This window comes from Passer montanus, unplaced genomic scaffold (assembly GCF_014805655.1).
Source record: "Passer montanus isolate IOZ18808 unplaced genomic scaffold, ASM1480565v1 scaffold4, whole genome shotgun sequence".
Lineage (NCBI taxonomy): Eukaryota > Metazoa > Chordata > Aves > Passeriformes > Passeridae > Passer > Passer montanus.
Genome location: NW_024368818.1, coordinates 11,784,719 through 12,051,996, shown reverse-complemented (window position 1 = coordinate 12,051,996; position 267,278 = coordinate 11,784,719). Strand labels below are relative to the sequence as shown.

General features: G+C 41.3%; 11 protein-coding genes and 9 non-coding genes across 32 annotated transcripts in view; 6 read left to right on the top strand and 14 right to left on the bottom strand.

The window, feature by feature from the left end:
- Nucleotides 1-24,432: 24,432 nt before the first annotated feature.
- On the top strand, nucleotides 24,433-68,531 carry CEP295 (centrosomal protein 295). 4 transcript variants are annotated; one of them, XM_039718573.1, is made up of 29 exons: nucleotides 24,433-24,477; nucleotides 25,968-26,086; nucleotides 26,810-27,010; nucleotides 28,927-29,051; nucleotides 29,832-29,925; nucleotides 34,649-34,762; nucleotides 35,650-35,790; nucleotides 36,847-37,030; nucleotides 38,807-38,998; nucleotides 39,871-40,095; nucleotides 41,352-41,482; nucleotides 42,980-43,192; nucleotides 44,186-44,277; nucleotides 44,409-45,465; nucleotides 46,398-46,569; nucleotides 46,712-46,864; nucleotides 48,250-48,471; nucleotides 54,051-54,157; nucleotides 55,832-55,946; nucleotides 57,573-57,806; nucleotides 59,332-59,492; nucleotides 59,724-59,883; nucleotides 62,130-62,758; nucleotides 63,412-63,585; nucleotides 64,880-64,997; nucleotides 65,749-65,952; nucleotides 66,504-66,612; nucleotides 67,148-67,247; nucleotides 68,085-68,531. In XM_039718573.1, exons 2-29 carry the CDS (start codon nucleotides 25,979-25,981, stop codon nucleotides 68,130-68,132), a joined length of 5,583 nt encoding a protein of 1,860 aa, XP_039574507.1. In that variant the 5' UTR covers nucleotides 24,433-24,477; nucleotides 25,968-25,978; the 3' UTR covers nucleotides 68,133-68,531. The 4 variants fall into 4 exon arrangements, with proteins under 4 accessions (XP_039574507.1, XP_039574509.1, XP_039574506.1 ...); XM_039718575.1 differs by having other exon boundaries at nucleotides 25,953-26,086; nucleotides 57,573-57,692; XM_039718572.1 differs by having other exon boundaries at nucleotides 25,953-26,086.
- Nucleotides 55,490-55,572, top strand: LOC120506794. The gene has a single exon (XR_005628597.1). It is a non-coding gene; the product is annotated as a small nucleolar RNA U2-19 (small nucleolar RNA).
- A 565-nt stretch (nucleotides 68,532-69,096) lies between the features above and the next one.
- TAF1D (TATA-box binding protein associated factor, RNA polymerase I subunit D) lies at nucleotides 69,097-81,494 on the bottom strand. Of its 7 annotated transcripts, none has more exons than XM_039718557.1 (16): nucleotides 81,433-81,494; nucleotides 81,083-81,156; nucleotides 79,140-79,388; nucleotides 78,589-79,036; nucleotides 78,152-78,327; nucleotides 77,519-77,579; nucleotides 76,930-77,212; nucleotides 75,398-75,449; nucleotides 74,951-75,104; nucleotides 74,077-74,196; nucleotides 73,680-73,727; nucleotides 72,883-72,919; nucleotides 72,500-72,567; nucleotides 70,772-70,838; nucleotides 69,813-69,885; nucleotides 69,097-69,168 (listed from the first exon to the last, which is right to left on the bottom strand). In XM_039718557.1, the coding sequence occupies exons 3-7, from the start codon at nucleotides 79,373-79,375 to the stop codon at nucleotides 77,108-77,110; spliced, it is 1,026 nt and encodes a 341-aa protein (XP_039574491.1). In that variant the 5' UTR covers nucleotides 79,376-79,388; nucleotides 81,083-81,156; nucleotides 81,433-81,494; the 3' UTR covers nucleotides 69,097-69,168; nucleotides 69,813-69,885; nucleotides 70,772-70,838; nucleotides 72,500-72,567; nucleotides 72,883-72,919; nucleotides 73,680-73,727; nucleotides 74,077-74,196; nucleotides 74,951-75,104; nucleotides 75,398-75,449; nucleotides 76,930-77,107. The 7 variants fall into 7 exon arrangements, with proteins under 7 accessions (XP_039574491.1, XP_039574492.1, XP_039574495.1 ...); XM_039718558.1 differs by having other exon boundaries at nucleotides 77,037-77,212; XM_039718561.1 differs by having other exon boundaries at nucleotides 77,061-77,212.
- LOC120506800 lies at nucleotides 69,640-69,769 on the bottom strand. The gene has a single exon (XR_005628603.1). It is a non-coding gene; the product is annotated as a small nucleolar RNA SNORA25 (small nucleolar RNA).
- Nucleotides 70,992-71,117, bottom strand: LOC120506799. The gene has a single exon (XR_005628602.1). It is a non-coding gene; the product is annotated as a small nucleolar RNA SNORA8 (small nucleolar RNA).
- On the bottom strand, nucleotides 71,840-71,971 carry LOC120506792. Its single transcript, XR_005628595.1, has one exon. It is a non-coding gene; the product is annotated as a small nucleolar RNA SNORA18 (small nucleolar RNA).
- LOC120506797 lies at nucleotides 72,642-72,714 on the bottom strand. The gene has a single exon (XR_005628600.1). It is a non-coding gene; the product is annotated as a small nucleolar RNA Z40 (small nucleolar RNA).
- LOC120506791 lies at nucleotides 73,397-73,528 on the bottom strand. Its single transcript, XR_005628594.1, has one exon. It is a non-coding gene; the product is annotated as a small nucleolar RNA SNORA1 (small nucleolar RNA).
- LOC120506798 lies at nucleotides 73,846-73,984 on the bottom strand. The gene has a single exon (XR_005628601.1). It is a non-coding gene; the product is annotated as a small nucleolar RNA SNORA8 (small nucleolar RNA).
- Nucleotides 74,302-74,428, bottom strand: LOC120506795. The gene has a single exon (XR_005628598.1). It is a non-coding gene; the product is annotated as a small nucleolar RNA SNORA40 (small nucleolar RNA).
- Nucleotides 75,594-75,665, bottom strand: LOC120506796. The gene has a single exon (XR_005628599.1). It is a non-coding gene; the product is annotated as a small nucleolar RNA SNORD5 (small nucleolar RNA).
- A 52-nt stretch (nucleotides 81,495-81,546) lies between the features above and the next one.
- Nucleotides 81,547-93,258, top strand: CUNH11orf54 (chromosome unknown C11orf54 homolog). 2 transcript variants are annotated; one of them, XM_039718426.1, is made up of 9 exons: nucleotides 81,547-81,643; nucleotides 84,224-84,346; nucleotides 86,397-86,495; nucleotides 87,435-87,508; nucleotides 88,075-88,176; nucleotides 89,098-89,274; nucleotides 90,008-90,157; nucleotides 90,730-90,846; nucleotides 92,986-93,258. In XM_039718426.1, exons 2-9 carry the CDS (start codon nucleotides 84,289-84,291, stop codon nucleotides 93,157-93,159), a joined length of 951 nt encoding a protein of 316 aa, XP_039574360.1. In that variant the 5' UTR covers nucleotides 81,547-81,643; nucleotides 84,224-84,288; the 3' UTR covers nucleotides 93,160-93,258. The 2 variants fall into 2 exon arrangements, with proteins under 2 accessions (XP_039574360.1, XP_039574361.1); XM_039718427.1 differs by having other exon boundaries at nucleotides 81,624-81,716.
- Nucleotides 93,259-93,597: 339 nt separating this feature from the next.
- On the top strand, nucleotides 93,598-106,649 carry MED17 (mediator complex subunit 17). Its single transcript, XM_039718425.1, has 12 exons — nucleotides 93,598-93,944; nucleotides 94,229-94,395; nucleotides 94,811-95,030; nucleotides 96,371-96,507; nucleotides 96,606-96,690; nucleotides 98,142-98,294; nucleotides 99,069-99,199; nucleotides 100,263-100,447; nucleotides 100,977-101,114; nucleotides 102,181-102,298; nucleotides 103,474-103,633; nucleotides 105,553-106,649. Exons 1-12 carry the CDS (start codon nucleotides 93,713-93,715, stop codon nucleotides 105,756-105,758), a joined length of 1,932 nt encoding a protein of 643 aa, XP_039574359.1. The 5' UTR covers nucleotides 93,598-93,712; the 3' UTR covers nucleotides 105,759-106,649.
- Nucleotides 106,650-106,786: 137 nt separating this feature from the next.
- VSTM5 (V-set and transmembrane domain containing 5) lies at nucleotides 106,787-115,473 on the bottom strand. 2 transcript variants are annotated; one of them, XR_005628560.1, is made up of 6 exons: nucleotides 115,221-115,473; nucleotides 112,011-112,340; nucleotides 111,770-111,910; nucleotides 110,134-110,258; nucleotides 108,852-108,969; nucleotides 106,787-107,362 (listed from the first exon to the last, which is right to left on the bottom strand). XR_005628560.1 is itself a non-coding variant. In XM_039718429.1 (4 exons), exons 1-4 carry the CDS (start codon nucleotides 115,303-115,305, stop codon nucleotides 110,215-110,217), a joined length of 600 nt encoding a protein of 199 aa, XP_039574363.1. In that variant the 5' UTR covers nucleotides 115,306-115,473; the 3' UTR covers nucleotides 109,083-110,214. The 2 variants fall into 2 exon arrangements, 1 of the variants encoding a protein (XP_039574363.1); XM_039718429.1 differs by lacking the exons at nucleotides 106,787-107,362; nucleotides 108,852-108,969 and having other exon boundaries at nucleotides 109,083-110,258.
- Nucleotides 115,474-126,989: 11,516 nt separating this feature from the next.
- Nucleotides 126,990-134,609, bottom strand: LOC120506734 (high affinity choline transporter 1-like). The gene is made up of 8 exons (XM_039718696.1): nucleotides 134,432-134,609; nucleotides 133,319-133,432; nucleotides 131,464-131,619; nucleotides 130,848-130,996; nucleotides 130,197-130,340; nucleotides 129,092-129,245; nucleotides 128,012-128,229; nucleotides 126,990-127,581 (listed from the first exon to the last, which is right to left on the bottom strand). Exons 1-8 carry the CDS (start codon nucleotides 134,607-134,609, stop codon nucleotides 127,060-127,062), a joined length of 1,635 nt encoding a protein of 544 aa, XP_039574630.1. The 3' UTR covers nucleotides 126,990-127,059.
- A 5,021-nt stretch (nucleotides 134,610-139,630) lies between these two features.
- On the bottom strand, nucleotides 139,631-157,535 carry LOC120506733 (transmembrane 4 L6 family member 1-like). The gene is made up of 6 exons (XM_039718694.1): nucleotides 157,405-157,535; nucleotides 152,336-152,515; nucleotides 148,801-148,866; nucleotides 143,073-143,218; nucleotides 142,118-142,304; nucleotides 139,631-141,630 (listed from the first exon to the last, which is right to left on the bottom strand). Exons 2-6 carry the CDS (start codon nucleotides 152,504-152,506, stop codon nucleotides 141,610-141,612), a joined length of 591 nt encoding a protein of 196 aa, XP_039574628.1. The 5' UTR covers nucleotides 152,507-152,515; nucleotides 157,405-157,535; the 3' UTR covers nucleotides 139,631-141,609.
- A 14,110-nt stretch (nucleotides 157,536-171,645) lies between these two features.
- On the top strand, nucleotides 171,646-204,691 carry HEPHL1 (hephaestin like 1). The gene is made up of 20 exons (XM_039718473.1): nucleotides 171,646-171,815; nucleotides 180,227-180,471; nucleotides 181,254-181,466; nucleotides 183,248-183,427; nucleotides 184,315-184,569; nucleotides 185,621-185,789; nucleotides 186,461-186,597; nucleotides 186,756-186,887; nucleotides 189,367-189,578; nucleotides 189,987-190,137; nucleotides 191,241-191,453; nucleotides 194,012-194,225; nucleotides 195,922-196,061; nucleotides 197,146-197,286; nucleotides 200,314-200,420; nucleotides 200,898-201,120; nucleotides 201,859-201,998; nucleotides 202,590-202,751; nucleotides 204,036-204,114; nucleotides 204,193-204,691. The coding sequence occupies exons 1-20, from the start codon at nucleotides 171,646-171,648 to the stop codon at nucleotides 204,393-204,395; spliced, it is 3,486 nt and encodes a 1,161-aa protein (XP_039574407.1). The 3' UTR covers nucleotides 204,396-204,691.
- A 4,081-nt stretch (nucleotides 204,692-208,772) lies between these two features.
- PANX1 (pannexin 1) lies at nucleotides 208,773-233,868 on the top strand. The gene is made up of 5 exons (XM_039718727.1): nucleotides 208,773-209,024; nucleotides 218,350-218,489; nucleotides 227,499-227,722; nucleotides 229,183-229,853; nucleotides 231,532-233,868. Exons 1-5 carry the CDS (start codon nucleotides 208,844-208,846, stop codon nucleotides 231,615-231,617), a joined length of 1,302 nt encoding a protein of 433 aa, XP_039574661.1. The 5' UTR covers nucleotides 208,773-208,843; the 3' UTR covers nucleotides 231,618-233,868.
- Nucleotides 233,869-240,002: 6,134 nt separating this feature from the next.
- On the bottom strand, nucleotides 240,003-245,705 carry GPR83 (G protein-coupled receptor 83). Its single transcript, XM_039718470.1, has 4 exons — nucleotides 245,028-245,705; nucleotides 244,053-244,178; nucleotides 242,901-243,034; nucleotides 240,003-241,969 (listed from the first exon to the last, which is right to left on the bottom strand). Exons 1-4 carry the CDS (start codon nucleotides 245,412-245,414, stop codon nucleotides 241,345-241,347), a joined length of 1,272 nt encoding a protein of 423 aa, XP_039574404.1. The 5' UTR covers nucleotides 245,415-245,705; the 3' UTR covers nucleotides 240,003-241,344.
- Nucleotides 245,706-247,913: 2,208 nt separating this feature from the next.
- Nucleotides 247,914-267,278, bottom strand: part of MRE11 (MRE11 homolog, double strand break repair nuclease) — a 23,652-nt gene continuing 4,287 nt past the window's right edge. The window contains exons 3-18 of one of the 2 annotated variants that reach the window (XM_039718513.1): nucleotides 267,184-267,271; nucleotides 266,154-266,295; nucleotides 264,227-264,341; nucleotides 263,029-263,214; nucleotides 262,392-262,563; nucleotides 261,708-261,788; nucleotides 261,032-261,158; nucleotides 259,184-259,284; nucleotides 257,854-258,027; nucleotides 254,757-254,819; nucleotides 253,553-253,769; nucleotides 252,417-252,488; nucleotides 251,355-251,410; nucleotides 250,843-250,913; nucleotides 250,398-250,476; nucleotides 247,914-249,142 (exon numbers count right to left, since the gene is read on the bottom strand). In XM_039718513.1, coding sequence (XP_039574447.1) covers nucleotides 249,098-249,142; nucleotides 250,398-250,476; nucleotides 250,843-250,913; nucleotides 251,355-251,410; nucleotides 252,417-252,488; nucleotides 253,553-253,769; nucleotides 254,757-254,819; nucleotides 257,854-258,027; nucleotides 259,184-259,284; nucleotides 261,032-261,158; nucleotides 261,708-261,788; nucleotides 262,392-262,563; nucleotides 263,029-263,214; nucleotides 264,227-264,341; nucleotides 266,154-266,295; nucleotides 267,184-267,271 — 1,789 coding nt within the window. In that variant the 3' untranslated portion in view covers nucleotides 247,914-249,097. The remainder of the gene's footprint in view (nucleotides 249,143-250,397; nucleotides 250,477-250,842; nucleotides 250,914-251,354; nucleotides 251,411-252,416; nucleotides 252,489-253,552; nucleotides 253,770-254,756; nucleotides 254,820-257,853; nucleotides 258,028-259,183; nucleotides 259,285-261,031; nucleotides 261,159-261,707; nucleotides 261,789-262,391; nucleotides 262,564-263,028; nucleotides 263,215-264,226; nucleotides 264,342-266,153; nucleotides 266,296-267,183; nucleotides 267,272-267,278) is intronic. The other variant, XM_039718511.1, reaches the window with a different exon arrangement.

Below are 267,278 nucleotides of genomic sequence, written 5' to 3'. Positions count from 1 at the left end.
GTGCCGGGGCTGGGGCCGGGGCCGGGCGGAGGGGGCCCCGCGGGCCGGGGAGCTGCGTGCGGCACGCCCGGGCCCCTCAGGTGTCGGCCCGCTGGCCGTGTGGGGCGAGCGCGCAGCACGGGGGAGAGGGGTCTGCAAAGGAGAACGCCGAAATAGGTGGGATCAGGAGAGCAATTCCTTTTTTTTCCGCGTACCAGCAGGACGGAAGCGCCTGTTGAGTTGATCAAACTCCGCAATAACGGGCGGAAAATAAAAATGGAGGGCCGGCTCCGCGTCCTCTGGGAACGGGGGCAGAGCGGCGGGACTGGGGGTGCTGAGGAGCCCTGTCACACGCGGCCTGAGCTGCTGTCACCTCTGCACCCGCGGCACCCCGAAACACCCGCAGCCGCTTCGCAGCTCCCATGGCTTGGGCTGATTGCCACAGACACTCTGCTCTCTTACTGCGGAGAAGGGACCTCTCACCGCGTTCCTAAACAGACAGTAGCTGTAACTGGTGGGAAATTGAAGACCTCAGACATCTATTTGTCTTTCCTTCTTGTCAGGATTACACGTTTTGAAAATAAAAGATGTTTCTTGGGCTGGGATTGGCTGCAGTGCGCCTGACACACAGCCTTCTACTGAAAAAGTTGATTGGGAGGAATCTTGCCCTTCTTCCATGTTAATAACAGCTGCAGAACTATTTCCAGGCTTAGCAGTTTCACCCTTTTCCTCATGCCTTTCTTAAAGTGTTTCCTGTGAGAGTGTTCATGACAGGCACCTTAGTGTAACCTTAATAAACCTTCTAATTGAGTGGTCTTAGACTGTCGTGTTGCTATCTCCTGTTGCTCTTCTTTCTGCTGAAAACATCCATTTCTCAGACTGCTGGGCACAGTTTTAATCTCGAGGTGCACTGCCAATTTGAGGTGAGGTTCTGACTTTGAAGTCATAAAGAAGTGCTGTTGCTGATGTTCAAATAATGCTGAACCGCTTAGGGCTAAAGCAGAGAAGAAATAAAATTGTGCCTTTCTAAAACATCTCTCGCACTGTGGTTATCTCAAAGGGCTTTATTAAGTAATGTCAAGTAACGGGGCACCTTTAAGCATAGCAGCAATTCCATGCACAAACATACTTTTGAACGGGGAAAATTTTGGCATTAGAGTTATCTACTCATTTAGTAGGGCCATTATGTATGTTTAATGATCACTTGCAGTACCATGAGAAATATCCAATAATGGTCACCGCTTAAAACCATTAAGGAAAGATAAATTATGTGTGTATATTCAATTCCTCCTTGGGCTGACTCTGAGTAAGAAAATGCAGCCAAGTCGATAAAAGGTCAAAGTGAATGTGCGAATCTTTGCTACATATTCCAGGAAAGCTGTTAAACTTACAAAGTACATAATTTGGTGGTTATTAAGTTACATATTTATGCTAAATATGAAACTCCAACACCAAACTATACTGGAACTTATAAGTTTGAGCAGTAGATCCTGGCTGGCTGGCACACAGTTATTTGCTACTGTGATCACTCCAGCTTCAGTGATTCCCAGCAACAGGATGTTGCCATTTAGGAAAGAAACACGGATTCCAGTCTAAGCTTTAGGCAGAAGACATTGTGTGGGCCATATAGGTTTCCAACCTGCAGCTGTCCAAACCAGATATGATTAAGTGCATTTTTGTTTAGCTATTGATTTATTCACCTGGCTTCCTCAAATATCGGATATATGTATGTCTGTTGTCCAAGAAAAATAGGGCTCTTTGGAGTATTGATTGCAGCAGTGGAGTCTGCAGTGCAGCTCAGTAAAAGATTTGGTTCACATTTAAGACATTGCACTGTTCTAGGTAGTACGTAATAGTAGGTAATAAACCTACATGTCCTTCGGATGTAGGTGTAAAAATCTGCTGCCAGGATTATAATCTTTATTATTTATTCTTAATGTAGAAAAAAAAATATCTTTTCAGGTTGAGCTATCAGTGTGCAGTAATTTCCCCCTGAACCTGCTGAGAATTTATAGATTTGTTTTATGCAGTACTGTAAAAGCATGGGAAATGCTATTGCCAAATTCAGTATTTTGTCCTTTTGTTGTATTCTACTTCTGTGACAGTAGCAGCTTAGTCTTTTAATAAACACATATGGTTTTACATATGTGCATGTATGGAGAGAACAAGAAAAATAATCACACATAAAGTGCAACCGAAGTGCAGAAACTGCAGTGTTCATTACAAGTTCTAATACAAAATATAATTGAATGGGTTCATGTGCATGTACACTTACAAGGCCCTTTCCCTTGAATATTGTTTCCTTCTCTGGAAACTTAAAGTGGCAAAACCCTACAGATGATATCCTTCACAACTGGCAAAATATTTTGTGACAATAAGAAACAGATGTTGCTTGCCAAGACTCTTTGAATTTGTGACTTTCACAGTCTCTGGCAGTTTTGGACTTTTTCTCCAGTGACTGGTGGAGCCACAGCACAGATACTTTCCACCTCTGTGCAGTTGCACCCCTGGGTTTTGCTGGTGTCTTTGCTTTCCAAGAGCTCCTTTGCCTTTCTGTTGATTTCTTTTTCGTTCCACACTTCCTTCATATTTACTCTGGGTTCTTGTTTTCTTTACTTTCTGCTCATATCAATCTCCTTCCCCTAAATCTCATCATCACAGTCTTCTTTCTGTCATAAGATTCAACATGGAAATCTCACAGTTACCTCCAACACTCAGACGAGATGATCTGTCAAGCTTTGTGTGGGACAGAGGTGCCATGGAAGTGCCTATTTATCTCTTTCTGACTATGAAAAGTACATAAGAAGTAGATCAGATTTAGACAAAGTGGGGCGAGATGAATTCCATCTTATGATGCTTCTCTGTTGCCAGTGAAGTCAAAGACAAACTGAGTCATTTCAGTACTGAAAGATAAGAAATTTTTATGTCCTGGTAACAGTGGTACCTGAGGGGATGGCTAATGAATGCTTTCTTTTCTAACTCAGCAGCTACCTCAAAACATAAGTAACCATTACTTATCTGTAAGTAGCTTGGTATTCTTGGACAAATGAGAAATCCACATGGCTTTTAGTCTGTGTTTTCAGTGATTGCTTCATGATAGATGTCACTCACTGAACTGTCTGAGAGACCATAATGATCCTTCTCCTCTGGAGAGGAGATCTTTGGAGCTCTGTCTGTGTTAGAACAAGTGTATCAAAAAGGTGCTTTAAGGAGCACAGCAGCTCAGGACTGGAACTATGTATGGAACAAGATCCTGGGAAGAGACTGTTAACTAAAGTTAAAGCTCAACATTTTCACACTAAGAATGAGATTAAAAACATAAAAGCAAATAAAAAGGGAAAGTAATATACATCCTGTAAAATTGTCAATAATAATAATGTCTAAATTGAGGTAGGATGCTTTCCTGATTTGGGCCAAGAAATTATGATGACCTCTCTCTATACAGAAAGTCAAAGTAAATTATCACAGTGCTTTCTTCTGACTTTACAAATTACTGAAAAAGCTCTTCAAACAGAAAGCTGGGCCATACTGACAAGGTAGAAGAAGCTGGTTTGTGCTGTCACCATCCTGCAGAAATCCTTTTCTGAAACCAGAATAACACTTTCACAGTCACAACAATTTGCCCAGTATAGAGCCTAAAATAACCTTTAGAAGATGTGAGTTTTGATACAAAACAAAAGACTGGATACATCTGCTGGTGTTAACTTGGCATAGCTCCATTGAAGTCAGTGGAATTATATTGATTCACAAAAGGAGCAAGTATGATCTATAAACATTTGAAGCTAAGACTAACACACACTAAGACACTATCCTTTTTCCCAGTACTCCAGGTCACAGCAGAACTCTTGGACTCTAAGATTCCTTTTCCAGGAGAGCATGATATGTAACATTCTGAAAGATACTACAGAAATGTGATGTCACCACAGCTTTGGCTGATCTTACCTGAAAACCGTAAAAATATTAGTCAGAAACTTCTGAGAGATAATTTATATTTTGTGTGTTGGATACATGCCAGTATATTTTGCAGGCTAATTCTGTAGTGCAAGTTTAGTCTTTTTATATTTCATCTGCTGTCACAAATGATCAAACGACAGATAAAAACTTTACTTGATAATAATTGAGTATGTCATCTCCTTTCAAAGGCTCACAGTTCCAAAACTGGGAAAGACTGAACAAGGAGAAATGTATAGTGTCTCATTATACTTTATTTTTCAGGTAGCTAAATATTGTGACTAAAAGTCAGACCAGACAGTTACATCTGTACCATGTTTTACAGAAGTGGAAAGATAAGTCACAGACATTGACAAGGCTTTCTTCAGTACATTCTTATTGAAAAACAAAAACACTTTAGTTGATCTGCTTATAATTTTTCACGCTGTGTCCTCTTTTGGCACTGAACTCTATGAAATTTACAAAAGCAACACCTGCAGCTCTCTAAATCACAGCCCTTTTGAAAGTTGATGTCTACATATAACACCCTCACATTCAATCAACCTAAATGTGTTAAGAGCTATGTGACTTACAGTGAATCCCTGAAGACTTACGCTTGAGAAAGAATCTTCTTTGTTTGAAGATGTCTCTCTCTGAAGAACCTGTCATACCAACCAGACTTTCAAACTCTGCTCTATAAACACCATGGCGCAGTGCTGAGCAACTTCCTGCAGTTACTAAGTGCTTTCAACTCTTACTGAACTTTTAGGAATTGTAGGAAGTTGACTATTTACAGGAAGAGCTGAGACTTTTAAAGAATGAAGGGCAAACTAATTTTATTAGCTTACATGCTTGTAGCTACTTTTAGGTATAGTTTGACATTTTCTATTTTTTCTTCTTGACATAAAAATATACTTAACTGGCAAAGTCTTGCTGTCACTTCAATTAAGATTCTCACACCAGCCATCAGCTTCTTCTGTTGCTGTTGATGTTAGGGGACAAAATGTTTTGGAGGAACTTATGTGTAAAAAGCTTTAGATTTTTAAGTTAATATGTAGTGCCATGAATTTCAGCAGATAATTTGCTTCCCTTACGTATATAAATGCACTAATGCTGTGAGCTATTTTATATTTTTCCAAAATCATAGCAGCCAGATATCCAAAGGACCAATTTGGTTGTGGACTTTTCTCTAAACAATCAGTGTATTTCCAGACCAGAGCTGTTGACTGCTTAATGATCTGTTGAAAGATTCAGTAGCATTTGGCACATAGATATTGTTTACAGCATGCCCTTCATTCTCTCTGGCACATAACAGAGCCTTCTGCTTCCTCTTGCTTCCCTGATGATCACCTTACAGTGACTCTGGAAGTAAAATAATAAAATTAAAGGGAGTGTGGGTATCTCCAGATAACATAGAAAACCACATAGCAGGATTATCCAGCTTTGTGCTTGGCAAGTTTAGCGGAAAGATGGGTTCTGTGCTTTTTGACATAGATGTCACTGTAATTCTTTGTGATGGGCCTTCACATTTGATGATACTGCAAAAGCAGAGTGGGATAGATTTAACCTTGAAATAAATTGCAATCTGTGTGAATAATTAAACAGGAGGGTGCCTTCACAAGGAAGTGGTGGATCACTATAACTTTGCTTTTTTCAAAGAGTAGATATATTTTTTACAAAATGTGCTTAAATCATCTGGAAGAAATTTACAGTCCCTGTACTGAGATTGTGGGCTGGAGACATTATAGTTCCTTTTGATTTCCGGAAACATGAATCCATGAAGAGTTTCTTTTCTTTGTGGATCGTGGCATAGTGAGCAGAATTGTGTCCATAGTCCTTCCTTTGCTCATGGTACTAGTAGTTCAGTATTACATTAATGTGTGTAATTAAAAGTCATCTCTCAGGAGTTCAGATGATTTCCTGAAGTGGTTAGGAAGTTTTCTCTACCTTGCCCCCTCACTTGTCTGAGCAAAACTGGCCAGATGTACTTTTATTTATCTTTCCCTCCACCAAACCCATCAAAAGGGAGATGCTGGATAGCGTAGACTGGTGGCTGGAGAGGGTGAAGATTTCATACTGGCTGGCTGGAGTTTCTTGTTCATGACCCAGCTTTGGACCTAAGGAAGAGAGATCCGTCATAAGATGAATGTATATGTTTCTGTCAGAAAGGAAGAGTTGGGGGTTTATGTTTACAGTTGGGTGGAGGAGTGGAGTAGGTTCTGGCTGCAGATGGGTTCCAGTAATATCACTAATGATGTCACCATCAAACATTTTCATGCATAACATGATTCAAAGAGAATGTGTGGTTCCTGTTGACCTGGCTCTGAGAAGATGTTTGTAACTCAACTATAAAGTCTGAGAGTTATATTGCTATGCAGATTGAATTAGGCAGTAAAGACCTGTTCCTCATAAAACTATGCAGGTTTAATTCCAGCCCCCAAAACCTTTTATTTATTAATACCAGACTTGGAGATTTTAGGAGAAGCATAAGGAACTGTCTTATATCAGCAGTTCTTTCTGGGCTCAATTCCAAAGTCTTTCTCCACATTGTATCCATGAATATATCTAATATTACATCTGTGGACATTCTTAATAATTCACTTCCTTGGATCCCAGAGGCCAAATTCATAACTTTCTTTTTTTTCCCTCAAGGTTCTACACTTATAATGCAAAGATATATATTGCACTTTTTCTTTTTTTTTTTTTTCAGTGTGCGAGAAGTGAAGGGGAGAGGTACTCTTGCCCTCTTCTCCTTCAGGCCCCCTTCTCCTTCAGTCTAATAACTTCCATGAGTAGGTGCTACTCAGCATGAGGGACTGTGAGAGCAATCTCACCAAGCTGGGCTGGGCATGAAATTCTATTTTGAAACTGGACCCACACAGAAGCCCACAGTCAGGGGTGGGGGGTATTTGAAATAGTACATTGCTGATGGCTTCAGATTTGGAGTTCTGGCTTTGGATCTTTTCCCAGTGGAGGTAAACACGATTATACACCCTAGCAGGTGTTATATAATCTCTAGTCACATTTGGATTCACTGCTACGTATGTTTGATACTTCCTCTCATACAAAATATTAGAGATTAGTTCTCTTCACCTCCATCTGTGTAGCTGGGATTTTTTTCCTATAAAATTCAATAACAAGAAAAAATCCAATGCATTTATACTCACGGAAAACCAGTCATGCAAAGCACTCGTTTATGAAAGAGAGATGGTTGCACTGAGTCAATACTAATACAATTACCTACTTGAACAAGCTCAGTTACTCAATGCATTACCTAATTCTGTCTTTTGAGAGTCTTGCTAGGTTATTTTTTTTTCTTAAGGTTCTCTTTCTGTATGCTTTTATTCTTGTGTTTTCAGGAACCACCAGTAGCTAGAAATTTAGAAGTACACACTGTTGTCATGGAAAACCTGACTTACCTACACAGATATCTTACCATCACTGTAAACAAAAAACAGATGCAAGATTTGCAAACTGTATTTACAGCTCTGAGACACAGTAGGCTATTTGGTAGGGCTGGGAAATATTTTTTTCTGTCTGTCAAAATCTTGAACCTTTTCTTATTCCCAATGGGACTGAAGTTTTCTTATTCCAAGTGGGCCAAAGGTTTTGAGGGGCAGGGAAATGAGTGGGATAAAAATTGTCTATATTAAATTTTTATTCCTATTTTATTCAAATTTTATTCATATTTTATTTATATAAAAATAATTCTAGATTACTTCTCATGTTTTACCTTACTCTATTCCAAATGCTTTGTTTCAATTTAATTTTCTTATGAGTTTCATCACTAATGGCAAACCATATTGAGGTTAAATATTTCTAATTTGGAGAATATGGAAAGAGGAAGATTTTTACTAATTCCTAATAGAAACTGCTTTGAAATTGATAATTTTAAATAAACCCCCCCCCCACGCACTTCTGTAAAAATGGTGCTTTCCAAACAAAATATTTATGTTAAAAAGTGTGACTAGTGTAGTTTATCAGCAATTCTTAAAAATGAAGATTGTTGGTTTGGAGTTATATCTGTGACCCTCTGAAATCAATGGGAATCTTCTAGCTTATACAGACTATATTAATTATTTTTCCTAAGTGTTATGTGTCAAGGTCATTAAAAAACCACCCATATTAAAGCCAAGCTCATATGAAAAAACAACTTTAAATAGGTTTAATTTCATCTTAGGGACCTACTGAAGTTTACCATAGCCTGACATCGTTACCCAGGAGCAATGAAACAGGAGCTGATTTAAAATCTGCATCCAAGGAACGTGGAGATGTTGGTTTTTCCCCCTTACTTGTAGTTAGAGGAAGTTACTCCACTGCACTACACCTGTATGGTTGCACTTGATCCTCCAAAATTGTGGATTATCCCAGTGTGTCACACTGATTGCAGTTTGAAGTCACTTCAAAAGGCACCGGACTCCAATTGTGATCCATGTAGAAGCGAGTGGTAAAGATGCTCCTCTACCACAGCTGTTCATCTCATAATGTAATGTCATGAGCAAATTCAAGTGTGTGCCATTGTGCATTGCCTGCTTAGCATTAATCTTAAGTTTTCCATAACATATTTAGTAAATTAAAACTCATATACTACCTGGAGAACAGACAAGAAACCCCATTCCTTTTCCAGTCCCCACCTTAATCACCAAGTTACAAGGCATAGTCTCTTATGTCCCTGTGTATATCAGTTGTTCTACACAGAGTGGAAGAGCTTCAGCAAAGGTGGTTGAGAGTGCTCTATGACTTTGACATTATGGCACCTTCATGGGAACACAAGCTCAAACCTTTAAGGCAAATGAAGTAACTGGGGCACTTCTGTCCTAGGCTGCAGTCAAACTTGAATCCTTATCAGTGAGTTGTTAGTAATAACACTTATCCAGCAGGCCCAGAAGAGCTCAGCCTTGAATCTAATCCAAAGCAGTTTGGTAGCAGTACACTGGTCACGGCTGGAGTTAATAATTATTTAGAAATAATGGCTGCAGTGGTTTGTTTTTTGATCAAGCAGAATGAATGAGGGTAGAGCAGCCCTCATATTTGCTGTGTCACTCCCAAAAGGCAAGTGTGAAGCAGTAGCTCTTTGGAAAAGCTACTGCTGGAAGTCTGCACCCGCTCCATCGCTCTGCAGCTCACCACTGGGAAAGGGCCGGCTTTGAGGAGCTTGGCAGCAAGGAGCATCGCTTGGCTGGCAACTCAGAAAGCTGGGGCTGGCTCACACACAGCCATTTCCAGAGGATGAGCTGGGTCAGTTGATACATTCAATTTGGGAGTCATAGTAAGAATATTCTCAGTGTGAGCAAGGCTATGCTGCACGAGTACCTCCCTCATAGGAAAGAGAGATGAAGGCTGCGTACAGGACAAGGCGTGATTAGCACAAGGGAAAAGAAAGAGAGGCAGTATATCTTTGGAGAGAATAGTCTCATTCATTTTCCCTTGATCTTTTTGAAGGTTTGGGGTTTTTTCCTTTATTGTCATGTATCCCATTTGTAGCCATTGGGACTCTATGATTCCACCTTTCCCCATTTTTTACATACACTGCACAGAGGGCACAGATATGGGTGTAACTTAACAGCTGTGTCCAGACTGCATCTCTTCTCCAAAGAAGAGGGACCATTACTTTGCAAAAGACTCAGGAATTAATGACTTTGTGAGAGTAAAAGAAGTGCAGCAAGACACAGGAGGGGACCAATCTCTATTGGGTTACAGGGTAAAAAGAGCAGATTTCGTGGATCAGATGTCTAGCAGTAAGCCTCCCTTCATTGCTTGGATTCTGAGCCATCTGGAGCAGAGCAGGGTGTTTGGTTTGATTTTTTTGTTTTATCAGGTTGCATGATATGGTATGAATAAGAACAATTCACAATTCAGTTCTGCTCTTCTAGGCAGTACCTAATCTTTTTTGGCACATGGAAACAATGAGCTCTTGGCTTCTTTTTTTTAATGTGTAACACAGAGGAGGAATTCCTCATGTTTTATACAGTCAGTTGCTGCTAGATTTTTTCTGCCAGTGGCATTCAGTCTTTGTTGTTGCTGCATTTGCCACAGCTCTAAGTGCATAATAACAATACAATACATATTAGCAAAAATATAGTGACCTGTCACTATGTCACTTGCTGCTATAGCTGCTACAAGAACAGTTTTCTCTTCCTGTTTCTGCTGGGGGAGAACTTTTCCTAAAAACCCTTAAATAAATCAAATATTCCCAGTGTGCACCTTTTTTCTGTCAAACTTTCCTGCTTTTAGGGCAGTGTGCAAGTGTGCAGGGCACTGTTACAGCCTGTGAGTGCACAGGACACTGTTGTGAGGGTGGTAGGAAATGGAGGAGCCGGGCCACTCCTCTATCACAAAGGGCCACGCCTGACAAGAGCAGAACAGGCTGGAATCAGCTGGAACCAACTGGAACTGGCTGGTACCTGCAGGGTGCAGCCCTTACACTTCCAGACTTGTGGCCTCTGGTCTGTTGACTATCCTTTGGGACAGCTCTTGGACTCTCTTATTCCCATTAGGACAGCTCTTGGTATCTCTTATCTTCTTGGTATCTCTTACACTGGGACAGCTCTTGGTAACTCTCATCATCCAACTGGTACAGCTTTTCTACTCTCACACCTTCCCATTGGGACAACTCTTGGACTCCTCACATCTTCTGCTTTGTATAGAGATGTGTCATTGGCAGCCTTACAATCCTGCAGTGTTAATCAAACCAAACAGTGGGCTTATTTTGTTTCTAATACAAATACAGACCCTTAATTACTCCAGTATTGTTTTAACTACCTCAGCACGTTCTTATCTGTTTTACTGCACTTCATTTCATATTACATATTTCCAGTTGGAGGCTTGACAGGAGGCAGAAGCAATCAAACCATATTGTCTTGCAAAACAGCGGGGAAACTGCCATGTCTCTCATGCAAAAGATTAATCACAGACTGTGCACTGTCTTTGTTAAACAAAAACACGTCTCCCTTAAACAGCTTAAAAGTTATGTCCCGTGTGATGCTGTCAGGGTGGGGGCCAAAAGTCAGACGTCTAAAGAGTCAGATCTTTGAAGAAGCAGCTGCTTTTTTTTTCCCCCTCCCCTTGTAAGTCATACCATAGATTGCTGCAGCTGATCTGGGAGCACGATGCTTGCAGCAGACTGCTGCTGCAGATCGGAAGGGACAAACTGTTGCTGGGCAGATTAGTGGGCGAAGCAGGCAGTACTTCAGGTGGAGCAGGAATAGCCTGCTCTTGCCAGCCGAGGGAGCTGTTTAGGTGCAAGCTTGAATTTTAGATCCAGACGTTATCTCTGGAATATAAAGAGCCTAATTGTGTAACTGCTGCCCTAAAATACCCGTGAGGGCCAGGCATTTTATTTCTAGGTCTGACAACAGCTTGGAGAAACCTACATAGGTGCTGGCTCCCTCTTCACTGTGTTTAATCTGAGGAGGTAGGGCTATGTCCAGAATTATTAAACAGAAAAAACAGGAGTAGCAAGACTTGTGAGGAGGCAACAAAATTTTATTTGGATTTTTTTACCCACAGATTTATTAAAGAATGCTTCAGAAATACATGAAATGGCTGTAGGGACTGATTTTCAAAACAGGAGTAGCAAGACTTGTGAGGAGGCAACAAAATTTTATTTGGATTTTTTTTTACCCACAGATTTATTAAGGAATGCTTCAGAAATACATGAAATCGCTATAGGGACTGATTTTCTGTCCAGAAATACATGAAATTGCTATAGGGACTTATTTTCTGTCCAGGAGTGTAACTCCTCCATATTGCATTTGCTATGATCCATCTTGTCCTAAATATCTGAATTGAAGGTAATGCAGCACAGAGCACTGGATTTTTATTAATCTCACCAAAATACAGAGAAATGGTTAAACATAAAAAATTTGCAGGTGGTGGGGAGGAGGCAAATAGAAAGTCCTGGCACAGGGACTTATCCTCTGCTTGCAGGGAATGTGTCTAATCTTCATTAAAGAATTCAAAGCCTGCTTGGCATGGATCCTAGATGTATAGCAGTTTGTTTAGTGATGATGGAAAGCTCACTCTACATTAATTCCTAATGGTTTATTGCAAAATGTTCTGTAATGATGACGTGCTTGAGCTGTTAATTGATTATGAAATGCCTTGAGATCTTTATGAAAAGCATAGGATACAACTATTATTGGATCATGCTGCTCATTAACTTTAAAGAAAATAAATGTGCTGTAATTCCAACGGTCCTGTAAATCTCTTCTGTTTGGAAATATTTTTATGTCATCCCTCTTTTCTCTGGTAGTATCAGTGTTTGCTGCTTGCTCAAATTCCAGTACATACAGGGAGATTAAGGGCCTGAACCAATCTGACTGAAGTCAACCTGAATTTTTCCCATTGAATACAGAAGGAGTTGGAGCAGTCTTTGTTTGCTCTGTCCAAGTCTGAAAAGAAAATTGGAAGAGTGTGGCAGCCATGAGACTTTCCGAAGAGAGGGGACGTGAAAATTCTTGTTTCTGAACTGAGAGAACTATATCCTAGAACAGTTCCAAGCTCCCAGTTGTCCTTTGTTGTCAAAAGAATTCTTCATAAATGGTGATATGTAAGAGACTGGGACAGTGTTTGCTGTGATACTATTTCATCTGGAATACTCAGGATCTGGTACGATTACCCCCTAACCTGGCTTTAAGAGGAGTTTGAATGCTCAGGGTACCACTGAGATGTGACAGGGTGACACTGGCCAGTGCATAAGGGCCAATCCAGGAAAGGAGATTAAAGACTAATGAGGGCTTTACCTTGTTCTGAATGGGGCTTAGGGAAGAAGCTTGCTAGGGAGCCTCTGGGTAGGGCTGAATTTCAGCTCTAGTCCTCACACTTGCAGCAAGTCCATCACACATGGAGAGCTGAGAATTTTATAATTAATACATTAGAACTCATTTAATTGGAGACATGAGAGTTGTATTTTTAAGCATTTCTACCTTTAGAAATTATGCTGTTGCCACCAGTTATTTGGGAGCAAACACGTATTGCAAAAAAACCTCAAATTTTGTCAAAAATAGTGTAGACCCCTAATTTCTGCAGAGCATTCTGTCTAGAGAAGTCAGCAGACTCCTGCATTACTCCAGACCTCAAATGCTGACAGGTAGCACTGGCACTCTGGAAGGTGAAAGTGAATTCTGGATATTCATAAGTAAATTGAAGTAACTGATGTCCCATTGTTCTTTTACTTTCAATTAAAAATGAAGAGAGAGAGAAAAAATAAGAAATCCCCCCCAAATGTAATGAAGTATTTGCATATAAAAAGACCTTTCACTTACATTCTTTGCTCACTGGCAGTCTTTGGAAGCCCATAATTCTTTTCTGATGTTAAACTTACTCAGAAAAAATGTTCACATTTCTGGGGAAGCAGAAGTTTATTTTAAAAATTTTGTTGTTCATGTATTTTCACAGGATGCAGACCATTCTAGACACAGCAATTGTTTCTAGACATGAGCAGGAGAAAAATGTAAGATTCTGTGGTGGTGTGTTGTTTTGGTTTGTTTTTTTTTTAATATCCTAGATAAAGGTTTATATATGCTATATCAGTAGAAAATCTTACTATGGCAGCAAAGGAAATGTGGATGTTTTCAGTTTCTCATCCTGAGTGTGCAGCTTTGTGACTAGATAACCATGAACAAATGACTTATTATATCAAGGACTAAAGTTAGTGTTATTTCTACTGGTGTAAATCTGAAATAACACCACAGAAGTCAATGGAGTTACAATGCTAATCCAATATTGTTTCCTCATCTGTAAAAGAGGTTAATGACATTATCCTCTCTTGGGGAATATGTCAAGGATATTTAGTTAATGTTGACTCTGTAAAATGCTAATTAATTGTTAGTGCAAAATTTGTACTTTACAGGTGAAAGAAACAGCACACAAGGTACTCATGCTTAACCCACTCTGCTAAAGATAGATTGGCTTTCATTACAACATCTCAAACAATTTTCCCATTATATCTTTCATTTGGGAGGGAAGACTGATCCATTCTATTAGGAAAGCAACCAGATGCATGTAAATAAATTAACACCAAAAGATTACCAAGCGTAACATGTGCATATGTCCTACACTATGCAGCTTGTTTGTGTACTGGTCCAAGGAGAACATTGTAAATTTTAAAAAAGCAGCTTTGATTCTGCTAACTAATTTGTTGTTATATATAGACTGAGAGAGAATAAAATATACGCGAACAAAATGGTGGACAGATAAATAATTACTGCCAGAAATGATCTGCAGCTTTCAGGCAATCCTTTTAACATTTTTTCTGTCTCATTATTTCTGTATATAAATGAGAAGTGTCTTTGTAAGAAGCAGCATGAAAGCCCTGGTATATGTCTTTCCAATGCAAACAGCAACATGACTGTAATTCTTAGTAACTCAGAATTAGCAATTTGTGAAGCACTCATGGGACACTGTCACAAAGCAAGTAGCAGCATGCAAAACTGCAATAGCAGTAATTTCCACCCCTGTTCTGAGGTTCATGCTGGTAATTCTCAGTGCATTTTTCACAAATGGGTGCATTATTCCCATTTTGCGGATGTAGAAAGGGATGGCCCTGGGGCAAGTGCCTTGCCTGAACAAAACAGGCGGTGAGGGAGGTGCGAGGAAGCCATGCAGCTGCGTGCAGAGAAGAAAAGGGCAGGAGTGGGGGCTGCATTTCCAGCAGCAGGCAGCCCACAGAGCCACTCCCATACCCACTTTCCCACGTGGAAAGAGAAACCTGGCCTACCAGCTCCCATCATCTATCCACTGACACTAGATTAAAGGTAAAGGACAGAAGGATACCACATAAAATAGCGTCAAGGAGCTCTTCCTTATGAATGACCAACTCAAATATTGGGATCTCCTGGATGTTTTCAGGTGCTACTCTTCTCAACAGTGTGTTAACACCAATGTTCTGCATTGCATCTTCAACTAACAACCTGCCAGTCTCCTGAGGAGGCTGATTGAACAGCTCTCATGTTCTAATCTTTCCAGAGCAAATCTCTGTCTTGAATCAGGTCTGTAGGACACATCTGTCCAGCACAGAGCAGCTCAGGTTTCTGTTCATTCTGCACAGACTGGTGAAAACAGACAGTAATGGATAAAGCTTCCTTCTGTCTTAGCCATGTGACTAGTGAGATAGTCCTGTGAGATAATATTTCCAGAGAAAAACCTTGTTAATCAGTTCTGTATTGACCAATAATATTTTTACATGGAACTCTTGAGCTGGCAGTGTAGTTGAGTGGCTTTGGGCACCAGCTGCCAAGTGTTTACACAGGATTTCAAGCTGGCTTGTTCCATTCATGCCACGAGAGCTACACTGCTACTGGTTCCTCAGTCATCATGATACACAGCCTGGGTTTATTCACATGACATAAGAAGATGGTGGACTTACCTTTGCTACCAAAACATTTGCCAAGGAAAACCCAAAAATTCTACAACAATCACTTCAAATTACACACTGAGAAAACATTTTATTTCCAAAATTAAGTTTTTGTATATTCACATGCTAAAAGGAAAAGCAGCAACAATATTTCCTATAAAGTTTTAATTTAGTAAAGAAAATAATAAGTAACTTTTTCAGTAGCCTCTATAAATTAGCAATAGCACTGGTTTGGCCAACTTGTCCTTAAAATGAGCTCATTAAATCTAATTGTACACTCTGTATAGCAAAGAATCATATGAAAAAAAAAATCTCTGAGTTTTACATCCAATTAAAAGAATACTCTGTGGTGCTCAGCACTGATTCCAGTGGTGGATGTCTGCCAAGATACATTTAACTAAAATTAATAGACTTCGAGATAGAATCAGCCCTGACAACAGGGAAGTAATCTATTAGAGGCAATAACTCAAAGATCACAGCAAAATTGCATGTTAAAAGAAATCATAAACTTGGGAAAATGTCGATTTTTATTAAAATTTATTATCTCTGATTTAAACAGATGGCTTAGTAGAAGAGATTAAGGTATTTTTAAGATTTTGTAACTTGACCGTAGTGAATCAAAATGAATGAACACATGCCTTGCAAGTAGCAAATAGGGCTAATATCCTCCCCTACAGTCAAAAGGAAAGTGAAAATGCACAACTAAATAATGTGAGGATGAGATCCAGAGTGCCTATTTATGCATCACAAAGTCTGGGCTCAGCAGGGGAACCCAAATAACTAAATGATGCATGTCAGCTCCATATTCCCGGGGAAAATAATTAGACACCGTGCAGAGTAGCCCAGAATGCTACACAAGGGCTTAGTGGCTGGCCATATGAGATCCTCAGGATTACAGGTGTCTGAGCAGTCCTCTGTTCCTGCACCTCGGAGCTTCTTTCTGCTCAGGACACACTGCACAGAGCTTTCCTCCCACTGCAGTGGCGCTAGCTGAACATTCATTTTTTCCAGGTGAATGGAATGGCTGAAGGACAAACGTAACCTGGAGTCTCGACTCATTCGTTCAATTTGAAAGTTCATCTCATGACTACCTGATGTAAAATTCAGAGCACAGCACAGAATTCAATCTTGGCCTGATTTCCAGGTCTCCTCACCTTTCTCTCTGGCACTGCCCTGTCTGCTTTCTTTCCAGTCTCATTCCTGGATGTGCAGCACCCCTTTGGCACAGGGTGTGCCCCTAAGAGACTTTTCTAGCCTGACACAGGGCATTTTCATATTAAGGATTAACCCCAAGTCTCCACTGCCCTGGGTAACTGCTTTGACCAGTAAGCAACAGGACTGAAGAAGCAAAAGCAGCATCACTTCTGTAAAGGGTAACTTGACTGTCATGCTTTACAATGAAAAAAATGTAGTCCTTATGTGATGTATATTTAAGTTTATAGCTCACATAGCCATTTCTGGTTGCATCATGGTGGACCTTCTATTTTCACCAAGCAGGAACCTACTTTCACAGAAAAGAGCAATACACAGAAGTCTCATTTCAAGTGTTGAGAGAGCTTCCAAGTCAAATAGGGGCGTGCCATCTCCAAGAGCAGGTTTTCTGTGGAACATGGGATTTTGAAGATGAATTTCTTGTGTTCTTCCCAACTTGTCTCTAGGCACTGAAGGGATGTCCCTAGAATTGCTCCTGGCTGCAAAGCATGATACCAGCTATGGGGCAATTGCAACCAAAGGACAAACTTGAGTTTCATACTTAAAACTTTACCTCCACAACTCTCGTCACATTTTGTTAGCTCAGTCTATGCGGTCTGAAATGGACAGTATGCTTCAATATACTTGTCAAATGTCTTCCTTCTGTGGATCAGGATTTCTCAGAACAAAACCTCATATTAAATCTTTAGTATTTTAGAGTACAGTTTAAAAGAGCACGTGCAGTGGTAGCTAGCAAGCAAACAAGAAACTTATGTTTTCACTAAATCTGCATATTTGGGTGTCTCCCATTACTGCAGTACCCAGATGATTTATTGCCTTTATATAGCATTAGTATTAACCTAAATTTATACTGGTCACTGCAGCTCAGCTTTTTGGAGTCCCAGTCCAGCCCCAGTAGCTCAGGCATTCTGTTTTTAACTTGATTATTGTTTTTCTGCTAGTGTTGCTTTTCTAGAAATAAAATCAAGAACATAAACATTGTCCAATTCTGTCTCCTTCATTCTTAAACCAATGCTCATTTCCATGGAATAAAATTTAACTTTTGGCAGAGGACTAAGCAATAGGCCTAAGCACATTGACAAGTGCTGATTGGCCATGTGTGCAAAGAATTCAGCCTTGGTCGGTCTTTTTCATCCAAGCAATCTCAGTGTCTTTCACAGATTTGTGCCTGGCTGTTCCCTGCCACCTGCACTGGGATGAGATGCCTGACCAGACAATCCAGCCTATCTGAAAGGAAGTTAACAGATAATGTGCAATAAAGCTTTATTGTTTCCCCAGTATGTGTTTACTCTCCATCACAGAGAATCCATTTGTCAAATATTAATTTAATTCTTCAACATTTGGCATATTTGCATAAGTATTATGAAATAGAGCATTATCTCCCTTGGTATTACACCCATTTCCCTTAGATGGTCTCTCTTTGATCCATAAATCATGTTTCCTGTATCCTCCCACAGAAACTTAATTGCTCACATCCTGTAAAACCCACTCACAAAGAAAGAAATTAGCTCTATGTAAATCTAAGGTTATTACCTTGCCTCTATAAATGTTAAACAATTAAATTATCCTCTAAAAAGGACAGTGATAAAATTCCAGATGAGCATTGATCACCCAAAGAAGCATATTGAGGTGATTTTATTGGACCAGTGGGGAAAAAAGTGGTTTTGCTCTACCAAGGACATTACTGGGGTAAATGATACTGCTGCCTATGTCTGTCTCTGCTACTGCTGCTGTCCCCTCTTCTGACTTCAGTATTACTTTAATATCTGAAACAAAGGGTTAGATTCAATAGATGCCTCCAATTTTAGTGGTGATGTAGCCTCATACTGGTGGTTACATGACGTGGGCTTTGCTGGAACCTCAAGGTATGATCTAAAAATGTGAGCACACCATTAGGGAGCCTTGTAAAGTCAAAGGTGCAGCTGGCTAGCTGCCTTATAGGAAATAGGAAAGTGAATATATACTGAGAAAAATAATATATCTTTAATTCCACCCCTCAGATCTGTAAGGATATGATTTTCAGAACATGTACCTTTAGCTTCAAACATCTACTAAATATTGGAATCCACATGAAGAACCAAAAAAGCCTTCTTGAGTACACTAGATGGTGATGTATATATCTATATATATAAAAAAGACATAATTCCTGAATCATGTTTAAGTTTGGATTCTGAGCCTTTCAGTCCTGTCAACATCAGAAGAGCTTGGGCATATAAAGATCAGAAAATCTAGAAGCTTATGGATCTTGAGCATTGAAAAATGCTAACAAATTTTAGACTTTAGTAGCTTAGCAAGGCTCTTCAGGATCAAGATTCTGGTACTTAGTTCCATTTATAAGATTTATCCCAAAATGCCTAAGCCAGCATTACAAGCACAAAAATCTCTCATCTTGAAGAAACAGAAGCCAAGACTCCAGTTTACCAAACTAATATCTAAATCATCAATAGCTTCCTTGCATATTTGTTTCCCTCAGACTTGTCTCTAAGTTTAATTCTTTGCAATTGCTAAAGACCCTTTGTTCTTTCACCCTTCCTTGGTTTCTATAATATTTAAGCAAAATTTTGACAGAAAATGTCTCCATATCTTTAGAGAGATTGGTTTCTGTTAAAGAGTAAAATGGGAGCAGTAAGATCCAGTATATCACTACTCCATGTTCACTGCTTTCTCCTGAACTCATTTCTTCCCTTTTCAGCTTTTCCAAATTTCTTCTCTTGGTGCAAATTCATTCTCACTTCTTGTAAATTTTTCTTCACCACCCATTCCTTTTGTAAGGTTCTCTTTGAAACATATTTCATCCATAAAGCCTTTTAATGACTTCATCTATATAATCAGTTTCTTTCTACTAAAGAAAACATCAAAGTTAATCTGCACTAGAAGTGTAATCTGCTATATCACAAGTCTGTCTGATCATATAGTCTCTTTGATTTACAGCATAAAGGTCTTGATCAAACCAGGATCCACTGTTTCGCACTGTGAACACTTCTGCTGGTATTTCATAAACAATATTAAGATGTCATAACAGCTGTCCAAGAACAACGACATGTACTTTCCCAAGAGGAGACTTGCAACCTGTATCATATCCTGTATGTCACCCACTGTACAGGTGAGTTGTCAGAGAGATAGCAGAAGCCAGCATTAAGGAAAGAGAGTATCTAACAAACATTTTTAATTGCTTTATGTATAAATGACTACTAAGACACCAAAAAGGAGGGCTTTCCCTACAATGCAAAACTTTAAGCCATTTAAGAGGTCTTGCTGGAGTAGAATCTGTCATTTAAAGAAAATGCCAGAAAATCCAGGTTTCTGCTTGAAACTACCTGCAATAAAGAAAGGAATGTTCAATATAGTTTCTGAAATTGAATAGAAGTGGATATTAGAAGAAGCAACTCAGGAAGGTTAGCCAAACAAGATATGGCACAGCAGTTGTGACAAGCTGGCCAAGACCAGCTGTAAACTCACTGGACTGAGCATAATTGGCCTATTAGGGCACAGAGTTACTATGCATATTTTAAGAACTAGAGAAAATTCTGCGTATGGTTGCTATATATTTTAGAAGGCTAAATGCAGGTTACAAGAATTTTAGCAAAACAATGTGCACACACCAAGTTTTCATTGTAGACGTCTATGCATACTGGCATCACTGAGTAATTAGGCAGACTGGTTCTGAGGATATACAACAGGTACACAAGGCTCCTTTTTGTCTGTAAAAATCTGAGTCCAATTCAGTTCTGTTGGCTTCACAGTTTGGGAGAGTTCATTTTTTGAGAGCCCATTTTAAAATGACCTCAGGCAGCACAGTGATTCATGCATGAATGATAAGTTCTTAGTCACTTGTTGCTGCTCTTACCACCCCAAGGCTCATTGTTTTCCAGTGACCCAAATCATTAAGCTGGGCTAAGGATGCTGGGTGAAATCCCAGAAGCATTCGTGACACAGAATGAGCCTGGTTTCCTAATAAGAACTTCTAGACCAATGTCATAGGACAGCCTGCCTTTTTTTTTTTTTTTGTCTGTAAGACAACACCATCTATGTCCAAAACCACATCTGAATTTACAGACATTTCCTTCCAGAAAATAGATTTAGGATGTACACTGTATTTAATTACACATAATTATCCTTTCACCAGCTACATAGCCTTTTATTCCTCATATTTTACTTCTTTATTTCTTTTCTTTTTTTAAACTGTAGCTTTTTATTTTTTGGACAGAATCTGCACCTTGAGAATTTATACAGGCACAGCTCTGGATACAGTTGCTTTGGTACTGAAAAGCGTAGCTTTGCAGCTTTCTATTACATGACACAGAGTATAATAACAAAAGCTATTCTTCCACATCTGTCAAAAAAATTTATCTCCAAATCAGTCTTAGGCAGAAACTATTATAGACTGTGCTTGCACAGGCTGACCATGGTAGATTAGCCAGCCTCAAAAATAAAGATTAGCCCTTCTTCCTTCTTAGGAAACTCCATATCTTTTTGCAAAGCTTACACATTAATGTACTTATTACAAACTATTTAACAAAAGCACTTTGCAGTTTTGAAAATGTATGAACTGGAGGATTACAAACATTTGTAAAACCATATCCTGTCAGCTCCTGGCAGTCACGATAATGAGACATCAGGTGCCAGGTGCTAAAAGAGAACAGCATGCGAGAGGTAATCACACATCAAACCAAAATGAACCATAGGGGAACTTTTAAGATTATATGACAGTGTGGGATGTGACATTGAGGAATACTGAATGTGGAGAAAGGCCAATTCAGACTGAGATAAATTCTCATTTCATTCTGATACTTCAGTTATCAGCAAGAAGGAGACTAGAAGCAGAAAACTCTAGTAATGTATAATGATGTGTTAGAGGACTCAGGGCAGGGAGATTTCGTGTCTGAATATGACATGTTTTTTAAAGCTCTTCCTTCAGGGTTTTTCAAGGAGAATACTTAATTCATGCAGGGTGCCAAGTCCTGTGCAAGGGTGAGCTGTCAGGTGTTTGTACTGTTCCATTACTAGCTTGCAGAAAACCTTTACCACCAGGGCTTCCCTGCTAAAGATGCAAAAAAGCCTACAAAGTCATCTTTCCCTTGTGCAAATGAGAGACATGAGTGGACAGGGAAGAATTCCTAATGAAGAAAGGAGCAAGTGTTCCTGTGCAGTAGTAAAAGATAGAGCTGGTTTATGCTGGTCTGCTCAACCTGCCTGTGAAACAGGGATATTTTCTCTCATATTCAGACCAAAGGGTCCCACAGAACACACCAAGGCCTGTGCCAAAATCTCTTGCAATGGTTCATCTACCGATGGAATAAACCTCCTCTGTGATAGGGAGGTACAGTCTGCTCTCAAAAGACATTTTCTGGAACAGCACAAGGCCTGTTCTGTGATTTTTGCTCCTGACTGTGTACTGCAGGCCAACTCATCAGTGGCTTTCACAGTCATACAACCCCTCTTCAACATCAAATGCATTATATTAATATGATTTCTTTCAAATCTGGTTTTTTACACGTAAATTCACTCAGACATTTTTGACGTATGAAATTCAAATTTTCCTGCGGCTATCTTGGGATTTTGTAGATAATTCCTGCAAGTGTAATTTCTTTTCCTCAAGAGGAATGTGACCAATAATTGAAGCTCAGTACCTCCAGTTTTATGTATCCCTGACTAAATGCACCAGTACTGCTGCATCACTATTCACCTTTTATAAAAGTAACACCATCTGCTTCACAGAGGGAAAGGATTAATGCAGATCTGTAATACTGTAATTCCAGTGTGTGTAGTAAAAAGTAGAAAAAAATTACAGTATTAAAATTCCTGGTTTTCAGTATAAGCATGTAAATTAAGCAGTAGCAGAAATAATTCTGCAAGACAATGACAGAAAGCACCCTTGAAACAAAATTCTTACCCAGCACATATTGGTTTCATTATATCCTTTTTATTCAACAGTATAATTGAGGAGCATATATTTGACCTCTTTCACATTTTATAAGTAGAGGATTAAAATCCATAATCTCAATTACTCTCTTAATAGACTATCTTGACTTTTTTTCACCTGTTGACCTGCAGGATAAAGCTATTTACAAGTGATGTTATTGAGGAGAGCACTGCCATAATGAAAATGCTGAAGGACAAAAAAATCCGATAAGGAGACTAGAAAACACACTTGGAAGTGCACTTCTCAAGTCTAATTTATTCAATATGAATACTGTGAAACAACTGTGTGTCTAATATACAATCAGGTATCAAGTTGGTACAAGCTATTCTTGTCAGTAGTTTGCAGCAGGTTGCAGGCACTTGTCAGAAAGCAAAAGCCTGTGAACAAGAAGGTAGTTTAGCAGTGAAATGCAGAAGGCAGGAAAGAAAGAAAGCACATTAAACCGCTATGTTATCTCTTCTCCTTATGCTGACATCTTTTTTCTTGCAATTCTATGTTGTTTTAGTCTATTTCCTGTGCAGCCATGCAGCTGCATGCATCAAACCACTAAGTTTTACTGAGTAATCTCAGCCCTTCCAGTTTCAGTCCTGTAGGGGACAATATGGTGGGTTACTATAACAGCTAGTATAATTTTTTTTCCCTTTTCTATAAGAAATTGCCAAAAAAGTAGCTATATTTTGCACTCAAATTTCATCACAAGACAATTGATTATCTCCTTTGTGCCTGGTCTAAGTCACATTGTTGTAGCAGCAGCTCAGACCCTCAGAATGTGCTCCATGCAAAGAAACAAGACTAACGCAGCCTCTCTTGTCTCATCTGTACGTGTAGCAGAATTGTTTCCCTCAATACAAATACAATTTACATTCCTCATAAATCAAGGTTGTCTGATGTCTCCATTTTCAAATCGCAGCTGCTGCAAATCTTACACACATGATAAATGGTTCCTTTTAGAAAGAAAGCTGAAGCATGAGGAGGAATCATAGAATAGTTTGGATTGGATTGGATGGGACCTTAAAGATCATCTGGTTGCAACTTCTCTGCAATGGGCAGGGACACCTTCCACTAGAGCAGGTTTCTCAAAACCCCACCCGACCTGGTCTTGGGGGATCCAGCTTCCAGGGATGGGACAGCCACAGCTTTTTTGGGCAGCCTGTGCCAGTGCCTCACCACCCTACAGGAAAGAACTTCCCCCTAATGTTTAATGTGAACCTATTCTCTTTTTTGTTTAGACCCATTACCCCCCTGGTTCTGTCACTACATGCTGCCAGCAAAGAAGCAAGCATTGCATCAGATTTACAACAGGCAGACATTAGTTAAAGATAAGGTTTATGAGGGAAAGTTTAGTTACAGGGTTGAGGCAGCAACACAGATGTGCCCACTGTAGAAGCCACGTGCAAGCCTCGAAGATCGGCAGAGCAGCACCACACGTACAGGGGCACTGCCATAGCTTGATGGGGCTGGAGCTAAATGATCTTCGAGCTCCCCCTCCAAGCCAAACCATTTTATGATTCTGTGATACTCCTACTGACACAGGGCAACCAAAAAGAGCGCTGAACAGGGAAGCTGCATAGAAGTAACACTAGTGAGGCGAACTAGCAGGATTCAGTTTTATTCCGCTCTCTCAGTATTTCAAGCTGGGCCAGTGAGTGCTGCTCCCCCGCGAGCACTGGGAACTCCGACTGCGGGCTCCTGGGGCGGCGTTGTGAGGGAGCCGTGGTGAAATACCCTGCAGGTATATTCTCCACGTGCGGGCCGAGACTGCCGCGTTAGGCGAGCAAGGCACTGCCGCACTCAGAAGGGCCATGGGAAAGGGGCAGACCGGCACAAAGGAACCACCCGAGTGCCTCAGGGGACAAATGCCTTCTTCCCCTCAGCGCCGATTTTATATTGGGCGCGCGCGCCCCCCGCCGCCGTCCCGAGTCCCAATTGGCTACGGCGGGACTGGGGCGGGGCTCGGGCAGCAGGGCGGGCGGTAGCGCATGCGCCACTGGCGGCTCGCTGTGGGCGCGGGGTCACGTGGCGGGGGCGGCGGCCGTTGGCGCCTCGGCGAGCGGGAGGGCCCGGGCGGCGGCGGTGGGTGCGTGAGTGAGGGCGGCTCTGCTCCTTCCTCCCCTTCCCTTCCCCCGCTTCTCCCCTATCCGCTCTCCCTTACCCCGCTGTTTGAATTTCTCTTCCCTCCGCGCTGTCCCTCCTCAGCTCGGGCGGACGCAGGTGCGGGAGCCGGGGCCCTCTCCGTCCCGCAGCACCCGCCGTGTGCTGCGGCTGAGCCCGGGCTAGCGTGGCCTTCGCAGTCTCTACCTCTGCTCTTATCCTTTGGAGCCAGGCTTTGCATTGGTCGTCCTCTACATTTTCCCCTCTTTAGGAGTGTCTGTGTGTGTGCCTGTGCGTACGTGTGTGTGTGCGCGTGCTTGTGAGAGAGAGAATGTAGCAATTTGCTACTTAATTTTGTGCCGTGATAAACTTCTGTAGCTCATCGGGTGACTGAGGGAGGGCTGGCAGGATACAGGATGCTCCTGACCCTCTTTATGCTGTAAAGAGCTTGGGATTCATTGCTTTAATAACCCTTTACCGAAAATGTCTCATGGATCTTCAGCTTTACACCTCACCTGATTTCTTTACAGTGTTGTTATTTTATCTGTGGTACTGTGATCTAAATATACCAAGATCAGTATGTATGATGCTGAAAAGAATTGTTTCCTGGTATGTCGTGTTAGTTGAACTCTTAGTGCTATATGAATGGCTCACTAGACTTTTTAGAATTGGCAGTGGCTTTTGAAAGTCTTTATTTGCTTATTTTGTGCCAATATTTTCAGGGTTATAAATATTGCAAGATCCAAAAAAAATCTTAACTTGATTTGGGGGCAGGGGAATTTTAGACTTTCACTGTAAAATCTTGAGGGAAATATAATTTGAAGTTTGTCTTCTTAGGAAATCTCGAATAGAAAGTCGCTGGTGAGCAGTTTCAGCTTTCCAGTGAAACGCTTGGTACACAGGCTGTTGCTAGAGTTACAGAGTCTGTAGGGCAGAAAACCTTGGAGTGCAGCCAAAAACACATCAACAAAATTGCTGTTGTATCTTAAGTCTGCTCTGCAACAGTTAGGAGAGTATTTCAGTACAAATCATCTGAGTGGCCAGCCTGCTTTACTGTGGGGTGTGCTCTTCAGTAGTTGGTGGGTTTGTTTTTAAACCTTCCCAGGAGCGGAATGGTGTTCACCCTTCACTTTGCAAATGGTGGTGGCTGGTCCACAGAGTAGGCTCTGAATGTCAGCCTGCTGCAGTGTTTGCTGCATAGCTCAAAGAAGTTCAAAAGTCTTATCTTTTGTGCCTGTGACAAAGACAGAGCTAATGCTGTTGATTAAGAGTCATTAAGGTTGGAAAAGACTTCTGAGGTGTCAAGTCCAGCCTTCAGCTGGGACAGACGTGAACAGTTGTAGCTCTCACATGCAGATACCATGACAGAGTTACAACATTATGGCAGTATCCTGTTTTTGTAGCTGTTTTGCCAGTGTCATTTATGCACAATTTCTCTTTTTCTTTGCATTGTTCTCATAGAAGTTGATTTTTCAGCATATCCAAAGATGAAGAGGAAACATGCAACAGCTGGGACTTTGAGGCTTAGTCCTAATGAAGAAGCCATGTTTCTGAAAGAAGAATACGAAAGAAGAAGAAAATTAAGGTTACAACAGGTATGCCTGTATTTTTCCATGTGTTGTATTTCATTTAATAATGTAACAAATAATTTAGGAAAAGTAACTGAAAAGCTTGTTTCCTGTAAGCTAAATTTCAAGGTAATAGTATTGTAGAATGGAATTTTTGTTATGTTGGAAAAGATCCTTGAGATCATTGTGTCCATCTATTAATCCAGCACTGCCAAGTCCACCACTAAATCTTGTCCCTAAGTGCCACATCTACGTGTCTTTTGAACTTTTCAAGGGCTGGTGACTCAACTACTGCCCTGGGCAGTTTGTTCCAGTGCTTCACAACCTTTTCTGTAAAAAAAAAAAAAAAAAAAGTCTGAAATAAAAAATGGAAAATAGTAAACTATGTTTACTAAGTTTTTAGTATAGTTGTTGTTTTGTTTTTTTTTTAATGTTGAATTGTAATAGGAGCATTTCATAGGTTATTGTGTTGTATTTTTGGAGGGAAGAATATTCCAAGCAGTGTTTGCAGTTTGTCACTTGTATGTCATTTTTTGGACTTTAACCGGGGTGTTTAATTAACATTAAATTTGTTATTTAGATATTAATTTTGGAAGAAAGTAACAGGAACTTGAAAGTGTTTTCTGGACAGGTTGTGAATGGAGTAGTAAATGAGATGGAGGGAGGGTAAACTGTGTTGTGGAAAGTCTTGCTGCAAAAAGTATTATGCTTTTCTTGAACTGCTGATAAGCATAAATGCTATTTCTACAGGTCAGAGAGCAGCAGAAGTATATCTCCTACCAGATAAGGCAGAAGGTAAAGCAGAGGAGAGAAGAACACCTGCATCAGTTAGAGGAGGCACTGAGAGCTGAATGGCAGAAGGCCCAGGATGAGAAGATGAAAGCCCTGGAAGAACTGTATCTGTCAAGCTTAAGAGCGATTGGGGAGGGTCACCGACGGGCCAAGGAAAATGTAAGCAAGCTTCATATTGTCACCCCAGCCAGCAGCCAAGCTGCAGGCAGCTGCTTGCTCACTCCCTCACCAGTGGGATCAGGGAGAGAATCAGAAGGGTAAAAGCCATAAAACTCATGGCTTGATATATAGACAGTTCACTAGCGGAAGCAAAAGCCACACACAGAGCAAAGCAAAATGAGGAATTCAGTCACATCTTCTCCAACAGTTAGGAGAGTATTTCAGTACAAATCATCTGAATGGCCAGCCTGCTTTACTGTGGGGGCAGTGTTGATGGTGTTCAGCCATCTCCCGGAGAGCAGGGACCCATCAGGTGTAATGGTTGCTTGGGGAAGGCAAACACCATCACTCCAAACATCTCCTTCATCTCCCCACTTCATGCAGTGATCATAATACATCAGGTGTAATGGTTGCTTGGGGAAGGCAAACACCATCACTCCAAACATCTCCTCCTTCATCTCCCCACTTCATGCAGCGAGCATGATGCCATGTGGTCTGGAATATCTCTGGTCAGCTGGGATCACCTGTCCTGGCTGTGCCTCCTCCCAGCATCCCATGTACCCCCCAGTCTCTCACTCTTCTGTGTGGCAGCACAAAGAGCAGAAAAGGCCTTGGCTCTGTGTGGATCCTGCTCAGCAATAACAAAAATCATTTCTATATTAGCAGCCCTGTGTTCAGCACAAATCTAAAGCACAGCCTCATACCAGCCACTGTGAAGAAAGTAATTTCTATTCCAGCCAATACCAGCATATATTGTCAGAGCCAATTCCTTAATGTTTTAGAAATAACAAAATTGCTGTTTGGTTGGTTTTCTTTTGACATTCCTGATTTTGAAGTCCTACTACCTAAATAGACAACTTTTTAAACATGGAAACTTTCTTGAAATGGTTATGTACTTTTTTGCAGGTATCTTCCTACAAGATAGTCTATGGACCTGTCTGTGAAGGCTTTTGCTGGGCAGGCTTTAAAGTTACTTTGTATTAGCTTGTATGATCATGTACTTGTATGTTTGTACTTGACTAAATTGCACATAATCACTCAGTATCTCAATTATGCCAGTAATACAGTATTTTTTTCTCCACCATGGATCTTTTCTATGGTTAAGAAAACACACTTAACATTTTTTTTCCTCTTCAGTGCTCCAGTGACATGGAAAGCCTTGGTAAGGGCTTCAGAGGCCTTTGCCTGAACTGCAAATGGGTGTCACTTTTTAATTCTGCACCCATAAACTGGTTTCACTTTCTTTAAAATCCTGTAACTTTTGTAGGCTCTGCTTGAGAGATCACTGAGATTGCTGGGTAGAATTTTTCTGTAGGTTTGACTCTGAATCAGGTTTACAGAAATCAGCCGGAGATTTCTTACATGAATTTTAAGTAGCTTACTTCCTGAATTAGTCAGATCTTTAAACCCCAGTAAAATAGCATCATGCTTTTCCATTTATCTATGTCTTTTCTTTATAAAGTCCTTTCCTATGCTAGGATGGGTGAGTTAGCAAAAAACTATGGAACCAGTGCTATAGGAACAGAGAACTAATAATAAATATCTTTGTGGATGACTGAAGGGTAGTAACACACTTATTCTATGTAGTTTAGTCTGCATTTGCTGCAGGGTGTTTAAATAACTGTGTTTAATTATCTTTTTCATCAAACTGATGTAGAAGAAGCTAGGATTTCTACATGATTATTTGGTTAAATTGGATGAGGGGTGTGGCAGGTTCACTGCTGTTGTTGGCAGAGAAGAAGAAAATAAAAATGGCAGAGAAGGAAAAGTTATTAGAGTATTTTAACCTTAACACAGTAAAAGGTAGTTTTGAGGTTGTGTTTCTTACCAGCAGTATGTAATTTGAAATATCATACTGATAGTATGAGATGTGAGTAAAATTCTATATTAAGTGATTACAATATTTTAATGTTAAGGAACCTGACTTAGAAGCTCTGGCAAAGCAAGCAGAGGAGAGGAAACAAAGAGCAGAGACGAGACATAGAAAAGCTCTGATAGAGCAGAAGCACCAAAAAGAAAAATTACTTCGTGAGCAAGCCAGGTATGCAATACTTATTTTGTTTTATTAAGAATGAACTTTACAGTGTCACAAGGTGAAAGGCAAAAATGTTGATGCTTCTTGCGTAGAGCTCTCTCAGTCTTGAAATTTTATGGGTTAGAGAATTAATGGTTGTGGACAAAGCTTGTGGCTTTGTCAAAGCTTTTTTGATAAAAACTGTATCTTTAAAACCAAGACAAGAATGTCAGATGTTCAAGCTGGCCTTATAGATTCTCCAGGAGTTCAGTGACATATGAAATGTTGGCAGGCCAGTTCTTGATGGAGAGTTAACCACCTGGAAAAAGGACCCAGTGCATTTGTCATGGTTTTCCTTCTTAGGTTTTTTCTTATTAAGCAGATTGGACCAATCTTGAGCTGGTATGGAATATGGTCTGTGTCCTCTTGGGCATAGTTATGAGCTAAGACTTGTAAATTAAGTAGTTAACTATATCTACACTCAAGCATTTAAGGTGTTGAAGTGCACAATGCTTTCTGAAAACTTAGGTCAAAAGCAGAGATTTTGTGTTGCTTTTGGGATGCTTTTTTTGTGTATATGAACATTTTTGCATAACTTGAAGAAGGTAATTTTTAATGCTGCCTTCCAGCCCAAGTTCTGTTGTCTTTTTAATATGCTTCCCCATGCTTATGGCCCAACCATTCAGTGCAGGTATTAGGAATCTAATTTCAGGTTTACCTTTTATTTTGCACTGTTCTGTCACTGTTGCTTGAATAATTTCTCATTTCTCTTCTCTTTTGTGCTTTGTTTTGTTTTTGTCCCCCAAGACGAGCAGATGCACGCAAACGTGCTCTGGAGGTGGAAAGACAAAGAGCAGCCAAAGTTGCAAGCCTGCCACCTCCTCCACCACGTCCTTTTGAGGTATGTATCTGTCATACAACTGTGATCACAATTTCAGGGGTACCATATATATTTATTGGTCTGACTCCTCACAACAGGACCTCCAGAGCTGGTATTTGCATATTTAAGGAGAGTGGTTCAGCAAAAAACAAGAGAATGAATTAATTAGATATTAGCAGATTTCTTGCTACTAAGCTTAGGTACTTTATTGATGTCTTATTATACATGAATTTTATTTATTGTAATCAGACTCTTATTTTTGTAGTTAATCTGTCTTTTTTAGCTTTCATCATATCTCATTTTCATTTAGTAGCCCCAGTGATATGAGGCTTTACAATGATCTCTCTCAGCATGTACATTACATGCCTCCTCAGCCTGCTGTCATACTGATGCAGTTAGCAGCATTTTGTTTAGTTCTGTAATAATTCTGTCTTCTTAGCTGTGGGGCAGCTTTGTTGGTTTTTTTTTCTTCCTTCAATTTCTTTTTCTTGTAGGGGGTACTAAATAAAGGGGAAACTCTTTGATTTTCATAGGAAGCCATCACCCAAGTCTGCAGGGGAGGCTGCAGTTTTTTGAGGTGTGGCTTTGTACCCCTCATTCAATTCATGCTGCTTTGATTTCATAGAGCTTGTGTATACATTCAGAATTTCCTATATGATTGCAGATCTAAACTGCAGAAAGAGCACTACATACATTTTTACTTTGGAGTTAACTAATATAACTTCATGAATGCAGAGTTTAAATTGCCTCTCATGTGGTGTTGTGCCCTTTTAGACCTTTGGGTTCAGGGATGTTCATACTACTGACAATAAAAGAAAGGGTTGAGGTCTATTAGCCCCTCTCAGAGCCTGTGAAGCTTTCAAAACTTATCCGAGCACATTGTGTACAGGTTAGAGTGCAGGATGATAGGGTTTGATGTTGTATCTGGAAAAACTGAGTAAGATTTGACCCTCCCGGTTTTAAGAATGATTAGAAGGAGTACCCATGGCCTTTCATTAGTACAAGTTTCTCTCTAGATCTTTTCGTTGGCTGCCCAAAAGTTCTCATGTTGTGTAAGGTGTATATGAGTGAAGATTAAAACAAGTGGTTTAAGGGAGTGGTAAAGTTTGGGGTTATATCTGGTGAAGTATATGCTGTATTGAAATTTAGTACATCTGGAATAAGGTCCTGTCTGGTACAGCTCAGGTAAATTCACACACCCTTTCACGCTGCTCTTACCCTCTCTGTTGTGCCACAGAGTGTGTTCCTGGTGTGTCTGGTGTTGATCAGATGAAGTCTGTATCAGTCCAAACTTTCACTCTATTTCCTGGGTTTCAAGTGCTTCTGTTGCTCAGTTTGGCATCTCCAGGAAAGCATGAGATGCTGTGGCTTTGCTTTGCAGTTTAGAATGGGTCTTATGTCACATTTTATTTAACCCTTCCCCATAGATAGTCACTGCAGTTAATTTCCATAGCAACTAAAATGACACAGTACTTAATATGTAATATTTTTATTTAATACTTTTATCTAGCAACATCAATAATGCATCTTCCTTTCCATTTTATAAACAGAATTTTCTCCTCATTCTTTAGTGTTTTGTCACCAGGGGAAGCAGGAAGGCTTTGTTTCCAAGTTCTGGTGAAACCAGAATTGCATATACAATTGTGTTGGATGATATGTGTGGGTCAGTGCTCTATTTAAGTATTGTTCCTTTCCAAAAATTAATGCATTTCCATCCCATAGCAAGTGTCCTTTACTCACCTTTTCAACAAATGTGATTTGTAACTCACATTTATCAGAGTTTCCAGACATCTGGATTTTCTAAAGTACGTGGGTTTTGTTTCTGTTATGAAGTTCTTGTTGTGATAATGGCAGATTGAATCAGTAATTTTGCAGACATGTTGAGGAAAAGAGATTGCTCTGTTTCCATATAGCATAGCTTGTCAATTTGTTCCATTTAAAGACTAGCTGAGTAAGCCTTTTTTTCTGGTTTTCATAGCTGTATAGATTTTAATACTCTTGTTGTAGACCTGTGGCTGGGAGGGCACAGGGCTAAGAATAAAGTTATTTTCTTCAAAGAGTTATTGGGTGCCATGTACTTAATGGGGGAAAATGTTAAGTAATTGAAAGGTTGAGAGATTTTTATTCCTGTTTCTGCTTCAAGAGAGAGAAAACAAAAGAATATTGACTGTCAGCTGGGGGAAGGTAAATCTGTGGCTTCGTCTTGCAAATGTGTTACTCAAAAGGCACTGAATTTAAATTGTTTCACTTTAAATCCTGTGAATTACAGCAAATTACAGGGTCATCTGAGTAAGTTGCATGTTTTTTTGAATGTTTGCATAAGGAGCTTATTAAATGCAGCTATAATCATAATCTGATGCTCTGTTGCAATAACAATTGACTATAATTTCATAAAAAGGAGCTAGGGCATTGTTGTTCATGGCATGATTACTTAGAGTTTAAGAAACATTCTCCAAAGATACTCCTGTTATTGTGATTTTACCCAGTTAGAAAATAAGTATTTTTACTTTAATGTCATAACCCATTTTGGTTCTCAGAATTATGGATTTTAGAAGTTGAGGCCATATTTAGTTAGACCACATGAAAAGTTACTTAATTGAAGTTAAACTGTAAACACCATCTTATTGAAAAATGCTGCAGAGTTCTTGGAAGCTTACTTTTTCTTACCTGATCTATTAGTTTTTTATGGAATGGAAACAATACCTAAAAAGCATTACTATACTCTGCTTGAGTATTCATAGCATTTGTAGAGCTGGGGTCATGAGTTTCTTGTTGGGTTTTTTCTCCCGTTCCATAATACTTTGCTGCTCCAGTTTTGTGAGATTTTAGTATAGAATTACTTGCTTTTTGAAGGAAGGAAAAAAAAACGGAGGGAGGAGTTAAAAAACAATGATAGAAGTATGGTATTTTTTTCAGCCTAAATTGTTTTGGCACTAATTGAAAAATTACAGCCTCCAACATAATTCTCATATCTCCACAGCTTTTGAATAAAATTCTGGAGGTTTGATTGAGTATATGTAATTCATAATTATTTGTTATTGGTTTGTTAATTTTATTTTTTTTTAATAATTCAGAAGAGGTGTTTAATTGTACATTCTGAAAGTAACCCAGTGTGGAGCAAGCACTGGTAATCTGGCTCATGAGGTTTAGGCCTGGGACTTGTCTGTTTTTATAGCTATAATCAGTATCTGCAAGTGTTGATCTGTTACAATTACTATGATTTTTATTGATTACAAAATTCAGCATATTGTTTAAGGACCATAAAATAAGTTACTGAAGTTCTGTTGGTAAGGCTAAAATTAGTTTTACTGGTTTTGTGTCCCTTATGACAAGAAAAACATTGAGGTGCTGGAGTGTGTCCAGAGAAGGGTGATGGAGTTGGGGAAGGGTCTGGAGCACAAGTCTGATGAGGAGTGGCTGAGGGAGCTGGGGGTGTTTAGCCTGGAGAAAAGGAGCCTCAGGGAAGCCTTGTCACTCTCCACAAGTGCCTGAAAGGAGATTATAACCAGGCAAGGGTTGGTCTCTTCATCAGGTAGCAAGTCAAGACAAGAGGAAATAGCCTCACATTGCACCAGGGGAAGTTTAGACTGGATATTAGAAAAAATTCTTCGCTGTCTTGTCAGTCACTGGAACAGGCTGCTTGGGGAAGTGGTGGAGTCACCGTTCCTGGAGTTATGTAAAGGATGTGAGTTGGGGCACTCAGGAACTTGGACTTGGCAGTACTGGGTTCATGGCTGGACTTGATAAAAGTTTTTGCCAATATAAATAATTCTACTATTCTTTGATTTTCATTTAAAGACTTTACTTTCTACAGTCTTCATGAAATAGTAATAGTCAATCCTGAAATTTTGTATGCCTCATTTTATGCAGAGATAAGTTTAAGATATTCCTGAGACTTAATGCTGCTCTTTGTGTGTGTGCATTTCTTTATGGCCATGTTAGTTTTAGAGTATGCAAGCTGTGAACCTTTCCAGTTTAGCTAATGTGGATAAGAACACCTTTTTAGGAGAAGGTTGAGGGCAGAGGAAGCTGAGAGAAAATTAATGGAGGAGATGTTAAGTACAAAGACAGGTCCTACAGGATATTGGATAACCTAACCTGGCTACTTTGCTACTGAGAACATAAGGCTAAGAGGGAGGGTCTGATGGCTTATTGTTCAAATTTCCAGAAAAGAGGTGAAATGTATTAGTGTACCCAAAACTTCTGAAAAAACACAGCAACCTAGCATTCTGTGAACAGACACTTTTCAGTGAAGTTACAGAAAGTGCTCATTTCTCTGGTCAACTAATAAATTGGACGTAATGGCTCTGAGTCTCCTAAAGCAAGTCTGTACTTGACATGTGTTGCTTTGCTGTTGGGTATAATTATTTTGTGAGTCTGTGGCTGCACTGCTCTGAGGTGAATGTGACAGCTGTTGTAAGTGGGATTTGTATTAATGCATTAAACTCAAGTGCTTTTAAATTAGTGCTTTTGAAGCATGACACTGATGAGCATAAATTTCTGTGCAGGGATTTGCCTAAGACAATTAGATGCTCTCCATTATTAAAGCCCTCTAGATCTGCCTTGTGCTGATGTGATTTATTAATTATTACAAGTATATAATGTTTTAAACACTATTTTCAGGACAGAATTTGGTGGGGTTGCTTTCTTTAAATAATAATTCAGCTATACAGATCACTTCTGTTTAGTTGCTTTGATGGACATAATGTTCTTGATACAGCTGTAGTTTTACTTTTCTTCCTAGAGTTTTGAAGTGAAAAAGATCCTTGGGATGAAGCCCTGTGGTGCTGGCAACTTTTCTGTTACACGTTACCATATTGCTGAAGCTTTGGTGGACAGAGAAGTGGATGGAGAGCAGGTGATTAACTCCAAATGTTTGTGCTACAGTCTTACACACGTCTTTCTTTACATTGCATACATTGTCTGGATATCAGCTGTTGGATTTTCTAGAAGCTGTTTAAAGATATGAACTTGTATAAAGCAGCTTACACTGCTTACTAAAGAGAATCTCTCAGATGGGCAGCCTCGTAAAGCCTGTTACATGCTCAGTCACTTAGGGGATCACACCTGGCAGTCCCTTGTGAACAGGCTATTTTACTGGAAGGTGAGATCACAAGACTGTGATCAAACACCCAAACTGGGAGACTTGTGGCTCATGCTGAATTGATAGCTGCAGTTGCCCTGCTTTTCTCTCATCCCCTCTTTTCAGCAATGTGCTCCCAGACTTGCCTTGTATTTGCCTTGCTTATTTGGAATGATTTTTTTTTTCCTAAGTATATTTTTATGTTAGATAAAGATTTTTCTTCCTTGAAAGTTACAGATTGTTTCTGGTTTCATAAATGAGATGAAAGATACATCAGAGATTTTTTCCCCTTGTTTAAAGCAAAATTATGAGGATAGAAGTACTCAATCTGTAATGTTGACCATATCATTCATTTTACCATGTATTGTAGAAAAAATAACCACTCTGTGATAACAAATAAGTCATATAAATTATTGTCTCTGGTACAGCTTGAAACTGGAACACTTTATCATCTAAACTTACAAAATATATAACAATGAATTTTTTCCAAAGGTAAAAATTTATTTTGCTCCTGCTTGCAAGATAGACATTCAAGCATGTTCATATGGCATTGTATGTCTTTTTTTAAGTGCTTTTGCTGCAGAATTATTCATTTATTTATTGTTACATATACTTTAAACTATCAAAGAACTTTGTGGACTAAACTACTGATTGATTGCCAGCCAGATGCTCATTTAGCTGCTGAAGAAGAAGGGAGACGTTTGGAGGAACTACACAGGGAGGCAGAGAGGGAAAGAAGAAAGCAGCTTGAGAAGGCACATATTAGAGGAAGTCATGCCTTGAAGAAGATCCAGTTGGCCAAGGTAGGCAAAGCAGTTATGCCTGTTTTTAATGTCAGAACCACCACTGTTAAGTAAGTTGTAGGTAGGTGATTAATAAAGGAATTAAACTTACAGGAGGGAGATTGATGGACTAAATAAAGTTTGCAGAATGTCTTTGAAAAAAAAATTCAAAATCTGTTGGCTTGTTTTGGCATCTAGAAGGAGTGAACAGCCTATTAATTTTTGTTATCTGAATGTTTGACCAGCTATTAACCAATAGGTAATAGTCAAGCAAAACTTTTTAAATAGGTTCTGCTTTTCTACATTAACTGTAGTTGGAGTTGGTGATTCTAAACTTCAGGGGAAAATATTACTGCTAAGGAGATAATAAGGTTTTTATTATTTTTGTAAACTTTTCTAAGTTTTGACTCAAAGACTGATATTCTGTTCGTGTGCAAGTCTGGCAATGTTGAAATAGTTTCCTTTAAGAAACAAAAATTAAACTACTGAGAAAAGTCTTTGTACTGAGATCTGCACTCAAAACATTTCTGTGATCTGATAGCTTCACATGTATTTTTCTTGGCTAGAAAAAGAAAAGTTTGCTTTTTATCAGCTGGGATGAATTGGCCCTGAATAAGTAACCAAACTGAAATGGGGATCTCTGGAAATATTACTGGTGCTCCTGAAAGTAACAGAAAAAAACACACACATATACTCAGTGTGCCAAAGAGTATTTAGTTTGCATCTTAAAAAGAAGCAACTGCTGAATTATACACTAACAAGAGTCACTTGGCAAAAGAAATTACTCATTTACCTTCTAAAACAGGAAATTAATTATCTTGAGGAAAGTTGGCCTGCAGGTGTGGAGTCTGATCCTTTGTTTAACATCAGATCTCCTAGGTAGTGTTGATGATTCCTGTGTCTAAAGGGCTGATATGACCTTCTCCTGAGGAAGCACTTTGTCCCTAGAATAAGATTAACTTTGAACATTAACCAAACATCATGGTAACCAAATGGAAGCATTTTGTATCAGTCTTGATATGTGGCTGTCTGATGTGAACACTGAAGGTTTGTGTTATCCTTTCTTTATTCTTGAAGGACAGGGAAAGACTCCAGGAAGAACTGGAGCAAATGCACGCTCAGGATCGGATGCGCAGGAGACAGGGTGTTGCACAGATGCCACCTCAGCTTTCAGTGCCACCATACAAACGCATGGAAATAAAAGAAGAGTGGCAGAGAGAACTGGAGTCTGCCTTTGAAGAAATGTGCAGTGAAGACAGGAGTAAGTTCTTTGTTGGAGGTTGCTGAATCTGGTACCCAGTAAAGGAGAGGCTGTTGCAGCTGCCTCTTCCGGGTGCAGCCGGTAGCGAGGCTGTGGTGTATTCATAGTTGGCATGCACACAAACAGCCTTCCAGGGCACATCCATGCAGCTGGCCATGCAGGCCAGCAGGAAAAACACAGCACTCACATTAGATACAAACAGCACAAATGTCCTTCTTCTGTTTACTGCTCTGGCTGATCAACATGAAAGCCTTTTGTGGGATATATGTCTGTAATGTGATCCCTCCAGCAGTTTAACTTAGACACTCAGTCTATCCAGGAGTTGTCCCCTGTATCCCAGGTCTCTATCTGCTACATTACAGATCCTCCTCAGGTCTTAGACACCCAGTCTAGTGTCCAGTGATTCATGCTGGAGCCTGGAGCCTACCTCTCATACTCATGTATGTACTCAAATGCACATGTGCTCAAATATGTGCTGTGGCTCACTTTACGCACTTGCTCTTACCTGGCAGCTGGCTCTTGATCCTTAGTCTTCCCAGTTCTGGCTGCTGGGCACGTGAACCCCTAAGATCTGCTGCTCCACTCCAGTTGTTACTGCACAGACCCAGCTGGGCATGTGAGTGTATGCACAGTCATGCACATCCTATGGATTCCTGTGGGAACTGACCTTATGTACTCAGTCTACCCAGTAGCTGACCCTGGATCCTCTTGTAGTCTTAGAGGTGCACACACATGTGCTGGCAGGTTTCTTAGGATCCCTTCCTCCTCTGCAGCTGGTTTGAATGCTTGAATTTCCTGATCCCTCTACTAGACAGCTTGTAGGTCCCCTGGCCTCTGCAGTACCCAGCCCAGGCTTACAGCTGCCTGACGCGTAGCTCCTAAGCCTCTTACCATTCTTGCTAGCTAGTCTGGGTTGTGATTTGCTAGCCACTGCATGCTGATAGTCATGCCCACCTGAATGCACTCATTATGGCCTCTGCAGTTGGCAATGCTCTAGACACAGGTGCACCTGTGACTGCTGGTCCCTGTTCCAGTTACTGGCCCTTGCATATGTGTGTACACACATGCCTGCAAAACACAGCGTTCCTCACATAGAAAAACAGCTACAAGTGGAATTTAGTGAGAAAACAGAGCAGACTGTCTGGTACAGTGCATGGCCAGACAAGTGGACTGACTGTCTCATTTTATCTCACTGTTTTTACACTTTTAACTCATAGTTGTTCCACCCTAACTCTCTCTATCCTTTCCTTTCCCTGCCTTGGGTTCCTCCCCTAAGTATATGTAACAAGCATAAAATTTCAGGGTCATCTTCCCCTATGTCCCACATCCCTTGTAGGCAGTAACCTCCTCAGTCAGTAAGGTGATCATGAGGGAATTCCTGTTGTGCAGTCTTCTGGAATTTCACACCTGGACTGTGCCACTCTCCTGTGGCAGCCTTGTGAACAGCCAGGTCAGGGTATGTCTTTTCCCCAGTGAAGTTATTTGGATCATGTGTAATTTTTCTTGTGAGCTGCTTTTGGTGTAAAGCTGAGCCTTTCATCACATCAACTTTTATTTTGAAAAACATAGCATATTCTACTGCTGTGGAGGTTTTGAATTAATAGATGGCTATTGATCTAAACAGTTTTGAATCTTGTCTTTTGGCAGGAAAAAAAAAAGCTGGATTAAATTTGTTGTGAAATAACCTATGGGGATTTGTGTGTGACTGTAGTCTTGCAATGTTGTTTGATTTGTATTCCAAATGGTCATTTTATTTCATTGTGCTCTTTTAATTAGACATGAAAGGAGACCTGATTCTGCAGTTTGAGCCACAACCTTTGCCAGCCCCTTCTGACAGAGCTCAAGATAATGATCTTGATATCTCCTTGGAGCATGAATCTGCTTGTGACACTCAACCAGAGCTTCCTTGTGATACGCAACAAGAATCAGGACATGTGATAGACGAGGAGGTCCCTAATGAACCAGAAAGTAAAACTTCTAAACTGCATATTTAAATTAAACCTTTTCATTTTATATTAGAAAATATTAGTCTAGTATATCAAATAAGTTTTAGTAATAAGTAAAATGCCTTAAGTAGTAAAACTTCTTAATGTGTGTAAGATAATTCAGTATCATTTGGTTTATGTTTAGCATAGAGGATAATACCCTAATGATTATTCATTTAAAAATGAAAATGTGTCTTCTTTTTCTGATATGCGTCAGTTCATTGGTATGTTGAGAATAATTTTCAGTTGTAAGAACTACACTGTTAGTAGCCATAATTATTCCTGTGTATTTAGTATAAATTATGGATTGATGCTGATGTGTGAACTTAGGATTTTGAGATATTTCAAAGCTGAAGCTTTATAGTCTGCTTATCGTGTGTCTTTTATGTTCAGATTTGTGGTTGAGCTGCTGCATATTGTGAGTAGGCTGGAATGGATGCACGAGTGTGTCCTCTTTGCCTGTGGCATGTCCAGGGTTGTGTGATGTGAGCCAGAAGTGTCTCCATGAGTTTGCTGCTTGGCTAAGCACTATTGCATCCCTTGGGTGGCACAGTCTGGTGTTTGGTCTGTGGTGCATTGTGTTGATAGAAAGCAGAGGGCAGGTGTGGGGATAGTATTGCATATTTCTGCTACAGATTGGCTATAAAACACTGCATCCAGCTTAGTCCTTCTTTCATAGCTTGGAGAGGCAAATTACTGCTTTTCTCTTGCAGGTAAGAGAAAATTTTGCCAAGATTTTAAAAATACACCTAAGCTATTTGTCCAACTCTATAAGCAATAAAAAAAATAGAGTGTTTTTTTTTGATACGAAGATATTCATTACCCAAAACTCTTAACAGTATCTATTCTTTATAGGGCATGAAGAAGGAGAAACTTGCCAACCTCGATCAAAACTTGCCTTAAAGAAATTGTTGAACAAAATTAGAAGCCAAAAAGAGGAGTGGACATCAAAAAGTGAGAAAGAGAGTCAAAGTGAATTTGAAACTATTGAATCAGGCACAATTGCTAGTGAAAAGAGACCATTATGTGATGTAGAACTTAACAAGGAGCAGCAGAAAAATACAGTGTCTGAAGCCAAAGGTACATACTTGCATCAAAGTTTGTTGTGTAGGAGCAAAAAACTTGTATGGGGGGACTGTGACAGTGGCTGTGACAAAACTGTTTAATGAGCTTTCAGTGTTAAATATTTTGTCGCATTGAATGAAAGTACAGTTTCCTATCTGTGCCCACAAGGCATTGTGATTTGTTGAAACCACAAATAGGAGAGGTTTTTTGCTCTTATGTCCAACTTGTCTGTTAAGATCTTGAAGAGAACAGTGTCCAAAATACCTTTCTCTTTTAAATCTCACTTAAATTGTTGTCACACTTGGTATTGCTGTACTTCAATAGGTGTTTGCCTCCAGGCATGGAATTGTCAGTGCAGGAGTCAGCATTGAAGTTCTGTACCTGTTGAACTGGAAAAGCTGCTTTCTTTGGAGATTCACAGCTATAAATGCCCAAGACAAGCATAAGCTGATGAGTGGAGGTTTTTTTCTGCTTTTAGACACCATTCTGAAAAACCTTTTTGTAAAATTGGAATTTGTAGCAGTTAGACACTGCAATTTGTTTGATACCCACATCATCTTGGGGTTACTTCCCATGTCTGTCCTTGGTGCCCTTCTGGTTAGGCTAATGCTGAATAGATGATCTTTTATGTTGAGTGGGATTTCTGAAGTTTTCAAGTGATCAAGTTGTGGCATGTGGTTTTGTGTTTTTTGCCTTTGGGTTATTTGTTTTCATAAGGTGCTTGTTTTTTTAAACAAGATAAAGTGATTTAGTTCCATCATGTACATCGCTGTGCCAGCATAATGCCTGGGGATTGGAGAGTGCAGCATGAGTGAAACCATGCCTTGGGGAAAATGTGCTGCTATTTGAAGCTAACAGTACAGGATTAAGACTTGATGTTTGTGCAATAGCCAAATGTTAGATCATTTGCCCAGTACTGCCAGTGTTAGACCAGCTTTGTTCCAAGAGGTTAATGTGTGGCTTTTGATTCTTCAGGATGATCTTGCTCTTGGCCTCCCAAGTAATACTAGAAGTAATTTTCAGTCCCATTGAAGCTGGGATATTACTGTGTATTCAAAAAAGACACACAAAAAAGGGCTATTAAAGACTTAAATAATATAAAAAACTGATTTTCCAGCTTATGGAGACAGGCAGAGTAGTGGGATATAGATCTTTTCAAGAGCAGCTTATGCACTTTGTTTAGAGGTATTGGGAAACTGTAAAGCAAGATGTAAAGAAGATCCAAGGTTCGCTCTGACTGCAATTACAGCTAAATAACATGTATATTTTAGACTCTATGAAAATGTTGGAAAATACCGTGGCAGATGAGAAGTCAGTTCCAATCCATCCTCAAGAACAAGCAGCTAAAATCAGAATGGAAGAGGCAGCTAAAATCAGAATGGAAGAGGAGAGACAGAAGTGGGTAAGTGTGTTTGTATTTATTCTTACCTCAGTTGTGGTGTAAAAAAAAAGATTTACACAAGATTTAAAAATATTTCAGGTTATACAGCAGCTGTAGGCACTTTTAACATTTGAACTTTTACTATAACATTTTTTATACTTCTCAAAAGTGATGAAGATGTAGCTGGAATTTAGTATAGAGTGGAAACCCCCAGTATCTTCAAATCTAACAAGTGCTGTAGGCAAGGGTAGTCATGGTTAAATGAAAATCCCAGTTGTAAATTAATACCTTTGTTTTATAAAGGGAGGGTATAGTCAGCAATACATAACTCTGAAAACTTTATTTACCCTTTGTAATAATGTAGGAAAGTCTGGGGGATTGTGTTTACAGTGACATGAAAAGCATGCAAACCTTAAGTAATTTTTTTTTCAGTTATCTAGAAAGCAAATGCAGAAAGTTTTTTGTGTCTCTAGCAATGCTATATTTATTGTATTTAGAAAATAATACCTTTATGCATTATTTCATTATGTCAATTGTGTATTGTGTTTCATTGTATTTTAATTTTTGTTGTATCCCTAGAGACCGACCAGCTGTTATGTGTTGGTTTACCAATTAAAAAAAAAAGTTGAATTTTGGGTCTATGTGCAGCCTTCAATTGTAGAGTTTAAGTTCAGAAATCAAGGAAATAAAAATTTGCCAAAATAGTAACATTTTAAAAAAACCAACAAGTAACAGATCCTTTGTGAAAGTGTGGCTACTTTCTTTAGCTTTCATTTCCTCCTGCTTTGCACCTGGCCAGGTGTACATAGTTCTGTGTCCACATTAACAGGTCCAGCATTTTCTCAGGTTGCTTTTCCTGACATCCCCATTCAGCCTGTTATTAAAGGCTGTTGTTCACTTCATCTTTGCCAGTACTTGCAAGTTTTTCTTTGCTTCCATTCTAAAAGAACATATGCTGTTACTAGGTGTGGATCTAAGTGAATTGTGGCTGATAGGTGTATGGAAAGAGAATAAAAATAAACAGACTACTTCAGAGGTTTATGGAGTGCTCTCAAAATGGTTATACATTAGCTATTTCAGAAGCTTTTGTAAAGCTTGAATTAATGTTTAGATGTGCTGAAGTCTGATGACAAACTGAGTAAAATGCAAAATAGATTTTTCTTTAATTTTATGAGTAAGGTAACTTTAGGAGAAGGACTTCTTTTGCAGTCTTTGGAAAATGATAACATATCTTGAATGGATTCTGATTTTATCCATTTTATTAATTTGAGAACAGATAATAATGCAATAGTAAATGGACTCGGGGATTGTTAGAAATATTGAGCCAGTAAAACAAAGGTATTCCTGTAGACTTTGGAACTACTTTTAAAGGCATGTTACAATTTGGAAATACCTGTCACCAGCAATAGAATTTCTTCTGTAATTTGGAACAAAAGTTTGTGTGTGATGGTGTGTGTGAGCAGTCTGGTTTCTTTGTCATTCGGTTCTATAGATTCCCCCTCATTTTTCTTTTGATAGAATGAGGAAATAGAGAAACAGAAACAGGAGCAGCTGGCTTTGATTAAAAAAATTGAGGAAGAGAAAGCTCTTTTGGAGGCTGATTATCTGAAGATCCAAATGCAAACGTGTTTGGAGCAGGCTAAGAAAAAAAAGGAAGAGGAAGAGCAAAGTCAGCTTGTGCAAAGCCACAGTCTCCATTCCACAGATCAGCAGAACCAAATGGAACATGAGGTGAATAATTACAGACAATTGTGTGTAGGTTATTATTTACTATTATAATAAAAATAAAGAATGCCATTTACCAATTTTGAACTATATCAATTAAGACTTTTTTATTTTTTAGGCTGTGAGTTAGAAATTTGTACGTATTAAAGCTTCTTTTTTCTAATGTATAAGCTTCTGGTTTTTAACTAAGAGGGTGGTTGGGCACTGGAACAGCTCCCAGAGATGTGGTCCCAGCACCAAGCTTCTCTTGAGTTCAAGAGAGTTTGGACAATGCTCTCAGATACATGCTGTGACTCTTGGGGATGGTCCTGCGCAAAGTCCAGGAGCTGGACTTTGATGACCGTGTGGGTCCCTTTCAACTCAGATATTGTGTGATTTTGTGATTGTGGCTTTTGCTGTTGTATTGTCTCTCTATGGTTCAAGGGGAAGCCTTGATAATAAGACCTGTTAGTAAAACTGGTTATAGTCACATAATGATTGTGCATATAGTCATAACCTTTTTCAAGAAGGTAAAAAAATCATAGTGGGAGAAAAAAGACAAAAATCTGGCTCTGTCTTTGTTTAAATCTCAAACAGCTGCTTAAAGAAGAGAAATTTATGGAGGATGTTGAAGGAAAGTAATCTTTTTATATATTAAAAAAATCTTGCTTCATTTGCACAACCGATTCTCTTTTGAGAGCCTGATTGCCTTGGAAATGCAGCTACATTGGCTCATTGCTCCCTGAGTTTGCAGAGTATATTTACCTCTTCAGGCTGAGCTGCTGTAAGCACCATTGATTTTGATGGTTTGTGCAGAGAGGCTGTAGCTGTGGGCCATCTGTTCTAGAATCTCCTTTAGCTTCATTGCTTCAGGCTGAAATCTCACACACTTCAAACATGGTGGTACCCAGCAGCTTCTGTAAACTTAGGTGCAAGAGCATACAGCTTAAGGTTGATGCCATAATAGTTTTCTGTGAGTTAGCTGTATATGTGCAGTTAAAATTATTTTATTTTGATTAGACTGGAAATGTATCAGAAACCAGGAGTCCAGGAGAAGACAGTCACAGACAGACGATACGTAATTTTCAACAACGCCTTCTGCAGCAAAAAAGGTAAGTGTCTTTATGAATGTAAAGTGTCTTTATGGAATGCCTGTTCAAAGTAATTTGAATTGCCTTGATTACTGAAATTGCTGTTTCTTTTTGCACTGCTTTGAAAAGATTCTTGTTTTCGTTCTGTTCAGGTTGCACAAACAAACCATTGAAGAAGCTAGAAAGAATCTACAGGAGTATCAGAATACACTGAGGCAAAGGTACTTGTCTGCTTCTGAAATACCTCTGAGCACAAGGGAAACAAAACCCATTAATGTAGAGCCTGTCTCAGAGCCACCCCTACAGAAGCAAGGAGCACAGCCAACACAGTACCAGGCATCAGAACAAGTTCATGTGCAGTCATTACCCGTGTTTTCAGGAGCAGTGGGTATGTTGGAAAAACCATCTTCACAGAAGCAGCAAGAGCAAGTGCATAATATTTGTCCTGGAAAATCAGTGCAGTTTTCAGAAGCATCAGAATTGAAGCATGGAGGGTTTCACTTGCCCTGTGACTGTTCTTCACAGGAACAAGTGGGAATATTTGAAACTGCCAATAATCACATCAGAGAACTATTCCAGTCATGTTTACCATCAGGGTCAGTCAGGAAGGAAGTGACTGCAATAAGAGCACAACCAGAAGCACACCAACAACACTTTAGATTTGTGTTGCCTGCAGAAAGTTCCTCTGAGTCTTCAGAAACAGTACACTCTAAAGAGTTACTTCAGAAGATATCTAACTATCCAAACAAGACAGAAGCTGAAGAACAGCATCCATTTAAGACATCCCTCATGCCAGCTACAAAGAGATCAGCCTTGGCTGATGCTTTAGCCTATCAGCAGGGATCTCTAGAGAGCAGCAGCAAAATGAGCCCTGATCAACCTCTCAAGCTTTCTGAACCCACAATTCTAGTGCATGAAGAATCTAAAGCCCAGGGAGTTGAGGAATTCTCAGTATCAAAAGCAGGAGATGCATCTTGGTTAAATTATTCTGGTATACTGAGCTTAAGGGACAGAGTGTTGGCCTCATCAGAAAGCATCCAAGCTCAGCAAAAGTATTTGAAAGAATTGCAAGAGCAGCTAGATGCACAAAGAGAAGCTCTTCTTTCTAAACAGAGAATACAAGAAAAACTACTTTTACAGAAGCAAGATAAATTGAAGGAACAGATGCAGAGACAGCAAGAGGCTTTGAAAGAACTTCTAAACAAGCAGGTAAGCTTTAGATACACTTTGCATGGGTAATCATCAGTAGGTGATCAAACCTACAAGTCAATGCTACCCCATGGAGTGTTGATAGTTTTAGGTGATTTCCCATAATGAAAATTTTAATTAGGACTTGTGATTTGTAATCAGTGCTTTTCCTCTGTAAACCTCCAAGAGCAGTTTTAGTAAGTGTAACAGAAATACTGTGAAGGTCTGTGCTTGGCTTCTGAACATAATGCCTGTTGAAATTATTGTCTGAAATACCTTTAGGTAGAGTAGTCTTCATACCTGTAAATGCACCTCTATGTGTAAAGCAGCCCTTATATTAAAAATATACATAAGTAATACCTGAAAGGATATCATAAGCATCTTGAATAGATCATTTTTAAAGCTTGTCTTTTTGTGTGAAATTGGTTTGGTTGCTGCAGTCTTTAGTTGTAATTTGCTTGTTTCTCAGTAACAGAAGAAAAATCCAAGTTTATTTTCGAGCTTATAAAGAGCCTCCTTTTGCCTCTCCTTGTGTTTTTGGTTTTTTTCTTTAACAGAAGCCATTTTAGAAGAATAACTGTTCCCTGTAATTCCTGTCTTTTGATTTTGCAGTTTCCAAGCAGCTAAAATTCTTGAATTCAGGAGCTGAAAAACGAAAAGAGACTTTTCGGGAATTGTTCTTGTTAAAAATGAGTGCTCTGATCTAATCTCACAAAGGCCTTGAAAATGTAACTAATTGTGTTTTAGCACATGACGTTTGTACAGCTCAGTAAAATACCTCCATGTCCAAATGTTTTGGTGAGCTAAGCAGATCTGTCTGGTATCCTGCATAATTGAAGTACTTTCTCAATGTGCTCAATATTGTCCTGCATGGAATACACACAAGAGAAAATGCTCTTTTGATAGATGAGTATAAATACAATCTCATATTAAACTGCTTCCCCCCTTTTCAGGTGAGACATATGTGCCCAAATGAAAAAATGACAGAGGCACAAAAGCCTGTCAGGATTAACGGAACTGACTTCTTCCAAGTCTCAGAAAACTACCAGCAAGAGAATTGTGGCGGGAATAAATTTCACGGGAGTGAAACAATTTCACGGTGCATTGGCCCAGTTGAGCAAACTGGTAAGGCTGTTGTGGTGTTTTTCATCATAATTTTTATTGCTTTACAGCTGAGATGGAGTTCTCTTCCATCTCTCCAAGTTAATTTGAAGAGTGTGTGTGTTTGTACACGTATTATTACAACATAGTAAACTTTGTTTTACAGAACAATCTGAGAAAGTTCTCTGTAGAGAGCAGAAATGGAGATCTTCCAAACCACCAGTGACAAAAGTCAAGTTAGGCCTTGGTTTGGAGCAACATGAACTTAGTGTTATACCAGAGGTAGACACACCGAAGAGTTGCAGCCTCTCGTTGGCAGGTAATATATAAAATATAAGTGCTGTTATGAGTAATAGATTGGAGGAATATAATATTTTCTGAAGAATCTTTGAGATTTTTAGGAAATTATAGCTGATACTGTTGCCTTTCTTAAAGTATAACTTAAACTGGCAAAGTTGTAGTTCAGAAAAGTTTTCTTCTGTGAGTGTCTGTCTAGAAAAACATAATTTAAACAAAATTTAAACACCAGCAAAAGAAAATTGAATTATTCCATGACCTGAGCTCCCTGTTGATATTTCTTTTGGGCAGGATCTGTGTTAATAAGTAGTTGTACAGTAACTCCAAAGAGAAGTTGGTAGATTTTGTTTAAAGGTTTACTTTTTGATTATACCAAGAAAGTGACTGTGAAATCTTTCAAGTAAGATGTCAGTATCAAGCTTCTGCAGAAACTTTTAGACCATCTTTTTAAGTTGTTTTTTCTAGTTAAAAAACACTAATTGCAAAAATTTGGAGAGCAATAAAAAATTTATAAATATATTTGTTACAGTCTGCTAGCAATGCTTTGCAGTTCTCTGTAAGGAACATTATTTAACAGGTACAACAAATTCATGTTTTCTAAAGGTAAACATTTAATTTTTTTCAGTGTCTCTTTACATCTCAAATGTAATGCATGTTTTACAAAGCTTTTTATGTTGTGTTCTTAAAAAGGCTCAGCAGAACAATGTGAGTAATTATAGGCCTGTCAGGATGGCATCCCTTGCAAAATAATGAAACAGCTGATACAGGGCATCCTTCAATTAAAGAAAAATATTAATGCTTAGTCAGCGTCAGTTTATGCAGAGGAATTCTTGTTGGACTGATTTGATATCTTGATTAGATAGCAAGTTCTGTTGGGGAAGGTTTTGATGGAAGAATATATTTATGTTCTCAAAAGCACTTTGCTTAGTAACTTAACACTTAGCTGTATAATACTGTTATGATCCATAGGTGATTAATTCTTATAGTAGCAGTAGGCAGTAAAAACTTGAGATTTTATTGGATTGGGTGGCCAGAAAGGGCTGTTTTGTGGGCTGCATTTTAGAGAAAGAAATCTTTAAACCAGAGTAGAGAAGTTGTATTGCCTCTGGATCTGGAGAAGTTACTGCAAGTTTTCTTGGATTTGCTCAAAAAAAAATTGTTTGAGATTTTTTTTGAGAAATACTTTGATGGAGTTAGGAATTAGTTTTTGAGAAGTCTATGACCTGTCTAATCTTTCAGCCTGTATAATGTATAGACTGGTGTGATATGGCTAAATTCATTAAAATGGAGACCATACAAATTCATCAGTTTATTTCTGTAGAATAGAATGTGCATCACAATGTTCCTCATGAAGTGCAAAACACTTCCTTTTTATACCTAAACTTCCTACATCTGTTTTCAATTCAGGTAAAACAGATGGTGGTACTGGAGAAACTTCTCAGGTTTCAACCTCTGGGGAGTTTGCATGTGTGAAACATCACAGTCATGCTCTTCGTGAAGATGCCTTTCCTTTGGGCATAACACATTATGAAGGAAAAGCCTCCAATGGAAGTCCAAGGCAAAGTAGTCCATCAGGAAGATTATTACAAGAGTTGCTGATGATGGCTGCTGAAACTTCATGTGATTCAGGTGAGGAAATCCTCTCCCTTCAAGAACGCCATTCAGCATTGCTGATTTTGCTGCTCTTTATTTGTAGAATATGATCTGTTAAAGAACATGCAGGGTTATTTAATGCTGTTGGGTTTTGAGTGTAAAAAAGGATGTTTCAAGAAGCACTTGTTTCAGAATGAATGAGTTTTTATCTATTGGGTTTTTGTGATCCTTTACCATTCTGGTAACCTGTCCGCATTGCAGGACACTTCGTTGCTGGTCAGCAGTTTCTTGTCCAGGGCATGTGCTTTTGACCTGTAACCTTTAGAATTGTAAAGGTTTGTAGGTATTCCAGGTGGGAACCTATTTTGGGCAGACCCCGTTGTTCCGGATTCAGTACCCAGTGATTCTTGCATTGATACAAAGGAAATCAGTGCTTAAAAAGACCTCTGGAGTGTTAATGTGTTGATGTAGACATCCACTGAAAGATCAGTGTGTATAAGAAATTACTTAAAAATATGGTTGAGATGAAAAATAGAAGGCTGAAGTCATCGTCAGCTCAAAAACACTTTGAAAGAATCACGTCTTAGGTGTGACAGACACAGAAATTGAGAATTGTAGAATATTTCAAATTTAAAGACCTATAAGGTTCATTGAGTCTGACTCCCTGCTTCTCCCAGGATTACCTAAAACTAAACCCCTGCCCAGTTGCTCCTTGAGCTCTGATGGCCTTAGTGCTATGATCACTTCCCTGGGAGTGTGTCCCAATGACCAACCACCCTCTCAGTGAAAAACCTTTTCCTAATGTCCAATCTGAGCTTGCGCTTATGCAGCTTCATTCAATTTCCTTGTGTCCTATTGCCTTGTTTAGTGTCAGGTAATTACTTTGTATCTGCCATTTCTATTTAATTAGGAAGTTGTAAGCTCACAGTGCATTAGCCTTGACTCTCAGCTTGTGAGACTAACACAATGCTAGAGCTGAGCCAGACACCTGGCATTCTCAAGTAGCTGTGACAGCTCTCCTGTCCAGGAAAAGTCTGTGCATAGCCAGTATTCAAGAGGGGTCCATTCTGCTTTGACCTTTTCTAGTAGCCATCATAGGCTTTTCACATGCTCCACTGAATATGTCAAAAAGAGCAGCAATGTAGTACTGTAAGGACTGCTTTAGCTCTATGCATGTCTGTCTGTGAAGAGCTTTTATTGAACAAGAACACCTTTCAGGATAGGCCATGTTCATAGGTGGCAGAGTTATTCTGATTCCATGAAATAAAACAAGTTGTTTTGGTTATCACGAGAAAAGTTTTTGTTAGAAAGTTTTGTGAATGTTCAAAATAATTGTTTTGCAGGGTCATTGAAACCTACTAGGCATATTATGGGTAGCTTGACTGGCATTATAAAATAAAAAAGATAACTAGTTTGTAAAACATTCACTAACGCAATTTGAAGCTTATTACAGTACAGTTTTCAGTATCCATCTAAAATATTATTGGAGCTGCAGAGGAGTTCTCAAACTTGGCAGCTTTCATATGCCTGTTGTTACAAGCAATACAGCTATGTAGTATGCATGTCCTGGTTTTGCTAGAAATTTCATCACTGGCCCTAAGCTTTAATTTTTCATTTCATTTGCATTGAGACATCATTTCCAATTCAATTGAATTTCCTTGAAATTTGTTTAGAATAAGTACATATAAGCTCATTTTCCTTCAGCTGTTTCTTTATTTCTCAGAATGACCCTTTTGAAGTATATCTATCTTTGAACTTCAATTATCATGAAAGCATTTTGTCTTTTAACAATATTTGGAGAAAAGACTTGTATTTTTCTGAGTAAGTTGTAGAACTGTTGCTAGAGCAGCTGTTACTAAATTAATATATCTTGGTGTAGTGCTTTTTTACATTATAGACTATTGTATATGAACAATGCAATAGTTTATGTAAGAGGATTAGGAAACTTTATGTGAACATCTATATTAAAAGAAAAAAACCCAAAGCTTTCTGTCATTATGTGTTTAAGAGGATTGCCCTCTTGAGCAGCTCAGCAACCAAAAGTGCCAGCAATAATCTTGAAAACATGTAGGCTGTGAGGCTCTCTGGTACTTTCAGTAACTAGGTGTGGTATTTCAGCAAGAAAATCTACAGTCCCTTGCACTTGAAATACAGAGTTAAGGTTCATTTGAGGTTGTTGCTTATGGTTTTTTTTATTCAATTTGGTTTTTAAATATTTTTTGCTACTTGATTCTTACCAGAACATGTTTGCATTTTTTTCATGTTTTCAAGATGTAATTGTATCTCTACAGGTAAGAGCAATTGAGTGCTTTGTGTGCTCCTTGACCTTGTTCTTTGAAGTTATGTTCTTGCTGGTTTGAACCTTTGACCAAATAATGTCTTTACAACTTAGGAGTTTGCTGGTTTGAACCTTTGACCAAATAATGTAAGTCTTTACAACTTAGGAGCTGTACTGCTTTCATGATTACAGAATTACTAGATGTGTACAAATCCTTAGTCACTGCTTACATGCTTTTTCAAATCAGAAATAAAAAATGAAAAGAGAAAGTTGGTAAGTCTGCTTTCTGCAGATGCATTATCAACAGAGGTGAGTTTCCTTTGATAGGAGAGTTGCCTTGGGTAACAGGCAGTTTTTTTTGAAAAGTCTGTAATTAGCTGCCTATGTAATTTGCCTCTCAAATTTACTAGATGTGTACAAATCCTTAGTCACTGCTTACATGCTTTTTCAAATCAGAAATAAAAGATAAAAAGAGAAAGTTGGTAAGTCTGCTTTTTGCAGATGCATTATCAAAAGAGGTGAGTTTCCTTTGATAGGAGAGTTGCCTTGGGTAACAGGCAGTTTTTTTTTTAAAAGTCTGTAATTAGCTGCCTATATAATTTGCCTCTCAAATGTAAAGGCAGCCATGTCTGTAAAATGGGTCTTAAGGACTGCTTGTGGTTAGGGGGCATGGATTCCTGTGCTCAGTACTGAGTGGCTGCAAGTGCTACACAAACTGATCAGCTGGTTGCAGCCAGAGGACAGGTAACTGCTGAAGTGATGCTGCATTGAGTACCACCAGACAGTCTGAAATCTGAGTTGCTCTTTTACACCTCACTGATGCATTGATAGGATGAGTTGGGAACTTTGCACACTTGATGTTCTTTCCAATCCTATTTGGTTAGAATGGGCCGATAGAATTCAAACTGTTAATAGGGAATTACAGAGTAACCCTGCAGATGAGACAGGCAGTTTGATAGGATAAACCTGATTTCCTTAGGAAGTCAGCCTGCAAGCAGTGACTAGGTTTGATACCTACACCTCTTCCACAGTGTTCCTTGAGGATACATCATCAGGCTTGTCTCTCTGTATATCCAGTGGTTCCCTTGAGCAGTGTTCCACATGGGATTACCTTCATGTGTTGCTACTCTGTACAGGGAAGTTATTCCAAGATTTATTTTGTGATCCAGGCTGACCTAAGATTTCAGTTTATCTTTAGAAATCACAGATAGTTGTCTATAATTTGGCATTTCAACAGACTGTCTTTTCCATTACCAGTTTAGCCTTTGTTTGTTTCTTTGTTAGTCTACATGGCTGGATTTGGACTAATCCCTGTTTTTATATTGTCTTAACAGAGTGGTTTCATTTTCTGTCATTTGTCTTTCAAATTGCACCCTAAAATAATTGTTGCTGTTTTACTGCCATTTCTCCTGGGGAAAAAAAAGAAGCATTTGGGATATTACAGATTCAGCTTTTAAATACAAATTCTTCGTGACATTGTGATGGCCAGAGAGTTAAAACATTAAAGTCCCATGTCAATGTCAGGATGCTGTAAGGAACAAGAACCTTGCACTATTATTTTAGAGGAGGGAGAGAAGCCTGAAAAACCTTCCTTTATGAATCACCAAATACAGGATTTTTACAGATATTAATATAATAAAGTCATGAGATATGAGCATGGAGTTTTAATTAAATAATTTGGTTTATAGCATGAAATTGGTACTGTTCATCCCTGGTATTAATATCACAAGAACAGTGCAGGTTATTACAGTTCAGTAATAAAATATTTGTAACATAGCTGTCCACAGAATTTATATACAAGAGATTATTAAATGCTTGAATCTCATCTCTAGTGTATCCTGAATTACTGCCTGTCATGGTGGTATTCTAGAGAAAATAAAATAACTTCTTTTAGAAAAGTATCTCTAATGTTGATGGAAAGGTATCAAGAAATGGAGAATTATGTGGTAGCTTGTTCCAGCATTTACTTTTTTATTACATTTTAAAATAAACTATTTCTTGTTGCTGAACGTCTGACAGCCATTTCTAGACAGTGCTTCTTGTTATTACTTTAAGTTTAGTAATCTTTTGTGCTGTGCATTTTTTCTCCTATGGAGATATTTAAATAGCAATTGATTAGATGATTGCAGTTTTCATGCTTCTTCAAGGAATTTTCTTGAAGGCCTAGCTCATTTCCAGGACTCTCTGTCTCCTGTATCTTGCTCCAAGGAAGAGGAGGAGACTTGAGCTGAGTACCTGATCTCTAAATAAACATGTTTTGGATGTATTTCATTTATGTTTTGTACTTTCTCCTTGATGTCTGCTGGGTAATAGTGGCTGTAAGAAATCTTGGATTTTTTTTTCCTCTCCTTGAAATGAGTTTCACAATGTTTCATATTTATTGAGAACACAATCTTATTATTGTCATATCACATCAATCCATCACTGCTGTTGCTTTACAGAGGAAACATCTCCCTTTTTTGATAGTATGAATTAGAACAACCAGAGTTTGCCATCTGGTAAGAAGCTGAGCTTCAGCATATACAAAGTACAAACTAGTGTTAGCATTCAGAAAAGTTAGATCTGCCTAAGTAGAGAGTCTTATAAAAGCTGGGCATTTGAAATGTCTGTCATTAGCAGCCTTTTTAGAATTGGGAGAAAACATGCCTACTTCACCTGTGTTTAATTTCAGTTTCATACTTAGTACTTCTTTCTTGAAAACTATACTGGAAATAAGAATATATATTTGTTTGTGACAATTAATTTATAATCATAGAATTATTAAACTTTGAAGGTGTTTATCAGTACTGAATGCAGAAATTGCATTTTTTGGGTGCTTCCGTGGTGATTTTTTTTTGCACAGATACTGATCTTACTTACTTTATGTGTAAGAGCATTATGGCAAAAGTGATTCAGTTCTGTGGTATTAGTCATGCTTTAGTTAAGCAATTCAGTTCTTCTGGTTTCTCTGATTCACTTAGAATGTCTGCTTTTCTTTGTAATCACTGTAATGGTAGATTGTGAAGGATTCCCCCACTCCAGTGAAATTATTGTGATAACACAAAGCCACATTTCATTCTGCTAAGCCAAAACATGAATTTTGAGCTCTTCCTGCCTGCTCTGTGGTAATTAGAAATTATAGGAAGGCGTGTCAAGGACCACAGGTCACTGTTGAAATTGGTGGTATGGTGCAGCAAAAACTGTTGTGTAGGTGAAAGTGGTTAAGGACAGGCAGAATCAGTGCCCGAAGAGTGAGGCCAGCAGCAGTGGAGTGTTACTGCCCTCTGCTGTGCATTGCTCACTAGGAACTCAAAAATGGCTTTTTGTTCCTTATTGCTTCTGTTACTTTTGTGTTCAGCCCAGTCCCAGGATTCTCAAGTGTCTCAAGATTCACCAGCTGTTGCTGCTGAAGGTGGAGAGAGACTTAGAACAAGTTCCAGACCATCATTCAGGCTTGATAATACGGTTGGTCATAACAAAATAATCATATAACTCACTCTTTTTTTGTGATGTAATGTGTCTTTCTCATTGGGTGACTGAGAGTGGGTGCACTATTCTAGATGCAGCAGTAAAACAAGCACCAAGTAAAGAGAGAACCACTGTGATGCATCTTCTGGCTCTGTTCCTGTTCATACAGCATGGGATGCTGTTGCTCCTCAGGCAGGGCACACCATGGGCTTACACTCAGCTTGCTGAGACTCCTTTTCTATGGTGCTGCTCCCCAGACAGGCCCAGCTGGGACTGGTGCTCTGCCTTCATCCTTCCCAGGTGCTGGACTTTGCCCTTGCTGAGCTTCATACCATTCCTGTAGAGGCAGCCTCAGAGGTCCTTCTGGATACCAGCACTGCTGTTCAGTGCATGGGATGCTCTTCCTGCCTTAATGTATCTGCAAATTTGATAAAAGTGTGGTGTCACCTCCTCTGGGTCATTGCCAAAGACAGAGCCCTGTGTACTTTTTCCCCACCTCCACAGTGTATAACCCTTCAGTCACTGACTTCTGAGCCTGATTATCCAGCCAGGTTTTTACCCTTCTTACTGTCCATCCATCCAAATTGCAACATCCAAACTGGGATCATAGAATGATCCCAGTTTGGATGTTAAAAGCCTTGCCAAAACTAGCACCAGTCCCTCCTTTCGCTCCCTCAAACAGTGTATAACCCTTCAGTCACTGACTTCTGAGCCTGATTATCCAGCCAGGTTTTTACCCTTCTTACTGTCCATCCATCCAAATTGCAACATCCAAACTGGGATCATAGAATATTATGGGAGTGTTAAAAGCCTTGCCAGAACTAGCACCAGTCCCTCCTTTTGCTCCCTCAAGGATTCCATCATTTTGGTAGCAGATTAAAACAGTATTTAAAACATTCTGCATGTGACATGGATATATGAATGTACCTTGGGATGTAAATGTTCTGCATGTGTATATTAAATACACACATATACATATATATATTAGTACGTAATCTATATTAGAAATGTAGCAGAAGAGTTTCCTAGATTTTTTATTTTCTTAGGGCACATTTTAAGTCAGAGTTTGAGAAGAACTGTTCACATCTAATTCTTCAAAATTCTGAAGTACAAAAAAGCTCATTATCTGCTTCATGACTTTGTAGAGCTTACCTTAAAATTAAAGAAAATAATGCTTTAGAAGGTTTTGTATATTTTAGTTTAATTTAATTAGAATTAGATTTTAAGTCTCCTGTATGCAAAAAGCTCAATATTGGAAATACTTGTAAGTTCTTGAGTTTTCAGTGTTTGCATGTATGTCCCTCTGAGATCCACAATTCAACTGAAGTGGGTCTGTGATGAGAAATAGCCAAATCTGACCACCAGAAGATTGTTTTATCTTCCAGTGTCATGATTTGTATGCAGTTCTGAGAGGCTTTATATAAGAGTGAGTGTGTGTATGTGTGTGTGTACATGAGAGAGACAGAGGTGGGGAGGGGGCTGTTGGGGGGTGATGTGCCTGGGACATGGGGTGTGAATGTGTTGTACTGAGCAAGGATGAATCTATATTTGCCTGACTGTGCAAAACATGAAGGCTCCTACACTTGAACTGAGCTCAGGATCAAATGTGTGGGTTTAAAGCTTTACTTCTGAACATGTGAACATGGTCATAGGTGTGTTGCTTTATCCTAGGAAGTGCCAGGTTCAGAGGCTTCCATGCAACGAATACCCTGTGATGGAACTTCAACAGTTTCCACTGGCACCTTTTCAACCAGTGAAAGGTTGAATGCAAGCCCCCTTGACACCGGTGAGTGTTCAGGTTTTGTTGTTCTTGTAAAAGGAAAATTGTGGTTTAATTTTATGGCAGAATGGGTCTAACTCACCAAACATAAGTTCTTCTGAAATAAGCTTATGTCAAACTTCACCGAAGGTTGATTAATGCATCTTACAAAGTTGAGTATAACCAGTCTGTTTTCTTAGGTGCTCATGATTTCTTACTTTTATGATAATTTAATATTATTATGCATCTGCTTTGGCAAAGGATATGTTGAGTTTTATTACGCAACTGTAATGCTAGCAGCTTTCAAGTGGCAATTTTTGTTTTAAAAATTATCTTCAAAATGATACACTGATAAAAGTTTCCTAATCAATATATATCATGGGTTATTGCAGAGCTATGATTGTCTTGCTGTTAAGAGACTTGTTCCAGTATCTGCTTGTCACCACAGTAATTCTTAATGACTTATTTGTGAAAATATAATTTGAATGCCATATTGACTTCTAATAATTTTCTGGGAAGTATGTGTTCTTACTAGTTTTTTGTCTGTAGTCTGTCTCTTGTTGTTGTTAGTTTTTCATAAAATCAAAACCAATTCCTTTATAATATATACATAAGTGCTCTTGACATTTTTATTCGTGAACATGGAAGTGAGTTTGAAATTGATTAGTGGCCCTTGGATTTACTTACTTCGAGGCTTAATATTGAGTTATTCTGACATGTGTGTGATTTCTTAAGAAACATATGTATATGTGTTATTCCATGTTTGTAAATCAATTTTTGAAGATTACAGTTTTTACAGCCTGAGATTTCAATGGGCAAAATTTCATTAGAGTTTAATAACATAGGGTTAAATTTTATTTTAACCCTAATGTTTCAAACAGATGTTATTTTGAGTAGTAAACCTTATAACTCAAGTGACACATCTGTGTTTTATTGATGTAAGAAAGCTCAAGCTTTCATTTCTAAGAAAAGTTTATTGTAATTTTTCTTCTCTATTCTTTTTTTAGTTGTGAAAGAAAAATACCAGAAGTTTTCATGAAGAAAAACACCAGAAGTTATTTGACTAAATAAATTTTTCAAGTGTAGCTGTGTCTTCACCATACACTCAGTGCTTAGTAATGACCTTTTCTGGTAGCTTTGTGCAGTTCTTCTGTAAGCTTGTGGATAAATAAGGGTTAGTGTACTGTTTAGGAGTAGATTTTGGTTGTCTTGATCCCTTGGATTTCTAGTGTTGGTATAAAGCAATTTCTGTTCGATCACGAATAAAACTACTGTGGGGTGTCATGAAGATATTCAAAATCACATGAAAGGATTGACACATTTATATGCAGTAGGTGGTAAAGATGTGCTAGGTAGCATAAAATAGCAGTATGGATTATTTTCTGATTTTATTTCAGTATTTCCTAAGTCTACATTCTGTACAAGTGCTGAGCTGTAAAAGTGCTGTGTACTGACTGTTCCCTAATTGGATATTAGCAACTTGCATTTGTGAAAATGTCTGGTGAGGTTTGTAGGAGCGTTGACAGAAGACAGTTAAAGAAACAAAACCCCAGAACTCTTTATGAATATTTCAGGATACCAAGCACTGTCTTTTCGAATTATAATGTCAGTGATTTGTATGCAAAACTGTGAACATCTAACTTACTATTTCAGGATTGTCTTCTGATGGTAGAGAAGATGGAATTTTGAGAGAAACAGGAAGCCACCCTCGGAACTCCTCGCTTCCTTTTACCTTGCAGCGGAGGCAGGAGCATTCGTCTGGAGCATCTGAAAGTCAGTTGTCTGAAGGAGAAATGTGCTTTTATAAAGAAAACCAGATACAGCAGATCTTGGGGAGATCTACTGGGAACTTGAGCTCTTGCTCAGAGGACAGTGCACGTTTCCAAGGTGTTCATTATTTTATAGCATTTTTGTGCTGCTCTCTGATCATACAGAATGAGGAGCTTGCTCCATGTTAGGCGTTGGTCTGTATTATTTACATTCCATTGACATTTTAAAGTCCGTAAGGATTCTGCGTGCAAGGATTCAATACTTTGTTGTTCTTGGAGCTTGGTGTTGAATATATGTTCTCAAAGATTATCTAGTGCAGGAAAAAAAGGACTGACAAGGTCTCTGTCAGTTCCATGCAGCTTCCTGCCACTGTGGCTGGGGTGCTGGCTACTTGTGCCATTTTTGTCACTTGTTTATGCACAGCTTTCACTTCAGGAGGGTATAGAAATACTGTATAATACTTCATTGTTCACAGGGGTCATCACATAGTTGGTGAAACTGATTGACTGGCTGGTGGGAGTTTTATGCTCTCTAGAAAAATGTAGCAATTCAAAATATAGAAAATTAAGTACATCATTATTAGCTATCATGAACATTTAATTCAAACAATTTCTTCCTGGAATGTTTGAAAACCTCAAATCCTATAATTATAGATTAATCTAGACCGGGAAGAACCTTCTAGTTATGTGACCCAAATTCTCCTTCTTGCTCACAGCAGAGCCAACTTAGACCAGATTGCTAAAGGGCTCGTCCACGCAAGTTCTGAGTATCTCCAAGGACAAAGATTCTATACCATCAAGCAACATTTTACTAACTTTCTTCTTTCCTTGTTTTTGTTTTTTTCTTCTTTTCTTGTGTGTTCAAGGAGACTGCATTTTCTGTAAACTGACAGAGAACAGATTCAGATTAAATACTAGGACAAAATCAATCATAGTGAGGGTGTTGAGGCACTGGTACAGGTTGCCCAGAAAAGTTGTGGATGCGCCATTTCTGCAAGTGTTCAAGGCCAGGTTGGATGGGGCTTGGAGTAACTGGTCAAGTGGAAGGTGTCCCATAGCAAGGGGTTTGGAACTAGATGATGTTTAAGGTCCCTTCCAACCCAGACCATTCTAGGATTCTCTGTACTGTACCTCTTCAAAGTTAGTAGACAGCAGACATTTTTTGTACCACTTCCCTCACACCCCCAGTTCTTCTTTTAAGATTGAACAAACTAGTTACTTAGCTGCTCTTTGAACATCATGTGCTACATCCATCCTCTAATCATCCTTGTAGCTCTTCATTGGTCTTCTGTTGTGAGTTTTGTACTGAGAAACCCTCGCTACTTCTGAGGCAGTCTCACAAGAGCTGAACAGAAAGCTTACAGACTTCACCTTTTCATTTAAAGAATAATAAAATTGAATCAGGTAGCATTTTCTTATTGCTTTTTATAGCTGCATTGTGTCAAAGAATTGGATGCTGTAAGGATTTTGTTTTTCAGCTGGTATTTGTATACCTGCAGAATTCTGTAGGCTTTATTTATTGTATATAGAAACAACTCGTGGTATGTCCATTGTTTGGGGTGGATTTTTTTGTTTGTTTTTATTTTGGTTTTGGGGGTGTGGGTGGTGTTTGTTTATTTTTAAAATAACCTTTTCTCTTATAGCTCTAGCAACTGAACTCTGTTTTCCTGAAATGGAGGGACCTTTTCCAAATTTCCATCACCAGATCTTTCAGCCTTTGGAACCAACTGTTGACTTTGATACATCATCATCCTCATCCTGTTCTCAATACAGAATTTCCCAACACAGTAAAGATTTTATCAAGGTACTGCAGAAAAAAAACTATGGTGGAGGAAATGCTTTGGCTGAAGATTTTTGTAAGATTTAAATGTTTGGCCCCTATACTATTTAGAAAAAAACACAGTTATTTCTTATATATGTAGATTGCTAGTTGTAGCAGAAACATGACCCAAAAATCAAAAACTACCTTTTTCTTTTTATCCTTCGTATTTCTGAGAAAATGAATCTTAAATTAAATTTTTTTTTATGCCACTAGACTTCGGAACTTTTAACAGGAAGTCCAGATGTGTCTACATTTCTAGATGAGGAAAACGCTGGTCTAAATGGACAAAGAAGCAGTCTTCCTTCTAGTCTTGAAAAAAGTGGGCAAAACATCTCATCAGAAGAAGGATTGGTTAGAGAAAATGTTACTCCAGGTATGTTCAGTGTTGTTTTCAAAATCAGCTTTGTGCCAGTGTATAAATAGCAGCCCTTAGTGTGGATTTGAAATGGGGACAGATCTCGCTTCTCTGAGCCCTGCTTTGAAATGTCTTAACTCCACTGCACTCTCTCACACAGTCTCCTCCACCACCTTTAATGGTAGAATTCCTAAAATTTTTAAAGTTCATTTCTTAAGCAGTTATGACTGTCATACAAAAGCAGATCAAGTATTCAAGTCACTGTAATGGATATTATGTTACTTATTCCTTCTGTGGTGATTTGGATAGCAAAGAAATATCAACTCTGGCTGAAACTGTCCTTTTTCAAGTATTTGTTAATGTACATCCATTACTTTGTAAGTTTGAGTAAGGTAAGGAGGTTCCAAAAATTGATTAAAATTTTGTTCATGTGTTAGCGTCTCTCTGAACTGAGTCATTTGTCTTTTATATACACTGTGTTCTTCAAGAAACAATTCCATTTCCCTTTCCCACTGTTAAGTCACAGCAGAATTCTGTACACTGTGATACTTGGTTTGATTACAGAACTGCCTTGTCTCTCTTCACAATAAAGTGGAGGATACCACAGCAACTTTTGAGCTACAGTGTTATAATTAATTTAGTGGATTGGAAGTCTGTGATTTAGTTAACTGCACCTTTATAGCAGGTAGCAGGAAAACTATTTTGTGATATTTTGAAGTTTAAATTAAATTAACTTGATATTTCATGTTATTCTAAATTCTAAAAATTCCAAATGCAGTTAGTAGTAATCTAAATATTTCTGGAGCAAGAATCAGGTGTTCCAGTGTTTCCAGATGCTCCAGCAAACAGCTGAACAGTAACAAGAAGTGTATATAATTACACAAAAATCAAGTAATAGATGTAGTTACAGTGTAAATGTTATTGGTCAGTTATATTTGTGACTTGCAAAGTAATAAAAAATGCTAGAAGAGGTTGACATTTCAAGATGTTGTGATTGATCACAGCAAATAGGATTTAGGAAGCTCCATTCTAACTTCAAACCATTCTGTTTCTAAATTGCTTTAGACAGAATCTTTGTGGTTTAACTGCAAAATCTTCCCATCTCTTAAGTGGTTTTATAATCCCAAACCAATTATTGTTGTGCTTTAAAAAGAGGGGGAAAATAACAAAAGGAACAGGCTAAGCAAGTAAAAACTGTTTGGGATTGATTGTTCAATGAAGGCTGATATGCAAGTGCATCATCCAGAGAATTTTCTGTTGATGGCTGATGTTGGAGTGTAATTCTCCCCTCCCCATTATTGTCAGCTGTTTATCAGCAGCAATATTCTTTATACATGTAAAACTAGATATTCTCTGTGTATCAAAGAATGCAAAAAAATGTCTAAAGGAATCCATTAAAGGTTTCTGTGGCACTTTCCATGTGTAAAAAAAGCCTAGTGATAGCACAATGCTGGAGTCTGTTTAAGCGATTTTAGCAAACTTAGGACAAAAAAAAGTGATTTAAACAACACTGTTGTCTGTTTGGCTCATGCTGGTCTGCTGAAATGCCTCCACAGTAATTAATGTTGATACCCAGTCTTTCTCTTCCCCAGCCCATCCTCTTCTGGGGAAAAAGGTTGTCTTGACTTCTATGCTCTGATAAAGAAAGATAATTCAGGGTGCAGTAGTGTACCTTGTAGGAGCAGTAGTCTCTGTTCCAGTTTGAATGTTGCTTTCTACTTTGAAGATTTTCTATGCAAGCAGTGGTGTTTTGGATCGTTTTCTTTCTGGTTTAGAGACTTTGTTGCAGGCCCAAAAGAGACTCAGAGGACTTCCATTTACAGAGTATAAGCTGTAAAATGTTCTGGCTTCCAATGTAGTTATGTCAGCACCATCACAAAGTCCATCCCTGAACATATTCTAAAAACAGCAAGAAGTGTTGTTTCTTGAAGTTTTGTGTACAGTGATGGAATAATTTTCTGTAACGTTAATGGCATTATGTTTGAGGAAACTTCAGCAGTCTTTTAAACAAAATGTTCCCTTTTTACTAGACTTCTTGGTATACATTACTGAAAAGTCTTCTTATAGAGAGTTGTGTACAGTGATGGAATAATTTTCTGTAACGTTAATGGCATTATGTTTGAGGAAACTTCAGCAGTCTTTTAAGTTCCCTTTTTACTAGACTTCTTGGTGTACATTACTGAAAAGTCTTCTTATAGAGATACTTAAAGTGGAAATTCTGTTTTGCTAGCAAGAAGTTTGACTTCTGACAATTTTTGAAACAGGATCTGAAGAATCTTTTCACCCACTGCAATTAGAATCTACTCTGAGTGATGACTGTCAGAATGCTGATCAGCCAGGGGATATGAACATTGTGTCACAGAGACCTTTTGAACAACCCCCTGGAATGAAAAACAGAGGCAATGAGAGCTGTATTACACCTGCAAGTGGATATGAAGAGCTGTCAAGAAGTATGGGATGTATTAATCTCCAGGGTTCAGTGGAAGATCTGCAGAATGAAAGTCTGATTCACCTGGAAGAGCCAAAATCATTTTATCAACTAGATCCTGTACCAGTTACAATGGATGAATCTTTCCCTCAGCAGTCAGTAAAAGAGACTGTGTCTTCTGAAAAATTACCTTTGGAGGCATTTGATAAGAAGTATGTGAAGCTTCCTGAAAAATCAGTTCCTGTAGATGAAGTAAATAAAGCTGTGGAGCTGCATTCTCAGTGCAATATGGATATAAAGGAGCCAGATCAAAGCTTTCCAGAAGGACAAGAATCTCTGAGGGTTCTCAGAGAAACCAACTTGGAAGACTCAGACATGGATTTGCACACTGTTGGGCAGAACAGTTCTTTATTCCAAGGACATGAAAATCCTTTGCCCAGAAGCTCATGTCATGTTCCAGTCTGGGTGAGTTGAACAGATTTCCCCAAAAGCAAAAAACAACTTTGTTGTTGCATAAAGTTGTGTTAGACCTTTAATATCTGAAAGCTTGGCAGATGTTGATTTTACAGTTCTAGTTCCTGTTTCCTGGAGTTTTGCCCTACTTCTTCTTCTAGACAAGATAATTAGCAGTAGTTTAAATGAGCTGGGTTCCCACGATGGTTGGAGGAGCTGTAGCATCCCTACTGCATCTCCTTCTCTTAGCACCAAGTGATAGAGCTCATGCAGCTGGGTTAACTGGCATGGGGGCCTCACTGAACAGCCCCTGGCTCCATTTGGAAGCCTGAAGGAGGTAAATAAATTAGCCAAAGCATAAGCAAACTTAAAGAAATAGCATTGATGTAGCTTTAAAAAAAAGTTATCCTTAGAGTTAAGTAATTTAAACTTGTGGAGAGGGGGAGTTTTTGTAGTTATTTGGTTGCTTTGGGTTATTTGTTTCAGTTTTTCAAATTCTGATATACAAATGTTCTTTCTGTATTTCATTTACTGCCTAGGGCAGGTTTTCTTTTTTCTGTATGTTAAATGAGCTTCCTTTTTCTGACAACAGTTGTTGCTATTGCTGAAAATACTGGGTTTTTACTTTTTTTCCTTACTGATATCTTGATTAATTTATTTTCTAGGAGACTGAGTCAGGGCATGGTATTATGGAAGAACCTGAGCTCACTCTGATAAGCTCCAATGACATCAGTATTGTAGAATCAGACACTGAACATCCTCACCAAGAGAAAATTAAGCAGGATGCAATGCATAACTCAGCATGTGTGGATCAGCCTGAATGTAATGTTTATCCTGAGGTGAGCATTATCTAATGTGATTCTGGTTTGAACTCAGTATTAATCACAATAAGGAGAGGCCCCATTGTAGCAGCTAATCCACTCTTGAAAAACAAGAGGTTGTTGGGTTCTCCAAGTTTTGTAATTGCTTTGGATCATCTTGGTTTGATGTTGTGTTTTCCAGACAGATCAAATAGGTCCTAAATTTGGGATATTCCTTAGAGTCACTCCCTTGTCACATTGATCTAGATAGTTTGGGAAGACTTGCTGCAATAAACAAAACCATCTTGCTGGTGTTAGCAAGATTGAATTGTATCTTACTAATTGAAAACTGGATGAAAGGAGAGTGTGGGATAAAATTAAAACTACAAACTAGACAGGAAAAAGAAGGAGAAACCCCCAGCTTGTGAGGATGGAGCCATACCAGACTGCAGCAGCAGTTAGAGGGAAAATGAATCGGCTCTTTGTAACTGCCACACTTAATTAACCTCTGGTGTTCATTTGCTGCTTGCTTATATAAAGCAAAGGCTTTGTAAACTGCAGAGGGGTGGGCTGTAATGAGACCAGAGTTTGGTGCTGAAGCACTGATGTAGAACTGTGTCTGTTAGATGAACAGATTAGATCATGCTCTAATTGCAAGAGCCATCTAGAGAATTCCTGAAAGTGTCTAAGATGGGTTTTTAGCAAGTAGCTGATACATGGGTGAGGTGGAGGTTGGCAGCAGGAGGCTGTACTGCTGCAGTGGGTGTCATCTGCCTCTGGGAAAGGGGGGAAAGGACCCAGAAGGAAGAGAGTGATGGGGAGAACTGGAGAGAGCAGGAGGAAATGAAAATAAATTGGATTTGCAGACCTGTATTAAGAACACACAATTGAAATCTGGTAGGCAAAAGTCTTTAATGGATGTTTTTGGGGTTTTTGAGGTTTTGGGTTTTTTGGGGTTTTTTTGGGTGTGGGTTTTTTTGTTGCTTTTTTTTTTTGGGGGGGGAGTGTTTGTTTTGGGTTTTTTTGGTAGGTGGTGGGGTGTGCGTTTTTTTGTTGCCTTTTTTGGGGGGGGGGGTTTGTTTGTTTGTTTTGGGTTTTTTGGTAGGTGGTGTTGTTCTTTGTTTTTTCAAGTTTTAAAATGTATTTAGAAAACAGCTTTTTCCTGCCTATTACCAAAATCTGTTTCTGATTTTTCTTTGCATCAGGCATAAAGGCAAAAACAAATCTTTTATTTGTATTTGGGTCTGTGCTAGTGGTACAGTAGTACTGCTTCACTCAAATTTGTCGTACATGTTAAGCATTTCCAATCCAATCACTGATCCTTTTGAAACAGGAGAGAGAATTTCTACCACTAACTCCAGATGCAGATTATTCAGCTTTCATAAGGCCTGACAGTTCTCCCAAAGCCCAGAGTCCCAACAAGAGTCACTGTCCATCTCAACAGACTGCAGGTAATTATGTGGTGCTTCAATACACTGAAGTAGAAAGTATTTTTTTAGTATTAAAATCATCAACAAAATACACCTCTCATTTGGAAAACTTAGAGCTGATTTTACTTAGGCAAGTGCATCCTGCTGTTCAGGCTTGGTCTGTAGTATCTTTGAGTGAGGTTTAGTGTGTGTCACATTGACTTGTCTCTTCTTGGGCCAGGTTCTCTCTCATGAAACTTCAGAGTCTCTACCACTATACTTGTTTGGTTTTGTAATGACTTCCTTTTGGAAAAAATATGTGCCATTTTCTGACTTGGTGTCATAATGAATGTACCTTTGTTTATTTGTAATTTTCTGTTAGTCCCCCATGTCCTGTAGCCAAAAAATTGTCTTTTTTCCTATTCTGATGGAACAGTAGTAAAATACAGACTTTCTTTGTCCAAGATGAGCTGCAGTAATGTGAAGATCAGGAATTCACAGAACTTAATTGTGTTCATGACTTGTCAAGTCTTCCTTATGTTCTGATGCATCCAGATGCTTTTGATGCAGTATTTCTCACAGCATTAGTCTGGGCAGACCTGCTGACCATTACTGGATTCCATAGGTCTGAGCTGCTGCTGGTTCTGCAAGGTGCCTCATCATTCAATGCCATTCTCCTCGTGCCATTTACAAAAGTGCTCAAGCTCAGCATTTTAGAAAAACCTTGAAATGCTTGACTTACTGCTCATTATTAAAAGTGAAAGATGTGGAGACTTTTCCTTTTCTTTCACAGTGATGCTGCTGGAGTTTGCAGCTACACCTGGACATTTACAAAAATCTTTTTTAAAAAGAAAGCAGAATTTCATCCAGGAATCTCTGAAAAGAGTAGAAGCAATAAAAAATAAGGAAAGAGAACATGAAAAGCTGGAAGCAAGAAAGCTTCTAGGAGGAAAGTCTGAGAATTTAAGAAGCAGACAGAAATCTGGTCTTCTCTCTGGTAGGTTTATGTGGAGGGCAAGACGCAGCATTAGGTATCCCTTCAATTGATGTTTCATATCAAAGAATAGATTTTATATTTGCTACATGTTTGCTATTGCAAACTGGGATATTCTTTAATTTGTTTTCTCAGGGAATCAGGGAGCTTTGTTTTCCCTCACTGTCTGGCTGCCTGTGTTGTAAAGCCCCTTATGGGGGCTCTTCATCTTTCTTCATATTTCACAGTCAGCCCACCATGGTCATCATAAGGTGCCTCTGCAAACCATAGCTGCTTATCAGCAAAGAGCCGTGTTTGGCAAACTGGTGCATCTCTAGTGCCTGGTCCTGGGGACTTGGAGGTCAGCTGTGGAGAGCCATGGATGGCCTAAAGCACAGGCAGCAGCCTCAGGAGTGAGACTGGGGGATTTATTTCAACTCAGGATGTAATCTCTACTGCTCCATTCTGCTAGCTTGTCATGACATTTAAAAATCTTTGGAAAGTTCTCATGCTTTTGAGTTAGCTGAACTAGAGATTTAAATTTAGGATATGTTTGGCTTCTTTTTTTCCCCTAGGAAAAAACGGTGCACTTGCCAATCAGTTGAAAAAAGTAGGAGAAGTGAAAGTATCTTCTCCAGAGGACAGGAAGTCTGGAGAAATTGAAATGCACCAGCGTACATCCAGGTATTGCATGAAACGAGTGGGAGAAGTTTAATTAAAAAAAAAAAAAAAAAACAGAAAAAAAGTAGTTAATCTGTGCTTGTGAAAGCTGCTGCTCAGTCTGTGCCTTCCAGCTGGATCCAGAGCTGCTTTACACTGACGAGGTGGGAGAGGAGCCAGGTGTGTTTCATGCAGGTACCTGCTGGAAAACGCCCTTGCAGAGCTGGCACTGAGGAAGGTCACTCTGCTGCTGTCACCCTGCTGAGGCAGCTGTGCCACTTAATGCCTGACATGGGATGAAATTTGATGCCAAGTTCACAGTTGCACTTGGGCACGTGGGAGCAGTTAAAGGCAACAAGTGCAGCTCCAAGCAGGGAGGGTTTGTTTGATGCAGCTGAAAAAGAATTTGAAGTGGTTCTGGATTACTGGAGAGTGCAGTCAAATTGTTCCAGTTGCTAGCAACTGAGCCAGGGCAAAACCTTAAGCTTGTTACCCTGCTTCATCTTTGCCACTTCCTTCCTGCCCAGACATTGATATATTTTTTTTCCTGTTTTTACAGACTTTATAATCAGCTTTCAGAAGTAAAAATCAGAAATGAAGAAAAAAGAAGGCAAGAAACTTATGCTAAAAACAGAGAAAAGGCTAAAGAGTTTCAAAAGGTGATGACAGTTTGCTAGTGTCCTCTTGCCCTTTGGTGTCTTGATTTCACTGAACTTCCAGTCAAAGTAATTGAGATGTGGAAATGGGGCTGAAATGGAGACCCTCAAACCAGTCTGGATGTTGAGTGATGCCATTGGTACAGCTCATGTAGGAATTTTCTTGTCAACAGCTGAGCTCAAGTTTTCTCTAAAAAGTGTGTCTGCCTCAGGCTGAATTTTTTTATGACTGGAGTTTGAGCAAAAAGGCTCCAGCTGCTGGAAACTTAGTAGCAAGAGAAAGAATTGCAGCCTTTTTCCTTAGTCCAGACTTGACTAAATTTCCATTTTAAGGCAGCATTCTGGGTTTGGTGTTTTTTGGGCTGCTTTGGCTACTCTAGGTAGGGCAAGAGTCTGGGCATACCCAAACTTGAAAGGTGCAAGAATCTTGTCAGGTTTTTGATGGCCGTAGTTGTGGAACAGGGTTGAGCAATAGGCCTTAGGCTTGTCCATACCCCCTTTCCTGTGCTGTGCCTCAGCCAGCTGAAGGGAAGAAAATGCTGGATAATCCTAACAGGCTGTAGGGAATCCAGGTCCAATTCTTGCATATAGCCATGATCAGCTCTCCTGCTCTGTGGTGGAAGGAGTGCCTCTTTGTTACATTGCTTTCCCATAATGAACAGAAAAGAGAAATAAGCACACCTTGCCCATGCCCTTTGGCCCATATGGCATTTTTGGAACAGAGGTACTGCTGTCCAGAGCAGCACTGCCCACTGCTGCTGTTCATTTACAGTACCCAGCCATGCTGGCTTTAGGGCAGTCACTTCAGTACCGTGGTCTCATGGTTTGCTCTATTTGCAGAAAATGCTGGAGAAGCTGCGAGCCAAGAAGACTTGGAAAGCACCATGACAGGGAAAGACTTTGAGCAACAAGGACATGCGGTGGTGTTGGTACAACCCAGGCCAGTGAGGGGTGCAGCCTCAATGGTGAATTGCAAAGCCATTTAGGAATCCTCAGCTTTAAGCTGCAGGAAAACTGAGTACCCCAAACCCCTGTGGTTCCCTGTTCAGAGCTCACCACAACAGATGGACTGTGTTGCTTTCTTCATTGTCTCAGATTGAGTTACTAGCCTGAAAGGCTTTTCTTATGTGTTAATATTTTAAAGAGATACTAAGTTTTGTAATATACATGTATAAAATGTTTTCAAATAAAGTTTTAAAGTTATTTGAATCTCTGGGTAACAGGACATTAGTCCTGTAAAGCTGGAGTTTTTAATCTGTTCTTTGCACTGTGTGATTTAAGATTGAGAATTAAAAATCTTACACTGTTACTTCTTCCAAAGAGAGGTTTTCTATCCCTGTTTTCTGAGCCAAGCAGATCAGGTCAAATTCAAAGCTCAACTTTTGCTGTAAACTTCAGTTATTAACAGGTACAGTACCAAGGGCTTTTAATTAATGCTCATTCTGGTTAAAATGCATCTCAGCAAGTCATGCAGTAGTTAGGGGTGGAGAACTTTAAAGGTCCTGCTTAAAGCTCCAACAAGATCTCTCCAGAGCATTTTGTTCCAGGAAAAACCCCAGCTCTGAGCCTCTGCACAGGTGCTCCATCCCTTGCTCATTTTTGCAGCCTCCTCTAAATCTGCTCCCAGGGAACTCTTAGAAAGCTGATTTTTGATGAATTAACTCCACACTTCTTTTCACTCATTTCTTTCAGTCTGGTGCAGTTGCATGCACTGCAGTGATGAACCATAACCCAGAACCAATTTGTTAAACTCCATGGAGTCAAGTGGAGAATTTGTAATTGTGGGATTATCAGTAGAGCATGGAATAGCAAGTTAAAATGAATGTTTAATTCAAAAAATTGCAATAAACACTCTAGAGAAAGTTCTTTATTTGGAACAGCTGTGCAGTTCACTGGAGCAGGCTTGCAGCAACATCAGCAGGATCTAAGAGAGGAAAAATATCTATTAGCATTTTCAATCAAAAAAAAAAAACTTTCTAATACCCAATCTAAACCTCTCCTGGCACAAATTGAGGTCACCTCCTGTCATCCTGCTGCTTGTTAATTGGCAGACCAACCCCCACCTCAGCACAAGCTCCTTTCAGGTGGTTGTACAAAGCAAAGGCTGCCCCTATGCCATCTTTCCTCCAGGCTTAACAACCCCATCTCCCTTAGCTGCTCCTCATTAAACCTGTGCTCCAGAGCCTTGCCCAGCTCCACTGCCCTTCTCTGGACACACAAGCAGCAGCTGGGCTGCTCAAGCCACAGCTGTAGCAGCCCTGTTCTTTAATGCCTCATGCTGCATGTTACTGCTTCAGAATGGAACTGAGCCTCTCTATATTTCAGCATCAAAAAGCCCCAAGGCAGCAGGGTAAGGCCCTTCCTTCTTCAGCCCAGGAGCCCAAGTCCACGAGGTGTTATCTCCTCACAAATAGACCATAGCACACACGGAGTGTCCAAGGCATCCTGCAGAGGATTTCACTATGCGGTCACCGCGTTAAGAGCTGCTGGTTTTTCAGCCACGCAAACCCTCTTTGAAGTGACCTTCAATTTCTTGACAGTGTTGGCTTTTTTCGTAAGTGCCCTTACCTCCACACTCACTCTGGTAGCTCCCACATGGTGTTTCTTATCCCTCTGACACACAGCAAGTTGGTGGCAGACCCTAGGAGTTACAAGAGTTGGGTTTGGTTAGTACAGGGGAAAAGTGCACCTTGGGTGTAAATTGCAAGGAACAGCTGATGTCTCCTGTTTTTGCTTCTGTTCCAAAGAACCATATTTCACCAGGAGCTCTGGAATTCAATCTACAAATTTCCCTCAACTGGAACTTTGTTTCCCCTGTAGCTTAAGCCTTGAAGGTGCCCAAGGATACATCCCTACAAGCCACATTCCCACACCTCAGGAGGAACTTGCTCTTAACAGCAGAAGGGAGTACTGTGTCCTTGACCTGTGTTAAAACTTTATTCCCAGCAGACTTGGTGCCACATCATGTGGCAAAGACAGGAGTCTGGTGGATTTGCTTTATGGTCATGTCCACAGCTCACCAGAAACAGCAACATCCCAGCAGCCTTGGTAATGACCAGATACTCCTCTCACTGCTCTTATGGGACTTCACTCAATAACCCAGCTGCCCATCTTTTCAGTGAAGGATGAATCAATCCTGCCCATACATAACCCAAGTTGTGAACAAGCCCAAAGTACGGCACAAGCTCCAAGCACTGAGGAATTCCTCACAACCAACAGCATTTTAATTCAGACACCTGTACTACAAATGGCTGCACAACTGTGACAGCAAGCAGAAGTATGTATACACACACAGGAATGACTCACAGAAGAGTGATCTGCTCAGATACTGCCAAGATCTGCAGTGATTACTACCCAGTAATCTCTGGTACTACAACAACCAGTTCTACACTTGGTACTACACAACCAGTTCTAGACTCGGTTCTACAACAGTTTAGTAGTTCCCATGTTTACAGTCATACAAAGCTAATACACCAACTAATACACCAAAGTAAAATCATATGGAACTAATACAGCCAAGTGCTTACCTGTCAAACAAGTTGCTTCCATCTTTTTAACTCAGGGCAGTTCACTTCATTCTGTATCCTCAAGCATCTGTCAAAAAGAATTGAACGCACTTATGAGTTCCAGAGGCTAGTAGCCTCTATTTCACAGAGATAATCAAAATGAAGACAAATGAAAACATTTACTTTCATTTGTTACATGAAAACAGACAGTAAGTACACTGAAATCCCTGAAGAGGTTAAAGACTGTTTCAGGAAAGATACCAGGTTTAACAGACACAGCAGATTGAAAACCAAGGATGCCAAATGCTGCACTGCTTTTTGAACATCCCACCAGAAGGCTGCTGGGTGCAGGTACCACAACACTGCAACAGCCACAGACCTTCAACCACAACAGCTCAGTTTACATTTGAGCTTCTTGCAGACACCAGTGGGTGTCAGGGAGTACGAGGTGCTCTTCACAAAACTGCCGTGCAGCTGAGAGGGAGAACAGACTAACACAACAGCAGCTTCAGAATTCTCCTGTGTGAAGAGTTATACTTTTTACTTTGCTTCTTTTACTTTGAACTCTTTGTTCTATAGAAGAGAATCGAGGGATTTTAACAGTAAAGCAGTACAGTGGCTGAGCTGCTCAGAAATGAACTCTTTAAACCCCCATACTTGAAGAAATTAACCAAATACTGCTGCTCAGTATGAGAAACTGTGGAGCATCTCTCGATACAAAAAATGCAGCAAGTTTTTGAAGTTGCTTCGTAACAGACATTACAGTGCTGTCTCTTCTTACCTACAGCCACTGAAACAAGAAATAATAATCACTCTTGCATGATTAAAGGGGGGGAATAGACTGTTTCAAGCCATCCAGAAAACAAGCAGCAAAAAATTGTGTTACAAGTCCTAGACAAAAACCTGGCGAAGAAACTAAGTTCATGTAATTCAGAGTGTCAGCTGCACCTGAAGTCCCAGAACACACAGACTTTTTACTCCAACCAAGCTTTTCCACTTGAATCCCTTTTTGTTTTGTATTCCAAGCATGTTGTAGTGCACCTAAAGGAGAACACTGAGCATCCTGCATTCCTCAGACTCTATGCTAAGATTTGTCTTGCAGTTGTATCCCACAGAGCTAACAGGTAGTTAAGTGGGTAAAGCCAAACCACAAGTTTGTTCTGTGAGGCGTTTCCAACGACATGAACCTACAGAAAAGATCCCATCGGGATAGACCTCAACACTTCTGGTACTATAAATCAACACAAAAGAGAATAAATAAAAATCAGACTGGGAAGGTATCTGGTACAGATCGCAGTAAGTGACATTTTATGTTGTTTCAAGACATTTTGGGGAAGGAAGAGGGTAAATGATACACTAGCATCTCCTTCATATTAGTAGTTTTTAATTACAAGTTACCAGAGAAGCAAACATCAATGGGAATTATCTACAGAACTCTGCAGAATCCTCCCTGTAGATTTCCTATTACATGTAACTTACTGATCAAAACTACTAGTTTAAGCAGTTAACCTGTTCACCTTGTTCTTGACTGAGGAATTTATATGAGCATTCCTTGGGCAAACTTAAAATAGAATAAATTCTTCCCTTAACAGGATGAATGATTCATTAAGATATAGCAGTGTAATGTTGAAAACTGTCCCTAAAACCTTCACAAAACAGTAAGCTTAGTCTGAGAGACTTCTGGCCTACTGACAACCACAGCCCCTTCAGTCTTTAAGGTACAGGCAGAACTTCAGGTGTCACACTAACCCCTGAAGCAGCTTCAGACTTCTGTGAAATGGCAGCCTGCATTTCTTCCTCTTTTTTTCTCTAAGTACCTGCCACCAGAAAAGAACAAGTACAGTTACAAACCAGAATACAAATCAGCAGAACATACAGCAGTTCTAAGCAGATTTGTTCAGAAAGGCTCTTCTCACTCACTCTCTTCAGAGCAGTTGAACATTTTGCCAATCATCACAACAATTTTCTCACAGCATTCTTAAGTTTAGGGAAAGTAAGTTCTCATGTTTTTGGAAACAACAATGCATATTCTCAGTAAGAGAGGAGCAGCAGCATAACCAGCTCACAATGTTAAAGACAGGTGGCTGACCTGAAACAGGCAAAGGTAAAAAAAAAAAGTGACACAAACTTACCAAGATGCTAGTTCAGAAGGGACATCAGGTGCATTTCCTAAAATAAAATAAATTGTTGTATCTAAGTAATACTTTCAAGTTTCCTCAGTAATTTAGCTGTTCATCAAGACTTGGGTGCTTTTATCCCAGTATGGAGCCAGGCAGACAGAAATCCATTTACACTGGCTGAATGTTGATGATACACTTTATCTGCAATCAAACCACAGCCCAATTTATCACACAACTACCAACAAGGTCCATCTGCAGGAACTAGAGCACTATGACACAGAAGGTAAGACTAAGGGAGTTACCTCACAAAGAAAGCATGGAAGAGATCATTGTAAGACACCTTGAAAATATGCTTTTAATAAACCCTCTACAGGAATTCAGCACTGCAAGTATTTTTCTCTACCTGCTGATTCTACTTCTTTTAGTACACAGAATGCAGAATTGAGGCACATCAACTGACAGGTATGCTTAAATTCTGTAGTAGCTTCATTTTTAAGTATGTTTTCAGAACTGTCCCACTAAGTGAACTTGTTACAGGTCTCATTGTCACCACTGCAATGAAGTATACAGCGAGGAAAGCAGAACCTGTTACTCTTCTAGCCACGTTTTCCAATTCAGACACACTGCAGGTTGTGTCCAGGCGCTGAAGAACGAGGCATAAAAACTCCACACTGTCTTTGGAATAGCCTGTTTTTTTTAAATACTTTTTTTCCCTTGTCAGAAGGAAAGAAGCTAAGAATTGAACTTTTCTCTTCATACAACTACCTCTACCTAGGGAAAAACACAACTGCTGTTTCCTCAATACTTACACTTGAGTAGAGGCTTTCCAATCTGTTCCACACATCACAGGCATGCCCCTTTAAAAAAAATATTTTGGAATAATGTCACTATTTAACTATACTTTTATCCCGTAACAGTTTAACAGTTTTTTGATGTTGTATTTGAAAATCTGCACACTAAGGAAACACTAAATCTACTTGTTTCAACAGAAATACCAAGTTTAACCAGCACATCTGCATGAAAACCAACGATGCCAGCTGTTGAAATACTGTAGCACTGCTTTTTGAACAGCCCATCAGGAAGACACTGCTGGGTGCAGATACCATACAGTGCACAAATTAGTCTGATTACTTGCTGTGGGAACAGCACTAAACTGAAGAAACCCAATGGTCTTATGGTGAAGCTCAGAAGAAACACAAAGCTCACCTCTTTTGCTACTGTGTTGCACAGATGTCCAAAGAAGTAAAGGATTTGTGAATCTCAGCCATAAGAATTCAAGACATCTCCAAGTAGTTACAACTGCTGCTGCAGTGTGAGTGTGCTCATCTGCAAAGAAAGATACAACCAAACTACACTTCTGAAAATTCAGAACACAAAACTCTAGATGGATCAGTAGTCGAACTAATGAATGCTACTTGAGGCCATGCAAATATTGTCCCTTCTTAAATGTAACACAACCAATACATTCATCAGCTGTGGGTTGCAAACGAAGGGTTTTTTCTAAGCACTAGGTTCCAGGTTTTTGTCTACAGCCAAAGACAAAACCTGATCAAGTGCTGGAACAGACTGAACACATTCATTTTTTTACTACAGCATTTGAAGCTACTTCCCAACTGACTATACACTTCCTGTTAGCAGTAGAACCTGACAGTTCCACGCTGTCCAGTCCCAGAGGTGGTAGCTCGAACCAAGGTAATTGTTGTGAGGAGTTCAGAATCACATACACTCCTCAGAACAACTGACACTGTGCCAACCTGAAGTGCTTCCTAGTGCAGGTCTCCACCTACAGCAACAGCCAAGTGAGATGTCTGCTCCTACCCCTTCCCTCAAGAATGTTCTTGTCAGGTTTCACTTCTTGCCCACCCTCAGCTCAGTGTTCCCGACGTCAAAGGGATTTCCCTATGCTGTATCCTTACCAGGTGCTTTCTTCCATGCTATTCCCTACACTATCCCAAGCCGTGCAAACTTGGCGACATCCTACAGTAAGAAGCTTTCACAGCCATGTACATGCAAGACTACCAGTTGCTCTCTGCTGTCCCTCCTGCTCTTGCAAGAGATATACATTAAGATGGAATTTTACCACAGGGAAGCCACCAGAAGCTGCAGCTGTTGATACACCCTGGCACAAAAAGTGTGGGTGAGGCACCACGAAGACACTGAGAGGAAAGTAGTTCTTCAGCATCTTCAGCAGAGAAAATTCCAGGCAGTGTTGTCCAAGCCAAATCAGATAAAAGCTGCAGCATTTGACAGCAGGTAAAACTTTTGTTTTTTAACAAAAACTGCACTTTGAAGTATTCAAGAACTGAAGTTTTTGTTTAGAGAGAGGCTACAGGCTCTAATTTTGGTCAGACTGATGAAAGGTATACAGCACTGAACTCATACCCGGGAAGTTTCACACTCACAAGCTGCTGCTCAGCTATGGAGCACTCCAATGTATTTAACTACGGAGCACTGCTTTTTCAAAACCTTTTGTGAAATAATGGAAAAAAAGCTACCTAAAGGAAACAAAACTGAAACCCAAGCTTACCTTATGCAGCAAGAAAACCAAGAGGTATTTCATCTTCCAAAAGCAACAGAAACTAGACAGGAAAGACAAGAAAAACAAAGTGAAAATATTGTCATATACAGTCAAACAACTAAAGATTCCTGAAGTCAAAGACAGATTTTAACAACCAATTTAGCAGCTGTAATAAGCTTGACTTTCACAAATATATTTATCCAGTTCTAATCAGGATTGAAATTTAGTTTATTTTTGAGTCACTCAGCAGCTGAACAGCCAAATTCACCACATGAACTGCAGAATGAACAGGACTACTCATACCCCACTCAGTGTGCCCTACCAAGAACCCCACTCCTTGATCCAGGGTGAGTCTTTCAAGCCTTCAAGTATTTCTCAGGAAGACATCTAAAAGAGTTACATTTAGCCATTAACTCTGAACCAGTTTTAGTTGTGATATTTAAATGCTGCAGAGTAAGTTTTGCAGTTCTAGCTAGAGCTATCGAGATATGTTTGGGAAACTTCCTTACAAAGGTCTGGGACCTTAATTCAAGCATGTAAATAACACAGCTTGACTTGCTCTCAATGTTGAGCACCTACTGCAAATCTCCTCAGACTGTCAGTTTCATTTGAAGGAAATTTCATCAGCAGACAAAGCCTTTTTCTGACAACACACTTGTTCAGCACAGATTACTTTTACCCACTGAACAGCTGCCAGTTAGCTGCTGACAGCAATTTGGTTAAGACTATTGAGTGAGGCTGTGAGGTGACTAATTTTTAAATTTTCCTGATTCACAAGTTAACATTTTAAACGATCAGCTACCAAAACTGCTGCAGGAGGACATGGGGATATTCAGACCATTTCCAAACACTAGCCATGTTTCCCACTACTAAAACGCCTTTCAGAAAGGTATTTGCAGCTGGGGCAATGCCTGGCAAGTACTGTTACTAAAGAACTTTTAGCTTCTGCTAAGCCATGTCCACATCAGAAGCCGTTCTGGGTAGAGGGGGGAAAGAGGGAAAAAGTAATTTTTGACCCAAGATTCACTATACTGTTAGTTATTTACGCAATAACTTACAACTTCAGATTTTTGTATTAGATTAAGGAGCAGAGAATTAGTTTTCTGAGAGTTTATTCCACATGGAATAGACAACCTCAACCATACAAAATTGGATTTTATTATCATTCAAATCCATGAACCACATTTTTTCAATAGACCTTTGCAAAAACTGACCAACCACTTTTGCCTTTTTATGGTTGGCACTTGCATAAAGCTATAATTCTTTCTTCAACCCTTTAACTTCTAAAGTATTTCAAAGCTGCACCGCTAAGGCAGAAAAACAACCTCTCTAGGACTCCCCACAGAATCATCTATGAAAGAAAGGCTCTAAACTGCCCTTTCAACTTGAGCATACAGATGTATTCATGCTTTTCTGTATACACATCCTTTTCTATCCTGTGCTCTTGACAGAGAACACCACAGAAGACATTCAAAATCTTAGCATGAGGACAGGTTATTCTATTTTTGCAACTGTCCCAGGCACAAGCCCAATATACTCACAAAAAGCCAAACAGGCAGCCGGGTGGAGGGCTGAACACTGATTCCAGAGCAATGTTTTAAACCAAACAGGCCCAAGAAAGAGGTATCTGAACAATGACCACTGCTACCTCATTGGTCCATCTGCTGCTCACCGAGGTGTGAGCCCTGCAGAGGCACAGAGCTCTCTTGCACCATCTTCTTAATCCACTATTTCAATCACTTCAGGTGCTTTTGCACATTTTCTTCTTGGCTTTGACTTTTTTTTACTGGGAATTGTGCTGCTTAGAATGAAAGAGCTGTTCTCCTAAGAAAATTGGAAGACAGAAGTAGTAATGAGTCTAGTTTTGAGATACTTATATAAGATTTTAGTAGTAAACATGTGGATTTTAAGGACTCTACAGAGCACTACAGAATTCCTATACATTTCAGCATTACATTGAAGAAAAGAGTGGACTATCAAGCTCCTTCTGCACTAAAATCAGAATTCAGAGGTCACACTTAACTCTGGATCTAAGCTCAAGAACTGAATACTGAAGACATTATCTACTAATTCTTGAACTTCAGAACAGAAAGGCTAGAGTGTTTCTGAAGTTAAGGAGTGCTTACTTACCACTACTCTGGCATCAAGTTGTTCCTGAGTATCAGAATTCAAGCTCTCCTCATCATCATCACTGAAATAAAAAATTTAGATCAAACTGTGCACTTTTATAGACTTTAAAATGGGTAAACTACAAGCCCTTAACTGAACAGTAGCTGAAAAACAGCACTATACCTTTAATATTGTCTTTTAGGCTTTCTAAAGGTTACTTGCTGTTGCATTTACAACAGCAAGTATTCTTGCTGATTTACTGATCTTTTTACTACACTAAGCTAATTGCCTGACCCTGAAGACCAAAGATAACATTTTGGTTTTTAATAATGTAAAAAGGTATTAAAATTATCCTTTAGTCTTTGTTTTAGGAAACTATTTGATATGGGATAACATTAGAGGAGTGCATTTCACCAAATACTTTATTTCAATTTCTGCCAAAAATTATCAATCTTCAGATCAAATTAAACATACTTATTTCTGTGAGAACTTTTAAGTCACCATCTACAAACACAGAATATCCCAAGTGGTAGAGTGCTTTGTTCCCACAATAAACAATGCTTTCATAGGTTAAAAGGTCAGGACAACAACTGAACTTGATACACACACTTATATGTTAGTAAAGCACAAAAAAGCAAGTAAAGATGAACTTACTCTGTCTCCTGAATAGGAGAAATGGGGCCTTCATCATCTAGGTATTTGTGTTTCCGTAACACCATGCACTCTTTTTCTAAGTCGTCACTGGCCTGAAGGGCTTTCAAAGCTTTTTTAAGATGTTCTTCGTATTTAAGCACTTCAATATACTTGAAATATCCCTTTGCAGCTGCTTGCTGTAGAAAAAAATACTCAGGTAAGATATGAAAAATACCACTGTAACACATTTACATTATGAACTGATAACGTAACATTCTATCAACACCAATAGATATTCTTGCAGTGTTTGCTTTAAAAGGTATTAATTTTACAACATCAAGTGTCTTATTAAACAGAAGTACAACCCATTTTATTCTAGTAGAAGCACAACACAGCCCATTTCAATTCTTAATTTTTAGACTTAAGAAAATATTTATCCCACAAAACAGAGGACTTACCTCATAGCCAAGAACCATCTTTAAGGGAATATGCTTCTTCCCATAATGTTTTTCAACAAAAGGGAATTGAAAACCTCTGTCTAGGAGCCTCCTCTTTTGTTCCTGTGGTGATGCTGTCAGTGGGGGCCTCCCTGTGGGCATGTGTGTGCTCTCATACTTTTTCTTCTTGCTCTTCCATGTGTTCTTTTTGTATCTTCGGTGTGCAGCTGCTCTGAACTTCCTTCCCCTGAAGTGATAGGCAAAAATGGCCTTCAAATTGAGTTTTGACTTTTGCTGCTTGGAAGCTTCTAATGATTTCCCTGGACTTTGAGGAGACAGTGAAGAATCTGAGGAGCTGTCATTGTCAGGTACTTCTGTAACAGATTCAGCTTGTTGCCTTGAATACTGAGATTGCCTTTTCTGCTTTGAAGGTGCAGTGGAGCACTCAGGACGAGCAGCAGAGACATCACTGAAGAAGAAAAAAGTATTTACTTTCAAAAGAAGGTTCACTTTTATGATACATTACACGGGTTCTCCACAGGGAAAATTCTGGACTAGAGATAAAAACTCACCTTTCTGAATCACTGCTGATCAGTAAAACCTCAGCTGAAGCAGCTGGTGATTTACACGTGCTCTCAGGATGATCTGAAGACTCCCCAAAAGCAGCCACCTTCTGCCTTGACCGCTCTGTTCCTGTATTCCTGTGCCATAAACACACCTCAGATGGCTCCTTCTGCTGAGGGCTGATCAGCTCTTGGGCATCAGGGTAATCAGAGCCAGAAGACTGGGATTCATCTGTATCAGTCATGTTTCAGTTTGCCCTAAAAAGCAATGAGAATTCAAGAAAATAAAAATTTACATTAATCAGGTAACAAACTTTCTTCTACTCCATTCATGATCACAGGGTAAACTTAAGGACAATCCTGAGGAAACCTGAGCAGAAATTTTCCTATCAACCACGACCAGTTATATTCTTCATACTAACATGTAAGTCACAGCCACTTACCCCAAAGATAGTCACAGCATAACTGAGGTCAGAAGATTTTTTAGTCTTTTTTGTTCAGCTCTTGCCCAAAGGAAGGCAAACATCAGTGGTGCAAGATTGTTCAGAGACTTTACTGAGATGAATTCTGAATGTTTGAACCCTCTCCCTACTTAGGATAAGTTTTCCTCCAAACAAGTACACATAGACATAGCCAATGGCTTCTTATACTTGTAAGGATATTGCAGTTTTTAAGTCATACAAAAATATTTACTTTACTGTGATTTAAAACGTTAAAATTAATCCAGTGTCATCATAAGAAGCTATGCCATCTTCCTTCTGTTTTGTGAGCTGTAAGACACCTAAAATCTCCTGCTCTTAACAATCAAATCACCCATTTGTTTGGTTTTCAGTCATTATAGAGACCAGCACCAGAACCAAAATGCTAATTTCCACTTGAATCTGCAAGACAACACAGTCCAGCTCTTTAGTAGCACAAGTGTGTACAAAAGGGACTGTAACATACAGCAAAAGAATCCAGCTTTCCTCTGCATGAGCCTGAAGTTATTTTACCTGTTAGTAATTTACTAGCCCTGTAGGCCGGTATTTTTCTAATTTTACTGTGAGTTTTAGAGTTCTACAAACTTATCAAACCCATTAACATTTTAAACGTTATTACACAGTTCAGCATCTGAAGACACCGGAGCAGTTTATCCAATGCCCTCACATAACCTGCAGCAGATCATCCCGAGGGCACATGCACATCAAGCAAAGGACTGGACCTAGTCAGCATGAATTTAGGAAAGGCAGGCCTCAGCTGACCCACCTGATCTCCTTCTATGACCAATGTATGAGGCAAAGGCTGTGGATGTTGTTTGCCTGCACTTCAGTAAAGCTTTGGACACCATTTCTCACAGCATTCTCCTGGAGGAACTGGCTGCTCATGGTCTGGATGAAAAACTGGGTGGATGGCTGGGCCCTAAGAGTGGTGCTGAATGGAGTTACATCCAGCTGGTAGCTGGTCTTAAATGCATCCTCATTCAGCTTCCAGGTGGCACCAAGCTGGGTGGGAATGCTATTCTGCTGGAGGGCAGGAAGACTGCAGGTGTCTGCACAAGCTGGATTTGACAAGCTAAAGCCAAGTGAGTGAGATTTAACAAAGCAAAGTGCTGAGTCCTGCACCTGGGTCACAGCAGAGAAGGCCCTGGGGGTGCTGGTTAACAGCAGCCCAATATGATCCAGGGTGTGCCCAGGCAGCCAAGAAGGCCAATGGCATCCAGGCCTGGGTCAGCAATAGGGAGGCCAGCAGGAGCAGGGCAGGGATTGTCCTCCTGTACTCAGCACTGGTGAGGCCACAGCTCCAATCCTGAGTTCATTTTGGGTCCCTCTCAACGAGAAAGGCCTTCGTGCCTCTGCAGGCACACTGCTCACGGGTTCACCCCTGGCCTGACAGACACGAAGCCCAGAAACAAAACCAACCAGCCCAGCGGCAGCAATGCCGCTCCGAGCGCACACGCCCTGCGTGCTACTCACAAGTCGCAGCTCAGCATCCCTCGAGGTCTCTGCCGCAGCTCCGGCCTGCAGCGCTGGCACAGCACGCAGATCCCCTGGGGAAGAAAAGCAACCATTTAACCTTGCTGAAAACCTGACCAAGGCTCCAGGCACACCACTCGCCCGCTCGCCAGGCTCGGCTGCAGCAGCGGCGCGCTGGGGCCGGCGCCACGGGCAGGCCCCAAGTCACCAGGGCCGGGGACACCCCGCCGCCACACGCTCCTTGGGGCACGACTCCAGAGCGCCCGGACCGTCCCTCCACCCCCGGCTTCCGCGGCGCCGGGCCCCGGCAGCGCGGATGGCGGCGGATGCGCCCGCCAGGAGCAGCCTACCTGCGCCCGCCGCTGCCCCGCCGCAAAGGCCGCGCAATGGCCGCCCGCGCCTTAAATAGCGCCGGGAGCTCGCGAGAGGCGCGCGGGCCGGCGGGAAGGAGGGGGAGAAGGAGGGGCATGGCGCCATGCTGGGAGTGGCGGCGGGGCGGCCGCGCCGGGGGCGGAGCCGAGCGAGCCCCGGCTCGCTGTGCCGGAGGCGGCGGCAGGGCAGGTACAGTGCGGTCCTGGCTGTCCGTCCGCGCCGGAGCTCGGGCAGCTCCCGGCTTCCCGCGGCTTCCCGGCCGGTGAGAGGTTCCCGTTCCTGCTGTGCTGCTTGTCCCTGCCCTGGCTGCTCCAGCCCGAGCAGCCCCTTCCTCCCCCCGCAGCGGTGCCAGGCGTGCCGCCGGCTGTAGCGCTCCCTCGCTGCAGTGCTCTCCGCTGCCTTTGCCTGCCGGGATGCTGTGTCCCTCGGAGCCCAGCCTCGCCTGGCAATACCCCGCCGTGGCCCGTCCCTTCCCCAGTTCCCAGCCGCTCAAACAGCTTCTGCTGCCCCGCACCTTCCCCTGCCCCGTACGGGATCGCCGCGCACCGCCCCAGGCAGGAAACACGGCTTCTGCATCTGTGGATGTCTTGCTTTTCTTGGTGTTATCGCTAAATTTCTCGCTCACAACTGCCATCTTCAGTTTTTTCTGCGGATAGTTCTCCCCCCACCACCCTCCTCTCCGACTCATGTCTGACTATAACTTCTCCTTTTTGGCTTTAACTCTCCAAGCTAATTTCAAATCAGCTTTTGACAATAGACACCCCATACACATAATTAATCTAATGTTTCACATTTCATCTGCCTTCTGGCACCTGGCTGCTCTCTCTGATGTTTTCTTCCCACTTCAAAGGTAGACTTTGAAGTTTTTACATACTTGTTGCTTCCATTCTAGTTACACCATTCCACATCCATCATAATTTTATCACCCCTTTAGCATTTCTGTTCTTTCTTTGAAATTTTTCTGTAGCAATTTAGTGTCACTGCACCCCTCCGTGATGGATCTTTATTGTGTGCTGTTGTCCCAGGTTCTCTCTGTCCCACACCACACAATTCACTCCCCTGTGGATATTTGCAGTGGTAGGACACAGATCCACTCTTTTGTGTCTTTCCCGATAAGAACTACTGTCTACCAATCAGATTGGGTTTATTATGGTACATCAAATTTTTCCACAGTTTTTCCCTCCTTTCTTGATTGTGGGGAGCTAACTTATTTGAGTACTGTACAAGCCTTGTCTCTGCCTTTTGCACAACAGCAGCTCTAGCTTGTCTTCTCAGACTGTGTCAGGACAGCAATGTATTGAGTGCTGGCACAGCCTCCTCCTGGATGTGGCAAAAGGCACTTGAGGGGATGAGGATCACCTAAAACAATCCTCCCAAAGCCATGTTCTCACTTTCTGCCTGTGGCTAATTACTCCCTTTCTTGGTGTACACTAGAAGTCTTGTGGTATGAGTCACTCGACCTGACATGAGGCTTCTACCAAGGCACCAAATCCAGCCTGCTGCTTTCTCCTTCGGGGCCAGAGGAGGGACGAAGGCAACTCCTTCGACTTGCCTTCATCCAACTAAGATGAGAATTATTATACAGAGGTTTTTGTCTTTCTTCCCTTCTCTACTGCTTGTTACAGCAGTAATTTGGGATGACTGAGCATTGAGCTCAAAGATTTCAGTTAAGTGACTGCTATGATCTCCCCACTCTTCTTATTTCTTTCTTTTTTCCACTGGTTTGGCTTTTCCAGTTAAGTGACTGCTATGATCTCCCCACTCTTCTTATTTCTGGTTTGGTTTTTTTTTCCTTTATGCAGACTCAAGAGGCTAATGGTGTAAGGACAGTTACATTTTTTGACAGTCGTAAAAGTTAGGATTTTCTAAAAACAGAAGCTAGAACTATACATAAGCAGCTGTCTCACACCATAGTCCTTCCTAACAAAGACTCAATCAGGTCTAGGAATGTAGTTAGGATTTTGGCTTTTTTCTCCTTCCACCTTTTATTTTTTTTGCTGTGTGTAGCAAGTATGTGCCTAAGAAGTTAATGATTGCTGCAGCTGGTTTTTAGGTAGTGTACAATCAGTTGTTTCTGCACTGACCTAGTGCCTTGCCCTTCTAGCTGGCTTTGCTGTTGCATGGCTGACTGAAGTACAGTTCATTTCTGAAGGAGCTCTTAAACTCATGTTCAAAACTTTTTTGTTACAGTACATATTTTTTTTTACATACTTTTTGTATGGGTACAGAGCCTGATACTGCAGAACTTGCTGCTGTTGATTTCTATTTTGCTGCTAGCTTTTTCCTCCCTGGAAGGGGAAACACATGCCTAGAATCCACTGGAGATCATGTCACAGCTGGGGTTGAAAGTCCACCGTAGCCAGTGCTGGAAAAGTAAACATTAAGTTTGGGAAGACCTTAGGAGGCAGCTGATGTGTGCAGAAAAGCTCAGGTTTCTTTCAAAACTTTCTTATGACTCCAAGCTTACAAAAGACACCCAAATTTCCAGATCACTTCATCTGCATTCAGTGTAGGATATGTTTTCCCTACACCCAGTTGTCAGCTTGAGGACTAATATGTGTAATCCTCTGAGCCAGTTTTATTGCTGACAGACACATCTCCTTCCAAAATGCATAAGAAATTTAACATTGCTATTGAAGCTCTCAGTCTCTCCTGTGATGCCAGAACTACAGTTCTATTTTTTCTATGTATTCTAGAGTGAAATTGAAAAATAATTAACGTGTTGAAAGGAGCATGTTTAAATTGTTAAACTATTATCTTTGTTGGCAGACCAGTGACTCTGCAGTGTGCTGTACTGTAACTTCTTACCTGAAGAAATCAGCACTGATCAGGAAATGGCCAAAGTCGAAAGGTTTGCTTTTCATGTCCCAAGTCTGGAGGAGCTTGCTGGGGGTAAGTAATGAACATGTGACTTTATACACACTTATAATGTACCCTTCAAACTTATCTTAAAGCTCATACCAAAGTCCTTCTATAGCTAGTACATGCAGAATTCCTGTTTTTAGTACACTGAGGGGTGAAGAACAGCACTATTTCTCCATATGTGATGATTTTCTTAGAGTAAACAATGATTCCTCCCCAGGCCCCCAAGATATTTAAACATACAGATGGGCTCTCAACGCCTTTAAAACCACTGAATATGCAGATTTGTGTGCAGGTCATAAAAGTTTGACCACTACATACCAAACTGCTTTACACACAAAGAATCATCTGTCCTTTTCTACCCTCTAGTATTTCTTTTTTTCTGGACTGCTCAAAACATAGCTGACAAGATGCAGTGTAGCATGGCAGATCCTCTTGCTTGAGCTAGTTGGCTCCTCTGGTGACTGCTTTAGAACGGGGCTGCAGGAAACAGCTTCTGTAGTTTACTTCTTTCTAAAGTCTTTGCAATATGTGCTGAGAATAACAGAATGGCTGAGGTTGGAAGGGCCTTCTGGGTTCAGCCCAGTTACTCATGAGCTTCTTTTCTTGCCCTAGTTGGAAGACATTATTCCTTCTGGCAGTCTCTCCCCTGCAGCAGATATACTGAAGTTTTTTTGTCTTTCAGATTGATCCTTAAGTTCAGTTTGCCACTTTCCTAAATCTGTGTCAGTTTGACATTTCCATGTACTGAGAACATGTGATCCCAGCAGTGCCCTGGGTGGTTCCCAGTGTTTTTCTCACCCAGTCAGATGGGGGCAGTAGGCCAGGGCTGCTGTAGAGCTGTAAGTTCTGCAGAGAACACCACGTACTTGCAGTAGAACAGCTTGAAAGAGTATCAGAAAATTTTCATCACAAACCAGAATTTTCCTTTTTTTTCTCCATCTGTCCCGAGGATCTCCTGTAAGTTGGGAATTGTGTTGCTGTTCAGATTTTGGGTATAATTTGAGGAGTGCCCTTTTACTGTCCTTGTCCATATGCCAGAAGATACTGAGATGTATTTGGAAATGTACCAAGTACCAGCTACTACTTTTGGTCAAGAGCTTGGTAAATCTGATCTCAAGAAGTAAGGTGTGGCTGAAACCCTGACTGGAGGAAACAAAGGCACAGGAAAGTCTGTGTAATAAGGAACCACCTGATTTGAGATCACAGACTGGATGTTCTGTTCTTTCGTTTGAGACATGTGTCAAAGCAGACCCCCAGGCATGAAATAACCTGGACCTTTCAACATAATATTTGAAGCAGTGTCTGTGAAGACAATCCCACACTAAAGGTTTGGAATTTGTTTCCAAACAATGCACTCATCTAATCCTCCCTGTTGTTTGAGTGACTTTGCAAGTTCTGAGCCTAAAAAGACATTGATATGACACAAATCAAAAATTTTAGATTTGGTTCATTATCACTAACACCATTCATTAGATGTCTTGCTGTGACAGTGGCACTTGCCAGAAAATCTCCACAAGAGCATAAACGTGCTAGGCAGTATCCCATGGTGGTAGAAATTTCCAGACAGCAGAGACACTTTGAGATTATAATCAAGCTATTGCAAACTGTCTGGTTAATGTATGTAAAGAACTGATTGTTGCTTCAGCTAAAACTTGCTTCCTCTGTTGCTCTTGCATCATATCTGACCGTGATCATAATTGTCTGCTCTTTGAAGCAAACCCACTGCTAAATGAGATTGAAGTTTGCCCATGTTACTTCACACTGTGCTACTCCTACTGCTCCTTGCAGCAGACAGACACTGTATTTCAATGAAAATGGTTTTTTAATTCTTGAAATTAATTAATGTGGCAAACAATTATCTGCACAAACTTCTGCTCCTCTCTGAAGCTCAGAGTAATGTAACAAGTGCCTGCAAACATTTAAATCAATGGAGTTACTTAGGGTAAGCATAAGTAATGCATCTTGCAGAAATAAAGCCCAAACAGATACATTGTATTGTTGTTAGAAACTTGTCAGACTTGTTAGACTCTTGGTAATTTTTCATTGTCAATAATTTTGCCATTATTCTTTATTACAGTTTTGCAGAAAGGGCTTAAAGAGAACTTTGCTGATGCTCAAGTCTCTGTTGTAGACTGTCCTGATCTGACTAAGGAACCCTTCAACTTTCCTGCTAAAGGTGACCTAGAATTCCTGTCTTTCACTAAGGCTTCTCCAGTTTTTTTGGCATGATTCTGCTTAGTTTCGATCCTTTTAAGATGCTGAGAGAGCTTAGAATGTTTTTCAGGTAAAGCATATGCATGAGAGGAGAGCTACATTTTATTTCTGGATTTGCTTCCTAGTTATGTATGAAAAAGGACAAGTCATTACTAAGTACTTGTCATATTTTTCTTTTCTTAATCTATCACTGCATACCTACTTATTTCATAAGCTTTATTTAGTGTACTGAAAAGGTTTATGCATTTAAGTTGTTATCTTTCAGATGGAGAATTTTTTTAGAACCATGCCAGTCACTATCTGAACCTAAGGAATTGTACTTCCATTAATTTTTAAATTCTTGGCATTCATGTATGTCAATGAAGTGAACCTGTCTTACTCTGAATGGGATTCATCTCGTTTGACACTAGCTGTCTGGAGGACAGACATGTCATCTGTGCTACTCATCTGAGTTCCCTCTGGCATCAATGTGAAAGAAACACCTCCAGGAGGTTATTCATCCCTTCTTAAAATACATATCCAATAAGTGGGATGAATTGTCCTGAGACAGCTTTCAGCTCTGCTCAAATTTGCAAGTGGAGTCCCAGCAGAGTTCTCTACTGTGTGGTGGGGCATTACTGGAGAATTGGCAAATTGAAGGTGTTGTCCACCCTGGCAATTTTTTTTGTGCTTAGAGGATGTTATTTTACAACACATTGTGTAGCATTAAATCCTACAGTGAATAATCTTAGGGCTTGGACTTGTTGATAGTTCAACACTTTATCTAAGCATACAAGGGAAATAGTATTCTCAAGGGTTTGAGAAGTTTGAGGAACCAGGTCTTTGGTGGGTTAGAGTGTGTGCTAATTGAAGATTATTGGGAAAAAATATTTTACCAAGCTAACTGGCTGTATTTTTCCAGGAATCTGTGGAAAGCCTAGGATAGCAGATGTGGGAGGTGTTCCTTACCTCATACCTCTTGTACAGAAAGAAAAAGTGAGTTTTTCCTCTAGCTGTGGGGTTTAATACTTTTGTCAAAGGAAAAGCAGTAAACAAAACTAAGGAATAAGAGATACTAGGATCTAGATACTAGGATTCTACACTTGTGAAATGCACTTTTCAGTGTTTAATGAGACTGATTCTGATGTGTGTTGTATGTCACAAAATCTAATAAGAACAATAATTCAGTCTTTGAATAAAATGAGCAGGGAACATACAGGTAGAATCTATCTTTTAGCAAAAAAATGGACATCTACCAAATTTGTTATTACTAAACATTGTGTTCAGAAACCATGTTCAACATAACTATCAAAATTTTAATGAGGGCAGGTGTTGTGAATTAAATGCCTCCAGCACTACAGTGAACAGGCTGACAACTGCAGGTCAGAGCACCACACCAAAATCATAGAATGGTTTGGGTTGGAAGAGACCTTAGAGATAAACTAGTTTCAACCTGTCCTGCAGTGAGCAAGGATGCCACCCACTAGGCCAGGTTGCTCAGGGCCCCATCCAGCCTAGCTCTGGACACTTCTAGGGATGGAAGTATTGTTTTTCTTTTGCAGGTTTATGATCTAAATACAGTCGCAAAGGACATAGAGCTGCCTGGAGCTTTCATTCTTGGAGCTGGAGCTGCTTCATCCAAAGTTCTTGGAATAAATGCTGAGGTCAGTATGTAAGTGTGATGGTTCTCAGTGAATTCATGCAAGTATCATAACAGTAGAGCAGTATCATGCTGAGTATTCCCCATTTACAACAATATATCTAATAAACACTTTCACACCACAAACACATAAAACACATTAGAAGGAATTGAAATGAGGGGCACCCACTGAGGCACATACTCCTGAGATAATAAAGATTAATTTTTAACTTGTGATTACCTTGAAGCATGCAAGAAACATGGTTTTTGAAACTGATTGACAAAGACCTGACCAGAGGTTTTAATGCCAAGATTTAGAAATGCTTCTCAAACGTACTGGTAAATGCCTTTAAGATACTCCCTCTCTTTTGCCCTCTTGGATGACTTTGTTTCACTGGTGTGAATTTTAAAGATACCACATAAAAATTATAAACTGCAGGATGGGTAGGAGACAAAAACTATTGCTTATGGAGACCTTGGTTAATCACAGGTTTTTTCAGGCATAAACCTTTGGTATTGGTGTCTCCTTTTGATGGATTTATTGGTAGATGAGATAGTTCATATCAGCATTAAATTTGGTCACTGTAATAGTGGTTGTTACTGTACACTGAGAGAGTATTACATAGAATTCCAATACTTGCATGCAGACTATAGATCTTTTTTCTTTCTTTTGTTTTTGTTTTTTTTTTTTTTTAACACTAGCATTCATCTTTATATAACATTAAGTTTAATTGTTCAGAAAAAGTAGACCTTCCAATTACTGTATAATATTAGTTCATTTTTCTTACCAGTACAGACCGCATCCTGAGAGACAGACCTGTGTGATGAAGTGGATTTTTTCTTGGGATCATGGTCCAAAGCTTAAATTACGTTTATCTGAGTTCAGTTTGTTTGGCTGATCCTTAGATGTTCTTATTGACTTATTCTTATATGTTCTTTATCCCAGTTTATCCCTATTGTTCAAACTAAGAGTGAAAAGAAGCCTGCTGTAAATGGGAGCTACATTGCTCAGATAAATCCTGCAGATAAGGGGTGCCTGCTTGAGAAGTACAGCAGTAAATACACTGATTGTGAGTTTGGACTGTTGGCCAACCTTTATGCCAGCGAGGGCAAACCTGGTAAGGTATGTACTTCTATCTAAGGTGATTTTGCAGTGCTTTGTGACTGAATGGAAACTCATGGTTCTCCTATCAGCATTCTGTGATAATAGTAAAATAGTAATTCCGCAAGAGAAATATGCAAAAATAAGGAACTGATGCCAGTGATTGAGGGAAAGAATTAGTGAAGACAGAGGTATTTGAATTTTTGAGGGATAGGTATTAGTTTACAAAAACTTTTCCATCATAAACCATTTATCCAAATCCAATCCAAACTAGCAATGACTTAAGGTAATGGTGCAATGTACTCGTGTAAATGAGACGTGGGCACTTAGGCAGTTTTTTGCACAAGGGCTTCTCCTGACACAGCCAGCACTAAGAGGTGCTGGCAGAACAGTCAAAAACCCGAGTGCTGCATGGAAACTGAACAGCCTTCCCTGTTATCCAATGCTTCTTCCTGACAGAGTGGAAGCCAGCTGGTGGACAGAAGGGAGTTGCTCAAGTCACTGTCTCATGTATAGGTAAATCTCTTGCTGCCCAGCTCCCTTTACAGGCAAAGCTAGCATTGAACAGAACTAAGGAAAAGAGAGTTGGTCACAAACTGCAAAGATGTAAGTGCAGCAGTGCTTGCATGGAAGCTTATCTTTTCAAAAAGTGGTCTTGGGTTATCAGCTTGGAAGAATTTCAGAACAGCTTTCACAGACCTTTTCAGACTATTGCAGCAGGAGACAGCAGTGCCAAACTGACTTTATCTTCCAGGTCATTGAAGTGAAAGCCAATGGAAGAACCGGGGAGCTTAACTTTGTGACCTGTCTGAGACAAACTCTAGAGAAACACTATGGAGAAAAACCTGTTGGGATGGGTGGTACGTTTATCATTCAGAAGGGGAAAGCAAAGATTCACATTATGGTACGTTGTTCTCAATGCATGGAACTTTATTTGTCCTCTTGAAAACAGAAGTATAAATCAGGGTGTAACATCTTAGTTCCTTCACTTTATTTTGTATTTTTAAATGTATGTATAAACTATTAGGATGAGCACTGTATTAAAGTAAGGAGTTGATATTACAAAATCACTATTACAAAACTAGTAATTCTGTTTTAGTTGGCACTAATGCCATAATATTTTGAAATGTGTGCAGCTAAAGAACTATTGTAACATGAACTGAAATGAAGTACATGAACTCAGATGATACTCGTAAGAAGCATTAAACTTTTTAAAAACTAACTGAGCTTCTAACATGTACCAGGAGAAGGAGCATCCTCACTTCAGTAGTTCTCCCACTACCTATGCAATAAAAGATGTAATATTCTGGTCGCTTCTGTTTCTTCCAGAAACGGAGTGATGGACACTGTGAGCTTCTTTCAGTCAATAAGGAAAATGAACAGAATAGAGGGAGGGGAAAAGCAAAATTGTTAGAGAAAAAGTATCCTGATGCAAGTGTCTTCCTTTTACTTAAAAAGCTTTTATTTTTGCTCTAGCCTCCAGAATTTTCTGCCTGTCCCCTGAATACTGATGAGGATGTGAATAACTGGCTCAAATTCTTTGAAATGAAGGCTCCACTGATTTGTCAGCCAGTAATAGTTTCCAGAGACCCGGTGAGTCTCTTTCTCTCCTTTCTAAGTATAGACTGAGACCTGTAATCAATTTTGTCTTGGATGTGATTTTCCTTTCAAGAATGGGTGTGTGTGTATATATATATATATATATATATAGATAGATAGATATCTATATATATAGATATATATATCTAGATATATATATAGATAGATAGATATATATATATATAGTGTTTGACTCTTCCAGAGCTGGGGCAATGATTGAGAAGCTTCTCATTTCTGTGAGCTGTTTGAATTGTCTGGATTGAGGCTAGGTGAATCCGTTCTGAAACCTAGTGGTTGTTCATAGTGGATTAACTTCATGGTTCTCTTGTATGTGAGCAAATGTTTGCACCCCAAACCCAACAGTACAGTTTACATTCACTGCTGGCCACACTGGGAGAAATGTCAGGAGCATGGAAGGTGGTTCAGCCACCTGTTTAGGTAGTTCACTTTCATAACATCTCTCTCTGCTAATGCTGTGTCAAAAAACATGAAGCATGTGTCCTGTTGCTGATGTGAATTAAAGTTTGCCAAGCCTCATGCTGGAAACTTCCCTAGCATCTTCACAAGTACCAAGTTCAACAGCAAATAATTCAGGATAAAAACCAATCTGGTTTCAAAAACCATTAAGGTGTTCATAATTAGGAAAACTATTTGTTTAAAAGTAACCAGAAAACCATAGATGAGAATGGCTATTTTATAAATAACAATGCAGTCATAAGTAATATAAAAACGTTTTTCCAGAGGTAAGTGGGACATACTGTAGGCTTAAATATGTTGAAGGGTGTGATTTCATTGTGTCATTATGTGGCAGCCTTTGGCCTAAGGCTAAACTGTGTCTTCCCATAATCCACTGATGCATCCTTTGAAAGCAGCTGTGGGCAGCTGCTCCATTCAGAACCAATGCAGCTTGTGTGGTGAATGCCTCTGGGTTTCTCCTGACTGCATCCACTGCAAGCTCAACAGCACTTGGCTAGGCCTGTGGTTTTGGAAATGTCTGAGTATCACTACAAGAAGAGCAGGAGACAATGGCATTCCAATGCCATAGCACTATTCACCAGTATCCCTTGCAGCCCAGGAAACTAATCATGTCCTGGGTAGGTGTGGCCAGGTCAAGCAAGGCAGTTCTTTCCCTCATGAGTGCTGCATGTAGCTTTGGGGTCCCAAGAAAGATGTGGACCTGTTAGAGCAGGTCCCCCCAAGGAGGTCCATGAAAATGAGCCAAGGGCTGGAGTACCTCTTCCTCTGAAGGAAGACTGGGAGCTGACATTGTTCAGCCTGGAGAAGAAAAGGCTCCAGAAAGACCTTATTGTAGCCTTCTGGTACTTAAAGGAGGCTTCTAGGAAACATGGAGAGAAACTTTTTACTGGGACATGTAGCAACAAAAGAACAGGTAATGATTTTAAATTGAAAGTGAACAGACTTAGGTTGGACACGTGGAAAAAAATTTTTATGCTAAGTGTGGAAAGACATTGGAACAGGTTGCCCAGAGATATAGATCCTCCATCCCTGGGAGTGTTCAAGGCCAGGTTAGATGGGGCTCTGAGCAAGCTGGTTGAATGGAAGATGTCCCAGTCCATGACAGGGTTAGAATAGATGATCTGTGAAGGTCCCTTTGAACCCAATCCATTCTAAGATACATAAAACTGGTGGTGTTGATCTCATGGTTTAGGATGATAGTTGCTATTTTATTCACTGTTCTTCCCATATTCATCTAAGGTGGCTCTCAGGATTGGAGACAGTCCATTTATCACATGGGCCTGTGGCAATTCAGTGCAAAGGGGTTTGATTCCCAGTAGGGGTTCCTTGGTGTGACTGCATTATTTAATCCCAGTGGAAAGAAAGGTGCGGGGGGGAAAAGGGTTAAAAAGGACATCTCAGGCAGATTAACAACAAAACCTGGGGCCTGTCAGGGTTTCTAAATTCTTTTGTCTTATTGGTTTCACAAGTGTCTTGCAAGTTTTCACTGCTTAACGTTTGGAGATGTGTGGAAATATGCACAAGTGTCTTGCAAGTTTTCACTGCTTAACGTTTGGAGATATGTGGAAATATCTCCAATATTAGGATAGACTATCCTGTGACTTTTAAATGCTGTTCCCATGAACGCGTTGATGACGGGCCTCTGTCTGGTGGCAGGGCTTCGATCTGCGTGTGGAGCACACGCACTGTTTCAGCCACCACGGGGAAGGAGGGCACTACCACCAGGACACCAGCCCGGACAGCGTGCAGTACCTGGGCTACTTCCAGCCCGCCGAGCTGCTCTTCCGCATCGACCGGCCCCAGGAGACGCACCTCGTGGGGAGAGACTGAGCCGCGGGCCGACTGCCTCTTCCTCAAGTGCAAATGCTGATTTTTGTAATGATTTCAATCATCACGTGCCAGATTTGAGAATAAATACGAGAATCGTTAGCTGCTGCTTTCTTACTTTTGTCAAAGGGCAGAACTCGGAGCATACGTATCATTGGAGTTATGACCGAATTCAAACAGCAATTTAATGGCAATGTTATTGTATGTTTTCCTTTTGCTTGGCTGAGCTTGCTGCGTGGCCACAGCTGACCATGGGGAACTAGAGGTGAAGTTATGTTTAGAACGGAACATGAAACCAACTTCTGGTCAAAAATAAGGCCCTACGAGAAAATGGCAGCAGCTCCGAGCTCCTGCGCTCGGCACCGTCCCCTAGTGGGTGCCTCCGGAGGCAGCCGAGCCCACTCGGCGCTGGCCCCGCCTCTTTCCGAGCTCTCTCCGGAAATAGCCGAGCCCGCCCGGCACTGGTCCCGCTCCCTTGCGAGCTCTCTCCGGAAATAGCCGAGCCCTCCCGGCGCTGGCCCCGCCCCCTGCCGAGTGCGGCGGGGGTCGCTCCAAGATGGCGGGCGTGCCGGCCGTGCGCATCAGCATCGAGTCGGCGTGCGAGAAGCAGGTGCAGGAGGTGGGGCTGGATGGCAGCGAGACCTACCTCCAGCCGCTCTCCATGTCCCAGAACCTGGCGCGCCTGGCGCAGCGCATCGACTTCAGCCAGGGCTCCGGCTCCGAGGAGGACGAGCCGGGCTCGGCGGGCCGGCCCTGGGCCGAGGCGGGCGAGCCGGAGGATGAGGAAGGTGAGGAGGGCCAGCCCGAGCCCTGCGCCGGGCTGCAGCTGCGGGGGCCCGCCGCGCTGGGGCCGTGCCGGCCTGCGCTCCGCGGGGCTGGGCCTGGCCTGCCTTCCCCGGGGCTGGTCACCGCGTTCGTGACCCAGCCCCGTGAACTGGGGAGGGGAAGCACAGCAGCAGGTTGCATGTCGTGCTGTATTTCGTGCCGTTATGATCTCTCTGTGGTTCAAAAACGAGCTTACGCCGTACCTTTCTAAAGTCCTTTGTTTTTCCTTCCTTTGTTTTCTTTTTAGGGTTGGTAAAGTTCCAGCCATCCCTCTGGCCTTGGGATTCAGTGAGGAACAACTTAAGAAGTGCCTTGACCGAGATGTGTGTGTTGTATGACGTCCTTAGCATTGTGAAGGATAAAAAGTTCATGACTCTAGATCCAGTCGGGCAGGATCCCCTTCCTCCAAAACAAGTATGTTGTACCTAGTTGAGGACTTGGTGTGGCTTGATGCTAATGATTTTATTCCAGTGGGTTTTTTTTTCACGTGTGATCAATACAAAATTTGTTAAAATGTTCCATTTGATGTGCTGGTGCAGTGCTTTGAGGGTCAGAGTAAAGGCTGGGAATGGGAGTTGAGGCCAATTTCAGAAGCCTCTTTGCTGAAGCTCTAGGTCAAAATGCTGCTTCCAGCTGTATAATGGTGGTATGAAAGTAATTCTGAATAAGTTACTGGTCATCCAGCAAAAACAACGTATCAGGCACTGTCAGTTAGCTTCCACTAATAATAAATAAATATTAATTTAAATTATTCGATAATAATAATAATGACAATAATAATATTTTGTGAATTAAAGTGCAAGTATCTTGTTGTTGTTTTTGATACTAGAATCCTCAGTTTCTACAGCTGATTTCAAAAAAGAAGTCATTAGCTGGAGCGGCTCAGATCCTGTTGAAAGGTGCAGAAAGATTATCCAAATCAGTTGCTGAAAATCAGGAGAATAAGCGACAAAGAGACTTCAACTCTGAACTGCTAAGATTGAGACAACACTGGAAGCTGAGAAAAGTGGGAGATAAAATTCTTGGTGATCTGAGCTACAGAAGTGCAGGTAAACAGTAGGATCTTTTTCACAAGAAGGGATATTTTATTAAATTGTCTTTCTGTAACTGGAAAAAGAGATGGAATGTCTCTTAATTTCAATGTGAATTTATTTATGAGATAGGTTTATAAAGGAACAACTCTTGTTTTAGTATCGGGGAAAATACCTTGGCATCTTCAATCCAGAAAGTGATTTAAAAGGCCAGCTGTAGTATTTTACTAAGAATTTGTTCACAAAAACAATACTGCATTTGAATGTAGTTGGTCAGCTGACGTGCAGACTTTGTAAATCCTTGGCTTTTATCTGCGTTTGGTGTGTAAAGCATTAAAAAAAAAGGTGACGAGTTGGTTACATTTTTTTTTAATCAAAGATCAGAAAATCCTAGAATATCTCGAGTTAGAAGGGACCCAAAAGGCTTATGATGTCTAACTCCCTGCTCCCCAGAATTCACACCAGGTAAAACGAAACCGCGGGACTAAAGAGTGATGTTGAAGGGAGATGATTGTACCTGTTATTCCTGCAGTTGAGAAATGATGCTGAGAACATACCTTAGTTCATGGATTACATTTAAAGGGGGTGAGCAGCCCAGGGTTCTGGGGGCTGTTATGGAGTGACAAAGTGAATACAGAATCACACAGAACTTGGGATGTAGGTACAAAGCAGGCACAAGGAACGGATGTGTTGGGTTCCTGTTGTCACTGGGGAGGGAGGGGAAGGACAAATTGAGATTTGTCCATGAACAAGCTGCAGATGTACCCCAGGCTATGTATTGTTTTTAGTTGATTTACCCTGGGCTAGGTGAATTGTGCCCTGGATGAAAAAGGTGTGCAGCTAGGACAGGTGTGGGTATCTGCTTTTATCAGTCCCTGAATAACTGGCTATAGAGTTATCCTTTCCCGTCAGACCATGGTCATAGTTTTAAGATTTCTAGCCAAACATCATCAGAATTCCTTTAAGGGTGTTGTACCTTCAACTACCTGCTTGCAAAACTTCACACATTTACTTTTTTCCTTTTTTTAACCAAATATCTTTCTTTTTTCCTTCCTTGCACCTAATGACTCAATTTCAAAAAATTCTTGGCTTCCTCCCATAATTATTGGACACTCTGTGTTAACTTACTGTAAAATATTACATATTGTACAGTGGAGGGTTGACATGCTGGTACAGTGGCATGAGCTTTCTAATTTACCTGGGTTTTTTTAAGAAGTCATTAAGAAATGTGAGTCAAGTGCAGCTCTGAAGATTTGGAGACTCAGAAACACATATTCTTCCAAAACAGAAATACGCGCTTTTTTTTTGCAGAAGGTGCATAATATTTAACGTGTATGTCTTTGTCCTCCTTTATTCAGGCTCCCTTTTTCTTCATCATGGCACATTTGAGGTGATAAAGAACACTGACATTGACCTGGATAAAAAGATACCTGAGGATTACTGTCCTTTGGATGTTCAAATTCCAAGTGATTTAGAGGGATCAGCATACATCAAGGTTTGTCAGAGAAACCTCAATAACCTAGTGGAGTTTTGTTTCAGATTTGTGTGCTTGCAACAGAGAACAAACATTAAATACTGTTCTCTCTTGCCTAGGTTTCTATTCAAAAACAAGCACCAGACATTGGTGACCTCGGGACAGTCAACCTCTTCAAAAGACCCTTGCCAAAATCAAAACCAGGTACAGCTTATGTATTGTTTTATGAATATATTCTCAAGGAATGAGTTTGGATATGAGGCTTGTTTTAAAATTTTAGCATATAGCTGGGAAGAAGAGTGAACAAGACTTCCCTTATTTAAACTGAAGTTTTCTATTTGGGTGCTGCTTGGGCTTTGGAAGTCATGCTTTTGAAGCATGCTTCTTCAGTTTTTCATATGTGTTTATCCAGTTCTGAAAGAAAAATATTATGGGTGTATTTTGTGTATTCTGGAGCTCCATTTGTTAGACATTAAAAGTTTGAGCCCATAACTGAAATCAAGCCAAGGTGTTGTGTTTCAGTCAGTTACATCCCATTCATTCAGCTGGTCTAGTGATTGTTCACTCTTAACTATGCCCAAAAGGCATAATTTGTGTCTGTTGCTCATATGTTTTATCTGGATCTGAAACTCTGCTGGTGGTCTGTGTGTTAATTACCAACAGCTCACCTGATAGTAGGTAGTATATTGGTTAATTTAATACGTGCCAGCATGTGAAGTTGTAAACTTTCAATGCATCATTTGTGTCTGTTGCTCATATGTTTTATCTGGATCTGAAACTCTGCTGGTGGTCTGTGTGTTAATTACCAACAGCTCACCTGGCAGATAGCATATTGATTCATTTAATATGTGCCAGTATGTGAAGTTGTAAACTTTCGGATTAAAAAGCCATCCTTTACTCTGTAAAGTTAGAAATAAACTGGCAGGATTTTATTTCACAGTTGTCTGATATAGATGCTGGTGCTGTCCTGAACATAGGCAGAGTGATGTACTGTGACGTGTTTCATGTGGTATTGAGGGTACATTGTACAGCTTGTTGCTTACTCACTCCAGAATCTCCTAAGAATTTTGTGCCTGTAAACCCTGTGAAAGCACATACATGCACTGAACATTATCAGGTAGTTATCATAGAGTGAGTTTAATAAAGCCAGAAGTATAGTGATGTACTGTGACGTGTTTCATGTGGTATTGAGGGTACATTGTACAGCTTGTGTGCTTACTCACTCCAGAATCTCCCAAGAATTTTGAGCCTATAAACCCTGTGAAAGCACATACATGTACTGAACATTATCAGGTAGTTATCATAGGGTGAGTTTAATAAAGCCAGAAGTATTGAAAGTAAACCACAACTTAAGGAGCAGAGGTTCATGAAGAGAGGCCTTCACAAAAGGCCTGGGAGTGTAATACACTGTTCCATAAGGGTGTTGCACTTCACAATACACATATATGTAAAATTGACTCAAAATTAGTTTTAGTTTTACCTTAAAGTGCTTGCTTAACTGAGATAAAATTCTGATAATACTCAATTTGGGTATAAGGCACTGACTGCTTTATCTTAGTGATCACACCTGGATACTGCATGATATTTGGCATCTGAACAAAGAGGTGGCTTCTTTTTGCCCTTCCCTCCTGCAAACACTGATTTATACTTTTCAGGTTCGGCACACTGGCAGACAAAGTTGGAGACTGCACAGAACGTTCTTCTATGTAAAGAAATTTTTGCCCAGCTGTCACGAGAAGCTGTTCAAATTAAATCACAGATTCCTCACATTGTAGTGAAAAATCAGATAATCTCCCAGCCTTTCCCAGGTAGGACACTTTTTAAGATGCTTAACCTACAGTTATTTCCTTAAATACTGACTCATGTCACATTTTTAATGCTCGGTCTTTACAAAAGAAAAAACAAACTCCTTGATTTTCAAAAGTTTTGAAAAACGTAATTTCAACTAGTGCACAGTAGTTTCTGATGTACCCTGTTTTCCTTTGTGGTTATGTTTTTTGTCAGCAGCACTTAAAACTGTCAGCTGTAATGCCATGTGCATGTGGCAGTTTGGAGCTGAGCATAAGTCATTGCTCCTGGATTACATGTAAGAAGAAATTTAAGACTTGAGTTTATGGGTCCTCAGAATAACAAAAGCAAATGCTCTTCAGTGAGGATAATTAAACAGCATAAAGGTAGCTCAGAGTCAGTGGTGAATCCTCTATTCTTACAAGGGGTGCATAACTGATTGTATCTTGCAAAGAATATGTTTCTGGATTATTTAAAATGTGTGTGATGGTTAATCACTCCTTCTTTGAGAAAGGAATGGGGTCCTGGGACTTCTTTTTGTGTGGGATTGAGTCATAGAAATTGGTGTGAAATGCACCTGGTGAGTTCACAGTTGTCAACACTTCTGTGGTTAACAAGTTTTATTTGCCTTTGGTGCTGTGCTCTCCACCATCATTTTTTGATTTTTCTCTGATACAGTGAATACTTGTTGTTAAACTACTGAGTATAAAACGTGAAGAAAAGCAGTTCTCGATAGCAGTCTTGAAAATTGTCAGTGCTCACTTTTAAAAATCTTTTTCCATTTGTTTGTACAGGTTTGCAGTTGTCTATTTCTCTGTGTCACTCTTCCAACGATAAAAAGTCACAAAAGGCTGCTTCTGAAAAACAGAATCCAGAGGATCATCTCTATGTTCTGGAACATAATTTGCATCAACTTATCAGAGAGGTACTGCATCTATGGCTGAAGTACTGAAGAGTTTTTGGGCTTTTATTCAGCCTTCTGCCCAGTGTGTGGCACTGGTATAACAGCCAAGTGCCACTAGAGGCCAGTCCTCCTCCATCCATTTGTGGAAGGCAGCCTGCTGCTCGGGTTTCCATGGGTGTGGGTGGTTTGGGAGTTCCAGTTAATGCTTTCGTGGCATGCTAGTTCTTTATGTAACCTCAGACCTGGCTGCTCACTTCAGAAAAGCCATGCAAAGCTTTTCCAGTAGAGGTCATCAGTTCTCCCTTTTTTTTGTTGTGTCTAGTGGTGCTTACCAAGCACTCTCGGTGAGCATCTGGTCAGCCATACCCTCAAGAAGGAACAATCAGTTGCCATAATAGTGTTGTTTATTTGAATGTCCACTTCTCTGCTTCAGCATTTTAGATTCTTGGATAATCTAGCAGAACCTGGGGCATGAGGTTGAGGTTGTGTCTCTTCAGACAAGAAGCCCAGTTTTGCATCTCTAAGTAGAACTGAAACCACGTTCCAGAGAGCATGGCTCTGCAAGTCATGCAGTCATGTGGAACAGTCCAGTATTTTAAACACTGATTTAGGATTCTTGAAGCTTTGGCTCAGTGCCCAGCTTTCTTGTGGATTTTTTTTACTTTGGACATACTGCTATAACTTCTTGTACTTTTTTTTTTGTCTGAAATACTTCCTTTATTTTTAAGTGACTGTTCTAATGACCATTCTTTCTGTCTCCATAAATGTATATAAAGAAGACTTATTAGTTGGAGCTACTGCCATGGTACTAAATTTTTGTTAGCTAGCACTTTTTTTTACATTAACTTTTATTCTTTTAATTTAACTTTCTATAAGGTTTGAAAGACGCATATAAATGGAGGAAGCAAAGTACAAAGTACAACTTTAAAGTGCAGTCAGGTTGATAAAGTTAAAAAGTTGCACTTTTTGAAAGTATGTACCCTCAAAAAATGTGATATGAAGCAATGTATTGTAGGATACATATTATTTCTTGCAGATACATTACTTGTTCCCTTCCTTTTATAACATCTGTTGGTTGTTGCAGTGTCACAAGCAAACCCTGAGCTCAACAGTGATGCCACATCCAGCTAGTGCACCTTTTGGCCATAAGAGAATGAGACTTGCAGGGCCCCAGGCTTTTGATAAAAATGAAATCAGTTCTTTGCAGTCCAATGAAGGACTTCTGGAGAAGATCATAAAACAAGCAAAGCACATATTTTTGAGACGAAGGTGGGTTGCAAGATACTCTAGTTACAGTAACATGTACCATTATGTAAAATAAAATTGATCTATTTTAAATGTTCTGAAAACTAGCTGCTGTTTCCTTCACAGTTAATACAGTCTTTTTTTTGTAAGTACTAAGAAGCAAAAATTATGAAAAAATATGAGAAAACAACATTCAGCTAGTAAAAATAAAAAATACCAGATTTCTTTGAGATCTCTGTGACAGTTGCAACATAAGCTGCTGATAATTGTCCCTGTTTATCTCAAAGTGCATAAAACCTTTTTAGTATTCTTAGCAGTGCAGTAGCTGATACTGAGTAACACCAGTTCAATACTGCTGCAGAATGTACAGAATAATACTGCTGAGAACTGTACAGAATAAACAAGTGTACTTCATTAGCACCAAAACAGTGCTGAAATGGAATTTTGATCCACATGTTTCCATTAAATCTAATAACGTCCTTGCTTCCTGTAATCAAGATAACAGCACAAACTGCCTGGATTATTGTGTGTGGAATATGGCTTTATCTTCTAGAACTGCTCGAACCATTGACAGTCTGGCGAGTCGAATTGAGGATCCTCAGATTCAGGCTCACTGGTCCAATATCAATGATGTTTATGAATCCAGTGTTAAAGTGCTAATAACTTCCCAAGGATACGAGCAGATATGCAAGTAAGTATGAGAATGCATTAGATATGCATGTCCTTTTAGTTGTAGAAGCATGAAGCAAAGGCAGCATGTATTCACATTTTTCTTTAAAGGTTTAGAATATTTTTAGACAGACAAGTAGGAGTCCATTATTGTGTGTGTTTGTTTTTCTGAGTTGACTGTGGGGTGAACAGTCGGACAGACAAGTAGGAGTCCATTATTGTGTGTGTTTATTTTTCTGAGTTGACTGTGTTTGTTTTTCTGAGTTGACTGTTCAGTCACCTTTTTCTTAAGGTGACTGAACAGTCACCTTAAGAAAACTTCACCCACTTTGCCCTTTAATGAAGATATTTAGTGCATCTTTAATTCATACAGTTTGCTTTCAAAGAAGAAATTTGGGAGTGGACACCTAGCGGGGGATTTATTTTGGTTGGAGATGACTGAATACAAAGTATCGTTTGATGGTGCTGGGTCGTAAAATTCCAGTCTGGTCATGGAAAGCTAATCAATGCTCAGTCCTAGCTTGGTTGCATAGGTACTGAAATGTGGAACTCATGTAGTTCATACAATAATTATGCATGTCTGCATGTTGTTATTGAAATACAAGATGTGATGTTCCAGAAAGAAATGCCAGCAGTGAATTCATTAATGCATCAACAGTGGTTTTTTAGAGCAGTGATCTCTGGCTGTGACCATAGTGTGGGGCAGCCTGCAGTCATTGGTACATTTCCAGTCTTGGTTCCAGAGTACATAAGCTGCCCAAGTTTTGTCTGTAACATAGAACACACCATTTTCCCCTGCACAACTGGAAGGAAACTTGGGCACAGGGCAGGCAGGGACCCACAAGGCTTTCGTGACCTGAACAAATGGTAGGCCAGGTATGGGAGACTGCCACAGAATATGTCACCAGCCATGTAGAGGCAGCTGTTGTGGTGACTGATGGAACTGGAATGTTTGGAGTTGCTGTCCCATTCTGTAGGCTTTGCACCATCTGTCTTAGGAATTCTTGTCAACGATTGGGTGGGATTCTGTGTTCTTAGTTTCCTGTTTTCTTAAGTGTTTTAATGCTTTTTGAATCTTGTCTTTAAAGATCCATTCAACTACAGCTGAACATTGGAGTTGAACAAATCAGAGTTGTGCACAGAGATGGAAGAGTTATTACATTGTCCCATCAAGAGCAAGAACTGCAGGATTTCCTTTTATCTCAGGTAGACTCACGTATGTTATTCTTCCCTTTGTTGTGATGTTCAGGAAACAGAAGAAGTTAAAATCTCACTTTCATCTATGTAGAAAATATTAAAAAGTTCAAATTAAGGTAGTGGAGAAGGGAAGCTGGATGACTGAATTTTCACTATGCTTGTATAGAGTCTAGCAATACTGTTACTAGAATATAATGCCATTTTTTACTAGGGTCAGTAGTCATAATAATTTTTCCCTCCAACTTAAAATGCATTTCTTTACACTGCTCATTATGGGAGAAACAAGTCAGTGGTAATCAGCAGACAATAAAGTATTCTATATATGAAACTTACTGTAGCTAAGTTCTTAATGAACTCACAATTACTGTCATTTCAATGTTGTCTGTTAATGCTCACTTTGCATCTGTTGTTACTAAATCAGCTGATACTTGAATGAACTCTGTTTTCTTAATTGCTTAGAACAACCTGCTGATTTTATTCAGAAGTAACAACCTCCCCACTATGCATTATAAATAGTCAAATTGCAGGTCTTTAATAACAGTGGTTGGCCTGTTGCAGTTTTATATAACTCCATGACACGGAAAACAAGTTGAAACAGATTCTGCTGAGGTCGTGTCTTTTTGCTCAAGTGTTGTCAGACTTGTTCACAGAGAACTGCTGAATGGTGCTGGATACTTCCTTGTTACAAGGGTTAAGTCATGATACAGGAAAACAGTAGCATTTAAACTTCTAAGCTGTTAGAGCTCAGTGCTTACACTTGAGCATTAATGGAGATAATCGTGCATGTGAGAACCTCAACTTTTTTTTTCTGAATTTTCTCTGCTAATATTTTCTCATATTTTATATATTTTACAGCAGAAGTCTTGTTTCTGTTGAAAGACAGGATTGTTTACAAACTAATTTTTTGAGACCTAAATAAAGTTTTTTGTAAATTGATAGCAGCATTTAAATAAGATGGCTAAGTGCATACTGATGAAAAATTAATTTAACTGCATAATAGAGTGATCCTCTCTTCTGTGGAGGAGCTAGTCTAAATTCAAATAACACAAAGCTCTACTATCATATAAAAAAAAGTTCCTCTGAAAGTAGTGAACTTAAAGTCACTTTTATAAGTAACTACATCAGCAATTCTTTCTCTGGTCTGCAAATACTGAACAGAAACCAAACCTCTTGTTATGTTTCAGATGTCACAGCACCAAGTACATGCAGTTCAGCAGCTTGCAAAGGTTATGGGATGGCATGTGCTGAGTTTCAGTAATCACGTCGGTCTGGGGCCGGTGGAGAGCATTGGCAATGCATCAGCAATAACTGTAGCATCACCAAATGGAGACTATGCTATTTCAGGTAGTGTTCCCTCTTGCAAACAGAAGTCAAATCTTTCTGAGAGTGTTTGTAGAATATTTTGCTATAATTTGATACCATGCTTTAAAAGTCTACAGACTATCTCTTTTGTGTATGGAATTGACATCTAAATAGAATCAACACCTTGCCCAAGAAGCCTCTTAATATAAACCTGATTATATCTACACAGGCTTGAAAATATTCCTTACAGTTACCATGGAAAATTATATGTATTCTATAATATGTATTATATTAATACATTATTTTAAAATATTGTTTTGATAAATATTATATAAATACTTGTTCATATAATATATAATTATATATAATTAATGAGCATAAAAAAAAGATATTACAGAAACCATCAGGATCCTGAGAGAAGGCAACAAGATAAACAACAGGATCACAACTCCAAACTTAGAGAGAACAGTTTTGGTCTTTTTGCGATCTTTTTGAAAGAATCCTGTGGGGATATGATCCTATGGGATGGAAAGAAGAGGGGTCCCAGAGTGCTGTTTGATTATTGTTTTCAAGGGTCACCTCTTGCAAGGGTCAAACTCAAGAATGGTCATTGCTAATGTTCAGGAAGTTGTGCCAAAGTGACAGAAGACCTGTGTGTATGACATAGGAAGGAAGCTCCAAGAGATTATAAGTAGTTGTCCTGGGAGAGATAGAGAGATCCAAGCATGCATTGGTAAGGACAGGAAAGCTGAGGATAAGAGAGGAATCTTGTGAGGGATGTACAGGGCATCAAGAAGAGCTTCAACAGGTATGTCAGCAGCAAAGGAAAGATTAGGGAAAATGTGGGACTGCTGTTGAACAGAGAGAGTACCTGGTGACACAGGACATGGAGGATGCCAAGGTACTCAGTACCTTCTTTACTTTGGTCTTAAGACTGGCCCTTCAGAAATGGATCTGTGAGACCCGTGGGAAATTTTGGAGCAAAGATTCAGCCTCATAGTGGAATACCAGGTTAGAGAACCTTTGAACAGACTTAGATATTTTTAAGTTCATGGGACCAGGTGGGATATATATCCATGACTGCTGAGGGTGTTGATTGATGCCACTGCAAGGCCACTCTTGATGCTAAAAGGCCAGGCTCAGGAAGGGCTCCTCAGGACTGGAAGAAGGCAGATGTTGCATCCTGTATTTAAGAAGGAAAACATGGGGAACTACAGTCTGATCAGCCTCATTGCAATTACTGGGAAGATGAGTATGGGTTGGAAAAAAATAGTCTCAGAAGAATTCTCCAAACATACTATGGGGAATGTGGTGATGAGGAGTAGTTGGCATCAATTTATGAAAAAGAAATTCTGTTCCATCAGCCTGATAGTTATCTATTTATAGAAGGTTAGCTTGGCAGATGGGGAAAAAGCTATGTTTGTTTTAAAAGCCATCACACACCACTCCCCAACATGAAAACACAGAAACCCATCCAAGCCGACAAAGCACCAGCACCCCTCCACTAATCTCACAGAATTTTGTGATTAAAAGTAACTGCCTAATGACTTAGATCCTGTCTATTTGAGATAAATCCACTAGAAACAATACATTTTTCAACAGAATAGTAGGAAATACATGCAAAGAAAGAATGAGCAATGAAGCCTTTGCCCTTCCTGGCATCATCAAGGAAAAAGAAATTAATTTGTAAGGTGTACACTTTGGAGTTTATTAAAAGTTTTTCTGTCTTGATCTAACCAAGAAGCTGCAGTGCAAAAGCAACAGAATCTTAGAGAAGTGGGAGATGAGAGAGAAAATCTGGAGAAAAAGCTTTTAAAAAGAAAGGAAGAGAATTTCCCTTGTTTGCTTTCAGCATGTTTGGAATTGAGTAGAAGTAAAGTATAGAATACACAAGGAAGAATATTTAGTAAGAGGAATGCTTACAGTGTGAAAATGCTCATTGAAATCTCCTTTCCCCACAGTCCGTAACGGTCCGGAAAGCGGCAGCAAAGTCATGGTTCAGTTTCCACGGAGCCAGTGCAAGGATCTCCCCAAGGGTGATGTCCTGCAGGACAGCAAGTGGAATCATCTCCGGGGGCCGTTCAAGGAAGTGCAGTGGAATAAAATGGAAGGGCGTAACTTTGTGTATAAAATGGAACTCCTGATGGCTGCCCTGACTCCTTGCTAGTGAAGCATCAGTCTCTCTGAGGGCTTTGAAGTGTCTCTGTGCAGTGGTAACTGCCAGTGCAGCAAAGGGAGATGGGAGCTATGGGCCAATACAAGAAAGCAAAATCAAATTTATTTCCTGTACAGAAATAACCATTTTGGTATTTGTAAAAAAACCTTTCTCAGTGGCATATAAAATACATACAGTTTTTTGTAAAAGTTCCTTTCAGCTGTATCTTTGAAATTTGCTCTGTCCAGCATGACATAGATAAGTAATTAATGTATTTTTTGTTTATAAAATTAAATTTGGTAGTCCTTGAATTGAATCATTCTTGAGTTGGAATTTTTGTACATTGATGGGGATTCTGGGTGACCTCTTTTTTTGAGAAATATGTTTCCTTGGCAGTTTAACTTGAGAGTGTTACAAAGCCACTGCCTGTAGCAAAAGTCTTTCCTCTCTGATGGCCTGTGCCATGTCTGTTTTTTGCAAGAATATAGAGGAGATGGTCTTACTTGGCTGGCAAGTTTGAGTTTGTGGGTGACTCGTGACTTAGTGACTGGATAGAAGGAGGTAACTTGTGCAGTAGACCTCCACACTTGAGCATCTGGGTCTTTCCTGCATTCTCCATGATTATCATGCAGGGAAATAGTAATATCTTCCCAAATATCATCTCTCTTGAGTTCTTTCAAAATAAAAAAGTCATGTTTTTTATAGTTTTGGTTGTAATTGTAGCCTTCTTGAAACTTACAGTATGATGTTCAACATAGCTTTCATTTTGTTTGGTACTTAAGTGCTAAGGGTCTATTTGCAACCTGTCTAAACTGGTTCATATTCATGTCCATGTTGTCTTATGAGGTGTCTGTCTGTATGTATATATGTGAATTTTTTGCACATAAATACGATCAAATTGAGCATCACACTTCCATGGTGACAGTTATTTTGTTGTATTCTCAAGTATAAAGAATAATTGTAGGAAAATAAGCAGCAAGCTGCTGCTCAGCAGGTATCCAAAGCAGTTCTTGTACTTACATTGGTGTTGGCCAGCACACAGCATCTTGTTTCAGTTCCTGGAAGTACTTGCTTCTGTGTGACTGAACTAAGAGAGAGAAAGGGTTTCGTTTCGGGTACTCATGTGTTACCCAGGACAGCTGATGAAAATTAAAAGCTCTAGTTGAAAATAAGTCTCTTGATCTTGGACCCCTGTGATGCCAGGTCCTGTATTGCTGTGCCAGCAGACACTGTGTGATTACAGGCAGAGGGGGGTTGTTCCTTGGTGAACAGTTCAGCCAACAGCCTGATGCATGTGTTCATGTGTCTGACTAGATGGGGCTGTTCTGGCTCCTGCCAACACAACAAATCTCTTACTAATAATTCAAAGATGAGTCTATGAAATTTGAATATGTCTTTATGCTTTATTGTTCTTAACCTAAATTGACATGTCTGCATGTAGCAATAGCCTTTTCATCAGGTAAGTTCTTAGTTACCAAGTAATCAGATCACTGTGGAGCTATTACACTCTCATGGTTGCAGGACTTCTCTCTTGAAAAGAAAGACACATCCTGTGTTGCAGAACAGCAAGCTCTGTATGTTAGCATTAAAACTCTTGTCAAGACTTCTAGGTCTAGCTGAAAAAAAAAATAATTGTAGCAACAACAAAAAAAAAGAGTTATTAGAGACCTGGAGAGTCTGTGTTTTGGTGTTGAATACACAGGGATTCCTAATTTTAATGGAAAACAGACTGATTAGACAGCTAAAAGAGAGATAGTCTTGAAACTTGGTAATGCCTCTTTGAATATGAAATGATGATATTAGTGAATGATTAAGAAGACATTTTCAATTGATTGTCAGTGCAATCTGGCGAACTTGGACATCTCTTTAATTCAAGTTTAAAAGTAAAATCCCTTAATCCCTTTGATCATCTAGAATGCTCTAAATATTAAATTTGCTGCTGTTCTCTAGGGAGTTTACAAGTACAGTAGAACAGCTGTTTCTGAATTTCTACTGCAACAACCTTCCATAAGACTTTAGATGCTCCACTGCTACAGTTTAGCCTCACATTCTGTACCTAAAATATTGACCTCAATAATGCATAGTAACGAACAGCATTTTCAGGAAAATTTCAGTATTTTTAAAGTAACGTTAGTTACCTGTGTAGAGTAAGCATGTTAAATTGTGGGTAAAATTTTTGGGTGAGGAATTGTCTATAAAGAAAGCTACATACAGGTTAACCGTACTGGATGTTCTCTCTGAATACTGTTTGAGTCCCTGCTTATTCATATGGGATATCACTGCCTAAAAGTGAGGCTGGCACCAGGTTTAATAGCCAAAGATGGGTGCCTGAAGTTGCAGTGACTTCAGCCAAGCTAAAGGAAGTAGAAAAACTGTGCTAGTTGTAAACTTCTTTTGTTGTAGTACCTTTTAAACGGAAGAATTTTTAATGTTTATTTCCTACTTTCCTGCCAGCTTTCAAACATTGTGGTTTAAATGTGTGTGACCTCTGCAGTCACAGCAATGCACTAGAATGGTCATTCATGTCTGGATATGTTTCCTGGTTTCCTCTGGCAATTGCAGTGTTCAGGTCAGTGTTAGCAGATAATAGTGGTTTTATGTTTAAGCTGCACTTTTTGAACTTTCTAAGTCTGGCAGAGCATCTGCTGTATATTCAGCTCAGCCTAATACCTTTGCATTCAAAGTGCTTTAATACGTTTTGCCTTAAAAGTCTAAGATTCGTTCAAAGTCTAAGATTTAGGGCTCAAAAAAGAGCCCCTAACATGTTTTCCATATTCTATAATCACACTTTACCAAGTAATTCAAGTTTGTTGATTGACATATATGCACTTAGTTTCCCTGCTGTCAAAGCTTAGTTCACTCAGACACAAAAATGGGCAATATACATTTAAAGTAGAGAATTGGAATAAACTGTTACTTGTCTGTGCTGGTTTTGATACTTATTTCTCACCTTTTTTGACCTGTTCTAGATGTAGGAAGGAACAAACTGCTGAATCTGGTACCTCAATTTATGAGTGGGAGAGAGGCCCTTTGTACTACAAATGGCCAACTCAGGATGAGATGAGAGTATTGTGTACAGGGTGCTTTGGCTTGTTTGGCACCTACCTGCATCGTTAGGCACTTGATGAGAAGTTCCCTGAACCTTTTTCCAAATGGAACCCACAGAACCTCTGCGCTTGAGCATCCCAGTCCCTGACCAGAGGCAAAGCTCAGTCAGCCTGTCCTGTAAAAGGTTTTTGCAAATGAGTGAGATGAAATGTGAGAAAGGCAGTACCAGCAGTTTGACTCAAACAGCAACGTGGCAATCTACAGGCGCAGACTAGTCCATGATGTCTTCCAAATTCAAAGTTTATTTCACACTGCAAAATTTTCATTACAAAAGCAAAACAGAATAATTTGGAACTTGGTCAGTTTGCTGCTTTCTCACTGACAAACACAAGTGTTATTCCACCCAACAGATCTACAGGTGGAGAATTGCAATACGTGCAATATGCAGATTCAAGAAAACATTAGTTGGGTCACTTTAATGTTTTCTTACAACATAGGGAAAGCAAAGGTGGCTTCTCAACAAGAGCAATTTTAGAACTGTATTTGTAAATATTATATTTCAAAGAAATGCTGTTATAACTTTTTTTCTCAGATAGATTGTTCAGCACTAGGCTAAGTTTGCAAAGGACTTGACATCTTTCACAACAAAACTGTTTAGTGTTTTGCCATCCCAACTGGTGTTGTGTGTCAGTGTTTTATCTGACCCCTCTAATCTTCACAGTGTCCTCTTTAGTGCCTGCCTGCACTGTTGCTTGTACAACCACTTGCTCTAGTAATGTCCTAAAATGTGAGTTAACATCCATCCTGGGGCAGTGTAAACAACTGGAAACATAAGTGGGAGAACTTTGACCAGCTCAGCGTTCTTTCAAAGTCAGTTCTGTCTTATGAAAAATTGCAGTTTGTCTTCAGAGCTTCAGGAAGTTCCTTACACCCAAAAGTAGCAGCATAGGTGCAATAAACAGGATTCAATGCTTGCAAATAATTTTTTAATGTAATACTGTAATTAGATATTTAATTTATTATGTTGATGGATGCTAATGACCACTCTGTCTGTAATAGGAGACTTGCTGTATCCAAAATGTAGGTGTCCTTCAAGACCATGATAATTTCCTTTATGGGTTGATCTTAGAGGCTTGGTTGGTTGGTTGGTTGTTTAAGAGTGGTAGAGGCTGTAGATTTTATTAGCTAGCCACAAATATGCTCAGCATGAAAGCATACTCTTTTTTACTCTGACCTTAACTAGCAGAACTGAAAACAGGTTGAAACAGCTCCATCAGGCACTGTAGAATTAATTACTTTGCAAGTTAGGATGTTTCTGCAGTAGTCACAAACATTTTACCTTCTAGGTTTGTTCTTGCTTTCTTGGCCAATACTTTCTCCTGAGGTAGAATTGTTATTTTTATTATGACACAGTCCTTGGCTAACACTCAATGGTTTCCAGTTCAATCTCTTCTGTTGTACTTGCTGTAAATGAAAGGATATTGTTATTGACTGGCAAATGGATTGGAAGGCCAACATTCCAAAATTAACTGTACCAAGATATTTTTAACTTTTTAATATTAGCTCAAGCTTGCTCATCTAAAATTAGGTTTTAAATACATCTTTTCAAAATATTGATTAAAGAGGTTCTCGCAATCTTTAAAGTGACAACAATTTCTTAAAGTATAAGGCTAAAGGCACTAAGAAAACTAAGTCCATAGGGACCCTTCTTATATCTCTCTTCATGGTTTCTGAAAGGAGGGCTCTTCTGAGATAGAACTGGGGCAGAAATTAGGTCTCTGCTTTGGACCATTTCCTGGGAGATCACATAAACTTTTAGAACTGTGCTTTCCTGAACTCTGCCATATGTTACGTGAATATGTCTATTCAGTTCAGCTCAGCTCTGTGGAAGATTGGCTTCAGCTGGAGAAAGTGGCTTTATCTAAACAAAATCCTGTATATTCTGGCATGATAGGAAAGTTTTCAGTAGCTACAGAAGCTTGTGAGTGGTGTATATACCATGAAAACAGCAGCAACCCTTAAGAGCTGTAGGTGAGCAATAGAAAGGAAGAGACAGCTCAAACCAAGTTAATTTCTTCTCCTATTAGAAGTCAGGGCCATTAATCTTAGGATGCTTGAGTGTCTTTGTTGGTCCAGTAAAATGCTGATAGCTAGGCTGCTTGTTGTAATGTAACACTTATTGTAGAAGAAATACAGACCTTTTACCTAGAGGGTAAGAAACAATGAGTGGATCTGCACTTACAAAGAAGGGAGGTAAACATCTGAAATATCTTGAAGTGGTAAAGGAAACCTCCCATTTCAAAGATGTGCCTAAGAGCTTGATCCCAGGTCTGTAATGTGCACCTTATCTTTCTGCCTAGGCCAAATATCTCTGGCAGTGGCTTGGAAATTTCTTTGCTGGTATGTCCCTTCATTGTAGCCCTTGTGCTCCCTTGACCTGCTTTTCATGACTGTTGTCTTCAGTGCCAGGTTTTGGTATTACTCAGTGTTTGTTGGAGTCTGCAACTGGATCGAAAGCAAACAGATGAAGAGGGCATTTGAGAGGAGGAGATGCAATCCTCCACTGAGGATTGAACTGAGGTGGGGGCCACTTCCAAGGGTTGTTTGAATATTTTCCCCTAGGATACACCCTGCTGATGTGAACTGAGAGAGTTGCTGAAGCTCTTGACTTTGTCTCCTGCCCTTTGATGGGCAGCTCTGGCCTTTTCTCCCTAAGTTTTGCAATCAGCAATGTTGAGAAATATTTTATTATTTCTGATGTGAAACAAATAAGGTAGATGTCCTGTGGATTGTTCTTCAACTAAACACCTGTTATTCAGTTGCCTCAGCTAGTAAGGAATTAGAACAGGACAACTGATCTGAGCCCTTCAGTCTTGTTTCTCAGTGGTCCGGTTTAGAACCTTTATGGTACAAATTTTAGGCTGAAATTTCAGGCTTGAACACCCTATACCCTGACTACATTTTTAGAGAAATACCTGTTAGTTTGTGTGTTGTCTTCTTCTGAAATAGATGCAGAGATTTATTACACAGCCACATGAAGCAGATTAGAATGGCAGATACTGCAGCGAGAAATGCGAAAAGAACTGCTACAAAATGCAAATCTTCATAGATAATCTCTGCAGGGAAAATGGAAAAAAACTAATATTATAAAATTGATTACAAGCAGATTGATGCTTAAACACAGGGTAAAGCCAAGAAGTCCCGTCTAGTTTGTACCGTAAACATTGACTATGATGGTGCCATAGGCATTGGTTCCATGCTCCTCCATTACAGTGACAAAATAGTAGCCGGCATCTCTCATGCCCACGTTCCGAAGCTGTATAGAGCCATTTTCAAAAGTGGTCACTCTGTCCTTGTAGGCCGTGGATATGTTGACATAATTCCCACTTCTCCACTCAACAATGCTGGTGGTGCCCCAGCTTGACACATGCTTCCACTCAATGGTGGCCACGCCTCGGCAAGAGTATTCAACTGAGAGGAGGATGTTTTGTGCCACTGTTGCATTGATGTTGGGTTGTGGGACAACTAAGGATACTCCTCCGGGAGCTGAAAGACAAAGAAGAGTGATGAGTGTGGAGGTGATGCTGCACTAACTGTCCAGGGCAGGTTGGGACCTCTGCATCCTGGTAATTCATCCTACCTATCTCAGTGATCTGTTTTAAGAGGGAATAGATTATGCTTTTTAATACCTTCTTCTTTCTGCTTTCCATAAAAGTAACATACATACTTGAAGACTAAATACACATTTATCATTTGTGATAGCAAAAATGCTTCCACCATAGAAACACATAACTGCATGTGTTTCAATGTTTTAACACCCACATAGAAAGGGACTTTGGATAAGCATAACATTTTCTGAAAACTGAGTGATGTTCTTTTGTTTATCAGTAACTGGCTTCTTTTAAAAATCCTGCATTTACATGGAAAGTTTAGTCGCCATGTCCAAGGTAATCTATAGTATTTATTAACTACCATCCCCCAAAAGCAATGACTGTAGTAGGCATAAGTATGTGAAGTCTTGGCAAGGACTTTGTTGTGTTTTCAGGATGTGTAATCAACATTAGAAATATCAGCTTCTTAAAGGCGACCAGTTAATAAGCCAGTGCAGATAAATCACATGTAACCAAAGGTATGCAGTTTCATGAGAAGCCAGGGACTTCATGTTCCTGATGATATCTGGGCAAAAATGCATATAAAAGAATATTTAATTCTCACCTACTTCCTCCTGATGTGATTACAGAGCTGTTCGTGACACTGTGAAACTGAACCGACGGCTTAGTTTAATGTGTAACTGCAATAATTTCTGCTTGCATTTGGTGTTTCTGCATGAAGATTTGGATGAACACCAACACTGGAGTTTTAATGGGCATACATTTTTTCTTTTGATTAATGGCTTGTTTGAGACCCTTGTCTAAAGACTGCAATCCTGTTATCTACCAACAAAAATCAAAGCAGACGAAAGGCAGATAAAGCACACAGTAAGGCTGAATGCCTTTTCCTGGTTTGGCTTGGAGCAGCTCACCTGCTCTGCTCCTTACTGTGGGAAGAGCCTGACTGCAAGAGCAAAACAAAAAAGAAATGCTGAGCTGTAAATGCCTGTAACCCAGTGGGGGAGAGAGAATGAGACCCTCAACTGTACTGTATGAGTGCAAAGCAGGACACCTGGGCATGATCCTGGAGGTTCTGCAGAGTCTTCAGGGACAAGAATGATTAGAAAGGCAAAGAAAAAAATCTCCAAGGGAAAAAAAAATTGTAAAAAATCTTAAAATAAGAGCCCTCCACAGCCACCACAAATGGAAGATATGGGTGAATTACAACTTGACTTCACTGTATTTGGGATCTGTAGCAGAATTCACTAACTCTGCTGGTCAGGGTAAGGTAGGGGAGCTCAAGAGGCCAGTTCAGTTTTTCCAAGATAACACTGCTGGGCTCCCCCTTTCATAAGCATTGTCCATACTCATGCTGCCCAGTCCCCCTGCAGGAACATCATGCTTTCTGGGCAGCTCAGTGCATCCTCAGCTGAGCTGTGGTCTGCTGTTCAGCCTGTGTGCGGGAGAGACTAACCAGAGCTGTGAAAACGAGGTTTGTGCCAGCTACAGAAACAGAACAGCCGGGAACCTCTGGTAATCGCTGCAAATTGTTCCAATTGTTTTCTGGTCCATGTGTTTATTTAAAGGCCTTCCCCACTGTTTCTGACCAGACAGGAGCTGAGTGTTTCCCCTCAGTAACCCTTTCATGTTATTATAGAGGCTTTGTTTTGAATATGCATTTGCAAAATAAATGTAAAAAAAAAGAGATAATTTAAATCTTTCCATTAAATTATTTGCAAACGTGTTCTGTCCCTATCTGGTATGCAAAGCTAAAAAAGGCAGTTCAGTATCTAACCATTCAAAAATATTTTTAGTAGTCAGTGTGCCTAGATCACCTGAACCGGTCTAATCCAACAGAGCTGGAGAGCAAACATCACACCCACAGGCAGCGCCCTACGCAAGGTGACGGCTCTGCTGCTCGCAGAACCAGCCCCTTCGCACCCAGCAGAACACACACCCAGGAGAAGAGCGTACAGGGGCTGCTCAGAGCTCACGGAGCTTGCCGTCCTGGCACGCTGCTCTGCTCCAAAGTATTTGCCTGGCCAAGACTCAAAGTGGGATATGCAGCTCTGTGTACCAGACCTGGCCGCGGCAGCGCAGCTGGGCCTGCGGAGTGCTGGGCAGTGGGTGGGCACGAAAAAGGCTGGCAGCGAGGGGCTCAGCAGGAGCTCCGAACTGGGGGGACAGCTCTAAAACCCTGCGGACTGTTTCTCCACCCTTCGGTGTCCAGCTTGGGCGTCACTTCTCTCGCAGGAGCGCAGCGGCCGAGCCAAGCTCGCTGGCGGCGCTGACACCGCGGTGCCCCGGCGAGGCTGGGGCTGGCAGCAGCCTCCTTCAGGCCCCTCAGGGAGGGGAGCGCACGGCTCCCGCGTGTTGCCCCGTCCCCACTCACCCCCGTGGCGTGCTGGTCGGAACCCACCCTCCCTTCACCGCCGCGTTTCCCAGCGTGACCCGACAGCCCTCGGGCTGACTAACCGGGCTGTTCCCCCACCACGCCGTGTCCCCTCAGTCGCTGGAAAAGCAGCGGGGGCACGGCGCTGCTGGGGCCGCCCTGCCGGGAGCGGGCGTGAGGCCCCGGCCGCGCTGGTCCCGCTCGGCTCCTCCTCTCCCCCCGAGCAGCAGGAGCGGGGACGAGCCTCCCCTGACCGTGTCAGGGCGAGCAGCGACGCCTGCCTGAGTCTCGGTACGTCCCGTCCCCTCCCAGCCGCTGCCGGCTGCGGACGGGCTGGCAGAGCGCTGGCCGCGGGCGGGGGCTGAGCCGGGCATCGCGGCGAGGGGCAGCAGGAAAGCGCCGGGGGAGGGAGCGGGGCAGGCGGGGACGGAGCCGGACACTTACTCTGCAGAGCCCACCCGGCGGCCAGGCAGAGGGTGACGGTGCCCACGACGACGCTCCGGCCCCGAGAGCCCTGCAGCGGTCTCATGGGCGGGAAGCCGATGCCCCGGGGCTGGCATTGAAGTGGCTGGGCCGGCCGGCGCGGCCCGGCCCCGGGGGCTGCCTGCCCCAGGCCTCTCCCTCGCTTCTCTCCCTCCTCTTCCTCCCGCTGCCGCCGCGGCGCCGGGGCTGCTCCCAGCTCCCCCCGCAGCGGCCCCGGGCGCTGCCCGCCTCACACCCCGCGCTCTCCCACACGGCTGCAGATGCAATTGGCTGGGGAAGGCAAGGCGCTGCCCGGCCATCGCCCAGCCGGGAAATGAGCGCGGTGGGCGCAGCCCTGCCCCGCCGCAGCCTGGAGCCGGGAGCGAGCCCGGGGTCGGGACACCTGGCCGACGAGGCTGGTTTTAAGTGTGATTTGGCATCCGCAAGGGAAATTTCACTTCGGGGTGCTAAAACGGACTTTTTTGCTCCAAGAAGTCTGGTGATGATGCAGGTGAGACAGGGATGGGGGAGGGCTGGAGAGCAGCATCTCTGTGTCCCTAGAGATCATCTCAGATGACCACGCTGGAAAATGAACCAGTTCCCATCCCACTGTACCCGGCACATGCACTAGGTGCTCCTCTCTCCCTTCTGTTGTTGTCCAGAGGAAGTCCCCAGCAATCCTTGTGCTTCTCTCAGAAGCACCGGACAGTGTGAGATAGAGGGAAACACGATTAGAAAGCATGAGAGCATCCCAGTCCTGAAAATTCATCCTTTCTCAGAGGCATCCTTGTATATGGCTACCAGAATCCATATACATCCCCAGGAGATCTGCCTCTCTGACCAGGGAAAGAGTTACACACCAGATCAGCCTTTTTGCAGATTTTCCATTCTCTTCCTTGCATTTCCCTCTAAAGTTTTCTTTAGTAGAGTTGTGGATTAAAGAGAGACGTTTCAGCGTGCAGGTCAGTGCAGGCTCCTCAGGGTGAGTGGGGGAAAGGACAATAACCCAGGTGGCGAGGGACAGCTGAGATCTGCCTGTGCTGAGCAGCCACTTTCCCCCTGCACTGTATGGTTTGCATGCAGGTTTTACGTGTAGGTTGCCTTTTCCTTATGTCTGTGAGAGCAGGCGAGTCCCCGGGGTCTGGATGGCTGAAGCACAGCTCTGGATGGGGGGCTGAGCAGGAGTGAGGCTTAGCTACGAGGGAATCACTCCTGCTGGGCTTTTCAACCCAGTGTTTTGCTGTCATGTGCTGCCATGCTCTATATGGCATTATAGCTTCTTTCATGCACATCTCGGGGGGGGGGGACTTCCAGGACTTAAGTAATGCCTTGGACAAGAGAGAGTGCAATCTTCATGGACTCCACGGCCCAGATATTGTTCAGGTGCAAAAAAATCTCCAGCTTCACCAACTGCTGGTGCATCTCCAGAAGCATCAGCGATGATACTCAGATGAAGGGGCAGGGAAGGAGATGGCAGTGAGGACGTTCTGCCCAAGTGCTTGTCCCACATAGGTTTTGCAGCCTGCCATGGTGCTGGGGTTGCCTGGAAGTCTGCACTGGATCTGCAGAAGCAGGTCATGAAGTGCTTTCCTTCCGCCTTGTCTGTCGGAGCTGCTCCTGTGCTTTGCCAAATCCCCTCTGCTGCGTCAGGCCAACGTAGTGCCTGGGTGTCACTGCTGAAAACATAATTGCATGAAAAAGTGTGTAGTTCTTCCCCTGGGAGAGATTGTGTCAGATGAAGTTTCTTCCTGATCCCATCACTTTATGGCAGTTTTATTCCTCAGAGCATTAAAGAAGGTCTCATGGTGATGTGACTTTCCTTTTTTCTTTCTTTCAGCCTTTATTTAAATTATTTTTGAGTTTGTGGCCCAGTGAACTATTTTGGCAGCACAACTTATGAGCTATATTCTCATATAAAATTAATCGAACCCTGAATATTTTAATGTATCAAACTGGTTCCATTGAGTAAATGCACTTTATTGGAAAGACAGATAATAGTAACAAAATTGAAATACAGGCTTGGACCTCCTCTCAAATGTTCACAGTTTTGGCTACCATAGGTCAAATGTTCAGTCTTGCGATAAAAGGAAGTCCTGTGTTTGTGTTCAGCATCAATAATTAACAGCAAAGAACTTTTAAATTCCTTCTTTTTAAAGGGAACATTGTAAAATATCTAGAGGTTGGATTTTTTTAGTATAAACTGCACCTCAAGAAATACATATCACAAAGTGCTCAGCATTAAGAAAGCATTTAATCAAGCTATTATAAACCATATTTATTTGAAAGCTGGCTGGTTCCTCTCTCCCTGAGAGCCCCTTGGAAGCAATGATTCCTCTCTCTGTGCTGCACAGATCCCCCTGCAAGGGAGGAGGTTTCTCTTCAGCAGAAATACATTGGAGTGTGTGAAATGGCAGTGCTGGGTGACAGCTGGGCAGGGTGGGGGCCCACTGGCAAGGCAGGGGAAATTTTCAGGGCAGTCTTCTTGCCTGCATCCTGTGGAGGAGTGTGGCCATATGAGCTGCTCTGTGGGGGCTGGTGCTGCAGGCCATGGGGTGCAGTCCCATCACCAAGTGACTACAGAGAGAATCACTTGGCTTCAAGGAATCATAGAATCTGTTTGGCTGGAAGAGATCATTAAGCCAGCCATTAACCCAGCACTGCCAAGTCCACCACTAAGCCATGCCCATAAGAACCACATGTACATGTCTTTTAAATACCTCCAGGATGGTGCCTCCACCACTTCCCCATTCAAGTGGTTAACAACACTTCCAGAGAAGCAATTTTTAGTAACATCTTCTGGCATAACCTGAAGTAATTTCCTCTTGTACTGATGATGGCTGGATTATTGATTAGCAACCAATCTAACTGAATTTAACCTTGGTGCTTGACCCATCTGAGTCCCGCCAGCACCCACCTGCCTCCCAGCACCCCAAAGGCAATGGGGGATGAACTTCAGCAGATATTACCTGCTGTTGGGCTGGAGTTTGAAGAGGATGTTGTGGACATCCTGGGCTTTGGTGCTTGGGCATTGGTGCAAGGCTTCAGCGGGGAATTGTTTCTGCCAAGTGTGAGTGAAGGGATGCACACTGCCTGGTCTGCTGCAGGATTTGGTAGTTAACTCAGAGTAACTTTACAGAAAAGCCAGATTGGAGTGTTATTCTTAATTTTACTTACCTTGGCATATTCATGATGTAGTTTCCTATCCAAGCTTTTTATTAAAATCCTGTCCAACCACATTCAGATGAGGCTAATGATATGCCACTCCAGGTTGTAGGTTTTTCATCCATTAGTGCTGCTCTTCTGGTTTTATTTTTCTCTGCTTGTCAGTCAGCAGTTCTAGAAAGCATAAATGTATCAAGCAATATAATGCACACTGTAAAAAATTAGGTTGTCTTTGTTTAATTACAAATTGGCCTTAAACTACCAGGCTCTGGGAATGTCTTACAAGATCTGTAAAAATTCAGTTTGCCATTCCTACCCTGCTGTAGGCATCTGCAGATTTTACTGCTACATGCTCAGTATATTGTCTTCCCTTTGCTTATTTCCATTATTTTAAATGGGTTTTTTTTCTCTCTTCTCATTGCCAGATGTGAAACAACAGTCTCTCAAGTTTGTCTGGAGGGCCTGATTTCTCATTCTGGTGCCATTAGTAATGGAACAAAACCACATTAATGATTGCAACAACAGCCAGATAGGAGCCAGAAAGCTCCTTTTGCTCTCTAATGTGCTGCATGAGTACACTGAAGTGCTTTATACAGAGGGTTTGGGTTTTTTTCTCACTCTTTTGCTTTGATGTCTTTTTTGGACTTGATAAAATGTTTGACCTTGTCTTTTGCTAAAGAAAAGATAAAAACCACCAGAGTTAAATATTTGAAGAGATTACAGACCTGAGATAGCCCTTTAGAGGTAATTTCATCCTGCAAGAAACCATAGGAGAAAACTCAGCAAAGAAATGTTAACAGTGACTGCAGGGGCATTGCCTGATCAGATGGGCTGCAGAGGCTGCTCACTTGTTTTTGGTTGATGTTGCAGTGAGCTGGCAAACACCTGGCAGAAAGCAGGAGAGAGCTGCAGGCCTCCAGACCAGCAAAGAAACATGCACCTGGCACAGGAGTAGTCAAAAACCAGGTAACATTCTGCTGGCCCCTCTTCTTTCACATGAGGTTAGTCATCCGTGCTTAGCTTATTCTGGTCTTCTGGAGTGAGAAGGACATTTGTTGTGAGGTCTTGGTGTGTAAAAACATTCCTTCCATTTGTATAAGATGAAAAAGGATTTTTCAGCATCTGAAGTAGGACCTAGTCAAATCTGCCTTTGCATGTCACTGGTTTCTTTTTGACTTTTATTTTTTTCTGCAGAGGCACAGTACAAAAAGCCCCTTTCTTACCTCAAATCAATCAATAGCTGTAAGAAGAAAGACAATGGGCAGTTCTGGTCTGTCGGCATTCCTCCACTTTCTAAGCTGTCTAGACTGCCTAAATCTGCTGGGTTTGGCCTGTGGGTTTGCAGGTTTGGGAAACAGAGGAAAAACTCAAATGATGATGCAGAAATGTTTATCTGAGAAAACACAGATCTTAGTAGAAGGGAGGAGCTATTTGGAAATAGCTTTTATCAAATTCGAGGTGCTCAAAGCACACCTTTGGCCAGGGTTGGCAGACATTTGCCCATTGGCTGCTGTTGTGGCACCAAATATCTTCTGAGACAGTACATCCTTCCTCTATATTCATTGAGAGTGGAATATCCCCATCTTCTTTCACTGGAAAACCAAAGAACAAAGTTGCTTTTTTTTTTCCTAGGAAGCTTATATCAAAACAGAGAAAATAAATCCTCGCTGTCTTGAGTCTTTGAGGTGGTCTTTATCCTGCCTCTCTGAGGCAGTTATTTCACCACCCTCACTATAAAAATTTCCTTCCTTATATGTAATCCAGATTGAATCTCCTCCAATTTAAAACCAATACCCCTTTTCCTTTCACTACTAAAGGCCAAGCTGCTCCTTGGCCTTCCTCACCCTATCTTTACACACCTGGGCAGTGTCCCTATACTCTTCCCAGGATGCCTGTTCCTGCTCCTCTGCCTGTGCATTTCCTTCTTGCCCTTTAGTTTCTCTAGCAGGTCTCGAATCAGCCATGCTGGTCTCTTGCCTTCCTTTCCTGATTTCTTATACCTGGGGATTGAGAGCATTTATGCTCTATGAAAAATGTCCTTTAAGATCTCTCAGCTCTCTTCTGCTCCCTTGCCCCTGAGGGCAGTTTTCCACAAGTGTCCTATTGACTAACTCTTTGAAGGATTGGAAGTTTTTTTTTGCTGAAATTCAGGGTCCTGATTTTATTCTTTGCCTGACCTTTATCCCACAGGATGTGAACTCCACTAGTGCATTACCACTGCAGCCCAGGCTGCCTCCATTTTTGATGTCACTGATTAAATTAACTTGTGGTGCTAAAAATAAAGTAAAATAATAATGAAATTCCAATTAAATAAAATAATTATATTCCAATTTGGACATCAGAAGGTTAGTCATTCCTACAACCCTTCACCTCACATCAATGTCCCAAGCTACTGTCTATTGGTTAGTGTTATGCCATAGAAAGAATATACAAGAGGAGCCTTTATCACAAGGAAGATTAATTTGACTATTTTCCAGGTTTCTAGTTCAACTTTGCAGACCCATTGTATTTTTCACTGTTGCTCATTAGCAATATAAATATTTTCAATTGCAGAATTGAACAAAGTGAATGGCATGTCTATCCACTGTGTGCAGAATGAAGACAGTCTCAAAAAGGGAAGGGACAAGTGCAAGACGGTCTCTTCTGTCTTCCCTTTTTTCCTTTTTTCCCCTCTTTTTTCCTCTCTGTTTTCCCCCTGATTTGTCTCCATTGCTGTCCATTATAGCACAAGCTTTTTTAATCTCAAATCTTGGGACGCTCCAGTTGTTCAAGCCTGTCTCTCAACTCCAATTTGATCACTAGGATGCAGGATATGTACATTATAGCTTAATCTGATATGTACAGGTTGGGCGACAAGTGAAATTAAACATGAGTAATAATTATGAAAAGCAATAATTAAACATTATTAAGTCGGTCTAGTTGAAATGCATTGTTTAAATATTCACACTTCAGTCTTAACCGCACTTTTTATGTGGATCACCTAAACAGCTCTCCAATTCAAATTGCCTAAATTTGGTGCAAAGTATTTACTTTGACCTGCCCTGTCCACACAGCTGTGTCCTCATGGCGTCTGAGCTGCCAGAACCAGAACTTTTTTTTCTACCACTGATTTAGGCTTGCTATGGGCTTGCTGCAGCACCAAGCAAGGGCTTCCAAAGGGTCTCTCTAGAGAGCCAGACTTGATGATCCTCACTGCAGGTAACCTTCTTATTTGTTCCTGAGCCTGGACACAGCACCTGCAAGGCAGCTGGAATACAGAGCACTGAAGTGAATTGAATTGAGCCAGTCTGGCCTTGCAGAACAGCTGCTGAAGCATGTCAGGCATGTGGTCGATCAAATAATGACTGTGATTGAGCAATGGTGGTGTAATTATGGTGTTTCCCCTGGATACAAGTACCTACCGGTGACTCAGGGCAGTCACAGCTCAGACCCTTGCACAGGCACAGTGGGTGGTTTCCCCCTGGAGCTCCACACACGGACATCACAAGACCACTTACAGCCTGGGCCTTATGCACCACCTCAGCCTATATGTGTGGAGGACTTAGGAACTGCTCCCAACACAGCAGAGATGGAAACTTGATTTTTCAGTGCAGGATGGGTAGGTGGCTGCTGGGAGTCATCCAGCACCATCACTGAGAGAAGACTTTCTTCCCTCATGTTTGAACAGACCCCTTGGAGTCCAGGATATGGAGTCCAGGAGAGTCTGCTGATGGAAGACCCAGTTTAGATTTAGAAATCCAAATCACACTGTGTTCTTGACTTCTTATTGTTGGAGTTCAAGGGTGGCAAGCAGGCCTCTGAGCAATGTCAGCATTAAGACAGAAGTGGCAGTGGTTACCTCAGTGGTACCTGATTGCTCGTCTCCAGCAGGGCTGAGAGAAGTAAGCAGCAGTGTTGCTGGGATTTGTCAGTCTGAACTCTGGGCTGGACATCAGATATCCTAGGGCTACACTGAATGGATTCCTCTTAAAACAGAGGGATAACTTTGAGAAAAGCTTCCACTTTCACTGTAGCCTTTTCAGTGGTGGCAAATCTACCTCAGCCCTTGCCAACTTGCTCTTAATAGATTTTACATTTTAAATGCTGAGCCTCATTTTAATCGTAATTTGTCTAGTTTTAGCTTCCAGACACTGGATGTTGTCATAAACCCTGTCTGTGGGGGGGAAAAAAAAGAGACAAAGTAGCAGGAGTGTGCTCTGGGTAAGACTGATCTCGCCTAAATCTCGACATTGCAGTGCATAGCATCACTCAGGCCTGCCTTTGAGGACACCACAGCCAACAGCTGGTTTTAGGCTGTGATACACTTGATCTGTCTGTAGACATCTGCTTTAGATTGTCCATGAGCCCACACTGACCTGCAGCTCGTTTGACCAGCTGAGCACATGATGTGGCAGTGCTCCTCGTTGCCCACCCAGTCACTGGTAAGTGCAGTTCCATAGATCACAATGCCAACCTCACTAGAGGTTCTGATACTGGGGACATTGCAGTGCATAGCATCACTCAGGCCTGCCTTTGAGGACACCACAGCCAACAGCTGGTTTTAGGCTGTGATACACTTGATCTGTCTGTAGACATCTGCTTTAGATTGTCCATGAGCCCACACTGACCTGCAGCTCGTTTGACCAGCTGAGCACATGATGTGGCAGTGCTCCTCGTTGCCCACCCAGTCACTGGTAAGTGCAGTTCCATAGCACAATGCCAATGATCACCCTCACTAGAGGTTCTGATACTGGATGGTAACTTCCTACTTGTAATTACATTTCAAACCTGCCAGTTAATCCACCTAATGCACATGGCATTGATTTTGTGTGGTTCTTCTTTCTTAATCAAATTTCAGTCTGATACCATCTCAGATGTTCTAAAGATGAACTGTAAAAATGTCAAAGAAAGACAAGACAATGGAAGCCTCCAGCTATCTCAGTGGATCCTGCCAGCCAACGAAACAATAGAGTACTGCTGGATGCTGGTGTTTGCTTCTTTATGTAGCAGCTGTCTAGGCTGAGAAAAGTTAATCAAAACTGAAACTGTATAGAGTATTGTCATGGACACTTCTAAGGGTCAAAGGAGGTAAATCCACATGTGGAGAGGTAAACTGGAAGAAAAATAAGGGAATATGAACTGGAGGCTGTAACCCATGAACAGAATGGCTTCATATGAGTTGGGTCATTATCCCCCATGCTGGCAACACCTCAAGGACCTTGAGTCTGCTGGACTGGAACAACTAGGCATTTGGGCATTAAGTATAGGATAGAAGTACTTTTGTATTTATTTTACTTGCAGCTTTATTTTAATTGCTTTCAAAACTTTGTCCGACCTTGATGAATGTTTTCTTTTTAAGCTTGCTGGGGGATGTTCAGAGGAGAGAGTCATATAAGGATGGAAAGTGGTAAGCATTCATGAGAGTTACAGTAATTGTGTTTTTGCCATTTTCCTCTCTTCACACAAAGCAGAGCGCTGTTAGTGGTATGAAATTTAGGGAAGCTTTGCAAGGGCCAAGAATGTATGCCAGATATAGATACCCCTGGCAGCAAAGACTCTCATGTTTGGAGTCTCTGTGAGTTTCTGTGGTGATTCTGGGTGGTAACATGGTGGCAGTGGTGGCACTCTTCAGCAGTGTCCTTCGCTGCTCCCTCAGGAAGCTGTGGGTCTATAGCCTGCCATGCCAAACCTGTTAGCACAGAAAGACTTCAATATCAAACTTTGGGTCTCTGCAGGATAAAAGCAGGAGAAGTTGAGCACAACAGTGGAAAGGTATCTCCAGATGTAGGCATTTGCCTGTCAGAGCTGCTGTGTGGAATGAATCCTGCAGTTCTGCATCCAGCTCTGGAGTCCCAGCACAGGAAAGATGTGCTGACTGTGTCCAGAGGAAGCCACAAAGATGATCAGAGGGATGGAGCACCTCTCCTGTGGAGACAGTCTGAGAGATTTGGCATTGCTCGGCCTGCAGAAGAGAAAGCTCCATGGAGTCCTCATTGTGGCCTTCAAATACCTTAAGAAGGCTTATAAAATGGAGGGAAGGGGACTTTTTGTATGAACAGGTAGTGACAGGACAAAGGGCAGTATTCTTTAAATGTAAGAGGGTATTTTTAGAGTAAATAATAAATCTTTACTCAAAGGTTGGTGAGGCACAGAAACAAGTTGCCCCGGGAAGTTGTGGATGCCCAGTCCCTGGAAGTGTTCAATGCCAGGTTGAATGGAGCCCTGAGCCTCACCTAGTAAGTGGCATCCCTGCCCATGGCAGGAGGCTTGGAACTGGATGATCTTTAGGGTCTTTTCCAAGCCCTTAACATTCTATGATTCTATGGTGAGGAAGTAGGGTGATAATCTTGGTATGAGGACATTGGGGTTTCACTCCTATCTGGGTCGTGCAGCAGGTCTGTGCCCTGGTTCAAATGCAGCATGTCAGCTTTGATCTGCCCCACACAGGGGGACGGACAGGTCCCCAAACTAGGTCACCCCTAAATCTCTCAGGGGAGTATGTTTGAATCAGCATCCAGCAACCGTGCTTTAACGAGAGCCCTGTTCTCCTGGCGCTGGGGTAATGATAGCTTTGGTGCCTCCCTTGCGTAAGCACAACCTCACACACTCCCACTCAAATCCCTGCTGTGTGAAAGGCTCCTGTGGGTGACAGCCTAGGGCCATAGTCAATGGCAAAGCTTTTGATTTTTAAACCTTTTTGTTTTTTTTTTTCCTTTTCTAGACACATTATAATTAATATTTCACGGCAGTCTCTAGAGACACAGGAGAGAATTTCTGGTCTTGATTTAACAAATTATATCAACAGGACGGCTGTGCACTGGAAGGTTAGTGTGCCCAGGTGTTCACTAACACTAGCACAAAACATAAGGTTATGTGAAATTTTTCTGAGGAGAAGAAGAATCTCCACCTTGCTGAGGATGGATATTTTAAAAGAGATGAATGATCCCCCACAGGGAGCAGAATCCTCAAAAGCCATATCTAGAGTGTAGGGCTGACAGTCTTCCTCCCGAGCCAATTGTACCAGTTGCCTTGGTACAATTCAGAGTCTTGTGGCTTCTTGCTGAGCTTGCTGCAGTAATGCACGGTGGCACCAGTGGAGCTCCTCACCTTGTGCATGCACAAGCTGGAAGTAAATCACAGAGCAGCACCTTTTTTTCACCTCAGCAACTCACTTGGCTATGAGGGTTACTCTGCTGCAGGATATTTTGGTTATGCCTTCCCTTCAGTAGTGCCAGGTGTTTCCACTCACAGCATCTCCCACAACCACTTTGGAAAGGTATTGGGAGTATGGTTCCTGCTGGCTCTTGTGGATGGATTGCAACTGGCCCTGGTAAGATGCTGCACAGCTGATGAGGGAAGTATAAAATGACAACAATCTGTGAGCCATTACTATGGAATCTTCCTGAATATTTAATTCAGCTCACATCTTAATGATCCATCTCACTAGGGCATGTTCTCAGTCCATCAGACTTCAGGCTAGAGTCCAAAGTTGCTATTTATCTGGGTTTCTTGTCTTCCAAGTCATTAAGAATTTATGCAAACGAAGTGTTGGGGGCTTTTCTGTGCTTATCTGTGGCTTGAATCTTTTGGAATCTTGCCTTCAGCATTTTAGGATTTTGTGTCACTGCAGGAAAGTTTAGGATCAGTTTCCAGCACCTTTCTGTCATCACAGTCCTCTGACTTCTCACACAGCAGTCTGTGTATGTCACACACCATCCTGTTGCTGTGCTAGGGTAAAACCTTGGTATAAGTGATTTAACAGATTTTAGGCAAAATTCAGGCTTAAATTTAACAGGTTTTAGACAAAATTCCAATAGTCTCTCTGGCACCTCTGTTTTCCTATCTGGTTTTTGTTAAATAGTGGCTATGTAAATGTTTCTTAGTGAATAATTAATGGCTTTTGCTTTACCTTGCTTACCTGTTACGGCCCTACCAGGTTTTATAGAGGGGATGTCTCACACATTCCCAGGCTGAGGGATGCACTGGCAGATACTGCAGAGGGGAGAGACGTGCAAAACTTTTGCAGTATTAAGGAAAGCTTTGTAAAGCATACAAGGAATCAAGGAATGGTGCAGAACTGATATTACTGCTGCACTGCTGTGGTAGTTGCACTGCTTTCAGTAATTTGTGTTTTCAGGGGTTTGATGCGCTCCCCAGGGATGATTATGCTAAACCCCTTGCTGTGTAATGGAAACAGGTCTGCTCACAGTTTTTTTTTGTTTTGTTTTTTGTTTGTTTGTTTTTGTTTGTTTGTTTTGGTTTTTGTTTTTTTTTTTTTGTTGTTGTTGTTGGTTTTTTTAATCAAGAATACCCAATGTATCAGACATTAATTTGTCTTCTTTGTGGCCAGAAAAGTAGGTGACTTGGGAACACCCAAAGTGTTGGAGTAAGATTATAGCTTTGCTTTTAGATGGAATACCAAGGACACCTCAAAGCAACCACTGCTGGGGCCTAAGGTGTTGTGTGGCCACCACCACAAGATTGTGCTCCAACACCATGTGATTTTAATCACTGCTGACTTCAAACTCACATACTCTCCTTGGATGAACAGAATGCCTCTTTATTTCTTTGTGAGGAATTTAAATAAGTCATTAGTGGAGAAAGCAAAGATTGATGCTGTCTGTGCCATCCATGCTCTAACTGCTGAACACACCGTGGCCTTTCAAATGAAATCCCACATTTAATCGTGGTTCTCTTCTAGTGCAGTGGTTGGCAAATGCTCCTGTTTCTCCACCTGCTGCAAGGGGATGAGGATAGCGGTTCCCCCTGTGATATTGCAAACATCCCAGCTGCGAGGGAGGAGGTTGTTCTGAAACAAAGCCTTGGCCAGGTGTGAAACAGCAAGGATTGTGCCCAAGGTAAGAAGCACAGTGAATGTTTTAAAGGGGAAGAGCTGGCTGTAGGTCCCATTCACTAGGGAGCAGGCTGGGTAGCAGATGACAGGGGGGATGCTCAGGGCAGGCTCCCCTGCCAGTAGCCTCAGCAGGAGCCCAACCAAGAAGCCAGCAGCTGATCCGTAGGTGTTTGTGCTGGGTGCAAAGAGGGCACAGCAGAGCTGGGGGAAGAGGAGGGCATACACCAGCTCCCCACTGAGGAACCAGAGGTCGTAGACAGAGCTGGAGTAAAAAGCCAGACCAGCAGCCCCGGCCCCAAACACCAGCATGGAGGTCCTCATGGCCCACAGCACCTCCGTCTCTGAAGCCTGTAAAGCAGAGATTGCAGCATTAGAGACACAGTGTTTTCTGGCAGGATGGCCAGCACTGCCCTGGCCTGGGCTGGTTCTCCCCAAGCCCTTGATGCTTTCAGGCACCACTTGCTACCAGCAGCCAGGCAAGGCAGGTACCCCGGAGGGGCCCTCTGATTTTAAGGGTCATGGCTTTATGCTGTTTCCATTAATACCTTAGTCCAAATTTTACACTAGTCTTGTTAGAATAAGCCAAACTCACCAGTATGGGTATTGGTACCCCTACCAAGGATATGAACATTCCTGGCTTATGTCTGGAGCTCTGTCTCCAAAAACTAGTTCAGCAGCTGAAGGACACACACCTCCAGTCAGAGACTGGTTTGGAAATAGCCTTGAAACAAGACTTTCTTTCCTGACACCAAAACTACTGAATGCTGCAACCAGGTACCTTTTTCCTCAGGATTTTCCTGTAGATATTGTGAGCGAACATGGAGCCAGTGGAGAGAAGAGCTGAATCTGCAGAAGACATTGCAGCAGCAGCAATGGCTCCCAAACCAGTAATGGAGATATATGCTGGGCAGAGATTTTGCAAAACAAGTGGTAGGATCATTGCTGACTCTCCTCTCTCAAATGGACTTGGAAGACCATAGCTTGTCTGATTCCAGTCTTTAAAACAAAACAAGGAAAGGTCACAACAAATCCTTCGTGAACATTTCTGCTGGCTTTGAAATTGCCTTTTCACAGGGGCCAGTCACAGAAGGGCTAAGAACTGAGATCCACTCAGTATTTTAGGACTCACTATTTTAAGGCATTTTTTGGGGTTCTTTTGTGAACTTTTGTGATTCCCCTTAGCATGCTGCAGCTCCCACTAGATCAAAAATTTCCCTTTTCCTCAGCAGCATCTATAGGAATGGGGGTGCTTTGTGTGATTCCAGAGTTGACTCAATTAAAGGTCAACCTCTAGACACTGCTCATGAAGAGAAGGGAATTGGATGAACTCATGACTTCAGCTGATTTCCTTAAATGTTCAGTGACCTGGCTGCCCTTTAACCCTTGCTCACAGTCAACACAGGACTGATTTCCTGCATGGAGACTGTGAGTTTACAGGACTGAACTTCTTGATTCCTTCAAGCAAGAGCCTTATTAACAGTCTGTAGTAATACTGCTGTGTCTTACGTGTCTAAGGTATGAACAGAAGGAAGTATAAAATTTCTTCTAAAATAGGATTATATGGTTATTATAAGGTTTTAGAGAGTCTGCCTGCATCTTTCCTCAGCACAAAGTCTGGGAGAAGTAATTCATCATAAGGAAATAGCTTTAAACAGGTCTTGGGGCTATTTAAACATCTGTAAGTAGTTGTGCAATGTACCTCAGAGGGCTCCACATTTTCTAGATGGATCACCTATCTTGGTGTTGAGGACCATGGGACGGGGTAATTTGAAGTCTCTGTCAGGATTTCTTTGGATCCTGTTTTAATCACCTTTGCCAAAACCACATTGGTTACTCAGAGACAAATTATTTGTTTTACCTGTTGATGCTGCGACTGCCCCAATGAGCACCGAGGGGATGGCCATGGCAAAGCACCCGAGTCCAGAGAGGTAGGAGATGAGCTTTGCCTGTCCTGTCGAGGCAGCAGAGAGCACCCTTTGGAAGTAAGTCTGCCACGGGATGCTCCCAAGCACCTGAAACATTCATCGGTTACCAGTGGTACTCACCAGGATGCTGTAGGACATCATCCATAACAAATTCTAATTTCACATGCATAAATGTTGCCCAGCTCTAACTCTTGAGGATAATATTGCTGATAGTTGAGAATTCCCTGTTTCTTTTGTTTTCATCCATTTCACATTGTATGTGAAATTTTAATGAAAACAGGTTAATGGCTTGGCAGATGGAGAAAGCTGAAAAATGGTTGTTTGGAATTGTGAATCAGGCACAGAGGAAGTGAAAGGGAAGATTTTCGAGAATGCAGCTTTTGTAAATAAATCTACCCAAACTTAGCTATTTATCTTTTAAAACAAAAAGTAAAAACATTATTTTCCCTTTCTTAGTAAACAAAATTAATCAGACAAAATCTGAAGATTCTGTCTTCACCAAACAAACTTCTATGTGTCCCTATTATCAGTTTGGTAAGAGCAGAACAAACTCCTGGAGTCTTGGCTATACTGGTAACTCAAAAGTTGTGTTGTGCAGTGGAGCCAATTGCACTGTGCTTGCTGATGACTTGCAGTCATGTAATTTTTTTTTTTCAAATAGAGGGAATTTTACATATTTATGTTAAAAGCAATATATTGAGGCTGCAAGACCAGCATCTCAAAAGGTAGGAAATTATTCATTTAGGTGCCAGGAGAGAAACTGGCTGCCTGGATGGTCTTACCCAAGAGGTATGTTCCTCCATGTGGGTAAAGGATGGAGTGTCCCTACTTCTTCTTTTCATCCCACAGCTGAGCCCTGGTCTCCCCAGTCCATTTAGGTTGCTGCAAAGGGTGCTGAGGGACAGTTTTACACCTCCAACCCATGTCAATTGGCCATTCAGTACAGGGCTCCTGGCTGGTAGAACTCACAAGCTTTCCAGACAGAAAGTCCCCGCACAATTCCTCCTCCCAACCACTTGTCCAAGAAATACTCCATACCAAGTATAAGAAGTCATCCAGCCACCTTCCAAGATACTGTTTTTCTATCTTCCCAATCCAAGGGTCTTGGTAAGATTGATGGGTTGCAGTGTAAGAAATACTTTCTGTTGCAGAATTCACCAGGGCAAAGGGGATACAGATCCACTAGGATAGAAATGGAAGTTGTTAACCATTTTCCCAGTGTCCTTGTTCTTGGAGAACAGATGCCTAAGTTAAGGTAGATGTAGAATGTTGAGTTACATATGACTAAGCCTAGACTTAGAGTCTTCCTTTCTCCCCCTTCCTTACTCTAACTCTACGTGTTTCTGGTTCATGGCATGATCAAGTCCATGAGTCTGTAATTCAGGTTAATTGGTACTTTCTGTAGATAGATCTCTCTCCATTCAAGATGCCTCTAGACAGGTTCTGCAAACTTCACTTTTGTGCAGACCTTTTTGTGTTCACCCAGCAAGGTCAGTGGCTTGTGTGAGCACTGTCTGAAATGCATAAGGTACAAAGACTTATAAAAACTGTAACATTTTTCAGGAAATATGTTCTCCCAAAGGGGAACTGTAGGTCAAAGCAGTTATTTTTCATCTCAGACGTGCTGAAAAGAAGAGCAGGACTTTTCCCTTTAGTTAGAAAACTACCAAAGAAATGCACAGCACTTGCCAGGCTGAGGGTAATGAAAACCATCTGGATGACATCAGTGTAGGCAACAGAGTAGAGGCCTCCCAGCAGAGTGTAAAGTATAACAGTACAGGCTGAGATGGTGATAGCCAAAGAGCCTCCAATATCCAAGATGACCCTCATTGTTGCTCCTGCAGACAAGAACAGCAGTCAAGTATTTTAAGACAGATTTCATATGAGCAGAATACCGAATAAATAAGGATATGTTATTCCTCTGGTGCCAGTACAACATACTAAATGAAAAATGCAGTCTACAGAGAGCATGCACAGTGGGAGCTTGAGAGAGCCCATGATTCCTTCCTGCTCTTACTGCTGCACCTTGCTGCATGGCTGTTGCAAAGGCCTTTGCCTTTTTACATCTGCTCTCCTACAGGCAAGAGGAAAGTACAAACTCACATTGGAAGAGTTCTCTATTATAATGTAATGAATGTATAGCACTATTTATTTTAAACCTGAAAACATATTTTCTAGAAATGAGAAATGCTTGTTCCTCTCACAAAAGGAGACATAAAGCACAGCTTTCCACAATTCCCAAAGGTGTACTACACTGTCAGTCCACGTGACCTTTAAGAAATATAACAGGAAAGCAAGTATTTACCCAGGGATGCCAGGATGGCTGCAAACCAGAACACCTCTCCTAGCAGTGGTGGAATGAAGAGTAAGGTTCCCATCATGTTCCCATAAGTTTCTTGAAGGGGGTCCATCACAGTCATGTAATTCTTTGATCTCATTGGATTTACAAAGAAGAAACCACCTATCAGAAAGAAATTACATTTTGGTAGAATTTTGCATATTTTATATTTCAGGAAAAAAAGAGGTAAGAGTAATATGGCATATGTGTATCAGACCCACCTAGTGAATTTGTACATAATGGACCCTAGAGAATGATGCAGCTAACCAGACACCAGGGTTTAAATTCACTTGCTAAATGTAGGGGTTCATCCATTCTAGAGGTGCCATCTTTTAAAGGATATCTGCTTACAGCTTATATATATGACTGTCCACTTTTGGCACACCTAGATCTTTCTGAAGTGGCTATTGAAGGTCATCCCCTGTGGCACCCCAGATGGCACAAAATACCTGTGTGACTGTAACAGGAATTTAGTTCAGTGAATACCCAGATATAATCTCCTCTGCATTCTCAAAGACCTACCAATCTGAGAAAGTTTTCTGGAAAGCATCCCATGGAAGATAACAGTAGCCAGAGTGAGGCATTGAAGTCTCATATTTGGCTAAAAAGGAGGCAAAGTTTTGTCCTTAGTGATGTGATGCAACCTGTTGGTATGTGGTCCTTTTCTGATTACATTTTTCATTTTGGTGGCTTCATTGTCTCTTCGCAGAACTATATTGTTTTAATCTGCACATTGGGCAGAGTCCCACCCACCTTCATCTAAATATTGGACCTCAGATGTGCAGCCATCTCATTAAAACCAAAGGATACATATTGTGTCTAACCCTGAAGCCAGCAGGACTGCTTGTCTGGGCACTACTGACCTGAGCAAAGATTGCAGGATCAGACCTGCACTCCTCAGTTTCATTAGTAGGAATTACTCACATAAGCAGTCCTGGCAATGTATTTCCAAGCTTGCGTCAGTTGGACTCTTTTCTTTGACTTGAGAATAAAGGTTATTGTTCTTTTAGAAATTCCTGTGTAAGGTCTGCACAGGCCTCCTTGCTTTCATCATCCTGTGTCCCTAGAGAGTTATAGTATAACACAATGTGGCCTGAAAGCAACTTTGGTCTTGGCAAGAGTGTTGAACCTCAGCATGAGTCCAGTAATTCTCAGAGTTAGAAATGGCAACTCAGGTATAGAACACTGCACATTCAGCTTAGTTTCAAAAAACCCCAAAAACCAAAAACCAAAAAACAAGCAAAAAAAGCACCACCAATAAACCAAACCAAAACAAGAAAAAACCAAAAACAAACAAACAAACAAACAAACAAACAAAAACCACAAAAAACCCCCCAAAAAACACAAATAAAACCACCAGCTACAAAGTGGCATAAGCTGGATACACGACACATTCATCCTGAGATGGGATAGGACTACTCAGCAGAATGCATTTTAGTGGAAAAATCAAGATACTATTATTTCATCATTCAGAAATTCCGAGGAAAAAATTAGATACCAACACTGTGATAGTCCGTGAATTAGAGACCATGTGAAAAAAGCAATATGCACAAAAAAGCAATAGACACATTCTTCTAAATCCTCAGATTAGATTTTTGTTCCATAAATTACTACAAGCAAGCAAAAGTCTACACTAGCTCCAAGCTACCCTAACTTATATTTCAGTTCAGAGGACAGCATTATAAATGCTTATTCTTGATATATGGGAGACTGAAAAAACAAAATCACATTTTAAATGTACCCTATATTCTGTAACATACTTTAATATACTCCTATGATATATTTTTAAAGCTTATGTGTTCTAATCACATGTATTATTTACCAATAACAAGGGACAAGGCAAATCCCACAGGTGCCTGGACCCACAGTAATCCTTTTGAAGGCAGGTAGACAATTTCAGCTGTGCTGTTGATATATGCTCCTCCAACCCAGGTAGCTGTAATCATGGAAGATGAAAGGTCAGAATTGAGAGACAGAATTCTCAACTAGCCCTGCAAAACACTCTGAGAACTTGTAAACATTTTTCTCATACAAATATTTCATCAGACCTCTATTTTCTTTGCCAAGTTTCCTGCCATACAGAGATGTGCTGACTGTAGGTAATAGTATTAGAATCTCACTCTAAATAATTTTCCAGCTTCAAGAATGAATATTTGTGTGTGCATGGAAAAGCTCAATGTTTAAACATTTAGAGCAATTTGAATATAGTCATTTTTAATTACATTTTTTTCTCAGAGGAAGACTTTTGCTAGGGGAAATGGAATTGCCTTTGTCAAATTGCCCTCCTTCAAGAGCATCACTTACAGGGTCTAATAAAATACATATTAGGGAACCAAACACAAACAGGCAATGCAGTAAGATAACAAACCTACAACAATGATTTAAGTGTCTTAGCCATGCAAATGTCACTGGGGTATGTCTTTACAAAAAACAGGTCAGGGAAACAAATTTCAGATTATGTCAGGCAGCAAGGAGAGAAAAGGGAAGTTGAGGGAAACTCTTTCTTTAACAGAGGGACAAAACTCACCATAAGTGACAGTTTATTTCACACAGAACTGGACTTTTCTGTGAGTAAAATTCTTCTATTATGTTGGATAACAGAAACTGGTTCCCGGTTAAGACCACAGTCCTCCTTAATGAAAAGTTTTGCATTCTTTTGTCACTCTTAAATGAAGCTCTTAACTCTTAACTAAACTCTTAAATGAATCTCTTTAATTTAAGAGAATATACATAAACATTAGGTTCTTCTCAGTGTGAAGAGGTTTGTAAGAATCCATCCCAAAATGATTCATGAAACCATACTCCTTTAAAGTCACACTTAGGCAAAATCTACCCTGACATTAAAGGACTTCACTTCCTTTGAAAGAAAAGTCACCTAGATCTAAGCAATACATGCATTTTAAGAAGAATTTTTAAGTCTTTTAAGAAAGCTTACCTGTTGCAGTAAACAATCCAATGAAAACGTGTATATTCCTGCCTCCAACCATGGCCATCTCTGTTGGGCTCCTGTTCTGCTGATCCTTTCTGCTTTTCCAAGAAGCCCAAATTCCAGTAGCTAAAGTTAATGTAAAAAATACACTCAGAGATACTAAGCCTGGTATATTTAGAGCCATTTTCTGTTGCTCAATTTAGGAGAGGAGTAATGGGGTGATGATAATGTTCTTTGATCAAGTACACAATCAGAAAAAATCAGTGGAAAGAGTGGTGCCTTGTAAAGAAACTGCTGAGTGTTTGCTGGACTTTGCAACAAAAGAAGCAGTACGAAATGGAGAGATAAAACCAAAAGTCTGGACAACCAGATGCAGAGTCTCAGTCTTTGGAAAAACGCTGGCAATTCTGCAGCCTCCCCGCTTCTCCAGTAGATATCTAATCTTACTTTTGTGAGGAGAAAAAATTAAGAGCATAGGAATTAGTGCTGATATTCCTAATGGAACACTGATGTGTGGGGTATTACCAGATTGGCTTAAAGTAAGGGAAATGTTATATTTTGTCTGATATGAAATGGTATGAAGATAATCCATATTTCTCTGGGTTCTAGGCACAAGGCTAAAGCAGAAGATAGGGCTAAGAATTTGTCTGTTTAAAGCTGACTAGACTAAACTCTCAGCAGTGATCAAAATAAACCTAGGAAACAGTAAAAAAAGATTTACCATTGACCAATGAAAGGAGATACATGATGATACTCAAAGCAATCATTGGAAAGTGGTAACAAAGCGAGGTGGTGCTGGACTCTTCAATGAAACTATAGGAATGAAACAGACTTTTAAACTTTGTGAAGCTCTCTGCAAACAGAAATAATTCTGGGGAAAAACCTCATATATGCATTGTGGAATGAAGTAGGCTACATATATTGTACATTTACTGTAGAGTTGCCACACCAATATTGTTTTAGTTGCTCTGTCAATCTTTACCATCTCTCCATTTATGGCTCTTTATAACCAATTCTATGTAAAATCTGCCTGTTTTAGGGTACACATATGGCTTTCCTGGATACCTTTGATCATCTGTGGAGTGTGTAGCTCATTTCCACTGTGAAATCTCTGATGTCTTCTTCCCAGATGCACTCTGAGTGAAAGGCCAAATCCTTAGGAAGGTTTTCTGCAGTGTTCCAGCTCCTGCAGACAGACGGAAGTGGCTGTCCGTGGAAGTGACAGTGGCACAGGCTAAGCATATCCCGTTGGCAGGACATGGTAGGAACACACAGGCACATAGGTGATGGCTGTGTGAAGAAAAGGGGAGAAGTACAGGAACTCTGTGCTGTCTGTGACACCTCTCTGTACAAGGGGAAATAAAGGTTTTGGTAAGATATGCAGTGATCTGGTGGGAAGACTCTATAATTAGTGTTTAAAAAGAAGTGAAAATTAAAAAGAGATGAAAAAGCCTGACAATCAGATGATTAGTTAACCTACCTTAGGAGAAATATTCCTTTATATTTATAATTAAATGCTGTTTTCACTGAGTAATGGCTTTTAAATTTGACCCAATTATTTTAAGTACAAAAAAGGATAGTGTGCAATTTAAATGCACATTTTTTGGGGTGGTAATTAGAAACGCTCCCACCTTAAATGAACTTGCTGCAAGGTCCTAGAAACTGCAGCTCTATTGCCAGTGGCAGTGAATTGATTTCTCTGGTTTGCCTTCCTTGCTGAAAATGTTCCACAAATGTTCCACAAACTTTTAAAACAGCATTCACATACTAAGTTTTTTTCTATGAACAAATGCTTTGTAGCATATTTTGTAGGCAGGAACAGGGAAGGGTTGAAGGTGCACATGGCTGAGGGTGAATGCAGCCAGATCTCAGCCTGCTCTGCAATCAGACACTGCTGGGGGGACATACCTGACCTTGCACCCTTCATGTGAGGGTCAACTAAATTCAACATGCCCCAAGCAAGATTTGAATTTGTTCTCTGACACCTGCAGAGAATGTTTGGACTGACCCTGCTTTTTTTCGTCTCTTGGGATAAAAATCCAAAAAATTGCCAGGCATAAAATTCTCCAGAGAAACTCCATATAAAGACCCAGAGGGGTGGAGGGCAGATGTGGTAGGACACAATGTAAGTGAAACCATGACATAATGGGATGAAGGCAACTTAGAGAAAGAGGATGTGTATGGTAGTCCATCTGAATGTGAGTGTTTTTGCTGATATACAGGGCAAGGAAGAAGAACTGTAAAAATACAAGTTTATACCAAGAAGACCAGTTCCTCACTGAATCTGTTATTGTACTCTTTTGCCATTAAATGACTCACAGCTAATGCATCTAATTTAAGAGGAAAAAAAAAAGGAAAAAAAAAAGAAATCTCACCAATGAAGAGATTTTTGAGGTGGGTTTCACTCCCTGCTCATGATGGAGGGCTGCAGCTTTGGGTGCCAGCTGCTGTGCTGCTCATGTCAAGTTCCCAGAGTAACCCATGGGGAGAAATCTTAGCAGGGGATTGACTGACCTGTTTCTAGTCTTGTGAGGCAGGACAGAGTGAGGACAGGTCTCAGACTGAACTCAGGGTTGCTTCTAAGAGCAGTGTCACTGTACCCAGTAGATATTTCAGAGCCTGATTTGAATGCTCACATAGAGGTGTCTGGTGTCACTTGAGATGCTATAAAACCTCTGAAATGTCCACTTGGCCAAGCAGAGGTTACAGTCCCTGTTGGAGACACCTTGCCCTCCTGGAATAGCAGCCAAGATACTCTGCTGTATCACCAATGGCTCCGAGCTTGGGAGATATAAGTCCTTTCCAATACCTGAAGGGAATACAGGAAAGCTGAGGAGTAGTGACTTTTTAAAAGGGAATGTAGTGACAGGACAAGGAGTGATGACTTTAAAGTGAAACAAGGCAGGTTTAGATTAGACATCACAAAGAAATTCTTTACTGTGAGGGTAGTGGGGCACTGGCACATGTTGCCCAGAGTTGTGGGTGCCCTATCCCTGGAAGTGCTCAAGGCTGTGTTGGACAGGGCTCTGAGCAACCCAGTCTGGTGGAAGGTGTCCCTGCCCATGCCAGGGAGTTGGAACTAGATGATTGTAAAGTCCCTTCTAACTCAGACCATTCTGTGACTCTACAATACTCAGCTGACCTCTTAAATCTTGCACATTTGACTTTGATGGAACAGACTCTGACATGGGTTGCTGATAAGAAGAGATAAAGTAGAGAAGTGCTGTGTACCAGTGAAGTTTTCTATGTACTGTAGAAATTATCAACACTGTAGTGAGGACTTACAGCTTTGTAAGTGTAAGCACTATAGTGAGCTACTCAGCTTTGCAGCTGAAGAAAAAAAATGATGGACAAAGCAGTGGCCTCTGTGCCTAAGACCATGCCTTAGCTCTTCCTTTCCTGGTAAAATGTGCTACATTATTGCTGATGGGCTTTAGATGGCTCTCTGTGGCCCATGGGCTCAGGACAAAAGGGGGCTTCCATGTAAGAGAGGTCCTACAGGGAAGGGCATTTCTGAAGGGTGGCTGTCACTCCTCTGGAAAGGACCGAGCCCAAAGAGCTGGTGCTCTGTAGGGGATGAAATAAGGCACTCTGAGAGTCTGGAAACGTTTGGGGTTTTTAAATTCCCTTTGGGATGTTTTAAGTTTGTTTGCACAGAAGAGTTCACCTGGGAGCAGAGGCACAGGACTGGGACTCGGGCAGTAGAGCAGAGGCCATGGCACTCTGAGGTCTGCAAGGATCAGCCTGTCACTGGTTTACTTTGCTCTGCAAGCCAAAAAAATCGAGAACATCGAGTTCCGAGGCCTGAGGCACCCAAGCCATTTGCATCAAAATGAGCTGACAGTTCCTCTTGAAATGAGAGGGTATGAACTAGTCTGCAGTGTCCAGTCCAGCCCAGGTATTTGGATTGTGTCCTTGATCCTGACAGCTGAAACACGGGGCTGTTGGTCTCCAAACATTTACATTTTTCAGATTATGTCCTTGGTCTAAAATTTTATTCTTATCCCAAGTTAGTCCGAATTGCAAGTGGCTGATCTCCTGCATGAGTTTCAAAGGCATGACAGAGAGGGATAATTTGATGCAAACCCAACATATTTAAGTCCTTCAATCAGAGCCTGTGTAGTGTGATTGCACAGTGAATTAATATCAAAATTACACAAATACTTTTGTATTTATGTCTGGGTAGTTTTTGATTATTAATTATTTAAAGTTGATAGATACAGAAAAAAGATAGATAGATAGATAGATAGATAGATAGATAGATAGATAGATGATAGACTACAAATATAGAGAAAAGTTAGATATAGAAGAATACGTTTTTTAGTTTTACTAAGTTCTTCATGTATACAATACAAAAATCAAAGGACAAAATTTAAGGACAAAATTGCTCTTTTCCTTTGCTATGAGATTTCCCTGAAAAAACTGTTTCCATTTAAAAAAAACCAAACAAACCCAAACCAATAATTTAAAATCTGTAGTAATCCTAATTCTGAAGCATATCTTCAGTCAAGCCAACTCCCTGTTCAAATCAAGGTTTTTATTATATTTAGTATTATGCAGACATTTTCATTTGAAGCCTTGCCCACCAGAAGAGCTTGGGTTCACAAGTCTCCTTGCAGTGCTTGGCATGAGGAGCTGCCCCTGTTGCAATGTGCTGGCTGGCTCTCGGAGAAGGCTCTGGTGTCACTTCTGAGAGCACAGGCTTTGACTCATGTAAAAGGTGATTTGGGGGATCCAAAAAAGCATGATCTGAAGTAATTTAATCTAATTTTAGTCACCTTTATGTATTTTCACTGAATGAATTTTTAGCATCCTTGTGTTTGCAAGAGACAGCTGTTTTCTTCAGTCAGCCACACCTTCACGTTGTTATCGCCAGATTGGACTCTTGGATCTCTGGACATCTGTGCCTGGGTTCTTTGCTGCACTTCAAAAGGCACCAGAAGTTCCTGTCCATGGTGGACAACTGAACCTTTTTTCGAAAGGCAATGCCTCCCACTTGCCTTAGGCATCTCTTTCAGTGTGGACTGGGGGAAGGCTGCCTCTCCCCATGGCCTGTGTATCTTGATGCCTACCCTAGAAGAGACTTCCTCATGGTGATTCAAGTCAGATGATTTAACTCTGCTTTATCTGTTATTCCATTTATCTTCCTAGTGGAGGTAGTTTGAGCTCACAAGTCCTTCAGACCACACAAATCAAGCCAGAAAATAAGTTCAGAATAGCAATATTTAATATTTACAAATATCAGTGAGGCCAGTGGTCACACAATTATATGCAGGACAGAGGGTGTTTCCAGGAGTACACAGACATCCCCAGGGCAGGACAGCCTGGAACAAGCAGATGGCAGCAGCACAGGGCACTTATTTTTTTGTGCTGGAGGTGTGCCAGCGGCCTATATCTTCCTCTCCTGGTGCTAGCACAGCCAAAGTTGGCTTTATCCCAGAGGTGAGAGTCAGGGAGTCAAAACTAAGGGATGAGGAAGGGTGGGTATTAAGGGACCATGAAGAGTTCACAGAGGCCCTGTGCTGATGAAGGAGCCTCTCTCCAGCTGACTACCTGCAAATATCCTTTCTTCCCACTGCCTCTTTAACTCTTTTCCTGGTTTGCTGTCTGCTATGGTTGCACTGTCCATGCTTCACTGCTGGCAAAGAACATGAGCTTTTTGAGCCACCTGGCAGGTTTGGATGCACCTAGTGATGGATTGCAAACTTCAACAAGTCTTATGCTTTCTTCTTTACAGAAGTTGCATTTAAATTTTACAGGTTAATTTTTCTCCTTCTGGGGGTGAAACTATGCTCCAAGGTGCATATGCTCCTCAAATAGGCAATTGGCCTTTTCATCTCCATTTTATATAAAGGAGAATGTGAAACATTTTGCATGTTGCATTAAAGGACAGCACAAGCAGCCACATATGTCTGCAATAAGTGTATTTAAAGAACTTGCTCCCATGCTACAGTGCATAAATACAAACAACTTTGAGAAAACAGAAATCAGGAAAAATAGGCTCCAAGTGCTTTAAATATATTCAGGTTTTCATAGCTGCCTATATGCATTTGGGTTGGGTAAAGATTATTTCATGGTTTGGCTGACAGTTCATGTCCAAGAATTAACCTTTGAGGAAGTGTTGTATCGTGAAAGGAAGTCACTGGAATGATGAGTTTCCTGAAACTTCCCAGTCATGGACATTAGCTCAAGATCAAGAGTTTGCTCTTCAGTGATGATAGGGAATTATGCAGTTCTTGATTGCTATTGCTGTTGCTAAAAAACTAAAGCTGATGCAATTTACTGCCTTCAGATTATATCTTCTATTTATTACTAAGCTGCAAATAATTACTACATATATCTTTGTTTATCTTTGGTGAGTTAATTCCTTGATCCATGTGCTCTATTCTAGGGCAGCCATACAGACCTGTGTGGAAGTTAGTGAAATTCATAGGCAGTTTCATGAAGGCAAAATTGGTGGTGAGGTTCTTCACCCTTTTGTTAAACCAGACATTTCTAAAGTCTTGTTGCAAACCCTACTGTGGTGACCCTAATTTTCCTCTAAGGCTGCCACAATTCTCAGATGCTCCTGAAGAACTGATTTAGAAGTGCCCTGAGTTTTGGCAAGGGGATCTGGCTCCAGGATGGCAGAAAGAGGCTGAAACCCATGTTCTTCAGTTTCCTCTGCAGTGTCTCAAACACTGCTCAATACACTCTCTGCTCATCCTCATGCAAATCTCTGAGTGCCCCATTCAAAAATTAATAGGAACAGACAGGTGAGCTCATGGTGAGATTTGGGGAGCACGGGACATTATTTACATCAGCCAGAGAGCGCCTGCTTCATGCAGCTGATAAATTAACAACAGCTCCATTTCCCACACACATGAGAGGGCAAGTGGTGATCTTTTATCTTTTGTCTTGTGCTTTATACACAAGTACAGCAGTAAGGGCCAGACAGATTAATGTTTTTGCCAGTTCCTGAGGTTTAGTAGGTATGTTTAGAGAGATGAAAATGTGGAGTCTCAGACTGAAATGATCTAGCCCTTTTCCACCCTGACTTCTTTATAAAAAATAATTTTGCCTGTAAAACACCTGAACATTGTTTTTTTTTGTCGTCCCCCCATAAATAAAACAGCACAGTGCACTATCCTTATTGTATGTGAATCAGCATTTTGGGGCTTGTCTTGGCATTCCTTGTAGGTCATTCACATTCCAGAAATATTTGTCTGAAAGGCAATGAATGAAAGATAATTAATTAATATTTCAGGGGGTATCTGACTTACTGCAAACATCTTGTACAATGAAAAGAAACAATTAAAAGGAAGCAATAGTGATAAATGAAATTTGGAAGATGTATTCTTCCATTCTGTAAAATAACAACATTACTGCGTTTGACCAATTTAAAACATCTCTACTTTTTGTCTCTCACGTATGCTAGGGAGGGTCATTACACTTTATCAAGAGGGCATCTTAAATAGCAACAGAACCATGCAATGAGTATGTCAATATGTCATACTGCTGTTTAGAAAAATCTGAGGACCAGGTTATCCCTGACTATGATGTGACAGACAGAAAGAGCCTGTGCAAATGCATCTGTACTGCCCCGAGGAGCTCGTCCAGGGACTGTGCAGGTCTCTCAGCTCATGTACCATTACCAGAGCCTGAAAAATAAAACTGGAAAGAACATAAAGCACCCTTTTACTGCATACCAACCTTTCTTCTCCTCATACATGTGCCACATATGAAGCCAGTGAGTCCATTGATGACTTGAATGAAACAAAGAATAGTTTCAATCACACCGATGACCAGGAGAATAGAGAAAAGGACGATATTCCAAAGGATGATGTTTTCAGGTTGTTTGCAAATAGTCCATGTTGTCTGGTTAAACAAATAATTCTCTCTGTGATAGAGGAAAGTATTAGGTATTAGAAAGTAAAAACTTGAGAATGCTTTCTTTGTTTTCTGGCATTTCATTTTCTGAACTTGAATGTGCAAAGTGAGTCTCAGATGGTGCTATAATTGGTCAAAGCTGGTGATCCTCCCCAGAATTACCTTTGCAAAGATGCAATTGATAATTAGGGAAGAGAGCCGCATCTGTACTTTGCTGCATGCACAAGAATCTCCTCTTTGTTGTATGGTAAAATTATGTTAATAACTAAAGAGAAAGGTCCATAATGGTTTTAAAATGTGTCTCCACATTCTCCATTCCTGCTGTGGTATCTCAACCCAGTCCATTCCTTATCTCTAGCTCTGATTTGAAGAAAATAACCATCCAGGTTGACTTTAAAGATTCAGAGATTTTTGCTTTGCCTTTCAGAAGTAGGTATAGCAGGCTGAATTCTTGATAATTTAACAGATTAATGCGTAAGTAAGCGAACATTTCCTTTTGACTCCAGTGGGAGTCACAGCTCATAGGATTTTGAAAGCATGGTGCAAATGGCCCAAGGGGCTTGTGGCAAGCACAGCAGATGAAACTCAGGCAATTTGCCCAAGGATGATTCTTTGGTCAAAGAAATGACCAGCTGGAACATGCTACTCAGAGAAGTGTGAGTTTAGGTGTAGACAGGGTGAACCATCAGTTCATTTTGTAAAAATCCAAGTTCACTTTAAAAAGATACAGGATGGATCAGGGAAAGCAAAATTGGAGGAGTCTGTAAGCCATACTCACTCCAGAGTGTCATTCCTGAAAGGGTAGAGGTATTCTCCATCACCTGTGTCACACAGAGGACCCCCAATCAGCCCCAGCAAAGAGATGACCACACAATATGCTCCTCCTGCGAATCCCATCACAGACAGGATCACTGACAGCAGCATCTGAAAGGGAAAAGAACTTCAACATAGTGTGCACAGAGGTTTGAGTAGCATGGAGAACTCACAGTGAATGAGAAAGAATTCTCTTTCTTGTTTCTTACTTTATGCTGAAAATACTACTGCTGCCTAATTTGTGGGAATAAAAAATAGTTGACTTTTTCTGACTGTTGTAGCTGTCCTAGATGTTAAAGAACTTATTGAGTTTTACCCTTAAGCTGTCAATTATGAAAAATCTGGTGAGTTTTCTTTCAAAAGCCAGTATGAGGCCAGTCCTGGATTGATCTGTTCTGTAATCATGTGCCTTGGCATTTCCAACTCTTTACCTTTCTTGGCCCTCACACCAACAGAAAAAAGCAAGCAACTACTTAACCACGTATGAAAGCAACAAAATATACATTAATTGTTTTTGCTAATTGATGGAATGTAAAAAAGCCTTTCTTTTTGCTGCTTTCCTTCATTTTGCAACACTATGACACGTGATTACCACTTCTCATGTTGAGAAATCTAATTGTGCTGCATGTGGCAACAAACCAACAGTGACTTCAAATTGTATGTAATGCACTCAGGTATTACATTGGCCACTCCCACAGAAATGTTACCTTCACTCCATTCTGGGGTAGTTTTCAGGTAATGAATGGGATGTATCCAGTTGCTGTTTCTCTATAAAAAACAAAAATCCCAGGAGGGTGCTACTGGTGGTGCCGCTGGGACAGGCTTATCAATAGTCTTGTTAAGAATCACTGTGCTTGTTCACAACTCTGCCAAATGGGGGAAGAAATTCTGGAGCAGACTGATAGAGCCAGGGGAAGACCTGGAGCAGGGAGAAGGCAGCAGGCCTGCCTTAAAGTCAGGGTAATGGCATGACCAAGGAAGCACATATAAAATACTCTCATCCATGACTCAGGTTTGAAGCCAAGTATCTCAAGTCTCAAAATTCCCCGTTGCCAGCAAATACCAGGTGAAATCCACCACCCCACAATGCAGGTAGAAACCTTCTCCTAGTCCTAGTTGTTCCACAGACCACTACACAGTCAAATGGAAATAGCCACCATCCATGTTGGAGTTTTTTGACAAAGCCTTGAAAAGGCTTCACTGTCTGAACACATTCAAGCTGGTGAATGCAGTTTCCAGCTTGCCAGCCAGCTGCTTTCTGTAGAACCTTGCACGATGCTGGTGTGTGAATTGGCTAATTTTGTGTATTGTTTTGCCTCTAAAGCAATCCTTGAGTTAAAAGTTGCTGGGATTTCTCATGGGATTTATTTAATCTTAACTGATTAACAACACAGTCTTTTCTTGCAAAGCTGGATACTCTTTCCTTAATCTTAATCTGCATGTTGGCTGAATTGCTTCTTAGCAGAGCTCCACTCTCAGCAAAATGTAGGTAATTTAGTCTGTTGTCCTGGACCTAAACAGTGTCTGGATTGTAGCTGATGCACTGTCTCTCACAATAAGATCACCAATCATGCCTTGTGGTGAAGGTGAGTGACTGATACTCTCTTTGAAACTCCTACCTATTCTGAATCACTTCTCCCTACTTGTTTTCTCATTTACATCAACTGTGCATTCTGCTTCTTGGTTGAAGGATCTTAATTATGTTAACAATTCATTTTAGTACAGCATAGCAGTACAGGGCATCCCACAGATAATTATGGAGAAAAAGTCAAATGGTCTTTTGGTATTACTATGTTTTATGATAGCAGTTACTACTAGTAGTGCTTGTCAGTGCTATCTGTGATGACTCTGTTCTGTCACATGATTGTCTCATTTGGAATCTGTTGACTGCATGATAACCTCATCCCAACTATTTCCCTTACTGTGTACAAGATCATCTAGACAGAGACTTTACTTGTAACTGAAAGAGGAGTCTGAAGTTGCTGCAGCTGTTAGATTGGCTCTCCTCAGCATTTTCTAGACAAGCAGGGGCATTTCCCCATTTTATCTACTGATCTGGAGACTTTTCTGGAGGCTTGCCTCATAACCTGTGAAAATCCAAGAATTTTATTAACCATTTCATCATCTCAAACTTTCAACATTTTCCCTAGTTGTACTTCTCATTGAAATATTTCATTTCCTCATTTGTGTCCTTTATTGCAACAGGAGGCCTGTGCTGGGACACTTGAGTGTGTTGAAATTTGTTTCCTATTATTTTGACCTGTTCTGTACTCCTGAAAAAGTTTTGATGACCATTTTTGCTGATTTTCCCTCCTTTATTCAATCGTTTAATGGAATTGTCCCTAGTGAGCTGATGAAGACTCTTAGAATTCATTCTTCAAATGTTTGTATCAGCTGCTTTGATGAAGTTACCAAGTTCTTCCTGTCCCAGCTTGTGCTGCTCTTTAATACCCTGCTCCATACACATTTCTTTCTTCTCTGTTTCTTTGTCTGGAAGTGTTTTTTGGTGTGGTTTTTGTTTGTTTGTTTGTTTGTTTGTTTGTTTTGTTTGTTTGTTTTTATGAAAATGTTATTCTGTCTAATTATCTGGATATCTTTGCTTAAGTTTGTCAAGCTGCTATGGCTATTCTTGTTCTACTAGTAACTCTTAAGGAAGACTTAGAAATACTGGAGTATATGTTTGCTGATGCAATGAGAGAAGCTGTATTTTGGGTGGGTCTTTTTCCTCATCACGTCAGTGCAGTGGATGATTTCAGATGTGTACGTGCTAAGCTGCAAGACACTGAAGCTTTCTAAATCTATTACTTTCCAAATTCATTACTCCCTAACGCAAGGACAAGAAGCTATTGATGTACGTTTGTAAGTAATAATTTAAAGTTGATTAATGAAAAAACTTAATGCAGCATGTAATCACTGTGAACTGGAAAACACACTGAAGTGAATAAAAAGTATGAGAAACATGCTATTTTTATTACTGTGAAGATACTTTGGCAGTGTGTAAAGGCTTTGATGAAGTCTGAAACTATTAAACCAGGAATTGCGCAAAATAAAATAGAACAGAGTTCCTGCCCTGAGCAAAATGTTATGTTTTGATTGAACAATAATTCTGATCAGTAATAATTCTTTAACCTTTTTTCCCCGTTTTTTACTATGACAAGCAATTCTGCAATTTGGAATATTCAAGTGTAATTTATCATTTTATACCTAAGATCTCCAAAGCAGAAAGGTGCCCAAATTTGCCTTTGGATTAGAAAGGCTCCTGAGTAGTTCCATGAGGGCTGTTTCTCTGCCAGTAGGTGAGAAACCCTTAGCAGGTCCATCCAGACCTACCTCCCAAGGAGCTCTGGCACTTTGAGAGGTTGCTGATATTGTGGATTTTTAAAGCAATCCCAGGAGGCCTCTGCTCTCCAGGGCCTCACACCATACCTACCCTGCCTGCATATACAGCCCTTATAGTCAGGACATCTGAGCACCCCTGCTCTGGATGTCTGTGCATTTTCTTCCACTGTCCACAAAGCACATTTTGCCTGAAGTTTTTTTCCCTTGAAGAAACAGACCATCAGCCTTCAGATCTCCCTGCAACACTGACCTCTTTCTCAATGTTTGGAAATCACTCTTCCCCAGGAGCTGTGCAGGGTAAACTTGTTTTTAGTGTTGTTCACAGCCACTCACTCTTCGCTCATGTCCTCATCTCATCCCTTCTTTGCCACAGACTGTTTAAAACATAGAGAATAGAGCTTCACCCTTTCTACCTCACAGAGGTGTATGACTCCAGAGGGGTGTGTGCCCAAAAAGACAGCATTTTCATAGATAGACTGTCCTCACCGAGCCTGTTGTCCAGTTTGGTTTGGGTAGCTTCATCACTTGGCCATCAGCCACTCTGTGATATGGTTTAGTGGGCATGGTGGTATTCATTTGAAGGTTGGACTTGATGAACTTGGAGTTTTTTTCCAGCCTTAATGATTCTGTGATTTTTCTGATTCTACAAAATATCACAGTGCATGATCAAATTACTTTCTTAATATCTATTTTATTCCTTCATAACAGCAAAAAAAGAAGAGGAGAACAGCTTGTAGGTAACCAAGCTGCCAGTGATGGGCAGGTGCAGACAGGGTATCTGGCATTGATGTACTGCTGCCAGGAGAAATTACTTTCTTCATATCTATTTTATTCCTCCATAACAGCAAAAAAAGAAGAGGAGAACAGCTTGTAGGTAACCAATCAGTGATGGGAAGGTGCAGACGGGGTATCTGGCATTGATGTACTGCTGCTAGGAATGGCTCAGACAGTGAAAGAGGAGGGGGAGAATGGAGGATCGTGGTGGGTCTGTGGATGTGGGCTGCTGGATGACACTGTGCTACCACCTGTGTTCTTGGGCTGGGGAGTGAAGCCAGCCAGCCTGGGGAAGTTTGACTCTTGGCTCTGTAATATTTAGGGCTGGGATGAATGATGGAGGAGGGGCACCTGAGATGCTGTGTGAACTCAGCCCAGTTCAGCTGGATTTCCCCTTGTGACTTACCAGATTCAGTGAGCATAAGAACCACTACAGTGGCTTGTATTTCATCACTGCTTTCTACATCACTCAAAGTCAAGCAAAGCAGCTGGCTCAGGCACTTTTCAGGGTGCCTAGGATCTCACCCCAGCTCTGCAAGTGGCCTGCTTGGCCATTGCCAGCATCCTGTCTGTGCATGTGACATTTGGTAAAATCAATGTAATGGCATGTCCCTTGGGATGTGCTTGCTAATGTGTGACATTCTAATAAAGAATGCTGTTTTGGTATTATGAATCATTAATTAATTTAAGTAAAATGTTTTAAAGAGGCACAGGTTTTCTCATGGATCAGACTAAATATTAATTGAAGAGTACAGAAGAGACATGCTTTATTGCATGGAATCTCTCATTCCAGGCTGCTTCTGGGAAGGATGCAGACTCAAAAAAAATTTTTAAGTCAGTTTATTCTTGCCAATAATGATAGCAACACAGAAGTCTGTGCCCAGGGCTTGAGGATGAATGGAGATGCCTTTATAATATGTTGCTTTATAATATTCTTAATTATCAAGCAAAACATCTCTCTGGCCTTTCTTTAGATGTCAGAGAGCCTAAATTGCATTTTCACATTTCACATGCATAATATTTGGGCATGTGTGAGCTACTGGTCAGAACTGCAGGAAGCAGTGCTGGCTCCTCAGTGCCAGATGCAGCATCTCACGCTTTCGGCATGGACGTGCAAATGGGGGATGTTTGTATCCCTACAGAGAAAAGCAGGGATGAACCTGTGGAAAAGCAGATTGCCATGGAAGGGTATAGAGGAAACAGGACTCTGTGGAAGCAGGAGGAACAGGCAACTGTCTCAGTCTTTATGATTGCCTTGAGCAGGGGGAGCTGGAGCCACGTTTTACATTATGGAATGTAGTCCCCTTTGCCCTCAGCGTTGTGCCTGAGGGCTCCAGCACTGGCCCTGGCTGATTTCCCTCGTATCAGCAGCTGCATCATAACGTTCTTGTTGGCTAACTGAGCTCTCAGCCCCAGCCCAGGGACGCTGCAGATCAAGCTCCTCTTCTCCGTTTCCCTGACATGGCTGCTGACATTGGTGTGATGGTTTGTCACTGCACATTTCCACCTGCTGAGCAGCCATTTAAAGAGCTATTGCACAAACTCTGCAGTGCCATTTCAACACACAAATATCCACTTACCCCACATCTGTTAGCGCAACATCCTGCTCCACCTGCTCCCAGCATCATGAATGCCGGCAAAATAACCTGTAAGAAAAGCACAGGCTGAATTTGTGTGCAGAACTTCTGCTGGGGTGGTTTTTTAAATTCTAAGAGCTTGGGCATCATGTTCCTCAAATGTAAGTCACCTTCTGTCTCTTCTTTGGGAGTTACACCTGCTTGGATGTTGGTGCTGCTGAAGAGTTACCCAGAAATAAGTGTGGGATTACAGCTAGAACTGTCTGGAAAATTGCTGCTACATCAATTCTGATTGCTGAAGCTATATGGCTTTTTTTCAGGGTATAAAAAGATTCAGCACAGTATTGTTGGGGGTTTTTGTTTGGAAAAAAATGTGTCAGTTTTGAGAAAACTGAATTTCTGCCAAGAAAAGATACATAGGTGGACTAAGAATTATGGTCACTGTAAACCTCCTGAGCATTCTGCTCTGGATTATAATTAGGAAATCAGCCTTGAACTTCCTGAAACAGATATGACTTTGGTTTGGGGAGGGGGCTGTGGTTTGTGCTAAATTTCTGGAAAACCTACAAGATGGACTTCAGTCAATGGGAAACTTCCAGCTCACATCAGCTTTCACCATGGTAATTATCAGATGGAGCTGGACCAATACAATGCAGTCAGTAACTTGAGATATAATGCTGCCTTACAGACACTCTGTTAGGAGTTGGGAAAAGTTGCCTTTATTTTGGTAGCCAGAGGGCAAGAAAGCTTGCGTGGGTCTGGCTGTGCAACCAGCACACTCCCGCTGCCTTGGCTCTGCACACCACAGCTGGTTAAAGCATCTCAAAGAGCAGCACATGTAAAGGTGTATTTTAAAAAGTAGGAAATGGTTACCATAAAGTTAATGAAAGAAGGAGAACCCTAATCAATCAGTCAATAAATCAGTCAATAAAACAAACAAATATAAAAGGCAAAAACTGTAAAAATGGCCTGGCTAGGTGCTGGCAAGATTTTTTCTCATGTAGGGCAGGAAGAGCAGAATATCCATGATGAACAGAGCCCACGGAATTTATGTGCGTAGTGTGAATATCTCTGTTGAACAGCGTGGGACATTGTTATGAAACTTGCTTAGATTTGTAGGCTCCTAAATATTTTCCAAAGGATTTATTCTCTGTTGCCTTTTATGCACACCCTAGAGGCAACCTACAGCACCTACAGTGGTGGCTGGACCACATCTGGAAGCCTGCAGAAGTAGAGCACTGAGGTTAAAAAGGTGTTCCTCTTCCTGCAAAGAAGTCTGCTCTTAAATAATCACAAATGGTGTCCAAGGCAGTCTCAGCCACAGTGTTCTATTGTCAGGCACTCAGAAGGAGAGCTAATACCTCTACCCATCAAACCAACACTCCTTTTCCTCCAGGGCTGTCATTTTTCTTTCAAGGTTTCCCATCTAAGTGGCAAACACATTTGTATCATCTATTAGCCTGGCTCAGGATGAAGGGTTTTCTTGGCAGCTCTCTTTTTATACAGTGCCTGATTATAAACACCTGCCTTTTGACATGGGAATGAGAATTTGCTGGGTTTGGCTGTTGTCAGTAAAACAAGAGCGGTGTGTGAGCCATGACTCAGTCAGGCATTTCCTTCTGTTGCACACAGGCTTTCTATGAGGAAAGGCATTACTGTGACATACAGTGCCAGTCTTACTCTCTTTACATCCTAAATATTTGAAATAAGGAAATTGAGATGTTTTCATGTCATATAATTTCCATTAGAAATTCAGCAGAGGAGGAAAGGGTAGAGCTGGCTACTCAGCCAAAGGGTGTGCTGACGATCTTGTATCAGTCTACAGATGAAGTTCTCAGGTAAAGAGAGGTTTACTGGCTCACAGAGCTAAGCCAGGCTGTTCTGAAGTTTCTCCCATGGTGGAGGCTGTGTCCTAGTTGTGGGGAGATTCTCTAAGATCAGGCAACCTGTTGGCATGACTTGCCTCAGTTTCCTTTGGGAGGAGTCCAGGTGCATGGGGGAATGTATTGCAGCTTCATCTTTCCTCACTGTAGTGTCAGGATATAGACCAGACTCCAGTCATGGGACATCCTGTCTCTTGTTTTAACTCCTTAGGACATTGAAAAGCCAATCTTCATTTTCCCATGCTTCCAGCACCTGGAAGATGGAGCTGATGATAAAGCTTTCTTTCCCCTTACCTGTGGGCATTTCTCATGCTGTTTTCTGGAAAATGTGTACACTCAGCAGCATTGTTTGTGGATCAATAATTACTCCTAATGCTGTGTTTTGAAGGTCAATGCAAATTTTTCCTCTCCTCTGACTAGCTGTTCTCATTTTTGATGTATGTAGTGCTGGCCACAGGCAAGTCTGTGTGGAAGCCTTAAAAGAAGGCACGTTTTCAAGGAGCTGATGACGCTCTCATGTCTAATATCCTTCCTTTCCTTTCATTGAACGCCAATGACTCCTGGGCTTGCAGTGATACGAATTTTCCACAAGGTCTCTCATGTAGTTGCACTTCTTCCTTCCGCAAACTCACGCTTATGTTCAAGCTCAGCATGAGTAATAGGCTCAAGTGGTAGCCACAAGAAGAAGCAGACAAGCTGCTGGTGGAGAACAGTTTATTGAATGACCTTATGCTTCTGCTTTGGGAAATATGAGCATGAACCAGATCCACTGCAGGCTTTCCATAGACTTAAGCAGCAGCTGCATCATAGGCTGACTGTGCATGAAATTTACTTTTTTCTAAGTTAATTATTCTTAAAGATGCATTCATTTCTTGGCCAGCTCTGTGCCAGTTTGCCATCTGCCCAGTAATGGTCATATGTATGTTACTTGCTCATATTTTTTTTACTGCATTTGGGTAGATAATTGAAAGAGCACAAAGGGAGCAGGCTTTCTGCTGAACTGGAAAGATAAGTATTATCCAACATGTTCCCTTCTAGACATGGATACTCACATAAAAGTGATCTTTCCTGAGGCCTAGAATGGAGAACAAGTTATAGAAGAGCACATTCAAACCACATCCAACCCAAAAGAAGGTGGGTGGGAGTGTGGGAACAGGAGGCATTCCGCTTATTAAGCCATTTACAGCTCCACATTTGTCAAGTGTTAGCTAGGTCTCAAACTAACACCTGCTGAAATAGGTTTCAGCTTTCTCCATAACGTTTTTGAGAATTGTGTGTACATAAAATCAGTTGAAGAAGTAATGTGGGGGTTCAGACAATAGGGAAAACTCATCTTCTCCAGCTGACCTCAGCTTTGCTTCCACTCTTGGAGGATGAACACTCATGTAACTCTTCTCTACAGTGAGCAGTCAGGCCTAGTGCCTCTTCCTAACTTGGAGTCCTGGTATTTATTTCAGGAATGTTTTGTATTTCTTTGACTAGGCACTTTTTTTGCCTTAAATGCATTTTCTCAGTTACATACCCAGCTTCTCAATTAACCTGTTCACATGTTTACGTAAAACCCATTTTTACAACCTTTTTTTTAACAGAGATTTTCTTGGCCCCAAATGTAAAACAAAACTGAACAAAACTCACAAAAAATATTAATCTCTTACCAGTATCCCAGCTCCCAGAATGCCGTGGAAAAACCAAACCAAATCAGTTATCTCGCTGAGCTGCAGTACTTGTCCATTGGGGAAGTACAGGAGAATGTTGGAGACAATGGCACATACTGCCAGTGGGAAAAGCGTGATCCCAATGCACTTTGAACACTTCCCCGTGCACATGGCAGCTCTCTGCTCAGGAAAGATACAGGGAGGTTTGGGTTACTGCAGGGCAGGGAGCACCAGATTTCAGCAGTTTTATGCTTTAACGAAAGAATAATTAATTTTGTTGAAAGAAATGCTTCCAGTAAGACATAAGCAGACAATCCTGTTCTATAGACCCTGTTTCCTTCAGAGAATTTATTTAAAATTGAATTATTCACAGCTGGGATGTTTAATTGAATTTATTTAAAATTGTAGGACTAAACCTGTGTTAGTAGGAAATTACCAGAGAATTTCATTTTAGTTGTTAATGGACAATTGTCAGTCCATTGGGAATATCTGTAACAAAGCCATGACTCCACAAAGAGATACCCTGGCTGGCAGTCAGGGCTAAGGCCTGGAGTGGAAGGGGAGGCAGGATCCTGTCCTGGTTTAACCAAGTCTGGTTTTCAGCTGGGGGGTGGTTCCCTGTGGGCACCTGCCAGAGCAAATCAACTGGCTAGTTTGGAAGATTGGCACCCCTTTCACCAATTAGCAGGCGAGTTTTGCAGATTGACACCCGGTTAAACCACTTAGAAGAGCTGGATATGCCCCTATGAAAGCGCATTAAAGGATGGGCTGGAGTGGGGAAGCTCTCTTGGCTTCCTGCCTCTGAAGCAGTAACTGGCTAGGCCTGGGCAGGCCCCGTGCGGCCTAGCACGGCCTGCGCAGCCGGGTTGGCGCTGCTTGGCTGGGGTTTGTGCTGCCTCCAGGCCGTGCCACTGAGACTGGCCCCACACCATGAGAGACCATGCAGCCAGGACTGCTTGGCCAAAGTCGGCGTGGCTGAGACAGCGCCGCATGGCCAGGGCTATCTCAGCATGGCTCGCACATAAACTGCTTTACTCTGAGACCAGCACTGGGACTGGCCCTGCAGCCAGCGCTGGAGACAGCCCCAAGGCCAGAAGTGGCCACGGCCAAAATCAGCCACTGCCGGCCCAGTCCAGGAGCAGTCATGTGGCTGAGACCGCGTGGCCGCAGCTGTCTCGGCATGACTCGCAATGGGCTTGGTTTGCTTAGCTGCTTTTAGCCAGCCATGCTACAAACAGAAAGACAGAAGCAGCAGCAGCAGTTTTGTTTCTTTTTCCCGGTGCTTCACATGAAGAAAAAGCGCATGGGTGGCGTTGGCAGCCAGCATGGCTCGCACGGTGCCAGCGAGAGCCACGTAACCAGCAGCAAAAGACACAGCCATTCCTCAATTGCAAACATAGACGAGATCAACCTTTCAATGCTGCAAGACTATAAAAACTGTTTCAATTGACAAAGCTTAAGAGCAAATGAACCTACAAACACTAATTCTCTTCCAAATCGGGAAAAAAAAAGAGTGAAGGCATGTAGAGAAAACAATAAAGAATTCTGAAGTCAGTAAAGATGTCAAATTCTACATGGGAGAGGATTAAGGAAATGCCTTAGTCTTAGGCTGAAATTCTTTTGTGAGGATATAGTGGAGATATATTTTTTGATTTATCAAACTTCATTTTTTCACTGTAATTCATAAAGTGCATAAAAAAATGAAGCATTCACCCACAGCCCATAAAAAAACCCACTCATGCTAAAGTATATAAATGCTAAAAATCTATAATGCAATAACAAGCTTAAACAGCAAAACATAAGAGAAATGAGAAACTTTGCTACAGCAATAGAAGAAAAACCTCTGTTCCCAGAGACAAAAAAGAACTTTTGTTTTTATGCTAAAACAGCTTATCCTTAAAATAGCACCCCATAAGTTGATGTGGCCCATAGAAGCAACTTTGAGAAAGATGAAAGCATAAGAAAGACCTTCACACTGCAAACAAATTTTCCTTTCCCAGGCAGCTGATTCACTATGACATTAAAGCCATGAGAAAACTGTTTATTGTAAAAAAGTCTCCATAGCATGGCAAGAGAGACTCCTCTCCCTAAGTAAACTAAAGAAAGATTATTTTAGATGTGGTAAACTGACTAAAAGTTCCAAATTTTATCTCTTCATGTTGTCAGGGGAAAACAAAAGAGGGTGTGGGGGGAAGGTAAGTGTTCTGAAGATTTATTTTGATTTTCTTTTAATTTTTCTTTTAATTCTGTTAATAAAGTTTTCTTTATACTTTTTAAAGTTTTTTAGCCTGTTTTGCTCCTCCTCCTCCTCCTACTTCATATCTCACAGCAATAAATGAGTAAATAATTTCTAGTGGCTGCATTAACTTTTAGCCAGCACTAAACCCATTACAGATGCCCTGGCTTTCTGGGACCACTGTCTTGGAAGCTGATTTGAAATCTCTTGCACTGAAGGTGTAGAAGAACAGGAAATGGCTACCAAGGATACCATGTGAATGTTGCACCCTGCCTTGGAACTGGGACAAGCAGGGAAGCCTCCCCAGGGTGTCTACCAGCTGTATTTCATCTATTTTGGTAAAAAATACACCCTCAGCAAGAATTGGAGAAATATTTGTAATTGTTTACTGTGACGTGCTTGTTCTGCTTGTAAGGATTGATAAGACTGGGGATTATGGGTCTGCTTGGCACCCACCCTAAAATATCTGAGAAGCTGCAGTCTTGTCTAATTCTGTGTTTGTTTGCTAAGGGCAGGTAAAAAAACCATCCCATCTCATTTTCAGAGATCTGTCATAACATACAGTAGCTGAGTAGTTCATAGCATTCAGGTTCTTTTTTTAAAATCAACGAATGAACATAAATGAAGCACTGGGTGAGAGAGATCTCTGCAGGTGTCCAGTCTGAGCTCCTGTTGAAAGCAGGACTACCACCAACACTAGGTCACTGTGTCAGCCACAGCTTTGTGTAGCTGAGCTTTAAAAACCACCAAGGATGGAGCCACCACCGCCTCTCTGGGTGACCTGTGGCAGGGTTGACCCAATCTCTTGATGGAAAAGTATTTTCTTGTGTCCAGTCTGAATCTCCAAAGCTGTAATCAGGGCTGTTGCTCCTCATTATATCCTCTCACACCACTCCATCACCTCGGTCACACCCCAGTTTTTCGTAGGCTGTTACTAGACCACTCTTCATCAAAGTCTACAACCTCAGCTCACACTGCACCGATGCTGTGATCTACAGCCAGAGAGAAAAGCCTGATCAGTACAAAAGTGGATCCACCGATATGCCTCCATGTCAGTTTGGAAATTTCAGACTACTGGGTCAGACATTATTGAACCTGCATACCACCTTCAACTTTATGGCACAAATTGATCAAAGTTCTTCATGATGTTTTATCATAGCTTCATTGCAGCCCAAGGCTTTCAAATGCATAAAAATATAAAATGTGCATGAAAATACAAAATATCAAGCTGTGGATTTCTGTCCTCAGAGAGAACTGTCAGTTTATGACAAAAAGGGCTTTGCTGTCCTGTGAGTCAGTTACCAAGTGCAAGAGAAGGAAAAGGACGTGGACACACACCATTTTGTGCACACACAGGTGCATTTGCTTGTTATGTGCAAATAGTTTTTGTAATAACTGAGGCAATCAGCAGTGAAATGTCCCTCAATTTACTCATGTGCATTGGCTAATCCAGAATGTTTTATGACAAAGGTTGGTGTGCAGAAGGCATTAAGCAGTCTAGGAACACAGAAATCAATCAAGGTTGGGTTCCCAAGCAAGAAAAAGGCCCAGATGGAAGGTAGCTTGAAGCCATTTGAAAAAGGCGGAGACAGGCTAAAACAGACTTTGGTGACAGAATGAAGACAGTAAAGAGCTAAGGTTAGATATCAGGTGAGATGTCCTCTGACCTATTCAACTGAGAGGGAAAACAGAAAGACTTTATGGGGTGCCATATATTGCTGTGAAGCAGCTGTGGCTGACAGAGACTTCTTCTGAGTTTGCATTTCTATAGCAAAAAAATTGCATTGTTCTATGCTGCTATGAGTTCGACAAGAGCACTGTGCTTGTATGCATTTGCTTCTGAGCACTTTGCAGCCATGTTGAGCTTTATAATCTGTCTTTTAAAATAAGCTAACTGGCATTAAACTATTCCAGATGGATCATTTTTAACAGAGATACTTCTGTGTTTATGGTCATTACCTGTTTTTAAAATAAGCTAACTGGCATTAAACTATTCCAGATGGGATCATTTTTAACAGAGATACTTTTGTGTTTATGGTCATTATCTGTTTACACAGTGCTCAAAATTTGGCAAAGCATTTTGCAAGCCTCTGGAGAAAGCCCTAGCTCAAAGAGATAAAAATCTAAACTGACAAACAACATGCAAGTAAAAGATGAAGTGGGGAAAGGGAATGGAGGAAAATGGAAAGAATACTGGATATTTCATTTGTCTTTCAAATAACCAGTGTCTTGGGTTTTTTTTTACACTAACTCTTGCCTGCCTGCTTTCCCATCTCATTCCACCTTTAGCTTTTCCATTTGTTTGCCCAACCTCACCTACCTTCCCTCCCCAGAAAGAAGCAAACAAGCACAGGCACAGCCTAGCCTCCTTCTACAAAAGCTAAGCCTTGTAGTTGAGTTATAGTTCTCTTCTGCAACTTTTGTACATTGCTGGAGGGCCCAGTTCTTGTACGGCACAAAGCAACATGACGCTGCTTTGGCGGGAAGAGCTGGGGGTTCCAGTGCTTCCTCTCTGACCCATCTCAATACCACTTCAGACTGCAGGGAGAACTTACCTAAACAACAATCACCAAACCTAGTGAGAGCCTCTACCACCAAAATCAGTGCCGCTTTGCCACCTGTGCACATCAGAGGATCTGCGTGTGTTATTACAGCCTAGGAAAACACTTCGGTTTGCCAGAAGCACTAAAACACTTTATTAATTCACCAAACAAAAGCACATTCTACAGCTTCGTTAAGCAAGGTGGCTAGAGCAAGCTTCTAATTTTTAGTGATGTTTTTAGAAAGTTTTGCTTTTTAATGCTACAGTAAGCATGTAAATACTTTTGCTTACCTTCTAAGCAGGGCTAAGATGGCCTCCAGAGTTCCCCACAGTCAGCTTCAGGCTTTCCAGCTCCTCTCTCCTGGAGTGTGGCAGTCTGAGCGAGGCACAGCAATGTTTTTGGGTGACGGCCTCTATTAAACAAATAGCTGTTTCTCTCTGAGAATGAGGAAATACCCCAAGTTATCCCTGGTTGGCCAGTGAGAGGTTGGCGTGTCACCCACGGTTATTGATTATTTTAAGGCAGTGTTCCAATGGTCAATGCCTCAGCCCCCGGGACACATGGATCAGAGCAGTGGAGACCTTTTTACAGCTGTAACCATTTCAACTGTGTGGAGTTTGACAGAAGAGGAAAGGCAGGAGATGGCAGAGGAACAATGAGTACCTGGCAGAAAATGTGACTGGAGCATGATGTGGTGGCATAGCAAAGTCTGGCCATTGGTGTGGCATCACTTTCTGCACACCAGGCTGTGGCTGCTAAAATTCGGTACTGTCTGTGCTCCAAAGCATGCTCCTGGGAGAGTTAGGTGAGGAGAATGGGGATGGGAAGGGAAGAAGACTCACAGTAAGACCAGGAGAAAAAGGAGAAAGAGGGACAGACAAGGAGGAGAGAGTGGGAATAGAGAAGGGAAACTGAAAATTTGCTCTGGCAGTGGAGAAAATAAAGGTAGAAGAGACACAAGGGATGGGCCAAGAAATGTAAAACACAGTGAAGAGTAATAAGACATTAAAACTGAACTGGGAGAAGACTCATACTGAGGAATAAGAGTGTTTCTTTTGTAGAAAACATGATGGTAATAATAACTGTTAAAATATGTCCAAACTTTCAAACACAGAAATATATATGTTACTTTGTAGGTCAGATTTGGCCCCAGTTGTGCTAGGAATATACCCAGATCCCTTCCTTCAACAGAAACCATCCCCTCTCTGACAAGCATCTGCATCCTCTCCTCTCACCTTCATCCTCTAAACTCATTGGGAAAGATTGGTGGTGAAGGGTGGAATTCATCTCATGTGACTTTGGGCATAGTTGTCAACCTAGGCTGTACTTGTTTCTCATGAGAGAAACAGACACTTCTAAGGAAAAGAATAATAAGATCTATTTTAGGAATTACTGTAGGATTACAGTAAATCATTAATGGTAAAAGAATCTCACCTTTTGTTCAGATCTAAATGTCAGAATCTGTTGTCAAATGAATCACATCCATGAGGAGTACCAGCATGGCAGAGTGACTACAAAAGCACCAGGAATTCAGTCCCTGGTTGCATAATTAATATAAATAGTAATATCAAATAATCACTGACTCACAGCCAGAAGAAAAGAAGCATCTTTAGTGATCTCAGAGGGATCTCAGGCAAAGAACCTTCATTAAAATGCAAATGGTAACAAGGGGAAAAACTGAACTAACTCTCTGAATCCAATACCCCAAACTTTAACTGGCATCTGCAATAGCCTTTAACCGTGTCTTTTGTGGCAGTGCTTCCACCCAAGAGAAAGCAAGAAAGTGTCATACAATCTTGCAACAGGATGAAGGCATGAGGTCTAGTGACGTTTAAAGCAGTTAAAGAATTACTTGAAGACCACCAGCAATTTGCACTGACACCTGGAACAACTGGAGGGACCTGCCAGCTTATGTAGAGAGTTAAGAAACAAATGAAGGAACTTCATAATGATACTTAAGATGAACCCTGCCCCTAAATCTCATATCCTGGTTGCTTGGAGTTTTTATAGACTTTAAATCCATAATATTTCTGAGGCACCACCTTTCCCATCTTCCCCTACCCAGCACCCTAAGCTGGGCTCAGCATCCTTCATTTTGATTCTGCTTTTCTCTGGTTTTGCCTGGCTCGTCCTCCTTCAGGATGATGTGCAAACCACACCTCTGTAGTTTCTTAGCTATACTGTGTCCCCAGCATTACACATTCTTTTACTGACCTGTTTCATTTTCTTCTCTGCAGTTTCTAAAGTTTGTCTATCAACAATGTAGATTTTAAACTCTTTGGGGCAAGTTCAGTGTTTTCATCTGCATTTATATAACACGTGCTCAGGGGCTTAACAAAAGATTAGCGCTTCTAGTTACTACAGAAAATGAAAATAATAGTAAGCTCTATAATATCTTTAGATGTGCTCATTATTAAGTAGGATCTGCATTCAGCCTTGATGAGTTCTGTGCTAAGTACTGCTCATTGTGAGGCACAGGAAGAATGCCAAAAAGAAGAACATAATAAAAATCTATATTAACACCAGGCATCCTGACTCCTACCTGTTTTTCTAAAGCAACAGACTCACCAGAAAGAAATGAAAGCAAGCAAGCTGTAAAACACTTAGAAACACAGAGCTTTGTCTGTGAAGTGTTTAGTGGCTAAGCTGAGTGTATATGATTGTGTACATCTATTTTTCCCCCTGCAATATTGACTTTTAAGGCAGTGAAAACATTTTGTGTTCCACTGATCAATGCCCGCTGATTATATTGATTTACTGTGCTGCAGCTCTGATCCTCCTTTTATTTCTATCCTTTTAGCTGTAAATTCTTTATTAATTTTCCAGTTACATGTAGTAGCATGGGAACTGAGAGCGGAACTGTAAATACGTGAAAAATCTTGTTCATCATGATAGGAATGAAAACAGTTCCAGCCCCACTATTTCCCTGAGTGGTGCAATGTGAGAAACTGGAGAATTACGGCCATGTGCAGGTTTTTGAAGGGCATATCTAACTGCCTACTTACTTTGTTAATTGATCTGCCCCATTTGGAGCGTGGCTGCTGCGCACTAAGGAAAAATGGCCTATTTGCTGTTGGTATGGTGTGGAAAAAGGAGCAAGGAGCTCCGTTCCCATCTATTCTTGTACAAAACTTGAGTGATTGCTCTGAAATCACAGCTTTTTTCTGAGTACACAGTGGCACTCCACTAAATTTAATTTATTCCATTTTGACACAAATTATTTCTTTCTGCTATTTCCTATGACACTTTGCTGTTAAGGTTCCCTTCAACTGAGTGAAAGGGAGGTTGATTGCCCTGAGATCAGACTGCTGTTAGGAAATCTAACTGTTAAGAAGCTTTTTCTGAGATGAGCTGGCTCTGAGAAGGTCCACGTGCTTGGGCACTGCAGGTAACATGGCTTGGAGAGCCAGCTGCCCCTGCTTCTCTTGCAGCAGGTGCCCAGCTGAACCTGCCTGCCTGTATCCAGGAGCATGCAGATGCTCTGTTAAGGTAGAAAGAGGAAGATGGCAATGGCACTACCAGCATTATTCAGGTTTTCCTTTATCCAGAGTATCCAAGACCTGCACGACCCAGGCCATGAAGAGCTGATTACACAGCAAGAGTGGAAGATGAGAAGCAGCTCAGTAAAAAAGGCTCATGACTTGCATCAGATCAGAGACAGCCAGAAAACAACCACTTTTAATGGCTGAGTGGTGCAAGTTAAGGTTTTTATATTAAGGATCCCTATGAGTTTGAAGAGGGAGAATGGAAGTTATTCTGGGCAAATTTTGAAATAGGCTCTCTGTACTCTTGGGGAGTGTATTAGCTGCATTGCACCATCATGCACTGGTGGTCCCAACACACAGCATATGCTGGATGTGCACTTCCCAGCAACAATGGTCACATGGATGGATCTTTCCTTCTCTTCTGTTTTACCTTTCATTTCCCTCCTGCTTGTTTATTTTCTCTTGTCTCTCCTTTTATGTATAATCCTCTTTCCAACATACTTATACTCTCTCTGCTCCCTGAGATGACATTCTGCTAAGCACACTTTTCCCCCTGCAATGGCAGCACTCACATCATTGCCTCTGAGGGCACTTGCACCACTACCAAGAGACAGTGTTTTTGGATAAGCCCCGTCATTATCAGTTACTCTGTGACCCCAGGGTGGCACAGCCAACTGTCTGCAAAAGCACCTTCCGGGGTGAGGAGAATGGTCCTGAGACAACACCCAGTGAGCTCTGCCCATCCAACAAAGCATTATCCATTGCTTGCTTGTGTGTACGTATGTTCATCTGATTTATAGCAAAGCTTGTTTTATTTAATTATCTGAGTGGTTTGCCCAGGGACAGCACTGTACCAACCCCAATGTTTTCTAAAATAGCAATGGACTATGACCTGTGGCCAAGGGTTGTTTGTACTCCCAACACAGAACAACACTGTCACTATCCAATATTAAAATAATTAGAGGTTTGTGCTTTCATTTTGCTGGTTTCATGCAACACTTCTTTCTGGTTTTGGCTGAAAGGCATTTCTCATCCATATGTTTTGACACTGGGGTTTGCCCAAGAATGTGCTTAGGGAGAGGGTGAATTAGGAGCTAAAAGTAGTACTGACTGGAAAATGCCCCTATTTACCTGAGCAAACAGGAGAAATCTTATTGGTGATCCTTCTTTCTTCCTGTCTTGTCCTGAACTGCTCCAGGTTTCTTAGGCAGTCTTCAGTAATGAGGAACAAATATTGGGAATATGCTGAAGAAGTATATGGCTTGTCAAAAAATGCTCATTGTATTTTTTGTGGATGTTTGACACTGTGAGGGGGGAAGGTTTCTGTAGTGCAGAGTGCTGGTTTTGGCCAGACTAAGAGATGTAGTTTATCCAGGTAACTTGAAAGAGATTACAAATTTCCATGGGAGTCTGAGGCACCTAGGGCAGTAACTCCCACCAGAATGAAAGAGGAGTGCAACACCCAGGAGGTCAGAAGTGACTATTAAGTATTTTGTTATTGCAAGGGGCACTGTCCACTCGTTCACCATCTCCATCTGGTTTTATGCCAAAAGGAAAATCAATACTAGCTCTGTATGCGTAGTTGTGATGTTTTGAACATGCACATGAGGCCAGGTTTATAGCCAAAATTACTTCTTGCTAGTAGAAGGCTTACTACTTAATTTGCCTGTTTCAGACAAATGAAAATATGTGGAAAAATTGGATAAGCCTTTGGAAATACAGCTATTTTTCAGATCCTGATGTTTGCTTCTTTCCAGCTGGGGCTGGCTGGTTGAAGAAAAGACAGTCCATCCTTTTGCTGACTCCAAAGCTGTTAGTTGTTTGCATCCATCGTGGGACAGGATAGTATTTAAAATCTCCACATACATAGCAGAAGGGCCTGAGGCAATTAAATGAATATTTCCCTAAGTGGGAAGTGCTTTCGGGCATTTCTTAGCACTGCATGGGTTTCTGAAAGGGATTTTCTGCTTTCACAAACACATCCCATATTTTCCCAGAAATTAAGCAATCTTCATCTTCAAATTATTTATTCTTTACTGATTCTATGTCCACTGAAGGGCAGATTCAAGGCTTTTTTGAAGATGAGGGGACATTGAGGAACGTGGGCGGCAGGCATTTTTTTCATGTGCAAAATTAGGCAGACATAATTAAAGGTCCTTTCTGAAAAGGGGTGAACTGTCTGTCTCCATCCTTGGAGATATGTAATCTCCAGTCTTGGAAATATTCAAAAGCTGTCTGGGCATGGTAGCTCCTGGTAGCCCTGCCTGAGCCAGCATGAGGAAGAGGTCCGAAAACAAGACTTAATCCGAAAACCATCTGCAGTATGCTCATGTCATTCCTTGGTGGTGTAATCCTTTTTTTATATTAGGTGTGGGCCTGAGCTGAGCTGAGCTAAGGGCAAGACCTGCATTAACTCTGTGATGATGGCAGGACTCCAGAGGCTGGGAGAAAGGCAGGAATACCGGGAAGTGATAAGAGGGAAGATACTGGGTGGAGACAGGATCATAAAAGAGCTAGGTGAGAGATGAAGCCACACACATTGCCAAAATAAAAGCCTGGAGGCTCCCTCCAGGGGGCACATCTCGCCCTGTGCAGTGCCTGTGTGGTTCCCCTGCAATGGCACAGAGGGACAATGACCCACGATGTCGATGGCCATTAGAGGGAGCTTGGAGGAGCCCAAGGATGAAATGCAGCCCTGGAAAGCAGAAGCAGTGTATGGAAGACAGCTGGTTCAGCATTTTAATCCTATTTTTAATATCCTTGAGATGCTTAATGAGATAAGGAGGCATTTCCCTATGATCTCCAAGAAATACAGCTGCTTCTTCCTTGGAAGAATTGCTTTTTGAAAGAAGCTGGGATTCTTTTAAGAATAGTTCAATAGTTTAATTAAAGCACATGTCTGGTGGTGTCTTCCAGCAGGCATCCTCATCCCATGATAAATTAAAAAAAAAAATAATTCAGCTGATCTTGTCTTAAGCATGTTCACTAGCTGTTATTAAATTGACTGGATGCTTTTACTTGGTAAAAGCAAACAAGAATACCATTTGGATTCATACAGCACTCAGATGAGTGTTCAGCAATTGCTGGATTCACCCAGGACATTGCAGGTCCAGCTACAAGCTCATTGCACTGATGGGCTGAAACAGACCCTGAAGGAGGTGAGGGATGCAGATGCCTGACCCCTGGTACTCCCTGACCCAGGATCTGCTTCTCCAGCCCTTCACACTCTGAAGGAAAGGTGTGATGGCTCAGATTGGCACATCTCATCCCAGAGCATCCCATTCCAGCTATGCTATTGGCCTTGGTCATGTTTCCCACTCCCTCCACTGAGCCAGCCCTTTCGCAGTCATGTGAGAGTGTTCAGCATCTGTCTGGGATCCGCTTGGGTTTTTTTCTTCTCTGTCTGCCAGCCTGTCTAGTCAGGCATTAGATAAAGGAACTAATTACTGTGGAGCATCTCATCACTGCATGTAAGCTCCTCCTAACACCCAGCCCCCTGGCACTTTGGGGAGAATGAAAACTAATTGTTAGAGACTCACTGGGTACATGGGAGGGAAGAGGGATGAGCTGTCACTCAGCCCAGGATCTCTTCCTTCCTGCTGAGCAGATGATTGACAGCAACCTGTTGCCACCAGGAATTCGTTCTATCTATCCAAATATTTCAGATTGTTCGTGGATAGTTTTGACTTCTTTATTAATGAAATATTTTCAGTGTTCATGGCTGCAAAGAAAAATTTCAAAGCTTGATTTGCTCAAAAAGTAGAGGGCAAACAAGGAGAGTTTGCATTTACTACCTTTTATAAAAGACTTTTCCATTTTTGAGATGCTGACTTGAGATTTTAAAATACCTCAGAACAGTAACATTGTGCTTTCTTTGGCTAACAGGACACCTGTAAAAAGCAGCTGTTGCAAAACCCGACCCGTGTGCGGTAAGTCACTACATGCATTGCTGTTGTCTGGGTTTGGGCTCCCTTCCCCGCTCTTTGTCTGGTTGATCTGGCTGGTGAGATTAGGAGCACTGCAGGGCAGGGAGGATCCCCGTCTGTGTATTTGCTCTGTGTCTTGACACTTGTAAAGGAAGCGAGTAATCATCACTCTTGCTGCTTTCATGTCTCCTTGCACAATAGAAATAATTAACAGTAATAGCAGTGCTTTGCCTATCTGCGGCCCCTTTCATCTGAAGACCTGAAAGTGCTTGACAAGCATTAACTAAATTAGCTTCCAAATGCCTGGAGAGGGAGTCAGATGTAATCATCCCCACTTTTAGATGAGCACACAGGAGTAGAAGCTAAGCTAACTGAGTGCTTACAGTTAGTCAGCTGAAACCATGTTTCCTCCACTGGGGGAGCTTGCTCAGCACTTAGGCTTTTTGAGGTATCCAAAGGTGGGGTTTGGTGTCCACTTTTTACTTCCAAGACGGCTGTGGAGCTGTGCGATGTGCCCTGCAGGAGCTGGAGGAGGCATGTCAGGCACTGTCATTGGTGAAGTTTACCATTTGAACAACTAACGTGGACTGGAAAAGAAGGAAGTTCATGTGGACACCATGTTGGCAAAGCCTGTGTGACTCTGAATTAGTCCCGATTTCAGAAATGTAAGTGGCCCCCGGCACAGAAACACTTCTGCTTGGATCCAGGAGTGGTGCAGCCAGGTTTGCACCTTTCACTTCAAAACCCTTTTGGTGGGAAATTTGATCAGCCTTATATACAATGTGTGGGCTTACCAGGCTCTGCTACAGTGTTCACTGCCCTTTCTTGCAAAGAAAGATGCTGACAGTCCTGACCCAAATCTGGAGTCTTAAATAGATCTCTGTTAGAACAAGAGTGCTCTGCAACACCCAGGACTGTACTCAGCAGGCAAAAGGAAGAAATTCTCAGTATCAACTGTGTAAGATCTGGTGCTGACATTAAATTATAAAACAAAGGCAGGTGATGTTTTGAAAGACTACAGCAAGCTCTTCAAATGGTAACTTGGTTAGTGGACAAGAGATTTTTTTTCTATAGACTGGAATTTCTAATGCTACTGAAATTATTTTCCTTTTTAATATCAGACTGGAAAGGCTTCCATTCCAGGAATGGCGCTCAGGCTGTAACATAGGCTCCTTCAAATAGGAAGTATCAGTCACTGAAGAACAAGGGCCGCTCCTTATTTCAAAACTTTGTAGACTCAGATGAAAGGCTCTAATAGTGTTGGCAGCATATTCCATAAATCACATGATTTCACTGTGGGCAATCATCCATGTTTCCTCAAGGTTGTGACATTTCCCACATTTTCCCCTTTCCAGCCAAGAAACTGGCCAGAAGAAGCTGTCTGGACATCAGGTAACTCCTGTCAGCTCCTCCTCTTCACATGACACCCTCCCATTTAATCAACAGATGCTAAGCAAAATGTCGCAATCCTGCTCAGAATACGCAGCTTAATATCACTCTTGGGGATGGGTTGCCTGTCAGAATTGAGTTTGCAACAATTTGAAGCCTCTTGAACAGATGAAATTGCATCAGTTCTTTCTTTTTTGCTCACAGTGCTTGACATCTTATTTTCTTCTCCCTGTTTTAAATACTCCTGGTTAGGTTTCCAGTGCTGGGGTTTATTACCTCAACTCCTCTATTTACCCAGAGAGAAAATGAGGCAATGACCTCATGGGAGAGAAACAAAAGGGTCACATTTCCTCTAGAGTAAGTAAGTAGGTCAGTGCCATGAGACGTGATGGAAGAGGATCCCATGATGCCCACAGGGTGACTGGAGGAGGCTGGACAGGGAGCAGAGTTGCCTGGAGGAGAGCTCAGGTGGACCCCAGCACTGGCCGTCCTGCTGGCAGGCAGCAAAGGTGCGTGTGAAAGAGTTTCACCAAGCAACCAGTCACAGCATCACTTCCACAAACACTGGAAGTCCAGCAAGACCCTGATCTCCACCAGCCCCATGCTCAGGGGGAAGCCTGGGGCCAGGAGGGCTGTTGCCTTGCTCCCAGCTCTGGACAGGGAGTCAAGAGACCAGGCAGCCTTTCTTTGTGAGCATCTGGGCACTGCGTACACTTCCTCCTTCCTCATTTGTATAATAGGGTTAATAAACACGTTCTGTCCCACAGTGCTGATGTAATGTTAAGCTCTTTCATGTTTGTTGAGTGCTACAATACCACTCCATGGACACTCATAAATAATGTACCTTGAAGTTCTGTCGAGGCATTAACCTTGTTTTAACAGTGCAGATTTACATGAGTTACCACACGCAAGAAGCTTCTTAATTAGGATCAAAACTTACTTTTTTTAGCCTTGTTTTATGGCTCTTAAGGATGAAGAATTTTTACTTGCCCAGCCTATTTAGCAATTTATTGTAATCTCCTCAAACTTATAATTCCTTTCAGTGCACATGGCTTTCTTCTCATCACTGCATTCCTTTAGAGTCTTCAGACTGAAATATCTTTAGGGGTTTTTTACAAATGTATAAATGGTTTCTCTGAAATCTAAATTAATCTATGTTATCGTACTTTGTTGGTGGTGTGAGAGATACTGGGTTTGGCTGAAAACCTTGACAGAAAAGAAAGATCTGTGTGCTGCTTCTGATAAACAGAGGCCCTTTTTTTCCATTTCATACCCCATTTCACACCTTGCCTTAACATTTTCCAACAGCTGGTAATGCACCAAAGCAGCTGTTCTGCAAGGAGACTGTCCACACAGAGATGTACAGAGAAAATTATTCTGCACTAATGATCTCCAGACAACCACTGTGGTAAATGCCCAATTGTGACCCTGAGCTGGGTGCATGGACTGAGCCCAAATGGCTGGAAGGCAACGTCAGGGAGCCATGCGGGCTCTGACATGGGAATCTGGAGGGATGGGTTCAGTTTCCATCCTGCCACAAAGACTTCTGGGCAGATGTGAGTCAGGTTCACCGTGTCACATATAATATGGGATATAGCTGCACTTCTGATGTCTTCACTGATAGTAGATCCTTGTTATTCTTTGAGTTCCAGCAGCTTTTTGTCCTTCTAGCTCCAACAGTTTCAGTTCTCAGACTTGGAATACTCCAGGAAAATGCTATGTATGCCAAGGAAGCCTTTCTCACCGAAGTCCTATTGAGAACTCTAAACAGAAATTCTGAATGCCTTTTAAGATTTCTGACCTACCAGTGTGAACTCAAAAAATTCAAGCAATTCACATGCACCTTGTGTGACTACCCAAGATAACGTGAGGTTTATATTCTCTTCACTACCACTGCAACTCAGAAATTTTTTTGAAAGTGCAATAGAAGCCGGTTTTAAGTAATATACAAAGAAACTTTTACATTTAATGTGTGTTTGTGTCTGGAAAGAATGGGACAACTGATGAAAGGAGAGGATGTCTTGATTGAAAGGCTGATGCAAAACTTAGAGGAGAGTTCAGTTCCCAGACGTATCACAGACACTCTTTGTCACCTTGGGATAGTCACTACAGGCACAGCTCCAGGGCTGGTGGCAATACTAGCTTGAGTGTAATCTTATGCTGGAAACCGAGACCAATTCCCCAACTTGGGTTGCAGTGGAGACACAGATCAACACAGCAGAGGCACCAGGAAGGATCAGCTATGAGTGGGAACTACCACTGTCAAGAAGAAGCAGAGGAAGCAGAGTAGACAATCACAGAGTAGACAATCTGCATGAACATCAGCTCATCATCTGCTCAATGGAGAATCAAAGCTGGGCTTCAGTAGTAGGCAGCCTGAATAAAGTGCTCATCTGTGATCTAATGTCAAGGAACTGACAAAGGTCAGCACATCCATCATCTCTCTTCATTGATCTTGCAGCCATCACAACTTAAATGTTTTTGTTTAATCACTAACATTAGTTAACTCAAGTCTGGGCTTTAGTGCACTAACTTAAGCTAATTCTTGCAATAATTCCTGACTTGCTTGAAAAGAAAGCTCTACTGGTCTTGCTTCAGGGCTCATTCACAAACTGGTGTTCAAGATGTTCACCCTTTGGTCCTATGAACATTACTGCTCATTGCAAAATTTTGAAACCCAGCCATGCTCTAATTTTACCCTTCAGAGGGACAGAAAGCCTCAGATTAACCAACAGCCAACCCCTTTGCTGAAAGGATCCTGGACAAAGTGACAAATTTAATCCCATGAGCTCACTGCTGGAAGGGAGCTTCCCAGAAATTTTCCTGATGCAAGGGCAAAACAGCTGTTCTTTCATCTTTTTCTGAGTCACGCCCACAGCACCTCCCCGGAATGCAAATGTGCCTGGGTTTAATGATGTGACAAGGTAATTAAATGTTAATGTGTGGATGCAAAGGGTATACAAGTTGCCAGATCTACTAAGTGCTGAAGCCAAGCTAAGGCGTTTACCAGACTTACAACACATTGCTGATATAGGGTGCTAATGTCTACACATTATTCCTGTTACACAAGGAATTTTACAGTAATAGACAAATAAATTAACTTCATATTTGAATTTTAAAGAGGTATTCTAACAAGAAAGCAGCCAGGACCCAATCCTAGGTGCGTGAGAAGCAATAGAAAAACTAGGACATAGCACTATTATTATTTAAATGACCATAATGCAGTCAGATGCCAGCTCAGAATTGGACACTCCCCCTTCATATTCCCTACTAGCTTGATGCATTTGTGTTATATTAGTCCACATATACAGAGATTTAAACATAAAACAGAATTCTTGAGTTACAAAAAGCACACGGACAGGAAGTCATAATAACACTGTCTGGATTAAATTTGCCCTGTACCCAGTCCTTAAATATCTCTAATGGCATGCAAATGGCTAATTTAAGCAATTGAACTCCACACAATCTCATTCTATGTACACAGTGCCCTATAAATAAACATATTTCCTACTCGAATGCAAATGCTTGTTACACTATGACAATGAATATTTGCATAACAGCCAGGAGTTCTTGTAAATGCAGGTGCTTGAGTAACAGGTGATGAAGTTTGTAACTCCCCTGGGCTCAGGAGAGTTCCTCTGAGCAGGGGAAGTATTCCTAAGCCCTGTGACAAGATGACAGTGGGATCCTGTTAGCCTCCAAGTGTCCCCATGGCCTTTTCACAGGTTTGTAGCCCAGCAGCTGGCCCGTCTGTCCCACCCCAGGGGCATGCTGGATGGATGTGCCATGGGCTGGCAAAGCTCAGCTCAGCTCCCACTGTCATTGCGTTTTCTTTTGCTTTCTAATTACGCCTGTTAAAGTCACAGTGCTTTTAGTCATCCTCATTTGAGCAAGCAACAAAGTGACACAATAAAGCAGTGGAGAAGGAAGATGACTTGAGAGTATCAGTGTTTTGGAAGAGAGGATACACATTGACGTGAGAAGACAAGAGGCTGGGCACAGTGTGGTTTTGCAGCAGAAGAGTGAAGAGATCAGCAAGATGTCCAAGGATATCAGGAAGACTGTAGGCGCTGCCTCTGAGGATCAGGATCTCTGTACAACACCTCTATTGTTCTGTTGCACAACATCTGTGTTGTCCTATCACCTCCCCTCTTTCCCATTGTTCATTGATTAACTGATATGAGCAAATGAACATCAGCATGTATCAAGGGACTCCAGCTTTTATAACTGTGTCAAGGTGACCATTTGCAGTTTGTCTGACTGTATCCTTAACCCACACATACTAGGCTTTCAATCCTCATAGCTGAAGAAATGGAAAGCATAGCCTAAAAGCACCAAAAGCTTCTTCAGCACGATACTGCATGTGTCTGTGTGCCTTGTCTCTTGATTTAGATGAGACCTATCAAGGTCCAGGTGGCTGGAGATGGGCTGTTGTGAACAGCACCTGATTTTTTAGTTGTTCTCTGTGACTTCAGAGACACCTGCACATCAATGAGGAGAGGGGAGCTCAGCACAGCTGACCATTGATGTAGCCATCACTGGCACATGCCAGAGGGTGAAGCTCACCTGACTGCCGTATAAAACATCATTCACATCACTGAGCTACGTCTCGGTGGACAGCATTAAACCTGTGACTTCCAAATCTGTTTCTGAAGCCTCCTGCATCCCTAGTCATGGATAACCATTAGCTTCCACAGGAAGAGGTCCGATAGTTCTGGACCTTAAAGGGGAATTTCACAACTGTTAAAGTTTGAAATGAGTCTCAAAAACTCTATTCAATAACTGCAACTTTTTTATACCTGTAGTCACTTAAAAATTAGGAACAGAGCAGTATGATTTTGCAAAATGTCTTGTCACCTAGATGATATTTTTGGGTCGTTTACTAAATGGTTTAAAATATTCTATCCTAACCTATCAAGTATATGTTTACTCTAGGCTTTGCCAAGATGGTAACACAGATATCTTCCTAGAAGAGGCTAAGCTATAAAGTGAGGGAGTGATTTTCTAGAGAACTACGTGGGCATGTTAATTGCCAAGGTTAATAAAAGGGTGATCTTTGTGTGCCTCAATTCTTAGGTGTCCAAATAGAAAGACTTTTATAAGGGCTCTAATTTTCAGGGATGCTTGTAAAAAAGTACCTCATTTTGGGCACTCTGAATATATTCAAATCAATTGCAGTCTTAGATCACAAAATTATGAGAGGTACTGGCTAATTCTTTTGCTCTCTCTGACAATGCTGGATTATACCTTAGTGTTTTGTCACTAAAAAAAATCCAATGAAGACACAAGATGCTATTTTTAGGAATCTCAGACATGATCAAGAAGTTAAAATAAAACATTTTTAAACAGGGTTTTTACAAGGATGTCAAAACCACTAACCCCTCCTCTGCCCCAATATGCCATATCACCTGGTCTGGAAAAAGACGGATTAAAAAGCATCCAGACTTCTAAACACCACTAACTGGCTCTAGCCTGGACAGGCAAGTGAGTAATTTACTCACTAACCAAAGGATTGGCAAAGGTCCTGCCATGACAGCAACCTTCTCCCTGCTCTGCATAGCCTGGCTCTCTACCTATCCCAGTCCTAACCTGCTGGAAAGGAGGAGCTTTGCTCTGTCCCTTCCTTATTTATAACTTGTTGAGAGCTGGGAGGGAGGGAGGGGTGAGCTCCCTGTGGTGCATCCTGCTGCTGCCTGCCCGTGCCAGCCTTGCACGCCAGTCACCTCCACAAATGCCTCCCGCGCAGCGCGGTGGCCGCCTCCGCGCCCTGGCCTTCCTCTGGCTCTGGGCGCTGGTGGAAGCCAAGACCAGAACTTACTACCTTGGGATTGTGGAAGAGAACTGGGACTATGCGCCATCTGGGAAAAATCTGATCACAGGGCAAAGCCTCTTAGAGGACAAGTAAGTGACTGGGGGCTTGGATAAGCTGGAGGTGTACCAACAACGCCAAAACAAAATTGGTTAATGTGGTAATTTTGCTGCAAATGTCTTAAAACTGCCTTTTTCCTTGTTTTTATTCTGATGATATTGTCATAGGTGGGAATTCAATTTAAGGCAAGAGTGGACTTTGATTGATTTCTTTTCCATTTTGTGGTTGATTAAGAAAGGGGATAGTTAGTGTGTATTTGAAGAGGATGTTAATGGGATGTTAATGAACTGATATTTGTCAAAAAACCATCAGGTATGGGCTCAAAATCCCCTGTCTGTATTTCATGGAGATGCAGGTATCCCTGGGACTTGGTATCAAAAAGCAAACTGCAACTTTGCTATAACTAAGCACAGTCTTTGCAGTAAAACACAACACCCTGTTTACTGGAATATTATATAATTTTAAGTATTTCCCCTGATAAAATGTGGGAAACTTGGTAAGATATTAAATTCAGATGTGTATAGTACCTATGAATGGGATGCATGTCCCTGTATCCAATGGAATCTATACAACTGTGGGGACTTCCATTTTGGAAATGTGTATAGATAAGTGCTTCAATACACAACAGTGAATGGTCAGACAGAATTCCTGGTGATCTCTGGAGCTGGGGAGTGTGGGTGAGTGCTGTGATGAATCGTGCCTTGGCCAGTGAAACAGGTGTCTGTGCTCATGCCCACACAGCTGGGGCTGGCTGTGTGTTCCTCCCAGAGCAGGAGAGCTGCCTGGATGTTGGATGGGGATGGCTCCAATGCCTGGTGCTGTCTAAGGAATGATTTGGGTTGGAAGGGACCTTTAAAGATCCTCTCATTCTCCTCCCGTGCCATGGTCAGGGTCATCTTCCATTAGGTCAGGTTGCTCAGAGGCACGTCCAAGCTGAATTTGAATGCTTCCAAGGATGGGGCATCCACCACCTCTCTGGGCAATATGTGCTGGTGTTTTACCACCTTCATTGTTAAAACTTTTTTCTTACATCTGAATTGACTCTCTTTCTGTTTAAAATCATTGCTTCTTACATCATGGGATTCAAATGTGTGGGAATATTTTTAACATTTCATTGATATTTTTGACACACTGTTGGTATTTTGGGGATGCCTCCTCAGTGTCTAGGCTTGGGATTGGAGTGGGAGCTGTGAGGAAGTGAGGAGGTCCTGGTCTCTGTACCAGGTTTGGAGGCTCACTGGGAGCTAGATGCTGCCTCCCAGAAGCTAGAAATGGAAATGTACTCTCTGACTTTTCAGGAAATCCCAAGCACGTCTGGACATGTCTCTAGTGGTAATTAATTTCAGAATCACTCTCAGATGAATTTCATAAAAGAAACTATTTTGTCACAAGAAGGAGACAAGAAAGAGTTTTATTTTTCAACACAAATTTATGCTTAAGCTTTTAATAGCTGGAGGACCCAGATGGCATCCAAGTCAGTAAGTGTTACATTTATGGGTAGAATTAAGGTTAATAGTATGTTCCCAGCCCATGAAAGCAAGCTTTACTGGCAAAAATGTTCTTAATTTATATTAAATGTCTGAATTTCTCACTTTCCTAGTCTTTGTAGCAGAGGATAACTTTCTCCACTCAATAAACTAGAAGATCTCTTAAGCTACATATAAATCCACTTCAATGGATAGGTATTCAATAGAGAGACCCCACAGAAAGATTGTAATCTATTCTGTAAATTGTACTTTTGGGGCTGTGTGCACTTTCTGCTCCATGAACATCAAGGGGCACATTTACTTTTAAGTTTGTAACATAAATGCAATTTTTTTTTACTAAATGGCAGCCCAGGGACGGAAGATACCTTATGTCTTCAGTCATCATGGCAACGTAATAATTACAGAATGCTAATTACAAAAGGTTTACCCACAGAGGATTTTAATCTAGACTACACATTCAAAACTGGGGAGATGTTTGCCACAAACTCCCTACATGCAAAATAATTAAGTGATTTTTGTTATTTTACTCCATTTTTAAACCGGATTGAGTTGAGCCGGGATAAACTGCTGTATTCTGGAATAATAGTGTCTGCATAAGCATGTGGGTTAAATAGTGAACCAGAAAAAGCTATTTTGACTATTCAGCTCTTTAGGATAATGTCTAATGTAAATTTAAAGCAGTATAATAATGGGCTGCTTTTCAGCTAATTAATTGGTTCCTACGGACTTCCTATTATAAAAAAAGTAGTTCCATAAGCAAAGTTTAAGGATCAGTTTCCAGGCAGGGGTAGGAATGCCTGTCCAGCCATCTCTGTTCTGCAAGCAGCAACACTCAGGCTCGCTGAGCCAAGCATTTCTCACCTTGTGAAGCATCCTCACAGCACCCATCTGATGGGGCACTATCCCAGTCTTATTGAGAGCAAAGTGAAGATAACGAGGTTTCAGGCAAGCTGATTATCTTTAAAAGAATTGGTGCATACACAAAAAGGAATGTTCCCTTTGATTCCAGCTAGCCCACAGAGATATAATCAAAACCACTTATTCCTCAGTACTTAATAAAAATCCTGAATTAGCAAGTGTGCAGTGGAAAGTGTTACATTACCTAGATCAGATAGTGACATTTAAGAGACGATTTTCAATGTTGCTTGCCAAAGTCAATAACATCTTCCTCAACCTTTAGTTTTTAGTAGTAAAGAAGATAAAGCCGGCTTTGGTAGCTGAAGCATGGGGCTAGAAACCAGGTGAGCCGATTCTGGCACCAGACATGGCTATGCTGCTCAGTTTGCTCTGCTGGTGCTGAGTGAGCTGCCTCTGGAGCCAGGAATCCTAGTGCTGCATCAGAGCCTGCCTGGGTGTGAGCTGAAAAGACTGCCTCTCATCAGAGCTGATTAGCCCAAATGAGCCCTGTCTTAGCAGAATTATTCTGCTTGGATGATCATTTTTTATTATGCCTTGTCTTACTGCAGTGCTCCAGAGCCAGCCTGCTGCTTGAACAGGATAAGTATCTTGCTGGACATCAGTAATTGTAAAGCAAAAAGACTAATGAGGTTGTTCACCTCTTCCCTTTGTCTTGTCTAAGCTTGAGGCCTCAAGCTGTTCTACTAATTCTCATAATTCGGAGTGTTGTGAGTAAAACCAAGACATTTCATTCTCCGTTCTCCCTTCAGAAATTAAACTTATATTTTCTGGAGCACAGAGGGTTTTGGAAATCGCAGGTCCAGATTACAGCCACTGAGCATAGATGACTGTGAAGGTGGTCAGCGTCCCTTCCCACCTGACATAATTTGTGAAAGAGCTGACATCATTTAACCATGCTGGACTAGACACACAGGGTGCATGTGTTGTCAGTGCTGCTGGATGTGCTGCAGATCCCAGGGAGATTTTGTGGGTTAGGGCATGGGCATTGCTGCTGCAGGAGGGTGAGCTTGGATGTTTTCTGCTTTCTTTAATGGTCACATGGAAAATGGCCTTTCAAGAGGAAAATATACCTAGGTGTCATGGTTTGACGTCCACCAGTCATTGTTTCCCCACTGTAGCTCAGCCCTCAGGATTAAAGTTTAGTTGATAATCCCTTGAAATTACCTTGATACAAGTTTATATGATGGACACTTAAATCTTGCTCTGCTGGTGGTAGATGTTAGTAAGGTTTGCCTGATGGAGCAGCTCTTCCCTTCTCTTTTGGCCACCAATCCTACCTTTATTTATCTGGGCCAAGTCTTGCACCCACCAACACTAACGGGTGTTTTTTGTTAGCACAGCATCAAGCACAGTTTGTGCAATTTGCCTGTGAGGAGATCCCACCCAGAGAAATGATGGTGAAACTGTCGTCACCGATGCTACATTAATGGCTGAGTCATTATGAGGCCAAATAACCCAATTGCAACAGCAGAGATGATCATTGTGGGAAGGGTCAACATCAAAAGGGTATTTGAGGTGAAATCCTGCCTCTAATGAAGCCCAAGAGGAGCTTTGTTACTGACTTCAGGGGCAAGTTTATTGTAGGAGGGAAGCATCATACCACACTAGTGACACCTCAGAGCCTCTTCTAAGATTTCATGGATTTTATTGACCTCTGTGGCTCATGTGTGTCAGAAAAAGCCTAAAAACATCCTTTGAGGGTTTGTGTCTCTGTCTTTTGAGGACACTCAACTTTGTTGTTCGACGCTTTGTGGTCAGGGTGCCATTTAGAAAGGTGAGTTGGCACCACTGGTCCCCCTTCGCTGGCCATCCCTCAAGCACAGACATTGCACTGGCTTGGGCATGGGAGTCATGGTTTCTTGGAGGGTTACCTTGAACAGGTTACATGACCCAGGGGTAAAACAACTGTAGTGGTCTGGAGCCCTGTCCTGTCACTCTCCTGGTTTACTTCAGCCACAGGAAAAATCAGGAACTTTAAGGAAATAAAATGGTTATAAATCCAAACACAGGATATATAAAGAGGATGGAAGAGTAAGGAAGGTTTCACTAACTACAGATTTTAGAAAATAAACCCATAAAGGTGGTTGTTTAAATGGTTATGAGTGTAAAGTCTATGGGACTTTAATGGAACAATGACAATAAAAAGGAATTTTGCATTTGTGTGCATTTGCATCCAGGAGCATACAATAGCTATTGGGAACGTTCACCACAGGAGAAAATTTGGGACGCCACATCTAGTAGTTATCCTGAGTGCTGTTTTTTGGCACTCAGTGGTGATTACAGCAGCAAACAAACTCAGGAGACTCTGTATCTGTGAGGATCTGTCTCCAGGCTACTGAAGAGCTGTTTGCTTGGCCATGCACAAGGTGTCTTGCCATTTCTTACTACTCACTGTAACACAGTGCTCATGTAAGCACCTCTTGGAAAACATAACTTCTGTTAGGTTGTAGCCTTCAGATCAAAGGTAGCACAAACCCAGTAAAAAAAAATTATGGCAAAACACGTCTTCTGTGTGCTAAAAGAAATGGGTGTAGAAATTGCACTTCACACGTGCATCTTCCTGGAAATGGCAGATTGTCTGCCTGTCTAGTCTTGATCTGAAGTAGAATCTACGTGACACTCGTGTTTTACTTTTTTTCTCTGAGGAAAAGTTGGATTGCTTGTCATTGCAGGGAACTGGATGTCTGTAATTATGCTTACACTTATTTTAAAGAACTAGAGTTTATCCCTGTTGATAATTCACTGTTCCACTCAGGTGCATTTCCAACTTTTCTTGGAGCTTTGGAAGTGCTGAGAGGGGTCAAGCACTAAAATGAAATCAGACACATAAATGAAGGCAGGATTTACATGTCTTTCTTAATCAGAACAAGACTTTTTATGCCGATTTGCCAACCTGTTTATCTCTGTGTAACCTCAAGACTGGCCTGACTGCAGGAGATGAAAAGGAATTTAGGAAGTTTGCATGGGTACTGCCCCAGAGGATGGAGTATTCCCCTTTACTGTGGGAAGAAAGGCTGTCTGAGCATCATGACTTTATGCACATGAAGTGCAGGCTGACAACTGAGTTGGAGGGAAATAGTTAAAATTTAGAGGAGCAGCTCTTACATCTGCGGAAGATCAGAAATATTTGGAAGAGGTTCAGACAGAAGCATCACAAAACCACCAGGAGGATGAAGCAGTTTGAAGTGAGCAGGAGAATATGAAGAGGCAGGGAGAAGCTTTGTCTTCTTGTGACAAGAGAGGAATGACAGATAGGAAACATTCTGGCATTAGGTCCAGTGTGGATATTCCTTCTGCAAAAGGATTTTAAGCACTGTAATGTGAAGCACAGCAACACTTGTAAAGAGGCACAGAGCTATTTGGCAAGGCTGAGGTGGGCCCCCAAAATCCTCCTGGATGAAATGGGATAGCCTGGGGCACGTAGAATGGACTCAGAACAGCCTGAATGTTCTGTTTGCAGGTACTGAGGACAGCCAAAAGGATGTGCTGAAAATACATCTCTGTACACACAGAGCATCACCTGCACTGTGACTGGCTGCAGCTGATACCCATTGCACCCATTTGAGTAGTCCTCCTTTCAGAAAACTGCCACTAAAAGACTTCTTTTCCTGACTTCTAGATGGCTTTAAGTAGGAGGCAAACACATATCCAGATATTATAGCATAGCTTTAGGCACTGAGACTTTCTCAGTGCTTAAGCCTAGAGGGTTTTCTCACGGTAGTTTCTTGACCTTTGATAACTAACTGGATTTTGGGATCACAATCTATGCATTAAAAGGGGCTAGGCTCATGTGAAACATTTAACAAAGCGTGACTAAGTGCATTGTTCTGGGGCACAATTCTCCTTCAGAAGAGACAGTGTATCTCAGGACTGTTATGAGAGAGTGTGCAGTGTTGTCTGGACATAAAGACAATGTCATCATGAGGAAAGCATGGTGCCACTGCACCAAAATATTTGGTAGCTGGCGAAATTGGGGAAAAAAAAAAAAAAGAAAAATATCTCCTTAAAATAGGCACTTTCTGAAAAAATGGATTTTATATTTTTCTAGAGAAAATTTCTTATAAACCATTAAAAAAATCAATTCATAATTTGAATTAGGACATAGCCATGTGAATACATTGCTATGAGGTTAAGGAAGCATGTGCATTTGCATTGCACTCCTACTGACAGCACCTCCTACTCTGTGGTAAACACTCTGGTAGCAGCTCTTCCCCCCGGCAGCAGAAGGTATCTTCTCCATGGTGAATGTGGTGTGACTTGCCAGGTCTTGCTATGTCCACAGACTACAGACATGCTAATTCACTGAAAATTCAAATTTCCTGGCAACTCATTCCTTAACCCTGTTTTTGGTGTGTATTTATTTGGCATACATTATTCTGCAAAGAAGAAGAATGAGAAGCTTCTGTCCCTTCCTGCCCATCCTACCCCACTGTTTCTGCCCCAGCAATATTGGCAATGTTTTAATTGCTGCCAAAACTTGTGGCTTCTTATTATGTGCACATTTCAAATGAAAAAGTGTACTTTTTGGAGGCTTTTATAGCTGGATCATTTCAGGGGTCTGTTTTAGACAGTGATCGTGGAGGTGTAATGACCACAAGTAGGGGATGTTGTGTGTTATGGTGTCATAGAAATCACAGAATCATAGAAATGTTCGGGTAGAGGGAGAAGTGGATGTTGTGGTGAAGAGCAATCACGCCTTTTAACTTATATGACATCCTCCACTTTGGTTGCTTGCATTTCACAAAAGAATCTAAACAAAATTGGTGAATCAAGTGAACTGACCAATCAAAGTCTCATAATAAATAGGAAATTGTTTTATTTCTGCTAGTGATACTTGAGGAAAATTTAGTTCAACTTTTTGACGAGTTTTTTAGGAAGCGTGAAAGTTCAATCAATCTTCAGGGGATGAAAAAGCTCATGGTCAATTATGGTGAAATTGGTCATACAACCTCTCGCTTGCTGTGTAGCAAAGGGTCTAATTTCTGCCTTCATTGAGTGTTATAATTAGGGATGAAGATTGTATATCATATTTACCAGCTGTAACATGGAGAGAATTAAAAAATGGATTTTATGTCATCACAGATAGGATGAACTCGGTCATCAGTATGATGTTATAGTTAAAAGGGCAAAATTCATTCTCAGATATGTAAGAAATATTGACTTGGAACATCTCTGACCCTAGGTGGAATATTACTTGTCTATTGCATGAGTTCTTTTGTTGAGACTTCAACAGAGACAGAGAAATATTTGCTTTCAAAAGAGAGCTTTGCGTAAGATTTGTCGCCTAAAAAGTGTCAGTGTGCTTGGTTTGTCCAGAAGAAGGGTAGGAGGCAATTTAGTCAATTAATTAAAACTTATGCAAGTGTCTGCATAAAAAAGAAGTTTCTGATGGTATGTGGCTCTTTTGATCTGAGAGAGAGCTTGACTGGAACCAGTGGTAGGAGTGTGGAGCTGGATGATATTAGACTGCAAATGCAATTTAGGCTTCGAAGGGAGCAGGTATTTAAAAGTTATAATATGTTAACCACTGACCATATGGTGGGTTGCCCATCACTTGAAGTTGCTATAAACATAGACTCTGGAATGTGGAAGCTATACATTTCATGCAAAACACATTTAATGCTACTCTTCCAGGGAGTCAAGCTGGTTGATTAGAATCTCTCTTATTGGCTTTTGAAAAATCTTAATTTGGTTTTATTTTCCTTCTGAACAGTCGTGTTTTCAGAGGTGAGATTTCAAACCTTCAAAAGAGGGAGAAGCTGTTAAAATTGAGCAGCTTGAGGCTTGAGTGGCTGGTCCTCAATGAAGGCTTGGAGCAACTGTGCTAAAGACCAGACCTGCAAGTGGGATGGTTGTTACTGTACAGAAAGGGGCTTGGGCCCTGCCAGGCCTGTCCTGATGTACTCCTGAGCTTTAATTCCATTCCACCAGCCACGAGATGTGTCCCAGGGAACTATTTATCTGCACTGCAAGCACCAATTGTTTGATCAGTTCTTAAGATAGGTTTACTGTCTCAAATTTTCCCTTCCCAACACCAGGTTTGCAAGCGTGTATGCAACAAGAGGAGCCAACCGGATAGGACGTGTGTACAAAAAGGCTATTTTTAGGCAATTCACAGATGACACTTACTCCCAGGAGATCCCCAAAGCAGCATGGCTGGGCTTCCTTGGCCCAGTCCTGAAGGCAGAAGAAGAGGATGTCTTTATCATCCATCTGAAAAACTTTGCTTCCCGCCCATACTCTGTGCACCCACATGGGGTCTTCTATGACAAGGACTCTGAAGGTAAAATCTGGCTTGCCTTTTCCTCTCTTTTTCCCTGGAGTAACTCATATCATGGCTACAAGTTTGTCCCAGTATTTATTGTTATTGACATTGACATCAGAGGACTTTAGATCACCCTCTCATAAGCTCATCAGTAATTGTAGCTGATGACTAAAACCAGGAACAGCCACATCTCAAAACTTTTTGCCACAAACTTTTGACACCTGGGATAAACCCAGTACTGAAACAGGTTAGATGGGTCTTTTTGCCTGAATTATTTTTCTGAATCATAACTCACCAAAACATCTCCCCTCCTTCCTTCTGCCTCTAGTCTATTTGAATAGATGGGGTTCTTGCAACTAAATATTCTCCTCTCTTTTAGCCTATAACAGACATGATCTAATTTTCAGAATCCCAGACCTATGCATGTGTATTTTATGTTAGAGGATTGCATGGATGTGGCTACAGTCAGTATTTGCATGAGTTTCCCGTGAAAAAAGACACACTGTTAGATGACAAAATTCTAGATGACTGATAAGAGTGAAGAGACTAGGAAGAAATGGAGCCTGTTAATGCATTTTTAAAGGTTTATCTTCCAATAAAAAATGGATTTTAACTCCCAATATATTTGTGGTGAGATTGACAGAAATTCTGAGTTTTTTCAAAATGTCTCAATGATTCTGTATCTGTGAATGCTGCTATTATTTTATAAATACCAGTTAAAATAGAATAAATTACACATTGATTTAACAAAAGCAACTAGTGGATGGCTAAAGTCTTCCTTTTTCCTTTTTATGTATTAGGAGCACTTTACCCTGATGGAACTGGCGGTAAAAGCAAAGAGGACGACTTTGTTGTTCCCGGTGGAAATTACACATACACATGGCCAGTAAGGAAAGGTTATTCCCCAACTTTGGCAGACTCAAACTGCTTGACTTGGATTTACCATTCTCACATTGACACACCAAGAGATATTGCATCTGGTTTAATTGGGCCTCTGCTGGTGTGTAAAAAAGGTACTGAGCTAGAAACACTGCTAGAGCAAGCCCCTCTGCCAAGCTTGGCATCTTAACAGTCATTTTTGCTTACAGGTTTAAACATGATGGTCTAGAGTCTATCCCTACATAGCCCATAAAAAGGGGCAAGGAATAGATGGGCCATTCCAGGAGCATCCCAGGGTAGGTATTGTAGCTCTGGGACAACCCCCTTCCTGCTCCCCTTTGGCTTCACGATAGATTTGCCTCGGCTGGTGGAGGGACTGCAGCATGCTCTGTGACCATCCCGTCGTGGCAGAGACCAAAATTAAGTATTCACAAACTGGGGAAGTTTGAGGATGACCAAAGACTTACTACTCAGGAAATCAAATTAGAGCTGGGTGGGTGAATTTGGCATTAGCATTTACATATTTGAAAGCATAGTCTTTGTAATTTTTTCCACATAGAGAGTATGTATTTATTTTTATTTACAATTTATATCTCACAACCTTATGTGGATGTGCATAGAACAGCCTGTCCTGTGTATTTTATAGCCTGCTTATGTTGTGCTGGAGCCATCATGAACCAGCCCTCTCCTCTTCATCAGCTGAGTCATTGCAAATTCTTCCCCTGGGCACATGTAACTCTGCTACCTCTTTTCAGTAACTCCCAGAGTGCAAAATCAGCCCTGATTTCATTTGCAGTACTTCTAAGTGAAGTAGGTTCTATATATGAAGAAGAGAAGGACTTTAATGTGGAAAATACAGGCCTGGTTTCCAGCTTAACTCACACAATTAAAATGTCTAAGACTTACATTCTTGTCGAGAGCCTTTGAAATCCACAGAACTGAATATGTAACACTGAGCTGATAACTACAAGATAACACATGGAGCTAGGAGACAGCATATTCCAAACAATCCTAGCCTGAAAGGCCAGGTTATCTCCATGTTTGGCCTTGAATTCATGAAGTTGGATATCTACATGATGTAGTCCTCCAGCTGGTGGTGGTGGACACAGGACTGAGAGCAAGACTCTGAGCTTCCCCCAGAGAAGGCAGAGGAAGGGAGAGTTTTCATGGGACCAGAGATAGACTGATTGGAATGAAATCTACACCTGCCAGTGGATAATAACAGACTACTCAGTATCACCAGTCCTATGGTCCCAGGTTTCTCCCCAAATAGATACAGGGATAAAGATGTTGAACTTAGCTGGAATAAATTTTGTTCATCCTGTCTTCAGTCTTTTTAAATTTAAGTATCCAGTCCTCGATAACTCTCATGGATTCCTTGTCAGTCTGTGAAGAATGAGCCACATTTAGAGGGCCACTCTGGGGGTATGGTTCAGTATTTACTTCAGTGCAACAGAAATCCAGGCTACCACTCATCACTCCTTAATCCCTTGTCAAAAAAAACCATGAATCACTGGTTTCTGGATAGATCCAGCTCATGACCTGGCTCACTGTGCAGGAGCACAGATGCTCACTGACACTGACTAAGGGACAGGGTTGGATATGATGGGCCAAAGAGTGGGGAAATGGGACAACAGATATTGGCAGGGGCTTGTGCTCATGTCAGACCAAAGAGATACTGAAATATCAGCTTAACTTAGCTTAGCTTTGCCTTCTGGAGACACTCATCTGTTCAAATTCTGTTGGAGGGGGGATCAAAATGCCTTGGAAGAGCAAAATTAGGTGAGATTTGTCCTGCCCTACAGACTGTGGGCAAAGAACTGTATTTCCTTGAGTGTGCCAAGGTTATTGTATTTTTTAAATTCAGTCCTGTCCCAGGCTTTTTTTATCACTTTCCTTTTCGTTTGCAATTTAGGAACTGCAGATGAGACCACAATAGAAGGGACTGGTGCTGCTAATGCTTTTGCCCTGATGTTTAGCATTGTAGATGAAAACTTCAGCTGGTACCTCGATGAGAATATAAACACCTTCTGCTTAGAACCAGACACAGTTGACAAAGAGGATGAAGGTTTCCAGACCAGCAACCGAATGCATGGTGAGAAGGACTTTTGAGTAAATGGTGGCCTACAGCAGTGACCAGGGTCTTTTCAATTCAGTAGGACTTTCTGTCCCCTGTGATGTCTCTCCTTTATCTGTGTCAGCAAGGAATTGGTCAGAGTGTTGAAGTACTGTATTGATAAAAACCTCTCCCTAAAAACAACATGACACTTGCAGAAAGGAGATTTGGCTTTCATGCCCAGCTCTGACATTTGTTTAGCATTTTATCTTAGGCAACAAATTTTTTGTCCAGCTGTGAAAAGAGCAAAGAAAGTTGCATAGCAATTTGAGGTGTGTGTATTGAAAGAATTCTCAAAAAGCTTGTGGATGGTGGGCTGCATGGCATAACCACTCCTGCCCTTCAGAGATATATTGGCCAATGGTACTTTGTGTTATTTGGACATTTTGTGTAAGAAGTTGATTCCAGTTATTTCTGTATATTTTGTTTGTTCCAGGGGAGCCTAGGAAATAAAATATTTTGCAAAATATGAGACTCATTCTCCTCCATCCTGATACATTATCAGATGTAGAAGTTAAGGAAGACAGAGCTGACTTCACTGATTTAGCTGATAAAATTTTCAAATCTAAATTGCTTGAGCCTGGCATATAATGGTATATTTATGACGTAGGACAAGAGGAAATAGATTTCAGCCATGCTAAATAGCTGCAGAACAAGTTAACTTCATTATCAGGCCTTTTTGATGATGACTTGGCCTTTGCAACATCTTGATATTAACCAGGATGTTTTTCACAGACACAGACAGAGAACTGGGGACATTTGATCATACAGAGCAGTAAGACATATGTTCAAATGCTACTCCTTAGAAATGGGACCAGAGGCACTTTTCTTTCTCTTCTCATAAAGTCTCATCCTTTTCTTTTTAGCTATTAATGGTTACATATATGGCAATCTCCCTGGCCTGGAGATGTGTGCTGACACTTCCATGTCCTGGCACTTGTTTGGCATGGGAAGCGAGATAGACATCCACGCTGCTTATTTCTACGGCCACACGTTCACCAGCAGAGACCAGAGAGCAGATGTGGTTGGTCTCTTCCCAGCGACATTCATCACAGCGGAGATGACTCCTGGCAGCCCTGGGAGGTGGCTGATAACGTGCCAGGTCAATGAGCACCTCCGAGGTACGCTGCCATAGACCTCCCTCATCAGCCTCTGTTATGTTTGGAAGAGAAAACTGGGAGATGTTTCCAGGGGAAGCAGGATTTGACACTTTTTTTGTGTGACTTTGGAACAATTTGCAACTGTTTCACCAGATAAACATCATGGTCATCAGTTTATATTATACAAGAAATTATATGTGTTGGGCCAAATCTTCAGCTAGTATGAATGACTTGGCCGTGTAACTTATGTGAGGAAGACTTGCTAGACCCAGCACTGTCCCCACAATTCCTAGGCAAACCCGAGATTTTGATGAGCAATGAGAGGAGTTTTCAACACCAATTTTCAACACAGTTTTTTTGGTTGTAGATAAGTACTTACACATAAAAAAATCATGCCAGCTGAACACTTAATAGCTTTTTGCTTTATGGTAATCAGGCAAAACTTGGCAGTGTTTTCAGAAACCATTATGTGAAGGACTTTGATGGTGATGTTGTGATATTTGTGTGGTGCAAGTTCCCAAAAGCATGTATTATAAACTAGGTGTCATGGCAGCAGGCAATGTGTAATTATCATAGCAGAGATGAGTTGGGAGAATTTTCACACATTGATTCCCGTGGGGCTTGCATCAGGCAAAACACACTCGATTCTGGCAAGCAACAAATAGCTTCAGCAGAAATAACCAGTCTGTATTTCAGTGGAAGCCAGGGGGAGATTATGCTATTTGGCAGATATCTGGAGGCACTCTGACCTCTGAAATCATTCTACCATCCTTATGCAGATTAAGAAATTGAGTAAATAAGTCCACTAAAGAGTGTAATTGATGTTCATGGGTTTCACCTATTTCATAAAGTCACCTTTTTTTTTTTTAAATTGCATAAATTCACCTTGCAAAGGAAGGGTGTTGGTACCTGGCCCATTGTAGGCAGAGAATGTATTCTGAAATAGAAATTTACTGTAGTAATTGCTTTCAATCCATGTAGCTCCCAGAGAGATTTGAATGTGCTTTTGTATCCATGAGATTACTGAATCTGCATGTTGTCAGGGACTCCTCCAGACTCTTTCTTCTCCCAGGTGGCATGGAGGCACTATATGATGTTCAGATCTGCCAGAAAAACCTGTCTCACTCTTCACCAATCAGTCATAAGAGAAGATATTACATTGCTGCTGAAGAAGTGCTCTGGAATTATGGACCTGACGGTTATGATAAATTCACTGGGCAGGGTTTGAACGCCACTGGCAGGTAAGATTTCTTGTCAACTCCTATTGTGCTTTAATTTCAGGAGTCTGACACTGCCCCAGTGATTCACATGGGCTAGGTCCTGTGCTGTCATTAATTTTAATTGGAAGGGGCAGGGAGGAATGGATTTAAACAGCCTTGTCAGGAAGCTAGATGCATAACTGCAATGCTTCAAGGTGCCTTCTGGAAGCACTTACCTTGCTCCATTAAATCCATGGGGAAAGTGAGGCATGCCAAGTTCAACACAGTTAATGACCCTTCATCGAGGTTCTTCAGGCAGCTTTTCACACTTACAATCAGTGCAGTTCAGAGGTGCCACAGTGGCAGAAGTTTCCCCCCTGATATTACTGATTGAGACAAATTGCGTTTTAGTGTCTCCCAGAAAAGCCAACAATGATTAGACACACATTGTGCACAGTTCTCACCCTAAGGTAAGTTGATATATGTCTCCCTAAGTAAATCAGGGTATAACATAAAAGTCTAATGTACAATGAATGCTCGTTTGTTGCCTAATTCAAACCAGTAATATCTTTCTTCACATGCCAGGAAAGTGTATGGAGATTAGTAACTAAGGGAGTCATTTCTCCTTTGTCTGGAGTAATAACTTTATCTGAAATGAAGGGTTCTGTTTGAACCTTTAATTATTTAACCAGTCTGATTTGCTAATTCCACAGTGAATCTGCAAGATATTTCACACAAGGGACTGACAGAATAGGAGGGCAATACTGGAAAGTTCGCTATGTGGGATATACTGATGCAACATTCACTAAGAAGACCTGGTCAGAGGACATGAAGCACCTGGGAATACTTGGTACAGTGAATATTTTCCCCTCCTGTCATTACATCAGGTTTGAATGTAGAACCATCTGGACTGACAGGGGAATTAAGTGCATGCAGCTCTCTCTGCTTTTGGTGGAAATGTGCTGGAAAGCAATCCTTCTAATACCTTCCCTCACTCTGTTTTTTAAGGCCCTGTTATAAAAGCTGAAGTGGGAGATACAGTGCTGGTTACTTTTGCCAACAAAGCCAAAAGAAGCTATAGCATTATGGCCCATGGTGTAAGCTTCAGCAAGCTGTCAGAAGGTGCTCCCTACTTAGATGGTAAGTTTTGGCTGCACTACTGGATCTTCATCTCTGGAATACTTGAGTCCAAAAATCTGCTGCTGAGCTCTGCAGGTTTGCCCTTTCGTGGATGCTAAGGCACAGAAAGGAGGATTTTCTTAGTTGGCATCTACCTTTCATGTCACAACCAATGGGACTCCACTGCAAATGTGATGGTTCTTCTCCTTGGATATGTGCCAGACAAGATATCTAAAACTAGCTGAGGCCTATGTTGAACAAAAGTCACAAGCACAATCCAATTTCTCTTGGTTCTAATCTAATATTGCTCCACTTCAAGGAGTGGATGACCTCTGCACCTGCTCCAGAATTATAACTCTTAGGATCTGGTATGATGGCCCTGCTGAGTCTTTGGCTACAGCTATCCGCATGTTCTCAGCTGCATCACTCCCAGTTCTGTAGTCCAGGCTGGCCATTGCCCTTGCTTTACTGTCAGGATAGTCAGTTTCAAAGGCAGCTTTTATCTGATTTCCCTGGAACACAGCAGTGATATCACACAGCAGTGATAATCCTTATCAATTCTCATAAATACATAAATGCTGAAATGGAGCATTTATGAAATTCTTCCTCTCATTTTGTGCAAGAACACAGTCTTATCATCTAAGTATAACTACTGAATGTTAAATATCTTGTTAATTGGTAGGCACCTTTTACAGTCAGTGACAAGAAGGCCCTCTGGAGATGTGATTCTGTCTCCACCAACCACAGAAGTCTAGAGTTTGAGTTAGGGACTAAGCTTGAGATGGCCCAGTTAGGGTGAGATGAATGCCATTCATAGCTTCTGCAGAGATAAAGCTGTGGTCTCTGAAAAAGTGCATTTTCAGCACTGAAAAGGAATGTAGTTTTCTTGTTGCCTAAATTGTTTTGTTTCCACTACAACACATCAAAAGAAACTCATAGGACATAATCCCTCTTTTGAAAGTTGTGCTGAGAGAGAATTAGGTCAACATGTAAAACTCATCATACAATAAGATCACTGCAAAAGGCTTTATTAAATTGTTGTCTCTTGTTCCCAACCTTGTAACTCAACAAATTCGCCAGGAGGCAAAACATAAAAAAAACCTGGTTAAAGTTCAGCCTTGGAGTTATCTGCACAGATCCCAGTGCCACCCATGTCAGAGATAGCTCTCCAATGGAAGTGCAGCTTCCTGCTTGCAAAGCTGCTGTGCTTTCATTTAACAGTCCCTGTTCAGCACTCCACACTGCAGTGTGTAGCAAAATCAACCAAAGACCTACAATTCAGCAGCCACGTGAGCTGGCACACCTCTGGGTCTTTGGAGAGAAACCTGACTCCAGATTAATCAATAATCTGCCTGCCCCTTCTTCTCTCTTTTTAACTCTTGTGCCATGGATTTCCATTACATCTATCTACAGGTGTATACATGCAGAAATCCTGTAGGTATGCATGAAGAGACTGTAGGTTTATGCTGAGCGTAAATAATTTTTCAGAGGTTGTGCATTGTCTAAGTGCAGCTTACTCATGTGAAAATACTGTAAATAAAAATACTTACATCTAGAGATATCTGCAGATATATGTTTGGGTTTTTTCGGTGCTCTCAGGAAATACTTTTGCATGTTGCATTTGACACTTGTCAGTCTCAGAGAGCTTTTGACTCCAAGTCAAAATGAGTTTGCCTCATTGAGGACTGTTGCAGGATGAATCCACTAGTACTGGATGCTGTGGAAGCTATAGTCTGTTTTCTATTGCAGTTTGCAGCAAATAGCTGTTCTCAGATGTAATACTGCTATTTTCACTTGTGCCTAAGTTTCTAAGATTTTTTTTGAGTACCAGAGACTGAGTGTGCTGAGAAAATATAGGCAATGGATGCTTAAGTGTAAAAGACAATCTAAATCCACCCTTTGCATAGCAGCAGACAATGGCCCAAATCCTTTAAAAGTAGCCTCCAACAAAGAACAATATCATCCACTCTCTGGAGGTGCTGACAAAGGCTCCTGTGCATTGCTACAGAATCAAAAAGAAACAATTACCAGGATCAGATTTGTTTTCTAAACAAAGAGACACAGCTCCAGCTCTGCTCACTAATGTAATTGATTTGTTGGCACTTAATGAGAAGCAGAGTCTGAGTTTGTACCACAGATGAATTCCATGACAGGGCACGTAAGTTACAAACATTAGAGGAAGCCATTTAAGCACCAGGATGAGCTCTGCGTGTCTTGTCTGATTGAATCCAGATAATCCAACCTAGCGTCGGAAGGTGTCTGAGTGGAGCAGCTAAACTTGTTCTGCGGGGAATTGGCTTGATTGTCCCGTGGCACGGGAGTCGGGTGAGATGATCCCATGGCACAGCTGCCCAAACTATGGAATGGTGCTTGAGCTGTGGTGGCAAGGGGGAGCTTCTCCGCAGAAATCTGTAGCTATGCCCGACTTCCATCTAACTCTCGTAGTCAGGAAGACAAAGCCTTCCTGTAATCTTGGTGCATCTCAACTTTGTCTCTACAGGCTACCTGAAGCCAGGAGCCCACGTCAAGCCAGGTGAAACCTTCACCTACAAATGGAGGGTGCCTGAAAATGGAGGTCCAACAGAGAGTGACCCCCCGTGCCTGACCTACCTGTACTACTCAGCCACCGATGCTGTCAAGGACACCAACTCTGGCCTCGTGGGACCTTTGCTGGTCTGTCGGAAGAACACCCTGAATCACGACGGGACACAGGTGTCCAAGGGGAATATCTGCTCGTCCCTAAGAGCAGGGTGGTGCACTGGGGGTTCCCATAGAGGCAATTTGCCCAGTTTCCAACTCAGTTTACAGAGATTAAACAAATGTCACTCCTCAGGGTAAAAGCTAATCTAAGGGGATGGTTATGAAGACAAAATCACCATTCCCTAATATCCTGGCTCTTCTCTAGCTTTTCTGTCTTTTGCATGCAAATAACTCTTTTCACACCACACAATGGACACTTTATTCATCCTTCTGGCTGATGAAAAGGTGCCAATTCCTGTCTTTATGCAGATTTAGTAAGAAGGTGGCTTCAGGGAAAAGAAAGCTTTGTTATAAAAACCTATTCATTTTTATTGAGTAGCCTCTCTTTTTTTTATGTCTTGTCTTCCTTCTCATCAACAGAAAGAAATAGACAGAGAATTTTACCTCCTCTTTTCAATCTTTGATGAGAATGACAGCTGGTACCTGAACAAGAATATTGAAGCATTTACTGGAGACCCTTCAAAAGTGGATGAAACTGATGCTGATTTCATGGAATCCAACAAAATGCATGGTACAAAATATCTAATATCTGCTAATGATATCTTTTATTCAATCATATTAGGAAGATGAGTTGGCAGGTTTTATTACCATTCATAGCTTTCTGCACTGCACTGGAGAGTGAGCTGGAAAGCTGTCAGTCAGCTTATGGCCAGCTCCTGATGCCCTTGGAGTGCATGCTGAAATCCCAGTCACAGCGGCAATGAGTGCATCCATCTACCAACTACATCTGGAAAAAGGGAACAGAGCAGTGGTTTTAGATACAATACTTAGTTCTGTAAAAAGGCACAATGACAGAGACAGGTGCAGAAGAAGCCAAGGTTCACTAGTGTTTTAAATTTCACTGCTGGCCTTGGCTCTGACTCATGCAGTAAAATCTACCTGCCCTTCTCTGCTGTCTCCCATTTGGGCAGTGACCACATCTGGAACAGGAGACCCAAAGACCAGGGGAATGACAGAAATGTTTTACAACATCATTTCTGGATGCAAGTATCTGACTTCAGCATGGATCTCCACCAAGGTATCCCTGGGATGACAGACTTGAGCAATTCACATAACCTACCTTTGCTTTAGATAGATATTGTTAGAAAACTCTGGTGCTTTCTGGACCTGTCTATTTTATTCTTCTTCTATGAGATGGATCTCATACTGAAGTTTTGTTCTTTTATAGCATCTTTCAGGCATTGATCACAGACAACATTTGTGGATTAGGGAGTTTTGTCTTATAACACCCTTGTAACTCAGACTCTTTATGGCTCTCTCCATAGCCTTAATGACATGGTTATACATTCTCCAGGCTGAAAGGAGGTACCAAATTTGTACACTTGGCTGGTGTCTGGGAGGTACACTCAAAAGCTCAGAGGAGGAGTGCTACATGACAATAGCAGAGAGCTATTATAAGATTTTACAGGCTAAAACCAAAGAGGTAGAAGTTCTGTGTTTATAGGAATAGCACTTAGATGTTAATTTGGTGTCCTTCAATCCTACTTTTGCTTCACAAAATGCCCCTTTAGTGACCTGCTGCGTCATGAGCCTTTGGCCAGGTGGGTGGTAGGAAGCTCTGTGATGCATTCCTGTGGCCCTGCTGCTAACCAGGATTTTTTCCTTCTTCTCCAGCTGTCAATGGCTACCTGTATGGCAATCTGCCAGGCCTGACCATGTGCAAGAATGACAAGGTCTCCTGGCACCTCATTGGGCTGGGCAGTCACTACGACATGCACGGGGTTCATTTCCAAGGAAACACCATCGACTTGAGAGGGACAACAAGAGATGGGCTGGCCTTGTTTCCTCATTTATCAGGGACAGCACTAATGCAGCCAGACCGTGTGGGTATGTTCATGAACTGATTTTGGTTGTGTGCTGCTTGCAGATAACAGTGAGCCAAAACAACATACAGTGAGATGCTCTGCTCTGAACAAGGAGGCTGAAAGCAGGAGAGAGACCCTGGGGACCCAGCATAGCTGAGAATTCAGGCTGGATTACTTTTCTGAGAAGGTGTATAAATCAAATATGCATGTGCACCAAAAACCAGAGGCTTTAATGACCTGGGGAGAGCAGCAGGTAGAGAGGTAGCCAACAGGATGCTCATAGAATTTTATAATCCTCCAAACAGACTTTTTTTAGAAAAGCAAATTCACTGTCATGTGAATAGTCATCATCATTTAAGGTATTTTAGGACTTCAACAAAAGCTTTTCAGTAATAGTCAGTCTTTAGGAGTTTCTTCAGAAGCTTATACATTAAATGTACTTTTAAATCTCATGGGTAATCCAGTGATTCATACTTCGAACTAGGAGAGTGTGAGCTGTTTGCTGGAGACACCAAATAATCTTCACAATATAAAGTACAACATTACCTTGCTTTGCATTGGTGCAACTCTGTTGAAATTAACAGAGTCATCAGGGTTGTACTAGACTATGCCAAGGGCCATCCATGGCCAGGGCACCTGATAGAAATGTACATTGGAATTGTGTATGTGCTAGGTTAGACCTCACTTACAGATGCTGTAAGACAACTGAATTTTTTCTTACACAAATCCCAAACATTTCCATTATCTGTCATGAAATTGCACTGTAGGACCTATAAACAATTATTCTAAGAGATTATTATTTTTGGCTAACTTTCTACCAGCAGTAAGGGAAATAGAATGAATTACCAGATATTTACAATCATCAATGCATGTGATTTTATTTTAATTACATGTTATTTTATTTTTTTCATCACTTTTGCCTCTGAAACACAGGAAATGGACTGAGATCTGGTCTGGACTGAGCTATGCTTCTAATTTTGGTTCTATCACTGACTCACATACAAAGCAGCTGTGAAAGTGCTTTCCTCCTTCACACAGTACTAGTAGGTGGAGCTGTACAAGACAACATCACGCCAGCTTCTGCTTAAGTAAATGGGCAGGAGAGAAGGAGAGTATAAATACTAAAACCTGCCCATGAACATGCCAAAATATGCTCCCACAATCACTACCATCTTTGACCACCAGAGCTACAAAAAAAAAAAAAGGCCCATGGTAGCTTGGCTTTTCATGCAGGGAGTACAAAGGGTCAGAAAGTTACAGTTTATCTTGACTGTGCATATAGATAAATGGTTATAAGCAGGCATTCCTGTATTGTGGGTCTATATCTGTATTGCAGAGTCCTTCATCAGCCTGATTACACCAGACAAAATGCAGGGGCTCCGTGGAGAATCCCTTGCACTGAAGGCTGGTACAGTGGCTCTGTGCTCAGGGGCAAGGAACCAGCATCTCTGAAACACACCCCTTGTTTCTCCATGCCTTTATTGAGTGTTGCAATGAATGCTTCCTCCTTCTCTTCTTGTGTTCCTCGTGGGCATGTCTGCAGCATGGGCTCACTGGCAGGGAGGGCTCACTGGCAAGCTGATTCCTGCTGCCAGACATCTAAGTGCTTTTCAGAGTTTCCTTGGCCAAGCTGACCTAACTCAAATAGTTAGAAATAATTTATGGTGATTTTTGAGCAAAGATGAAGCAGGCTGGTTTTTCCTATGGAGCAAAACAAGGTCAAGTCCTGCTGGATCCTGCACTTGGCTTACAATAACCCCATGCAATGCCAAAGGTGCAGACAGAGTGTCTGGAAAATTTCTCAGCAGAAGAGGACATGGAGATGCTGGACAACAGCAGCTGAACATGATCCAGGGTGTGCCCAGGTGGCCAAGAAGGCCAATGGCATCCTGGTCTGGGTCAGCACTGGTGTGGCAGCAGGAGCAGGGCAGTGACCGTCCCCTGCACCCAGCACTGCTGAGGCCACAGCTCCAATCCTGTGTCCAGTTCTGGGCCCCTCACTACGAGAAAGACATTGAGGGGCTGGAGCGTGTCCAGGGAAGGGCAACGGAGCTGGGAAAGGGTCTGGAGCATAAGTCTGGTGGGAGGTGGCTGAAGGAGTGTTTAGCCTAGAGAGGAGGAGGCTCAGAGGGGATGTTCTCACTCTCTGTAACTACCCAGGTGTTAGTCTCCTCTCCCAAGTTGTAACAAGTGACAGGAAAAGAGGAAATAACCACAGGTTGCATCAGGGAGTTTTAGTTCATTGGAGCAGGCTGCCCAGGAAGTGGTGGAGTCACAATCCTTGGACGTATTTAAAAGATTGTAAAGAGATGGCACTTTTAAAAGAGATGGCATTTAGGGACATGGTTTAGTGGTAGACCTGGCAGTGCTGGGTTAATGGCTGGCTTGATAATCTTGGAGGTCTTTTCCAGCGTAGAATATTCTATCATTCTATTTAAACATCCCCTTGCTTGACTTTCCATACAGCATTATACATTAGGATTATCTGAGAACAGATCAGAGATGTATGCAGGACCTAATTTGCCAACATGCTTGTTAGGTTTTTTTAATTGCTTAAATGTCATATGCTTTTCTTTCCAGGCACATTCAAAGTGGTTTGCAGGACTTTTGATCACTTTGTTGGTGGGATGAAACATCTCTACGAGGTCAGCAGCTGCCACAACCCCACCCGAGCCCAGCAGCAGCGTGGAGCCATGAGGCTCTACTACATTGCTGCAGAGGAGGTTGAGTGGGACTATGCCTCAAATAAGAGCTCGACACCAAAGATTTACAACATCAGCAGCTATGAGGAAAGGTACCCAACCCAAAAAAAAGCTGCAGGCACAGGACACGCTTACAGTGGAGGGGAAACTTTGAAGAGCCCTTTCATGATGCCAACCTTGTGTTTTTAGGAAGAACTCTTCGCTAAACATAATATGAGAAAATGTCTTTACAAAGTCACAGCCTCTCAGTCTAGACTAGTTCATAGGCACCAGTTTCAAATGCTTTCATTTCATGTCTTGTAATGCTGTTCCAAGTTTGTGTTCCAGCCTTGGCTCAACTTCACAATGAAGCTCCCCAACCCCTTCCTCTCCCTTACTCTCCCCAGCCTTGCCATCCCAGACTTCTGGTTTTCATAGAGGAGAAAGTCAGGCACCTGTTCCAGATGTGAGCTCCTGTAGGCAATGCAGATGCATGATGGGGGCGCTTAGTCTGCTTACCATCCTGCAGCATGGTAGGCCCTATATCCCCTGAAAAGATCTGAACATAAGTAACCCTGCAACTGAATCACTCTACTGTGTGAGGAATAGAAAACTTGTGAAAAAAAATACACATTCCAGATCATATTGCATAGACTGGTCTCTGAGGACAATTTGGTGAAAGCAAAAAGGAACATATGTCAAAAAAAAGCCTTATAAAAGCATCTTACTCTACTGTGTGAGGAATAGAAAACTTGTGAAAATAATACACATTCCAAGTCGTATTGCATAGACTGGTCTTTGAGGACACTTTGGTGAAAGCAAAAAGGAACATACATCAAAAATAAACCTTATAAAAGCATCCGTGAAAGTGCTCCTTGTACAGAGGAAGAGGAGTCTGTAAAAAATACACCTGAAGAGTCTCAGGTGACGATGTGAGTTTAAAGAAAACATAAACTCCAGTACTGTCAAAGGCTGCTGTTGCACACACAGCTCACTACACAGTAAGCAGTATCCCTGGGGCAGTTTTTTGGTTTTATTTAGTGTATTGTGAGCCAGCCTTGCGACTCCCCTGCCAGGGGCACCTTGGAGATGAGCTGCCAGGAGACAGCTGCTCCCAGAAGAGGGAACGCTCAGCTGCACAGCGGGTTGTGAGTGTCCTCTGCTGGCAAGTCAGCCCTCTGGGATCCCATGGGAACAGCAACAAACCGAGGGTAAACCTGGAAAGCATCCTCTTCCAGGTGCAGAATGGAAAATACATTTCTCCTTTTACCATCATGCTGGGAAAGCATCCAAACTGTGCAGTACACAGCAGCAAGAGGGAAGGGTAAAGCAACTCCCTCTTATCTCAGATGATGGCATTTGTTTTTGAAGGTCAAGCTTTGTTTATCGTCTTCCCGTGGCTAATACCTAAGATAGCAAAAGCAGCCATCATGATAAGAGGATTCAGGTTTCCAGGGACAGGCAGTATCTTTTATTGGAGCAAACGATGCAGCTGGAGAGGGCAGCTGAAACCACTCTCATCTCACACTTTACCCCTGCTCCAGCTCTGGTGAAGGATTTGTGTTTCCAAAATTCTTGGAGAGTGCAGCTTATCCTCAGCTTCACCTGTTTGAAGCGGGTGTGCATTCAGTGAGGATTGTCACTCTTGCTATTTGCTATTCAAAACCTCTTGCATCTCTCAGGGCCTTCACATCCATCAGCACATTGGATCAGTCTGTATATTCTCATTGAATCTGTTGTGAATAGCATAACAGTTACTAGCTTTCAGCTCTGTACACATTAGTGCTTTTATTGCATTTTATTTTGCAGCTATGGGCACGTTTTTCTGAGCCAAGCAGAGGACCTGATCGGTTCAAAATACAAGAAGGTGGTTTACAGGGAGTACACAAGCAGCAACTTCACACAGCGCAAAGTCAGGACAGAAGAGGAGGAACATTTGGAAATCCTGGGCAAGTAGCTCTCATGTCCCACAGACCAAGCCTGTGGTCAGGGAGGGGATTTCTTTCCAAAAACTAAGATGTTTTATAGCTTTTTAAAGGTGGAAAATATGGAACAGTGACACCTATTCCAGGTGTCAGTGATTTTACATGCTATTTATGTCATTGCTGAGTGTAAAGATACTTTCCAAATTAAAGAATTCATTCTTGAACATGAAATAAGGAGAATCCTAAGGAGTGCTATAATGGCAATTCTAGAATTCACCTTAAATTCACCTTGTAACATGGGGGACACTCTTGTAAACACATTAAGACAATATTAAGGAAATGGATTTGTGTTTGCAATTGGCAAGACATCATTTTACTCATCATAAAATAACTACCATCAGTTCATGTTTTTATGGGGTGAAAAGCGGGCAACAACTGATCATAAAGTAATCATAGAATTTTAGAATATCATGAGTCGGAAAATCATCGATGTCCAATTCCTGACCCTTCATGAGTCACACCATGTGCCTCAGAGCATTGTCCAAGCACTCCTTGAACTCTGTCAGGCTTGGTGCTGTGAGCACTGCCTGGGGGAGCCTGTTCCAGTGCCCAAACACCCTCTGAGTGGAGAACCTTTTCATAATACTGAAACTAAGCCTGTCCTGATACAGTTTCATACTCTTCCCTCGGGATAACCTTCTCTAGGTATCTATTTACCACTTCCTTTCCTGAAGGGCAAGAGAAAAAAAAGAAAAAAGGTGGGGTTTTTTTGGTTTTGTTTTGTTTTGTTTTGTTTTTTTAAAGTGGCAATTACCAGCTTAAGAAATAACATTTTGAAAGATTCAAAAACCACCTCAGGAATTTTCCTTAAAAACAGCTGTCCAAAGACCTGTCTTCAGAGAGGACAATTCTCTTCATTGACTGAAAAGAGATTATTTGTACATATGTAGCTTTTAATCATCTGAGATAAACCAATTTTGATGACTTTCCTGGAAGAACAGAAAAGGTTTTGATAGAGACCTTGGCTCTACTCCTAGGCCAAGCTATTGAAAATTTGTTGAATTCAGAAAAGCAGCATTAAACACTGGCATCTTCTGTTCGAATTTAGGGCCGCTACTCCATGCCGAGGCCGGTGACTCCGTACTGATTGTATTTAAGAACAAAGCCAGCAGGCCTTACTCAATAAGTGCACATGGTATAGAAGAGGTTGGTTGCGAAGAACAGCCTGAGACACCAATTACCCTCCCTGGTAAGGCTCCTTTTTTAATTTTTTCCCCCCTTTTCTTTGAGCTACAAAGGCTGTATATAAAACCATCTTAGCACATTAATGATAATCTCTCTTTCAAACTTGTCCATATCTATATATTCTCCCAGGCATAATAAGCTCAACGCTTATTCAGCTACAGTTCTGAGTTGCTAGACATGTAGGTTCTTGATCAAGTGAGCATGTTTGGGCAGAGAGTGAGCCTTCATTCCTATCAGGGGTAGAAACAGGAATCTAATATCACTAGACTACCTCCAGAAGAGAGAGAAGCAGGCCCTTAATCACGGCAAGAGAAATGTGAGCCAGTGCTGCATTTGGCTCCAGAACTGACACTCTAACAATGATTTTAGAACTTTCAAATTCAGATGTAAGAATTGCAGATGTTAATATTAACTCTGCCTGTCTCGAGCTACAGAGAATTGGCATTTGCATTCAGAGTCATGCATAAAATGCCAAATGTAGCTGTCATGTGAATTAATAATCTTTGGGAAAGTGTACCAAAGTTTCTAGTGAGGAAAACAGTGGAAGATAGCTTTTCATATAGAAAAATTCCTGTTTAACTCTTTTAACTTCAATTTTTTTGTTGGGTTTATGTTCTAAGTAGGAAGTCAAACCCAGGCATTGTAGTAAATCCAAAATGTACCCACCTTTTCTTTCCAACACCTATGCAATTTTTTGCGGTATTTGTGAACTCCAGTTTGACAGTAAATGTAAAGAAATTTTGATGTAATAAAGCTCTGTGCAAGCTGACATTTCTTTCCTGTGACCAGCTGTGTCGGTACAGTACAAATACACAGAAACTCATGTCAAATGTGAGCCAACATCTGCCTTGCTGGAGTTGAATTAGGAAAGCATGTATGTATATATACATGAATGTATACCTGAGGTTAATACATGGGGGAGTGGAAGAAAAGGATGTCTATACAATTCCCTTGCTTTGTTATTGGCTCCATGATGTTGTTGTCGCTGTCAGGCTGGTGTTTGAGATGTAACAACGGGAACACTAATGTTACATCTCCTGTGTCCACATGGGAGCAGGCTTGGGATGAGTTGGATGAGGGAAGGTGTCTGTGTTTGAGAGTAAGCCAAAAGCATTCTTCAGAAGACCTAAGGAATGACTTTTCCTTAGGAGTTTGGAAAGAGCAGTTAACATAGAAATGAAATCCCTGAAAATAAGAAAAATTCCTGGGCACCTCAGACTCCACCAGCATCATCTAGAAGTTCTCACTGTCTTTCTTCCTAGGCCAGGCTGGACTGCTTACCCCAACCTTGCCAAAGACTGTCTAACTCTACTAAATCCTAAATCGGTCATCACACAGATTTGCATCCTGACAAACTGTACTCCTGAGAGCACTGCCAGGTCCTAAAGCAACTGTGGAGGGCATGGTAAATAGATGCAGAGAGCATATCCATAGCAACCTATGCTAAACCAGCTCTCATCTGACACAGCTTTGTTCTCTCCCTGACCATTCTTCCAATTACCCAGAAGGAAAAAAGGGAGAAAACATCAATTTTCCTCATGTTTATCACTTTTTTCAGGGGTTATGCCTTATTTGCACTTCAAAGATAGGTCTTCGATGCCTTCTGAAGTATGTCAGCCTTTAAGTAGGGTGGAGATTTTTTCCATCTACAGCCTCCAAACCTCCTGAGCTGAGAAGAAAAAAGCAAGGAAGGGGTGGTGGAGGACCATGATTAGCCTCCCTTCTCAGATCACACCCTCTAAAAAGAGGTGATGACATATAGGTTAGATTCGGGTGCTTGAGAAACACTTCCCTGGCCTGTGTCTCCGTGATATGGACTTAATGTCTCCATGACATGATGCTTATCCTGTAAGAGTCAATGATATTGCAATACTTACATGAGACCCATCTCATATTGTATGAGAGTTGAGAGTCACCATTTTTTTTTCTGTAGTTACAACTGTACAATTAAAACCCACTGCTGCATGATGCATGAGCAGTGTAGTGGCTCAGTGACACAAAAACTAGGCTCAGTCACTTCCCAACCCTTTAAACTTGAAAACTCTCCTTCCCTAGATGCTCACAGCTATTGGCAGCTGTTGGGTTGTACCTGTACTTAAACCATGGTTCTGTGATTTTCTGGTTTTCACCTGACTCATAGCATGTCCCACGATGCTCTTGGCTGTTGTCACCCTGAAAGACTTCTGGGACAGAGATTGCTTGGTTCAGCATTTCTCCTCCACTTAAAAGGGCAAGGTGTTGACCATATCTTGGTCTCCTACCCTTTCCTGCAATACCAGCAAGAAAACAAAGCAGGGAAACACAGCATAGGCAGTTCATCTGAACACAGATGTTTGTGTCCAGTGCAGAGAAATTGTCTTCACCAAAACAGATTATTTCCTCATCCATTTGTTACAGATTTTTTTAAAATCAGAGGTCAGGGAATTTCTGCTCAGGGAGGATGTGGCAGAGATGATGACATTTGGGAAGGGATAGAGGTTCTCTGGCAGTTGCTGTAGAGCAAGGTCTTATCTGGAACAGGAAAGAACCCCCTTGATGCTCCCAGACAGCATCCTGTCTGGGCCCCTGGCTAACACACTTCGGCAGCACCCTCTGCAAAATCCCAGTGGCAACTGCCACTTCTTTCTGTCCTTTTCAATTGAGAAGGTCCAAGAAACATTTTCTGGGTTTGGCTCCCAATGCCTCATCTGACCTTGAGCATCAGCAGCCAAGATCATTGAATTACTGCAGGTTTTGCCAAGGGGAAAGATGAAGTGTCCTGTCTGTGAACTTCCTTCTGTGGGATACCACTTTTGTCAGAATCATTTGCAGATCTTCTTTTCCGGAGCCACCTGCCTTCATTTACACCACTGGAACCTCAATGACCTCCTGGAAGGCAGAATCATAAACCCATCCCATTGCTGCATGCTTCCACAGGTAGTTTTGATGCAGACAATTTTTTGATGAGGAGGGTAGGAAGGCTGAGTTAGGTGCTATTCAAAGCCTCTAATACTTAGCTGCTCAAGGTAAAATTGTTCTCTCTCTGTTTCAGGGGAAATAAACACCTACAGGTGGAACATCCCAGAACGATCCGGTCCCGGCAAAACAGATCCAAATTGTATCACTTGGGTTTATTATTCAACAGCTAATTTTGTTAAGGTAACCAAGACATGGCCATTAAAGCTTGCATTGCTTTGGCTAATACGTTGTGCCTTGTGTAATGTTTCTGAAAGGATCCTGGAGCGGACCACAGGCTAGAGAAACCATTTACAGAGCGAGATGCTTTGTCCTCTGATATAACAGTTATACATGCCTGGGTAATTTAATCTATGGAAATCCCAAGGGATGCACCACAGTAATGTGATTTCCTCTTTAAAGAACAGTTGAAGGGATTTGGGGTAAAGACAAAACATTACACAAAATCACAGAATCACAGAATGAGTAAGGTTGAAACGGACCACTGGATGTCATTGCTTTGGTAAATTACCAGAGAGACATGCAGAGAAAGAAGTTTTTAATCAGTCTGATTTTTGCTTCATCTGCTAGGAGAAAGCAATTTAATGTTCAGTTAATCTGTATCTATTTCATACCTGAATGAACTGAAAATCTGTAACACATATATTTATTTTATTTCAGGACACATACAGTGGTCTGATTGGGCCTCTTGTAGTTTGCAGAAAAGGAACTTTAGATGAAAGAGGTCTAAGGAAAGACATTGATCGTGAATTTACTCTTCTGTTTATGGTGTTCGATGAAAATGAATCCTGGTATTTGAAAGAAAATATTGAAACATACCTTCATAAGAATCCTGAGGATTTTAATTCCACTAAGAACTTTGTAGAAGGCAACAGCATGCATGGTATGTAGGACTCGGCAGCAGCAGCCAAGAGGGAAGAGGTTTCTTTTTCACAGCCCTTTTAGGAAGACATTGGACTCAGCCTGCAATTACCCAGCCATGTGACAATTTCATAAAGTGCAATGCTGGAAACAAAAAGATTTCACAAGCCCAGCCAAGATATTTTTCTAACAAGATAGTTTACTCTTATACTTTCAGGAAGAGGCTGCCCTGCCAGGATTCCTTTGTCATTGGGAGCTGTGTTCCTCCAAGGCTTGTTTTTCAGGAGCATAGGGATGATATTTTGAAACTGTGGCTGTATTTGCAGCCAGTCCAGGAGCCAGGCTGAATAGACTGGATGGGGACACACACAGCCCTGGCAAAGCAATTTTTTCTTTCTACAGCTGGTACCCATTTTAGGCAACAATTCCATTCCCTCTTTTTCCATGTAGCTTCTAAGCATAAATCCAGTTTGCTCAGGAGTTCAATCTCAACCAGTAAAAAACCAGTTTGATGCTCTGTAAGACAGAAAGATGTTTGTTGTGTATACTTATACAATTTGGAAACTGAAACAAAAGCATGACTCTCTCCCTGCAGTGACAGTGGTCACTGGGAACAGCACTTGTCCTGACCACACATGCCTGTCCCCTCTCTGCCTGAGCACTCCTTCTCCCCTGAAAGTGCAAAGGGTGCCTGAAGTGGAGGTTATAATCACCCATACCATGGCAAATTATTAATCATTCCTATTTGTCATTCTTCCAGCAATCAATGGGAAGATTTACAACAGTCTCTTGGGTCTAACAATGAATGAAGGTGATAGGACAAACTGGTATTTGATAGGAATGGGCAATGAAGTGGATATCCACACAGTTCACTTCCATGCACAGACCTTCATCTTCAAGGTTGGTAAAATAAATCAAAGTAAAACTTTTATAGTGTTATGAGAAATTTATGAGAAAAACAAACAAACAAATCCATACTTCCAGCCTGGTTTTGTCACTTAGTCCCAGAACCCTGGGCTGATGCTGAGGTTGGTGGGAGTTTTGCATTTGAAGGAAATACAAAATGAATGCGATACTTGCAAAGCTTCTATCTCCCTAGTAGAGGACATGCTTAGGTGGGTTAAAATATGTGATTACCCATAAGTGTGAGGGAAAATACAGGGAGGAAATTAAGAGTTATGCTGGCTTAGAGTATTGTTTTATGCTGTGACAGTTTACCACTGTCAGGACTACCTGAAAAATCTATCTTTCAAAGAAATGCCTTTGCTCAACCAAAAGCTGGAGTCAACAGAAAGGGTTTGCTGTTGTTGTATAATGGATTAAATGAGAGGTGTCCACAGACCTCAGTTTCTCTGGATGATGCTCACTAGAAAGGAACAAGAAGCATTTGCTCTATCTTAAGGAGCTGGAATTTTAACTGGAATATTTCAGTGCCCATGGGGGGAGTATTTGAGGCACGACTCTCACAATTCTGGTTTTGTTTTGCCACAGACAGATAAGGACCACAGAGGAGATGTATATGACCTTTTCCCTGGGACCTTCCAGACAGTTGAACTCGTAGCAGAAAACCCTGGAACGTGGCTTCTGCACTGTCACGTGGCTGACCACATCCATGCTGGCATGGAGACAACCTACACCATCAATAAATCAGGTGCAGTATCAGACACACCCCAGGACTCAGAGGTGGTAGTGCAGTTGGATGGAAGGCAGGGATGAAAGGAAGAGAGCTCACCTGTGCACTGGTGGGAAGCATCTGCACTGCCATGGCCAGTTAGCAGTGATAAAAGACAGGACAAACACCCCTAATGACATGGCAATCTTTGGTGCACTTCGCTGTGACTTGAAAGCAATTGGTGCCTCACAAGTGACCTTCTGAGACAGTGGCAGCCTAGGGACCATTTGTCATTTAAAGGTAGCACAAAAAACATCTGCAAAGCTGTTTTTCAGCCTTTTTGCCACACTGTGTGGGAGGGCCTACAGTCTGGCATGGTGCTGGTTCCTTCCTGTGAGCCCTGATGACTTGCAGAGCTGTTTGGGCTTCTCACTGCACAGGCAGACACCAGCTGGCATAAAAGAAGCTCCAAAGAAATGGTTGCTCATCTTGTCCAAGAAATAGGTTATCTCTTGACTAAGGAAAATTAGCAAACTTTTTGAGTGGTGCTTGTCTCTTCCAACACATGTGAGTGAAGCCGAAAGTGTTTTGTGAGCCTCTCCACATCACATTACTCCACTAAACATCTGAATCCAGCATCTAGGTCCTCACTGTGCTGACTACACTCCTCTACAAGAGTTGAAACAGTGCCAGTAGGCACACCTCATACCTATAACCCTGTAGCAGCACGATGACAAATGTAGATGCCAAATGTAGCCAAAATACTCCTTCCTTGGATATGACAAATTTATTTGATTACACATATTCATGTGGGCTGTGAGATTCTAAATGGACAAGAAAATGCAGAACTGAATCATGGAATGGTTTGGATTGGAAGGGACCTTAAAGATCATCTTATTCCAACCCCCCTGCCATGGACAGGGACACCTTCCACTAGACCAGGTTGTTCAAGGCTCTATCCAGCCTGGCCTTGCACACTTCCAGGGGTGAGGCATCTACACCTTCTCTGGGCAACCTGTGCCAGTGCGTCACCACCCTCATAATAAAAAGCATGTTACTTATATCCCACCTATATCTACCCTCTTTCAGTTTACAGTTACTCCTTGTCCCATCACTACAGTAAGTAGTAGAGTAACAGAGATGCCTACAGAGAAGGGGAATGTTGCCCATGGGGAACAGTTGTGATGATCTAAGCACAATTTCTGTTCAGATCAACAAGGTAGAAATAATGAAATAAACTCTATTCTTTCAAAAGAGGAAAAAAATATTTATTAAGGCTTCCAACTTAACTATGCCTTTTTTCACCCTGAGAAGAGAGACGACAGTGGGAAGTTCCTTCAGAAGGAGGACACACAACTGGAACATACAACACAACTCCTGCAACAAATGAAACCACTGCAAAGGGTAAGGATTTTTAAAAATGCCATTTAAAACTCTTCAGATTCATGTGCAGATTTCTCATTAACAACTCTCTTTTAACAGATCATGACAACAAAGTGGGCAATTTTTTCGGCAAAACTTTGAGTCCTGGAGAAGCCACCCTGATACTTGCAGCTTTTGTTTGCATTGGACTTGTTCTACTGTCAACAGCATTAATCTTCTTCTGCTTCATCACCCACCAAGGAAATAGAATCCATTACACAGCTCTGGATGATAAAAGTGCACTTCTGGCAGATTCCCTGTAAATCCCCACTTTTAATATTGTTCACAGGGACTCACTGGATTTCACAACATAGAACCATAAAACCATTAAGTTTGGAGAACACCTCTAAGATCATTGAGTCCAGCCATTAATCTAATACTGCCAGGAAACATGCTGCTAATAAAACTGGAACAGGGCATATGCTGACAGTCCTACCCCATGACCAGTGCTCACAAGAGTGGACACAAGCTGTAGGGCTCAGCTCCAAGAGCCAGGTACCACCCATCACCATTTCCACTCTCTGGAGTTCAGATGAGCTCTGTCCAAAATCCAATCTGGCAGCTGAGCAGAGCAGCACACACCTCTTGGCATCCACAGGAGTAAGAAACAGGCAGAATGGCATCCATGTGCTCTGTGCAGAAACTTGGGGTTCACACTAGAAAACAAACACCATCAGGGACTGGCTTAAGTTGTCAGCTTCTGAAGGAGTAGGTGCAAATCTCCAAGTCCCTGCCACTTCCCAAAGTCTGGCTCAATGAATTCACCACCATTCGATGATTGCCTCTTTTTTTTTTTCCCTGTTAAATGAGGAAACTTTGCACTGGGGACAGATTTCTGAAGACCTACAAATAAATTTTGGCACCTGATAGGTTCAGCAGTGCCCCTGCTGTTAGTTTCTAACAGCTTTTATTTATCTCTAAAAATCTAGCTCTGAACAACCTCCAAGAGATTAATTGACTTTGTAAATGCTGCTTGTTGTGGTCCTGATTCTGTACCTCTTCTTTGCACTGAGCAACACCTCTCTCCCTACATCTAATGAAGCCATCAGGAGGATAATCTTTGTGCTCTGCGAGGCAGACAGACAGAATCAGGACATGTTTAGTGATACTTGAATGTTTATAGCTATTTTTTGTTAGGTTGTGTTCATTCTTGCCTGCTCATGCCTGCTATAGCTCTAGCAGAAGAATTCCAGAACAAAAACCTTTGTAAAACTGTTTACACAAATTTGATTTTGAATGTAAATTCAAGTTGCTGTTTTGGTTTTTTTAAATTTTATTTTTTCCACTTCTGTACTTTAAAGTATGTTCAAAGGTAGGAAATTTTACTGTGCAACACTCTTACTGTAGCTTAAATGTGTCCTGCATTGATATCCAGTCAACAATATGTTGAAGGTTTCTCAGTAATTTCTTTGTTTTCCTCAGTCATTTGAAAGCATGAACATAAAGTACAAATGAAGGACCAAGCTCTTATAGAATTTACATCATATCAAAAAACCCAAAAATCTCCTTCCTAAAATCTCCAATTTGACCTGGCAAAAACAGGTACTCTACCCTTTCATCTTCCTGTCCTTTAAGCTTTAAAATTGGGGTCTCTTCTTCTGTGCAAAAATACTGTCTGTGCAGAACTTTAGCTCTCTGCGTACATATAAAATTAAAGCCTTCCACTCAAAATGCACTATTAAGAAAGGAAATTATTTGGTACTTCACTTCTAGGGTAACTAATGTACCTGATGTTTTAGAAACAGAGTCTTAAGTATGTTTTGACTGTAGAAACTAGTTTGCCAAAGTGATTACACTGATAATAAAGAACCCCAGATATTTGTATGAACCTTCTGGCCCAGTTCATTTCCTCTGCCCCGCTCCTCAGCTGGACAGTGGCTGTGAAACCAGAACGAAGGCTCCAAAGGGCCCCAGGACATCACTGCTGCCAGACCAGGGGACACAGCCTGCCACAGGGATCATGAAATGTCACAAAAAGTGTAAAGCAGCAAGTTTACCATTGCCTGCCTGCTGCAGGCAGCCCTGGGGCAGCTGTGCCCTGACACCTGTGCTGGGCTGAAGCACCAGCAGGAACGGAGTTGAGCAACAAAATGAACAGAAAATCAAATCACCAAGGCAGGGCTGTTCTCCATGGAGTGCTACAGGCCCTCAAATACGAAAAATCTGGGTTATAAAGTGGGGTAGCAGTTGGGAACTGTCCTAAATCCAAAAGCTTGAGAGGTGACAAATACATGGTCAATCTTTAAAAACTTTCCAGAGGACTAAACAGCTCTGTCAGCCACAAAACAGGAGCTGGTTGAAACTATTCTAAAACCAAAACCAGGAAAGTGTCCAAAGGAACAGAAGAGAACATGGAAGAATTTATACTTTTTTTTTTCCCCAACAAGAAAATTTTGCTTTGGGAAGTTTTTTGAAGGACTCAGTGCATAGGTAATAAGCGTGGATGAATATAACCTGCTTACATTTCCATAAGATCTTTAAGATCTTCTTAAAGCTTCTTAAGGAAATTAAATCACCATGGGACGAGTGTAATAAGCGTGGATGAATATAACCTGCTTACATTTCCATAAGATCTTTGAGAAGATCTTCTTAAAGCTTCTTAAGGAAATGAAATCACCATGGGATGAGGAGCCCATGGAGGTTAAATAACTGGTTAAAAGACAGTGAAATGTGGTGAGATTTCATGTTGAAAGTCACTCATGGGGTGCTACATGATTGCAGCATGTCTTGCTTGTCCTTGCTTTTCAGTATTTTCTCTAAGTGTTGTGAAAAAGAGTGGGCAAGTTGAGTGACAATTTTAAGCACACATAGCATGAAAAATCAGTGAAAAAAAAAGGCAAAATTTATTACTGATACATTTACAGTACTACATGTGGGAAAAAGCAATCCTACCCTTATGTGTATGATACTGTCTAAGCATCTCCAAGATGGGATCGTATTTGTAATACTTTAATGACATTAGCTCCAGTGTTGTTCAGTGGGCAGAAAGGCAATTAAATATTAGGAATCAGTACAAAATAAGAATAGAGCAAACAGAAAACCACTTAGTCCCATTATATAATGTCTGGGGGACCTGCATCTTGTATACAGCATGAGTCAAATCTCCTGGCCTCATCCAGCAAAGGAGCACAAGACCAGCACAAAAAGAACAAGAAGGGGAATCGGTGTTGTAGAACAGTTTCCATATGAGGATTGGCTTCCTTGGCTTATGGCTTGGCAAAAATATGAAGGACAATTGAAAGCAGAGAGGATAGCAGTTTTATAAAGGGGAATTTGAGTGGAGAAGGGAATAGTTTGTCCTTTTTGTAGAAAGCAGTGAGCTGGGGGAGTGTTACATGGAAGCACAGCACACGAAGTGGCTCTTCATGGGGTGGACATGTGACTTCTGTGACTCTTGGGCTGAGGATACTCCAAGCTCACAGAGGTCCAGAAACGAACAGGAAAAGTACAGAGGGCAAACAAATTAAGGGTTATTAAAGGTGAAGGCACCCAAGTGACTCCCCAAAAAAACTGACCTGAAAAGCAGTGATGAAACATTTTGGGTGGGGGAAATGCCACAGTACATGGTGGTAGGCAGGTTAGGGGCTTGGAGCATCTGTCAGACTGTGGTGGGGACATGAGTGCTGAGACAGCTGGGGCCCACCAGCCTGGAGAAAGTGCCTCGGGAGCTCTCCACAATGCGTGCAAACAGAGCTCTCCACAGTAGCATGGACACAGTCAGCTTGTTCTTGGCAGTGCCTGTTGAGATGACCTGAGCTGATGGGCACAAACTTGACACAAGAAGTCTCCATTCAAACACTGCACCTGCGTTGAGGCAACCACATGAGTACAGACTGGGAGAGCCCATGGAGAGCCCCCCTCATTGGAGGCTCTTTTGGATGAAAAGCTGCACATGAACAAACTGTGCTCAGAGTGCAGAAAGCTAACCTCATCATGGGCTGCATCAGAAAGAGTGTGGTCAGCGGGACAAGCGAAGTGATTGTGCCCCTCTGCTTCGGTCTGTTGACATCCCACCTGGAGTGCTGTGTGCAGCTGTGGGGCCCCCAGCACAAGACATGGACATGCTACAGCACATCCAGAGGAGGCCACAAAGATGCTCCGTGCGGGGGCTGGAGCAACTCTCCTAGAACACAAACCGAGAGAGTTCAGCCTAGAGAAGACAAGGCTCTAGACAGACCTCACTGTGGCCTTCTAAGACCGGAGGCGTCTTACAAAAAAGAGGGAGAATGACACTTTACAAGGACATGCAGTGATAGGAGAAAGGGGAATGGCATTAAATTGAACGGGGGTGAGTTTAGAATAGATTTTATGAAGAAATTCATTACTGTGAGGATGGTGGCACAGCTTGTCCAGAGAAGCTGTGGATGCCTTATCCCTGGTGCCTTTTAAGTCCGGGCTGAATCGGGTCTAGTGGAAGGTGTTCCTGCCCACATCAGCAGGGCTAGAAGCAGGTGATCTTTAAAGTCCAGTCTAAGCCAAGCCATTGTGCGACTCCGTGACCGCAGGGCTCCCGGCGCTGCCCCAGCACCCCTCCGGAGCCGCAGGAAGCCGCTGCGCCCCCGCGCCGCCCCGAGCGGGGCCGGGCCGGGCCGCGGGGGCGTTCCCGAGCCGCGCCGTGCCCGAGCCGAGCCGGGCGGGGCCGGGCGGGCCCAGCCCGGCCTTACCCAGCGCAGCCCGGCCCGGCCCCCAGGCGTGCGGAGCCGTGCCCGCCATGGCCATCGCGCACATCGCCACCGAGTACGTGTTCTCCGACTTCCTGCTCAAGGAGCCGCCCGAGACGCGCTACAAGGGGCTGCGGCTGGAGCTGGCGCTCGACAAGATCGTCACCTGCATCGCCGTGGGGCTGCCGCTGCTCCTCATCTCCCTCGCCTTCGCCCAGGAGGTCTCCATCGGTAAGTGCGAGGGCAGCCGCCCTCTCCCGGTTCCCGCGGCGGACAAAGGGCTCGGCGGGCGCGGAGCGGGGCTGCGGGCGGGACGCGGCGCTCGGCGGGGCTCCCGCTCGGGCAGGGCACAGGGCGCCTCTGGGCCGCGGCAGGGAGCGCTGCCTTCCCGGAGAGCATCCCTGGAGCACTCACCTGGTGTGCCGGGCTGCCCGGCCTCCTCCCCGCGTTACTCGTGCTCTCCTCCTCGCTGGGCCATGCCCTGGCCGCTGCTGTTCTCCCGGCTCCTCCCGAGCAGGAGCCGTGTCAGCCCAGCCCGCGCATCCTCTCCGCGGGAGCGCTGAGCCGTGCCGCCCTTTGTTTCCCGGCACAGTCCGGGCCGGAGCCGGGATGTGCCCCGGGCGCTGCCCGTCTGCGCCGCTCCCGGCGCCGTAGGATGCCGGTGTCGCTCAGCTGTCAGGGACAGGTGCCACGGGGCAGGGCTGTCTGAGCTCTGCCCGGCGCTGCAGGCGGCTCGGTGGGGCTGGTGACCCGCAGGACGGGCAGTGGGAGAGCTCTAAAGCTTTCCGCTGCTCCTGTCCCCTCCTGCAGCTGTTCCCGCTCAGTTTTCAATTTCTGCTGTGACTCGGTAGATGAAGCTATGCTTTACAAGTAAAAGGCCAAGTTCCCCAGTTATTTTGCTATCTTTTTATTTGCCAACCTCCCCAAGTTACAGAATTGATCATGCAGCATCCCTTGGCGTGAGGAGTAGAACAAATGATCTTTAAGGTCTCCTCCCACCCAAGCCTTCCTATGCTTTGCTAAGAATAGCACTATATGAATGAAGATCTCAAAGGTGTATATATGATGCTGTCCATTTTGAGACAGGGGTGAATCACAGGATTTCCAGCCTTCCAAAGAGGTAGCTCAATTTGCTGTACATGCATGGCATTCAGTGTCATATGCCTGATCTCCATCATCTACAGGATTGCATGTCAGGAGAGTGGAGACTGGAATGGGACTTTGGATGAGTGGTGAATCTGTGCAAAGCCATCATGAGTAGCATTAGTCAGATACCAGATTGCTTGAGAGATAAGATGCCCAGATTGCTGTATTTACAAGCAGCTACACCCCTATTGCACCAGATTGCTGTGGCCCACAATAACTGCGCGGGGAAGTGAAGGACAACCAGACTGGGAATGCTGAGACCAAATCTGAGCCCCATGGCAGCTCTGTTCATCCAGAAATTGGATGGAGACATCCCTATTTCTGCACTCTAACCTGCTTCTTTTAGTTTTATATCTGCTACTGATATATGCACATTTCTTCCTCTTAAAGCAATGAAAAAGAGGGTTTGCATTTCCGTACAGTAGCTTGTTTGTGGGCCCCTTAATTCTTCTTTCTGCTCTAGAATTGCTGGATCCAGTTTGAAACAGTGCCTGAGTACTAATTTTTCTTTTATTTATTTAACTCCCTTACACAAAGATCAAACACAGTTGAACTGCAGAGTTCAGTAAAGTGTGCCTTTCTTTCAGATGAGTTAAGTTCTCATCTTTCAGTTATTTCAAGTTGAATCTGTGAGTGCAGTAAATTCATAAAGCAAGAATAAAAACAAGGGCTGCATCTTGCTAGTGTTTCTTTTTGTTTATAATCCTGAGAACCTGTTAGAAGGAAACACTGGCTTGAAAACTGAGCTTTTTTTAGTTGAAAAAGAAATATGCAAATAAATATGAGAAGTACTTGTTATTGTTATTTCCGGGCATGGGTGAAACGGCACCACGTGGTGTCCATACAGAAAGTGATAGTAAATCAGCCATGCTGCTGTGACAGCTGTCACCTATTGCCCACACGGTCCTTGCAGCTCAGCAGGCTGGCTGCTTGTGGGACACCCCAAAACTGCTTCCATTAAGGCATTTGGGGGAGCACTGAGGATTTTAGGGACTGGAAATGCTGCTTGTCTGTGCTCTGGTGTTCAGCTGGCAATGAAATAGACAGCAAGGTTTGTTTTCAAGCACTTTGTGATCTAATTGTGCTCAGAAAAAGCTCAGGAGTGCTAAACTGAGCGGAAATGTCAGGGTTCATTTTTAGGTCTGAAAAAGAGCAACTCAGAGGTGGGTGTGAAAGCGTTTGGAGGAAATACCTGCTCAGAGTACAAAAACTGAACACCCTTTCCAAAAATGAATGCTCAGCTCCTATTTCTGTTGGGATAATTGCATTCTTCCCACCTCAGGTTCTCTTGGCACCTCATCCTGTCAGCTTCCCCTCCTGCTGTGCTTTCCTGTTCCGTTGCAGTGTGGTGTCAGACAGCTGCAATTTTCCTCCTACGTGCGGTTGCTTTTAATTGTGCAAAATTATTAAAATGCTTACAAAGGCTATGGAAGTTTTCTGAATCTGCCAAGTAACTTCTAGTTTTGATGGGAGTTTCAGGAAATAAGTGAGACTCTAGCTGAATCACAGAGGATTTCTCTGCTGGAGGCATGGAAAACCCAGCTGTAGCACCCAGCCAGTGAGCAGTGCTGAAATTCTGGAGTTAGTGCCTGCGCCCTGCTTTGCTATTCTTCAGGGGCAGGAGGAGAACTAACCCGAGTTTATTTTTTGCTATATTTTAGAAACCCATGGTCATTTGTAGTTTTGTGAGGATTTTAAGCTGGTTCTGGTAGTAGTTAAGTAGTGCTTGAGCTGTTGTCTGCTATCCCTGGGAATCATTGTTGCTTGAAATCCTGCACCTGTTACCTATTTCCAGCTATACCTTGTTTTATACAATTTTACATAGTTTTATGCAATTCTGTGTATACTGGGAATAGGAAAATGGAAATAACAATAGGATTGTGAGGATTGTGTTGTACGCGTATATTCCTTGTATTGTGGTTTGATATTATTTCCTTATATTATTTGGCAGTTCTTTAGTAAATGATACTAGAGGTGGTCAGGTAGTGTAGTAACAGAAACCACCTAAATATAGCTAAATCAGCAATTCTTCTTACAAAGGGGAAAAAAAAAACCCTGAAAGATGGGGCACCCTCAGCAGTGTATAAGCCAGAAATGAATAGTTTTATTTGTGCCATTTTTAGTAAGAACAGCTCTGAGTCAGGATTGAGATTCCAGTTTCTGAACTCAGATTGTGTATTGCAAGATGTGCTTTCTTACTGTAAACACTTTGGCTGAAAACACAGATATTTATTCCCAGGGTACTGCTTGGAGCAGGATGCTGCAGCCCTAAGCAGGTACAGTCAGAGGAAATTGAAACAAGCTGCTTCATTTTGGCCTCTGCCAAAATTCAGCTTAATTCTGGGAAAAGTATCAATGGCTGTCTCGGGTTGCAGCAGAAAGAAAAGCAGATGTGAGAGCTGTCCACTCAAGACCAAATGTTTTTATTTTTTTCTGTAGGAAGGCAACTGTGAGCTGCTCATCCAGGTTTGTCACCAAATGATGTTTGACCTCTGCTTCCAGGCACAGCTGTGTAATGGGCAGCATTCCCTGCAGCCTGTGTGGGAGGTGATGGCTGGGAAGGGACCAGAAGGGAGGGAGAGAGCGGAAAGAACGGAATTTTGTGGTGGCCACAGCAGCCCTTACATGTTTGGTTTGGGTGTTGGTTGTGCATGGCTCATACGTAGCTGGGATGAAGTGTTTACACGGAGCATATCTGTTTTATCGTGTAAGACAACACCTTGTAAGCCTTTCCAGGACACAGAAGCCATCACATGCTGAGTGTAGACAGCTGGGAAACTTGGTTATAATCATAATGAAGGCGTGGTTAGTGCAGCTGGCTTATCAGTTGTGGCAGGATGCTGGGCTAGGAAGTACCAGACCGTGGGCCAACCCACAGTATCTGCATGAATCTGTCAAAATGGAGATTTGTTGCACTAAAACCATCTTATTTCTCTCTGGTGCTCTCTGGTGCATCTTACCATGCTGGAGGATGCTCAGAGGTGGGAAGGAGGAGCTTTGCCTTATGCTCTGCACACCACGGGGTTAATGTCCCCATTGACCACTTTGGACTTGCCCAGTGGTGGCAATCCTTACTTGCCCTGCTCATTTTTCACCCAATTTATGGGCTCTTTTTTTACCAAGTTTGGTTTTTTTTTTAGTTTCCATCCTTGCAGTTGGCTGCCTGTGGATTTGAGGTGCTCTGGCTGGCAGAAAACAGAGTGAAGTGTGTTAGTGGGGAACTCTGGGTGCTGCATCCCAGAGGCTTTTGTGGGAGCCACGATGGCATCAGTGCCCCTTACTGCATGTCCAGCTGGGCCTGTATCTCTCTGTATAAGTTAATCATGTGTCTGAAGCAGTCATGAGAATAACTGTGTAGAAAAGGGGGAAAAAAACCCCCACCCAACTGTGAGACTAAATCACAACAAATATACTGAAAAAATAGTTTTAACTGTTGAATTGGGCTCTTTTCTTCTCTTGTACCTCCCTGTTTGGTCCTCCTTGCTGATGTCCCTCTCCCTTCACATTCACAAGTTCCTGGGGAGGCTCTTTGGAAATAATCCTGTCTTGTGACTTTGTAAGAGCTGGGGGCTAAAGTTGGGTTGGGTGTAATTAAGCCAAAGACTATTGCTATGGCAGCTGCTGGCTGAGAGCTGGAAAAACGCCTCCCAGTGCTGCTGGAGCAGGCTGTGTGCTAATAGCTGGCTGTTGCACACCTTGCATTTAATTCAGCAGGATGCTGTGAAACCCAGGGCGTTAGTGAAGAACTGAGACAGCAAGTGTGTGAGTAGCCTCAGCCCACAGCAGCCAGACAGGCTGAGAACTTCTGTCAGAGAGGTGCAGATCCCAGCAGGATACACTTCGGCATGTTAGGAGTGCTCAGGAGCATCAGGCACAGGCCTGCCTGGGCAGCCAGGGCAAACTTGTAAAAACATTTGCTTTAATATCGAGTTCTAAACTGTCATTGTGTGAGCATCTTCAGCTGTCAGTAAGATTTTTTCTGTTTAATTCATATAGAGCCAGCTTTACACTTCCCAGGGAAATGATGGTAAGCTGCTTTAGCTGCCAGGTAAATGTAAAAATCATGGGCCTGTGGTGTTGCCTGAGATTTGGGATACCACCCATGCTGGCAGGGAAGCTAGATGGTCATTGCCGCTGTTTTGTAATGCTTCCCCTTCAGATTAAGGGAAACTTTCTTTGTTTTCCTTAAATCTCAGTGGTGGAAATTTAATTCACAATTCCTATTCCCAGTGAATAAAAAAATTTATCACTTGATAAATACCCAGTTCTTTTCCCACTGCATGATTTTGAGACTTCTCTGAGGGGTAACATGCAGCCCTGTGGAGACAGAATTATACCTGCTAATTCCTCTGACCTCCCTTCACTTAAACATTGTGTCACCTGAGCTTTACATTCTGCTCGTACTCCTTTGCCAAAGTACCCCTGGGAAGAGGTTCTTTTCTCCAGTCCACCCATCTGCTCCATACTTTCTTCTTCAACAGATTCTGTTTCACCCAGCCTTCTACTTTGCTCATTCCTTCAGGTCTGCTCTCCACATGTACATTTGTTTCTTCTTTGGTATGCATTGGGATGCCTTTTTTCATTCTTTAAAATAATTATTTTAATGTTGGTGTGGAGGATGTATGTTGCATGGTGCCTGGCAGTCTGTGCATTGTCTGTGTTGTGCCTTGATTTTCTTGTTTAGGTTTTTGTTTAGTGGCTACTAAAGGGCATAATTCTTGCTAGAGGAAATCAGATATTTGGGTATCATGGCAAGTTCATTTTGCCCTGTGGAAAATTATAGTAAAAATTAATGGCCAGGTTTTCCTCCAAGCGTATGCAAATCTTTTTGCAGTAAGTGCAGTGTATTAGAACCCAAATAATTACTTACTGAAGGTTTAAGCCTATCAGCTGCAATCATTTGATCCTGGTTCAAGAAAAATAGTTAAGCCTATGATTAACATTGATTTTTGCATGTCCTGTCTGATAGCTGCAGTTTCTTAATTAGATGTATAAGTCAGCAGAGAGGTTTTGAGCCACTGAAGAGGAAACCAGTCTGGCTTGCTGGATTTACCCTTTCTTTTGTAAAGGATGCAGCCAGAGGGTGCTGATCCCTCAGCTCATCCTGCCGTGGACCCAGCAAAGCAGTCCAATACTGAACGGGGATTCTCCTTTCAATCTGAGATTTCCTTGAGGTTCTGAGAGTTTCTTATCATACACAGATTTCCTGCATAGGAGCTGCAGAAGAGCCAGTTGCAGGGGAAAAAAAGGTATTCCTGGTACAGATGTGGAGGCAATAGCTGGAATTTTGTTGGCAAAACACCCATGAAGATGTGCCACAGCTCATCCTTGCTGTGCACTGGCTGCAGTGACTCAGGCTTGTACTCTGCACTCAGTTGCATGCCTGAAAGTAATTCCTGCTGCCAGCAAGCAGCCCCATCTGGTAATCTTAGCACTCTTGGAAAAGTGTCATTTCATCATATGTGGCTGCACACCTGCTGCTGCCTTAGTTTTCTGCAGCTCTTTGGGGGGGTCTGTCTTTAGGACAGCCATCATAAATGGCATTTTTTAAATCCTCATTTGTTTGCAAAAGTAAATGTCAAGTCCCTCTCCAAAGCTAATTTAGTATCAGGAAATGATTACAAAAAGAGTCTGTTGCCAAGAGTAATGATAAATTGGCCAAAAACTGTTGTGGCAACTGCTTAACAAATGCAGTCTTTTGTTATTCCTCATCCTTCTTGCTTGTATATTTTATCTCCCTGTTGTTATGGGCTTGTTAGCTGCTTTTCTCTTTCCCAAGCTATTACTTGTGGGAGCAAGGGACAGGAATGGCTTCGTGTCACCAAGCCAGGAGGCTGTTCCTGTGGTAGCAGAGGACTATTAGCCTCTCATAAACCAGTCCTGTGCACAGCTCTGTGCACAGCCAGTCTGTGGAAGGCATGTAGCCCTGTGCCAAATTTCTCTAATAGAAACTACAGATTTTCTTTTCAACTTCCTCCAGAATAGTCCAACATAAAGTAAATTATCTCTCTATATATACTGCTGTTACTCCTTTGGATGAGAGAAGGAAGGAAGGGAAAAAAGATGGAAAATTGTGACCATTTTCTCAGGCATGTAATGGTCTGTGTTTTGTATGAATGATGCACAAAAATATCTTCCCTGTATAAGTCCTAATATTACTACCATTACTGCAGAGTTGTAATTTGAATTAACGAGTGTTCACAACCAAGACTGCAATCAGATAGTTAAAAACCAGTACAACAGGTGGAGTGCCCCCCTGCTTGAGGCTGAGCTCTGTCTGCTTGGCTCCCAAGTCAGGTTTTTCATGTCCCTGCTGAAACACTGGGGGTTTCAGTGAGTGCTGGTCTCTGCTCTGCTGCAGCATTGGCATTGCTGTAGCTATTCTGGTATGAAGCTCTGCACATGACATTTTGGAGCAGGAGGCTGGCTGCCTTTTTCATCCCTAGTTTTGGAGAAGAGGCATGCCTGCCTTTTTCCTCACTTCTGCCTTTTTCCTCACTTCTGCCTTTTAAACACTCCATCACTTTGAGTGGTGTTCCACCCGTTAATGAGAATGAACACATGGAATGTGTTTCTTTTTGTGGATACACAAACATGAATAAGACAAAGCATCTTTCTGAACACTCCATTGCTCTTCCTTTGAAAAGGTCCCTTGTTTGCTGCTCCACACTGGGCACAGCCACCAGTAGGAGATTGGTTAAATGATGAGATCAGGGCGTGAATGGTCCCTATCCAGTGGACAGCAGACATTAAATGCCTGCTTTTTTCTTTGCTTTCTTTTCTCCCCCTTTTTTTCTGCAATATATTGTTTCTTTGGTTTCCACAACTAATGGACATCATCTGGAAAACAAAAACTCCCAAGGCTTTGGGGGAGTGCAAGTGCTTGTGTGGTGCCAACTTTGCTAAGTCACATGAGCTCTGCTCTGATAAACAGTAACTTGTTTTCCATAAGGGAGACTTGTGACAAGACAAACCATGATGATCAGACCATGTCTTTATGATACTACAGCCCTACAAATAATTACAATAGTGACTCATATGGAAAGGTTTTTATTCATAAAGCTCCTTGACTATGCTACATTGTAAAAAGGCTGTACAAGTTACAAGGCGAACGCAGTTGGTTCCTTTTCCAAAAGAAGTTGTTACTCTCTGAAAACTAAACTAGCTAAAAGGCAGGACAAATTAAACAGGCTTATTTTATATACTTACTCCCATAAAGCACAGAGCAATTCCATTAGCATAACTTAGATTAATGTGTTAAAGGGAAAAAATATAGCGGATTTTCCCCTGTTGGTCTTTTGATATTGGCAGAAGTGTTGATCTTAGAAGAATTGTTCATGGAATAGCCATGTCCAGTCTGTGTAATTATTTGGTGAAATGACTGTCCTGTTGCAGCATTTCTGAAAGTCTGGTGGAAATGTGTGTGTGCTGGGGGGATTGCTTTCACTATCAAAGCTGCAGAAAGAAAGTTGAACCTCTTCATCCTGTTTTACTGGCATTACCTGAAGAGTCACTGATACTCCATGCCCCATAACCACTTTTCCTTGTTGAAGTGTGCTGTGGGAGGAGTCACCTGGTGCCTGTGACTGGCCAGAGCAGAATTTGACCCTAAGGCTGGCAAATAGCTGCTCTGGCTGTCAGCTGGGGCCTTGATCTTAATTTGAAGCTCCTGAGCAGCTGGAGAAGTCCTGGGAGTAAATGGGAATGACAGTGTTATGCATAGTCTTGGACACAAAACATCACTGCACTGATGAGGAGGGGCCTGGACCCTTTGGAGGTGTCTGGGGCCACAATTTCTCTGCCAAAAATTACAGGAGGAAATCCTTGTTTTCACAGCTAGAACTTGAACCCCTCCAAAAATGTGCAGTCTCAGAGGCAGAAGTAGCAGCACCCAGGGAAAACCTGCCCTTCCATCATTGCAGGGACTGCTGGGCTGCAGGAATGGTGTTTGAGGTCTTGTTAGAGTAGACATGTGAGCTGCAGGTTGTGCTTTTGGGAAGCTGTGACACGATGGTGTGTGATGGTGTTTGTTGCCTCAGGCCTGATCTGGTCACACTTTGTGTCTGTTAGTTCCTCTTTGGCCAACCTGGGTTAAGTGCAAGTGGGAAAGGTCTTAAAGGTCACATTCCCCACAAGACTTACAGAAACAGGCCTAAAACACAGGTGTTCTAATGTGCTGTCTCAACCTTTAGGAACATCCTAGATGGATCCCTGTGGGAGTTACAGCCTTTGGGGGCAGTGGGAACTCGGGACCCTCCTCCCTGCAGAACTGCTGGGCTTTGTCTGATCACTTAACCTGATACTTCGGATACAGTAACATCTTAAACGTGGGCTTTTCTTCCTAAACTTGTTTCCTTCTTTTTTTAAAAAATCTTTTGAGGCTGCAATAACTTTTGCTGTGTTTTCTCAGGTGCTCAGATAAGCTGTTTTGCACCCAGTTCTTTCTCCTGGCGACAAGCTGCTTATGTGGACTCCTACTGCTGGGCAGCTGTGCAGCAGAAGCAAGCATCCCACAACAACTTGGAAAACATACCCCTGTGGCTGCATAAAGTATGTATAGGTCTCCATCTCCCGGCAAAATTATTCCCATGTAGAAACCTACCTTTGTCTCACTTTTCTTGTTTCTCTGCTCCGCTGTAGTCCTTGCTTTTGACTTGACTTTCTATTTTTAGAATGTTTTCTTTCCCTTACTTCCAAAGAGGGTCATACTAGAGAAGGTATTTTCTGCTTTTAAATAGAGGGTCTGAAAAAATAATCTGACACAAGAGAAATGTTAATGTTCCTGTGTTGTCCTGGACTGAATGCTTCACCTGGCTTTAGCCAGGAACTGTTTTAAAACTGGAATACAGGACACAACAACTGCTTTAATGCTTGTAAAAGCTTCTTTTAGGAAAACAAGGTAATAAAAACATTTTCTGTTTTTATTGTGTTACTCTTGGCCAGTTGTGCACGGAGAGAAAGATTTGTGGCAGATAGACATTTTGGGGGAGATGAAATTAATCACTGGTACCAACAGGTTTAACTCCTGTCTTCAGCGTGCTCTTCTGCATGTCCGCAGGCCAACCATGAGCTGGCTTTCATTGCTTCAGGTAAAGCAGTATCATATAAAGCACAGAAGGAGATTTATTTCATGGGTTAAAAGTGCAGTAGGTATTAAGATACTTGAGCTGGCTCAAAGCAGTTAGCTGGGGTTTGGCAGGAGTTACACACTGGGTTAATGCCATGACAATGCCTGGAGCTGACTCAACTCGAGAGGCAGCTTTGGCCTGCTTGAGCAGTGCTGATGCCAAAGTCAGAAATGCTTGTTGGGCTCTGCAAATTTGTGTTCTGCCTTCCTCAGCCCTTTTATTACTTGCCCCAGCAAATAAACCCCTGGCACCTGGGAGCAGAGGAGAACCTGGTGCTAGAGGGAGCTCAGGTATGAGACCAGCAGCACCTGTATTTCTGGCTTTTGCTTCTGAGCCTCAGATTTTATTATCCAGTCATCTGGTGGTATAATCTCTGAGAGGCTATTCAAGGCTGTCTCTGATTTGTTTGCTGACTCAAATCATTAATTGAGGATTTACTTTTGTCTTCTCCAATTAGCTCCACTGATAACCTTGACCCAATGACCAATAGTCATGTGTTTCATGAATATTAAAGCCAGACTTTGTTGGTTCTAGCCTGAACTCTTCTTTGCACAGTGAGGGCTCCACTTCACTTCAGCCAGACCTTTTGCAGAGGCCAGTTGAAGCTGCTGGAACATCTCACAGTGCTGGAAACTCCACCTGCAAACCCGGATATTTTGCTGCCCCTTTCTCTTGAGGGAATGAGCTCTTGTTACCCAAATTTTTAATGTTGAACTTCATGTGATAGTCACCTGCTAATAGCATTAAGTCTGCATGTTTACCAGCCACGAATAGCTTAAGCACTCATACTTTTATGATGCAATCCATGTTAATTTGCTGACTAGTGCTGTATCAGAAATTGCTGCAGTTCTCCATGACGTGTATGGCATATGATGTTTCCTTGTAAATATCCTGCAGACTGTCTGCAGGAAGTGCATCTGCTCAGCTGAGCCAGGGGCTGTACCAGAGGCTGGTGACTCATCTTCCTAGATCCATGATTAGCCACCCACCCTCTGATCCAGACACTGGGAGCTGCAGATGCTCTTTGGAGGTCAATACTAACTAATATACTTGTGGTTGTTCATCAGCCTCCATGCTTTACAAGTTTACAGGGAAGGAGTGGTGCTACAGCTGTTTAACAGTGAACTTTGCTTCCCACTCTGGTATCTAAGGCTGTTCTTTGCATCCAGGGCCAGCAGCTGCTCAGTGCCTTGGGATCACTTCTGTAGGAAGACTTGGGTTCCCCACCCCCTGACTCTTGCACTGCAAAATATGCACAAGCTCATTGCTCTGCAGATTTTGGCTAGGTAATAATTTTAAAAATGGCCGGAGCAGCCTTTTGGGAGCGCAGTGATGTTAAGGAGAAAAGGGAGACTTCCTGTGCTCAAGTTAGTGGAGACCTGACTCTGCATCTACAGGGATGTGCACAGAGGGACAGCAGGGCTCATTAGGCCCAGTTATTCTTAAAACAACACTTAAAACTTTTTTCCTGCTTTCTGGGAAGCAGAGCTTTTATTTGCAGGGCATCTCAGGTTCTTTCCAAAACTCTGACTCACTTAGTATCTCACTATATTGGCATGCTGGAAGGCTCCATAAAAAACACTTAAGGAGGCATTATATTAAAGTTTTGTTGGAATGAGATTGTAGGCCCCATTAGTGATTAGAATGGATGGATTTCTTTCTGGCATGCTCTCTGTGCTCTGTCAGAAGTACTGCCTCCTGGGGCAGTGCTCAGAGTGGTACAGAAGGAAGTAGGAGCAGGTAGCTCTTTGACAAAGCCAGCATGTAGTGACCTGCAGTGCTTTTGTTCTCAACATCCTCTGGAGAATTATCAAACTCTCCAGAGGTGTTTTTTTTTCTTTACAGAAAGACTGAAACCTTTCCATCTCCCTCCTATTTCAGAGTTCAATCTTGCTCTGGGATTTTTGGTTTTTTGAACAGTAAAATGTAAGTTTCAGTTCTGGGCACTCCCCAAAGCTTGGCACCTTTACTGGTTGTTCTTTCTGCTCCAGGAGATCTCTCTCAGGGGTTGAATTTATCAGTTTGGAAGCTGAAAAGGACAATACTGCAAACTTCTGGGTTCCTTGACTCTCCAGTGGTCATTGTGCTCCCAGAGGGTGCCCAGGACCTCTCTCCATGGAGAACAGGAGTACTGAAATTTCCAGTGATCCTGGAAACTCCTCACACTGGATAACCCTTAGCAGGAAGCAAAATGAGTTGTGTACTAAAATGCACAATTCAATGAACAAAATACCTGCAGATAAATATAAAGAAGAGACTGTGGCAGGTCCTGCCTGTATTCTTAGTTTAATGCTAAGATTTCCTTCTCTTTGTCAAAATGATTATATGGCTGAGTCCTCTGACTCCTCTTCAGGTTTGCCATTGATGAAACTTTCCCTCGTCAGGCTTCACTATTTCGTTGCCTGTGTTTTGTTATGGGATTTTCCATTCAGGTTTAATTCCCTTAAGAGGTTTCTTGTGTCTGTCTGAAGTGTCGGAACAGAGATGTTGATTTCTAGAAATGAGTGATAAAGACAGACAGTCAGTGGTGATGGGCATGGAGGAGTTTTGTACTTGACTGCCCTGTGCAGGTAGTTTGTTTATTGTCTCTAAAGATGAGTGTTCCACCTGACAAGTTATTTTTGTAAAACTTGTCTTGATCCTTAACTGGAAGGAGAAGAAAAGCTTTTGGCCATTGTGTGTGGGCAGTCGTCTAGTGGAGGAGTAGAGGAGGGAACTGCACTGTGAAGCCTTTTTAATCTGTAGTGCACAGAGAAATTTATAAAAACTCAAGCAGGAGAACAGTGAGCATCATCTTACTGGCTCTTGATAGCGACCAAGCAAGTTGAGGGGTGGTTGAACACTGAGTGATGACCACTTTATGGCCCTGAAATTTGGATTGCTAGGATGGAGCTATAATCAAGAGTCTTCTAGGGTTTTTTTAATAACTGTCTGTTCTAGTCTGCTGTTAACTGGGGAGAAGTGAAGTAGGGTTGTTCAGAAAAAGGGGATTTGTGCTCTTATGAAATGCAGGCAAACAATTCATCTGACTGAAAAAAGGGGTCTTCACCTGTGGCACAGCCAGGAGAGGTCATTTGTCAGGCTCAGATCTTTCGAAGTGCAGGACAAGTGCTCTGGGACCTGCTGAAAGCATTGCCTACAGAGAGTGGGTCTGCAGTCTTTGTATGCGTGAAGTAAAATTGTACAAAAACTCTCTTTTTGTAAAAGAAGTAAAATTAACCATGGACGCTAGAGTTGTTCTTTGAGTCACTTGTCTGTGAATACACCAAAACAAACCTTGGGGTTATTTATTATATTGCTGGTACAGTTATAATTGTGATTTTTACCTGATTCTAGTGACTCATTGTTTGTGCAATGTCTTAGTTGACTGAGGGCTCCTCATATTTCACCTATAAACCCTTCCCAGAGAGATTAAGGGCTGTCAGAGCAAGGACACCCATATGCAGATGCATTTAAAAATAATTTTGTGAAAGTGTAGTGCTAGAGCTACTTCAGTCTGTTGCAGATGGAGTCATCCACTTCACTCATAAGAGAGAAGCAACAATGTGTTGATATAAAGCAGAGAGTTAATACAGTTCAATCAATGTGAATGTGACAGGGGTTTATCAGGGTTCAGTGGGAAGATACATTTCATTATTTAGTGCATAGAGGATAGAATGAGAATTGTTGGAGAGACCCTCCTGTTGAGTCATGAGGTTCAGAAAGGACTCCTTTGTATTCTAAACTTCTCAGAGGGGAGTTCAGGTGTGGATAGGTTCAAACTTAGCCCCAGACCTCTCAACAGTTTATGTCTAAAGGATTTTAATGTACACTGTCAATCCTTTATATCACTTAGCTAAGACTTCAAGCATGCTGTTAATCACCTACAGACCGTGTGTTACAGCAAGGAATAAATTGGACTGCCTCCACTGGTGATGATGGCTTGAGCTCATTAAAACTGGTGAAGAACAGTTTTGAAGCTGTATCAAAAAAGAAAGTATGTAACAGGAGGGACAAAGGTCACATAGGGTTTGAGATTCACCTGTGGGTTTGGAGACAGGACAGGATCTCATTTAGAATGACCAGTCATTTGTAGCTGTTTCTGCTGAACACCTCCCATTGCTGCAAACAGGAACAGAGGGAGTTTAATGCCTTTGCTTCTGGAAACATGTAATTACTGCCATTAGCCTGTTTGGGGACTGGTGCCTTTGCTTGGGCTTTTTCCAAAATTGGAACTGAAGAGGGAGACATCTCACCACGTTCCTGTATTTTAATGAAGGCACTTCAGTGCTTCATTCTTTTAATTGTCTGCCAATTAATAGTCTCAAAGCTGTTACCCAGACCTGTGCAGCTCAAGTTTTGTGCTGTTGTACTTAAGTCACTCTCTGACCTTGGTCAGGTAGGTGGAAGTCAGAATGCTCTCAGTCACTTGTATAGTGTTTGACCAGAGGAAATAAGGACTGAAGATACAGCAAAATTAGAAAGCTGTTGTTTTCTAAATACCATTAAAGTTATTTTCATCTTCTTCCAGACATTTTTATCCAAACCCTGTCAAGCTTTCTGTAGATTAGGTCCTTGAAAATGCCCTTTGCGTCACTCCACCAATTCCAGCTATATTTTTTTTTATGATAAAAGCATATTTGAGGTTATAAAGCAGTTATTTTAAATGCCCTTCTAACTTATTTGCTGTGTATTTACTTCACCTTAGCAGAGTTGAAGCTGGTGATGACAGACTATTTTGTGCTTTAGTCTGATTTTATCTTTCACCTTTGGGGGAGTGTGGTGCTTGTGCATCTTCAAAAGACAGCTGTGTGATTCCAGCACTTTATGTGCTTCTGCAGATGGACTGCTCAAATGCCTCTTCTCTACCCATGCACGTGTTCTTGCTGAACAGTAGCTGAGTACTAACAAATTTACTGAAACAGCCTGGAGTGTGCACAGGGCTCAAGGGCTCGTCAAGTGAATGACGTGCAGCAGTACAGGGGCAGCCTCTTGGCTTCCAGGTGCTCTGCCTCCTTGGGAGCCTGCTGTCCCTCACAGTGTGCCATCAGACTAAGGGCCAAGCAAGGCAGGAGAACCTGCTTCCATCATCCTTAGCTTTCAGGAGCTCAGCAGGACACAGCAGAAAACTTACAGGGCACTGCAGTTTGAGTCCCTGTTGCACACACTCATTTTGTCAGTCTCATACGGAATATGTTGAGAAGGAACTTGATAACTACACAGCAAAGGAAAAACTGAGTTTCACTTCTGGGCCAGTGTCTTTCTTTGCATGCCTTTGACCATACAGTTCTTGGGATCCGTGACACTTCCTTCTACTTCAATACTCAGACTGCCCAAGACTGAAGGGGCATTTCCTCCTTGTGCACTCGGCGCCTTGGGAGCAAATAAACCATCAAACCATAAACCATAAAAGAAAGGCTGATCCCACGTGGTTGTCTGTGCACAAATACCACAGGGTCCTCTTCTTAGAATGGGAAGTCAGTGTGTTTGACTGTCAAATATAGTCAGATGAGCTGGACAACCCAAGTCTGTTGCTCCGAAACCTAGGACTCACGCCAGATGACTTTGCATTTTCACTTCTGCCTGTCACTCAAGGCCTTAAATTTTAATGATTCAAAACAATTTGCTGGTTATCTAAGCCTATTGTTAACAAGTTGAACAAGTGTATTTTTCATTTTTAAAAAAGCCTGGCTCTGAGAAGGATGGAATTGTGCATCAGGTGCTGTGGAAACGGTGACAAATAGACACTTCTGTTCTCAGCCGAAAAGAGCTGCACTAATGAGCATGTACTGCTCTGGGTTTGAGACTATTCAGAAAAGAATTGCATAGAGTTCACTTCTGCTGCCATAGGCTGCAGCTTTGGGAGTGATGAGAGCCTGGTGAGAGGAAGCCCAGCAAAAGCATAGCAACTGTGCCTTTTTCCCAGCAGTGTGATGCTGCTAGGTGAGGAGGCAGTGGTGAAGGAACTGGGGAGAACTGGAGGTGCAAGATGGTAGAGGCTGGTTTTTAAGGCAGCACCCTAATGGGGGCAGGCTGGAGGGGGACATGGGAGGACATCTGGGATAGAGCAAGAGGGCTGCTGTCAATATGCTGCACAAGTGCAGAATTCTTTTAAGTTAGAAAGGAAGAAGTGGAGATTGGAACAATGGAGGTTTGGGGCTGTAACTTCAGTGTGAAAACTATCTTGCCTCTTACCACAGTACTCGGGGCAAAGAGATCTCTAGGATTGTATGGCAGAATTCTTTTAAGTTAGAAAGGAAGAAGTGGAAATTGGAGCAATGGAGGTTTGGGGCTGTAACTTTAGTGTGAAAACTGTCTTACCTCTTACCACATGTCTTGTAGTACTTGGGGTAAAGAGATCTCTAGGATTGTATGAGATACTGCTGATGGTGTTTCCAGTTTTGAGGGTCAGAAAGGGAATTAATAAATCTTGTTATGCCTGTAATATTTGAAATGAGTGAGTACTAAATCCAAGTGGTGTAAGCCAATGTAAGGCATTGTGGTTGCTCCTTACTAAATCAGATGTGTCTTTGTTTCTTTCCCCACCTGGCATCAGTGCAGGGTGGCTCAGAGGTGTATGACACAGCTGTAAGTGAAGTCAAACAGGCTTTGCAGCTATACAGGCAATCTTAAGCATTTGTTAAGTCCTATGGAAAAATGTGGCAGCTTAGCGGAGCTTAGGTAAATATAAGATGGGTTCAAAGACAGATAATTTCTGTTTCTACATAATATGGAATTCAGAGGACTGATAGAGCCTGGACATGAAACCATGAAGTTTTGGGTAAACCAAGGCATTGGAACCCAGACCTGGTGGCATTGTCCACAGTGGTGGACAAGAAGAGCAAATTCTTGTGTTAATGATGAGATGTCCAAAATACATGGACATGCCAGAGGTTAACATCTCAATTGGAAGGTCTACACCTGGGAGAAGGAAGATGATCTGATGTTATCTGTTGTGTGCAAAGAGGAGGGAGAGGCAGTAGTGAGGGCAGAGCTCTGCACAGTTTTTATGGGCTGCTGTGGGTAGGGGGAGTCAGTCATTTAAGGTCTAATACAGCATATGCATTCCTACTGCCAGTAATAACACAGGATTTTGCTTTAATGGTAGGTGATATTAGAAGTAATTTCCCTGAATAAAATGTTCCATAACATCAAATTACTTACTTCGTGCATGCAAAACTTTAATCTCTCTTGATTAATGCAAACACAAGTTAACATAGTTATATTAGGCCCAGATTTTCATCTTGTTAAATACCTGCAAATGTACGTGTAGCTTTTCCACTTGCAGTGATTAATGACTTCAGTTCAAGCTTCCTCTAAAAATCTCCCCTGGCTTTGCCAATGAACGTGCATGGGCACATGGCTGTAACGCTTATGATGGCTTATATCTGTTTCATATTTGTTCAACTGATTTGAAGTTCCTTATGAACTGATGCTAGATTTGAGTGTGCTTGCTAGCAAAAGCTGAATGTAATGAATTAGAGGTTGGCTGAATTTGCAGTACATTTCATTACCAAACTGCTTGTCTAACCAGGTCTTACATCGTATCTCTGTAAAGGTAATATTATGTATGATTTTATGCTTCTAATATAATGTCAGAGTACATAGAAACACCATCTTTCCTGCAGCTGGGAAGAATTAGAGTTAAAATTGCATGACAAAAACTATTTGTTGATGAATAGAAGAAAGATGGAAAAACTTGTATTTTATACCTGCTTCAGCCCTTTCCCTAAGCAGTTGTGACCATGTAAGGGCTGACTTCTCAGTGCTGCATTAACACCAGACCACTCTGATGTGGTGTGTTGGTTCCCATTTATGTGTTATGTGAAAATATTTAAATACCCTGAAGTATTACATCCACACCTGTATCCTTTACAGTCACTGGGTGCACTCTGAAGAGATGTGTGTTTGCAGGCAGAGGCAGAGCTGTAGCAGCTCTATTCATTAACCTCCTGACAGCTGATGGAAAGCAGAAGAGATTTTGCTGGTATTTGGAGTGTTTTAGTTGCTGTGAGCAGTGGTGACATATCGGGGAGGGAGAGTTGGGTGATGCTGTCTTCTTTCAGCCAGGACCTCTGATAGCTGCTTTGCTCTGCTATTTGTTTTTTCCCCAGGTTAATGCTGTATTTCTCAATGTCAGCTCCGGTGGTTCTGAATATGCAGAAATTGTTACCAGGATTGAAAATGTCATCAGGATCATGGCACCTTTTTTTTTTCCCTTCAGTGTAGGAAGCTCTAAGCAGTAGCAAAGTTACTGGAGCTGTCTGAAAAGAGATTTTACTTCCCTGCATGTCCCAAATAATCACAAAATTGGGTTTTAGTAGAAGGATTAAGTAAAATTATAGGGATTTGATAGGCCTCTAGGAAACATAATGCTTATGGGGAGTGATGGTGGTAGGCTAAAATTTTACTTATGCAGGTGAAGTCTAATCAGGTTTTTTTCTCCCTGCAGTTCTTCCCATACATCCTTCTGCTTGTTGCTATCCTGCTGTATCTACCATGTTTGTTCTGGCGCTTCACTGCAGCACCTCACCTGTCCTCAGACCTGAAATTTATCATGGAAGAACTTGACAAAGCCTATAACAGGGCAATCAAAGCTGCTAACAGCATTAGAAGTGGAGAGCCCAGAGAACCCACTGACTTGATTCCAGCTGCTAATGAGAACTTGACACAGAGGTAAGATGTTGGGGCTTGGCTTTCTCTGCTCTTCAAGTTCGTAACAGATGTGACATCTGTACCCGCTTAGAAATTTCCTGCAAAGGTTTGAATGGTGACCTGACACAATTTTAAGTTTGGTTAAAAAAAAGAAGATATCTGAAATGATTACTTTGGCCCTTGAAGCTGGAACTTATTTTCTTTTTTCAAAGAAAACATGTAATGAGCTCTTCAGATTACTTATTGCCTGAGATGTTCTGGTTTCTTTAGTTGCAGTAGGTGTTAAGCAGTTTTGCCCACCACAGTGTAAGAAAAGAGATACTTCAGTCCTCAATGTTCTTGACAGTCGCTTGCACACTGTCAAGTTTCTTGTCATCTCCTGTTCTTTATGATCTAGGTCTGCAAAGCTTCTGATCAGAAAAATGATTAAAAAACCCAAATGTCAAAACCCACAAAAGCGACCCCCTCCCCTTCTGTTCAAGTTGGTGCACTGTTCCAACCAGATCCAGTTCCTGCTTCCTTGTAGGTCAAGGGTACCTGTTTGTCTCTGTATGTGGGGTTATGAGTAGTGCAGCAGTCTTAGGTCTCTGTGAAATGTGGAATAAGGTCTTGGCAGTAAAAAGCCTTCTAGTGTTCTGTTATTGAACAAGTGCTTGGAGAGTCTGCTTTTCTGCATGGATTTGCTTACTGTGCCTGTTTCATACTGGAAAAGAACAAAAATGCTTTATTGCCACGAGGGCTATACTTTTTTTTCCATTTTCCATTGTTTGAACTCTTTTGTTTCTTAAGTGACTTTTCTATATTAGAGTGTTGATATTTCTCATTTATCTGCTATTCTATTGGTTTTCTACTGACTTCAATAAAACTACCCTTGATCTACCTCAATAAGAGGATGTGAACATCTTGGAGTGGGTCCAGAGGAGTATTATCAAGATGAGTAGAGGGATGGAACACCTCTCCTACAGATACAGGCTGGGAAAGCTGGGGTTGTTCAGGTTGAAGAAGTGAAGTGTCAGGGAGACCTTAAAGCACCTTCCAGTACCTAAAAGGGATATGCAAAAAAAACTGGAGAGGGGGTTTTTAGAGGGGCATGTAGTGATAGGACAAGGAGGAATGGCTTTAAACTGAAAGAAAGTAGGTTTAGATTAGGCATTATGAAAAAATTCTTCCTTGTGAGGATGGTGAGGCTGGCACAGGTTGCCCAGGAAAGTTGTGGATGTCCCACCTCTCAAAGTGCTCAGATTGGATGGGGCTTTGAGCAATATGGTCTAGTGGAAGGTGTCCCGGTCCATGGCAGAGCACAGGGATTGGGTGGAAATGTATGATGTTTAAAGAACCCTTCTAATGCAAACCATATTGTGATTCTATGTTTCCAATATTTTATCTCATTTAGAGAACTAGGTTTTGTTGATATTTTGGGTAAGTGAATGTTGCAGCCTCTGATCTATATGATTTGATGGGTTTTTTTCTCTCTTTTTCAGTTTGTGGGAAATATCTGAAAGCTACTTTAAATACCCAATTGTGGAGCAGTACCTGAAGACAAAAAAGAATTCCAAGTGCTTAATAATTAAATACATTACATGCCGTTTGCTCACACTAGTAATTATTTTCATTGCATGCCTTTATCTGGGCTACTACATTAGTCTCTCCTCTCTGAGTGATGAGTTTCTGTGCACTATCAAAACTGGGATCCTTAAGAATGACACAACTGTTCCAGAAGTGGTTCAGTGCAAGCTTATTGCTGTTGGTGTCTTCAAGGTGCTCAGCTATATGAACCTGATAGTCTATCTGATGGTGATGCCCCTGGTGGTGTATGCAATGTTTGTTCCATGGAGGTGGAATTCAGGTGTTCTCAAAGTGTATGAAATCTTGCCAACTTTCGATGTTCTGAAACTTAAGTCAAAGCATTTTGATGACTTAAGCCTTTACCTCCTCTTTCTTGAGGAAAACGTGAGTGAACTTAAATCATTTAAATGCCTCAAAGTGCTGGAGAACATTGCAGTTTCTGAGAAGTTTGATGTCATGCAGCTTTTGGTAAACCTTGGTACTATTAAGACTGATACCATAGATGGGAAGCCAGGGACTGCTGAGTTGGAGAAGCCTGAAGAAACAACTACAGAAGAGCTGGAAAAAGATGGGACAGAGTTACAAGGTAAGCTGATCTAGATGTGCATTCCTACCAAAAGCTTACTAATATATTCTGTAAAGGTAATGGACCTGCTTAGTGCTTGCTGTGTTGCCTGCTGTGTAAGTGCTATAACCTCAGAAGAATGTGGTGGTGTAAGTCTGTGGCACAGCTAAACCCTGATTGGGTTGGTGGTCTTTGCTGGCTCCTCTGCTCTGGCACTAACAGGTTTCATTCAGCTCTTTGAACTTTAACTGCCTAAGTTAAAGTTAAACTTAGTTAAACTCTCCCTGCACAATAGGAGAGCTCCAGGGTGGGTTGTGCTTGAAGCAGCTCGGGTGAGAAAGCTGCTGGTTTCAGGACATTTCTTCAGAAATTGGCTCCAAAGTGTAATAACTGCTGCTTCTGTTTCTATTCAGGCTTTGGCAGAAGTTGTGGGTGAATATTAAAATAAGTCTGATGCTCAGAAATGCTGCTGACAGAGGAACAGGAAATGACAAAAGAAGCGAAGTGGGACTGGGGTCAGTGGACACACATGCTTTCATAGAGAGCAAGGAGATTGACTGTAAAGTGATTTTTATCAAAATGGTCCAAGTCAATCTGGATTGATGCAACAGTTCTCGGATATCCCATCAGTCTGCACCTAGGCAGTCACTCATATACAATCCAGTCTAGGATTCTGTCCTAAAAATTGTGGCATATTTTAACTGTGAAACCAGTTCCTTCCTCAAGTGCAGAATTAGAGAAGCCCAATATCCAGGGAGAGGTACAAATCAAAATTGATGGTGCTTTAAAACATTTAGAAGCTTACCTGAGTATGTGAGCACAATGCTGAGATGAAGTTCAAGAGGTGTTTCAAAGGTAGGAAAAGAATAAACCTATTTTCTCTTCAGAAAGCTATGCCCTGTAATTAATAAAAAAGAAGCATCAGTACCCAGGGGTTAGCTGTTCCTCTGTCCTTGAGTCAAGCAGTTGTGGTAGGCTGAGATTTGGACAAGTCAGCTTATACAACAGGAGAATTCAGAACAAACAAGCAGAATTCTTTTTGAACCAGAAGAAGCCCTTTTGGCAGCCAGCTCTTGTGCGGCAGCTTGGAGTAATTCTGACAGCATATATAGTTTTCCTTTCAAATCTATCCATTTTTGAAATGACAGGTGGGTTTGGAAGTAAAATATAAGAGCCTCAGTGGACATCTGGGCTCAAGGAGCTGAAAAAGTTAATAGAAAATCCAACTCATTTTTATCTGAAAGCAGAATTTTTGACATTGTTTTCACCTCACGAAAACACTTCAAAGATCTGGTTTTGTCTAGATCAGAACCTAATGCTTGATGCTCTGTTAAAATGGATTGCAGAAAGAAGCTTCTGTGTTCATGACCAGCTCGGGCTGGTGCAGCCCCTCTCCTCCTGCCTGGAGACAGCTGCCGGCTCCACACCCATCAGCAGAGCTTCCCCCACACCTCATCATCTTTTCCTGTCCCTTGTGGTGTCAGCAGGTTTTTATTAGGGGCTGTGTTAACAAACCAGTGGTACGTGCTGGCTCTGGCAGAGCGATGTGCAGGGCCCCCAGGGTGCTGGGCTGGGGACAGTGGAGGCAGCACGGGACAGCCAGCAGTGCAGCACAGGCAGGGGGCAGCTCCTTTGTGCACCAGAAGCTGTCGAGTGCTTTGATGGCCCTTTCTCTTCTAAAACTTTGCCTTCTCTTCAGTTCTGACAGATCGTGATGCAAGTGGCAGTGTGAACACGAGAGAAGACAAGAGACTTCGCCAAAGACTGATAGATTCTTCGTGCTGATGCTTCCCAGCTGCAGGAGCCAGGAGCCCCTTCCCTGGGGAGGCTCCTCCGCTGCGCTCAGCGCAAGGTGCTGCTCTTTAATGCAACGTTCTCAGTCCCTGACAGTTCCCCAGAGGCCAAACTGGTTTACAGACTATTTGTTATATAATAATCAGGAGTCATGTGCCTGGAAAAGCATGTCGTACTCTTCTGTTATTTATTAAACAAATCAAATCACACATGAGGAGGAGCAAGAACAAAACAATTCTGTCATGAGTAACAAGTGGTGTGCATTGAATGCAGTTGAAGCTGGCAGCTGGACAGAGCTCGTTCCATGCTGGACAGGGATGGGAAACATAACCCTGCAGTTAGCAGAAAGGTATGGCCACGGTGCATTCCAAAGTGTTGCTCTGCAGCAGTGGCCATTGCAGTTCTGGGGTTTAAGTAAATTAACTTTGGGGTCTCTGACCTGGAAAAGTGGGGCTGGGGTGGGGTTTTGTAATGAATCTGGTTAATCTGTCCGGGATGGTGGCTGCCACTGGTACTGGCTGTGAATTCATGGGAAAATAGAGGTTACCCTATTCAGCCTGAGATGTCTTGGTTAGTCATTCCAACATTGATGTCTGGGATTAAGTACTTGACACTGGTGGAAAAGAAACTACAAACAGTTTTAGTGTTAAGAAGGTACTGTAAATATTAGGGATTTTGAATTCTCTATGTATTAATAAATTAATATGTTTTAACTTGTTTTTTTACAAAATATAATGATGTGTAAGCTAAGTGTTGGTTTAATTTCTATCCCTCAGTTGTTTTGGTCTTAGTGTCTGATAAATCCGCCTTGGAGTTTTGGACTGAAGATCAGGGAAATTGGTTATATTTTTGTAATGGTTTATTGAACTTATTTTGTAATGTTTTTATGTGTAGAATTTTTCTCAGTGTGTTTGTAGTATCAAATGCAATATTAGTTATGCTGTTTTCCAAACCACACTTGAAAAGTGTGGTTTACTTGCATTAAAGTAGCACCCAAATGCCTCAGCAGAGCCAAGCACCCAACAGCCAAGGTGAAGTAGATGTAAATACTATGAAAGGTTGTTCTCCCCCACACACATTGTGATGTATTTTAATTAAAGATGCTTAAGTGTATTGGAACAGACGAAATAAGGGGGAGTGTTTGTACATAGGTTTGTTATCAGACCATCTGGAGAGAGTAGAATTCAGCTTTAATGTTGTCCCTTCTGCCCAAGACCTCAACTCACTGAGTATTAAAATGACCTCTGTCTGGAAATACTAGACGCAAGGTGAGGTGGGTGGGGAGAGTGAAGCACCACAGTGGCAGCGTATATCTTTCACAAATGTGATATACTGACTTGTTTTTCTGTATTGTCCATGAAAGTGAAGTGACTTACCCGTCACCTCTTCCAAGGTGGCTTTTTAAACAAAGGAGGATGTCTTTTCTAGCCAGGTAGGACTTCCATTTTCCAGTTCCTTAGTGTCGCTCACTTCTGTGCTCTTGTCTGCTAGCACTCTCCATGTGGTTGTGGATGAGGGGCAAAGAGGAGTAATTGGTGGTACCATTTTTGCACAGAACACTTTATGTGCTGCAGAAGATTTCAGAGATTGTGCCCATACTTGAATCTGGCAGCTGCTGTGAACAAGTGGATCTGAAAGTGCTGCTGTGCTACACTTAGGGCTAATATTACAAGAACTCTTCAATTTTCTTATGGCTTCCAACTAAGACAAGCCTTATTTTAAAAGAAGTCTTTAAAGCCATAGTTTTATGCTACCTCTGCCCAGGACAGCAGCACAACTGTAATCCTAATGTCTCTTGCATTACCAGCACAAAACAGGGCTTATATTGGACACTGGTGGTCCACACTGCTGAATTTTACTGCCATAATTCTGCCACCAAGCCTATGATCCCTTTGACCTTTCCTAGATTCTGTCTGGCTATGCTGATGTGTTGCTGATGGTCCTTTGTATGTAGGCAGTGCAGGTGCACGTTGTGCATTGTATGTCTTGGACAAGGAGCTGTAGTGCAATACTAAGATTTTGTGATGTGGATGTGTTTGAACTGTTTGATGTAAGTGGGAGCTCTCAGTCTTTAAAATTCAAAGCTCCTGAAAGCCACATGTTCATGTTTCATGTTGGATATTTACCTAACTTTTTACTAATTCTCCTTTTGTATTTAAAAATATGACTTGCTGCAGTGAATCTGTTGTTGTCCTCTAAAGTGTTCAATAAAATGCCCATCAATCCTCCTTGGTTATTAAAATAAAATCAATTTTGTGAACTACAACAGCATAGGCGTCTGAAGGTTCCAGGAATGGTCATGTGTTGCCATAGTGCAAATACATGTGGTTTGATGCTAAACCCCAAGAAAACATTTTGGACAGTGGTTATAATTCTGCTCTTTTTATTTTTGTTCTCATAAAATTGTCAGAGCAACAGAAAATGTCAGCACATGGTAAATAGCATATCCACTATGTAATTTACTATCTACAAATTTGCCACAGTGTCAGCACATGCTTTTCAGCTGTATCTTCCTGTTTTAAGATATGTTTCTGAACAGCCCAGCTCAGTTCTACTTATGTTTTAGTGGCACTGCTGTGGTTTTCCATTTTCAAAAGATGGGCTGAATGCCAGTTTAGGCCTTATGGAAAAGAGTCCATCTTCATCCCCTTCACCACTCTACTCTTTTAAATATTCCTCTTCTAAATTTTCCAGAATGTAAAACAACAATGTCAAGGTTCAGGTTTGGTCCATGCCATTCCTTCTTGCCCTTTCTCTCTCCACCGCTTGGGTATTAAAAATCCTCTAAATGCAGGAGAGTTGCAACTGGTTCTTCTGCACACGCTTTGCTTACAGTGGCTCTTGTGACATTTAAAACTTGTGATTTAAACTGCAAAGAACAAGTAAAAATGTTTATTCCATTAGCAGATGGTGTGCCTCTAAAAGCAGCTGTACCCCACTGTTTTTCTGCCTCTGGATGTTGTCAGTCACTTTTAGAATAAAGATCTTTTATGTCCACTTCTTTTTCTTTATGGGGAACAGTGGATGTTTTAATAGCAGCTTTGATTAGTAGTTTAGTGCCTAAGCCTAGAACCCTATTAACAAAGGATGTCCTGATTGCCCTTTGTGAACAGAAAGACAGAAATCAGGTCATGAGTGGTTTTCTGAAGAGGGAGGTAAGAGGGATTTAACCCCCAGTACAGGCACAGGTGAGTCTGTCACAGAAGCAGGGAAGAATCAAAGCTGTGTCATGGGAATAAACTTTCCTAGAAATCTTTTATTTGAGCACATTTTGCATAGACCATGTGAGAGTGTCACAAATGAAAACCCAGCCATAGTTACAGGGCAGTTTGTGTGTTTACATTATGCAGGCTGTGGCCAGAAGCTCCAGAAAACTGCTTTCCTCATAATGGAATAGTTGACTTAATATACTAAATTACTAGTGCAATGATAAAAAGTAATTACTCCTATAAATCATTACAAAAATATATTTCTGAAATGACACAATATAATGAAAATACTATGACTATATCATTATATATTCAGACATCTGTTTGGTTCATATCATGTTATCACCCCTCCCCTGAAGGACTGCGACGAAGAACTCACACTATAACACTGTTTAATCTTTTTAGGTAGTAAAATTTGCATCCTCTCTTTTGTTTCTTCAGATTCTTTGATGTGAGTCATCTCAAACTTTTTATAATCACTGAGATTAACCAAACACTTTCATGCAAACAACATTCCTGGCATTTGAATTAACTCCCACCCAGCCCAGAGGCTGCTGAGTTAATCCCCTTCAGTCAGACTCTTGCTTTCCCCACAGAGCCCAGGGAAAGTGCCTGCGTGCCTGGTGCCTTTGAAAGCATTTGAATGGGTAAGCAATCCAAGGATGAAAACAGCCTGGGCTCACTCTGCCTGTGCTACCTTTCAATTGCTTTAGCTCTTGCACACTTACAAACTTCACGTACCTAAACCAACAGCAGTGAAATCTCCCATCCACCAACAGAGGAACTGGGGGCTTTGTTTGCTTTTTCCCTCTTGTCTGAGCTCAGTTGGGATGAGAGAAATCCGTGCTGCTGCACAGCTCAGAGCAAGGCTTCTCTGCTGGGAATCTGAGCTGCAGGATGGGAAACAGAGCCTAAGGCTACTGTCTGCTTCTCTTGGAATGTGTTTGCACTGCCAATCAGGAATGCTGGGTACAAGGCTCAAGGGTTTGTTCCTTGCTGTCCTCCTTGTGCAAGTGTCAGATCATTCCTGAGCTCTGTCTCAGGACTTCTTCAAGACAAATTCTGGCAAATAGTTCACTTCTAGAGCAACTTCCAATAATCACTAGGGATGAGGCCATAACAATGTGGTTAACACCACCCTACATGTCCGTCCAACATATCCCACCAAGTTTTGTACTTTCAGAGGCTGATTATGTGTTTTTACAACATCTGATACATGTCCTTAACTTCATATTATTAAAAACTGGCGACCTCTGACAAACTTGTCACATCAAAGTGTTTTTAACTGGAAAAAAGCCTACCAAAAATGTAACTATGTCTTAAAATCCTCATATCCCTGTGACCTCAGGGTCTAAGAGAAAAGCACTTGTGCCACCACATATCTGCTCTGGATGGACCTAACCCTACATGTTGTGGAAATAAGTAAGCTGACACCTTACAGCAGGAATAATTTGTTAGAACTTCAGTTATTTAATTGGTCCCCTGGTTTCATTTGGTATGCAGTTACTTTTTTCATAGTAGCTGGCACAATGCCATGTTTTGGACTCAGTACGAAAATAATATTGATAACACACTGATGTTTTGGTTGTTGCTGCTCAGTGCTTATCCTAAGCCAAGGACTTCTCAGTTTCCCAAGCTCTGCCAAAGAGCAGGTGCACAAGAGGCTGGCAGGAGACATGGCCTGAACAGCTAACCCAAAATGGCCAAAGGGATGATCCACACTCAGTTTATAAACTGTGGCAGTTGGCCAGGAGGCACTGATTTGTTTTGTAGATAAAGGCAATTTTTTTTCCTGGTCAGGACATTGTGATGATCACTGGATTCACCTCTGCCTCTCTAACTATCGTTAAATGGCTTTGAGCCTAGGGCAAGAGGTGGAAAGTCATCACACCATGACTCAGAAATCTCTTCAAACTTGCAAGCCAGAGGACAGGCTATGGGGGACATTGTACCCAGAAGAAAAAAGGATGGGCCAAAGAATTTCCCTGCTTTAGTGCCAGTCCAAACCTTCTCCCAAGCCCACTGTGCCACCCCCAGGTGTTGCCCTTCAGTAGGGCTGTGCAGGATGGGGAGAGCAGAGGAGGATCCCCTTTGGTGACACAAGGAAGATCAAGAATAAGACAGCAAGGCACCAGCCACCAGCACTGGGCACTGAGGCTGTGGGAAGGCACAGCACTCCCAGCCAAGCCTCCAAGAGCTGTAGGGTGGTGTAGGTGCCTTTCAGGTGCAGAGTGTTCACAGCCCGCTGCTTCAACACAAGTCTGGCAGACTGCGTCAGCAGGGACCTGGCTGAGCTCTCGCCAGCACTCAAGAGCTTTATGAATAAGGCAGATGTGAATAATAGTTATTCTCAGTCTCCTGGGAAACTGCTATTCTAAAGCTCTCACTGTGTGTCCACATGCAGTTTCTAGGTCAGTCTGGTTAGAGGACTAAGACATCCCTGGAGCTCTTGAAACAACTGAGTGCACCCACGGGTCATAGCTCAGTGCTGTGCAGCTGTACCTGTTCACATCCCAGAGCTGTACAGCTTCATCCAGCCATTGCTAAGCCCAGCATAAGCTCCCTACTAGGTAGCTTCAGTGCACAATTGTAGCCTGAAATTTGGAACAAGCAGACAAGTCTGTAGCTGGCAATGATATCGTGGTCTTGTAGAGAGATCCATTCATGACTTCTGTGCAGTTCATAGCCAGACTCTTTTAATTGTGGTCTACCCAAACTGCATCCAAATACATCTTCAAGTTTCACATTTAATATGCAAATATTTAAGACTCCCCCTAATAAAATATTTATAAGATATCCTGAGGTGGAAGGGACCCATCAGGATTATTCTAGCCCTGCACAGGACACTCCAAGAATCACACCCTGTGCTTGATGGTGTTGTCCAAATGCTCCTTGAACTCTGTCAGGCTTGGTGCTGAGACCACTTCCCTGGAGAGCCTGTTTCAGTGCCCAGCCACCCTCTGGGTGAAGAACCTTTTCCTGATATCCAGCCTAAACTCTGCCCAACACAGCTTGTGTCCTGTCACTGGTCACCAGAGACGAGAGATCAGAGCCTGCCAGATATAAGAACCGTGTTTGTAACAGCTAGTGGTGTCTATTCAATATATTCATTGAAGGAATTAGAGGGTTGTGCTTTTCAGAAAACTGTGAAGTCTCTGGAATCTCCCAGCACTTTTTCTATAAGAAGGGTGGAAGTAAATAAAGACAGTTTGGAGATGGTGTCTGATATCCTTTGAAAATGCCAAAGAGACAATGGAATTACTATTCCTGAAGTTACAGGACATAACTATATTTTAAACAGCTGCCTTTTCATTTCTATCAGCCAAGAAGAGAAATTCACCCCACAATGACAGGAAAGAGGTGGGCTGCCCTGCAGTTAGAAACAGCACCAGCCAAAGCTGAAGTTACTTTCTTCTGTGCAGGAGAAATTTGTCGTCTTTTCCTTGCGTGATCTCAGTGTTCTTCGAAGTGTTGTCCTCCTTTCATGCATAAAAGCAAGAGCTGGTTTCAAGGATTTGTTTTCCCCTGAGTGCTATTCAGAATAGCACAAGCTGCAAAATACATCATGGCACTGTCTGTGTTCCCTTGCAAGGTCTCTGCATTTTTCTACCCAGAGAAAATGTATAAAACACTAGGAAAACACACAAAAAACCTGTTCTTGGGCTATGCAGATCTCCTGCAATGAACAGCTGTTCAGTGCCTTCTGCAACACCTCCTAAATTCAAAAGATAGCAAAAGCTCCAGCTACAGCAGGCAAACACCAAATGGAAAACTGAAGATAATCTCCACCCTGTACACATTGTGTCTCATTTTATCCACACTCAGATCCTCCCTTCACACCCACCAAGATGGCATCTGAATGCAGTTTATGCACTAATGGCTGTATTAGAATTTTAAAAGAGCCCTCTGGTCTGCAAGAGAGATGGAGTAGAATGGGGTAGAATGGAAAAATACCACGAAACCTGGATGCCCAAAATAAATTGCCCAGAGCATAATATTTTTGGAGTATTTTGCATCAAATTGCACTATCCCCACACTGATTTCAGCAGCACTGGTGAATGCCAAATGTCTGTCCAGAATCCCAAATCAGACATGAAGAAAATGAAAAATAGCTAATTATTCAAAATTACCCTGTACCACATTAAGCACATTGTAGCACACACAGTGTATGATGTACAGTTTCCAAGGACACCATTTCCAGGGCTTTAATCATGTCCCCCTCTTCCACGCTGTCCAAGTCTCTCTCTGAGACTTGTACCTCTGCTGGCCACCAGCCACCAGTTCATTCCTGAACAGGCTCCTGAAGTTCACTGTCCAATCTATCTCTTCTTTTCCTTTTATCCAGTCCATCCCTCCTGTTCCTTTGATTCAAATCAAACAGCTTTGACTTCTTGCATCCCCCCCTTGTGCCCAGATTCAGGATTGAGCAGAGCCTGGAGGAGAAGGGTTTGCCAGCCAGTGCAGGGGTGCAGGATGCAGAGCTGTAACTGCAGGAGCCTCACTCAGACTCACCAGCAGCATTTGAGAGGGCATTTGAGGATTTTGTCTATTGGAGTTACAGCAGTGTCCTTCATATATAGCAGGATGACAACTGCACTCAAAAACTGTGAATCTTAAGATGTTTCCTTCATCTTCAGAAAGGACATCTTACTGAGGTACTCAGCATTCTCAGACATTTATTTGCTAGTAAAGTGCTGGATTCTGCTGCCACTGGAATGGGGAGCATGGTCCACAAGCTCTGCTCAACTGGGAAAGAATAGAATAGAATAGAATAGAATAGAATAGAATAGAATAGAATAGAATAGAATAGAATAGTTAATTTTCAAGGGACCTACAATGATCATCTACTTCAACTCTCTGAACAATTCAGGGCTGATATGTTGCAAGTGTTGAGGGAGGAAATGGGACTTGGTGTAAGGTTCCAAAGAAGACAGGAGGAAAGATTTGACTCCGGAGAATAGTGATACAAAATATTCTGACTCCAGGGGCATTGCTAAAGGGCAGTAAAACAGCAGTGGATTCACAGTTGTGCAAGGGCAGGTTAGCTGCAAGGAGTGGTAGATATTACAGTCTCTATAAATACTGAGGTGTGAAAACTCTGCACAAGGTTTAAAATTATTTCAGAACTGTAAGTTTATTGCAGGACACTGAGAAAAACAGCTTCACTTTTTTTTTTTTCCATTTATAATGAGATTTTTCTCACTTCATTGCTGAATGCTGCAAGTTAAATGTGGAATGGGTCACCCTGGTGTGATGTTCAAGCTAATTTCCACAGCACAAAGAAGTATTGTCTTTCTGTGCAATATAAGGTACAGTTTTTGGAACACCATTTTTTTGGTTATTCAAACCCATATTTTCTTCTGCTAAGAACATTAAGTTCTAAAATCTGCTTCAGACACTTGGAGTCATGAATTTTCTTAGCCACTCCGAATAGGACACATCTCAGCTATCCTTAAATGCATCAAAATTGTACAATCACCAGAGGATAAGTTGCAGGCTAATATTCCATTTTTATTACTTGCTGTCAGAGATACCATCTCTTCTCTCAAAGCAGTTAATTTATGAACTGATTCCAGAGAGCTAACTTCTTAGTTGGAATGAAATGTCCCAAATGTCTGAAGTGACAAGTACACAGGTGCTTTACAGGGTAAGAGAGCAAGGTAAAGGCAAGGCTTCAAAGGCAAGTTAAAAATTCAAATTGTGTGATCCTCTAGCTGTAGCTTGACAAGATGAAAAGATGTTTTGATAAAAGGTTCTAGTCCAAATTCACAGTAGCACTTAATTATCCATTCTCCAACTGTGAATGTTATGGTCAACTTTTTGTATGTTTTTTGGGTTTAGTTACCTATTTAAAGAAAAACCATCTACTTACTTGAAGAGTAGGCATCCACTTTTCTTCAAATCTATCTTAGAAAAAGTGCCTGTGATGTAAGAGGCTCCTATTTATCAATGTCTATCATATCCTCCACTTCTGTAAGTGTATTTACACACACACACACACACACAATGGAATAGATCTGTTCATTCATTCTGAACATGTCTTGACTTTTCAGACCCCAGTTCAGAAAGAATGCCTTCCTACGCAGTTGCACTGGATCTCAGATAGCAGCCTAGCAACACCTCAACCATTTCCATGTTGCTACAAGGAGAATCAGGAAAGGGGAAGGGAGATCTGATGTGGTGAGACTGTTAAGTATCAGTGAAACACAGAGTCCTAGTTCTAAAAAGGCTTAGTCATGCAGGTAACAGCAACATGCAGAGAACCCGATACTGCGAGCCAGTCCAAAGCCACCTTGACAAAGACAAAAGTTCCTTCCTGGGAAGAGTTTGCTTTCTCCCCTCTAGGGTCTCCACACCATTGTCACCAGCCTACATCAGGCATGCAGCTCTTTCACACTGCCTCATGCAGAACCTCCTTCTTGGTTTTACCACCTGTTGCATGGCCAGGGCTCCACATCTTCCCACTGTTTTAGCTCTTGCAAAATCTATGTGCAGTCCAAGGCCACCGTTCAGCTCACAGCTACTATTGGCTCAACTGCAGAGATGTCTGTCTTTCCTGACTGGATGGTGGAGGATGGTGGAAGGACATGGGAGGCCTGCAACCTCTTGAAGTTGCCGTTTTCTGGCCAAGCCAGTCGGTAGGATGGGATTGTGGAGGGAAGCCTCTGTTCCGTGGGCCTGGGGGGTTTTCTGCACATGCTGAGCAAAGCCTTTAGCTCCGATCGGAAGCTGTCATTGAGCCAGCAGTAAATGAAGGGGTTGTAGCAGGTGCTGCTCATTGCAAACCAGTGGAAGGCGAAGTACAGGGCGTTGTTGGTGTGGATGGTCTGGCTGGAGAGGAGGACGACGTAGCAATTCAAGGGGAACCAGCAGACTGCGAAGAGGACGACAACGAGCATCAGCATCTTGATGGTCTTCTTGTTCTTCTTGCGAAGGACGAAGTACTGCTCCACGGTGACGTCCCCGATGACATTGCGCAGCCAGAGCTTCTTTGCCACTGTCACGTAGGCAGCGGAGATGATCAGAAGGGGCAGGACATAGAGCAAAATGAAGGTTGTTAAATCAAGGTACTTCCAAAAGAGGTCAGCGGGCTCAGGGAAATCTGGCAGACACAAGCACCGGGTAACATCCTCACTGCAAACGGAGAGACACAGGGACAGGATGAGAGGCACATATGGCCGGGCACAGCAGGATAAGTACATCAGAAACAAGGAGGCAGCTGGGAGAGAGCTCCTACCACAGGGCCTGAAAGCAAACACTGATTTATCTCACAAATGTCACAGCTGAGCAGAGCACTGCTCTTCAAGGATCTAAGCCATGGAGCAGCCAGTGAGCAATGTGGTGATAATTTCTTATGGGCATTCATGACCTTATGATAATTTTATGAATTTCATCAATTACAAAATTTCCAGCTGCACATAAGTAGTTTTTTTATTTTTTGTCCTTTGGTGAATAGGAACATTCTCTGCACATATTAAGGACCTTTCCCTCATTAAAGCACTTTCCAAATATTAAGGTTCTTGACACCTGAGACCAATTTATCTATTTTCCTAGGGCTAAAGAGTAGATTAAAACCTATTAGGTTTTAGTGTGTTTCTGTTTGGTTGGTTGGTAGGTTGGGCTTTTTTATTTCCCATTTCTGGTCTGCCCAAACAGGCCAGATTGCTATATGGCATAAGATGCCAGTGTATAGAAGTAAAGGGTCAAGCCAGATCCTCTAACTTCTTAGCCTCTTTTGTGTGAATAAAGTATCTAAGAATAAAAAGGACCCAGATTGCTATATGGCATAAGATGCCAGTGTATAGAAGTAAAGGGTTAAGCCAGACCCTCTAACTTCTTAGCCTCTTTTGTGTGGTTAGTGGGACAGAATAAAGATAAAATATCTAAGAATAAAAAGGATAGGATATCAGACATTGCAAAAGGAATCAGACGAAAATTGTAGTTTAGATCCACATCTGGCTGACCTTGACATATGCTTAAGATTTTTAGTAGAATATACCAAAGTATGGCTGCTCAGAGTTTGGCTTCCAGGGAGACTGTGGAGGAAAGCAAAGCACATCCTTACCTGTATTCAAAGATAAAGAGCTTTTGGTAGATAGCATGTGGAAGGGAAAAACAAGTTGCCATGATCCAGATTACACAGATGTACATAACACCTTTTCCAGTAGATATGCGAGGTTTGAGGGGGTGCATTATAACCTGTGCGAAATAAACCAAAATCTAGGCTTATTCCATTTCTGGAAAAAGTGACACCTTTTTTTTTTTCCCATATGATCTTCCTGCCTGAAATCTATTACTTAATGTGGCAATTTAATATGCAAGCAGTACCCAGCTCCCAGTGACTGTAAGCTGTACATGACAACCTGAATTTTAACACCATGAAATATGGTTTAAGTTAGGTCCTAGTCCTATCCTCAAATTTCAGTACTTTTATCTAGTACTTTTCCCACTTTCAGGTAGGAAAAACTGCATACCAGGAGCTGTTAACACATGTTCATTACCAGGTTCAATTTCCTTCATAGAAAAAAAAAAAAGTGGAGAAAAAAGTCTCAAACTTTCCAGTATCAGTGACCCAAAGAACCAAAGGGTTTAACTAGACCTCCATGGAAATGATTCTGATAGTGAGTGCATTCTCTGGAAACAATCTTTCTAGCAGAAAATGCCAACTGTAAACAGTTTTGGGTGGTTGTTGGGTGACTCCAAGCTGATAATACCCAAATGTCCCCAGCTCTGAGCCCATTATCAACAGCAAGCTACAGCTCTGCTTGTGACAAACACCAGTGTGCTACAGTCAGATCTCCAGATTCAGGGTGACAGAAGGTGGGACATCCCAGAACATCAGGAGATAGAGCAGAGAAAGTTAACCAGGATGTCCCTTACAACCCTGGTGCTGGACAAACCACCACAAAGGAGAGCTTTCCACATGAATTCCTATCAGGATCTTGACCTTTCTCCTTGTTTGAGAGCTACTGCATAAAATTATCTACTGCATAAAGCTCTGTTTACTCAGCTGGAAGAGATAGCAAGGTGATGGCTACCTCCTTCCTTCCTGTGGGTTTGAAACTATTCTGACAACAAGAACTGCCCCCTATCCTGTCAGCTCCTCACGAATCTTATGGTACTCTGGGAGCTGAAAGGGAAAGGACATGGGATCATCCTTTCTCAGTTTATTTATGCTCCCCAAGCTTTCCACCTCTCTGCTTCAGAGAGGTCTCACCTGGTGCCTGTCCACAGCAATGGCTGTAAGGGTCAAGGCAGAGACGTGGAGGGAGCAGTACTGAGCAAACCTACTGACATGGCACATCCCCTTCCCAAAGATCCAGGTACTGTTCACAAAACGAGCCTAAAAAAGAAGAAGACCATTAGTTTTGTGCCCCCCACAACTGCTTATAGGCACACCTCCAGTACACAATTCCTTGTGCTGTGTAAAAGACACTTATAAGATAGCAGGTTCTTTGTATAATTGTATAATTTTCTGGCTTCTGAACACTGAAGAGGGCAGGTTACTGCTGCTCAGTGGCTTTCCCAACAATACAGCAGCGCTGGGCAAAAAGGTGTTTGTTCTATTTACAGTGTATCCTTCTGCAGCCTCGCTATTGAGTCAACACATTTGCTCTTCCTTTTAATCTCCACTCATGGGATAGGGCTGACCTCTACATCTAATCTCACTTCAAGCAAACTACAGCTTTTCAGAACAGCTTGTTAAATGATGCTAAGCATTCACTTTTTTTTTTCCCAAGAGGTTTATAGCATTGCTTTCAAAATACTTTAGAAAAGAGAAGGAAAAAAAAAAGATCAGAGTATAAGTACTAAGTAATCACTGCAAGGCTATTATTGCTGAAGTACTATCTGGGCCACATTTTAAAAATGGGTAATTTCCGATCTTCAGCTAGATAACAGGAATCAGAGAAGAAAACTACGTGTGGGGTTTTTCCAAAGCCAACTCCAATAGCTGAAATTTGGATTGGACAGGTATCTGCAGAACATCCACACACTGCCTATAGCAGTGTAAAGCAGGACAAGACACCAAAGCACCTTTATGGCACTGCAGAGGCCCAGAGAAATTTACTGTAGTCACGGGATGGGTTGTGGTGATGCATCCCCCACCCCCCCAGGCTGCACCACGTCTGAGAATGCTGAGGATTCCTTTCCCTCAGGGATGGGCCATGCCAGGCATCTCTGCCCCTCTTACCAGCGTGAAAGGTGTGTTGAGCAGCGTGATCATGATATCGGCTACGGCCAGGTTCACAATGAACAAGCTGGTGGCGGAGTGCACGCGCTTCGTCTTGATGACAACGTGACACACCAGGACATTGCCGAAGAGGGCGAAGACGATGATGAAGGAGTACGCCGCGATGAGCAGGGCTTTCACCGTGGCGCTCTGCGACTCCGCTCCGTAGCGGCTCCTGCCCACAAAGCTCTGCCAGTCGGCCAGGCTGTCATTGTCCCACGAAAAGAAACCCGACACGTTCGGGACTACAAAAGTCTTCTCCAGGCTCCCATTGAGGGGCAACTTGCCTGGGGTCACAAAGGCGTTAGCCAAGTCGGGGAGGGCGAGCCAGACGAAACAGGATAACATCTCCGGACGGCTGCTCGGCTCCTGCGGCTCTGGAAGCGCTGGTTCGCGGGAGCAGCGCCCGCTCCGGGCTCCGGCACAGCCGCTCTCGCTCGCTCAGCCCTCGGGGCTGCGAGCACGGCACACGGGCAGCAGCAGCGGGGAGATGCCCCTGCTGCCGCAGTGGGCTTCTCTCCCGCTCAGCTCGCCGCTACTTTTGCTCCTTCAGCCAGCTTTATATCCCCAGGCGAGCTCCGAGCCGGGATCTTCTTCGGTCATTGGGCTGCGTGACACAATTTGTGCTCTGACGTGCTGCTTTTCCATGCAGTTGCGCTCCCGGGCGCTACTCCGAGGTAAGTACATCTGTGAGAATGGCAAAATCACTCTCTCCCGATGTCAGAATCCGTTTTCTCTACCAGCAGCCCAGCTCAAGCAAATTCCACGCTGTTTATACACCAGCAGCACGTGTGCCAGCTCTGCTCTCTCTCAGGACAGGTCAAACCTGAGCTGTTTTACAGGTCTGGCAGGCAAGTTTCAGCCTATTTCTTAGAATAAAGAATGGAATGGAATGGAATGGAATAGAATAGAATAGAATAGAATAGAATAGAATAGAATAGAATAGAATAGAATAGAATAGAATAGATGAACTGTAAATAACAAGCTGCCTTGTTGTACTTGGAGTATTTTTCCAAAGATATTTTTTCTTTCAGAGAGACATGGAATACTCAAGTTTCCCCTTGGTAGGTATTTCCTCTCAGTCCTGCTGAGGGGAATAAGAGGAAGGAATAAAAGTCTGATGTGAAACCGCTTTCTAGGGTTTGTAGAAAAAGAGGTAGTTAGAAAGGTGATTACAACAGGACAGAGGACAGAACTGTCCCAGCCCAGTGAGTCCAGTATCCAAAGCAAAAGAAGCTGTATGCTGCTCCCAAGCACTGATGAGACAGCAGAGTGTTCCCTCTGCCTTTCCCACAAAACACAGGAGGAAACAGAAAATCAGGACCAGGAGACTAAGACCCACAAATCTTACACAGAAAGATGTGCCACTTCCCAAGTGCACATGAATAGTGCTGCACCTCTGCTGAGGACAGATCTGCTTGGATGATGTCAACTAATCCCAGCCAGAGCTGGTTTTATATATAAAAGGCTTTACTTAACCATTAATTAAATGACCATTATCTGAAAAGCTTGTATTATTATAAGCTGGTCACTCATTGGAGACAATAACTCTTCCAAAAGATGTTTGTGACTACCTCAGTGAACTGTTCAGGCTGCCTTCTCTTCACCACTCCTCAGGAGCTGGGCACAATAGAACAAGCAGAATAGCAACCCACAGTGCTTCTCTGCACACTGCTGCCACAGTCTGTTTCTTACATCAAATTGTCCAATTTGAGCTCTTTGGGCAATTCAACTGTCTCAGAGAAAGCTTTCCAGTGAGCCTGCTGGAGCTGCTAAGGTGGCAGTCACACCTGACCATTCATGTCCCACTCACAAGCGCTGTCAGGAAACCAGTCTCAAATAAAGGCCCAAGAAAACAGTAGAAAGTAGGACAGAGCAGTGTTCTTATAGGTTTGGGATGAGAACAGAGGGCTCAATGGCATATGTCCCCCAGCTTGCTATACTGCTCCAGCAGTTCCCAAGTCCCCCTCTCCCTTCCAGCACTGCTGGCCAGTGTAAGGGCATTCCCTCTTCTGCCACTCAAACACCAGCTCTTATTGTTTCATGTCTATTACATCCTGTTCTCCTGTACTATAATCTGTATTTCATCAAAAATCATCAGCTCTGTTTATTTATGCCCCTTGATCTAATTCTTAATTTCTAGCAGGGTACCCTTGCACACATAGCTAGAGCTGCCATTGCCTTTGAAGATGAGGTTCATCCAGGAGAGCAGGGTATCTTCTCACCTCCTAAGTCAGGCTGCTGCAGGACGGGAATCTCCCTCCCAGTAAGCTCAAGCCCACCCTCCTCTGAGCTGCATTCTGTGTCTTGTGATCCAGATGAGGTGGTCCAACCACACTGGGCAGGCCACCCAAATTATCCACAAAGGGTCATGGAAAAGCCCAGTGGAAACTCTCTGTGTCAGGTGTCTCCCATGTTGCTGGTGTGCCTTTCTCTGCTTCACACCTTTCTGATTTAGTTTTGTATGTAAAACATGCTCCAGTATGAGCTGTTTAAGCAGCTCACCTATGTTTGGTTGTCTCTAGAGAACAGGCTATAGCAGATTTGGCAGCTTGGTACCTGCTCCTGCCAACTTCACTCTTGCTCAACAATCCTCAGCACTTCAACAGCACTTCAACAGTAAAACAGGCAGCTGCACAGAAATGTCAGGATTTGGCATGCTGAATGTGGTTTATATAAAAGGTACCTGTGAAATGATGCAATTTCTGAAGTGAAAAATAATGTTTTAAACAAAGCTATATGGAAGGACCATGAATTCAGGTAATAAAAGTCGTCAAAAATACCTTTGCAAGAACACTTTTAACAAGATTATAACAAATTAGAAAGTAGGCCTGGTGGGAATAAAAATTATAAGAAGAATATTAAAAAGTCAGGTAGATGTGCCAAAAAGTTTGGAAGCGTTCAAAAACAGGAATGATACCTTTTTTTTTTTTACATACATACACAGCACAGTGTGCTTTTCTCCCTGCCCCTGCTCCTGGGAACAATCTTTCACTGCCATGGCTTTAATGACTTTTTGAGCCTTTCTGGAGCAGGGGAATTGAAATTACATGGGTGAGAAGTGATTTTTCAAAAACTATCCAGTGTGACCTCTGAGAAATCATGTTGATTTTCGGAGCATCTTGCCCCCTTGTATAACCAATCACATTAATGTTTAGGACAAGCATCTCTTTACAGTACAGTCTTTCTCCACACACCAGTTACATGTTTTCCCCTGAAGTGAAGGCTGCTGTGTTTATCTTCTATAGATAAAACACAAAGCCACTGTGAATTTGACAGCTGACTAAAAAAAAAAAAATTGTGAAAAGGAAGAAGGAGCTTTTGATATGATTCCTATTACTCAGACACATTCAGCTAAAATCTTTTCCTAAGATGTGTGTAACATCAAAATACAGAGTCCTCATTCATACTGCTTGAATTACAGAGCTGAATTCATTCTCACATACTATGATGTCTAATAACAGTGCAATACTGGGTTTAAGTTCTCTTGGTAGAGTTGAAATCATTAAGGCATTTTACAGCTTCAATACTGAAAACTGCATTCTTGTGTCCAATTATGACTCTGAATTCAGAGTTTTTAACTGTATCCACAGCAGATTGCAAGTAAGTCAAGTTCCACTGTACTGAGACTGTGTCCATATTCATATCTGCAGACTACTATAAATTTACTTCTCTGCAAAATTCAAACCAGAGATGGAGTTTTCTATAAAATATATAACTGTCATTTTTATTATCATCTCAAAAAGAAAACAGAGTTTCAGAGCTTTAAAGAACTTGCACTTTCAGGCAGTACTTTAGAATATGAGCCCTTCTAGCCTAGTGCATCAAGCAACGTAACAGACATTATACCAAATTTGGTGCTGCTGGAAAAAACCAACAAACCCAAACCAAACCATTTCACTTCATTTCAGAAGTGAAAATAGAAGGCAAGCCATCAGTTACAGAGAAATATCACATAGACAAAGTTTTGCAAACTGCTTTTTCTTTTCTTCACAAACTTCCACAGTCTCTCTTGCACAGTGAGTCAGAAATCACTTAGTTCTTCTTGACGTTGCAGGGCTTATGAATGGATCATCCTGCAGTTTGCAAAGAGACATACATTACTCAAATTAGCAGGCATTTCAAGTCATAAAAAAGCAAAGTCACCTTTAGAATAAACTAGAAAGCCTGGCCATACTATTCCATGTTTTCTGGCAGACCTGTTTATGTTGGTTTTGATATGAAAGAGGTCATTTATTAACTTAAAAGTCCACGTGATATATGTGCAGAGAATAGAAGTTTATGTCAATATGACCAGAACAGCTACTTTGAAATAAGGAACAATCTATATTTCAGTTGTAAATGAGCAGCACATACCTCACTTATGTTAGTTTTGATATGAAAGAGGTCATTTATTAACTTAAAAGTCCACGTGATATATGTGCAGAGAATAGAAGTTTATGTCAATATGACCAGAACAGCTACTTTGAAATAAGGAACAATCAGTTGTAAATGAGCAGCACATACCTCAGTTAAATTATGTCTATATATACATTGTATATAATTTAATGTATATTAATTTACTAATATTTGTATGAATCAAAAATACTGTTTGTTTTTGCACATTCAAGCAAACATGTAGGTTTTCATTCCAGGTACAAGAAGAGATAGCCCAGTGGGTAGAAGGGACAAGAATGTTGTATTTTCTCTGAAGTGGCCATCATCTGACACTGTTAAAAGAATGGATTCTGACCATGCATGACAGACTGTGAAAACAAACTGCATAGTGCTTGACAGAATAGTGTCTTCTATTCAGTGTAAAACCGTGTAAAAAATTCTACTTGTTTAATTATGGAAGAAACCATTTCCTAGCAGTTCAAAGATACACTGCAAGAACAGATATATTAGACTTGAAGACAGTGTTTTAAAATTTTTAAGAAGTGTACTTTGATAATTTGCAATAATAGAATGCCCTGAAAACGCTCAGCTGTTTCTAAATGAAAAAAAAAAATAAATCTTCCTTTTTACAAGAATAAAATATATAACTAAATAAAAAGATATAGCTAAGCACTAGAAAAGATTATAATTACTTTCTCTCCCAGGCAATTCCAGGTCCATATTTCAGTAATGACAATTCACTGATTAAAAATTATTTTTCTGAGGTCCCTTCTAGCCTTATTTCTGCTAATTATGCAGGTAGTCTAATCAAAGTTGGTTGCAATAATCTAGCCCTGTTAGTAAAAAAAAATAAATTCAATTTCACTCTGAAATGCTTTACTCAAATAGCTGTAAAACAGTGAGCCACAGAAACTTACATGAAATAAAACTAAAAAATAGTACTATATACCATACCTCATCTGACTCAAAATCAACTCCTCTAGATGCTTGGCTTTGTGAACCTCTTTTACTAAGTGAAGGTGTAGCTGGCAACCTTGAAACACACAAAAAGAAAAAAAATGGCACTAGCATGTTCTCAGTTACCAGACATTCCAATAAGTTCCCCTTTAACTTAAGAGTTGGACCACCAATACATAAAGTAAAAATAAACAGACATAACAATAAGTAGAACAATACAAATTCTTAAAATAACATCTTCATACTAAAGCTCTGATCAACCAGCAATCTATTTTTTATGTTACAGAAAGATAACTCATATCAGCAAGTAAAAATTTATATAAATTCTCTAAGCAGTGTTATGACTTTCCTAAAAATCTGGTAGTCAATCAGACTCTTGGACTCTGCAAATTGCCAGTCAAAAATAAGGCACACATTGCATTCATGAAGCAAAGATACTGACCTTTGATTTATTTTGGAAGAGGAAGGAACAAAAGGAGTATCTTCTGGATCAGAATCAACATCTATAATATCCTGGAAAAAAGATGCATAAAGTTTTTCCACAGAATTTATCCTTACAGAGAGAGTGCATAATGTGTCAGCACTATAGCACAGAAGCTCTGGTTTTTTTCCAATTATACACCTGTTTAGTCAGAATAATATATTCTTAAGAGAGCTCCAGGCTAGAACTACACAAATTTGCACAAGATTATTCACACCTTTGACCTTGCACAACCAAGAAAACACTCATGTATCTTAGACTATGGTCACAAATAAAACATGGCTTTTCTCAGACAAACACCATAACAAAAAAGGATACAAAAAGTGTACAGATTAACATGCAACAGAAACTTAATGCTGAAACTGATAGGTTGGGAACATCTGCTGATTTAGGCTAATGCTTTGACTGTGTATTTATTTTTCAAGTTAACAGTAAAAGACAGCACAACTTCACTCATACAACACGGTGCTTACCTCAGAGTAAGACTGGAATGAATTAGAAGAGTGGTCTGTTTTGGAAGACCTAAAGACTAGAATAAAACATATGTAAAACTTTAAAATGCTCATACAATTAAATGCAAACAACATTATACACTTCTTATTTAAGATCTCCCTAGCATGCATTTCCATTGCAAAAAACCCTATAAAACACACAAACCAATCCAAAACATAAATTAAGTCTGTCAACCCAGGGATATAACCCTCTGTGCAGCTGCAGCTGCTTCCCAGTCTGGCTGAAAATCCATCAGTAATGTTGGTTAAGAGGATGCGAAAAATACTGTTGTAACTGAAATTCCTGTATATCTAACAGGCTATTATGAACACAAATGCTAAAAGTCATTTCTCTGCAATATTTCATTTGCTGACCAATTTAAAATTGAGGTAATTTGTTGACTAATTTAAAATTCAGTCTACCTAGGGGTATTTTGTGGCGGGTTTATGTGTAGTAGTGAGCAGTACTTTTTTCTTTAATTCTCAGATGACCTATGCTGTTTCCTCAGCACCTTTCCTCTACAACAAGGAACAGCTACTCTCACTTATGTTGGTGGCTTAAAGATAAGGTTTTCTTTCCTAGTAAAAACTGGCATTTCCAAAACTCACTACAATGTAAGATTAAATGGATTTGTATTAAAGCATACTAACTTGTAAACATCAGTCAAATATAACTTTTTATCCCCTGAGGAGGGGGGATAAAATATCCCGGAGGAATATTATACCTAAAATATTAAGACATAGTCTTTCCATGCTTATTCCTTAAGAAACTGCATTATGTAATATGCTTTCTGTTTGCAGTTCTAGCCAGAATTTCCTAACATATTCCATTTCATCCCATGACAGACAAATATCATTAATTTTTTCCTTTTCTTTTTTCTTTCTGTCATCACTGTTAGTCTATTTCAATAGCGCTGAAAGAATCTCTCACAGCTGAAATGGGCTAATAGAATAAAAGGCAATTAAAGCACTTCATCATTGAACAGACTCCTTCACTACAATTTAAGAGAGCAGAGTAGAGTAACAGACAGATCACAGGCCTACCATCCAGGATAGACATATTTTTGCCAGGCTTGGAGGATCTGCTGCCAGAAGCTGACTCTTGGCTAGTGGTTCCTGTAGAGATAACAAACAAAATGCAAATATTTTCAGCAGCTATTTTTTTTCCTCTTTAGTCTGTTATTACTGACTAAAGTAATAAGTGGGAAGTCACTTAAAAAAATCTACAATCCTCTTTACTCCTCACTTTCTCCTTGAATTAAAGCCCTCCCTACATGCAGAAGAACTGCTCTGGGTCAAGTGTTCAAAGGTCCACAGACACAACCACTTAACACACAGGGCTCTGCTCTGATGGGATCACAAAAGTGTTGGAGCACAGACTCACAGAGCTAGTTTAAAAGCACTAACCAAATCAGACCCAAGATGAGTCTTCATTTCAACTCAACCTGCTCTCAGACATTTGGGCATACTACTGAGACAACTCAAACGAGTTACATATATATATATATACACACACACACACACAGAGTGAAAGTACAACTGTAAAGGAAGTACCACTACCACTGCAAAGTGTACAATCACACTCAATCCAGGAGCTATGTAACTCTTTATTGCTTAAGAAACACTCCCCATTTTTTCAGTCACTAGAAACACTGAAGTCTCTTGTAAATTACATTAGGATAGAGACAACTGTAAAGGAAGTACCACTACCACTGCAAATCAAACTCAGTCCAGGAGCTATTTAACTCTTTTTTGCTAAAGAAACACTCCCCATTTTTTCAGTCACTAGAAACACTGAAGTCTCTTGTAAATTACATTAGGATAGAGACAATCTCTACCTCCTCTTTATACTGATCAAATGCTTTACCTTTAGCAGTAACAAAGGTCTACCCATGCACTTTATTGTACAGACCTTCCCAATAATGCATCTTTTAGGAGTATACTTTTCCACAGCTGGGAAGCATGATATTTTTCTTTTAATCACAGTAAAAAGTCCCAACTTAAACCTTGTAAGGCAGTCAACTGTATCTAATAGAATACCACAAGTATTTGAGAAGAGTTTTTTTCCCAGTAGCAGTTCTTAAGCAGCAAATTTCCACTTGATGGAAGCATCAGAAGAGAGTCACCCTTTAAAGAAAAAAAAGAAAACTGCAGGACAAAGACTGCAAAGTTTTTCTTACCTCTTCCTCTTCGAGATGAACCTCTTGCTGTTGAATTTTGTCCTCTTGCACCTCTTGCCCTACCTCTTCCCCGACCCCTTCCTCGGCTCAGTGTTGAAGAAGGGCCATCACTTGGATTGCTAGTGCCTGTCATCTCTATATCCATGGAATCTTCATCACTGGAGGCTTCAACCAGAACCTCACCCTCAGATCGGTGGGCTCTGGCTCTGATCATTGCCTGAAATGGAAAAATAATTACAAGAAAAAGAATTTTAAATCATGGAACACACCATTGTTAAATTCTGGTTATGTACAATAAACATATAACTATAAATAAAAATGTGTAATTCTAAACCAGTGAGGCTTAGAAGACACAAAACCAGTGATACGGAAGATGAGGATATCTGTGAAAATACTTATTTAATTAGAAGTGTACATATAAAGTAGATAGCTAAGATCTGATAAGAGAGGTGGAGCTCATTAATATGACACATTGTTGGTGAAATGTGGGGATCAGCTCAGATCACCGTGACAGCTCCACATGTCTGCTCAGAGAAATCACCCTGTGGGTTCCACCGACATGAACTCTACTGGTGACAGTGGGTGCTTAAGACAGCTCAGGTGATGACATCCCAGGTTAGGAGAGGTGAATCTCACCCCAGCTGTCCTTTGTATCAAAATTTCATTCCAGTCTCACATAACTTGCAAAGACAAAGGAGCAGCCATGCTAACAGAGGATGGCAATTTTCCTTGGATATACATATGCAGTATGTACATATCGAAGTATGAATATGTGGGAGATCTAAGATTTCAGATTGCTGATAAGGACACAGTACCTAAAGGTTTACCAATACTCCCCATTTGTTCCAGTAATACCACCCAATACACCCCATCCACATGCCCACTGGTGACAAAGAGCTTAGGCTGAAAGATCTTTGAAAATCACCTGCCTGGTCTAACCTCAGTTAAAAGCAAGAAATAATGAACAATCAGGTTCACAAATTTGTACAAGAAAAGAGACCTCAAAAGCCAAATTGAGCAATAGCTTAGGTACCTATTATCCTAACAAAGATTTAAAACAGACTTACTAAGCTTTAAAGGCAGACAGGCACATTTTGGCAAGGACAATGCTGAAGTATTGCTGAAGCATTGCTAAATGACTGCATTTATATGCAGAAGCCACCACTCCATTTTTCAGTCTCTGTTCAAAACTCAGAGTAATTACCTCACGGACTTCCTTATCTTCTTCTTCAGTATTCTTTTTTCTACTCTCCCTGAATTTTCGCACCTGAATAAAAAAACAGTTCCTGTCAAAGTAACATTCATGTCATACAATAATCAAAATACAGTAAGTGTGAAGCTTTATTCACTGAATCATTAAGTCAAGCTCATGTGAGAAGTGGACAGTCCAAGAATAACTGAATAGTTTGTTTAGGGCCCCTTCATGCAGTGCTGTGGTTTAAGAATCTCATGTTCTCTTAATAACTGGAGCAACATCGTTGGGAAGGAAGAAAGTCTGGCACACAATGAAGGAGACACTATGTTTAAGAGAAGTGATTTTGACAATAAGGGAACTGAAATATGAATAACTGGAAAAAGAGGTAGAGATGAAAAAGCAAGACAGAAAATAACTATTATGAGAAGAGACAATGTTGCAGTACATGTACAATTAAGGAAGCTCAACTTGACAAATATGGAAAAAGATTTGAGGCATGACAGAAAGAAAACATTAGTTCTAAAGACAAACAACAACAAAAAAATACACCCTAAAGTGTCACACAAAGCCTGCAGGCACTGGTTGTTTACTGTCTCTTTCAACCCCTCAGGAATTAAAGCAGTCACTAAGAAAATAGGTAGAGGCAGCCATCCTTCACCACCAAATTATTCTTTAAACAGTGCACAGATAAGCTGCAGAACAATTACTTCTACAGTGTTGAGTATTACAGCTGAATACATGGGCTCATGTGGAAGCTCAACTAATTGACAAAAATATCTTTCAAGGGTTGCTCAATACACACAAACCAAGCCTGTCTCTGGGATACCCTGAGCCACAAGCAGTTAGAAGCAAGAAGAGCACCTGAAGGATAAATTTCCTTTTTGCTTGTCCTGCTCTTGTACTCTTCCCTAAGCCAATACGAAAAAGCTACGAAGAGATTATACCTACCATCTTTCTCACAACAGCAGTAAATATGTAGTTCTACATGTATTAGACAGATTTTTTTCTATGACATGTGTGCAACCTAAACCCCATTTTCAGTACAAGTTTTGAAATCCTGTATTTAGAACTTCATAACAAATTAGTCATTCATTTATTAATTGCAGAAAATGACTAAAGGCAAGTGTTGCTTCCGCTTGAGGCATCCTCAAGCAGATGCTCCACACACAGACAAATCTATCAAACCATGTTTGAGCACTGATTTTTCTACTGTCTTCATCTCTCTTGGGGAATCAACATTAATAGAACATTACCTCCTCATCTATTTTTTCTTCCACTGCATCAGTGCGACGCTCCTTGAGAAACCTCTGTGTTTTTTCTAGCTGAAATTTCACCAGCTCTTCTATGGCATCTTTTTCCTCTTTGTCCACAAACTCTTGCACTGCTTCTCCCATTCCTCTTTCAGTTAGAAGTGAAAGCTGTACTTTCTTTAGAATTGGGGAAAACAATTCGTTAAGAAGCATCTGCCATTAGAGAAAGCAAGCAATATTCCAGCTGTTTCAGATAAATATTGCATTAAGTTGGTTGCAAAACCAGTAATGTGCATTGTTTATTTAAATCAGAGAAAAGCACAGCAATAAGCAAATATTATGTGTCATAAACCAGTTACAACTCTCTTGCTAGTTACTGGCATGTCACATTAACTTTACAGAGTATTTTTCAAACTAGTCAAAGCAAAAGGCTTTATGAACAGTAAAGAAACCACAATACTAGTAATGTCTAAAATAAAAACTTCCAGGAAATGATGTTGCCCAGAAGAATAAACTTTCTAGCTGTTGTAAAATAAAATGCTTAAATAAAATAAGTATAACAAAGGAACATGATTTATGCTGTCCTAATACTAATACACCTAGCATGTGTATAAGGTTAGGCAGGACGATGTAATTTGAAGGATCTTTACCTCAAGAATTCTTGCTCTAAAGACTTTCTACAACTGAAATAGCTTCTGCAAGTTACGTTTAATCAACTACATCAAGCATTTGTGCATCTATACAGTAAGTGTGAAGCTTTATTCACTGAATCATTAAGTCAAGCTCATGTGAGAAGTGGACAGTCCAAGAATAACTGAATAGTTTGTTTAGGGCCCCTTCATGCAGTGCTGTGGTTTAAGAATCTCATGTTCTCTTAATAACTGGAGCAACATCGTTGGGAAGGAAGAAAGTCTGGCACACAATGAAGGAGACACTATGTTTAAGAGAAGTGATTTTGACAATAAGGGAACTGAAATATGAATAACTGGAAAAAGAGGTAGAGATGAAAAAGCAAGACAGAAAATAACTATTATGAGAAGAGACAATGTTGCAGTACATGTACAATTAAGGAAGCTCAACTTGACAAATATGGAAAAAGATTTGAGGCATGACAGAAAGAAAACATTAGTTCTAAAGACAAACAACAACAAAAAAATACACCCTAAAGTGTCACACAAAGCCTGCAGGCACTGGTTGTTTACCGTCTCTTTCAACCCCTCAGGAATTAAAGCAGTCACTAAGAAAATAGGTAGAGGCAGCCATCCTTCCCCACCAAATTATTCTTTAAACAGTGCACAGATAAGCTGCAGAACAATTACAGTGTTGAGTGTTACAGCTGAATACATGGGCTCATGTGGAAGCTCAACTAATTGACAGAAATATCTTTCAAGGGTTGCTCAATACACACAAACCAAGCCTGTCTCTGGGATACCCTGAGCTGCAAGCAGTTAGAAGCAAGAAGAGCACCTGAAGGATAAATTTCCTTTTTGCTTGTCCTGCTCTTGTACTCTTCCCTAAGCCAATACGAAAAAGCTACGAAGAGATTATACCTACCATCTTTCTCACAACAGCAGTAAATATGTAGTTCTACATGTATTAGACAGATTTTTTTCTATGACATGGCAACCTAAACCCCATTTTCAGTACAAGTTTTGAAATCCTGTATTTAGAACTTCATAACAAATTAGTCATTCATTTATTAATTGCAGAAAATGACTAAAGGCAAGTGTTGCTTCCGCTTGAGGCATCCTCAAGCAGATGCTCCACACACAGACAAATCTATCAAACCATGTTTGAGCACTGATTTTTCTACTGTCTTCATCTCTCTTGGGGAATCAACATTAATAGAACATTACCTCCTCATCTATTTTTTCTTCCACTGCATCAGTGCGACGCTCCTTGAGAAACCTCTGTGTTTTTTCTAGCTGAAATTTCACCAGCTCTTCTATGGCATCTTTTTCCTCTTTGTCCACAAACTCTTGCACTGCTTCTCCCATTCCTCTTTCAGTTAGAAGTGAAAGCTGTACTTTCTTTAGAATTGGGGAAAACAATTCGTTAAGAAGCATCTGCCATTAGAGAAAGCAAGCAATATTCCAGCTGTTTCAGATAAATATTGCATTAAGTTGGTTGCAAAACCAGTAATGTGCATTGTTTATTTAAATCAGAGAAAAGCACAGCAATAAGCAAATATTATGTGTCATAAACCAGTTACAACTCTCTTGCTAGTTACTGGCATGTCACATTAACTTTACAGAGTATTTTTCAAACTAGTCAAAGCAAAAGGCTTTATGAACAGTAAAGAAACCACAATACTAGTAATGTCTAAAATAAAAACTTCCAGGAAATGATGTTGCCCAGAAGAATAAACTTTCTAGCTGTTGTAAAATAAAATGCTTAAATAAAATAAGTATAACAAAGGAACATGATTTATGCTGTCCTAATACTAATACACCTAGCATGTGTATAAGGTTAGGCAGGATGATGTAATTTGAAGGATCTTTACCTCAAGAATTCTTGCTCTAAAGACTTTCTACAACTGAAATAGCTTCTGCAAGTTACGTTTAATCAACTACATCAAGCATTTGTGCATCTGGCTCACTGATTATTTTTTATCTCATAGATGTTACTGCACTGGTGCTGGGAAAGGGAAATATACTAGATTTAACAACAGGGTGGGAAGAAAGCAAATTATCATGGGTCTCTCTTCCATCTCCCCGCTGTGCTGTAAACAAAATGTGGAAGTGCACTACATCTGAGGACACAAATACACTGCAAAGTAACAAGTGACTCTAAGTCAGCTGGTAATAGTAAATGCTACAGTCTCACACTGGCCCTAGAATAAATTAAGGTAGCTCTTCCCTCACATGCTGCCTCACATTCTCCTCCTGTACTTGAGTGCATGACACACAGTACAGGGCACACAATGCAAGTTCACACAAAGAGCTATCATGTTCTCAAACCAGTGTGTGTTCACACACTTACACAACCTATACACAACAGTTACTTGCTAAGCTGAGACACACATGTCATGTAGTAATTCTCAGACAGTTTTTTGGGAAATAAATTCACTTCTTGGTGAATGTCAAGAGTCTTTTCAGGGCACACTACTTCCATTAAGAAAGAAAAAAAAGTGATAAAAATATCATATGACATTAAAAAGGGAAATTATAAAAGATAGAAAAATACCTTTTCTGCTGTCTGGAAATACTGCTTTACAAGGTCTTCTACCCTCAGTGTTGTTCCCTCAGCAGGTCTGCTAACCAATTTTCCAAAATTAAGATCAATGTCTAGAATAGAAAAGAACAGTGGCATCATCCAGATTTACAGCTTTCAATTATTACCATCCAACTGACAGTAGCAGGAAAAAAGATTAATGCAAGCCTCCTAAGAATTGTGGTCCCTTTTATATGTAAAGCTTTTTGCTCTTTTTAGTCTATTCATTGGAACACAGAGAAACATAATAATTGTGCAGACAACTCCATGTCTAACAGATATAAAGAGCTCTAACTAACATATGTCTGGAATTGTATATCGAACACTGTGTTCTGAAGGTTATTATAATTGAACTCTAGAAGGTCACAAATGGAAGAAAATCATAGCAGCATTAAAGTTTTTTATAAGTAACCCATTTACTAGAAAAGAGATTCTCCTTCACAGCATGCTAACTGATTTTCAGTAGAAAATGCTCATAGCTCATCCCCTCTTCTCAGGCAGCAAGGTAGGAATAGCAGAACGATGAGAGGGATAATCATCCTAGGTTAGCATATACCACACAAATAGCATAAAGTGACAATACACTGCTTTAGACTGAATTCCTGAAGTTTTGACATCCCCTGTACTGAAGCACAATGTGCACACGTAATGAAACTGTTGAGCGCTTCATTAGCCACTTCCCTTGCATAAGAGGCTGTCTAATAAAGCAATGCAAAAGCCATGGCAATACTTTCAATTCCCTTCCTGAAGCTGACATGTCCATTAAGTAGGAAAAGTAAATTAGTGGCAGATGTGGTAGCTACTGTGTATTCTGAAAATGTTAATGAGATTATACAACTATAAAAAAGGAAACCAAAGAAAAATAAACTAAGACCAATACAGTATAATTTTAAAAATGCCTCACTAATAGCAGTTTTTATTAATGAAATGATGTTTTGAACCTTACAGAACTGATAGTATTCATAAAAACTGTCACTGGAACTAGACAATGCACTTGCAATGTACTAATGCAAACTAGTAAGAGTTTTTTAGCACATTATGTTCCTGTACAAGCTGAATCTTCATTAGCAACTATTATAAATCCAGTATTTGGACAACATCTATTAACCATTTATTAAAAATTCTAGGAAACAGTGAGAAATACTGCAATAGTAACAGCTATTATTGATTTTGCACAAATATTTGAATAGAAACAAGCCTGGAAGAGACAAGCCAAGAGCATCTCATAGACACAATTAATTAGGGCAAACAAAATGCTATCCTACATTTGGACCTTGTTAAAAAATATATGAACAGCTCTTAAGCCCACACCCTTCCTTACTATTTTAGGTATGAACAAATTAACTACTATAAAATAAAATTAAAATATAAAGAGAAAAAACACTTTACCCATTTCTTTTCCTTTAGAGTGTTCAAAACACCTTATTCTAGGAAGGATATTCATCTTATTCTAGGAAGCCTTGGGAGTGAGCCACTTAATGCCTTTCATGGTAATTACCACAGAACACAGAGTAACTCAGTCTGGCATGGGCCTGTATGTTCTACTATAAGCAACTCAGTAAGGTCTGAGGCCAAAGGAAAATGAAACTGTTTATAAATAACTGTCAGAAGACACTGTGCTGAAGATCAGAATTTCGGACAAACCCAGAAATAGAAAAGAAATAATTGTGCAGTACCTACACTTAAATCAGACAATGCGTCTTTACTCCTCCTGTAACGCATTAGATGGTAGACACCAAACCTTTGCAAGTGCTGGGCAACAAAATACAGAGAGATGAACAAAAACAAAAGCAAGCCAATGATTCCTTCTTTCATAATCACCTTTTTTCTCTTTTTGTTCACGATGCCTGAAAAAGTGTATGATGTCTTTTGGGTTAGCCACCCTGTGCATGTACTTCTGGCTGAAACGATGGACACTGAATGGTTCAAAGCCACCTGCATAATCAACCTAAGTGAGGAAAGGACAAATTTAAATATGAAACAAAAAGAAGTGGAGAAGCCACACAATTCAAAACCGATTTGTTATGCTTCAAAGGAAAAAATTAACAGTAAGAAATAAGTCAACCTAAAATTAATGCTTTACTATACAGAACAGTTTATCGCTAATAACAGCTAATAATAATATTAGCAGAATAGCTAATACCAGCTCGTATTTATAACTTGTTCTTAATTTGTTTCATTTACTACCCTTCACAACAGTTTCCAAATGGGTTAGGAACACACACAGGATACTATGACTTAAAAAAACTTCACAGTAAATAGCCACTTTTGATGCCCTTACTCAGAACAGCAGTGAAGTACATTTATGACCAATCTCATCCTTTACCTTAGAGTACAGGTTACAGAGGTAAACAGAAGCATGGTAGGTGATTTATATTTGCCTATACACAGCAAAAAATGCATGTATTATGTATTTACACAAAAAGCATGACTTTGCTTTGAAACTTTTCACAGTGACCTTTAAAAACAAAGCAATCCAAGCTGAACAATTTCTTACTCTTAATCTTATGATAGGCTTCTCTGGCTGGCGGGGATTTCCCAAGCGTTCTCTTTCTGCAGTGTCCAGCATCAATTCCACCTGTGAAGAAGGATTATAAATTGAGTTCTACTTTGTTCCCTTACAGATGCCTGAACACATGAAGTATAACTTTAAATACATCCAGTTGCAAGGGGAGCAATCAAAAAAAATCATTACAGAATGTGCTCTCATTTCTGAACACATATGTACCAAAATGCAGCCAAAAGCCATTAAGAATGACTGAGAAAAACAAGCCAAAGCTTATCCTTCAGATACAGTGTAGTTAATACACTTGCTTAGTTACTTCTGCCACTTCAGACTGCATGGCTGAGCCCTCAGGGTTCAGGTCAATGTATTTATGCTGGTTCCAAGTGCACATCCAACACTGTTCCACTCTTAGGTGCAAGCTTTTGTACAAAAAAACATATGGACACCTAAAAAGCAGTTCCAGCCTACTTTAATAGGGCATCCCAATCAAGGAATCTGGAAGCCAAGGCTGCAGAGTGAATGTCATGGAATTCGCTTCCTATGGAAACACTGTCTAAGTTTGTTTTAATATGGGACAAGACACAAGATTTCTCATCTTCCAGTCTCAAAACCAGTCACACATCCCATCCCCTGTCCATACACCGTTATCCACAAACTGTTAGCATCACAAGTTACCTTTTCCATGCAGAATGCCTGTATTGCCTGAGTAACATTAGGATTGTCAGGATTAAAAAGATCTGGATGATCAGCTAGAACAACATCCTCTATATGGAAAGTTCGCACTGTCTCTAGAGCAATCTTCTCCATTTTCATTTTTTTCCCTTTAACATGCAGCAAACCAATGTGTCTAGAAGGAGAAAGTTAACTTACTAGAAGATAAACTTAAGAGAACTATGGTATAAAGATTTGTTTTCAAATTCCTGTTTACTTTTCAGGGACAAAATTTCAAAAACTACAGAAATATCTGTATTCCAGGGCTGACCCCTCAAAACTTCAATTTTATTTTACTTAGATTATGCTTATTCCATATACAAGCACCTGCACTCAGTTCCTTGTATTCCAATTTATCAGCATGTAACTCCTCCAAGCTAAGTTCCATTTGCTTTAAATGTTAGATTAAATTGTGAACAAAGCAGAAGTTATAGCAGGTACTCATTCTATCTACTTTGCTTATTATTTCACACTCTGAAGCTAATCCAAAGAATAATACAAGTCTTTCCATACGGTATTCAAGTATTTTTCTGTTCTCAACAGAACACCTGAGACATGTAAGACAAGGGATAAATGAGAACAAAAAGAAAAGCTCACACACTTCTTCACGGCTTCTCCGGGGGACAGGGATGTCACCACTGAACTTCCCGGCTGAGAAACATAGAAACGTTGCTGTTCATTTTGGAATGGAGCTATTTTGCACTCATGTTCATGACCCCACACAACAAGATTAATAAAGTCATCTAAAAACTGTTCTGGAATGTAGTTGGTTGCTCCATGTTTGCTCCTGTTCAAGAGAAGAATAATGGGCAAGGGGAGAGTGAAGGAGAAAAACATCAGTGTGATTTAAAATGATACAGGAACTCCAGCAATATATCAGACATACATGTCAGCTCTTCTTCACATTTATTCCTTACACAGTTGTTTAGGGTTTGGTTAAACAGAAGGGCAATTTACATAGCGCATTTTTTCACACAGCTCACTGTTTTCTGCTCCCCTCCTTTTATTTGGATCTCCCCTTTCTTCTTGGCTTGTAAGACTTTTGTGTTTTTTTCTATATGAATGCTTTTGTAGCATCTCATGGCAATCAATTTTGGTTGTGTTTTGTTTTTAAACGGTGGGGAAAAACCAACTGAATTAAACAGACATGGGACACGCCATTCCCAATCCCTTTCTGGAAGACAAAGGATATAGGGGAGTAAGTTTCTCCAGTCTACAGGGCAGAAATCAGTACACAGGATAATACGAGCTCCATTTGTTTACATCTGCCTCACCATTATTTGAGCATGAGGATTGCCCTCTTCTTCAAGAAAAACAAGAAGAAAGTATTTGGAAAAGAACTCTGCCTGTTCCTACTACCACTGCTGGGAGAAGCCTGTAGGCAGACAGAACACATTACCTATCTTAAAGCACAGCGGTGCAAGGGAACATAAGGTACTTGTTGAACTATGGTTCAAACAAGGATAGAAAAGTACAACATGAAGTTTGGTTTTTTCCAGCTCTAACAAGCAGAAAGGACTCAATTACATGCATATTACACTACAAATCCTCCTCTGCCTCTGACTATAAAAGTTTGAGAAGAGATCTCCCAACTCCACTAACATATTTATTTCAAACATTTTCCTTTATAAGTCTTCTCCAGAAGAACTGTAAACCAATTTTTTCACTTGTAAAAATCTTAAGAAACCAGCTACTGACAACAAGCATGAACTAACGCAGCTGGCTTGCTCACCTATCCTTTCCCAGGCAGTTTAAAGTGGTAACACAGCAAGTTGCTGTAATTCTTTCAGTACTGTTACCTATTTTGATGAATCACAAACAAGTTAAACCAACTATCTTCATCTTCCTTTGGTCTCAGCATAGTTACTTGCTTATTGACAAACATACGATACAACCTCTCATCTGGAATTGCTCCTGCAGTGGACAAACAAATAAAATAAATTTGTGTAGTAAACAAGTCTGTATTTCATAGCATTTTTACTAGCACCTCTATTAAAAAGAGCACGAGGAACAAAAATATAGCAGCCTCCCAGTACCCAAAGTGGGCTTACAAGAAATCTGGAGAGGGACTTTTCAGAAGTCCTTCCCATGACAGGACAGTGGAATGATTTACACTGAAAGAGGACAGATTTAGGTTGGATATTATGATGAAGTTATTTACTGTAAGGGTAGTGAGGCAAGTGGAACAGCTTGCCCAAGAAAGCTGTGCATGTCCCATCCCTGGAAGTTAGTGATTATTTCCTTGATGTTTTTAACTAGGAAAAAAAAACCCCAAACTATCCTTAGCCAGGCTTATGACAGATATCAATAAATCCCATATGGAATGTCCATATTTTGTATAGGAACAAATGCTCTCTGAATCAGAGAAAGTAAAAAGGTACAAATAATTCTGGCAGAAACACAAAATAGCAGCCTCCCAGTACCCAAAGTGGGCTTACAAGAAATCTGGAGAGGGACTTTTCAGAAGTCCTTCCCATGACAGGACAGTGGAATGATTTACACTGAAAGAGGACAGATTTAGGTTGGATATTATGATGAAGTTATTTACTGTAAGGGTAGTGAGGCAAGTGGAACAGCTTGCCCAAGAAAGCTGTGCATGTCCCATCCCTGGAAGTTAGTGATTATTTCCTTGATGTTTTTAACTAGGAAAAAAAAACCCCAAACTATCCTTAGCCAGGCTTATGACAGATATCAATAAATCCCATATGGAATGTCCATATTTTGTATAGGAACAAATGCTCTCTGAATCAGAGAAAGTAAAAAAGGTGCAAATAATTCTGGCATAAACACAAAGAAACCTGTCATGAACATCTTCATGCAGCAACATTGGTGCTTTAGAAAGCTGTTGCATTTCCCGTTAACAACTTTGGTACCGAATACTTCTATATTTTGATATTAGAACATTCCACTAGCTGCTAACCTTTCAAACATCTAGCAAGCTTCCAAAGTATCTCATTAAACACACAAAATCATGGCCAACTACGACTTAATTTAGAGCTATAAAAGTTGCTTGGAATTAAGTATTTAAGCACTTATGTCTGGACAAAAAAGAAAGACCTTAACTTCTCTAGACAGAGAGACTTTTCTTCTGAGAAAGCTGTCAAAAATAACCATTCTAAGTATGAAGTGAGGGTAGAGGGGAATTCAGTTGAGAAAATGCAAAGGAACAAATCTGAAGTTGAAAACATATCATAGAACCACTTTAAAGTATGAAATACTTAAGTTTCTTTAAAGAAACTGAGATTATCCAGGACCAATATTACTTACGAACCACTTCAGACACACACATAGGACATTAGATTTCTGCTCAGACAGCTTATGTTTTTAAGTATAACCAAAATGGCACATGAATATTGGGTGTTTAAGTTTTGTCTAAGTAAAATTAAATAAGCTTAATACACAACAGAGAGAATTTAAGAGTGTGATTGCTCTGACTTGATATACCAGCACTATGGTTAACTGAAGCAGGATTCATTTATCACCAATAAAAATAGAAAAATCAAGTTAAGGAAGATTTATCTAAATACATAAAAAAATCTCATCAGCTAGTGACACAAAGCAGGAGGAAAAACCTGACATTGTCACAGAATTTATATGCTTTAATTTAGAATCATGTACACCTTCATGTTTGCTGCACCTTATACATTTGTTCCAACTTCATTTAGACCTATTAAATTTCAGTAATACATGAACAGTCTAGTCACAGTCTGGCAGACAAATACTTACCCAAGCCATACAGAGCAATTTTTGTTCTACCTTTACGCAGTAAAATAGGACTAATATCTATTTTCTCCACAGAAGTTGAACGTCCAAAGTGATTCAGCAGTCCTGCACAGCTCAAAATATCCAAGGCACACAGTGCATCTGCCTACAACAAATATTAAGAAACAAATACAGAACTTTGAATAGTACATTAGGTGTTTCAAGACTAAATGAAAGTCTCAAAAGAGAGAATATCTTTCCTTAAGTAACTTCTGCAGTTGAAAAGCCCCATAACATATATTAGGGGTTTTGCTAATACTCTAGAGTACAGAAGCAAATCCCTTTTCCTTACAAGTCGTACTTCATTTGAAGTATATGAAATTGAACATTAAATCATTCAGAAAAACAAAACCACAAAAAACCATTCAAACAAGCCAGTCTCTAAAGTACTACAAAAATTAAGGTAACTGGTTAAGGTAACTACCTTATAGTACGTTCAAAGTTAAACTGCTGCTAAAACACTCATCTCTACGATACACTGCTATCTGACATAAAATGCAAAATTATTAATGTAACACATGCATTTTAATGCTTTCTAAACCATTTCCTCATTACTTTGAGTAGCTTGTTTTTAAGCTACCATTTCACTATTATTAGATTATCCTCCTTGCAAATAAATGATGCATGTCAATTACATATGCACAAATCAAAATAGCAAAATTCTCCTTCTTTAAGAAAGAAGCTTCCAGTCTCTACAGATGGAATGTTTTAGAAACTTTCTGAAAGACTGCCACTTCTAGGCATGAAAAGTGATTCTGTTCTCAATGACAGATACCTACATACATTAAGAAATTAAACACAGTTCATATGGATCTCTTAACTTATTTCCATTTGCTTTTAAATGTCACACTTACACTTGCTGTCACTAAGACAATTCCTAAAGATGCACAAAATATTTACACACAGAGTGCAGCAACTGCCTAAAAGTAGCATGATCTCCCAGAACTGTATTTCTATCTTGGTAATGCAACAGTACAATTATGATAAGAGTTACCCCTGTGGGATCATCATGATTGCCATGAATACTAAAAACTGGAATAGAAATGTTGAGATTTTCATCCTGATAATTCACCCAAGGAAACCTAAACA

Excerpts from the sequence above, each read along its gene's own strand:
- CEP295 (XM_039718573.1), top strand. The coding sequence starts at position 25,979 with ATGAAGAGGAAACATGCAACAGCTGGGACTTTGAGGCTTAGTCCTAAT. Across the intron at positions 48,472-54,050 it reads TGAAACTTCATGTGATTCAG|CCCAGTCCCAGGATTCTCAA; the intron begins GTGAGGAAATCC and ends TTTTGTGTTCAG. Across the intron at positions 65,953-66,503 it reads GAAATCTGGTCTTCTCTCTG|GAAAAAACGGTGCACTTGCC; the intron begins GTAGGTTTATGT and ends TTTTTCCCCTAG.
- TAF1D (XM_039718557.1), bottom strand. The coding sequence starts at position 79,375 with ATGACTGATACAGATGAATCCCAGTCTTCTGGCTCTGATTACCCTGAT. Across the intron at positions 78,328-78,588 it reads AGATGGTTCTTGGCTATGAG|CAAGCAGCTGCAAAGGGATA; the intron begins GTAAGTCCTCTG and ends TTTTTTCTACAG. Across the intron at positions 77,213-77,518 it reads AACTTGATGCCAGAGTAGTG|GAGAACAGCTCTTTCATTCT; the intron begins GTAAGTAAGCAC and ends CAATTTTCTTAG.
- CUNH11orf54 (XM_039718426.1), top strand. The coding sequence starts at position 84,289 with ATGGCCAAAGTCGAAAGGTTTGCTTTTCATGTCCCAAGTCTGGAGGAG. Across the intron at positions 84,347-86,396 it reads TCTGGAGGAGCTTGCTGGGG|TTTTGCAGAAAGGGCTTAAA; the intron begins GTAAGTAATGAA and ends TCTTTATTACAG. Across the intron at positions 89,275-90,007 it reads GCGAGGGCAAACCTGGTAAG|GTCATTGAAGTGAAAGCCAA; the intron begins GTATGTACTTCT and ends TTTATCTTCCAG.
- MED17 (XM_039718425.1), top strand. The coding sequence starts at position 93,713 with ATGGCGGGCGTGCCGGCCGTGCGCATCAGCATCGAGTCGGCGTGCGAG. Across the intron at positions 96,508-96,605 it reads AGGGATCAGCATACATCAAG|GTTTCTATTCAAAAACAAGC; the intron begins GTTTGTCAGAGA and ends TCTCTTGCCTAG. Across the intron at positions 96,691-98,141 it reads CTTGCCAAAATCAAAACCAG|GTTCGGCACACTGGCAGACA; the intron begins GTACAGCTTATG and ends TATACTTTTCAG.
- VSTM5 (XM_039718429.1), bottom strand. The coding sequence starts at position 115,305 with ATGAGACCGCTGCAGGGCTCTCGGGGCCGGAGCGTCGTCGTGGGCACC. Across the intron at positions 111,911-112,010 it reads CATCATAGTCAATGTTTACG|AGATTATCTATGAAGATTTG; the intron begins GTACAAACTAGA and ends TTTTCCCTGCAG. Across the intron at positions 110,259-111,769 it reads GACAACACACAAACTAACAG|CAAGTACAACAGAAGAGATT; the intron begins GTATTTCTCTAA and ends TTTCATTTACAG.
- LOC120506734 (XM_039718696.1), bottom strand. The coding sequence starts at position 134,609 with ATGGCTCTAAATATACCAGGCTTAGTATCTCTGAGTGTATTTTTTACA. Across the intron at positions 130,997-131,463 it reads AGCCATCCTGGCATCCCTGG|GAGCAACAATGAGGGTCATC; the intron begins GTAAATACTTGC and ends TCTTGTCTGCAG. Across the intron at positions 130,341-130,847 it reads TTTTCATTACCCTCAGCCTG|TGGATCTGTATCCCCTTTGC; the intron begins GCAAGTGCTGTG and ends TTTCTATCCTAG.
- LOC120506733 (XM_039718694.1), bottom strand. The coding sequence starts at position 152,506 with ATGTGCACGGGGAAGTGTTCAAAGTGCATTGGGATCACGCTTTTCCCA. Across the intron at positions 148,867-152,335 it reads TTCTGGGAGCTGGGATACTG|GTTATTTTGCCGGCATTCAT; the intron begins GTAAGAGATTAA and ends CTTTTCTTACAG. Across the intron at positions 143,219-148,800 it reads GTTGCGCTAACAGATGTGGG|ATGCTGCTGTCAGTGATCCT; the intron begins GTAAGTGGATAT and ends TTTCCCTTTCAG.
- HEPHL1 (XM_039718473.1), top strand. The coding sequence starts at position 171,646 with ATGCCTCCCGCGCAGCGCGGTGGCCGCCTCCGCGCCCTGGCCTTCCTC. Across the intron at positions 186,598-186,755 it reads GAAGCACCTGGGAATACTTG|GCCCTGTTATAAAAGCTGAA; the intron begins GTACAGTGAATA and ends CTGTTTTTTAAG. Across the intron at positions 191,454-194,011 it reads AATGCAGCCAGACCGTGTGG|GCACATTCAAAGTGGTTTGC; the intron begins GTATGTTCATGA and ends TTTTCTTTCCAG.
- PANX1 (XM_039718727.1), top strand. The coding sequence starts at position 208,844 with ATGGCCATCGCGCACATCGCCACCGAGTACGTGTTCTCCGACTTCCTG. Across the intron at positions 209,025-218,349 it reads CGCCCAGGAGGTCTCCATCG|GTGCTCAGATAAGCTGTTTT; the intron begins GTAAGTGCGAGG and ends GTGTTTTCTCAG. Across the intron at positions 218,490-227,498 it reads TACCCCTGTGGCTGCATAAA|TTCTTCCCATACATCCTTCT; the intron begins GTATGTATAGGT and ends TTCTCCCTGCAG.
- GPR83 (XM_039718470.1), bottom strand. The coding sequence starts at position 245,414 with ATGTTATCCTGTTTCGTCTGGCTCGCCCTCCCCGACTTGGCTAACGCC. Across the intron at positions 243,035-244,052 it reads TTGCTGTGGACAGGCACCAG|GTTATAATGCACCCCCTCAA; the intron begins GTGAGACCTCTC and ends TATTTCGCACAG. Across the intron at positions 241,970-242,900 it reads CTCTTTATCTTTGAATACAG|TGAGGATGTTACCCGGTGCT; the intron begins GTAAGGATGTGC and ends CTCCGTTTGCAG.